Source organism: Lepisma saccharinum, chromosome 17 (assembly GCF_977018435.1).
Source record: "Lepisma saccharinum chromosome 17, izLepSacc3.1, whole genome shotgun sequence".
In the NCBI taxonomy this organism is placed as follows: domain Eukaryota; kingdom Metazoa; phylum Arthropoda; class Insecta; order Zygentoma; family Lepismatidae; genus Lepisma; species Lepisma saccharinum.
In genome coordinates, this window is record NC_139245.1 from 49,793,681 (window position 1) to 50,062,737 (window position 269,057).

The 269,057-nt window shown below is 37.8% G+C and overlaps 3 protein-coding genes and 1 non-coding gene across 9 annotated transcripts; 3 read left to right on the plus strand and 1 right to left on the minus strand.

Annotated features, from left to right (window-relative positions):
* The first annotated feature begins 9,097 nt into the window (after positions 1-9,097).
* Positions 9,098-9,172, plus strand: TRNAA-UGC (transfer RNA alanine (anticodon UGC)). Its single transcript has one exon. It is a non-coding gene; the product is annotated as a tRNA-Ala (tRNA).
* A 33,740-nt stretch (positions 9,173-42,912) lies between these two features.
* Positions 42,913-128,308, minus strand: LOC146001738 (uncharacterized). 4 transcript variants are annotated; one of them, XM_083139437.1, is made up of 3 exons: positions 128,082-128,308; positions 92,113-92,552; positions 42,913-44,962 (listed from the first exon to the last, which is right to left on the minus strand). In XM_083139437.1, exons 2-3 carry the CDS (start codon positions 92,520-92,522, stop codon positions 43,423-43,425), a joined length of 1,950 nt encoding a protein of 649 aa, XP_082995563.1. In that variant the 5' UTR covers positions 92,523-92,552; positions 128,082-128,308; the 3' UTR covers positions 42,913-43,422. The 4 variants fall into 4 exon arrangements, with proteins under 4 accessions (XP_082995563.1, XP_082995564.1, XP_082995565.1 ...); XM_083139438.1 differs by lacking the exon at positions 128,082-128,308 and adding an exon at positions 127,322-127,381; XM_083139439.1 differs by lacking the exon at positions 42,913-44,962 and adding an exon at positions 67,457-69,296.
* Positions 128,309-128,620: 312 nt separating this feature from the next.
* LOC146001739 (uncharacterized) lies at positions 128,621-220,444 on the plus strand. 3 transcript variants are annotated; one of them, XM_083139442.1, is made up of 5 exons: positions 128,621-128,898; positions 137,959-138,398; positions 203,525-203,665; positions 210,822-211,557; positions 218,788-218,943. In XM_083139442.1, the coding sequence occupies exons 2-5, from the start codon at positions 137,989-137,991 to the stop codon at positions 218,800-218,802; spliced, it is 1,302 nt and encodes a 433-aa protein (XP_082995568.1). In that variant the 5' UTR covers positions 128,621-128,898; positions 137,959-137,988; the 3' UTR covers positions 218,803-218,943. The 3 variants fall into 3 exon arrangements, with proteins under 3 accessions (XP_082995568.1, XP_082995569.1, XP_082995567.1); XM_083139443.1 differs by lacking the exon at positions 210,822-211,557 and having other exon boundaries at positions 218,788-220,444; XM_083139441.1 differs by lacking the exons at positions 203,525-203,665; positions 210,822-211,557; positions 218,788-218,943 and adding an exon at positions 173,149-176,163.
* A 38,044-nt stretch (positions 220,445-258,488) lies between these two features.
* LOC146001407 (uncharacterized) lies at positions 258,489-259,463 on the plus strand. Its single transcript, XM_083138723.1, has one exon. It carries the CDS (start codon positions 258,489-258,491, stop codon positions 259,461-259,463), a length of 975 nt encoding a protein of 324 aa, XP_082994849.1.
* Positions 259,464-269,057: the final 9,594 nt, after the last annotated feature.

A 269,057-nucleotide genomic window follows, 5' to 3' on the forward strand; every position in this document is an offset into this window, starting at 1 on the left:
AAACCCACACCATTACAGACTGTCCTCTTTGTTGTCTCTTGGAGAAGTTCTTTTCCTCTTTGCGGAGATCATGCCAATAGTTTCTCCAGCCATCGTGACCATCCAAATCGAATTTCTTTTCCGCCATTCCTCCTTCCACGCCATGTACTTCTTGGCCCAGGACACGCGACGCTCCATGTGTTGTGCTGTGAGTCATGGCTTTCGTTTGGCCTTGCGATATCGGAGACGATTGCTGTGTTTCACAGCCCGTGATAGCGTTGATTGATGGACGTGAATATGAGGATCACGAGCCAACTGTCTGAGGGATGTTTCACCAGCAGGCAGCTTCGTCAGGACATCACGTTCCTGTCGGGGCGTCAATTTCCACGACCTTCCCGGTGCTTTGTTCATTCCATACCTGTCTCCAAGTTTTAGGAAATTGTTCACCACACAGGCGCTGCGACAAATTCGGCGTGCAATCTCATTCGAAGACACTCCCTCTTCGTTATATGCCAATATCTGCCGCTTTTCATGTTCCGACAATCCTGCTCGATGGCCCATTCTCCACCTTCATCAATGCTGTCGTACTCCGCAACAGGGCATGAATACCTCACAATCTGCATGCTAGCTGCAATAGCGCCCTCTGTAGCCACTGGCAACGACATGTACTGGGGTAACCGCACTCCGTTCTTATCATTTTGCAACGCTCTTTTGACTTCGACCTTGCCTGCTGTTACACACACACGTCTCCCTGAACAGTACCACGTTTCTCATAACATGCTTTCCTCTCTCTGTCAGTTTGCGTAACTTTTGTTTCCTGTTTCCTTTTCGTTCCCACAATATGTTCAAATTCCATACCGTTCTTATCATTTTGCAACACACCTTATATAGTATAAACATATTCACATAACTAGAGTAGTTTTGTATATGTTTTTGATAGAACCTAATAGTATGATTAGTATAACATGATTTTCAATGTTTGAATTTGTTATACAAACATGTACATCAAGCAAAAAAAGAAAATACTGCTCTACCTTTTGAAAATCTAGTATCAAATCTCTTTACATTAAATTTTGTGTTCAGTAAAATATATATTTTTATTCTGGCTTTCCAGTATGTCATGTGTAATTTGGTTAAATGGCCGCTAAACTTGGTCATGGAGCAACTAGTGATGCATTTTGGCTGCTTGGTGCAGTGGTTCTCAACCTTTGTTAGACCACAGCCCAGTAAATTCATTTCTTACAAGTCAATGCCCTGATTCCAACTATTTCACTCATCAATACATTTCTGATCTTTAAACTTTATATGGTAAAAGGTAAAGTTCTCCCCTGTGCTTAGCACCACCATGCCATGAAGGCATATAGGGGATCTGGAAGTAATGCCCCACACTTTCTTGATCCGGTCGTGAGTGGGGGTGATGTGATCAGCATCACACCCCTGACTGCCTTCACACCCCAGGGTTTCCCCCAGGTACCCATGTTATTCAACGCTGGGTGGGTGCCGGGGCCACTTCCATCATTAGAAAAGTTCCTGGATTTGAACTTTATATGGGAATTACTATATCAAGTATGGCATAATCATAGTTCAATTATGTATAGACTTGATGTCAAAAATAAAATTAGATAAAAAATTAGTCGTCAAACACTGGGTGCAACAGACATTTTGCACCACGCCGGTTGAAAAACACTGGCACTAAAACTGAACCACAGAAGCAAATAAAACTGGACCTACAGTTTGAAATGAGATCCAAAGAACTCTGCCTCCACTGAGAATTGAACCTCAGACCTCTTCTTATTGCAAGGCAACAGTATTACTTTATTCCACTCCAGAGGGTCATTCATGATTATGAAAGGAACCTTCTATCAAAAAGCCAGCCTTTTTCCATAAACAGTACTTGCAATTTGATCTCTGTGATTTACAGGCTAAATGAAATCTTAATCTCTGAAGAAGTAGCTAACAATCTTGTCAAGTATAGAGAACATTCAGACTGAAGCAACACATGACAGGGAGGCAAGGGGTCACATTGAAGTGACAAGTGACATGGACCCCTTCAGTCTGTAAGCAAGCATGCACAAAGACCGAAGCTACATGATGCATGCCAATGAAGGAGCTTTCAGACTGAAGTCACAGATGACAAGTGACACAGTCTCCTTCAGTATAAAGCAAAACGTTCAACGTGCATGCAAGAGCAACAGACCGAAGTGGCACGATGAACGCCATTGAGAAAACAGTCCGAGCTACATGCAAGTGACATGTTTAACTCATTGTCGTATTTCGGTTCAAAAGGTTGAATGAATTACTGAGTGTCTGCTTCCAAGTGATACATGTCTCTTGTTGCTTCGGTCTGAAAGTTCCCTGTGAAAACGGTACAGGTCAAGTGACAAGCGATGCTTGCAGCATATGTTGCTGCAACATTTATATGACATCATTTAAATTGAGACCAAACATGTAAAAGCTTGTTTTAAGTCCATTTCATGGTCAGATGTACTCATCAGGACTACATCTTTAGTTTTAACCCTAGCTTAAGCTTGCCATACGAGAAACTTACATACCGGGAGGTGGCTCACAAGCCCATACCTTTTTATCACTAAAATTCAAGAAAACATTTTATTATTGAATCACTGCTTCCTTTGCTGATGATGTGCAGTTATTTATTAATTATAATAATTACAAAAATTACTATCATTAATAAAAAATAATAACCAATTATTGCATGAATGTCTCACATATATTTTATCATTCACTAAAACTCACAAAATTCAAAATATTTTTTTATTAATACTTTTTAGTTTGTAGAAGGGCGGTTGTTTATTAAATAGAATAATTACAATAATTTCCATCATTGCCAACCAATTGTACACTGTTACTGGCATGAGTGTCTCGAATAAGACACATTCATAGATGGCGCTAGATATGTGCACCAAGTACATTTTGCCTCCTAATTAAATTAAATTTGTTTTTATGAAGAAAAGTAATAAATAAATATTGGGAACATCCTAGGACACAATGTACAGCAATTTATTTTCAAACAGTTGAAAAATCTAAAAAATAGAGGTGGTGGGCCTGCAAGCCCCTCCCCCCCTCTCTCAGTAAGCTAGGGTTAAAATTGTATCTGAACCGTTATGCAATATGTGTCCACTGGGGTTGGCCAGTATCTGTCTCTTGGCTGCTACATCATGTAAGTTTCTTTTTGCTAGTTGCAAAATATGTCACTACAAACCTGTAAACTCACAACAGTAACTTCAAGTGAAATAGGTTAGCTTTAATTGGTAAAAAGCCAAAATTTCGTTGTTTTTTTCTTCAAAAAAGCTGGCTTTTTATCGGAAAAGAAGTGTCCATTCAAAAATATCGGCTTTTTTGCAACTCTACTCCCAAACAATATTAAAATACTCACACCCCAAAATACACAGACTTTGGCTATAAAAGACTATTTGCTAAACAAAGTACTGTATAGTCTAACTGAATTTTTGGAAAATCCAGAAGGTGTAGAAATTCATTATTTTGTACAAGTTATAACATATATGCCCTCATATATGAAATTCTGTTCAGTAATATCACCGCGTCCACGGTGGCTCAGTCGGTAACGTGTCTGCTCAAGGTCCCGGGTTCGATCCCCAGCCAGTTCAAATCCGGGAACTTTTCTAATGTTGGAAGCGGCCCCAGCGCCCACCCAGCGTCGAATGACATGGGTACCTGGGGGAAACCCTGGGGGGTAAAGGTGGTCAGGGGCGTGATGCTGATCACATCACCCCCACTCATGACCGGATCAAGAAATTGTGGGGCGTTACCCCCAAACCCCCTATACGCCTTCATGGCGTGGTGCCAAGCACAGGGGAGCACTTTACTTTACTTTTAATATCTCCTTTTGTGTATGATAATTTTTATGTAACTTTTTAGAATATATCATATTCTTATCAATCATGTATTTTAAATTATTTGTAGGCTAAACTTCCAATAATCCTTGACGTTTTCCATGCCTATGTATTGCAGGTTTACGGAAATAAATTATTATTATTATTACTATTATATTTGCTAGTTGTATGGGGAGTTGGTCGAGCTTATTTTTCCCACTTTATACACAGAAAGGCTAATCGGAACCGGACATACAATTTTAAATCAGGATGCAAACCACCATGTTCCTCAACCGAGTATCGAACCCAGTACCCTCCCTAGTTGTGTGGGGAGATAAATGAATTGTTTGAAAATGTGCAACGTGTATACAGATCGCAGTCTGTTGGTTTAGAGTTGCATAAATAATTAATTCTGAGGAAATTTGGTATCATCAATTTTGCTCATTGTTTAACTTACTCTGTATAAATGAAAGACATAAAATTACACTGCCATCATGTTTTGGATCAGACCAACGGAGCGGAGAGCACTTCCAAGATTCCTGCAGGCCATGTAGAGAGGCGGCAATGCTGTGTAAGTCACCTGCAGCCCGCAGAGTCTCAGATTGGATGCATCTGATCACATGCCATTCATGCAATTACCATACCAGGAGTGCTAAAAATAATATCTGTGGTTATACTTGAGATACACACATGAAACTTTTGGATTTGCCTCAAATGTGTTACATAAATGGATTTTTACAATTTCATTGATGAATTTCAAGTTTGCACGGTTCCCTGAAATATTCATTTTTGAAGTATCTGTATATCTCATAAAGATCTGCATTTTACTTTTTTCTCAGAGGTGCAAAAATAATAATTTGAGTACAGAAAACCTCAATATTATATCTACACTCGATTATGAACTGTATGGTGTTAAGTTCGCCATTCTTGCAAAATGGAAGAAAAATCTACACCTTTTAGTACATTTTTCACTGTAATAAGAAAATGCAATGAAAAAATTTTCAGATAATCTTGTTGAAAAGTAGATGCTACAAGCTTTAGAATGAGGTATACTGATTTTTTTCCTGCCATGGAGTACAATATTACAAGCATACAAACTAAGGGCTCAATATTTTGACATGGATAGTAGATTACTTGTTGATAAGGCTAGGTATCAGGTTGAGATACAAATTAAGATCGCATATATCTATATGCGGCCAGTCCAAGTTAACCTCTCCATAATACGTAGATAGAGAATATGGAAGCATATGTCTGGACAGTACAGAAGAAAATAAATCTGAAGAGCTTATTTCAAAGAGTAAGAAAAAAAATCTGAAGAGCTTATTTCAAAGAGTAATTTCCCCTCTGCTAATTTTTGTCACTTTCAGGCAAACTATACACACAAACATGCGTTCATACACACAAACACACATGTGTCAGCAGCAGCTGGTGGCTCTGAATTACATGAAGAGCTAGTAGGAAAAAAAATGGGTAATAGATCAATAATTACACATATTTATCAGAAAAATGGGTTTCTAATGCCTTTTGTTAGAAATTATTATTATAATTCGGAGCCACCACCCACCGGTGCAGTCTAAGGAAATGAGGAGGGATGTTCCCATCATATATTATACGCTGTAAGTAATATCTCGGGTGGCTTATCTAAATATATAAACCGACTACAGAAACACTATTACATGTTATATATTCCATGGAATGTTTTGCTGTTAACAAAGTTCTTACGTATGAACTAAAGCAGTATAATCTTCTGTGGGATTTACATTGAGTGATGTTTATACATATTTGTGTTTCTCCTTGCATCACTTTCAACTTATTATCATTCACCTCATCTTCACGATTAGAAAAAAATTGGCAGAAAAGAGAAGTAAAATAAATCAACACACAAATTATCAAATACAAACTTTCTCCTTTCGTACTGTTTCGTACTGACAAGGTCAGTACCCACAGCATTGGAGAAAGATAAGGAAGAATCATATGCTCCAATTGCATCTGCATTCTCGCCAGTGCTTTCTTGAATGGGCATCAAGACCAAAAAGTGATGTTCCTTAGCAGTTTGCCTTGCACACTATCAGACAAGGAGTGAGTGAGTGTGAACCCTGGTAGATTTTTTAAGGGTGAAATATAACAGGGTTCGAAACTAAATGGTTGATATTTTGACCCACTTTGGTGATCAATGAATAATATAATTGCGAAAGTCAACTTTCAATTCAATAGAAAACCTTAAGATGTCTAAAAATAGTGCCAAGGAAAACTTAGATTTCTGCACTTTTAGGGGAAGATACACTGAAAGGAAGAAAACCATAAATTTATTGAAAATATTAATTTGTACCAGTGGTTATTAACAACCAGCTTTAGTTTGATTAATTGATTGAGTTGGTGTTTTAAGTCCATTTTATGCACAAAGTCTAATCAGGACTGGATCTATAGTTTAAAGTGGGATCCAAACCACCATGTGCCTCCACCGGTATCAAACCCAGGAACCCTTGATTACAAGGTGACGTAACTACCACTGCGCCATCATGGAGGTCCAACCAGTTTTAGTAACAACACAATAAAGAAAAAATATTTCCAAATTGCAAATTTTTTCAAGGAACTTTCATAAACTCTGAAGTGTAATAGTTTCATATTAATCACTCTTCTTTTGCAACACGAACTAAAGCAAAACTAAAATTATGAAAAAAATCTATGACTCAGTTACATTCATTTGGCAGAAAAAAAATAACCAAGTTGGGAATCGAACCTAGGATACCAACTTACGAAGCTGACACTTATCCAACATCAGGGTTCCTACGATTTTTTGATTATGAAATTCCCTGACATTTTCAGGTTTTTCAGTCCAAAAAATAAATTTTTAGACATGTTTGTTATCATAATTTTTGTTTTTGAACCTTGTGTTTTTCATTTAACACAAGAACACGTGAAAATTCGAAGAATAAAATGTAAAATTACAATCGGCATCAAATGTATTGGGTGCTACAATCACTTGCATGTAGCCTTCAGGCTAAGGTAACAGGGTACCTTATTTTACCATAACAGATCTCCACAATATAAAAACATCAGAAAAAGTTCATAAACCATACACAAATTTTCATTTTTTGGCGGATTTATAGTGTCGTAGAAAATGCTGCTTGTTTGCTTACATTTATAAGTACACACCATCTGGAGAAATGTTTTGTTGCATATAGAAATTCTATAGGAAATGCCAACAAGACTAAGATCTATAAAAAAATAGCCGATAACCTCATCTTCACCAACCTTTCCAATAATTATGATCATATTGTCAATGTGCTTTAGTTATCAGTCAGATACCTGGACTGCAAGTTTTACTTTGATATTTATTACAGAAATTCAAATAAACCATAGTTTTGTGAAAGACTGAGAATCATAAGAAGGAAAGAAACAAGTTTCTAAACTGAATCTTTTTTGGGAGTGGAATCCAAGAACCGAATCCAGAAGTCGTAGTGAACTGCTTGTTTATTTTGCAACTTTTCTCTTGCAGACTCCAAAATGCACTTAAATTCCAGACGATCTACAAAATTCCTTGACATTTCCCTGACAAGCCACATTCGCAGACATTTTCCAGATGCATAGCAACCCTGGACGTGGACACAAGCCACCGTGCCGGCGCTATGGTATTCACGTAATTTTACCTTAAGATTTTTATCTTTACCTGTCCTTTGTATCAAGACCTCTTCTATCTGATTGATTGATTGAATAATTTGGTGTTTTAAGTACACTTTATGCACAGTAAGGCTAATCGGGACAGAATGTAAAGTTTAAAGTAGGATTCGAGCCAGTATGTGACACCACCAGGTATTGAACAAGGAGACGATGATACCATGTCTTCAGGGAGGTCCCCTTCTCTATATCTCCAATTACTTTTATGTTAAGGTAATACGATACATCGAATTCTGTCTGCATGATACCACAACACCTTCACAGAGGCTTTCTTCTCTAATACTGCAATTACTTTTATGTTAAGGTAATACGATTTATTGAATTTATTCTGTCTGCATATTTTGCACACATTGCTCAGAATATAAGCAAAATTGTGTGTGTATTATATTGAAGAACCTTGTACGTGTTAAGAAGAGCCAGGTTAGTAATATGGCCGCCTTGATTGCAGAGTCGCCTTGTGATCAAGGGATCCTGGGTCCGATACCTGGTGGAGGCAGATTGCACAGTCGTTAGATTCCACTTCAAACTGTACATTCAGTCCCCATTAGTATTTTTGGGCATAAACTAGCCTTAAAATGACAACTCAATCAATCCAACCTAAATGATCATCATGCTCCAACATCCGAAATTTACTGATTGAATTAGGTTATTTTATGTCACTTTTGGATAATCGCGACCAGGAGGATGAGTGATATGGTGAAACTGGTAAAAGTATGCCTACAAAGAACAAATATGCCCAGGCTGGGGTTAGGATCCGAGATCTGTAGAATCATACATGCCATGCTATTCACTCCACCATGGATGTTGGCCAGCTAATATCTACACAGCAACTTCTGCTATGTGACTTTGTGGAGAATAGTCATTATTCAGGAATCTCTGAAGATATTCATTCATCTTGCTAGCTGTATCATCCTTTTCAATTTCATGGTAGAAAAGTAGTATGTATATGAAAGAAAAAAAACGAATCTGCTCTAGAAGTCACATCATTACAGCAGTACGGAAAGAGAAAAACTCTTCTTGTTTTGTATTGTTTATTATCTTCTATCCACATCTTGAATGTCAACTTTATGCTAGGAGGAGGGGATAATACAACCATCATCCATTTCCTTCTGCTTCCAAATAAAGATTTATTTTCTCCTCAATTAAAGGAATTGAGACAGGTTTTTTTTTGCCTTAGTTATTTTGTATGGAGTTTTTCCAACAATTATTAACTGTTGTTCGAATGTAAAAATGGATACTCTATTGCATTAATAATTACAGTGCAAGGCTTTTGTTAACTGTTTTATTTTACTTGGCAAGTCATACAGTTCATTCATCTGTTGAAAATCTTTACTAGTAGGCAGCATTGCAGGGTGCTGTTTTCCATACATTTACTTTCACTGTACTGTCACTCGATCGCCACCCACGATGAACTTTAACCCAAACGAGTGTGCCACTGAAAGTGAACAGAACTGTACATGAAATGCAAAGATCTAGGACGTAGGACTAAAATAGGTATGGAACTAGAAATCATTTGCCTAATGATTAGAGATATTTGTCAATGAAGTTATATAATAAGAGAAAAAATGCATTCTTTACTACACTTGCGGGCCTCCCCCATGGCACAGTGGTAGCGTCATTGCCTTGCAATCAAGGGGTCCCGGGTTCGATACCCGGTGGAGGCACAAGTGGTTCGGATTCCACTTTAAACTGTAGGTCCAGTCCCGATTAGCCTTACTGTGCATAAAGTGGACTTAAAACAGCAACTCAAACCAATTTTACTACACTTGCATAGGAGCTACAGCAATTATACTTTAAAAAAAAATTCTGGCAACCAATTTATTTCTCTTGGACGATTTGACATCGATTGAAATTGTATTTTGTAAACTAATCACAAGTACTTTCATATTTATGGACAGGGTTCACATATTACATTAAAAATATTATCTACATTTCTGAGAAAATCCCTTTGACATTTCAAAATTTGCTTCTCTGCCTGACATTATCTTTGTTTGTGAGAATATTTTTTTTGAATCTCAGAATTTGCTTGTCTTTTGTGTATGTCTGTCTGTGGTGTACAAAGGAGATGCTCTATGTCCCTTGTGGGAAAGTTACTGGTCCACATAATAGTTAAAGTAAGTGCTACACACCAAATGTTCATTTAATATACTAATACAGTAACAGCACAGGAAAACCTTACACCCTTTAGTCCTCTGACTTTTTCGGTTGAAAATTATCCAAAAGTTATCTTCTTTGGAGTTAATACAGAGAAAACTTGCAAATTAGAGGAGTACAAACTACATTCATGGTAATATCTACTGCTTCAAGAGGCACAAATTTTGTTCAGAAAGTAGAGGTCATTATGTGCAATATTTATCCATGATTTTGGGAAATTGTCATAAAATTATTTTCAATCAAGAGTTTCAGACAGCTATTCAAATGGCTGCAGTGATCACATTTTGTTTAACTATGACACCAGACAACTTAAGTCTGCTGTAGAGAGTACAATTAATACGTTTGATTCATACTGATGAAGTCTTATGTAAAACAACATTGACAAGAACTTTTAAGAACTAATACAATACAATCTTCCATTATTACAACAGATCACATACGGAGCAATTGAATTAAGGGAAAGGCTTTGCCTCAAAACCTCAACCCAAAAAACAATCTCCTTCAAATATCTTGAGAATTCCAACCATTCCCCATCAGACTAAAAGAAAAGTGTGCAATTTATTGAAAATTTTATATGGAATTAACACAAGATCAAAAAAAAGAAAACAATCTTATTATGTGACTATGCATCATTCTAAGCAAATCTTAATGGAACATGCCAACTGTAATTCATGTAAAAGAAAAAAAATATGGATACAGGGTTTTAACCAGTGATCTCTCATTCATTTATAAAAAAGATGATAAATGAACATTTTGTGACAGTTCTGGATGAAAGCTTCTTCAAGTGTCTGACGATGGTGCAAGCATCCATTTCCAAGTACAATCTCATATTCGCCGCACACTTCGGGAAACATTTAATTTTGGGGATTCCTGAATATTTTGCAGAGCATTAAAAATTCTATTCCATAAACTACATCCCTCTCGCTCTACTCAGATGTAATAACGTTTTTCATAAGGTATATGACCTACCCAAGTCTTGCAAACTTCACCAAAATTTCTCTGAATTCAATTTGAAGAAGAATTGTAAATATTCTTCCATGCTTTCGTTTAAAAGTGTTTCCTTATTTTCTCTGTTTTAATCTCTATTATAAAGATTGTTTACAGTATATCAACTTATTTTTTTAGCATGAACATAAATCTCTCAGTAGTGTGTGTGTTTTTCGGCTACTCTGAACTGATGCTTAAAAGAACCTATGACAGTAATAATTTCTGCAGTCAGAAAAAAATTGCAGGGCAGTCACATATTTTTGAGTAAATTTACAGAAGAGGAAAAAGTTTCTGTCTCTGTTAAATTAATCCACATCTGCTAAGAAATTATTTTAGTGCAACTGATTTCCTACACATTGATCACACAACACTATGAATTTTGTCAATGTTGTTTAAGATATCATAGGGTTCTCAGGTATTCTCGAATTTAATTATCCCTGGTTTTTCCAGGTTTTCAAGGAACATTGGTTTATTTTCCACATTGTAAATTAAGCTTTTTTTAGGCCAAATTACACAATCCTAAGATCTCAAGAAATGAAAATACGTTTTCCTAGTTAGCATTTATGGTTGTCTATATAAAAGAAAAGAATGAAAACAGACAAAAATGCCCAACACAACATCCACCCACTGCCTTCCTGTCTATTTTCTGAGACTCACATTACATACTTATACTTAAAAAATACAGTTTCTAATGAATGTTGTATTTTTAATATCTAGGCTTTAGGAACATCATTTCTACACAACGAATCATAGAAATATGACATCCATAATTATTTCTTATTGCGAGACTTGTAATTGTTTACAAACCATACACAAAGGATGGTACATGTATAAATTCCAATTACATGATACACACATATACAGGGTGACTGGTAATTAGATGTATTCCCTGAAAGGGGTTAAAGTAGAGACAATTTGCAATAAATTTGACCATATGATACCCCGTCCGAAAATTAGTAGTTTTCGAGATAATTGAATTTCTATTGTTTTTTTTTCAAAAAATGGCAATTTTCCACATAAAAAGATGAATTGAGAAAAAACTGCTCATTGTATGGAACTTATTTCAGCATTTCCTGATAGCTAACAAATAAGTGGTTCGTTGAAAAAAAAGTTTTTCCCAAATAACAATCACATGTAAGTAACAGGTGGGTCTAAACTTACAAGTGATGATAAAAAAATGCACTCTTAGTTTACTTGGCAACGTATTAATAACAAAAGTGGTATGACACGAAGCGTACAAATTACTTAAATTACTTCCTTGTGTCATCTGGTATCCAACAAGGTACGAATGTTGTTCATTCGTAGCTCGCCAAATTCGTCATGATGGTGGGTGGTCACTGGTCCCATACAGAGGACAAAATCTCAGCAGAGAAATTGTAACAATTCTTCCAGGAAAATTGAACCTGCAAGAGTTTTGTAGCTAGAATGCCTTAGACCAGATGGCCACGGTGCAGGACTCTTTCATAACAAACACAACATACATCAGCAATGAACAAATTTCCATGCACAAAAGTTTAACTTTTTTGCCACGGAAGCATTTAATTACCAAATTGCTGGTGAAAAATATCAGCACGTTGAAATTTCTTGCTCATTTGCTAACTAGATGCATGTACCAAACAAGTGTTCTCGGGTTACCAGCCAGGTTAAATTGGAGTTGGCTTCCAACGTTATGAGACAACATCCCTGAAGATGAGAGAAATGTATGCCCTCGAAATGTTGGAAGCCAATCTAATTTAACCTGGCTGGTAACCCGAGAATACTTGTTCGAATCACGTCACCAGGAAAGCTACAATTCCTATTTTAGATGCTCATAGTGCAGTGACAAATTACTGTTACAATTACTACAAATATCTGCATTTTAAAAATTACTGCGCATTGCTAACTGTACACTGAAAATGGCAATGCAAACAAACAGTTATTTATTAAATCTTGTTGGAGTTCCGGGTTCGATACCCGGTGGAGGCACATAGTGGTTCGGATCACACTTTAAACTGCAGGTCCAGTCCCGATTAGCCCTACTTTGCATAAAGTGGACATAAAACACTAAATCAATCAATCAAATTTTGTAGGATGGCAGCATTTCAGAAATGTCACGTTTCCTTTATCCGGCCACAAATTACAATATTATATAATTGTAGCCAGATGAAGGAGATGTGAGATATAATACACAACAACAAAAGTCTTCAAACAATTAGTGTTGGTAAATACACTACCTAAAAGATGTTATTTTACTACATTATAAGGTAAAGATGCAGTTTGTGCACAACAAGGTAACAAAAGAAGCAAAATGTCTAAGGATTCTGGAACAAAGTGAAGGGTTGAAGATCGAACAGCAAGGAGGTTGCAAGAAAAGACCTGCTCCTAGGCAGAAAACAATGCATGAATGAATATCTGATAATATCAATTGTATTTGTCATGGATTTGTGTAAGTGCTTCTGAAGTTATCAATGCAATATTCAAAGAAAAGGAAACCTTATATAAGCTTTAAAATAAACAACCAGTATCTAAACACTGTTAAAACATAATAAACTAACTAAAATTTTTGCGCACACAGAAAAGATTTTAATGTGGATGTCTGCAACCACCAGCTCCAGAAGCAAGATTTCTCTCATTACTGAGTGACATCTGCTGTAGCTTTTCCTTTATCACCTCTTCAAGAATTTTCCCCACTCTCAGTGTATTTCTCTGGCTTTCAACCAACATTTTATGTCACCTTCCACCTCTGGTCAGTCATACACCTTTATTCATCAGAGCTATAATTCCAGATTGTAAGAATCTACAAAACATGGTTGAGATTATTATTATGCAATTCAAAAGAAACACACAAGTTGCAAAATATGTTTTATACAAGGTTCTAGTAACTCAATATGCCTAACATCAACTAAATCCACTGATTTTCCAGGTTTTCTTTGACCACAATTTAATTCCCTTACTTTTCCAGGCTTTCCAGGTACATGGGAACACTGTAACATAACTCTAAACAATTTGTTGCATGATGGACACAGAAAAGGTTTCTCTCCACCTTCAATTTTTGAATGTCCTCCGAGAACATTCTGCATGAAAATCGCCTTGTTACATCTTGAACACACATAGGGGCTAATTCTTAAATGTTTTCTAACATCTAGCTTCTGTGCAGATGATTTGTTACATGTTAAACACACAAAAGGCTTTTCAAAACTATGAACTGCTGAATGTTCACAAAGACACACCAACTAAGTAAATGATTTGATCGATGTTGAACAAAGAATTGGTCTCTCTCCACTATGAATTCTTGAATGTCTTGTAAGTTTACTCTTGTGCACAAAAGATTTGTTACATGTTGAACATACATATGGCTTCTCGCCAGTATGAGTTTTTAAATGTACACTAAGATTTATTTGCTGCGCAAATGAATTCTTACAAGTTGAACACACATATGGTTTCTCACCAGTATGAATTCTTAAATGTCTTGTAAGATTATGCTTCTCTGCAAATGATTTACTACATGTTGCACACACATGGAGCTGCTCCCCAGTATGATTTCTTACATGTGCTACAAGAGATTTTTGATATGCAAATGACTTGTTACAAGTTGAACACACATATGGTTTCTCGCCAGTATGAATTCTTAAATGTCTTGTAAGAATATGCTTCTCTGCAAATGATTTCTTACACTTTGAACACACATGGGGCTTCTCTCCAGTATGGTTTCTTACATGTGTTACAAGAGATCTTTGATATGCAAATGATTTGTTACATGTTGAACACACATATGGCTTCTCGCCAGTATGAGTTCTCCAATGTACACTAAGATTCATTTGATGTGCAAATGATTTGTTACAAGTTGGACACACATATGGTTTCTCGCCAGTATGAGTTCTCAAATGTCTTGTAAGAGTATGCTTCTCTGCAAATGATTTCTTACACTTTGAACACACATGGGGCTTCTCCCCAGTATGTATTCTTAAATGACTTCTCAGATTATGCTTCCGTGCAAATGATTTGTTACACTGTGAACAAAGAAAGGGTTTGTCATCACTATGAATTCTTGAATGCCCTCTAAGATCGTCCTTCCGTGCAAAAGATTTGTTACATGTTGCACACTTGTAAAGCTTCTCAACACTATGGATTGTTGAGTGTTTTTTAAGATATGTAAAGGCTCTAAATGACTTGTTGCATGTTGGACACAGAAATGTCCCTTCATTATGAATTCTTGAATGTTTTTTAAGATATTTCACTTCTGTAAATGATTTGTTACACTTTGAACATGCATAGAGCTTTTCTCCAGTATGAATTATTAAATGTCTTCTAAGAGCCTCCTTCCGAGCAAATGATTTCTTACAAGATGAACAAACAAAAGTCTTCTCTGAATACATATCACTATCCGGTGTTTCTTGTTGAAAGGCACTTCTAATCAATGTGTAATGCAGTGATAACCTAGAAGAAGAGATAAGTCATTAAAGGCAGTTTATCAACAGGGTGTTCCAAAAAAAACAGTAGATTCACCCAGATTTACGTAAAAATTCCATCTTTACATAACATTCCATTATTTTCTCAATAAATATTGCCTAATACTAACTATGACACAATAAAGACTTATCAACATCTTAAGCAAAAATGCTATCTGTGAAACACAAAATAATTTCAAGTATTGACATATACTTAATATTCTGCTATATTTGCAAAAGAAAAGGTAATTTACCCTGAAAAACTTACTTTTCATTTTGTGTACATGCCTGATGAAGCCACCAGATGGGTGGCGAAATCGATCGCGAGGAAAATTTGCGCAGAAAAATGAAAAGTAAGTTTACAGAGTCAATTACCTATCTCCTTGTAAGCACCAAAGAGATATGTTTAAATACAAAAGAAAAGGTTTTCTTTCAGCAGAAGGCAATGTTAATATTTTATTTTCAGTAGTATGTATATGAAAGAAAAAAAATGAATCTGCTCTAGAAGTCATATCATTACAGCAGTACGGAAAGAGAAAAACTCTTCTTGTTTTGTATTGTTTATTTTCTTCTATTCACATCTTGAATGTCAACTTTATGCTAGGGGGAGGGGATAATACAACCATCATCCATTTCCTTCTGCTTCCAAATAAAGATTTATTTTCTCCTCAATTAAAGGAATTGAGACAGGTTTTTTCTTGCCTTATTTATTTTGTATGAAGTTTTTCCAAACATTTTTTCCAACAATTATTAACTGTTGTTCGAATGTAAAAATGGATACTCTATTGCATTAATAATTACAGTGCAAGGCTTTTGTTAACTGTTTTATTTTACTTGGCAAGTCATACAATTCATTCATCTGTTGAAAATCTTTACTAGTAAGCAGCATTGCAGGGTGCTGTTTTCCAAACATTTACTTTCACTGTACTGTCACACTCGATCACCACCCACGATGAACTTTAACCCAAACGAGTGTGCCACTGAAAGTGAACAGAACTGTACATGAAATGCAAAGATCTCTAAATAGCATATGTCTAGGACGTAGGAATAAAATAGGTATGCAACTAGAAATCATTTGCCTAATGATTAGAGATATTTGTCAATGAAGTTATATAATAAGAGAAAAAATGCATTCTTTACTACACTTGCGGGCCTCCCCCATGGCACAGTGGTTCCGTCATTGCCTTGCAATCAAGGGGTCCCGGGTTCGATACCCGGTGGAGGCACAAGTGGTTCGGATTCCACTTTAAACTGTAGGTCCAGTCCCGATTAGCCTTACTGTGCATAAAGTGGACTTAAAACAGCAACTCAAACCAATTTTACTACACTTGCATAGGACCTACAGCATTTATACTTTTAAAAAAAATTCTGGCAACCAATTTATTTCTCTTGGACGATTTGACATAGATTGAAATTGTATTTTGTAAACTAATCACAAGTACTTTCATATTTATGGACAGGGTTCACATATTACATTAAAAATATTATCTACATTTCTGAGAAAATCCCTTTGACTTTTCAAAATTTGCTTCTCTGCCTGACATTATCTTTGTTTGTGAGAATATTTTTTTGAATCTCAGAATTTGCTTGTCTTTTGTGTATGTCTGTCTATGGTGTACAAAGGAGATGCTCTATGTCCCTTGTGGGAAAGTCACTGGTCCACATAATAGTTAAAGTAAGTGCTACACACCAAATGTTCATTTAATATACTAATACAGTAACAGCACAGGAAAACCTTACACCCTTTAGTCCTCTGACTTTTTCGGTTGAAAATTATCCAAAAGTTATCTTCTTTGGAGTTAATACAGAGAAAACTTGCAAATTAGAGGAGCACAAACTACATTTATGGTAATATCTACTGCTTCAAGCGGCACAAATTTTGTTCAGCAAGTGGAGGGGATTGAGCTGGGCAGTCAACATGCTGATAAATCATGTCACGTCTTGTAGCTAGAGGCACATCCTCCAACAACATTGCCATCCCGTTCCTCAAAAAATGTTCATAAGTGATGCCATTTAAGATTTGGGGCAGGAAAAATGGCTCGATCAAATGATTGTTGATGATGCCCATCTATACTTCTGCCTGGGCGTGCAACAGTGGCTGGATGAAAATTACCCAAAGAAATGGATTGGCCAAGGTGGCCCGATTCCCTGGCCGGCTCGATCCACCAATTTAACGCTTTGCGACTTTTACATTTGGAGCCACATGACAAGACACTGGTAAACTCACAAGAAGAGCTCAGGGAGAGGATCTTAACAGCTGGTCAACACACCAATGACACCATCACATTACGAGTTAAGAGAACAAATGTCCGTAAAAACCCGCGTGCCTGCATTTGTAATGGAGGTGCCCACTTTGAGCAAGACGTGTAATGTTCTTTAATTGTATTGTTCATTGATTCCATTCACATGAAGATGAATGAAGTATTATTTCTTGTACACAAATGTGAATGTTAGCAACATTTGTACCTTGTTGGATAGCAGATGACACAAGGAAGTAATTTGTACGCTTCGTGTCATACCATTTTTGTTATTAATACGTTGCCAAGTAAACTAAGAGTGCATTTTTTTATCATCACTTGTAAGTTTAGACCCACCCGTTACTTACATGTGATTTGGAAAAACTTTTTTTTTTCAACGAACCACTTATTTTTTAGCTATCAGAAAATGCTGAAATAAGTTCCATACAATGAGCAGTTTTTTCTCTATTCATCTTTTTATGTGGAAATTTGCCATTTTTTGAAAAAAACAATAGAAATTCGATTATCTCGAAAACTACTAATTTTCGGACGGGGTATCATATGGTCAAATTTATTGCAAATTATCTCTACTTTAACCCCTTTCAGGGAATACATCTAATTACCAGTCACCCTGTATATGCTGCATATACTTGTTCACAATATGAATGTATATGTAACATGTCAATTACACACACTAAATATTTTTTTTAAGATTACTTTACTCCTACATAGATCTTCAAATATTTCCAATTGACAAAATGCCAATTATTCACATTTGACTGTAATACAAATATTTAATAATAGCATGTCGCACAATAGCCCTTGGAGGCTAAGGCATACCTACTGACTGCCAGTCTCACTCCCATGTCTCATCTGAGGTGGGAGATATGTTGTCAGGATGACAAACACCCAGTTATCATTGTAGGACTTTTTGACGACTGGGTTTCTCTACTCATGACTGGGTTAAGATACTAATTCATAGTTCCCACTTTTCCTCACACTGGTGGGTAGCTACCGGTTGCACATACTGGCTGAAATCTTCGGGAAAAAGTTGTTAACACTTTCTCCAGGAGACTCAAATTAGGCGTCCATCCTGTAGCCCAAGCCCAAAGGATGATGCCTTAGACTGTATTGCCTCATGGCAGAGCAATGAAAAGTATTTGTCATGGAATAATTTGTAGAGGGCAGCAAATTTTGTGTTCTCAATACCTATGTGATATTCTTAAAGCATATAATCTTTTGTTCAATAGTTTTGTTTGTAATTCTGTCTCCATTGTCAACTTTGCCTTTTCTCCTCCAATACTTTAATTTCATCTACCACACATTTCTGTTCACTACTTCCAGACTCAATAGCCCTCTTGTCAGAATCTCTTTCACTGTCCTCATATTGTTTCCATGACTGGATAACTGGAGAATTTTAGATTCAATTTCAACTGCAGAAGGTTCTCCAGAGCATTTTACAGAGTCATACACTAATCTCAACACAACCACCTAGTCTTAATAATGGCTTTCTACCATCATGTAAATTTTGATATAAAATCCACTTTCGACACTTGCGTTTCCATGTGAAGGAACAAGTAAAATTTCCAACACCTTCCAAAGATCTTCAAATTCCCCATCATAACTGATCAAATTGTAGTAAAAAATGTCCAACATGTTTGCATGTTGAATCTTTCAAACTCATCTTCCATTCCCTTTTAGCTACAGAACACATCTTACCATGTTTGCGCTTAGCTTCCTATGCAGTACATGATGAAAGTTCTTTTTTTTTTCTATAGAGCTCTTCAAGTACACAATGAACATGACTTTCACTAAGAATTCATCTATGCACTTTTTCACTTATATGTATGGGGGTTATTTTTTAAATAAGGTCTGTTTTGCAATAAAAATGAAGTAAGTAAATGTTTTTCAAAGAAACATTTATTTTCTGAATTTACATGCACTTCTATGTTTATCTACATAATTTCCTTGCCAGTTTAAACTTTTATTGTAACGAACTATGACTTTTTGGATACCCTCCTCATAGAACTGTGCCGCCTGTGATGACAGTCAGTTACTCATGGTCATTTTCACTTCTTCATCAGTGTCTAAATGCTTGCTGCCCACGAAGGTCTTCAGATGGCGGAAGAGGTGGTAGTCACTAGGCACAAGGTCTGGACTGTATGGCAGATGGTCAACACATCATAGCCCATCAAAGTGAAAGCAAAACAGACACTTTCAAAGTGCAAGATCATGTCAACAGTGTTTTGAGACAGGCAGGGTGTTTTGTTAGTGGACTTTTTGTCGCAAGGAACAACAATTAACTCAGCTTCCTACTGAGACCCTAAGAAAACTTCATCAAGTAATCCAGATCAAACAGCGTGGAATGCTGTCAGCCGGAGTCATACTGATTCATCACAATACAAGGCCACATGCTGCGGCTCAAACTCAAGATCTGATCGAATCTTTTGGCTGGGAGATATTCAATCATCTGCCATACAGTCCAGACCTTGCACCTAGCGACTACCACCTCTTCCGCCATCTGAAGACCTTCCTGAGCAGCAAACATTTAGACACTGATGAAGAAGTGTAAACGACCGTGAGTAACTGGCTATCATCACAGGCAGCAGAGTTCTAGGAGGAGAGTATCCAAAAGCTCGTAGTTCGTTACGATAAATGTTTAAACCAGCAAGGAAGTTATGTAGAAAAATAGAGAAGTGTATATACATTCAGAAAATAAATGTTTTCTTGAAAAACATTTACTTACTTCATTTTTATTGCAAAATGGACCTTACTTAAAAAATAACCATCGTATAATTCTTTCATAATAAATAAAATAACCCGCTGACCTCGCTCCCACCTACCTAGGTGGGAAATCATCTAGCCAGTTACAGGGTGACGTGTGGTCAGCACGAAAACCAACAGTCATTGTTGCAGATTTCCATGACAGGGTTACGCTACTCATTCGTAGCTCGCCAAATTCGTCATGATGGTGGGTGGCCACTGGTCCCGTACAGAGGACAAAATCTCAGCAGAGAAATTGTAACAATTCTTCCAGGAAAATCGAACCTGCAAGAGTTTTGTAGCTAGAATGCCTTAGACCAGATGGCCACGGTGCAGGACTCTTTCATAACAAACACAACATACATCAGCAATGAACAAATTTCCATGCACAAAAGTTTAACTTTTTTGCCACGGAAGCATTTAATTACCAAATTGCTGGTGAAAAATATCAGCACGTTGAAATTTCTTGCTCATTTGCTAACTAGATGCATGTACCAAACAAGTGTTCTCGGGTTACCAGCCAGGTTAAATTGGAGTTGGCTTCCAACGTTATGAGACAACATCCCTGAAGATGAGAGAAATGTATGCCCTCGAAATGTTGGAAGCCAATCTAATTTAACCTGGCTGGTAACCTGAGAATACTTGTTCGAATCACGTCACCAGGAAAGCTACAATTCCTATTTTAGATGCTCATAGTGCAGTGACAAATTACTGTTACAATTACTACAAATATCTGCATTTTAAAAATTACTGCGCATTGCTAACTGTACACTGAAAATGGCAATGCAAACAAACAGTTATTTATTAAATCTTGTTGGAGTTCCGGGTTCGATACCCGGTGGAGGCACATAGTGGTTCGGATCACACTTTAAACTGCAGGTCCAGTCCCGATTAGCCCTACTTTGCATAAAGTGGACATAAAACACTAAATCAATCAATCAAATTTTGTAGGATGGCAGCATTTCAGAAATGTCACGTTTCCTTTATCCGGCCACAAATTACAATATTATATAATTGTAGCCAGATGAAGGAGATGTGAGATATAATACACAACAACAAAAGTCTTCAAACAATTAGTGTTGGTAAATACACTACCTAAAAGATGTTATTTTACTACATTATAAGGTAAAGATGCAGTTTGTGCACAACAAGGTAACAAAAGAAGCAAAATGTCTAAGGATTCTGGAACAAAGTGAAGGGTTGAAGATCGAACAGCAAGGAGGTTGCAAGAAAAGACCTGCTCCTAGGCAGAAAACAATGCATGAATGAATATCTGATAATATCAATTGTATTTGTCATGGATTTGTGTAAGTGCTTCTGAAGTTATCAATGCAATATTCAAAGGAAAGGAAACCTTATATAAGCTTTAAAATAAACAACCAGTATCTAAACACTGTTAAAACATAATAAACTAACTAAAATTTTTGCGCACACAGAAAAGATTTTAATGTGGATGTCTGCAACCACCAGCTCCAGAAGCAAGATTTCTCTCATTACTGAGTGACATCTGCTGTAGCTTTTCCTTTATCACCTCTTCAAGAATTTTCCCCACTCTCAGTGTATTTCTCTGGCTTTCAACCAACATTTTATGTCACCTTCCACCTCTGGTCAGTCATACACCTTTATTCATCAGAGCTATAATTCCAGATTGTAAGAATCTACAAAACATGGTTGAGATTATTATTATGCAATTCAAAAGAAACACACAAGTTGCAAAATATGTTTTATACAAGGTTCTAGTAACTCAATATGCCTAACATCAACTAAATCCACTGATTTTCCAGGTTTTCTTTGACCACAATTTAATTCCCTTACTTTTCCAGGCTTTCCAGGTACATGGGAACACTGTAACATAACTCTAAACAATTTGTTGCATGATGGACACAGAAAAGGTTTCTCTCCACCTTCAATTTTTGAATGTCCTCCGAGAACATTCTGCATGAAAATCGCCTTGTTACATCTTGAACACACATAGGGGCTAATTCTTAAATGTTTTCTAACATCTAGCTTCTGTGCAGATGATTTGTTACATGTTAAACACACAAAAGGCTTTTCAAAACTATGAACTGCTGAATGTTCACAAAGACACACCAACTAAGTAAATGATTTGATCGATGTTGAACAAAGAATTGGTCTCTCTCCACTATGAATTCTTGAATGTCTTGTAAGTTTACTCTTGTGCACAAAAGATTTGTTACATGTTGAACATACATATGGCTTCTCGCCAGTATGAGTTTTTAAATGTACACTAAGATTTATTTGCTGCGCAAATGAATTCTTACAAGTTGAACACACATATGGTTTCTCACCAGTATGAATTCTTAAATGTCTTGTAAGATTATGCTTCTCTGCAAATGATTTACTACATGTTGCACACACATGGAGCTGCTCCCCAGTATGATTTCTTACATGTGCTACAAGAGATTTTTGATATGCAAATGACTTGTTACAAGTTGAACACACATATGGTTTCTCGCCAGTATGAATTCTTAAATGTCTTGTAAGAATATGCTTCTCTGCAAATGATTTCTTACACTTTGAACACACATGGGGCTTCTCTCCAGTATGGTTTCTTACATGTGTTACAAGAGATCTTTGATATGCAAATGATTTGTTACATGTTGAACACACATATGGCTTCTCGCCAGTATGAGTTCTCCAATGTACACTAAGATTCATTTGATGTGCAAATGATTTGTTACAAGTTGGACACACATATGGTTTCTCGCCAGTATGAGTTCTCAAATGTCTTGTAAGAGTATGCTTCTCTGCAAATGATTTCTTACACTTTGAACACACATGGGGCTTCTCCCCAGTATGTATTCTTAAATGACTTCTCAGATTATGCTTCCGTGCAAATGATTTGTTACACTGTGAACAAAGAAAGGGTTTGTCATCACTATGAATTCTTGAATGCCCTCTAAGATCGTCCTTCCGTGCAAAAGATTTGTTACATGTTGCACACTTGTAAAGCTTCTCAACACTATGGATTGTTGAGTGTTTTTTAAGATATGTAAAGGCTCTAAATGACTTGTTGCATGTTGGACACAGAAATGTCCCTTCATTATGAATTCTTGAATGTTTTTTAAGATATTTCACTTCTGTAAATGATTTGTTACACTTTGAACATGCATAGAGCTTTTCTCCAGTATGAATTATTAAATGTCTTCTAAGAGCCTCCTTCCGAGCAAATGATTTCTTACAAGATGAACAAACAAAAGTCTTCTCTGAATACATATCACTATCCGGTGTTTCTTGTTGAAAGGCACTTCTAATCAATGTGTAATGCAGTGATAACCTAGAAGAAGAGATAAGTCATTAAAGGCAGTTTATCAACAGGGTGTTCCAAAAAAAATCAGTAGTTTCACCCAGATTTACGTAAAAATTCCATCTTTACATAACATTCCATTATTTTCTCAATAAATATTGCCTAATACTAACTATGACACAATAAAGACTTATCAACATCTTAAGCAAAAATGCTATCTGTGAAACACAAAATAATTTCAAGTATTGACATATACTTAATATTCTGCTATATTTGCAAAAGAAAAGGTAATTTACCCTGAAAAACTTACTTTTCATTTTGTGTACATGCCTGATGAAGCCACCAGATGGGTGGCGAAATCGATCGCGAGGAAAATTTGCGCAGAAAAATGAAAAGTAAGTTTACAGAGTCAATTACCTATCTCCTCGTAAGCACCAAAGAGATATGTTTAAATACAAAAGAAAAGGTTTTCTTTCAGCAGAAGGCAATGTTAATATTTTATTTTCAGTAGTATGTATATGAAAGAAAAAAAATGAATCTGCTCTAGAAGTCATATCATTACAGCAGTACGGAAAGAGAAAAACTCTTCTTGTTTTGTATTGTTTATTTTCTTCTATTCACATCTTGAATGTCAACTTTATGCTAGGGGGAGGGGATAATACAACCATCATCCATTTCCTTCTGCTTCCAAATAAAGATTTATTTTCTCCTCAATTAAAGGAATTGAGACAGGTTTTTTCTTGCCTTATTTATTTTGTATGAAGTTTTTCCAAACATTTTTTCCAACAATTATTAACTGTTGTTCGAATGTAAAAATGGATACTCTATTGCATTAATAATTACAGTGCAAGGCTTTTGTTAACTGTTTTATTTTACTTGGCAAGTCATACAATTCATTCATCTGTTGAAAATCTTTACTAGTAAGCAGCATTGCAGGGTGCTGTTTTCCAAACATTTACTTTCACTGTACTGTCACACTCGATCACCACCCACGATGAACTTTAACCCAAACGAGTGTGCCACTGAAAGTGAACAGAACTGTACATGAAATGCAAAGATCTCTAAATAGCATATGTCTAGGACGTAGGAATAAAATAGGTATGCAACTAGAAATCATTTGCCTAATGATTAGAGATATTTGTCAATGAAGTTATATAATAAGAGAAAAAATGCATTCTTTACTACACTTGCGGGCCTCCCCCATGGCACAGTGGTTCCGTCATTGCCTTGCAATCAAGGGGTCCCGGGTTCGATACCCGGTGGAGGCACAAGTGGTTCGGATTCCACTTTAAACTGTAGGTCCAGTCCCGATTAGCCTTACTGTGCATAAAGTGGACTTAAAACAGCAACTCAAACCAATTTTACTACACTTGCATAGGACCTACAGCATTTATACTTTTAAAAAAAATTCTGGCAACCAATTTATTTCTCTTGGACGATTTGACATAGATTGAAATTGTATTTTGTAAACTAATCACAAGTACTTTCATATTTATGGACAGGGTTCACATATTACATTAAAAATATTATCTACATTTCTGAGAAAATCCCTTTGACTTTTCAAAATTTGCTTCTCTGCCTGACATTATCTTTGTTTGTGAGAATATTTTTTTGAATCTCAGAATTTGCTTGTCTTTTGTGTATGTCTGTCTATGGTGTACAAAGGAGATGCTCTATGTCCCTTGTGGGAAAGTCACTGGTCCACATAATAGTTAAAGTAAGTGCTACACACCAAATGTTCATTTAATATACTAATACAGTAACAGCACAGGAAAACCTTACACCCTTTAGTCCTCTGACTTTTTCGGTTGAAAATTATCCAAAAGTTATCTTCTTTGGAGTTAATACAGAGAAAACTTGCAAATTAGAGGAGCACAAACTACATTTATGGTAATATCTACTGCTTCAAGCGGCACAAATTTTGTTCAGCAAGTGGAGGGGATTGAGCTGGGCAGTCAACATGCTGATAAATCATGTCACGTCTTGTAGCTAGAGGCACATCCTCCAACAACATTGCCATCCCGTTCCTCAAAAAATGTTCATAAGTGATGCCATTTAAGATTTGGGGCAGGAAAAATGGCTCGATCAAATGATTGTTGATGATGCCCATCTATACTTCTGCCTGGGCGTGCAACAGTGGCTGGATGAAAATTACCCAAAGAAATGGATTGGCCAAGGTGGCCCGATTCCCTGGCCGGCTCGATCCACCAATTTAACGCTTTGCGACTTTTACATTTGGAGCCACATGACAAGACACTGGTAAACTCACAAGAAGAGCTCAGGGAGAGGATCTTAACAGCTGGTCAACACACCAATGACACCATCACATTACGAGTTAAGAGAACAAATGTCCGTAAAAACCCGCGTGCCTGCATTTGTAATGGAGGTGCCCACTTTGAGCAAGACGTGTAATGTTCTTTAATTGTATTGTTCATTGATTCCATTCACATGAAGATGAATGAAGTATTATTTCTTGTACACAAATGTGAATGTTAGCAACATTTGTACCTTGTTGGATAGCAGATGACACAAGGAAGTAATTTGTACGCTTCGTGTCATACCATTTTTGTTATTAATACGTTGCCAAGTAAACTAAGAGTGCATTTTTTTATCATCACTTGTAAGTTTAGACCCACCCGTTACTTACATGTGATTTGGAAAAACTTTTTTTTTCAACGAACCACTTATTTTTTAGCTATCAGAAAATGCTGAAATAAGTTCCATACAATGAGCAGTTTTTTCTCTATTCATCTTTTTATGTGGAAATTTGCCATTTTTTGAAAAAAACAATAGAAATTCGATTATCTCGAAAACTACTAATTTTCGGACGGGGTATCATATGGTCAAATTTATTGCAAATTATCTCTACTTTAACCCCTTTCAGGAAATACATCTAATTACCAGTCACCCTGTATATGCTGCATATACTTGTTCACAATATGAATGTATATGTAACATGTCAATTACACACACTAAATATTTTTTTTAAGATTACTTTACTCCTACATAGATCTTCAAATATTTCCAATTGACAAAATGCCAATTATTCACATTTGACTGTAATACAAATATTTAATAATAGCATGTCGCACAATAGCCCTTGGAGGCTAAGGCATACCTACTGACTGCCAGTCTCACTCCCATGTCTCATCTGAGGTGGGAGATATGTTGTCAGGATGACAAACACCCAGTTATCATTGTAGGACTTTTTGACGACTGGGTTTCTCTACTCATGACTGGGTTAAGATACTAATTCATAGTTCCCACTTTTCCTCACACTGGTGGGTAGCTACCGGTTGCACATACTGGCTGAAATCTTCGGGAAAAAGTTGTTAACACTTTCTCCAGGAGACTCAAATTAGGCGTCCATCCTGTAGCCCAAGCCCAAAGGATGATGCCTTAGACTGTATTGCCTCATGGCAGAGCAATGAAAAGTATTTGTCATGGAATAATTTGTAGAGGGCAGCAAATTTTGTGTTCTCAATACCTATGTGATATTCTTAAAGCATATAATCTTTTGTTCAATAGTTTTGTTTGTAATTCTGTCTCCATTGTCAACTTTGCCTTTTCTCCTCCAATACTTTAATTTCATCTACCACACATTTCTGTTCACTACTTCCAGACTCAATAGCCCTCTTGTCAGAATCTCTTTCACTGTCCTCATATTGTTTCCATGACTGGATAACTGGAGAATTTTAGATTCAATTTCAACTGCAGAAGGTTCTCCAGAGCATTTTACAGAGTCATACACTAATCTCAACACAACCACCTAGTCTTAATAATGGCTTTCTACCATCATGTAAATTTTGATATAAAATCCACTTTCGACACTTGCCATGTGAAGGAACAAGTAAAATTTCCAACACCTTCCAAAGATCTTCAAATTCCCCATCATAACTGATCAAATTGTAGTAAAAAATGTCCAACATGTTTGCATGTTGAATCTTTCAAACTCATCTTCCATTCCCTCTTAGCTACAGAACACATCTTACCATGTTTGCGCTTAGCTTCCTATGCAGTACATGATGAAAGTTTTTTTTTTTTCTATAGAGCTCTTCAAGTACACAATGAACATGACTTTCACTAAGAATTCATCTATGCACTTTTTCACTTATATGATACCCTCCTCATAGAACTGTGCCGCCTGTGATGACAGTCAGTTACTCATGGTCATTTTCACTTCTTCATCAGTGTCTAAATGCTTGCTGCCCACGAAGGTCTTCAGATGGCGGAAGAGGTGGTAGTCACTAGGCACAAGGTCTGGACTGTATGGCAGATGGTCAACACATCATAGCCCATCAAAGTGAAAGCAAAACAGACACTTTCAAAGTGCAAGATCATGTCAACAGTGTTTTGAGACAGGCAGGGTGTTTTGTTAGTGGACTTTTTGTCGCAAGGAACAACAATTAACTCAGCTTCCTACTGAGACCCTAAGAAAACTTCATCAAGTAATCCAGATCAAACAGCGTGGAATGCTGTCAGCCGGAGTCATACTGATTCATCACAATACAAGGCCACATGCTGCGGCTCAAACTCAAGATCTGATCGAATCTTTTGGCTGGGAGATATTCAATCATCTGCCATACAGTCCAGACCTTGCACCTAGCGACTACCACCTCTTCCGCCATCTGAAGACCTTCCTGAGCAGCAAACATTTAGACACTGATGAAGAAGTGTAAACGACCGTGAGTAACTGGCTATCATCACAGGCAGCAGAGTTCTAGGAGGAGAGTATCCAAAAGCTCGTAGTTCGTTACGATAAATGTTTAAACCAGCAAGGAAGTTATGTAGAAAAATAGAGAAGTGTATATACATTCAGAAAATAAATGTTTTCTTGAAAAACATTTACTTACTTCATTTTTATTGCAAAATGGACCTTACTTAAAAAATAACCATCGTATAATTCTTTCATAATAAATAAAATAACCCGCTGACCTCGCTCCCACCTACCTAGGTGGGAAATCATCTAGCCAGTTACAGGGTGATGTGTGGTCAGCACGAAAACCAACAGTCATTGTTGCAGATTTCCATGACAGGGTTACGCTACTCATTCGTAGCTCGCCAAATTCGTCATGATGGTGGGTGGCCACTGGTCCCGTACAGAGGACAAAATCTCAGCAGAGAAATTGTAACAATTCTTCCAGGAAAATCGAACCTGCAAGAGTTTTGTAGCTAGAATGCCTTAGACCAGATGGCCACGGTGCAGGACTCTTTCATAACAAACACAACATACATCAGCAATGAACAAATTTCCATGCACAAAAGTTTAACTTTTTTGCCACGGAAGCATTTAATTACCAAATTGCTGGTGAAAAATATCAGCACGTTGAAATTTCTTGCTCATTTGCTAACTAGATGCATGTACCAAACAAGTGTTCTCGGGTTACCAGCCAGGTTAAATTGGAAGTAGGGGTAAAAAGACAGTTCTGCGCTAGAAAGTGGTGCATTTTTTGCAGCCTTAACGGAAAATATCGTAAGGCAAACGCGAAAGTGGTGCGCTCAAGGTTGCCAACCTACTGGGCTCTCGCCATAGCCTTTTACGATGGGGGTTCACCTACATCAAGAGTAGGGCCAAATGGAGAGTTCAGCAACCGAAAGTGGGGCTCGGTGGGGCTCACCTTAATGGTTTGCTGTTGTAAGGCATAAGCCCCATTTTCTTGCAGTGTTGCCAACACCTTACTCGAAAAAAATCACCAAGGTTTTTTTCTTGGTCTAACCTAATCTAAAGCAAGGAGCTGGCAACCTTGCTTGAGGCTTGGTTTATAGTGTATAAAGCAATTCTTGCCAACCTACTGGCACCCTTGCCATAGCCTTTTACAGGGGGAGGGAAGGGGGATTAAACAACCAACAGTGCTGCCAACACCTACCTACAGCCCTTCTTCTTATTTGGCAAGGGCTACCTTGCTTGAGGCTTAGCCAATTTATATACTGGCGTAATACACACTGTGCAAGGAGAGCTGGCAACAACACACTGCCGTAAAGAGAGAGAGATGGATGGTTGGCAACACAGAGAGAGAGAGTGTGAGTGAGTGAGTGTGAGAGAGAGAGAGAGAGAGAGAGAGAGAGAGAGAGAGAGAGAGAGAGAGAGTGAGTGTGTGTTTTGTTGCCAATACTGCTTTTGTAACATACAAACGTATAAAATAACAATGCCTATGAATCTGTTTGGCTTCAGGAAGCAAGCTATGGAAGTGCCCATCCAGCCCACGTCGTCGTCGTCGAGCTTTGACGAACTCCTGCCTTCCATGCTATCTAAACTTAACGGTCTGTTAATTATACACTTGAATAGCATCCTGACCCAGTACGACGAGGATGTGGGCAAAACTTTCTACGTATTCAACAACAACTTGAATTATTACCGGTTCCCCATCTCCGGCAAACTTAAGTTCGACATGAATCCCGAGTACGAAGGGGAGGCCAAGGTTTCCTCTGGCAAGAACCTCTATCGCATCAAGCACAATAGGATGGATGTGACTACAACGTACGACGTGTCTGCTGGCGATCGCCTGTACGTGGAGCTCTTGGACGACTACGACAAACTCATCCCTCTTTTCATAGAAATGCGAATCACCTACCCTATAATAAGTAACCACAGTGGCAACAATGCCTAACGATATTTTCGGTCACACCAAACGTGACGACCACGGCGATGAGCTTCTCATGCTCGACGTCAGGGTCAAGAAGCTGCGAAGCGACCTGCAGGCCCTGCAGTCCACGCTCAACTCCAGCCTCCAGTCAGAGTTAGCTAGAGGGGAATGCTTTTGATATTGTGTTTTCTGATTAGTTAAAAAAAAAATATGTAATGTGATGACTCATATCTTGATTGCGCAACAAATTATGACGTAATATGATGACTTATATCTAACGTGGTCTCTTCTGATTGGTGGAAAAATACGTCATACTTAACGTGGTCTCTTCTGATTGGAGGAAAAATACGTCATAAATAAACCGAGGTTATATAAGAGGGGCCAGAGCAGTCAGTCACAGTCTGCGAGAGCAGCTTGAAGAGTATGGACGTCCTGTCGCAGTGTTCCTCGTAGATTTGCCTTACATGGTGATATTTTCTGTTTGATTTTTAAAAAATTGTATACAGGGTCTGTATTTTAAGTAATGAGAATATTTTTTTTCTGCCGCGACTAGACATCAGAGCGCTCTGGGACCGGTTGGAGTCGGTAGTGGGGGGTGTGACCTTGAAAGCGCTCCAAGCGGCAGTTGCCTGCTGGCGTCCGTTGAGGCATGATCACGCGTCGCGTGGACGTCTGCAAAGTAGTGTGTGCAAGAGCAAAATGCAGCAAAGCATGGACCAGCGCTACGCGACCAAATTTTGTGTGCGCCTTGGAAAATCTGGTGCAGCAATGCTGGAAATGATTCGGAAAGCGTACGGCAGTGACAGTTTATCACAAGTTCAAGTGTTTCGGTGGCACAAAATGTTCAAAGAAGGCCGGGAGAGCGTGGAGGACGAACCCCACGCAGGGCGCCCGTCAACCTCAAGAACCAGAGACAACGAACAACGTGTGCGAGATTTGCTGAACGCGGACAAGCGTGTCAGTGTACGGTTTATTGTGGATACGCTAGGACTCGATAAAATGGTTGTTCACAAAATCATCACCGAGGATCTTGGAATGAGAAAAATTTGCGCCAAGCTCGTCCCGAAAGTTTTGACGAACGACCAATTGCACAAACGCGCGGTCGTGTCGCAAGATCTTTTTGAACCCATTGAAGACATCCCGCAGTTTTTTGACAATGTCATTACCGGAGATGAAAGTTGGATCTTCGAGTACGATCCCGAAACAAAACGGCAGAGCACCGCATGGCACACTCCGCAGTCGCCTCGACCAAAAAAGGCGCGGATGTCCAAGTCCAGAATCAAAGCATTGCTGATTGTGTTTTTCGACAAGAAAGGTGTGGTCCACGCGGAATTTGTGCCTGCAGGACAGACAGTCATTGGCTCCTTCTACGTGGGGGTGTTAAAAAGGTTGAAGAGACGGGTCAACCGAGTGCGACCAGAAATTGCCGCCGATTGGAAGCTCCATCATGACAATGCGCCATGTCACACGTGCTTCGTGGTTAGAGAGTTCCTGACGAAATCTGTCATCACAACGATTCCTCAGCCTCCCTACAGCCCCGACCTTGCCCCTGCAGATTTTTTCCTCTTTCCCAGAGTGAAAACAGCCCTCAAAGGACACCACCACGGAACCCTGGATGCGGTAAAAGCGGCTTGCACGCGTGCTCTGAAGGCTGTTCCAGTTGCTGACTTTCAGGGAGCATACGATGCATGGAAAACTTGCCTGCAGAAGTGTGTTGACGCTCAAGGGGCATACTTTGAAGACTACTAAAGGTTTGTAGCGATATCTGTAATAAATTTTGTTTTCTGGATTTATTCTCATTACTTAAAATACAGACCCTGTATACAGTAGTTGAGTTTTTGCAAGAGACTTATGGAAGAGTAGTTATTTTTTCTTGTAGTGCTTTTTTGGGGTATCTACTTGTGCAACACTCAGTATCTAATTGTGCAATACTCTGTACCTAATTGTACTGCACTTTATACCTAATTGTATGACATTTTGTACCTAATTGTACAACAGTACGTGTGGATTCAACATATAAAAAAAATTCATACATCAACATATCTACGTTTATAAATAAACACCCCCCAAAAAGTATGCGTCCTACGAAGATTTGTATTACATGTAAGAAAAATATTTCCAGTGATCATTATGCACGACATAGTCGTACATGTGTGCCTGGCAAGCATTTAACAGCAACCAAATTGTGTCCTGAGTGTAACAAACACTTTACAATTGCACATGTCAAAAAGTATATGCCTAATTGCAAGGGTACAGGAGACCCTGTGCTGCAACCATCGACCTCGGTCAAAAGGAAGGCTGAAGCAGATTTTTTAAACATATTACCATCTGCCAAATGCGTCAAGTCGGCAACAAAAGCAAGCCGGTTTGCTTTTGATCATATATTAGAGGATTTTGATTTTACCTCAGATAGCTTATGCGATGTACATAGCTTCCTAGAGAGTGTGCGACCCAAGATAATTTCTATCTTAAGTGATGTACTGGCTTTAAACTCTACTAAATTTTATGCATCGCTGGGATGCCAATACAAAAAACCATCTGATGAGGAATACAGCTTTCACCATAATACCAAGGCAAAAATATTGCACTTGGCAGATGTTGCCAACCTCGAGAGTATCTACGACAAATTCTTGGAGGAGCTGGTTGCCAAACAGGAAGAACATCAGGCTGAAGGCTCGGGTGGTTCGTTGTGTGGTACTCCGCATAAACTTAAATTGAGTCTTAACAAGTTTGTTCCACTGTCTGGGTCTAGTTATGTTCCACTGCCGGCAATAATTGCAGTCAAGAAGACTGTTCTAAACATCCAGAATAACGATTCAAAATGTTTTCTTTGGTCGGTGCTGGCAGCGCTGCATCGTATCCACCGGAAAGATCAGCCGCATCGTGTTACCCACTACATGCCCTACGAATCAAAATTAGAAAATGCGATGGCTGGGATTACCTACCCAGTTCAGTTGTCGGACATAAACAAATTCGAGACCCGTGCACACAACTTACTAAACCTGCAACTAGCTATCAATGTTTACGGCCTTACTAAGAACACGAATATTGTATACCCTATTCGAGTGAGCAACATGGAAGGTGAAGCTGTACAAGAAATCAATTTGTTACTTATCAAGAACGAGACTTGCTACCATTACACGCTTATTCGCTCTCTCTCACGGTTAGTCTCAGGTCACAAAAGCAAGCATGATGGTTGTATAGAAGTCTGTCGCAGGTGCTTGTCCACGTTCGATAATCAAAAACCACAAGATTACCAACACATTCAAGGTCCCAACATTGCTGCCCAGAAGCTTGCACACCACATGCGCTATTGTAACGACAACAGGCCTGGGGTTGCAGTCTTACCCGAGCCTGGTACTGTGGAGCAATTTCGGGCGCATAGTGCTATGGGAGAGCACCCTGCTATTATCATTGCAGATTTAGAGGCCTTCCTTGAACCGCTGTCCACTTGTAAACCCAACCCAGAAGTTTCTTCTACCACGCCTTGCCAAATTCACAAGATCTCCAGTTTTGCCTATGTTGTGGTGCGACGAAATCAAATAATTGCCCCTGAGCCATATGTATATCGCGATCCCGATGCAGTCAAACATTTTCTGGAGAGGATGATTGTAGAAGTGAACGAGATACGAGAAGTATTGTTAGATCCTATAGCTATGCGAGACTTAACTCCCGAAGAAAAGCGTAAACACGAAGAGGCTACACACTGTCCAGTTTGTAACGAAAAATTTATTGATACTAGGAGAAATAAGAAGGTTCGACACCACAATCACTTCACCGGAAACTATATTGATTCTTGGTGTAACGGGTGCAACCTGAAAGCTAAGGACCCGCGCTTCGTCCCCGTATTCTTCCATAACGGCTCCAGGTACGATTTTCAGCACCTTATCAGGCATCTCGGATACGACGATGCGCGCATTAATATTGTAGCACAAAATGAGGAGCGCTACATTGCCATCTCTAAATGGGTGCGAGGCATAGAACTTCGGTTTCTCGATTCCCTGAGGTTTCTCCAGGCAGGCCTCGATGCTCTCTCTGGGATGCTGAACAACAATCAACTAATTATTACCTCAGCCAATTTCCCGAACTTGGATGCTAGTCTCTTCAGGTATAAGGGGGTCTACCCCTACGAGTATGTCAGTGACCCTTCCAAGTTCGAGGAGGAGTTGTTGCCTCCCAAGACTAAGTTTCACAGGCGGCTGCGAGGTTCGGGCATCAGCGATGAAGAATATCAGCATACTCAGTCCATGTGGCTCAAGCTGGGTTGTCGAAATTTTGGAGAATACCACGATGCCTACTTAAAACTTGATGTAACACTCCTCGCAGACGTCTTTCAAGCGTTTCGCGCAAATGCAATGCAAATCTACAAGCTGGACCCTGCATACTTCTACGGTCTCCCCGGGCTGGCATGGTCGGCCATGCTCCTTCTAACAAAAGTCAAGCTCGAGCTTATTTCCAATGTGGACATGATGCTTTTTGTGGAAAAGCTTGTTCGGGCTGGCATGGTCCAGGTGTCACAACGGTATGCTCGCGCCAACAACCAACACATGTCGACCGGGTACGACTCTTATCAACCATCCAGCTACATTATGTTCACAGATGCTAATAATCTTTACGGGCACTCCATGGTGCAAAAACTTCCATTTGGAGGATTTGAGTGGGCTGATCCTTCCAAATTCGACGTAGAAGGTTTTGACGACTCGGAACGAGGCTTCTTTGTCGAGGTGGACCTCGAGTTTTCCTAGAAGCTACAGGATGTGTTCTGCGACCTCCCACCAGCATCGGAATTCAAGTGTCCACCTGCGTCGAAGCAGAAAAACTCATCATGGATTTCGAACGCAAAAAGCGTTACGGGTTGCACTACCGAAATCTTCGGTGGTTGATGCAACGAGGGGTCACGATTACAGCAATTCACCGAGTCCTCACTTTCAACCATTCAAATTGGTTGAAGCCATACATCGACCTCAATACCAAACATCGTACTGCTGCTAGCTCGGAATTTGATCGCAATTTTTTTAAGGACATGAATAATATAATACTTGGTAAAACAATGGAAAACACGCGAAATCATGAAGACATAAGGTTGCTTACTAGCGTCGACCATTGTCGCAAACTTGTTGCAAGCCCACTGTTTAAATCTCGAACAATCTACAACGAACAGCTTGCTTTGGTACACATGAATCGTGGTGAGGTAAAGCTCAACAAACCAGTCTATGTTGGTGCCACAGTGTTAGAGTTAAGCAAGCTGCAAATGTTCGAGATATATTATGATATACTACGGTTGCACTATGGTAACAACATCAACCTTCTCTACACAGATACGGACAGTCTGGTATATCACGCCCACACTGCTAACGCATATAAAGATATCGCTACGATTCCAGCTCTCTTTAACTTGTTTGACACGTCGAGCTATCCCCAACCAAATCGATATGGAATCCTGGCTCGAAACAAAAAAGTACCTGGCAAACTAAAGGATGAAAAAGATGGGGATATTATATTAGAGTTTGCTGGTCTTCGTGCTAAAGCATATGCAATTCAAGCTGAGAGTTCTGTGACCAAAAAAGCTAAACGCATAGGCAAGCAGGTGGTTCAGAGAAAACTCAAGTTTAAAGACTACGTCGAGTGCCTCGAAACCAAAAAGCCGATTCTGCGAAAAGAGTATCGAATCCAGAGTGTTAAACATATACTTACAACCAACACCATCAGGAAAATTGCTCTGGATGCACGAGATGACAAGAGATGCATTCTCGAATGTGGGATTCATACCCTGCCGTGGGGTCACTATCGCCTGAAAACAGGTAAAACTTGCTCTGTGTGCCCAAAATAAAAAATAAAAATTTGCCCTCGAATGCAAAAACGAGGGGGTGGAGGTGGGATATTTTTTTCAAAATATTAATTTCGCAGTTGTTTTTTTTTTGTAATACATACTATATATTCAATCAACAGAATTCTTATTGACCTACACAAAAAAAATACAAAAAATTAACAATATCTGTAAATATATAGTATGTATATTTTTTTAACGGAACTAACTCCCGCCGTGTCCTACGGGGTGAAAATTTGGGGCATGTGCAGGGCCAAAGAGGAAGTTCCTTTGCACGCTCAAGCATGGCTTTTTTTTTATTTCTTGTTATTTCCTATGCATATTTAAAACTGCTCTGTTACTCGCTCGTTCCTGACATCATACACAAAAGTTTTCTCTGCAATAAGGATGACGCTGCACAGGGTGTTGGCAGGCAAGGCATCGTGGAACTCACAGACAATCTTGATGTTGGTGCGATCATTAACAACCACCTGCTTTCTCTTAGATGTGTTAATAACGAACATGGGTCTGCGAGCTATGAACTCATTGGGGTTGTAGTACACGTCCACGTTGCCGGAGTTCACCCTCTTGTAAGCTGTGTATGCCTCGTACAGTTTCAGGTAGTCGTTGTTTGCAATATTCAGGTTGTAATTCTCACGCGGGAATATCTCGTTCCTGCCATTCTTGAGGTAGATGTTCTTGATCTTGCAATTGTCGAACTGGCTCGAATCTTTTTCTTGGTTGTTGTCCTTCCCTGTCTGGAAGAGCACGACCACAAACTCTGGCATATCGTACCGGATGCTGTTAAACTGTGTGGTCACGTCAAATTCAAAATGGTTGCCGGAAGCAGGTTTCTGCACGCACTGGTAACCGTAAAATTGGATAGGTACTTGGGGATTCTTCAAAATGTCTGCTTTGTACTTGAGAGCGTAGTTAGTTTAGTATTCAACTACGGGCATGCGCAGCTCCATGGACTGGATGATGCACTTGGCAGGATCAGCTAGTGTGTTGGGAATTGCTGAACCGTCTGCACTCAAGGTGCTGTAACGCATCAGCACATTGTTGTCATTGGCGCTTCTGCGAAAAGTGACGCGCAAACCACCCTTCCACATGATCTCTGTGTAGTCGGAGAAGAAGCCAGGAAGCAGGCGCATGGGAAACAGTACTGTGTGACTTTGAGTTTTGATTTTTGTACCTGCTTCGAATCCCCCTGCCTGGTAGTATGCTGCATCGGTCTTGGAGAGTTTCAGTGTTCCCACAGCTGTAGAGGTAATCCCGGGGTAGTCAACCCTATCGATGACGGTGCCATGCTTTCTAACTTCCACCTGCGAGAATAAGTACGGCACAAAATTATCTACGAGTCTTAGGTTTGCATTGGCAAGGAATGCTTCGCTGTTGTCTCTCTTCACAACATGAAACTTGATATACAAATCGGCTCTGTGAGGGTGAATGAATCCGTCCCCGACGTCCACGTAGTATTCTATCTCTCGATTCGCTTTGTTGAGGTTGGCAAACGTGCGACGGTTGGGAGGGAAGGACTGCAACTCGTAACTTTCGATTTGCTCCATGATGGTTATTTATTATACGTTAATCTCCACGACGGCAGTGGTCGTGGCTCCTGCAAAATCAACCACCTCTCCCTTCTCGTTGGTAATTGCCAATTCTATGTTGTCTATGCGATTACAAGATACAGGAAAGTATATCGGTGGGGAGGGGGTGTAGATAATTGGCTCCATGAACTCAGAGTTTGGTTTGAACGTAGCGATAATACCTGTTTGCTTGTGACTCCCTGGGATGCCGTCCGAGGATTTGGTGATCATATCTTCTGCCATGTTGCAATGTATGTTCAGAGTCTCGATGGCTAGAAATTTAGGAATATTAGCACCAATGTGCTTGATGCCAGGTTCGAGCTTTGTATTGTTCTCGAATCCCAAAAGCTCTCCGATGGTACCCAGGTCTACGGTTTCCGTGGCAGACACCAGTTCCACCCTGTGAGTTACAGAATTTTGCAACAGCAGTACACCTCTCGGCAAGTGAGCCTGCAAGGTAGACAGGTTGTACTGACCAGGGGTGACGCTGATTTTGTCGTTGCCGACTTTGATTGTGTTGTTATGCACCGTCACATTGGATATCAGGTACATGCTGTAGAATGCACGAAGAGCAATTGATTTAGGATAGATGATGTCGTCGTGCAACACAAGTTTTAAGACCGAAGTCTCGCTGGTGAGATGGAATACTCCCATAGTGCTTCAGGTGCCACAATGCTTTTTGAAAATCCTCGATCGTAGGGTTATTTATTTGAGACAGAAACACAAGCATTGATATGCAGAGATGACCGCAGTTCACTTCGTCGAAACCTTGCATGCGTTCGTCGTTGTAGTAGAGACTCAAAGCACCGAGGTACTTTACCAATCCAGCAGGTGGTACACCGCCGAATGAATCGAAAACAAATGCTTTGTTGTTGCTGGTTTTCAAGTAGCAAATCCAATGTGTACCTGGATTTTCGTATCTGTCCAGGTTAACCACACCACACTCTTTTTTCTTCACAACAGAGGGTAGAGAATCGGACATCAAAACACCCCTGAAGTGCTTGATTCCCAACGGCTCGATCAGAGCATCAATATCGAGGTTGGACAGCGGCTCTTCTTTTTCTTAAATTTGTTCAAAGCTTTGAGCTTCCTGCCCACGCCTTTCCCCTTCTTTTCCATTGCCACGTTGTGGCGTTTTTGCTCTTCCAACTCGGCCTTGTTCTTCTTTGCATCGATGACGGTTTTGGCGATAGCGGCACTTCCGCTGGCCAAGCTACCCACAGCACCCAGGATGGCCGGGATGGTGAATATGAAACCTCCGGTCTTTTTCTCTTGCTTTCGTGAATGTTGCAACCTCTTCAACTGAGGGATGCTGAGCAGCAATTTCATTCCGTGGCCTTTGACCAAGCAAGAATGTTTCTTCTCGCGCTGTTTCTTGGTGAGTAACCCATCGAGGGCACCCAGAGTTTTTAGATTCGAATAAGGTATTTGGTATACTACACCCTTGGGCTTCATTTTGACGATATGTTATTTATATTGTGTGAGCTTGAATATTTTTACAGAGCAGTTCGGGTAGGTTGTTATTTATAGACCCCACCCCAATTTTTGTTTTGTGTTCATGGCGATGGTCGTACCTAATGCGGCGACCCATTCACCTAGCGAGGTGTCTCTGCTGACGAGTCTCCCGAAAGCTGCGTGCTCTAACTTTCTGTCAACATCATGACGTACATCGAGATCGGTATTAGTATTGTAAGCAATGTCGTGATCCTTGCATGAAGCATCCAGGGGATTCACACCCTTGTCGCCTCTCTCCAGTCGCTGATTAAGTTTGGTACCCGGACCGCAGTATTGGTAACCTGGTAGGTGCATCTCGAAGGGTAGCTTGTTGATGATATCGTTCACGAGACCTCGACCTTCGGCCACGTTCCAAAATTTCGGAGGTAGGGTGTTGATGATTTTGATGAGGTACCCTATGCCTTTGTCGTCATTCACAATAAAGTTGGCAAGCTTGGAACTCACCATGTCCACGATGCCCACCTTCTCGTTGTGGAAATTACGGTTGCCTGCATTCTCCTCTCCTGCAATAACCAACAACCTGTCTATGAGCTTGCGCACATCGTCCACCCACACAAACTCTTTGGGCAGGGTGTTGTAGAGTTTGACGCCGCTGCCTGATTTGACTTGGTTCCATATCGGCTTGATGAGGTTCTTGTATTTTTCGCCACCACTGGATTTGACGCGATTCTGCGTAGCGTCGTTGTTTTGGTACAAGGCATCCGTCATGATCAAAATTTCCTTGTAACTTTGGTAATCCTCATTTGTGTAATCTCTTGGCTGCTTTTTGGTGATGAGTTCCCACAGTCCAACCATGCCGGGATACCTGTTCCAGCTGTTTTTCTCGCCCAAATTAACTTTTACGTCGTCGCCCTCGAACGTGACTTTAGATTTCCCGATCTTCCAAACCACACCCTCGTTGAGTTCCATGGTCGGGTACAATCCAAACACCTCGTCTTTCTCGAATTTGCCGGTGCTTAGATAATCTCTTGCCAACGGTCCCAGCTCGACTACATTTTCCGAAGAGGTACTGCCTAGGGCCTGACATTTCGGCGGCGGTGCAAGTTTGTATGGGGTAGTGTGAATGCTGGATATGGGTGTTGGTATGGTATAATTTCGAGCAGTGAGTGGCACGAGCTCGTTGATCAGCTCTTTGTTTTGCTGGGTGACATTTTTGATTTCTTTACCCAGCCCGCTGATGGCATCGATGATAGGCTGGTCCTGTTGCTTTTTCTCTTCGTAAATTCCACGATTCTCGGATTTCCAACCCTTAAACTGTTTCGTCAGGAAGTCGCGCAGCTTCAGGTTGTCGTCTGCAAGTTTACGCTTCATTTTTTATGTATGTAGTTATTTATATTACGTCAAGACGTTTCTTGTAACGTCAAGACGTTTAGAAAATTATTAATTTTGTTTCTGTATTTTCCATCATTGGGTTTCCTCATCATGTCAATTGTGACGAAACCAAAATCATCTTGATTCCAGCATGAAGAGCAAGATTTCGAAAAATCGTTGTAGCTCAAATCTCCACCCACATAGTCATCGTGAACGTGCTTGAGGTTGGTGGCATCCTGACGAAACAAACAAATAAAATTAGCATTGTCCCGAAGGAGCTGCTTGGGGATCTTGGAGAAAGTCTGTGCAAGGTAGAAGCAGTCCGTGCCCCTGTGGCGACCCTGAGTAAAAAAATTGTGAATCTCGTTTTGGTTCTCCAGGATTACATCGTCGAAGACCACCACCGAGTTATCGCAGCAGCGATCCAGGGATATAACTTCAGAAGCAAAAGTAGCAATGCCCAGCCCCTCGTACAGTTTCGTCAGCTGGCGGTATTTTGGTTGCTCCAAACTTTTGGAGAAAACATACAGATGCCTGTTCTTCCAGTCCAGCCAGTCGGGTGCAAGCAAGAAATTATCCACAACCAACGTGGTTTTTCCACATCCAGAAGGTCCAACAACAAGGCAGCGAATATTGTCAGGCAGTAGCTCGCCGTTTTTCCTAGAGTGTTCCGAGGATGAATCGGGTAGTCATCTCACCACATCCCACACACCTGTCACACAATCACTTTGTCTGCATCGATCCAACTTTTTTCCTCGAGTCGCAGCCATTTAACCAGTATTTTTTTACCTTTTCTACGTAATACCTTTTCAATAAGATATGTGTTGGGGTGTTTTGTTTTCGAAAGCTCCTCTTCGTAAAACCTTCCTTTCAAAATTTCGTTGCGTGCATCCTTTATTAGATACGTGTACCTCGCCCCCCGCATGACTTGAACTACGGTGAAAAGTTCCGTGCTCCAATTCTTGGTAAAGCCCTTCTCAAAAGTACGCTTGAATTTGATAATCCTCACTTGGTCTCCTACTTTGTATTTCGGTTTCTTGCTTGTAAATTTATATTTTGGACAATAAACTGTAGAAATTAAATGCTGCTCGTTAGATTTGTTAACGTCAACTGGTTTCATGCGTATCATGCTATGCAAACTGTGATTATAGCTGTCAACAAGTTCCGGAAGCACATTGACCCACTTGTAATTCCCCTCAAGCGTGAATTGCTTCCACATGCGTGTTTTGAGAGTACGGTTGAAACGTTCTAATACGCTGGCTTTGATGTGACTATAGGATGAGTAATGTTGAATATTTCGTTTTTGAATGAATTGCTGAAAAACAGAGTTGTAGAATTCTTTCCCGTTATCTGTTTGAATAAACCGAGGTTGCCTGCCACTTTCATCGAAAATAGTTTTGAATGCTTCCACTACACAAATTCCTGTTTTTGCCATGAGGGGCAAAGCCCACGCAAATTTTGAAAATGTGTCTATGATGGTGAGAAGATACTTGTATCCCTTGTTGATTTTATGTAAATTCTTCAGGTTGCCACTGCTCATTTCCACAAGGTCAGCCTGCCACAAGTCGTCTATGCCTTTGGTCACTACCGCCAGTCATTTGTAGTTTCGCCGTGCAGGTTTGTGCAGCTCGTTCATGATAGCCTGCCTAGACATTGCGTGAAAATAAGAATATAGCTTGGATGGGATTTCTGGCCGCAGACAATGCCGGGTTTTCTATGTACAGCTTATCACCTATTTCTATTTCGATAATTTGAGTTGCATCTTCGGCATAGGCAGTCTCGCGACTTTCGGGGTGGGTGAAATCAACCAACTCCAATCCTCTTATTTTAGGCTCGTCCCCAATGTTCGTTACGGTCATGATTGGGTAGTGGGTAGCGTGAGGCAAAGACCAATAAGAAACCTTGACGAACTGAAGTGTGCCAGCGAGGAAAAACTGGTGATAGGCTTTGGCAGGGGTCAGCATGTAGAATTGGCACCCGGATGAAAGAGCGAGGAAAATTCCCTGTTTGGAATGCACTACAGTTCGATGACAAGAGTAGATTTGAGATTGTCGATGCTGGCGTTCAGGGTGCTTACGTTGGCTCGAACTTCGCTTTCCACATCCTCCAATCTACTGTTTACCGATTCCAGGTGTTCTTCGATAGCACGAACAACAGTGTCGTAATCGGGCTTGATCTTCACGTCGACAACAAGTCTCTTGAATTTTTCGTTTCGTGAGATATAATACACAACAACAAAAGTCTTCAAACAATTAGTATTGGTAAATACACTACCTAAAAGATGTTATTTTACTACATTATAAGGTAAAGATGCAGTTTGTCCACAACAAGGTAACAAAAGAAGCAAAATGTCTAAGGATTCTGGAACAAAGTGAAGGGTTGAAGATCGAACAGCAAGGAGGTTGCAAGAAAAGACCTGCTCCTGGGCAGAAAACAATGCATGAATGAATATCTGATAATATCAATTGTATTTGTCATGGATTTGTGTACGTGCTTCTGAAGTTATCAATGCAAAATTCAAAGAAAAAAAAACCTTATATAAGCTTTAAAATAAACAACCAGTATCTAAACACTGTTAAAACATAATAAACTAACTAAAATTTTTGCGCACACAGAAAAGATTTTAATGTGGATGTCTGCAACCACCAGCTCCAGAAGCAAGATTTCTCTCATTACTGAGTGACATCTGCTGTAGCTTTTCCTTTATCACCTCTTCAAGAATTTTCCCCACTCTCAGTATATTTCTCTGGCTTTCAACCAACATTTTATGTCACCTTCCACCTCTGGTCAGTCATACACCTTTATTCATCAGAGCTATAATTCCAGATTGTAAGAATCTACAAAACATGGTTGAGATTATTATTATGCAATTCAAAAGAAACACACAAGTTGCAAAATATGTTTTATACAAGGTTCTAGTAACTCAATATGCCTAACATCAACTAAATCCACTGATTTTCCAGGTTTTCTTTGACCACAATTTAATTCCCTTACTTTTCCAGGCTTTCCAGGTACATGGGAACACTGTAACATAACTCTAAACAATTTGTTGCATGATGGACACAGAAAAGGTTTCTCTCCACCTTCAATTTTTGAATGTCCTCCGAGAACATTCTGCATGAAAATCGCCTTGTTACATCTTGAACACACATAGGGGCTAATTCTTAAATGTTTTCTAACATCTAGCTTCTGTGCAGATGATTTGTTACATGTTAAACACACAAAAGGCTTTTCAAATCTATGAACTGCCGAATGTTCACAAAGACACACCAACTAAGTAAATGATTTGATCGATGTTGAACAAAGAATTGGTCTCTCTCCACTATGAATTCTTGAATGTCTTGTAAGTTTACTCTTGTGCACAAAAGATTTGTTACATGTTGAACATACATATGGCTTCTCGCCAGTATGAGTTTTTAAATGTACACTAAGATTTATTTGCTGCACAAATGAATTCTTACAAGTTGAACACACATATGGTTTCTCACCAGTATGAATTCTTAAATGTCTTGTAAGATTATGCTTCTCTGCAAATGATTTACTACACGTTGCACACACATGGAGCTGCTCCCCAGTATGGTTTCTTGCATGTGCTACAAGAGATTTTTGATATGAAAATGATTCGTTACAAGTTAAACATACATATGGTTTCTCGCTAGTATGAATTCTTAAATGTCTTGTAAGAATATGCTTATCTGCAAATGATTTCTTACACTTTGAACACACATGGGGCTTCTCTCCAGTATGGTTTCTTACGTGTGTTACAAGAGATCTTTGATATGCAAATGATTTGTTACATATTGAACACACATATGGCTTCTCGCCAGTATGAGTTCTCCAATGTACACTAAGATTCATTTGATGTGCAAATGATTTGTTACAAGTTGAACACACATATGGTTTCTCGCCAGGATGAGTTCTTAAATGTCTTGTAAGAGTAAGCTTCTCTGCAAATGATTTCTTACACTTTGAACACACATGGGGCTTCTCTCCAGTATGGTTTCTTACATGTGATACAAGAGATCTTTGATATGCAAATGATTTGTTACAAGTTGAACACACATATGGTTTCTCGCTAGTATGCATTCTTAAATGTCTTGTAAGAATATGCTTGTCTGCAAATGATTTCTTACACTTTGAACACACATGGGGCTTCTCTCCAGTATGGTTTCTTATATGTGTTACAAGAGATCTTTGATATGCAAATGATTTGTTACATGTTGAACACACATATGGCTTCTCGCCAGTATGAGTTCTCAAATGTACACTAAGATTCATTTGATGCGCAAATGATTTGTTACAAGTTGAACACACATATGGTTTCTCCCCAGTATGTATTTTTAAATGACTCCTCAGATTATGCTTCCGTGCAAATGATTTGTTACACTTTGAACAAAGAAAGGGTTTGTCATCACTATGAATTCTTAAATGCCCTCTAAGATCGTCCTTCCGTGCAAAAGATTTGTTACATGTTGCACACTTGTAAAGCTTCTCAACACTATGGATTGTTGAGTGTTTTTTAAGATATGTAAAGGCTCTAAATGACTTGTTGCATGTTGGACACAGAAATGTCCCTTCATTATGAATTCTTGAATGTTTTTTAAGATATTTCACTTCTGTAAATGATTTGTTACACTTTGAACATGCATAGAGCTTTTCTCCAGTATGAATTATTAAATGTCTTCTAAGAGCCTCCTTCCGAGCAAATGATTTCTTACAAGATGAACAAACAAAAGTCTTCTCTGAATACATATCACTATCCGGTGTTTCTTGTTGAAAGGCACTTCTAATCAATGTGTAATGCAGTGATAACCTAGAAGAAGAGATAAGTCATTAAAGGCAGTTTATCAACAGGGTGTTCCAGAAAAAAATCAGTACTTTCACCCAGATTTATATAAAAATTCCATCTTTACATAACATTCCATTATTTTCTCAATAAATATTGCCTAATACTAACTATGACACAATAAAGACTTATCAACATCTTAAGCAAAAATGCTATCTGTGAAACACAAAATAATTTCAAGTATTGACATATACTTAATATTCTGCTATATTTGCAAAAGAAAAGGTAATTTACCCTGAAAAACTTACTTTTCATTTTGTGTACATGCCTGATGAAGCCACCAGATGGGTGGCGAAATCGATTGCGAGGAAAATTTGCTCAGAAAAATGAAAAGTAAGTTTACAGAGTAAATTACCTATCTCCTCGTAAGCACCAAAGAGAGATGTTTAAATACAAAAGAAAAGGTTTTCTTTCAGCAGAAGGCAATGTTAATATTTTATTAATAATATCTTTGAACTATTTGTTCAGATCAGTAGAGTGGTCGTGAAAATGAAAGGGTTATACTTAGATTATTCGGATAATTACTTGTATACATGGCTTTCACTGACTGAAAACTTTTTGTATTTTCTGATTCGCTACCGGGTCTTTCTTGTGCTCCAATGGGATAAGGCTTTTCAGCAATCAGAATTAAACCACGGTAAAATTTCCAGTGTTCTTTAATAACAAGCATATAATTTAAAAGAAAATTTTCTGGCAGAATTTAACACGAGATAATTATTCAGGGTTGCCTTTCAAGTCAAATGGTGGAGGGACTCTATTCTTGCACCTGACTCTATGTCTGTGTGTGTGAATACTTCTGATTGATTTGCTACAAGGTGGCAGAAAAGCGACAATACATAATAAAAATATCAATACACGATGCACATTGAGTCCTCTTACATGTTCTTCACGTACTGTAAGGCAGTGGGTTTGTTTACAAGAAGCAAAAGTAATTGATTTTGGTCTCCCAATGGTGCAACACAAACAATTATCTCATTCTTGTTTGGAATTACACATTAAGGTAATTTTTTTATATATACCAGTTTTCTTTGATTAAAGTTGCCATACTCAGAGACCTCTGAAGCCCAATATAGAGGCATTAGCATAGAGGCCATGGAGAAGCGAATGAAGAAGAAAATAGTTCACATTTTCACCACCAAGTGAAAGTGTGATGCCAGAATAACAAACAGGATTAGGGCATGCAAAACTTTACCTTTAGTTTGTCAGTACAGAAGTGTTCAATATGCATTATGTCAACATGTATGACCCTTTGGAAGAATAAGACAACATGATGAATGGTTCAAGACTAGGATGGGGGTGTAAGGGGTGACCTTTCACATAGTACACCCAAATGTCAACCTCACTTCCACGTTAGTACACCCTGGACTGAAGACTAACGAGGCTCTGGCGACTGGCCCCATGGCAAGTATAATTTTGTTTGTATTGTCCTGTTCTTTTGTCCTTATGTGTGCTGAGTGCCCCTTTACAGCCTCAGTCAGAACATTTTAAGATTTTTAATTATGCAATGTTAGAGTTGTTCTTTGTAATGATAAGGGGCTGGCCCCGTATAATGTGAGGGAGCAAAATAGCCTAAGTGCTGACGCTTACACAATTTTAAAATCAAATCAAATCAAATCAAATCAAGAGTAGGATGTTGTTCGCTGTGTACCAGATTTTAGCTCCACATTTTAAGTATATTATTTTTCATTAGCATCCGCTTCCTATAGTATGCAATGATTACAAAATAGTTTTCTTCCTTCTACCATTATTTCTTTGTTTAATGATGCTGGGCCCATTTAGGCAATAAGGAATGAACACCAAGCATGTTATCAGCATAAAGTTCGAAATCAAAGGTTTTAAATAAAAAATAATATCTCGGTAACTACAAATGCTAGAAATACAGTGTCTCTCAAAAGTTTTAGGGCAATGACATTTTAAACTATGCAACCCAATTTACGCAAGGCGTTGGTGGGTTGCATGTAGAGTTAGGCTCAATTTCAGGGTTGCCACATGCACAATAGATATTTATAAAGTACGCGAAAGGAATGAAAACAAGTAATATTGTATAAAATTATTAAAAATATCACTATTATATCGCAAGTGACAAAATTCTTTCTCAAAGAAAAAAATAGATTTTCTAGTATTTCATCGCTGATGAGTCTACAGAAATGAAAAGAGGTGAGAGAAAACGAAATGTGACAAGAAGAGGAGAAAGAGAAAGTGAAAGGAGAAGAGGAAAAGTAGAGGAGAGAAAAAAGAGAGGATAGACGAGGAGAGGAGATGTAGTGAGGAGAATGGAAAAATATTCCAGGAGAGATGAGGAAAATGGAGCAAAGAAGAGAGAAGAGGAGACGAGAAGAGGGAAGTGGAGAGTAAAGTAAAGGAGAGAAAAGAGAAGAACGAGAAGAAGAGGAGAAGAGTGCAGTGGAGTCGGAAATCTAATACAGGAGAGGAGATACGAGGAGTGGAGATGAGTGGGATGGAGATAAGATGCGAGAAAAGTAGGGAAGGCGATATGAGATAAAAGTAGAGCGAGCAGACTTAGGGGAGAGGAGAGGGAGAAGATGAGAACAGAAGGGACTGAAGAGAAGAGGTAGTTGCAGAAAATATCGTCTCAGCGTCAAGAATTGATGCATTGGTCAAATTATGGACATGAAACATTCAATAACATTTTAAAATATATTGGAGAATGTATTAGATCGGTTCGAAATGCCTTTTGGCTTAGTTCATAGCAAGGTAAAATCTTCCATGTAAGATCTTTGATTTTACCTGCGATTATACCACTGAAAACATGAATGTAATTTGAATATTTATAAGAATTATCCAATTTTCGTCCACTTCTCGGTTCGTTGAAATGGAGATTTTGTAATTTAATATTTCCCCTCCCCCATCGTTAATTCCAATCTGAATCATTCCGTTTCACATGCCGTGGACAATGAACACAATGGGATATTTCTAAAACGTACGAAAATTTTGTGCCACTGGAAGGGTTTGAACCTATGACCATCAGATTGACAGTCCTGAACGGTAAACACTACCCTACAAGCTTTCGCTCCTGAAAGTAAGTAGAAGTAGAATACTTGTTTGTAACAAAGAAAACGAAGGTAGTACGACTCGGCGAAAACATTTAATGGAGAATTGCACATGATGAAAACTTTTCATTCGATATTTTCGGAGGTATCCTTGAATTGAACTCGAGTGGGAAAAGAGGTAAAATTAGTATGTCCTGAATTGCCACAAATATAAGTAGTTATTTCATTAATACGGTATTTGTCAATGTCTTTGAAGCAGTACACAATTATCGTTAGAGTATCATAATTCACGATCTCTGGTGTTTTATACTTTTCGGTATGACGCAAGTCATTAAAATACCTACCTGAATCACAAGCGCCTCTGAACAACAGTAGACGTCATTGTTGTGGGCCATCCAAGTACTGATTGATTTGGTTTATTTTACTTCCCTTTTCTACCACTTTTGGTTAATCACGAATATGAATATGAGTGATGATATTGATGAACTTGATGAAGGGACACTCATAAAGAACACCCGTGCTAACGCCGGGATTCGAACCAGGGACCTCTGTCATCTTGGCACGCTGTGCAAAACACTCTGACACGGAGGTGGGTGGATGATCCAACTATCGTACACTCTACTGACATAACAGTGCTGATTAGTAATTGAGACCACTGTTTATTCCATCTTGGAATGGTGATAAACATTTTAAAATAATTTTGTCCACAGACCATTCGATGTTAAGAGTTTTCAAATGAATGCTAAATATTTTCATTGACACAATATTAAGCAGTTAGATACTAACGAAAAAATAATAATAATAAAAGTAGAATAGTTTTGCGGGTTAAGTTGTAGAGCAGGCACAGGCTGAACTTCTACCATGAGGACTTCAAAAACTTATTTGACAAAAACTGTGTTGATCTTTCAGTTTTTAATACACATCGCTGTTCGTGCGTTAAATTATACAATACAATGGTCATTAAGAAATGGTATATGGGTCAATCCATATGAATTCATATAACCTGGTTGCTTGACCATTTTCAAAAAAGTTTATTTTTTGTGGGGTGTGAGCCTCATATATTGACAGTTCAGAACCACTCTTATTTTATTTTTACTATCACGGATTTGAAGATGGCGGGCATTTTTTTATCATGGCGCGCATCATTTTCTCCATTCGTAAGCAACCCCAGCTAAACACGATTCCGATGACCTCCATCAGTTGCAGTTAGCGGCCTTTCATTCCATTCTCTCACATAGCTGACATTTCATCAGCTGGGGTTTTCTTTAAGAGCATGAACAGTCCACGATCGCACAGTACTGATGTCTACACATTCATCCCCATAAAGTGCCCTCAGTCTCAGATGAATGTCAATTTGTAGCACATTTTCTGCGTTTAGAAACTCGATCACTGAACGCTACTTCAGGCACTCTACCGACATTGCATGGTTACATGCTGACATTTTCCTCGCAATAGTTCAGCACCCCCTGGCGATAGAAGTTTGAAACCTTCAATTGAGAAGTGGGAAAGTCTTTTAAGTGCAATGTATGGTTGCTCAAAATCCAAAATGCGTTTACAAGGTAACAAAGAAAATAAAAACATAGGAAGCGTTACTTTTCAGCACGCCCTCGTATATATACTTTATTGCAGAGCCATTTCAGGATTGTAATGTTGTTGATTGACATTCCAAATTACAGTTTGCAGAATTTCAATACAAAATGTTAATAAGAAATGAAATTAGACATGCCATATTTAATGCAAAATGTTGAATTTTTCACGAGTTTTGTATATCTTAAACCAATTAAATCTCAAACTCAAAATTTTTACTGAAGTTACTTATCACGAAGTACTGTATTGTGTACAAATTTCAGATTTTTAAACAACTGCCCACCAGAGATATTTAACCCTGAACTTGGAATTTTTTAACAAAAAGTACATGTTTATGACCCTGTAGAAAAACAAATATTAAAGTCTCAAGCTTCAAACAATTTTGACATACTCTATTGGTACACAGGTACTTGCACAAAAAAATTCAAATGTCAAACGAACTGCCTTCCCCCCCAAAAAATGTCCGAAAATGTCATTAGGAGCGATTAAAATACACAATTTTGACCTTCAAATTTATTATGAAGGAATAATATTTAGAAAATTACACAGAAATATAATTGTAGCCTATAATGTGCTTAACATCACAGTTTTTGTCTCATTGTCGTAGGACTTACCAGAGCTGAGAAAAAAAAGTTGCCGCTGTTGCTTACAAATGGAGAAAATGATGCGCGCCATGATAAAAAAATGCCCGCCATCTTCAAATCCGTGATAGTAAAAATAAAATAAGAGTGGTTCTGAACTGTCAATATATGAGGCTCACACCCCACAAAAAATAAACTTTTTTAAAAATGGTCAAGCAACCAGGTTGTATGAATTCATATGGATTGACCCATATTTGAGTTTGGTAAAGTTAAGTCAGCCAATATATTGTAGCATCACATAGCACGAGTTGCACGAGGGCGTAGAACTGGGTAGGAATTCTACCGCTGTCGTCTGCTTCAGAAGGCAGGAAGGGTCACGTGAACCAATGACATAGCCCTCTGCTCCATACGCTGGCGTACGAGGAGCATTTGCGTGTGTGCTGTAGAGATCCAAGCCTGTCCAACCTTTCCCTCCAGAAAGACAGCAAGGAATATAAAGTTCTTTACGCCGAACCTATCCGGCATCCAGGCAGGAAAGTCATTGAAAAAAATACTGGAACGAAAGTTGTTAGTGGAGCGTTGCAAGCGGATCGCGAAAAATAGCTATTATAATGCCATGAAGGTCAAACATATATGAAATTAGTCAAGATTTACTTTATATTTACAGCATTTACGTATTTTTGAAATTTTAAATCATGGAACGCCAGGCGTATGGGCGTACTATAACGCTACGCCACTGCTTCACATTCTCTTTCAAATTCGACTCTGGACACTTGTAACTTGCTGGGCGCAGACACTGTGCATCGACGCACAGTGTTTTGCGATAAGAAGCGGCCTTGAATGGCGTGAGTGAGTCACTTTGAACGCGAGCAAGCTACGCTACCAAGCTTGTCTGCCTTTGAAAACCAAATCATTTTTTTTTCACCATTTCCGAACGTGATTGCTATTGTAGAAGTATATATTCTCTCAAAAGAGCACGAAAGGAAATTTGACCAATATTCTCCCGTCGTTTAAAACCAAATATTATGTATTAAATGAGAAGTTCACAATTGTCAATAAACCTATCTGAGCATAAGGTGGATGTAAATAATAAATTTAATAGAAAGATTCTCCAAAATTTCTCTCCCACTGTCTACGCCAGGCCAGTACCCAGGGGGGACATGGGGACCATGCCCCTCTCGAACCGGGAAAAAATATTTAAATGTGAACCTATCAATAACTACGAAAATAACATCGTCGATTTTAGAAATGTGTAAAAATTTCAATTTTGTTCTTACATAACTGAATCTGTTTCTTGCGCAAAAGTCTTCAGGCTGCAATATTGGGTAGTTTTAGTTTTATAATCATTGATGCAAGGCTACCAGACGTCCGATTCAGCGATTTAGTCAGGACAGTACGTTACTTTCAATCCCTGTCCTGACTTTTTCGAATTGCAATCGTGATGCGAGAATGTCTCTTTATTATTTGCTTTTTCTTAACTCACAATTAGACATGTTCTTTATTGTAATAATAATTCCTAGTACGCAACATTTAATTATAAATATATTATTTTCTAAACATAGAATTATCATGACTTCTCAATGGCACTCGCACTATTTGAACTATTTTGTAATCTCTCTCTCCCTCTCTCTCTCTCTCATATAATAATAATAATCCTTTGCGCAACACTCCCTCTCTCTTATATTTGGGTCTGGCCCCTCCCTCAAAGAAATCCTGCGTATGGGCCTGGTCTACGTCGATGACAGAAATGCAAGCAATATTATTATTTATTTTTAACCCAATTAAAGGAATGTGGAAGAATTTAAAAGAAATAAGAAAGAGCAGAACGACTGTTACTCTACTTTAAAAATAATTGTTCTTCGAGAAAGAAAAATAAGAAGGATTTACTCCAGCACCTTAACACAGTGTCCCACGAGTCTCTCTTGACTAATACTGTCAAATGTGAAGTGATTTTTATGAATAAAATTTTCCGCCTGTTTACGTCTAATGTTGCGCAGATTTGGTAGTTCGCAAACAGTGTAATTATTTCGTGTTACCTTACGCAACAGCAAATACATTTCATTAGACTGTTCTGAACACGACTCTTGCGTCAGTAAACAAGCATTTCGTCTGTTGCAGTATCACAGGAAAAGAATATCGTTCTGCAATGTTCAAGCCTCTAGATATTTTCCATTAATAATGTCTAATCACAATAATAAGTTAGAAGAAATAACTCGCATTTTCGCAACTACCAATATTCTCGTTTTTCTTCATCACTTCGAAAATTATTGCTCGAAGATATCTGCTATACTACAAGAAAGCAATTCAAAATTAAAGTAAAAGTTCAACTACATGTACCCAACGACATTTACAATATTGGAGGGACAGAATACTTAAAAATTGTTGTTTCAATCGAAGGTAAGGGCATGGTGTAGTGGTTAGAGTTCTCGATTGGGCTGCTAGCGGTCCCAGGTTCGATCTTCCATACTAGGTGTGGAGAGCATGGTATCATTATTTGTAATAGCAGTGTATAGTGGCTACATTGTTCTGCATATGGAATTTATAAAAAATAAACAAATAAATGAATTGACACACATTTGTATAAGATCGTGAATTATGATACTCTAACGATAATTGTGTACTGCTTCAAAGACATTGACAAATACCGTATTAATGAAATAACTACTTATATTTGTGGCAATTCAGGACATACTAATTTTACCTCTTTTCCCACTCGAGTTCAATGCAAGGATACCTCCGAAAATATTGAATGGAAAGTTTTCATCATGTGCAATTCTCCATTAAATGTTTTCGCCGAGTCGTAGTACCTTCGTTTTCTTTGTTACAAACAAGTATTCTACTTCTTCTTATTTTCAGGAGCGAAAGCTTGTAGGGTAGTGTTTATCGTTCAGGACTGTCAATCTGATGGTCATAGGTTCAAACCCTTCCAGTGGCACATAATTTTCGTACATTTTAGAAATATCCCATTGTGTTCATTGTCCACGGCATGTGAAACGGAATGATTCAGATTGGAATTAACGATGGGGGAGGGGAAATATTAAATTACAAAATCTCCATTTCAACGAACCGAGAAGTGGACGAAAATTGGATAATTCTTATAAATATTCAAATTACATTCATGTTTTCAGTGGTATAATCGCAGGTAAAATCAAAGATCTTACATGGAAGATTTTACCTTGCTATGAACTAAGCCAAAAGGCATTTCGAACCGATCTAATACATTCTCCAATATATTTTAAAATGTTATTGAATGTTTCATGTCCATAATTTGACCAATGCATCAATTCTTGACGCTGAGACGATATTTTCTGCAACTACCTCTTCTCTTCAGTCCCTTCTGTTCTCATCTTCTCCCTCTCCTCTCCTCTCCTTCTGCTCGCTCTACTTTTATCTCATATCGCCTTCCTTACTTTTCTCACATCTTATCTCCATCCCACTCATCTCCACTCCTCGTATCTCCTCTCCTGTATTAGATTTCCGACTCCACTTCCCTCTTCTCGTCTCCTCTTCTCTCTTCTTTGCTCCATTTTCCTCATCTCTCCTGGAATATTTTTCCATTCTCCTCACTACATCTCCTCTCCTCGTCTATCCTCTCTTTTTTCTCTCCTCTACTTTTCCTCTTCTCCTTTCGCTTTCTCTTTCTCCTCTTCTTGTCACATTTTGTTTTCTCTCACCTCTTTTCCTTTCTGTAGACCCATCAGCGATGAAATACTAGAAAGCCTATTTTTTTCTTTGAGAAAGAATTTTGTCACTTGCGATATAATAGTGATATTTTTAATAATTTTATACAATATTACTTGTTTTCATTCCTTTCGCGTATTTTATAAATATCTATTGTGCATGTGGCAACCCTGAAATTGAGCCTAACTCTACATGCAACCCACCAACGCCTTGCGTAAATTGGTTTGCCTAGTTTAAAATGTCGTTGTCCTAAAACTTTTGAGAGACACTGTACAAATTATAGCTAATTTTTTCTTTTCTAGTAGAGTCTAGGCTACAAGTCTATGCCAATCATTCCCAATTTTCATTTATTAAATAGAAGAAGAAGAAAGTTTAAAATTCTAATTGCTGACACGAAATTTGTAATTCGCCAGAAACTTTTTGCATGGGTGAAATTTACACAGCCAGTGTGTCAGACAAATTACATCACTGATAGATAATTCATTTTGTACAAATATTTCTAAATTAAGTATATTTGCTGTGATAAGGCTTCTTTGCACATGTTGATGGAATATATTTAAAAAGTTTTGTTTTGCATTTACTTATTTTTCGTGAGCACCTTTCCAGTTTTTTGTTTCTTTGTTAACACTCTTGTCACTGGGTCTACCATACAAAAATTTGATTAAATTTTTGTGGTACATATTTTTCCCTTCTTGAGAGCCTCAGAGCTTACTCAGTTGTATTCACTGTTTCAGGTTTTTCATTTTTTCTGGTAGCTTGTCACTCACTTTATCTTCACAGTGGCACACATTTCACAAGGATTCTTTACTCACCATTTTGGTAGTTTCATTTGTTACCTTTCCTTCTTCAACTGCATCCTTTTCCGTTATCTTCTCAAGATGTGTTTCACTATTCAACACTTCCACTAGGGTTGTGTCCTTCTCGTCTCCGGTAGAGTGAGGGTCAGGAAGGACTACAGGGTCATTGCTGTTTTCTGGGGATGTGTCGTTCAGTAGTAAGCAGAGTTTATTACATAGAACATCTTTGCCTCTTCTATTCAGATGCTGATCATGGGTAGTATGTCCATCTCTGCTGATGTCGTCCACACTCATCATTTTTACTGTGGAGAAGTATTTGAACATTTTCGAGATTTTTTAGTTGACTGCATAACCATTCATGCACAAGATCTTTCACCTCATCATTAGTGCAGAACTGCATGCCATCTAATACCTCCTTCAGGAGGCCCATACTCTTTAAAAAGAGACAACTCCTTCAGCTTCATAATATTAAAGCAGTATTTCAAACATCCACACAGTATTCCTTCAGTTTTGAGGTGAGTTGTTTTCATATCCATCTAGCAGAAACTTTGTGGTACTGTATCATGTCGTGAATTGTTGCCTACCGATTTTCTGGGATCATTCGTTCCATTGAAGCAATAGTGCCTAGTATAGTCACAGTGTGTGGTAGACAGGAGCGAGCTATTTCAATAAGAGTTGGCACTCCACTTTTAAACTTTCTGCGCCACTCAAGAACCTGTTGAACGCACACACAAAAATCCCAAACTGCCCCTACATTCTTTGATGGATGTTTGCAGTTTTGCAACCCTTATTACCCCAAAAACGGATAACAGCAAGCTCCTCTTCTGTGGGGCATGTCTCCAAGGGGGCGAGCATCTTTTGTGGTCACTGACGTTACATTTCCCATCAGACCAGGTGTATTTGAACTTTCAACATAAGAGTATATATACCTGTTATGTATGTGATCAACAACCGTCTACCACATTGTTCTCATTTTTCATGGCTATATTGAGGTTACTTTTTGACTACCTCACATAACTCAATCTAGCAGGTAGATCTTTGAGTTTATTGAATTTTATATTCACTGAACTAATAGTTTTGATTCGTTTAGTAACTAGAACACACAAAGAGATGGGTGAACTGACTAGAGTAAATTAGGTTAAGGGTGCACACTTAGTTTTTGATTCAGTATATCTCAGCTATCATCTTCTCAAAATTTATACGTAATAAGTCTCAAAGGTTCTTGTTTCAGCACACAAAGCCTTGAGTGTGAAACAATTTTTACCAAAAACAGCACGACCCAGCTTATTCACCCGATCTCCCTCTCTGCAATTTGTTTTTTATTCCCCTGAATAAAAAAATCTTCAAAGGAAAACGTTTTGTGGATCTGGAAGAGATGAAGAAAAAAATTCTGGAGGCATCACTTTGAAAGAGTATCCAGACTGTTTGGAAAAGTGGAAAACATGTTTAGACCAGCGTGTTACATCAAATGGACAGCACTTTGAAGGAGATTAAATTTGTAACACCTGAAAGTAAATACACAATTTTTTATTACAAAATTCTGGTTTCATTTGGGTCACCCCTATTAAATGATCCTTATTGAAACGTAAGCATGAAGAAATGCAAAAATTGTTAAATATACCTTGGTTAATAAATAGTCTGGGTGCCAAATGGCTAAAAGTGGCATAACCTCGTCTTGAGGTATGAATAAAATGTTTTGACTGATTTTGAAAGCTACCTAGGCTATCGCTGAAGCCCATATTAAAATACAGGAAATAATCGACTAGCAACGTAACGACCAGGGAGGAAAGAGCTAGTGTATGGTCATCTTTATTTATCGTCACGCTTTTTCGCCTGAGGAAAAAGTCTTTCAACCAGCAGGCGGTGCTTTCAACCCATGACATATTTACGCTGGCATGGACGACCTCGGTGGTCCCTGGTGCTGGCCTCCAGACTAAAGTGCTGGAGAATGAAGGCTTCACTTTAACCTGGCGATACTTCAGTGTTGCCAACAATGGAAATACGAAATTTGCTAAATCGCTGGAAAAAAATATTATAGGTGGGGGTGTCAATGCAAATTATCCAAGCTAGGGGGATGCCTCCTGAAAATTGCATCACCCCCCACCCCTACTCTATCCCTTCGAGCATTGCCAGTCTCTCTTCCAGTTCCATGAATTTCGTCACATACAACATCCACAAAAATTTAGTGATTTTCCCCTGAAGTTGGCACTCTGTTTCTACTTGGAATTCCAATATGGTCGCAGCTATATGGGACATTCTGATGACGTCAGCCATGTTGCCATCCTGTTTACATCTGTTTCGAATAACATGGGTACCTGGGGAAACCCTGGGGGGTAAAGGCAGTCAGGGGCCTGGTGCTGATCACATCACCATTGCTCACGACTGGATCAAGAAAGTGTGAGGCATTACCCCCACACCCCCTATACGCCTTAATAGCGTGGTGCTAAGCACAGGGGAACACTTTACCTTTTTATCCCCTCCCACTTGAACTTAGGACCACCAAACTTGTTATACATACTCTGCATCACCCAATGGGGAGATTTTTCGATTTCTTTTTGCCCTATCTCTCACCGTTCTCGAGACATTTGCAATTTTAGGTTTTTTAACACTGGACTTGGAAAATTTTCAGAAGGGGTTCCATGACGACCTATACCAACTTTGATAGGGGAGGACAGAGGACACCAAGACAATGCTACAGCACCTAGAATAACGTAGTGTGGAAAACGGCATGGTTCTGCGCACTCTGGCTGGTTCCACTCAAAAATGATCTGCTAGAGGTGCTGGTGTTGACCCCAGTGCTTGGTGTTCGACTGCTTTTAATGGAAGTAAATGGGGTTTTTGCTCCAACGTCTGATTCTTTTCCTTGTAACATTTCTTTGTATCAGAAAATTGTTATGATATTTGGTACAGTAGTCGTGAAAATATTAAAGAATATTATGAACCGTCGATCATGACCTGTCCTTGAGTTTTTTATTAACAATACGGAAGAAAACATAGGTATGGATTGTAACACATAACATGACAATTGCTGCGAGAATTAGTATTGTGTATGCATTATCCTGAAAGGTTCATTAATATTGTCATTGTCACAAATATTATTTTTATGGAAATTCACACAGACAATACTCGTTTATTTTTCAAAGATTGTTTTACATCCACTCGCGTGTTGTCCAACTTACCGCCCAAAAACTCGCAAGCGTGAAATATGACACTTTTCGTTTCCCGCTTACTGGAAAAATGTAAACAACGCGTTGGTTGAGTTATATTTTCACCATGTCTGGAAACTGTCGCCACTGTTTTGTGCCTGGTTGTTCTAGTGGATATCGTTCAAGTAAAGAAAAGGGTATTTGTATATTTAATGTTCCCAAACAAAAAGATAAATTAGCCGAGTGGAATCGTGCAATTCCCAGAGCTGACAAGGAACTCTATGACACAGCTGGTGTTTGTGAATTGCATTTCGATGAACAATACATTATCAGAGATTATGCACAGTCCTTAACACCAATGTTCTACTTACCAATCGACATGAATGTAAAGCAATTTGTTGCTAGAGATGACAAGGTACATCCTAATCGGCTATTTGAACTCCATGGAATATGAAATTAAATTATTTCAAATATCTGCATTTCGGGAAAATGACTTCATAATATGTACGCCACGAAACATTTTTTCTCCTTCATGACACTATTTCAATTTTATTAGTATACAAAAATAAACTTGTGTACACAATCCAACATTTGACGTCCAGCCTCACATGCGATATGTTGATGCTCGTGTTGCGTTGCACATAAAATGTATTTATGTTACTTTTCTGTGTAAATTAATGCCATTTCGTGACTGCAAATCACTCCACAAATATAACTGTTTCCATCAATTCACTTACCGCCTTTCTAGAGAAACAAATCTACACAATATATTCCAAAAACTAACTAAGCCGCATAAACTTTCATAACAAAATTAGCACCTGGGTCGATCGCACTGCCATCTACTTGTCATCGTCTCAGGGAACCAGTTTCATGGGTCGTTTTCCACACTACGTTATTCAAGGCACTGTAACGATGCTAAAGCAAAAAAAAACCATGTCTCTACGACCATCCTTTCGAAAGTTACGAGCGATCGAAAAAAAAAATGGCAATTGGCCCACCCCTTGACCTCAGGACCACCAAATTTTGCACGCGTACTGTACATCACGAAAATTGACCAGGTGGTTAACGAGGGAGATTTTTCGAGTTATTTTCACCATATCTCTTACCGTTTCCGAGATACACCAACTTCCGGTCACCATTTTTGAATTTCGGAAGGGTCGAGGAATTTTGATAGGCGAGAACAGAACAAAACTCGGATGTTGGAATTTTGATAGGCGACGATAGTGCCAACTAAGAGCAAAACGTTGACACTCTCGGATGTTGGAATTTTCTGTCAACTTTTTTCAGTGCATCAACATTTTTTTCTTCTTTTATTTGTGAATGGGTTAGGTGACTTGCAACGACGAAGGCCTTCTAGCAACACGAACTTAGCTACTATTGTCATTTAGGAACAGCGATCTCCTTGTGGTAAATTTGGTTATGGCAGATTTGAAAATTGAGCCAAAAATAACAATGGAGATGGCAATTGAAAGTTCAGAAATGACAATAGTTAGATAGTTTGGTTGAAATTTCCAAGGCATATTTTGCCTTTTTTAAAAATATATAAACATGTTAAAAATTGAATTGTCTCGACCCGAGAAATTCTATATAAATAACATACCTGAAAATTCTATCGTATTTGTGACCATAATCCTTTAACTTGTTTTAAAGCTATATTCGACAAATTATTTCAAGTTTAAAGAGTCTTTTTAGAAGGTGTTTTGAATGTTTCCTAGTTTTTTCAACCATATTGAATTTTTTACATGATCGGATTTTACTTGTCCCCGAGAAATTCTATATAAATAAAATAGCTTAAAATTCTATCGTATCTGCGACCATAGTCCTTTAACTTGTTTTAAAGCTATATTCGACAATTTATTTCAAGTTTAAAGAGTCTTTTTAGAAGGTGTTTCAAGTGTTTAGTAGTTTTTTCGACCACATTGAATTTTTTACATGATCAGATTTTACTTGTTGTCCCCGAGAAATTCTCTATAAATAACATACCTAAAAATTCTATCGTTTTTTACTTGTTTGTGTGATTCCCTATAAAGTGTATAAATACTGTGACAGTCAGGTTTATCGTCGACCTGCCTCATTATTATTATTATTCTAATCCATAGCGGTGAAAAATATGTTTAATCAGGGTATTGAGTGTTTTTATTTGTATGTATATATATTTGATGGACAAACTTCATCATTACCTTACTGTGTAAAATAATATACTCTTAAGCCCCACGACATGTTAAGTTTTCAGCAATTTTTCATACACATATACAGGGTCCTCTGTTCAGCCTTTGATCGCCTTGACGGCAGCACGCTTAATGGCTGCTCGGATGCCAACTCCCGTCAAATCCTGTACGATATCTCCGCTATGAAATCCGCTAGCTTCAAAATTATTTCAAGTTCTCAGAATTACAGTTACAATTACATTCGAAATAAGCACGTTAATTGTCACAGGAGATGTTGTCCTCGTGCATCCACTCGTTTTTGGCACGGTTTTAGGAAATTTGTGGCCTGATCCCGGAGATTTGTTTTAAATTTTATGCAATAATAGGCTAACGATTTGCCATAAAATGCCTTTTCTTGTTTCTTGGCCAGATAATGTAGGCCTTTATGTTTAAAAATCGTCTCGTGACATTTCTGAATGGTATTCATTGATTGATTGATTGAGTTGGTGTTTTAAGTCCACTTTCTGCACAGTAAGGCTAATTGAGACTGGACCTACAGTTTAAAGTGGGATACGAACCACTGTGGCTCCACTGGAGCCCGGGACCCCTTGGTCACAAGGCAACGATGTTACCATTACACCATCAAGGAGGAGCGTAGAGGTAACGTCGTCGCCTTGTAATCAAGGTGTCCCGAGTTCGATACCCGGTGGAGGCACATGGCACAGTGGTTTGGATCCCACTTTAAAAACTGTAGGTCCAGTCCCGATTAGCCTTATTGTGCATAAAGTGGACTTAAAACATCAAATCAATCAATCAAAAACCATCACGGAGGCACAAAAGTTGTAAAAGAAAGAATGCATTGGCATCCTGTGAAATTATTTGCACCGTATTAAATCAATATTGATTACAGCCTGCAAAAAAATTGGATCCAAAAATTTTCTTGCTCGCGTCATTGTTCTCTGTAATGCATTGTAAATTACCAGAACCACTATGTGCCTGAGTGAGTGGTATTCATGTTTCACAGGTATAGTGTTCCTTTGTGACTGTTTTAGTCACAAGTGCTTCTTTCGATGATAACAGCTTTTTCAGTGTCTGATCCATGAAAATAATGAAAAATGTTCAGCACGTTTAGTTTGATTTGATTTCATTTATTTTACTTCGCGTTTTGTGCCACTTTTTGCTGATTTGCGAATATGGACATGAGCGATATGATGAAATTGATGAATGAACACTCTCAAACATCCATGCCCAGGCCAGGAATTGAACCTGGGACTCCTGACGTCGTAAGGCAATGTGCAGAATTATTAGTACCTATTGTAACCTATCTTGACGCACCCATTATAAAAGTTGACCCGCCCTCGCTGGGGAAAAAAGGGCGGCAAGAGACGTTAATGTTTCTCTGGGGAACGGTTGATGTGCATTGCAGAGAAGACAGTCCGAGTCAAGCATTGATACGGTTAGGATCCATGTTACGTTGGTTACTGGTTTCACGGGCAAAGAACAAACTGTAAGTGAACTATCGGCCATAATCTCAGCCGGAAAGAGATATAGTATCTAAGGAACGAACTGTGAGTGAACTATCGGCCTGTGCAGTATCTTTACCAGAACCTGAGAAAAGGTTACTAAAGAAGAGAGGCTAATTGTTTATTATGAACCAACGACAGGAGGATTAGAAGATTGAAGACATCGAACTCGGTATCAGCAAGATTTGTGCTTTCCCACCAACTCCCCCTAAGTGTTCAACGTTAGTGTTTTTCAGCATGTTTATCGCCAAGTGAAGTAAATACCTAAGTAGTTACATCAAAGACGTAAGTACTCTGTGAAATAACCTCTAAGAACTAAGTTTGGTCTAATATCTCAACAAATTCACACCGGAAGCAGACTAATCTGTGTATTCCGGAATCGTTTGTAAACCACAGACGTCAGGTGCCTGGGCCTTTAATAAATATTAATACTGTATTTTATGGTGTATATATAATTAGATACTTAATTACAAAAATTCACTGCTGATCTTTTGTGTTACTGAAGTTGTTTGATGGCAGAATATAAAACTTCCACTAATGAAACAAAAGTATTCCACCAATTAAAAAAAAATAAAGTTAAATATATTATAATACCAATTGCATTTCTCATGGATTCATGCATATGCTTCTACAATTATTAATGCAAAATTCAAACAAAAGGAAACCTATTATAAGCTTTAAAATAAACAACTAGAATGTAAACATTTTATTAAAAGATAATAAACTAACTGAAAAAAATCACATTCTTGCAAACAGAGAAATGCCTTTAATGTGGAGGTCAGCATACCACCATCTGCAGAAACAGGATGTCTCTAATTATATGACTGACATCTGCTGTAGCTTTTATTTTGTCTCCTCTTCAAGATTTCTCCCCATTCTCAGTGTATTTCTCTGACTTTCAACCAACATTTTATGTTCTCTTCCACCTCTGGTCAGTCCCTCCTCATCACAACTCTAATTCCAAATTGTGAAAATTCATAAAACAGGGTTCAGTAAAAAACACAGTAGTTGCAAAATATGCTTCGTTCAAAGTGCTTATGACACAATATGCCTGACATCAACAAAATTCCCTTACTTTTAAAGGTTTTCCAGGTTTTCCAGGTAGCTGGAAACAATGTAACATATCTCTACATGATGAGTTGCATGTTGGACACACAAAAAGTTTCTCTGCACCGACAATTCTTGAATGTCCCCAGAGAACATTTTGTTATATCTTGACCACCATAGGGGTTACTTCTTAAATGCATTCTAATAACTACCTCCTGTGAAGCACAAAAGGCTTTCAAAACTATGAACTGGTGAATGTTCAGAAAGATGCACCAACTACAGCATGTTTATAAATGAATGGTGCAGTTTCAAAAATTAATAATAAATCTATTTATTACCTTACATGGGCAAAACTTACACCGTCCAAGTCCAAGTTTCTTATGCATTAATGACAATCCTTCAATGCATGCACCCTTGGTCACATGACACACATCTACACAGTAATCAAATTCTTCCCATACACGGTGTAGCATGACCACTGTACTGGTCTGCAGTGCATGCGTTATTCGATCACAAAGTTGCTTGAGGAACACAGGCAATAGCGGTACGTAAACTCTGTCTTAAACAAACCCCCCAAAGAAAGAAATCCCATGGCATTAAATCCGGCGAACAGGGTGGCCAGGGGAGAAGTTGGTGTCTTCTTTTGCAGCACGTCCAATCCAGCACTGGTGAAGAAAACGATTGAGAAGCTCTTGTACATCCCTGTGAAAATGGGGGGGGGGGGAGGGGGGCACCATCAAGTTGCAGAAGGTAATAATCATAATTGGTGTTCATTTGGGGTATCAACCAAGTTTTCCAACATGTCTAGAAGTAAGTCACTGGTCACACAGTTTCTTGTTGGAAGAAAAATGGGCTGTGCACTTTCTCGCGGGACTTTTGGAGAGTCACGCTGGTGCTCTATCTGTGTATGTGGTTGCTCGGTTCCCCAGATACAGACATTGTGTTTGTTCACCTTGCCACTTACATGGAAAGTGGCTTCATCACAGAAGATGAGTCTTTCTACAAAACCATTTTCCTCCATTTTCAACTGAATCTCCTCACAAAAGTCACGCCTTTTCACTTTGTCTGGCTGAGTAAGAGCCTGCCCTAATCGCACCTTGTATGGTTTAAAACATAGCCGCTTATGCAACACCTTCCACACCATATTCCTTGACATATCCAATTAACCTGCTTGCTCTACCAAGTGACTTTTGGGGACTTCACTGAAATGCCTCGCACACTCTTTCAACATTTTCATCAAACACACGAGGTCGACCAGAACTCTTGGCTTTACACAAGCATCCAGTTTTCACAAACTGTCGGTACCACCTACTTACGTTATTCTTTCCTAAACTGTGCACGAACCTCACACTGCACTGTAACCACAAATCTGGACAACTCAAAACGGAGCACACAGAAAGCTTTTTCCTGTTGCGACGCCATCTTGGAAACTGGTGCCGCGGTCCCACAGTAAGCATGAGAAGCAAACTGCTGGTACTGGGTGGCTACTCTAGGACCATGATAAAATTCAAGTATAATTCCCGGTTTTCAAGGAGAACTTTCCAAAAATTCAAGCAGATGTAATCTCTATTTCAACATTACGTATTACCGCTTCTCAACATCCACACACAAATATCTTAATAATATAAAGGGTCTATGTGATTCCAACATCCAAAAATTATAATTCAATTAAAGGGTATATGTAATATAATTAAAATATTTAATTTAAGGTGCTGAGTTTCTATTTACAATCAGAGGCGCAACCACGAATTTTTGTCTGAGCAGGGGGGAGAAAGTGCCAGGATAAACGTACTAATACTAATAATAAAGGAACGTTAAAAACTGTACTTACGTATGCGAGTATGTTGTTTCTACTGTAGAACCATGTTTCGGAGATTGACTATCTCCTTCTTCAGGTTCATATAAGAAAACTAGGTACAGTTTTTAACGTTCCTTTTTTGTATTCTGGATTTGTGAGTAATACGCGACAAACCTACAAAATGCTAATAATAATAGTGTTAATAATATTATTATTATAACATTATTATTATTATTGATTTGTTTTATTTTACTTTGCTTCTTGTGCCACATTTGGCTAATTTGCGAACATGGGGATGAGTGATATGATGAAATTGATGAATGGACACTCACAAACATCCATGCCCAACCCAGGATTCGAACCTACCGGGACCAACATTATTATTATTATTGTTGTTGTTGTTGTTGTTGTTGTTGTTGTTGTTGTTGTTGTTGTTGTTGTTGTTGTTGTTGTTGTTGTTGTTGTTGTTGTTGTTGTTATTATTATTATTATTATTATTAGTAGTAGTAGTAGTAGTATCAAAGACGTTATTATTATTGTAAATTATGCCAGAAGGGGGTAGAAGTTGGTGGTAAAGCATTTGTGTTCGACCAAACGATTTCAATTATTTTATCTCCACACGGCACAGTAGTTTGGATCTCACTTTAAACTGCAGGTCCAGTCCCGATTAGCCTTTCTGTGCATAAAGTGGACTTAAAACCACAAATTAATCAATCAATTGTACAACATTTTTCATTTAGATAGTTCGGTGCCCAGGGCCGACTCCCGCTGCCTCCTAGCTATGCTTATAAACTTGATAAGACTAAGAAAAGCAGGAATTGCGAGCGAAGCGGGCAAGACAATTTCACGAAAATAACTTTTATTTGCATAAAATGTGAATAGGATTTGGATTAGAAAAAGTTGTAATTTTTCACGTCTACGGAGAAAAATTCAAGTAGAATTCACGTGCAATTCCCAGAACCAATAATTCATGCATAATTCCTGGAATTCAAGGAATTCAAGGAATTCCCAGTGAGTAGCCACCCTGTGGAAGTGCATGAGAAACTTGGACAGTTGCCGCTGCTTACGGTGTAAGTTTTACCCGTGTAAGGTAATAAATAAAATTATTATTAATTTTTGAAACCGCACCATTCATTTTTAAACACGCTGTATGTACATAACACTGGTCAACAATGAAAATGCTTCGGAGATAAAAGTAACCAATTCTTACTAATTTGAGGGTGCTGATAACGAATATGATATTAGTTTTTGAAGATTGGTTCGAGTTTCGAAGAAATACATTATCGCCAGATGTGCTCCGGCATGCAAAATAAGGGTTCGCAACAACAGCGGCCGTCTCCATATTTAAATAAATATCCATTTTTGATGGTTAGCTTTATCACTATCCTTATCTCTAGCACGTGATCGCTGACCGAGAATCATCAACCAAATCACGCTTCAGTTTGTATTGAAGATTTTGCCAGGGGAAATGTTTTGTTACGTGTTCCTGCGTAGTTCCAATTTGAACTCCCGAACATGGTCGTGGCGAAATTTTGTGTATGTTTGTGGTGCATTTTTTTTATCGTTTTATGACTGTACTGACCAGAAACTTGTTGCGTAAGTGTGTGGTGTTATTTCTTTTTATCATTATATGACTCTACTGACCAGAAGCATGTAGCGTAAATGTGTTAACAGTGCAGACAATTTTTGTTATGGTTGCGGCGAAATAACATTTGTCGATCAAAAAAGAAATTTCACGCCAATCATAAAGAAAGCCTACCACTTGCACTTTGGTTGTAAAGTGGGAGATGTGGAGAAGAAGTGGGCACCACACATTTGACGTGTTCGACAAACTTGCGGGACTGGCTACATGGAAAAAGACCATGCATGCATGCAGTTTGCAGTTCCAATGATATGGAGAGAACCGACAGATCATACTTCAACTGCTATTTTTGCATGGTTTCTCCAATTAAAGGCCTATCCAAAAAGAAAAAGTGGAGTATCACTTAACCCAATATTCCTTCAGCTATTCGTCCTGTGCCACATTCTGAAGAACTACCCGTTCCACAATCTCCCACATCGTATTCCAGTGATTCATCCGACTAAGAGCAAGAGGAGGCAAAACTCGACGGAGGAATGCCAAATCCTGTTGCAGATTCCTCGTCATCCATCGATCCTGAATTCACAGCCAACATATCATCTAATCACCATTTGATCACTCAACATGAATGAAATGACCTTGTAAGGGACCTGGGGTTGTCAAAAAGTGGCGCAGAACTAGTGGCATCCAGACTCAAGGAGTGGGGGAGCTCTTGCTGAAGATGTTAAAGTATCCGTGTTTCGGACACGTCAGAAACCCCTGGAAGAGTATTTTTCAGTGGAAAGTGACAGTGTGTTGTAAAAATGTGACTGGTCTTATGATTAAACTTAACATAGAACATAATCCCAATGAATGGCGGCTGTTCATAGATACATCAAAACTAAGTATGAAAGCTGTGTTAGTGAACGATGGAAATGTGTTGCCATCAATCCCAATCGGTTATGCAGTGCACTATATGCCAACATGGAAAAAAAAATGCTGAAAACCATACATTATAATGAATACAATTGGAATATTTGTGGCGACTTCAAAGTTCTAGCCATACTTCTTGGCCTGCTGCTTTTTATGCGAGTGGGATAGCCGTGATAAGGCTTCCCACTACTTAAGGAAAGACTGTCAACTTTGTATATCTTTGGAGCCAGGAACAAAGAACGTTCAATATGTTCCTTTGATAGCTCCCAGCAGGGTTTTACTGCCTCCTTTACATATTAAACTAGGTTTAATCAAGATCTTCGCTAAATGTATGAACGAAGCCAGTGATGCATTCAAGTATATTCTGCGTAAATTTCCACGAATTAGTGAAACTAAAATCAAGGAGGGAATATTTATTGGCCCTCAGACTCGAGAACTCCTCAATGATCCTGAATTTGATGCACTGTTATAAGATATGGAGAAGATTGCATGGGACTCTTTCCAAAACGTGGTGACAAATTTTTTGGGAAACGTGCAGACTCAGAATTATAAGGAACTAGTGGAGCACCTAATATCTTCCTACCAAGCAATGGGGAGTCATATGTCACTAAAAATACATATGTTACACTCCCACATAATCTTCCTCCCAGGAAATTGCAGAGCAGTCAGTGATGAACATGTGGAACATTTCCACCAAGTTATATCTACACTGGAGAAACAATATCAGGCCCACTGGAGCAAGTCTATGCTTGCTGATTATTGTAGGACAATCGACAGAGATGTTCCAGAACCACAATACAAGCGACAGGCAAAGAGGCGCCGTTTGTAATATCCATGTAAGTAATGTTTTTATAACTTCCATTTTGTACATGTGTTAATTTCCTATTAACATAACATAACACACATTTCTTTCGATTACACTTAAACTCGAACCAATTCAGCATTTGTATTATTATTTTCGTATTCAGCACCCTCAATTCCATAAGGAAATGTACTTTTCATTTCCGAAGCATGAAAAAAGTTAAAATTTGTTGTCCAGTGATAATTTGATGCATGTTGAACACACAAACGGTCTCCCTTCACTATGAATTCTTGAATGTTTTCTAAGGGCATATTTCTGTGTAAAAGATTTCTTACATGGTAAACACACAAAAGGCTTTCACCTACAATGGATTTTAGAATGTTCTTTAAGATATTTCAACACTCGAAATGACTTGCCGCATGTTGAACACACAAAAGGTTTCTCTTCACTATGAATTCTTGAATGTCTTCTAAGAAGTTCCTGGAATGTAAATGATTTGTTACATGTTAAACAAATGTAGGGTTTTTCTCCACTATGAATTCTTGAATGTCTCACAAGATCTTTCTTGAACGTAAATGATTTGTTACATGTTGAACACACATATGGCTTCTCACCAGTATGAATTCTTGTATGTATTGTGAGATAAGACTTCCATGCAAATGCTTTACTACACTTTATACACACATGGGGCTTCTCTCCAGTGTGAGTTCTTATATGTACTACAAGACTTCCATGATGTGAAAATGATTTGTTACATGTTGAACACACATACGGCTTCTCGCCAGTGTGAATTCTTAAATGTTCTTTAAGATCACGCTTCTCTGCAAATGATTTGTTACACTTTGAACACACATGGGGTTTCTCCCCAGTATGAATTCTTAAATGTTTTATCAGAGTATGCTTCCGTGCAAATGATTTGTTACACTGTGAACAAAGAAAGTGTTTCTCTTCAATATGAAGTTTTGAATGCTGTATAAGATCGTCCTTCCGTGCAAAAGATTTGTTACATGTTGCACACTTGAAAGGCTTCTCAACACTATGAATTTTTGAATGATCTTTAAGATACCTCAAGTCTTTGAATGACTTGTTGCATGTTGGGCACAGAAAGGGTCTCCTTTCACTATGAAGTCTTAAATGTCTTGTAAGACTTCTCATTTCTGTAAATGACTTGTTACACGTTGAACACACAGGAAGCTCCTCTCCAGAATGAATTTTTAAATGCTTTTTAAGATATTCATTCTGTGAAAATGATTTTTCACATACTGAACACATAAAAGGCTTTCCCTCAGCACTATGAACTTTTAAATGTCTTTCAAGCCATGCCAACTCTCCAAAAGACTTGCCGCATGTTGGACACAGAAAGTGTTTATCTCCACTATGAATTCTTACGTGTGTTTTAAGTTCCTTGCGTGTAAATGATTTCTTGCAAGTTGAACATGCATATGGCTTTTCTCCAGTGTGAATTCTTAAATGTTTTCTAAGATCTTTGTTCTCTGCATATGATTTGTTACACTTAAAACATGAATAGGGCTTTTCTCCAGTATGAGTTCTTAAATGTCTTCTAAGTGCTCCTTTCCGAGGAAATGATTTGTTACAAGATGAACAAATAAAAGGCTTTTCTGAATACATATCACTATCCATGCATTCTTGTTGAAAGGCACTTCTAATCAGTGTGTAACGCAGTGATAACCTAGAAGAAAATATACGTCATTAAAAGCAATTTATCAACAGGATGTTTCAGAAAAGATGCAGTACCTTCACTCGGATTTACGCAACATTCCCTGATAAACATAACATTACATCGTTTTCTCAATAAATATTGCCTAATACTAACTACAATACAATAAAGACCTATCAACAATTATTCTAAAGTAAAAATGCTATCTGTCAAACACAAAATAATTTCAAGTATTGAGATATAATTAATAATCTGCTATATTTTCCAAAAGAAAAGTGTCCTTTCAGTAGAAGGCAATGTTAATATTGTATTACTACTATCTTTAACATTTTGTTCAGATAGAGATAGTGGTCATGAAAGTGACAGATTTGTTCTTAGATTATCCGATAATTATTCTTGTGTATATGGCTTTTGCTGACTGAAAACTGTTTGTATTTTCTTTGTATTGTTCCAATGGGATAGGGCTTTTCAGAAATCAGAATTAAACCAAGTGAAAATTTTCACTGACCTTTAATAACAAGTAAATAATTTAAAACAAAATTTTCTGACAGAATTTAAGATGAGATAATTATTCAAGGTTGCCTCTCAGTTTTGATCATGTCACTCTTCTTCTTCTTTTCCCCCTTTTGCCTCATAGCATTTGGGGTTGCCTCTATCCACACCTTCCACCTCTCCATTCCTTTACCATCCTCTTCAATTCTCTTATTCCTTTTCCTTTCTTTTGTTATATTTCTTCTTTTACTTTTTCAAATGTCTTCTGGGGTCTAAACTTATAGTCCAGGCAAATTAGAAAAAAGAATGGAAAAAATTCCAACAGAGATAAAAATTGGTAGATATCACCAGTATGGTATTTCAAACAACATACTAAAAGTCCCCGACAATCCGAGTTGTGCTCTGTCCGCCATATTGGAAAATGGCGGATGAACGGTGACGTTTGATGATAATTGCATTATTAACTAAAAATGATGAAGGCTGAGCCGAAAATGTGTTCAGACATAAATTAAAGAAAATAAAATTTCCAATAACTGTAAGAAGATAAATTTTTGTGATTTAACCAACCATTTCACTGTTAATAATATATGTAATTTCTTTACAGGTGCTGCCCGTCGTGGAACTTGGATGTAATGTATGTGACCATCGGAAAACAAACTGAATAACCTTTTTGGCAAGGCAACAATGGATATAACCCAATATTGTATTATTTGTGAACAAACGTTGACTGAAGGTGACACTGTAGTTGTGATAAAAGGCTTAAATGCTATAAAGAGCAGCAGTTTACATCGAAAAGATGGAATATTTGAGAAATTGGAAAATGAGACGAATGTGATGTTACATATTAAGTGCCGTAAAGACTATACTCGTGAGAGGAGTATTACTGCTGCAAGTAATCGTTCACCACAAAATTCAATTCTCCTTCGATCAGCAGTACATATATTTGACTTCAAACGTGATTGCTTGTGAACAGACGAGTTAAAATATTTGAAGTTCGATCATTAACATTCAAGGATCAAATCATTGAAACTGCCGTCAAGAGGAACAATGATTGGGGAAGGACAGTGCTTGATCGAATCACACCGTTATTGATCTAGTTGCAGTTGAGACTAGGTATTACCATCCTTGTTTCACTAAATTTTACACATCCTCACCTACATCAGGAAAACGTGGTAGGCCTGAAGATGAGTGTATTTCTATAGCATTTCTGCAGTTACGCTGCTGCTACCTTGAAAATGATAACGACGAGTGTCAGTACTCGATGAATTAACTTATGACGAAGATGAAGGAATATCTTCCACAAGATAGTGATGTCTCAGAAAAAAAGCTCTTAAGAGACACCTATGTGATCACTATGGAGAAGACATGATAATAAAACACGTTAAGGGCAAACCACTACAGTATGTTTCCGTGATGCAGGATATAAAATATTATCCAAAAGTTGGTACACACAGAAAGAAGAAGATCCAAAGAACGAAAGACTTAGAATTGTTATAACTGCTGTCGCAATAATTCGGGAAGATATACGATCTGAAACATATGCCAAAGATATGTATCCAAATCCACATTAATGCTTGAAGACAGCTGATGATATGGTTCCAGAGACATTCGGGGTCTTTACAGAGGGTGTTTGAGTTTGAGTTTGAGTTTATTGAGCAATTTTCACACCGATAGTACCCCTGGGGGCATTGGTGCATGTACATTACAAAAAGACATGTTGACATCGCACATATATATATCTATACATAAATTTGGCAATTTTTTTAATAATAATATAACATAATATAATAGTAAAACACACAATGACAAATTATTTGTTGAAGTGAACTAGTGCTGTAAAAGTATATGTTATATAGTGTATACAATCTAAATTTATTTTATAAAGTTAGTTAATTCTTGAAATTCTTGAACTGAATATAATGTGTATTCCAATAACAATTTTTTCACTTTACTTTTAAAGATTGTGGTTCTCTCAAAATTTTTGTAACTTTTTGGTAATATATTGTATAACTGGATGCCTGAGTAAAAAGGTCCTGTTTGGAATGCAGTTAGCCGCACTTTGGGAATGTGGAAGTTATCTTTTTGTCTGGTATTGTAATCGTGAGTGTCTATGTTTCTTGGATAGTTCGATTTTGTTTCGTGTATGAAAGTAAGTGTTTCAAGTATGTACAGACTTGGAAGTGTTAATATACGTAATTTTTTGAAAAGCGGTTTACATGTATCAGTTTTATGTGCATTTGCCAAAATACGCAATGCTCTTTTTTGAATTTTAAAAATCCTCTGCGATTGAGCCGAGTTTCCCCAAAATTGGATACCGTACCTCAAAATACTTTCGAAGTTTGAGAAATAGATATTTAGCAAACATACTGTATTGAAACTATTTTTTAAGGTTCTTAATTGGTAACATACGGTGTTTAGCCTCTTGCATAAATGATCTATGTGAACTTTCCAGTTTAGACACTCGTCTATAAATATTCCAAGAAATTTTGTATTGTTAGTAGCTGTTATAACGGCATTCCCTACTGTGAAATTATATTGCTCAATAGAAGAGTTTTTGGCTCTAGATACACCAAATTTTATTATATTAGTTTTCTCGTTGTTCATAGAAAGTTTGTTTGCTGAAAACCAGCTTTGTAGTTCAGTAAGAGCTTCTTCCGTTTTTTGAATTAATGTTACATCGTTAACAGAATCTACCAAAGCCGTAGTATCATCAGCGAAAAGAGTAATTTGGGCGGTATCAACATTTGCTGGAAGGTCATTTATGAACAATAAAAACAACAGGGGTCCTAGTATCGATCCTTGGGGGATTCCAATAACCACATCTTTCAATTCGGAGTAATATGTTGTTTGCGTCCCATTATTGGATATGCTATTTATTGCAACGCTCTGTTTTCTATTCGATAAATAGGATTCTATTAATTTGTTTGATACACCGCGGATTCCGTAGTATTTTAATTTCTCTAGTAGCAAGTGATGATTCACACAGTCAAACGCTTTTGATAAATCACAAAAAATTGCAACAACAGAATACGTTTTGTTTATGGCGGAAAGAATATTATCAATTACATCAAAAATGGCATTTTTTGTTGTTTTCGATTTCACAAACCCATTTTGTTGCTTTATAAGTATCTTTTTATCTTCTGCATACTTTATTATCCTATTATAGATTAATTTTTCGAAAATTTTTGAAAAAATTGACAATAAGGAAATTGGTCTGTAGTTTTCAATTTTTGTTTTATTTCCTTTCTTATACAAGGGTATTACTTTTGATATTTTTAGACAATCTGGGAAGCTGCCATTTTCCATACACTCGTTAATTAATTTAGCCAAGGGCTCCTTAATGTACGTGCAAACCTCTTTGATCACGTTAATCGGCATTGAGTCTAGCCCTGTTGACTTTTTGTTTTTCATATTTCGAATTATGTTGGAAATTTCTTCGTCTGTAGTAGGGGTCATATAAAAAGAATGCGTGAAAGATCTTTTGACGTTATTTAACTTTTCTTTGTATGTGTCCGTTACGCTGATGTTACGTTGCAGGTTAAGTGCTACATTAACAAAATAATTATTAAAAGTATTAGCTATTTTTTGCGGATCTGTCTCTATTACATTACCTGTTTCTAATATGATATCTTGATTCGTGTTCGTTTTTTTACCTGTAATATGATTAACTATTTTCCATAGTTCTGCAGTTTTGTTTTCTGAATTATTCAACTTTTTATCAACATATAATTGTTTGCAATGTTTTAATGTTTTCTTGTAATTTTTGTTGAACTGTTTGTAATGATCTTTAAGGGTAGGGCTGTTTGCATATTTACTCTGTTTATGCAATGATCGCTTTAATTTGCTAAGATTTTTAATTTCCTTGGTTATCCATAGGCAATTGTTTTTGTTGTGAACTCTTGCTTTTTTTATGGGAAAACATTTATTAAAATGGTATCTTACAGTATCAAGAAATTTTTCGAATTTCTCGTTTACGTGTACAGCCATATTGTTTATAAAATCCCATGTTTCTGATTTAAGCGCTTTTCTGAATTTTGAAATGTTCTCATCATTGTTTGTGGGTCTGACAAATCTGAATTTTGCGCGTGGTTTATGATTTCGCTTGTCTTCTATTACGTTTACCTTAATAAGCTGAGAATCATGGTCAGAAAAACCTATGCAAGTTTCTACTGAATATTTATTAACGTTTATATTGGTAAAAATATTGTCTATTGTACTTTTTGTTTTTTTGGTGATTCTAGTTGGAGTTGTAATTGTATGAAACAGACCAAAAGAGTTCATTACATCCAGAAAACTATTTTTTTCTGCAGTGTCTTTAGCTACATCAATGTTAAAATCTCCACAAACAACAATATTCTTTTTGGAGCTTTTTGTTACGAGATTTAGTAATAATGTTAACTTATTTAAGAAGACATCCATGTTTCCACTAGGCGTTCTATATATTGATATTATGCATAAGTTGTAAATAGCTATTTCAATTGCTGCGCATTCGAAGTCTTGTTCTACAGAGAACTCAACAGCTTGTTTTATTTCAACTACGTTACTTTTAAGTTCATTCTGAGTGAAAATTAAAGACCCGCCTCTTATTATATTTTGCCTACTGTAACTAGATGCAATACATAAATTATCAATATAATTAAACTTTGTTTCATCTTTCGCTAACCAGTGTTCAGTGCAACAAAAAATAGTAATTTCATTGTTGTTTTCTTTTTGTTCCTCGAAAAATATATCTATCTCTGACGCTTTTGATATCAAACCTTGAACGTTGCTATGAAATATGGTGATAGTTTCTAATGCTAGGTCACTGCTCGACGGATTCTTACCTCCCCTTTGACCCGATCTCCCACTCCACAGGACTCACTTGTTTCGGTTCCTCAGCTGCATCCTGGAATCCTCGCAGTTCGATAGCCGGGGGTGACGTGGTGTTGGGGTGGGGATAGCAGCAGACACTCGTGATTCACGTTCGACACTTATATTCTCACAGCACGTTCTTATTTATCTCGTTCACTTGGGACGATAACTGTTCCTGACCTTCCTTCAGCAACCTATACAGATTCTCGATTGTCATCTTCTCAGAGTCTGGACCCGGGTTTTGCTCTATTCCTCCGATGATGAGCAGCATGCAGAGAACTCCAAAACACAAAACACATTGGGCAAGCCATTGCCCGTTACCAGCCCCGTTTCCTGTGATTTTCTTCCATTTAGAAGAGTTGAAAAGTCCTATGCGGGCTCTGTAGGATTCCACGCCTATCCCCATGGAACGAATAAAAGGAAATGAAGACTCCATCAAAAGAAAATGTGTGTGTATTGAGCATGCTATTATATCAGCAGTAAGACCAGGGACATTCAATTCAATGATTCAGATTGGACTTGTAGTTCATCTACAAATACATTTTGGCTCAAGAAATCTTATTGATATGTTATCAAGCATAGGTTTATGTGCATCCTACAATGAAGCCGTATTGTATCTTAGTTCTGTAATGTTAAGTGATGAGGAAATTGTTGCTGACAAGAAATTATTGAATCACTTTGTTTTTGATAATGCAGACGTCAATGTTCGGACCTTGGATGGACTAGGAACTTTCCACAATATGGGGAGCATTATGTGCACTACTCCTGCAAGATCTGTTCATCCCAGAAAAGAAAATGTTCGATTGAAGAAGCAACCACCAGAATGTTACCTTGCCAATGTTCCATTACGCACATACGTTGTGCCTACTGTCCGTGGCCTGCAGAAAATCAAGATTAAAGAAATTGAATACACCAAACAGGTAGCACCATCAGTGCATGTTACATCACTTCATGATTTTGTATGGATGTGTGGAAATCACCTTACCTTGTCACCAAGTCCAAGTTGGAGTGGTTATATGGAGCTTGCCACTGAAGGTAGCAAGGAATATCACATTTCTGAAATAAATATATTAACATTTATAAAGCTGCTGCCGACAAGTCCAGATGCCATATACTCATCCCTTATGTTCGCAGTTGAAGAATGCATGACACATGGTCAAAAGACATGTATTGTTACTTTCGACCAACCTCTATATCTGAAAACCTCTGAAATTTTTGCGGCTTCTCTAGTCAGTTGTCCTTCGTCTAGGTGGATTCCACATGCTTATGTCGTACATGGGAGCGATAGAATATATGATGAGGGAAGCAGATTGGAAGAAGCTTGGTCAGTAATATATAATATTCGTTACAAGTCACGAAATAAAAGTGTAAAACTTCAATCAACACCAGGCAAATTTGATTAAAAAATAATGGGAAAAGTTTCCACAGAGTTAAATTTATTTTCTACATTATTAGATAGGTTGGTTAAATCACAAAAAATTATCTTCTTAGAGTTATTGGAAATTTTATTTCCTTTAATTTATGTCTGAACACATTTTTGGCTCAACCTTCACCATTTTTAGTTAATAAAGCAATTATGATCAAACGTCACCGTTCATCCGCCATTTTCCAATATGGCGGACAGAGCACAACTCGGATTGTCGGGGACTTTTAGTATGTTGTTTGAAATACCATACTGGTGATATTTACCAATTTTTATCTCTGTTGGAATTTTTTCCATTCTTTTATGACATTTTGCCTACTTTTACTGGACTATTAGACCATTCTTACCACATGTCTGAACCACTTTAATTGTCTTTGTGTCAGTTTTTCTTCTATTGCCTTCTGATTTAATTCTTCTCTGATTCTTTCATTATAAACTATATCTCTTCTCATTTTACCAATTATTCTACGGAAGCATTTCATCTCAACTGTCATTATTTGTCTTACTTTTTTTTTCCTCTTACTAGCCAACTTTCACTTCCGTATAGTAGAATTGGTTCCATAAATACAAGAAAAGTAGTTTAGTTTTGGTGTTTATTTCCCTTTTTCCAAAAATGGCCTGGCTTAGTTGGTAGTATGCCTTGGTAGATTTTCTTACTCTATTCATTACTTTCTCTTCTATTCTTCCTGGCTGGTTTATGATTGTTCCCAGGTAGTCATATCTCTCTACCTGCAGCAGTTCTATCGCATATTATGTGTATTATTTGAATTACCTCTTCTGTTCTTCCTATTTGCATCACCTTGCTCTTATTTGCATTTACAGTCATTCTTTTAGCCTTTAGCTTTCTCTGTATATGCTATTAGTATTATGTCATCTGCATATACTAATGCTTGGCAATGTATCGATCTCATATTCCAATTACCCACTTTTGTTCTTGCAGTTCTTTTTTTTTTGCATATCTTTAGAATTTCATCCATAAATACAATAAAGAGTAGCTGGCTCAAGCTATCTCCCTGATTCACTCATTTATCCATCTTAAATATGTGTGACATCTTTCCATCCAATCTTACTATTCCTTCTACTCTTTTATATGTTGATTTTATTACTCGAATGAGTTTTCCTGAGATTTTTCTTTTCTCTAATATTGTCCATATTTCTTCTCTAGTGTAGAGTCGAAAGCAGCCTTTAGATCTAAAAATGATAAGTTCATATTTTTTTCCCTTTTTCTAAGTATTTATCACATATTGTTCGGATGGAATATACGTGATCTTGTGTTTGTCTTCCAGAACGAAAAGCAGCCTGTTCTTCTTCCATATCTTTTTCTATCTTGTTTCTCAGCCTTACTTTCAATATTCTTGAGTACACCTTAAGTGCCACGGCGGACAGACATACTGCACAATAGTTCTCACAGTTGGGTGAGTCTCTTTTCTTATACAGTGGTATAATAATGTCCTTTACCCATTCTACTGGTCAGTAGCGTACGCATAATTTTATCCACGGGGGGATGGGGAGTTATTTCTAAAACTTTCTCCACATTCACATTACCATTGTTTTATTACACTTTAATTAATTAATTAGCTGATCCAGGTTCGATTCCCGAAATTGGTTAGAATTTTTCCGGCTTCTTCCTCACAGAAATGTCCCCGATAATTCACATCTGGATTGTCTCGCTGTTCTTACAAACAAAATATTTTACAATTGTTAAGCTTATTGTTGTTTGAATAATTGTCTAGTCATCAAGGTGAGACATTTTAAAGAGAGACATTCAAACGTGCTGCGGTGAACAATGGGAAGGTGGACTGGTGACCATTCTTGTCCACCTAGCCTCTGTCTATACATTAGCCGCTTACAACGAACCAAGAACTGTCTTTAGTTAATTCTCATTGTTCACACAAAAAAAATACATGTTCATTGAACACTGGCATACGTAGAGGGGTGGCTGATGGTGTTACAGCCCCTACCGAAATTTTGAGAAAATCAAATAAAATGTGTTAAGAACTTTAAAAAATCAAAATGTGTAAATGCGAAACCTCTTTTAAGTGAGTCCTGATTACCATTTTTGTCCTTGAATACAATTTTAATCGACTGAAAAGCTCCAAAAATACAAAATATTTTATTATGCATCCTGCCCTCCAAAACAAAGCCATGTGCTATCCACATTTACTATTCCAGCCCCTCCCGAAAACAATCCAGCGTACGCCAGTGTATTGAACATTGTTGCAACTGAGATACAGAACAACTTTTTTCTCTTTTAAATCATAGTTGCCCTCATATTTTATTTTCAAGAATTCGTGTTCATTTTCAAGGCATCACTAGAAAGAAGCATGTATTTGGAATGCTGCGCTTTTCTCCACTCTGAATGGAAATAATAATTCAAATTATTTTTATTATTATAATTAGAAGTAGTAATAGTAATAGTATTGTGTCAGATCTTTGACTGTGATAAATTGGCTATTTAAATTTTTTTCAACAGCATTTTTCATAATATTTCACAAGCTCAAGGGCGAGGAGTCTAAACCCCATAACCCCCCCCCCCCTCTCTCCCGTACGCCACTGCTACTAGTAATTTCTCTTCTCTCCAGATCTTCTGATACAGTTTAGTCATTGCCTCCAAGAATGTATTTCCTCCATATTTTATATATTGTGGAGATATTTCATCTATTCCTGCCGCCTTTCCATTTCTTACTCTTTTCACTACTTCATATAGTACTTATCCTGTTTCAATTTCCTTTACTAGCTCTCCTATCTCATTCTCATCCTCTTCCTTATCCTGCTCTTGTATTCGTCTTCTACTTCTTCCTATTTTTTGTCTATTATGTTTTCCAATCCTCCCGTAGCTGTTCCTATGTCTTCCTTTTCAAATTTACTTTCAAAGTATTCTTTCCACGTTTTCAATTTGCGTTTCCAGAATATTTGCTTTGTTTTTTACACCTCTTATTCTTCTTCCACCTTTTCCTCTTATTATGCACCAAAATCCTTTATTATTCTCCTTGTATTGTGATTTCACATCTTCTCCAAAATCTTCCCACGTTTTTCTCTGTGCTTCTCTCACTAGTCTTTTAGCTGTGTTTCTCTTTTCTAGATAATCTAATTGTTCTTCATCTCTTCGTGTATTAATATATTTTTTCCATGCTTTCTCTTCTCCTGCACTGCCTCTTTCACCTCCTCATTCCATCATCTGGTTCTTTTCCTTCCTGTACTTACTCTTTTCTTCCCACACACCTCTTCCCCTAACTTGGGTATTACATCTTTGATTTTCTGCCACATTTCCTCTACATCTTCATCTTCAAATATTTCTTGGTTTAGTCATTCTCCTACTTTATTCTAATATTCTTGCTTTTTCTCTTTTTTCTTCAACTCTTCTTTTTTATTTTGTAATAGGTCTTTTTATTTTCTTTCTTCATCCCTGTGTAAAACAGTGTTTCTGCTACCAGCAGCCTTTTCCAAGTTCTGCTCCTCTTATTATGTCTCGGATATGTTCTTATTTCTTGTGGGTAGATTATATAATCTATGATGCTTTTGGCATTTCTTCCTTTCCCTTCAAACGTTATTTCATGTATTGTTTTATGTTTGTAGAAGGAACTTCCTATTAGCATTGTGTTCTCTATGCAAAAATCTATGAGACTCTGTCCATTTCCATTTTTAATTATTTCTCCTCCATACTCTCCTAGTGTTCCAAATCCACTCAAGCGATGATCATTTCCCACTCTTCTGTTAAAGTCACCAATAATTATAACTTTCTTCCTCCTCTTTCTGCTTTTTCCACTTTTGTTTCTAATTCTGTGTAGAATTCTTCCATGTCTCCCACATTAGCATCTTCGGTTTATGCATATACTTGAATCAGTGTAATCTTTTCTTCTAAGTCTATGTCTAGAGTTATTATTCTTGAATTTACTGGATCCTACCTCATTACTCTTCTGTATACTTCTTCTGTTACTAAAATTCCTACTCCTTCTCTTGCTCTGTTTCCAACTGGTACTCCTGAATATCTCAATGCATTTCCTCCTTCAAGCATTTATCCGCATTTTCTTTCTTCTTTACTTCGCTTATTCCAAGTATGTTTATGTTGTATCTTTCCATTTACTTGATTACTTCCACTTCTTTACCATTTAATGTTTTGATATTCCAGGTTCCAATTCTTGTTTCCTTATTCTTGCATTGTCGTCTTTGTGAGATCTGTCCGGCGTTTCCGAGGCATTCATTTCTTCTCTGAATCATCATCTACCCCTATGCAGGTGATTAGCCCAGCGATAGGGGTTCTTCTGGTTCTTTATTCCTTTCAGCCTCAAGGCCTTGGCTGGCTTTCTGTCGGGGTTTTCTCCCTTAGTCTTCTGAGGATCCCTCCACGCCACTAGACAGTTGGGTTCCCAATCGTAACTACTTGGGAATGTAGTGCCCCTTCCACCATCTGCACCATACTGAAGGACTCCTTCTCCAGCGCATCTGCCATTGGGGTCTTTGCTGTTGCCCTGGCTAGGGGCCCTTACGAGGTGCTATATTCGAATAACTAAATTTGGACAGAAACTGTCTCACAATGTTCCTATAGTGTTCTGGTGTTAATCCCTACTGAAAACAAACTCTGTAAAAAGTACCTTCTTCCGTAAGTAAGGATGAAAAACCTGTTCATTTAACAAATCCATGTAGCCCTAAGCATTTAAGGTTCTGTTGATGGAAAATTGACTAACCAATCGTGTTCCACACAGCACGTCACACAGCACTAACCATTCAGCTTTAATCTGTCAAAAAATGGAGTTATCAGATAAAAAGGATTGAATATTCTTTTGCCTTGTTACTGTGAAGGACTTTTCACATCATTCATAATGCACAGCTGTTCGTGGATGTATCAGATTAAAATCATGTGCAATGGCACGCGAACTTCTCTCCCTAGACATCACTTTGATCTCGATGCGTTACCGATGCACTAAACAAATTATAAGGCGTTTTTCTAACACCTCGAAAAGGAGCAAATTGGTACAAGAATTCAATCATAACTTTTTACTGGTTAAAGATACATTGAAAAAACCTGCACCATTGCATTTCTTGTAAAATTCTAGCCTGATCTGATATATAATATCACCCATTTCCCATTCAAAATTTTGCAGTTTAATTCAAGATGGCAGCCGACGTCATCGTCATATGCCCTATAACATTTTCCCCCGCCCCTATTACAAACCTACAATGTTAGTCTTGCAGAATAGTATGTCATTCAACTTTTATTCGGGTGTCTCCACACTTATGATCAACCCTGTATCACACATACTATGTGCTAATAATTACATACGGAACAGAGACTTGGACAATGACAGAGAGGGACAAAAGAAAGATGCAGGCAGTGGAGATGAAATTTTCAAGGAGTATATTGGGGAAGACTAGAAAGGATAAAATAGGGAATGAGATCTGACAGACAGTGGGCATCGAGAAGCTTCAGGACAGGATAGATCTGGCAAAGATGAGATGGTTCGGACACATGAAGAGGATGGATGCCGAAAGACTACCAGTAAGAGCTTACAATGCAAAAGGTGTGGGAATAAGATGTCTGTGGAAAGAGCAGATAGCGGAGATTGTTAAGAGAAGAGGACAAGATTGGAATACTGTGGAAAGAGAGGAAAGGTGGAAGACCAGAAAAAAAATGGAGAGGCTTCATCTCAATGCCGACCCAGGCAGGAAACGGCAAAGGATGATGATTTATTCGGCAAAATAACCTTTTTCAGATGTGATGTTGAAAATAATATTTTAGACTCCTCGAGGTTTTTATGTCAGGTTTATGCAATTTTGATCTTAAATGTGTATTATGTTCTTTGAAGTGCAACAGAACCATACAGCTCAACTTAGAACGAAGACAAAGAAAGGCAAAAGCACTGATGTGTGGTAAAGTTCAGTGTTGCAAATCTCGCAATGAATATCAATGGTGACACCGGTCACCCACACATTGGTTTGAGTTGGTGTTTTAAGTCCACTTTGTGCACAGTAAGGCTAATCGGGACTGGATCTACAGTTTAAAGTGGAATCCGAACCACTATGTGCCTCCACCGGGTATTGAACCCGGGACCCCGGTCACCCACACACGTGCCTAATGGAGGGTTAATGGAAAATAAATATAGAGGTGTTCAAAACACTGCCATTGGCTAGATATTAAAATGTGTAATTTGATGTTTGCAGCAGGAAACATGCATTATTTGTGTCAAATTATTTATTGCTACAACATTAAAGTAAAAACACTTATTAGAAGTTGGGACTTCTGTTACTTTAAAGAGGAAAAAGAGAGATTTTGTGCCATCTTTCTATTCCTCTTATCCATTTAGTTAATTTCTAAGAATCGTGGAACACAATGAAACTTCGGCTACAAAGTCAAGCATGGAATATAAATGGAGTATTTGTTGTAAACTAAAAGTGCTAAATACAGGATTCCTTTGTGATTGGGACAATAGAGCTAAATGATAGTGGAAGTAGAAATTACTGGCCATAAATGACAAATTTAGTGCCTGGACAAAAAACGTAATACACTAACCTTTGGTTTCACATATGTGTGGCAAGAGAGAGAAGTGCAAAGAGATTGGACAAAGGGACTGATAGTAAAAAGGAATGTAAAAACTAGAGGAATAACACTAATGTGCCAATCAACAAAGGTGTATGAGAAAATATTAGAGAAAAGAATAAGGGAAGTAACAGAGCTGAACATGAGAGAGGAACAGTATAGATTTAGAAGAGGCAGATCAACACTAGATCTGATATTCACCATAAGGCAAATACAGGAAAGGCACTATGAGTATGGAAATGATTTGATTATGGCATTCCTAGATATAGAAAAGGCATATGATAGCATGGACAGAACAAAGATTTGGTTGATTGATTGATTGAGTTGGTGTTTTAAGTCCACTTTATGCACAGTAAGGCTAATTGGGACTGGACCTACAGTTTAAAGTGGATTCCGAACCACTATGGGCATCCACCGGGAATCGAACCTAGGACCTTTTGATTACAAGGTGATGACACTACCACTGCGCCATCGGGGAGGCCCTAACAAAGATTTGGAAGGCTCTAAGAGAGAGAGGAGTTGAAGAAGACTAGAATAGAATAGAATACTAGTATTTTTATTTTCTAGTGAGCAAAGTTCAGCCCAGGGCTGCTCTACCACCTAACTCAGGACAAGGTATTACAAAGCAAGGTCCGTAGACTGCTAGTTTCCCCCACTCTTGAAGGTCTAGTCATAATTCACCTTCTTTTTTCCGAAAAATCTAAAATATCGAATTGGGAATTTTACTATCTGAATTTCAGGAATAGAGGTTTATATATAACCACTTTCCATTTTTCAGGTCACACTCAATGTGCTGCACTTTAAGTATCGCTTTTATCCCCTAGAGTTTCCTCCAAGTACCCATCTTATACGATGCTGGCTGGGTGCTGGAGCCGCTTGAACATGTGCAAAAATGGATTTTTTTGAATTTGAATTTAAAATTTTGGGTGCGTCAGCACTAAGACTATTTTGCACCCGTCACATTATACGGGGTCCAGCCCCTTATCGTTACACATAACTCTAGCGTTGCATAACTAAAATCATAAAATATTAAAATCTTCTGACTTTCGTCAAAAGCTGAGGCTGTAAAGGAGCACTCAGCACTAATAAAGACAAAACACAGGACAAAACAAACAAAATTATACTGGCCATGGGGCCAGTCGCCAGAGCCTCGTTAGTCTGCAGTGCAGGGTGTACTACGTGGAAGTGAGGTTGACTATTGGGTGCACTATGTGGAAGGAGCACCCCTTACACCCCTGAACATGTGCCAAAAACACCAGTTCTCCCACCGGGGATCGAACCCGAGTCTCCAGTATGGTAGTCAGATCACATACTCCATAAAAGAAAAAGTCCGCATTTGGCAACACCAACTTCACACGTCTTGCAAGAACACTGTTATCGTCACTAAGCTAGTGTAACTGGAATTATCACTGTAGGAACGGTGCCTATCTTTAGACTCTTCTTTGCTGTAATTCCTACTAATTCGGATTATAAATCACATTCGTAACACACTGGTATAAAAAGAAAAATAGCAACCTGAAATTTGTCTTTCAATAGCATTTGCTCGGAACTTCTCATCGGATGGAAATATGCGGTAAACAATATAGGAATTTTTAATTTTTGCAGCGCAGTGAGACATTATTTATTGTCACCCACACACTACAATATGAAACGCATAAAAAAATTACTGGAAATACATGAATATAAGCGCAAGGAAAGAACAGAGAAGCAAGTTTCCCTTGTTAAAACTAGCGGATACCAAACTTTCCCCAGCGATCTGTCATTACTATGATGTCACAGTTTTACAACCACCTCGGTTTGCTCAAAAGGGTCGTTATGAACAGACCTTCTAAAGCAGGGGGCAAACAAGTCAATGGACCTTGTTACGAAGTATGGTTACATGTGAGAAGTATTAAACAACATGGTTTAGAATAAATGACAGTAGTCGGAAGTAGTGTACTACTGTAGCTAGCTACCAAATTTGTAGCGGTAGCTGTGGCGGCGCTACATTTTGAAAATTATGGCTGTAGCAAAGCTACAAAATTTCTGTAGTTGTAGCGAAAATTTCAGCTACATTTCTTCCCTGGATTTTGAAGAAAATTTTGAATGTATCCACAACGTCAAATAAAAATTCGACAGTAACATAATCACAATTTATTTACCTTCTGAGGTCTGAATTATCCTGCGAGTTATGCAATTCATGGGAAATTGTTTAATTCTGCTGGAAATATTTGAGAAGCAAAAGTACACTAATTTATACAGGAATAAACTTCATACTCTCATGACTGCATAAATGTACTATTAGAATTGTATGTTAATTTTCTGTAATAAGTAGGGCTGAGCCGATACCGATACAACGTATTGGTATATTGGAACCACAAGCAAAAAAACCTGCACAGACCCACAACTCCTGTGAACCGTACCCCCATGAGGAGGGGAGGGGGAGAGTGGAGCATGCTTCCTTATGGCCCGAGCTGAACAGATCGATGGGAAGGTACACGAAGAATTTTAGCTGAAGGTTCTTTGTGGTCGCTCTATATCAGCCAATACCAGTGGTATTGGTTGAAAACTTTCCACCAATAGCAATGTTTTTGAATCATTAGAACCGCGGCAAGAGCACAAGATGTGCTGAACAAACTCTCACCTTCCTGGGAAGCAGTTAATTGACAAGATCAAAAAATTGGCATGTGAAAGCTGAGACCAAAAATGTAACTGCCTGGTAAAGGCTGTGTGGAAATGAAAGAAATCATTCATTTCCAATTCCTGCTCACAAACTCGTGGAGTAAGAAAGATAGACAGTTTTAAAACTGTCTGGGCTGTTTCCAGGCCAGAGGATTGCGAAGTTCTTGGGAAAGATTCTCTGTGGATTTTATTTATTTATTTAATTCAAGTGGGGAGGAAGGATTGTGATTCAACATTTTCTTCTTGTGGAAGTTTCTTATGTGACTGTTGGTATTGGCCGATATGGAAGCAACTTGTTTTTATTGCAAATGATAAGAGAATGATGAGCATAGCAAGTAGAGAGTAGGCCAGATGAGCATTATTTTAATAACTGTATTTACATATATTTTTACATCATTTTCTCGCTTTTCAGGTTAACCGAAATAACAAGAATAAACAAAATTGAAGAGAGACAATCCAGCGATTTCTTTGGTGTAACTCTAACACTTTAAAAAGTCTTGCAACATTTCAAAAATCTCTGTTTTGCATCCTCTGGGTCTACAGAGAAGGTCACAAAAAAATTACCAAATATCACAAGACATTTTAGTGTGTTTTTAATGCTACATGAGAATAATTTGGAAGGCATTACAGGAATGTGATGTATGACTCGGTAACTAGCCTTTGATATTTTAAACTCAAATTTTACAAGTATTGACATCAGTATTGATGAGTATCAGTGAGAGTATTGGTTAAAAGTGGTATCGACTCAGCACTAGTAATAAGTACAGTTTTATTTTATTCAAATTTAGGTTATAATCACCATTTTAACACCAAAATGTCACTTTATATACAGTACTTGATACTTTTATTATTCACAAATATGTGGCTCTAGTATTAACATATTGTACATTCAGGACTGGAGTTTTCTGTATGAGGTTAAGCTTTTTCCTCAATGTAAAATTGTAGGATACAATTTTGTAGAAAAACCTAGACACAGCTTGTAATTCAAGTATTCCCAATTGTAATTACCCATAAGGAATGGGACTGCAATTTGTGGATACCATAAACAAAACTAAGAGTTACAATTCTCAGGAACAAAACGGTCAATGGTTTTATAGCATAGCCTAAGAATATATTTTGTGTGTGTGTGAAAATTACTAGTCAGCAATTTTTTTCTCTCGTTAAAATGCAAATATTATTACTGATAATAGAATGAACACAGTCATTTATCTTCAGCATAGTATGCAACTTTGACCACTAGATGTGTCTCACTGAAAAGAGCTGCAAGCTACTAGTGCTGGGGTCAGTTGGTGTTGGTGCTTGAATTCTCTCCACAATGCCTTTGTCCACTGTTCCAGTAGTATATTGTAAAATGCACAAATATTACCAGGCAAATTGTCAATCACAAATTTAATTCACTTTTCTCTTGCATCATACATGTCTTCAGGAAGGAAAAAATGTTGACATTAATCCAGATGCTGTAATTACATTGTGGGCATTTTGTTTCAATGTGTAAAACACAGCGAGTGAACATCAAGCACCTAAAAAAATAACCCTATTTTTTTATTGACAGAATATGTACAATCCAATTGAAAACACTTTATCACTTTTCAACATAGTCTCTACCATGTTCAATGCAAGTGTGTCAGGGGTTTCACAAATGACCAGATTTTACGAGAAAAACATTCTTCTAACTGCATAACCATTCATGCACAAGATCTTTCACCTCATCATTAGTGCAGAACTGCATGCCATCTAATACCTCCTTCAGGAGGCCCAATTCATGATAATCACTCGGTACTAGGTACAATAAATATGCAGGATGTGGTATACAGTTCACACGAAGTTCCGTGGTTTTTTGTTCTGTTGCCTGAGCTGTATGCGGCCTTGCATTGCTCTTCTGCGAGAGCACAAGAGCTGAGCAAACCACAACATTTTGACCTGATTGCAGTTCTCAAGTGGTTCTCGGGCAGATCACAATATGCCTCACTCTTAACACTGCATTCTCTGTTCATATAATTTTCCAGGATTGGACCTTTACAGTTCAAGAAGAGTGTCAGTATTATTTTGCAGGCACACACAGCAGTACAGAATTTCTTTGGTTTCAGCAATGATGATTGCCTCCACTTCTTGCTGACATGGTTAGTCTCTGGTATTCATCACCAGACCATCGCCATGGGCAAACTGACTAGAGTACAATGAGGTAAGGGTGCACACTTAGTTTTTGATTCAGTATATCTGAGCTATCATCTTCTCAAAATTTATATGTAATAAGTCTCAAAGGTTCTTGTTTCAGTTTCATTAGGTCTCATATCAACATTTTGATTATGTATTCAAATATGTATTTTTTTACTGAATAGCAAAAAATTGCTTTCATCCCATTGGTGAGATTACAGTTCGCATGTGTTGATGCAAAAATTTGTTTGTGAATGTTTCATTGAAATTATTTGTAATGCTACTAACTTAAAATTGAGTAGAAATGTATATGGAATATCATATGGAAAACTGCTCCACCTCTTGTAATAATTTTATCAAATCAATTCACCTTAAGTGGAAAATACTACATATGCCACTACTCTTCACAAATTTGGCACATGATCCATTACATGTTATGGAAAATAAACTGATTTGACACCATAAGGAATATTACATTATAGAACAATTTTACTTTTAATTATGTATAAAATTGTTCTATTTTTTGAACAACTGTAACATATAAAACTGTCTTTACCTACATAATTGGACCATGCTTTTGCAATTCCTACTCTCTATGGCAGAGTGGTCAGCTCAGTGCTCTACGATGCAGGTGTCCCAGGTTGTTCTTTGTTGTCCCTTCGTCAATTTCATCATCGCTCATCCTCATCTTAACAATTAGCCAAAAGTAGCAGAAAAGCAAAGTCAACTAAACCAAATCAAATGAATCAATCCTGCACATGATCCTGTCTTCAGGGTCATGTAACACAAATTTCAATGATAGGATACACAAACAGAACAAGAGCAAATACTTATTTTCTTCTAAATTTACCAGATAGTTAATTCAGGTATGTTTAACAAGTTTTGCATTTCTTCATGCTTATGTTTCAATAAGGATCATTTACGAGGGGTGACCCAAACAAAAACAAAATTTTGTACCTAATAAAAAATTGTGAATTTATTATCAGGTGTTACAAATTTAATCTCCTTCAAAGTACTTCCCATTTGATGCAACGCACTGGTCTAAATGTGTTTTCAACTTTTCCAAAGAGTCCTGACACTCTTGCAAATGTCTTACTCTTTAATGTCTCCATCTTTTTATTTTCTTCACCTCTTCCACGTCCATAAAACTTTTTCCTTTGAACACTTATTTCATTAGAGAGAATAAAAAGAAGTTGCCCACAGTGAGATTGGGTGAATATGGTGGGTGTATAAGCTTGGTCATGCTGCTTTTGGTTAAAAAATGTTCCAGACTCAAGTCTTTGTGCCCTGGCATGTTGTCGTGGTGATGCCACCACTCCCCACTCTGCAATAAATCATGGAATTTTTATCTCACCATGTCATGCAAAAGTTTCAGAATTTGTATGTAAAACGCCTGGATAACATTTGACCATTTGGAACTAACTCTGAGTGAACAATGCCATTTGCATAAAAAAAAGTAATCAGCATTGTCTTGACATGTCACTCTGAGCAAGGTTAGTCTTCAAGTGACAATTCAATATCCCTGAAATGGGAAAACCACTCATAAACTTGCATGTTCCCCAGAACAGCTTTCTTGTAAGCTGTTTCACGCATTACAACTGTCTCCCATGCTGATTTCCCCAACACAAAGCAGAATTTCACAGCTGCACACTGTTCAAACTTTTCAGCCATCACAAAGATCGATAAACAAGCGAGAGGCACTTAACAAAAAAAAATTACTACATGGCACCACAACTTCACTCGACAACTCCTGTCAGCAGAGTGATGCGAGAGGCATCTAGCGGCAGAAACATATACTACAATGGGCCTGCCACCCAGAAAACGATTTCGGTTTTTTTTCGGTTCCTCCTTGTAAGAATTAAGACCTGACTAATTGTAGCAAAAGTTTAATGCCAAAAGCTGCTCAATTCTCTGCTAAATATTCTAAACATTATGCCCAACCTTGCAACAGTTTCTACTTTCTTGTGAATGGTCACTAGCATCACCCTACTTCTTGCCAGACTTCCATGAATTTTTTCTGAAGATGGGAGGGAAGGTGCTTGAAATACACATTTCATTGTTTAAATGTGACTTTCAGAAAATCCATGTATCTACTCATATGTAATAAGCAATTTTGAAAGCAATTAAATACCATATTTACACATGTATAATGCACTTGCATGAATAATGTGCACTCTGGTTTTTGATGGGGAAAAGCAACAAACAATTATAGCTCGTATATAATGCCAGAGTACAATTCAGGTTTAAAGAAATGGCTCTCTTAGTTGTAGGTCGTAAAACTGTTGCATGGTGAAGAAGAGCAAATGACATCATATTCATTGAGTCACCTGTAGATATGTGGACCAAGAGAAGAATACTGTCTTGTGTACATGATGATTCACCAACCCACGCCACCTCCCCCCTCTCCCTCCACTGTGTTTAGCATCTCAAAGCATTCACTTCTGTTGCCACCTTGTTTATTCTGTAGTAGAAGAAAGCAAGATCAAAATTATGCCCTTACGAAGTTAGTGTCTATTATTTCTCACCCGACAAATGCTACTGATACACATCCCGTGTGACAAGAGGTGAATGCTCGATTTCTGACAGAATGACGCCACTTTTCTCAGTGTCGCAAAACATTCCATAACAATTTTAAAAAATTATGAGAAATGTCTATTTCACTTTTGTAGTTTAATTTCAATTATTATTACTGAAGAAATCCAATCTGGTAATTTGTACTTGCACCTATTGCTATATACATGTTACATGCAATGAACATATGGTGTCATTGTTTGTTTGTTTGATTTGGTGTTTTAAGTCCACAGTAAGGCTAATCGGGACTGGACCTACAGTTTAAAGTGGGATCCGAACCACTATGTGCCTCCACCAGGTATCGAACCCGGGATGCATGGTTTCATGTTGGCTGAATTATTTGGCATAATTCGCCCACAGTTATTGGAGGCAAAAGTTTTGGAAAAAGTGTGCATTATACATGAGTAAATAGAGTATTCAAGGGGAGAAAATATGGTCACAATTAAAGTTGTTCTACTCAAGCTCTCTGGAGCTTGTTCAAAGTAATGGATTACGCTGAAACTTGGTATAGAAGCTATGGAGACAATGGTGAAGTGAATGCTGATGAGAAGAAAAGTAGTTCAAATTTTCACCACCAGATCAAAATGTGGCACTGAAATTTGGAGCACAGCGATCATCATCCAGGAAAACACTTCGTCTGTCTATTGATCACACTGCCTTGTGCTTCCAAAGGGTTGGTTATTCACATTGAAAGGGAGCATATTGAAATTTGAACTACTTTTTTTCCATCTATATTTCCTTCCCCATGGTCTCCACTGGCTCTATACCAAGTTTCAGTGCAATCCGTTGCTTCGAACATACTCCAGAAGGCTCTGACTATGGTAACTTTAATTGTGGCCATCCAGTATGTGGTATCAGGGTGGCCAACTCTAGGATCATGATAAAATTCATTCCCAGATTTCAAGGCAAACTTCCCAAAAAGTCACGGTTACAAGCAGATGTTTTCATTATTTCAACCTTACCTATTATCACACCCACATGCATACACACACAGACACGTTAACAATATGTTTTATATACTGGTAATGTGCTAATTGCTCACAATTGAATATCAACTAAAGGTTAAAAGATTAAAAATCAGTAACTTACTTGTGTGAGCATGAGATTTGTCGAACTACGTTTCGAAGGTTATACTACCTCCTTCTTCAGGTTGAGACGATGTTTTCAGACACCTGACATGGTGCCTCGTCGAGAAAGAGTTGGTTGAGGAAAGTGTATTTTCCTATACCTTTTGACCTAAATCCTCATATAACCTTTGAAACGTAGTTCGACAAATCTCATGCTCACACAAGTAAGTTACTGATTTTTAATCTTTTAACCTTTAGTTGTTAACAATATAAAGGTTCTGTGTGATTACAATGTGTCAAAAAATTCCAATTCAATTGAATTAAACAGTATCCTAATATTTAATTTAAGGTGTGGAGTTTACATTTGCCAATTCACATACTCAGACTCTAAATCCACTTACAAAAAAAGTCATATATGTTATGGAATATACTAATCTATGAAAAAATGTTAATTGTATAAGAATTTCAAACTGAAATTTACCTAATCAACCTCAAGATATCTTATCTTGCAATAATTTTCCATCTGTCAGATAGATTGTCTTGCAAAGAACAGCAACAAAGAGCAGCACCCTGTGGCAGAGTGGTTTACACATCAAGCTACGATGATAGGGGTCCCGGGTTCAAATCCCAGCCTGGGCATGGATGTTTGTGAGTGTCGATTCATCAATTTCATCATATCATCACTCATCCCCATCTTAGCAAATTAGCCAGAAGTGGCACAAAAAGCGAAGTAAAATGAAGCAAAACAGTAACAAAGTAAATGGATTGTTTCTGTTTAAGACAGAATTCGAAACAACCAAACAGATTGAATTCTGTTTTATTTTCCCACACCTTTCTCTTCATTCCTCGACAAAAATAAAAGCTAAACTATGAAAAAGTTGCCCCAGAGCATTTATAAATATGTATAAATTTAATGGGATTTGGAATAGTAAAAGCTTCAATAGTTCACGTCTATGGAGAAAAATTCATGCACAATTCCCGCACCAATAATTCACACAAAATTCAAGGAATTGCTGGTGAGTAGACACCCTGGGTTCTCATTTTCATTCATTTGAAAATACTTCATGCACTCACCTTTCTGTCCCTGAAGCTGGGCCTTCATCTTCAATTGTTACTTCACTCATTTTCACATCTTCAGGTTCTACTTTAACACTGTCCCTCTCAGTATTTTTTAATTCAACAGCACTGGAGTGTGCAATGTTATCACTTGTATCAAAATATTTACTATCCTCCTCTAAAAACTCGCTCGTCCCAGTATAAGAGTTCAAGTATATGTGAATGGTGCTGCCACTAACATCCTCTTGCTGTTCCGTTTTCACTTGTCCCTCCTCGGGCTCAGATTTAATGACTGACGATGATGATGCTGGCTCCAAATTGTTTTCTTCTTCATAAAGAAGAGGCTCGGGTACACTCTCCACTGAGCAACTCATGATGCCAGGCTCTACCTTTACTTGCGAGAACGAAGGTTGATCATCAGACTCCATATGCGTTGATGAGGGTGAGGCACTCAAAATCTGCAAAGACATTTTACACATGAACATCAGATTGTCATGCAATTGCAGAAAAATTAGAATATATCTACACAGTTGAGACTGCTTTATACGTAACTCAGTTCTGCATAAGTCTCTTTTAAATATACTGCTGGACCGAAAAAAAGAAACAAAAAAAAAACGGACAGCTTAATGTATATAGAACATCCTCAAAGTTTGTTTTCTGTTGAATATATTTCCAATAATTTAGTTACCCTTCAAATCAGAATTTATGCATTATCCAAAAAAATGCAAGTGTCTGGTTTTTTTGTCCAGCAGTGTTAAAAAACTTATTTGTACGTAACTACGGCTGAGCCGATACTGATGCCATTGTATCGGTATCAGCTGATACTAGTGGTATCGGTATCAGAAAGCATCAGTTGGAATTCATTTACCGATACCAGCCGATACTTTTCCTGCATATTGGTCTTTTACAGGTTCTGGAAAAGATGCTGCTCAGCACTTTCTGGAGTTTAATTAGTGTGGAAATTATTCAATATTCAAACTTCCTTTAAAAATTTGCAGCAATGTTGCATGAACACTAGATTTTGTGATAACATAACATGTATTTTCATATTCTGATGTAATTTTTTAATATTCTAAAGAAAATTGATGAATATAATTTGATAAGAACATTTTACGCACTATTACTGATTAATATTTTGAACAACTTTATAGATAGAAATTTTAAAGTGCCGGTATCGGTTCAAAGTAGTATGGACTCACCCCTATATGTAATTCGGTGTTGTACGTACTATTTTTCATAAAATACGAGTACAGTTTGTACGTAACCAAGTTACAACAATGTAACCAATTATACATTTCTTGTAATTACAAAAATACAAGGACACTTTGATATACAAAACAGGATAGGTGGGCATGGTGGCGATCGGTCTCGAGTTTTAGTGCAGCAGGATGGTGTCACAGAGAAGGCAAGGAGAGGCAGCATGAAATCAGAGGAGAAAGTGTAGTTCCGTTTCTAGGATCTTACAGATACAACGACGCATATATTAACAATAACAACTATTTATTACTGCCAAAACGGTAAGATACAAAATTGTACAAATTTCTATGACGTCTTCACCTCGAGACCACCATTCTACCCGGATATCCACAGACTCTTCAATCCCGCGTAAAGTGAGCATAGTTGCCAGTCCGCAACATTCCCCCCTTTGCGAACATTACGCGCTAACAATAGTATTTCTACTTTTACACGTACACTAGCTAATACTAAATTATTTTACATGTATATGCCCTTACATATTTTCTCCATTTTTGATTTAGTCACATTTTTAGTTAGTATATCAGCTTCTAGATTTTCTGAATTTACATGTTGAAGATACACATTCCCATTTGCTACATCCAGTTTTACAAAATTATATTTTCTATTTATATGTTTAGTTCTTGCCTTTACATTGTTACTTGAGATCCAATCAATTGCTGATTTACTATCAGTTTTAACAATCACTGGTCTATTTACAAAATTTCCAACATCTAATTCTGATATTAAACTTATGACCCATTTTATATCACACAAACCTTCACATAATGCAATCAATTCTGCCTCACAAGTAGACAAAGCAACCAAATTCTGTAATTTGCTTTTCCAGCTGATGACTGAGGTTCCAACCTTGACAAGATAGCCAGTACGAGATTTTGCTTCTACTGCTGTACTCCAACTTGCATCCGTGCATAATTCAAGTTTACCACCTTCACTTGAAAAATTTAATGCATAATTGCACGTACCTTTCAAATATCTATATACTCTTTTTACTGCTGCTAGATGTATTTCCCTTGGATCTTTACTATACCTTGACAATTGACTCACACAAAAAGCTATATCTGGTCTTGACCCTACAGATAAATACATAAGTGAGCCTAACATTTGTAAGTACTTTGTTTTATCAACTGGTTTTGACTCTTCAAAATTATGCAAATCTTAGTTCAAATCACCTGGTGTTTTCACTGGATTACAATCATGAAGTTCATACTTCTTTAATATTTTTGAAATATAACCCTTTTGTGACAACTGATAACCTTCTTCAGTTACAATTATATCCATACCTAAAAATGAACTTAAGCTATTATTCTCTTGAATTACAAAATATTTCTGAATTATTTGCATTATCTTATCTATGCTTTCATTATTTGGACCTACTACCAAAAAGTCATCAACATATACTCCTATGTACAAAATTTCTTGTCCTGTAAGTTTATAGATACAAGGATCACTTTCCAATCTTCTGAAACCTATTTTGGTGAGAACTTCGTTCAGTTTTTCATTCCAACAAAGACCTGATTGTGGTAACCCATACAAACTTCTTTGTAATTTACAAACTTTGTTTTTATGCCTATCTTCCATGAACCCTTCTGGTTGTTCCATGTATATTTCTTCCCTTAAATTACCATATAAATATGCAGTTTTGACATCATAGAGTTTTACTTTCATTTTGTAATGTGCTCCCACAGTTAACAATACACGTACTGATTCCATTCTTATTACTGGTGAAAACGAACTCTCATAATCAAGACCTTCTCTCTGTCCGCAACCAACTGCCACCAATCTTGCTTTTCTTTTGTATATTGTCCCATCCATGTTCTCCTTTGTACTAAATACCCATTTGCTTCTTACAACCTTCATGTTCTCCTCTCTGGGAACTAATGTCCAAACATTATGTGATTCCAATGCTTGCATCTCTTCGTTCATTGCAATCTTAAAATTTTCACTGTACGCTGAACTCATAGCTTCATCGAAGGTTTGTGGTACGATATCTTGTGCAAAAGTTGTTTGTTCTCTTGCTTTTATCCTCTCAGATCTTTTCACACCTAGACTTTTAAGTTGATCTTCATTTCTTTTCAAATTTTCTTTGTGTCTTGTTTTTAACACTTCGTTTGTTTCTCGTTTCTTCCGTCCACTTCTTTTGGCTCCACTGTCTTCTATGGTTAACTCATCTGTTTGTATTTCTTCTGGTAGATCTTCAGGTGTTAAGTCAAGAAATATGTCCGGTCCTCTTTCTTCTACCTTCGATTCATGCAAATGGACATTGCTGTTGTCATATTGCTTACTTTCCCTGTCTTCATCATGTTTATACTTCAAGTTGTTGAATTCTAGTTGCTCTTCCAAATTACAATTCATCAGTAAGCCTCCACAGTTTCTTTCATCGAACACAACGCTTCTAGCTTCATGTATTTGTTTTGTTTTGGGGTTGTACAGCCTGTATGCTTTCCTTTTTCTGGAATACCCAACAAATATTTCCTTTTCTCCCTTTGGTTGAAATTTGCTTCTACACTTCTTCGGAATGTATCTGTATGCCACACATCCATATACTTTCATATGTTTTACTGTAGGCTTCCTTCCCGTCCATCTTTCCATTGCAGTTTTTGAGACACCATCCTTGGTAGGGATACAATTTTTGATGTACGCTGCCGTTGCAACCGCTTCAGCCCAAAATTCTATGGGTAACCTTGCATCAATTAACATTGTTCTTCCCATATCTAGTAGTGACCTGTTTGCCCTCTCTGCAATGCCATTACTTTGTGGACTGTATGGAACAGTTAACTGGTGATCAATACCTTCTTTGTTAAACAACTCTTGAAATTTACTGTTAACAAACTCAGTACCATTGTCTGGCCTTACACTTTTTATACAATTGTTAGCTTCCTTTTCATATTGGCTTTTAAATTTTACAAAGTAATCAAAAGCTTCATCTTTAGTTTTGAGAAAGTATACAAACACCCTTCTACTGTAAGTATCTACAATAACATACATGTATTTAGCACCCCCCAATGACTCTTTTTCTACAGGTCCACATAAATCCATGTGTATCAAATCTAGTGGTTTCTCACATACATCATTGCTTTGTTTAAAAGGAAGTTGTACAATTTTTCCTTTTGTACATGCATCACACAATTCTAATTTTTCTGAAGTTTGCTTAAAATCTAAATCTCTTACCATATCACTGTCCTTCATTTTATATAAATATTTTTCATTCAAGTGACCTAATCTTCTGTGCCACATGTATTTTTCATTGTTTACATTAGTTTCCATACTTAAGCATGCATCCTTACAATGACTTACATCTGATCTTACATACGTTTGTAACGTGTACATACGATTCTTTTCCTGTGCTTCTGCCACTAACATGCCATTTTTATCAATTATCCTTGCACTACTTTTGGAAAACAACACTTCATTATCATGATTCACCAAACCTCTAACTGACAATAAATTCAAACGCAAATCAGGTACATATAATACATCATAAATACACACATCGTGAAGTTGGCCATCATTTGTGACTGTTGATACCTTAATGTCACCTTGCACTTTGGCCTCCATCGATTTTCCTTCCTCCGCAAGTTGCACTTCACTTTGCACTTCTCTTCTATTTATCAGCCAGTCTTCTTTATTTGTCATGTGAGATGTACAACCAGAATCTATACACCATACCTGCACTTCTCTTCTGTCTTCCTGCATGTCGTATACACTGTAAGCAGCTTCCATGTTGTCTTTGCATGTGAATCCCGTCTGTTTCATTTTTCCCTTCGGTGTTTTCGAAGATGTAGATGCAGAGGTAGACGTAGAAGGTCTCCTAGCTTGAGCTTTCCCACCTTCTTTATTGTGCCAACATTCTTTCGATAAATGTCCTACTTTTCCACACGTCCAGCATCTTCGCACAGCTTCTTTATTCTTCCAATACTTCTTATCCCGTGCCTTGTATGCCTGTTCGGATTTTTCATTGTAGTCCATTTTATGCAACCTAACCTCTTCTTCTTTTAAGGTATCTTGCACTTCTTCAATTGTCGCACCCCTTTGTGCTCGTAATACTGCTGCGACGTTTTCATACTTTTGATGAACACCCCGTACAATATGATACACTACTTCTCGTGTCGTAATTGGTTGACCCAATGCAGCACTTTTTGACATTATGTTTCGTGCTCTCAAAACATATTCGTCAACACTTTCCTTCTCACCCATTTTTATATTCTTCATTTCCACACCTATATCTATTATTTTGTCCTGTGTGTTTCCCGTGTGAATGCGTTTAAGTTCATCCCACACTGTTTTTGCACATGTCTCGTTAATGAACAGTCCAGCCTGGTCGGGCGATAAAGTAACAACTATGACACCAAAAGCTTCGTCATTTTTCTTTTCCCAAACAATTCTAGCTTTTTCTTCTGTTGGTTCATCATTCAATATTGCGTCCTTGTACAATCCCTTACTTCGCAGCACTGCACTTACCTTTAGTGCCCAGACATGATAGTTGCCATTGTTCAGTAATTCTATCTTACTCACGTCTGCCATTCTGCTAACCACGAGGCTGCTACCACTGTAGTTCCGTTTCTAGGATTTTGCAGATACGACGACGCATATATTAACAATAACAACTATTTATTACTGCCAAAACGGTAAGATACAAAATTGTACAAATTTCTATGACGTTTTCACCTCGAGACCGCCATTCTACCCGGATATCCACAGACTCTTCAATCCCGCGTAAAGTGAGCATAGTTGCCAGTCCGCAACAGAAAGATTTGCCGCAGTTGTTCAGAACATGAGATGCATTTTCTTTTGTACTTAATTATGAAATGAAAATGTGGTAAAAAGATACCGATAGATATCATTAAAAAAATTCCAAAATAATGAAAACAGAACAGTGGTTCCTTCAGTAAATATTTTCAGTTGCTACTGGTCAGATATGGAGAACAGAAAGAAAAAAAAGTTAACCAGAAAGTAAAATTTATATGGGAAGTGGATGCTAATCCACATAAAACTTCAGACTCAAACTTTTTGCTTCATTAATTTAAGAATTTAAGACAGAAATAACCTTTATTACTTATATCTTGTTCCTCAAAATAGATACAATTACAGTATTTTAATAATGATACGACATGGTATCTAAATCTGATTTAGGCCTTGAGCCAGGCAAGTTCTTGGTACCACTCAGGGGGGATGGGTTCTCATACGAGTTTTTGGTTAGGTTAGGATTTGGTTCAGGTTTGTCTAGAGAAGGAAAATGTGTGATAACATGTCATAACTCTTTGCCTTCGATATGTTATCACTCCATTCCCAAGACACTTTGATGTAAATGGAAAGTGTTCGATAAAATTTAATATTGTCACTTTTACTATTAGAAATAACAATTACAGTAATTCTGACATATATTAATAATTATGATGATAATAATTATGATTTAATAATTATACCAATAAAAATGTCAATATTTTAATAATTTCATTAACAAAATGGATGGGATTTAACACCACTACTTGATCCCGTTGGCTATTTGCGCATCATTAATGCCAAGTTACCTGAGTTAACAACTTAAGTGTGTTGCTGTGAGAATGACAGTAGCAGTCTGTTTACAGTGTAAGCATTCATGAAGGAATGTGTACGAATGGCACAATGTCTCGCCAGCGCGATTTATCTGAATCATTGGCGTGGAGAGCCATAGGAAAAACGCAAGCTGTGCAAATAGGCTCATGGTGTGTATTCCATGAACCTCACAGCACAGTACAGCCTGTAGAAATTTGGCTAAGGAACATCGTAATTTGGGTCAGACCAAATGGAGTAGAGTGCTGTTCTCCAGTGAGTCGTGGAACAGTCTACGGATCATTGAAGAGAAAGAGAGAAAAGAAGGGCTTATGCCTGACAATCGATGTGCCCTAAACTGGAGGAAATGTGAAACATGCAATAACTCTGCTTTTGTGCAAGAAACATTCCAAAATGGAGGTGGTTGACTGATGGTGTGGGTTGGAATCAGAATTATGGGACGTACGGACCTCCACATCATCCAAAGTGGCAGTCTGACAGCTCTTAGATATAGGGACAAGATCCTCAGACCTGTTGTCATGTCGTGCACACATGCAATTGTTGATCAATTTCTTTTCGCAGACAATAACACTCGTCCTCACAGAGTTCTGTTAGTACACAGCATGCCAAAGGACGAGGGAATGGAGCGTATGGAGTGATCAAAATGGCTACTGTACTTAAATCCAGCAGCTAGGCTGGAACCTCCCTAAACTCTTCTAGAACTGAAGATTGCCCTAAGTCCATGTCACACAGGTGTGCAGCGGTGTTGGCCATTTGAGGAGATCACACAACAAACTAGGGGCAACTTATTGCTGTGAACATGTCCGTTTCTGAGCTGTTCTGTTGCTACACACATTGCTCTATAGTGATGCACATCATGTGAAAAATGGGCTAAGTGAATATAGGGTCTTTCTCTTACTTGTACTAATGCATACTCTACTGTATCTGCTCTTCTAATGTTATTTCGGTTCCATAAACATCGGTTGTACGTGATTTTTATTCTATTCCTTTTTTGATCCCCTAATTGTTTTGCACAGTGTACTCTAAAATTGAGAGATTCGCGAATAATCCAACCATTAAGAAGATCCATGGTCCAATGGATATGACAGAAACCATCTCTAATATATCCAACAACAAGGCAGTAGGCAAGTCAATTATCCAACAAAGCACCATTTGGTCAAATTATTGTGACAGCACAGAATCAGAATCTTCAAATGGACCTTCTCTTAGAACCTTTATTGTGGTATTTAACAACTCCAGAGAGTCTGTTGTGAAGGATAAAACAAAGCTCCTTTAGCAACATACAGTACTTGCAGAAAAATGTTAATCCTGAAGAAATACCTGGAAATTCAGCTACGGTGACTGATGGTTCAGAGATTAAAAGAAGAGCAGCCAAACTTTGCTGAGGAGGTTATATCTTGTCCTTAAAGGAAATTGGAGTCCAAGAATCGACGTTGTAATGGTCGGATTGACCATTACTGGTTTTGTGTTATTATATTAATTAATTGCTGGCCAGCTACAAGGTGTAGGGTTAAGTAAAATGTTTCCATGAATGTACTTTTATGTTATTATTGCATGTACAGATAGGGGACACAATAATACGAACACCTGTGAAAAAGTATGCCACATTTCACACGGGCAGTACAGCAGCACCACCTGGCACTGAAGTCTGCCACCTAGTGGCTGTGAAGGGGAAGGTATTAGTTTGCCAACAGCAGTCATTGGTGGTGCATTCGTCTATCATACGCTCTCAACAGACACTGCAATGTCAGACCTGACAGAGTTCCAAAGAGGCATGATTGTTGGAGCACGTTCAGCTGGAGCCACGATGACTGAAACCTCAAAGCTTGTTGGGTGTGCAAGGATCACAGTATCAGCCGTTATGACAGCGTACACAACACAAGGTAAGATGGCGTCTTCAAAACACAACAGTGGACGAAAGACAAAGCTTGCTGCTCGGGATAGGAGGGTGTTGAAGCGTATAGTGGCCCGAAAGCACAAGCAATCGTTATCCGAGATAACATCTGAAATGAACAGGCATCTCCAGGACCCCATTTCAACCAAAACTGTCAAAAGGGAACTCCATGCTGCAAACATTCATGGCCGAGTGGCATTTCGTAAGCCATTGGTGACATCACGTAATGCTGTCAAGCGACGCCAATGGTGCAGAGCTCACAGAAGTTGGTCCCCACAGCAGTGGCAAGAAGTCATCTGGTCTGATGAATCAACATTCACGTTATTTCAGACCACGGGGCGCGTTTATGTGTGGAGAACGCCTCGAGATGCATTTCATCCTGACTGCCTCTTGCCGACTGTGAAGCATGGAGGTGGGTCCATTATGGTATGGGGCCCGATATCTTGGCATGGTGTGGGACCACTTGTTTTTCTGCATGGGAAGATCAATGCCAGTCACTATCGCAGCATTCTGGGGGATCATCTCCATCCTTTTGTCCAGACTTTATTTCCTGGGGACCGACCGCTTTTTCAAGACGACAAGGCTCCTATCCACACTGCTGGGTCTGTCCAAACATGGTTTGAAGAACATGACGATGAAGTAGGACATCTTGAATGGCCCCCACAGTCTCCTGACCTGAACATTATAGAACATTTGTGGGGATATTTGGAGTCCAAACTTCATGCTCGAAGTCCGCCTCCAGCCACACTTTCGAAATTGGAGACTGCTCTGGAGGAAGAATGGCTCCATATTCCCTTAAACATTGTGTGTGACCTCTATGCGTCCATCCCACGTCGCATACAAAGTGTACTTCAGTCACAGGGTGGTCCAACCCCCTATTAATAAAGATTTTCTCTACATTCACAGGTGTTCGTATTATTTTGTCCCCCATCTGTAAGTGTATGTACTTTATGAATTGTGATTTTTACTGGATATTAGATTCCCCTGTATTTTAGCTCACTGGTTGGGGGAGCTAGCTGTCTTTCAAAAAACTGTTGCGGTGGAAATTTCCAATGCTACGGGGGACACATCCACAGACGTTTACCCCAACTATAAAAAAGACCAGTTGGGACAATCCATGTCAAGTGGTCCAGGATATGAGAAAATCGTTGCTCGACAATTTTTAAAAAATCTATTTGTTTCTGTGCAGTTACTTTACCATGTTGTTAGTTGAAAAAAGTCATTATTTTAATTTTAGTGGCTGTAGGTTTCGAGTGGCAGCCATATTTGTTTTCAAAGATCAGCCATTTGGCAGTGTCGTAAGGGGTTACCAAATCTGAAATATCTCAGCCCCTAATTATCCTATCGATGTGGAACAAAAACCAAAATGATCAGCAAACTGTAAGCTACAAGACTGTGTATTAGCCTTTGTTATATATGAATTATGAAAGGGTGAAATTTACGTTTGAAAAAGTAGGTCATTGATGCTAAATGTCCCGATTTTAGCAGATAATATTTGCAAGAAGGGAAATGGTCAGGAAGTTGAGCTTTACTGGATAAAAAGCTCATTCACCAAGTTTCAACCATTAGTTATGCCCCCCTTTTTTTCTAGAAATGATTGAAAAGTGCACCTTTCACAAGTAGATATCTCTGGTGGGGAATCTGATAAAAATATATAATCCCTCCCAATAACAGTTCGGTATGAATATATTATGTACCAAAAATTAGGATTTTCAGATTTCATTATAAGTACCTTCAATATTAACACAAAGTTATACCTACAAATAAGCATATGCAGAAGTATGGAAAAATGAAAGTTCACTGTATATATACATCATAAATCAATTGACAGTGGACGAATAACTCACAAAGGGGTTTATCAAAGCATACAAGAAAAACTTATATGAGGTAAATAGAATAGATATACATGACAGCAGTAAGCAGGTTGCTCGTTCCAACATTCACAATCATGTTCAGACATGCATCTCATGGGAATTCACCACTGGAGCCTCGTTCAGATGCTTGCAGCTCAAGAGGAAGGTTGTGTTTCTGCAGTTCTGTGTATCGTTACATCCAGTTAGTGACAAAATGGAATGTTATGTAAGTAAATTAAGTGGTGAAGAATGTCATAAAGATGTGTATGGGCCAGTATCAAGAAGCATTAAGGCACTTGGTGACTTTAGTGAAGAAAATAGGAATCATCTGACATTGAGAACAAGCAGTGGCATTGGAAACATATGCAACTACCATCAAGTGAAGTTTTCTCGAAAGTATCATCATCTTTTTGGTCAATCGTGTTGCGACCCTCAAAAAATCCACAAAAAAGTCATAACTAAAGGACTTTCAGAAATTACAAGTGCACACCTACTAAAGAAAAAAATTATGTTGTAGATCTGATTCCTGGAAAATCATTATGTGCTACATGCTTCACAAGACTATTTGTTGTGAAGGAAATAACAAAAACAATTATGTCACCTCCAAACAGGTGACATAGTTGCGTGTATTTATGATGCAAACTGGCATATTGGAATTGTTGAAGAAGTCAGCATCGAAAATGATGACTTCAAAGTTAATTTTTACGAGCCACAAGGACCACGAACTTCATTCCAAATTTCAAGAGACGACAAGACATGGGTGCCTTTGAAGAACATTTTAAGGAAGCTTACACCCATTGAGCTTACAACTGCAACTGGTCGGTGTCACACTATCACTCCTCAGTTGCGTGATGAAATCACGCAACTTTTTTGTGGAAAACACTGTTTAAGTGGTAATAAGTAAGCCAGTGTTGTTCTTGTATGCTTTGATAAACCCCTTTGTGAGTTATTCGTCCACTGTCAATTGATTTATGATGTATATACAGTAAACTCTCATTTATCCATATTTCTGCATATGCTTATTTGTAGGTATAACTTTGTGTTAATATTAAAGGTGCTTATAATGAAATCTGAAAATCCTATTTTTTTATACATAATATATTCATACCGAACTGTTATGGGGAGAGATTGTATATTTTTATCAGGTCCCCCACCAGAGATATCTACCTGTGAAAGATGCACTTTTTAATCATTTCTAGAAAAAAAGGGGGGGGCATGTCTAAGTGTTGAAACTTGGGGTGAATGAGCACATCTATATCAGAGCTTTTTATCCAGTAAAGCTCAACTTCCTGACCATTTCTCTTCTTGCAAATATTATCTGCTAAAATCGGAACATTTAGCGTCAATAACCTACTTTTTCAAATGTAAATTTCACCCTTTCATAATTCATATATAACAATGGCTAATACACAGTCTTGTAGCTTACATTTTGCTGATCATTTTGGTTTTTGTTCCACATCAATAGGATAATCAGGGGCTGAGATATTTCAGATTCGGTAACCCTTTATGACACCACCAAATGGTGGATCTTTGAAAACAAATATGGCTGCCACTCGAAACTTACAGCCACTAAAATTAAAATAATGACTGTTTTCAACTAACAACATGGTAAAGTAACTGCACAGAAACAAATAGATTTTTTAAAAATTGTCGAACAAGGATTGGACCACTTGACATGGATTGTCCCAGTTGGGCTTTAGAAAAACAGGGTTTCCCCTTCTTTTGGACGACGAGGAACGTCTCTTTTTGAGTTTAGTCCACTTTTGGTGGCTAGACTGTTAGAAGAATGTAGCATTTGGTGTAAGCCAACCACTGTTTGCTGTCCCCAAGTCCCCTTTAGACCCCTCCAGGGAACGCTGCATTAAAGTAGCACTGACTGTGCAGGTGGAGGGGTTTGCATACCTTGTTGAGGATGAGAGCTATGCCAGTGGTAGATTTTTCTACCAGCAGGGTCACCCATGCTGGACAGGTCTGAGAAGAGAAGCCAGACTAAGACATTCTGCAACATCCCATCGTACCTATATATCCTATCCTAATATTCTTACCCTATTCTATTGGTCTGGTCAACGGTTCTAAAGGTGGAAGAAGATGGTGGTCATCTCAACGGCTGAGGAGGCGGAAGAACTAAAAGGAGTAAGACCTCTTAAAAAACCCTGGTCCATCTGCTCTGGATTGTAGCACCTTGTATGGGCCCCTTGCCAGAGTTACAGTGAAGACCTCAACCAGGGTTGGCCCAGGTGTGCCCAGCCCAGTTTTACCCACGGTTTTTTTTTTCAGAAAAACCCACTCAAAATGTTTTATTTTTTTTCAGAAAATGTTGTAAATTATTGCTTTAAATAATTGTGAGATTCTAGAATTGTCAACAGTTCGAGAAAACTTGTAAAGTAAAGCTTAGCCAAGCTTATAATACTCAAAATAATTAATGTGGTACACGTCACAGTGGTTTTTTTCAGGATATTTTTCTCAAATCATGCTAGAAATAGACTTTTTAACAAGAAATAATACGAAACAAAAAATTAAGGTAAAAAAGGTAAAGGTAAAGTGTTCCCCTGTGCATAGCACCACGCCATGAAGGCGTATAGGGGGTGTGGGGGTAACGCCTCACACTTTCTTGATCCGGTCGTGAGTGGGGGTGATGTGATCAGCATCACGCCCCTGACCGCCTTTACCCCCCAGGGTTTCCCCCAGGTACCCATGTTATTCGACGCTGGGTAGGCACCGGGGCCGCTTCCACCGTTAGAAAAGTTCCCGGATTTGAACCGGCCGGGGATCGAACCCGGGACCTTGAGCATGGTAGTCAGACGCGTTACCGACTGAGCCACCGCGGCCACACAAAAAATTAAGGGTCTGAAATATTTAGATAAAACATTGAATGAACGTAGCTTATAATTTTGAAATGTGGTAACACTTTAGATATCAGTCACTTCCGTATGTGAGCAAGCCACATAGTTTCACCTGTGACGATCAATTTTTACAATACATTTTTCCAAGTATAAAACATTACAAAGGAGAATTGAGTACATTTTATTGAAATGTCATGAAAGTATTCTCGCATTTTTCAATGTATTTGGCTGCTAATTCATGTTTTTTTCTATAATAACGTCCGTCCGATGCACGAAAGCTGTCGCTTGCATTTCCATCCATGTACTTGAACCGGATGTTGCGAGCATCTGATGATGTAATCCCCAGTAAGTGTTTTCAAACACACAGTTTTTTCACTATATTGTTTCCTCCTTCCCTTATTTGTTATTTTAGTATTTAATTACCGGGATCTAAGTATAGGGTGAAGAAAAGGGACAAGCAAGAGGTTGTGTAAATAGGCTCAGACCTTTATAAGTTTGGAGTGACGCCTCCATCCTCCACGTACATACCTGCGCTCTTTCTTCCACGATGTTGACTCACTCAAATCATATCCAAAACTGATCTCGAAATTTCCTTCCGATCTTCCCAGATCGGTTGCTTCGCTATACAAATTCCAATACCTGTTGATTCATATCCGTCTGTCAGGCTGGTACCTTTCCACGGATGAGGCAAGTAATGGAATTTGTAAGGTCTGCATTCCAAACCGACGAGAACATCCTGTCTCCGTAATGTTTCGTTTTCAAGTACACCTTCTAATTTTTACCTACAAGTCAACATACCCCCCTGTCATCTCCAATGGTAGCTTGCCTGAGTGTATCATTTATTGGTTCATACATGTCAGAAATTCCTTTGAAACAATATAGTAGTACATCAAGAAACTATCAAGCCTGGTAAGCAGAAAAATTTTACCAGTACCGATCCATAATACTTATTAAAATGCATAAATAATGCATAAACAACTAAATACCCATTAAGAACCAAAGAGCAGTAAGTTGATTAACTAAACATATAAATATGAAATTAGTATAAAAGGTAAAGGCAAAGTGCTCCCCTGTGCATAGCACCACGCCATGAAGGCGTATAGGGGGTGTGGGGGTGACGCCCCACACTTTCTTGATCCGGTCGTGAGTGGGGGTGATGTGATCAGCATCACGCCCCTGACCGCCTTTACCCCCCAGGGTTTCCCCCAGGTACCCATGTTATTCGACGCTGGGTGGGCGCCGGGGCCGCTTCCATCGTTAGAAAAGTTCCCGGATTTGAACCGGCCGGGGATCGAACCCGGGACCTTTTGCGTGGTAGTCAGACGCGTTACCGACTGAGCCACCGCAGTATAGCTCATTATAATACATAACCATAACCATTACCAGCACAATAGCTTTCTTTTTACGATGTTATGTCCTTAAATTGATTATTTTAATATTACGTTATCACTGGTGTTCTTTGCATCGACAACGAAAACGTAAATCATGATTCAATATACACTATATAATACCCAAATAGTCAAATCCTTGAACCAAAATTTATAATTATTTACAAATCTGAATGAAATAATATTCACTTTTGATAAGGCATAGTTTACACTGCATGCCATCATTTCACTGTGTAATCACTTACAGAATATTCACTGAATAAACACATTGTGTTCAAACCTTAAGGGTTCAATACGACATTATTTTGTATCATTGTGTATATTTTCACTTAATCACTTTGTTTTATCTTGAAATTACCAGTTTCTTCTAAAATAATTCACGCAATGATTGCAGATCAGTATCATTTCGATTCCCCAGGTTCTGAACTGTTCACGTTTGTCCATGCATAGAAATGTATCTGACTTCGTAGCACAATTGAGATGAACCTAGTTCCCATACTTCATTTAGTCAATTGGGACTTCCATAGGGATTGAAGTGGTGAACGTTGGCATTTCCAGTTCTTCGAACTTCTTCATTTTCACATCTTGTTGCAACTTGTAATGATTAATGACATCCTGAGCAGTGGGATGCTCTGGTGAATTGGCATTTGGAACATGTAATGCCACTAATTGGGCCTGCTGGGAATCAGATCACAGTGGAAGAATCACATGTTGTCCTTGGTGAGAAACCTCTTACACTTCTTCTCCAACTTCCGCAACTTGGACAGAAGGTTCTTCTTGGATGCATTGTCTTGTCTTAGCAGCATCAATTTGAATGTAATAGACACGTATTCAATCAATGCTGTTCCTTCTTTGTCCTGTCCAAACAAAGTGTAGCCTCCGGGAACATTCTTCTTGACTTGGCTTTCATCTTTCTATTCTCCAATACGGCAAGTCCATCGTCCATCAAAATCTGGAGGGGGAGGGGTTGCTCCGAAATTGGATTTAAATCTGGAGTTGTATTCTGTAGAAGGTGGAAGACAATTTGGCGGCATTGGTCCTCGAGTTTTCCTCTGTCGATCTTCGATGATGCTCTGGTTTTGTAGGTACGTGTTAGAGAGTGGTCTGAGCCATTGAAAGGAAAGAGATAGATAAAATAAGGATAGGAATGTAGTAGAGATTGGACATACACCAGTCGACATGTACTCAGCCAAATGTAGGGCAGCTTTAGAAGTTCACTGTCTGCCTGCTGGACAGGGTGTCTAATCCATTGGCTAAGTGCAAGTCGGTGGTGATGTGCCTTAACAGATACTGTCAAAGTGATGTGATGCAATATCGATACAAGATTGTTTAGCCAGTGCTTTGGAAGAAGAAGGAATAGGGAGTGGTGCCGTTGATGGTCTGATATGTCTATTTTGTGCTATTCTTACAGGAATTATTTGTTCTTCATTTGTAACATTTATACTGCGAGCTTGTGGGGTAGGTTTTTGTCAACTTGTTGTTTGTTGTGCAAGGGGACGACAACAAAAACAGAATTTAATTTTATGAACAAAACATGCCGTAATTAATAAAAATAAGATAGTCCCTACACTTATTAAAGATATTGCTGTCGCTGTATGAGACGCAATTTCGAAGGGCAGTGCATTATTTCGAGGTATGCAACATAATGAGAAAAGTCTCTTGTGGACATTTAAAACGTATAAGAGGGTGAAAGTAAGTAATAGATTCCAAACGTACAAAAATATTAGCGGGGTTTCTTCATGATAGAAATATGAATTGAATGAAGGAATTTCCACTGTTTTATATTTTGGAAGATGAATATGGGGTATTTTTGGTTGTCCATTGCGTATCGTACAGAGAGGAGACATTTCTCTGAGTTGAAATGGAATATGTCGTGTGAAGAAACAACTGCGAGTCAGCGCTCCACGCTGAAGGGAGAAGGTGGATCTGTCGTGTGACAGTCGCTGCGTTGCGGTCGCATGGATAAACTGGGTGTATATCAATGTCTGTAGGTTCCATTTGGTTTCTTCACTAAGAATATGCTATGACGAAATGGTGAGTTTTCACAAGGTTCAATGATCTGTTGTTCTTGAAGTCTTGTTATTTCATTTTTCATTTTTTCCCTTAAATTTATGGGTATGGGAATTTGCCTAGCAAATGGAGGAAAACATTCAGCAACATCTATGTGTGCTTCCATTGCGTTTGTTTTAAAAAAGCACTCAAGATTCCAATGCATGATATCTGCATAATTGTAAATTTAATTTTGAATTTTGAGCTTTTGGTCCTCTGTTAGTTCTGGATTTATACCAATTTGTTGAACGTCATAAAATTTCCTATGTTTAGTGAGTCATTTTAAGGTTTCCTGGTCTAAATTTTCGTCACCTTGCTCGAATGAATGATGTACTTTATGACCACTATTTGCATTCGCATTGACGTTAGTGTCATAAATTTCAGAAATTATTTGGTTACTTCCTGCTGAACCAATTGCAGTTTTTCTGTATTACTAACAGATGATTTTTTGTGTTTGTTAGCAAAATGTGGAGTTCTTCTTCATTAACTAATGCATAAGGTGCTAAAACATCTGAGTCCAACAATTCTTTATTCGGTTCAAATGAGTTATATTTATTCCCAATCTGGATGTTTTCTAGCCGTAGTTTTACATAACTTGAGGATTTCGGTTTTAATATTATTTTATGTTGTGTTACAAATGTTGAACTTTGATTTAAATCTAACATTTGAAATATTTGATCAGGAATGGTTTGTACTTTGCTTTCGTCACTAGAAAATTGCCATTTTGGTGAATACCCTTGCAATGAGATCGTATTATCTCCTAACGATATATTTGCTTTATGTAGATTTAAAAAATCTGTGCCCAAAATTGCATACTGGAATTTTGTATTAGCTATTCTGAACGGGTGACAGTAAAATTTCCCACCGATTCAGAATCGTATGAAGGCAATTTGTCTGACAGTTATGGAATTTGAACTTATTCCTGCTATGGTTGAATTTATGTTTATTCTTTTTGCATTTGTTGGAACCAAGTTGTCATTTATTATACTACAATTTGCACCTATGTCTACAAGTACTTTACAAGGTTTCCTATTAACTGTTGCTTTTAGAAAACTAAGATTATTCTGTTTAATTATGGGAACTGTATGCAAACTTTTCCCCTGACGACCGTTCCCACGTTCATAGGGTTTCAATAGTTTAAAGAGGCATTAGGTGATTGTTGTTCCGATGAACCTGTCTGATTGTAATATACTTGTTGATTATATTGCTGGGCTGTATTTTGTTCACATTGAGGGCAACAGTTTTGGCAGGGTTGCCATCTCTGAGCTTGTTGAGGGTGTTGTCTCTGGAATGACCTATAACCTCCTCTATGGTAATTTGAACGTCCCCTGTTCCCACGTTGGTAACCATTGTTTGAATTATTTGATCTATAAAAATTGTTACTTCTTTGGGAATGTGAACTATTCCTACCATTATATCTTTGGCATGCAGGAAATCTATTATTAGTTCTAGTAGGCTGTGATCTATTTCTGAACGTTTGTGCACTATTCTGAAAATGATTAACTTGGAGTTCATTCATTTTAATTTCCAAATCTTTTAATTGATCTTTTGTTACAAAGTTTTTTTCTGTTTCCAGTTGACTGTTTATTTCCTGTTGATTATTTGAGCTAGTTTGAGGTTCTTTTATGGGAGGTTGGGTTACTATGTTTTGCAATCCTATCTGATTTGTTGATGCAACTAGACCTTGGGTATATTTAAGCTCCGCTAATTCCCTAGTTTCTCTGTATGCTTGCTCTTCCAAAAGGGTTTGCTTACTCTGTAAGTTGTTGATGAACTGTAGAAGTTCATCCACTGAATTCAAATTCTTGTCGGAAGATACTTGAAGGTACTGCGTATGTAGTCCCCTCACTATGTAATAAATTACATGCTCCATTGATGCTTGGGGGAGATATTTCTGGATCAAGGCATGCTTACGCAAGATGTAAGCTTGCGAGGTTTCCTGAATTTGTTGGACTTGTTCCTTTAAAAATTCTCAACCAGGAGAGGTTGACCAATGTCCCTAAAAGTGTTGGTAATTTCTGTTTTTAGCGTTTGATACTCCTTATTTGCATAATCTGGTTGAGATTTTATTCCCGTTATTAAATCTAAAGCGGTTCCAATGAAGAATAAAGACAAGAAACATTTTCTTTTTGCAGGAGTCCAAGTTAATGCATCCACCATATTTTCAAAAGTTGTGAAAAATTGATCAACTTGCCCCTGAAAACTTTTCAGGTTGAATAAAATTTGGTATGTTCAATGCCATGACTTCAGTATTGTTGACAACAGTGGAAGGAATAATGGCAACACAGTCCGTGGAATGTGCAGTGTTGGTGGAAAACTGCTGTGTATGTATCACAACCTTGCCCTGGTGACTGGACGAGACGGTGAAACCGGAACCCTTTGTTCCGCCAGCTGTTGAATCCTCGTTAAAGATAAGTCTAATTTGTGTTCATTTGTCCTTAGCATTCCTAACCCACGTTCTGAAGCACATATCTCCTATAAGGAACTAAAAGTTACAAAAAAGAGCGGTGCGTCCAACCATGTTTCCTCCTTCCCTTATTTGTTATTTTAGTATTTAATTACCGGGATCTAAGTATAGGGTGAAGAAAAGGGACTAGCAAGAGGTTGTGTAAATAGGCTCAGACCTTTATAAGTTCGGAGTGACGCCTCCGTCCTCCAGATACATACCTGCGCTCTTTCTTCCAAGATGTTGACTCATTCAAATCATATCCAAAACTGATCTCGAAATTTCCTTCCGATCTTCTCAGATCGGTTGCTTCGCTATACAAATTCCAATACCTGTTGATTCATATCCGTCTGTCAGGCTGGTACCTTTCCATGGATGAGGCAAGTAATGGAATTTGTAAGGTCTGCATTCCAAACCGACGAGAACATCCTGTCTCCGTAATGTATCGTTTTCAAGTACACCTTCTAATTTTTACCTACAAGTCAACAATATTGCCCAACCTAAAGCAGCCTAACCTAACCTTACCGTGATGATGCGTGGGGCTATTGTTAAAAGTTGTTGGGGCTATTTGTGGATAGTTATACGATCCAGAATGTTTTTTGGGGATATGCGTGAATGGTTTTGGGGCTATGCGGGAATGGTTTTTGGGGCTATTTGTGGATGGTCATACTATTCTGAATGGTTTTTGGGGCTATGCGTGAATGGTTTTTGGGGTTTATGAGGGAATGGTTTTTGTGGCTATGCGGGAATTTTTCTGTTAATAATGTTGAAACACTGCTTTGCCATTTGAAACACAACGCTAGTCAAGATTTGCCTGCCATTTTGCTTATTCAGGAAGCGAGAAAAGAATGAACAATAATTATGCAATATGTCGACAATAGATACTAATTTCGTTAAAAAAAGTTAAATCCCTTGTTAAACAATCTTTCCCAATGCAGAATAAGTAAGTACGAATGTAAACAATTACAGAATAAACAAGTTACAGAGGATTCCAGGCTTTGATAGTGTGATGGACTTTTCCCAGCGTCCACCCCAAGTTGTTTTTTTTTTTGTTTTTTTTTTCACCCTTATTTTCGAAAGTTAGCATGGGTCGTGAGAAATCTCAGGGACGCCACCCCTATTTTTGACCACTTCCTTCGCACAGCATGGTGCTGTCACAGTTACGTGAATTTACCACCATGCGACTTTCATGGCAAAGGGACAGAATGCAGCAGCCAGTCTAGAATGCTGAAAAAGATGTAACAATAGAGCTAGGTCTCCTCAACGAAATGCGTGCCTGGACGTCAGCGTTGCCAGGCATGTCAAAATTTAACCGGCATGAGTACGTAAAGGTATCACTTTGTCTTTTTCTCTTTGCACTGTCTAAATCTAGTGATTTTCTTCCATCTTAGATGGCTCCACACCCTCCATTCTAGGGGGGGGTCTCTCTCTTCCAATTCGAGTCGCACCATATTTTCAGACATTCTTACACCAAGCCTTTTCTCTATCCATCTGTGCAGCCATATATTTGTCTCTCGAATATTTACAAGCCTGTCACCATTTCGAAAACATCCCTTGCGTGTAAACTTCAGAATTAAGCTCAAAGGAAAACTATTTACCTTCATAAATTTCGAACCTAGGCATGTTTCTGTCCACTTTAATAAAAGGGTGAGATATATATAATGCTGTAAACTTGCGAGGTCACACACCCTCCATGTCCATTGTCGATAGTGCATCAGTAGTGCATAATGAAGAAGAAAGTGCAAGCTCCAGATTGATCAGGGGAGCACGATAGTGAAAAATAGTGTTTCCAGGAGTGTGGAGAGTCCTGGGACAGACAGACCAAGTTTTAACGGTGAAGAAGTAAGGAGTCGAAGTAGTCGCCCACAAAAAGTTTTGGTTCTTTCTTCCTTGTTCGTACGTATATGTGAGCAGTGACTGATCTGTTGACGCTTGGGCATGTGAACGGGCAAGTGTTAAAACAGCGCCAAGTACGGACTATGTGTGCAGTGCTGATTTGTTGATGCTCGCGCGCGTGAAGCGACAAGTGTTGAAACACCGTCAAGTACGGCAAGTCCAGCGTTAAGATGCCTGCAGAACAACTTATACAGTGATCAGCTTGCTGTAATGGACTGAACCGGAGACGACCAAGGAACCCACCAGTGGTTCTAGCTGCTATACTGAAGGACTGCTATCATTTCATGTATTACCCCCCCCCCCCCTCCATATCTCTTTAAACGTGGCATCAGGACCATATCAGAAGACTGGGCCCCAACGATGAACTCATTGTGCGCTTGTGTATATATTTTTCTTCCATAATGTGCATCGGCACAGAAGGTAATGTGCAAAATAGTAGTGTAGTACGCATACTGCATGCACTTATTTAACTAGCCAAATATTTTAATTCTTCAATTCTAATTTTTATTATGACCGTGTGTGTAAAGTTATAAATATGTTTATAGGTCTTTATTCTTGTATCAGTTTTGTTTCATGCATCAGTTAGCCAAACAAATATAAATTAAAGTTATGGAAATAATAATGATTGCGTTTGCATCTCGATTCACCTACTCATTTTAAGTATCACCTACATATGTGTGTGTTACAAGGAGCCAGTTGAGGTTGTATGTATAGCTAGCCGTGGATTTAATTTTCGATTTGTCTTGTTTTGTTGCCCAACTGGTTTCCGGAGGCACTGATGTGGTGGCTCCCTATTTCTACTGGTAGGCAGTCATTACAATAGTTTTACCATACTTTCTTCTGTAAATTTGAAGAAATAAGTTTCTGGGAGATTAGAATTTTACCAGCGTTCAAAAACTATGTTTATGAATACCCTGAACTTTAACTATGCTTGCCTAACTTAACCTAACCTGAATGGTTCGTGTGGCAAGTATGTTTTCCACATTTAGTGAAGACACCACATTGTCACATGTAAAGCAACGCTCCATGGAACTTAGCGAACTTCACTTGTTCACATCATCAAACATGGCGACCATTAGTATCGACAATCATAGTGCAAACCATGCAAAACACAAAATATCCGATTTTAATGTGTCTCCGATCTATGAAACTGTTACCGTAATATTAACAGGTATTCCAGAATGCACTAATAATAATAATTTGAATTGTGAGAAACATCAACAGGGTATAATTTAATAATACAGGGAATTTCTCCACTTTGTTTGAAATTCGGCATACTCACTAATTTTGGCCCCCTAATTACGAATCTGCAGTTAAAATATGGCGCTCATACGTGGAAATAGCAAAATAATCTAAATTAAGTTCTTATTTCTGCACCCTCGATTTCCAAATTTCCCACCGATTCCGGGGTCCGCCCGTGGGGTAATTGACCTGCCGCCCTGCCTCCGCTCCGGCTCCCCGGCTTTGTCTATAGTGATGCATTCACTGGTTTCAATTACTTAAACTATGGGGATCGTTACTGTGAACGCTTTAGGGGTCAGATGGTAGAGCTAGGTTACGTTTATGGTCCCCATACAATCTCGCTGACAGGCTTCTGGCAGGGAGTGGAATGATTTCAAGGGATGTAGACGACGTACATCTTACCTCTCGGCCAAGTGGTTGAGTGTGGACGTCAGGCGACAGAGCACGGAGTCCTGAGTTCGACGGCCCACGGTCTTCTTGCCCATGGCTGGCTACGAAGCACACGCTGGTCTTGGAGCATCGGCCCTAGAAAAGGCGCCGGGACGAAGATAGTCAACTCGCGAATGTACTGCGGTTGTCTTTAGGCAAAAGCTTCATCTCGGTTTACCGAGCCGGGCTGGGACCTGAAAGGTGTCAAGGTCTTCACCTGGTAGATGGTATTCTTCTGGTGGTCCTTGAATTTTGAGACTTGACTGAGCCTCGAATTCTGGTGCTTAGCTCTTTTAAGCTGCTGGCAAATACTTCCTAGATGCTTGGACAGCATTTCCGTATTTGCCAGCCGATGACGGGCTTGAACCCGGTAGTATCGAAGAATGCTGTGTCTCCTGACGTCATGTGTTTCTGCTTTTGTGGAATGTTACCTTGTGTTTGTAAATTGTCGCTTGACCGAGCACTGATGTCTGGCGAGAGATTTTACCTTTTTCACAGAGTCTCCCTTGAATTGTTCCACATTCCCCTGCTCGTAGAGTATCCACAGGCTTGTGGTTACCCATCGCTTTGAGAAAGATTATATGCGGTTGGTTTATTTGACCCATCAAAAAAAATGTTACGAAACAGTATGAAGTAAGGTACCCGTTGACCGATGGATTACATAATTGATTATACCTTCACCTGTTGATATGCACAAAAGAAATTAATGCTTATATGGCAGTGTTCATGCATTTGGAATGCATTTCTTTTGTACATAAGCAAGAAAACAGACTACACTCAAGAGATTACTGGGCCTTTTTTTTTCTTTTGCAGTGTCCATGTACTAGTAGTGCTCCTGACCTTGTGGCACTGATTATATTTGTGTTTTTGTTTTTGTTGTATTTACCTTATTATTAATACCCTAATCCATGAATAAAATATTTTTTACATAAGTTTTGCAGTATTATTTGTTTAGAATACTGTCAATTGTTTAAACTGCATGTCGTGAGATGGAAGTCGTTAAACTTAAAATAATGGTTTAGAGCTTAATGGCATAAAGAAATAACAACTTGTGAATTTTTTTTTTATTTTGTTCTTTACACACTGTGAATCGAAGCACTTATACACTGTTTGTTTTGAAGCACTTTTATACTGTTTGTTTTGAGCACTTAAGTGTTTCGCCAAGGGTGACAACACTTAACTCCGTTTCGATGCACTGATTGAAACACGGGGGGGGGGAGGTTAGAGTCCTGGCATCGAAGATGTTGGTACTTCTCTGGGCTGCTTCCGGATGGAATGATGTCTGTCCCTTAGCCGAGAGTTGGGGTGATTATAGAAGGAGAGTGTGGGAAATATATTCTTGCGAGTAGATAGACTGTGGGGAGGGGTGCGTTTCACTTTGAGGGATTGAATTTGCGGAGCTACTGATGGGATTGGGGGAGCTTGATGTCTGGGGACTGCCATAGAGATTGTTTAGGGCAGAAAGGGAGGGGGGGGGGTCATACTAATGGGTGAGATAACGACGGCAAAGGTGCACTTATAGTTGGAATTTCGTAGTCGTTAACCTTTCGAATGGGTTTTCTACAAGTTCTGATTTTGTAATACAAGTAAACGAGGATTATACTGAGCGTTAGAATAACAAATAAGGCAATGGATAAATACGATGCAACATGACTTGGGGATTGGAGGAGAACATGGGGTGAGAGAGCATTAGCTTTCTTGGAGTAAAAAGTAACGGAATTGAACGAAATATTAGCTTTAGCAATGTCGGATGTGTGATTTACTTATTAACTTGCTGTAAAGAATGAATGAGTGACACTAAAATAAAGCATGAATTTAAGAACTATTGACATTTGTGCAAAATGTTAGTGTTGTTAATATTAATGTTATTATTTCTCACTTTTGATTTGTTATTATTGTTAATAAAGAATAGTTTGAAACGAGAAGAATCGAGTATTCCTGAGCCAACAATTCTAGCTTCCTAACATGAATGCGCTTCTTTATTTATGCTTTGTGAGCTTTGTTATATTCTTCAGCCCAAACTGTGTCATACACACAGCAATTCGGGGCTGTCAGCATAATCTACTGACACAGTGAAGTGCTGACTTTCATTTGATTGATGAGTTTGCTTGATTCTATGCTTTTGCATACGTGGTTCCCAAGGACACACGAATTCTGTGGAGTAAGCATATACGTCATGCACGCTGTTTCAACTGATTCATATGAATCGCTAGTCTGAAACAATTCATCGTGCTTTCTGTGTTGTTGGTTTTATGTCTTGTGCGCGTGTAAAAATTACTGTTTCTTGTAGCCATGATATGCTCAGAAAAGTTTGCTATTCTTTCCATTTCGTTATTCTGACTTGTGAGAAAAAAAAATCAATCTGGCAACACTGGAGTTGTTGTGCTATTTCTAATATTTGTTCACATTGAAATAAATGCAGTGGTTAACGTATGGGAGAGCCATGGATAAGAGAAAGGAGAATTAGTGCAGTGATTGGGTGTTTAGTGAGTTTTGCAGGAGCATGGGGGAGGGGGGGGGGACATTGGAGCATGTGCCTGGTGAGTACACAATAAAAATTAGTTTTTCTCTTCTTTTAATCTGCATTACTGTGAGAGGGATCTGTCTGTTCATCTGTGTCAGAGAGATCGCCCTCAAAGCGAGGCTCTAGTCTAGCTGTTGAGATCGTACCGACTTTCTCTCTATTTCGACCATCTTTGAATGAAACCTTGTACGAATTCGCGTCCGTTTTCTCTACTATTTTGCCTCTAAACTTATAACAGATGGCAAACGTGCTAACCCTAAGTATGAAAAAACAGCGTATTCTTTCACTATTGAAAACGGTCTGCTCCATATGCTCACCATATTCGCAAACGGTTACAAGAAACAGGTTTGCGTACCCAAAGCGTTTGTGTTTGGTGCAGGTGTATTTTCGAGGATCCAAACATCTTGTCCGATCGCATATTTGGTTTGTTGAGTAATACTATCCGAATATTTCTTTTGCTGTAGAAAGCGCTTCTTTAAATTGTCGTGAGCCAACTTGCGAATGTCTTTTAACTGTTCCAACCGTTTTTCATTTGTAGGGGCCGTTGCTTGTGGGGGGGGGGGGGGGGGAGGGAATGGGATGACCGCGTCTATCAGCAGACGTGGTTTGAACCCGTGTAACAAATAAAATGCACTTTGGCGGGAAGTGTCATGGTAGCTTATGTTGTGAGCTTGTACGGCAGATTGCAAATAATCTTTCCATTTACCGTTTGTTGTGAGAACGTAGGGCTTAATGATATTCTTAAGGTAATTCAAGGATGCTTCCACTAAGCTGTTTGTGTAATGAGCCGCAGTATTTATGTATTTTAGCTGTATGCCAGTTAACTGAGCTAGCTCATGCATTAGATTTGAGGTATTTGAAGAAGACTTATCAAGAACGATCGTAGCTGGGAGACCAAACCTAAGGAAAACACAATGAAAAAGTGCGTCAGCAATTGATTTGGCATCGTGATTTGGAATGGTGGTCGCCACGACGTACCTTGTACAACTATCCACTACAGATAAAAAATACTTGTGACCTTTAGTATTTGACGCAAGGGGGCCGCAAACATCTAAATGAATATTCTTGAACGGAACTTCTTCCGGTTCGGAATGTTGTAATGTGTGTTGCCTAATGCCAGGATGACGCTTAGCTATTTGGCATGGCACACACTTTTTCACTTGGTCATACACATAGCGTTTCATGTCTGGTATGTAATACCTAGATACAAGATGCCTGTAAGTTTTATCTGCTCCCTGATGAACGTTCATGTTCTGATTAGCATGCACAAGTTCGAACACTTCTTTACGGTTCGCTTTGGGTACGCAAACCTGTTTCTTGTAACCGTTTGCGAATCTGGTAAGCCTATGGAGCAGACCGTTCTCAAGAGTGAAAGAATACGCTGTTTTTTCATACTTAGGGTTAGCTGAGGGGTCGTCTTCTAATATTTTAATTATGTTGCCAAAGTAGGGGTCTTGTCTTTGTGCAGAAGCCATGTCAAAAAGACTGGCCTTGGATGGAAAATACCTGGCGTGCTATGTCTTCACTATCGGAATCAACTTCATCGTCGCGATTAGCCATATTTACAGGTTGGTGACTTAAGCAGTCGGCCAGTGCATTATTAGCCAACGAAATGTGCTGAATACCAAAGTCGAACTCTTGAAACAAAATGGCCTTCCTTGCTAGCAACAAATTTTCAGCTTATGATTATCCGTAAAAACTGTGAATTAAGAGTTTAAGAGAAAATATCTAAAAGTCTTTAGTACATATTGCGCTGCTGTGATCTCGAGTGTGAAAACATCATATTTCTTCTCGGTGTTTGTAAGACAGCGACTACAGTATGCTATTACAGAACACGTACCGTCTTTATCTTCCTGAAGGAGGACCCCTGCGATGCCCACGTATGAAGCATCCACAAATGCGAGCATTTTCTTCCGTGAGTGGTAGCTATTAAGAACGGGTGCAGTTGTTATCATGGTTTTTAACTTATTAAAAGCTTCTTGATGAATTTCGGTCCATTGGAACTTGACATTCTTTTTCAGCAAGTGAAATAAACATTCCGCGGGGACATGGAAACCGGATAAGAACTTCCATATGAAGTTAATAAGTCCGAGGAAACTTTTTAGATTTTTCTTCGACTTCGGCTGGGGGAAGTCTGTGATAGCCTTGATAATGTGATCCGATATTCGGGTGCCCTTTTGAGAGACAAGGTGGCCTAAAATGGGGACCTCGTTATACAAATATTTACATTTCTTAGTTCCTACCTTGAGATTAGCTTCTCGTAAAGGTAAAGGTAAAGTATTCCCCTGTGCATAGCACCACGCCATGAAGGCGTATAGGGGGTGTGGGGGTAACGCCCCACACTTTCTTGATCCGGTCGTGAGTGGGGGTGATGTGATCAGCATCAAGCCCCTGACCGCCTTTACCCCCCAGGGTTTCCCCCAGGTACCCATGTTATTCGACGCTGGGTGGGCGCCGGGGCTTCTCGTAGTTTGTGAAATACCTTCTCCAGAACGTGTAGCATTTCTGTTATTGTGTCGGCACTGCAAATAATATCATCTGTGTAGCATGATACTTCTGAAGCTGGAATTTCACATAGTACCTTGAGCATGAGAAAATTCATTACTGCAGATGAAGTTTTCATTCCCATAATTAACCGATTATAATGAAATGAACCAATACCTTCGACAGAGAATACTGTTAACTCCTTGGAATGTTGCGAAAGCGGTATCTGAAAGAAAGCTGCACGTAAATCAAGCACACTATACCACTTTTTTCCGCCTATATCAGCTAAAATTTGCGCTGTTGTGGGCTGAGTTAGGCCTAGAGGTTTTAACGCAACATTAAAAGCACGAAGATCGGAAACAAAACGGTAAGAATTATCGCATTTTTTCACTAAAAGTATGGGGTGCCTGTAGTTCGAACCCTGTGACTTGCTTAGAACACCGTCTTTGACAAGTTTCACGATCTCATCTTTCATTGTTTCTTGCAAATTAAAAGGAATTCTATACTGTTTGCTTATAATTGGCTTGTCGCGCGTTAACTCAATCACATATTCGTAAGCGTTCATGACACTAGGTGGGTCACCTTCCCATGAAATAATAGCAGAATAATTGTACACTAAGTCTAACACCTTTTGCCTGTCTTCCTGTGATAGGTCTGGATTTACGTCTATCAGTTTGGGATCAAACTTAAGCTGGCTCAGTGAAGGATTTGCGTTTTTTGTGCATGCAAATGAAAAGTCACGATTAGCCTGAAAAGTGTCAAAATGCATGATGTCCGTGACATCTGTTACTATGTTAAATGATGCAATTTCGCCTATCTGTGAACCTGCTTTTAAAGTAACAGGCACATCACTTGGGTTAATGACAAGTAAAATTCCTGACTGGGGGTTTAAATTGCAGTGAGGTACACAAATACCATGAGTAAGCAGTGTTTCAACAGAGGGGGTCAGTAATACGGGCTCGTTTTTATTGTTTCGTTGGAACGAAACTGCCACGTAGTTCTTTGTACGCGGACATAATGTGATATTTTCTGAAGTAACGGCTTTTGTACTTCTAATTTCAATTCTGTTAATGACTTCATTGGACACTGTATGCGACGAGTTTTTCTTTTTGATATTCCAAAGTGGAATGTGTCCCAGATTTGTGATGGAAATAGTTTTTTCCTTTAATGAAATGTTGCATTTCTGAGCTGTTAAAAAATCATTTCCCAAAATGCAAGGCATGCTATTTGATTCAATTATTCTAAATGCGTGAGAGTATTCAAATTTACCTATTCTCAGTTGTAAAACCGCTATTTCAGATAAATTCACCTGATATCCAGTTACACCTTTTATTGTAGTTTTTGCATGAATTATTTTTGCACCTGACGGTACAATACTCTTGCTACAGATGGATATTTGTGAACCTGTATCGATCATGAGCTCAATTGATTTATTGTTAAGGGTGGCCTTTAAATAAGGTAAACTGTCTTTCTCTATCAATGTTTCTGTATGTTGAACGGTACGAGATCGGCTTGACTCATACCCCTATTTAGTTTAAAGAATCCTCTGGTTTATAAAAATAAGAGTTTGATTCATGGTTTCTTAATCCACAGTATTCACAAGGGTTTGGATACAATGGACGGGGATTTGCATTTCGGTTAACCCTACGTCCTCTTGAATTCGAACGGGTTGACCTAGACGTTCCTCTGAAATTCCTATTCCCGCTAATATAACCACTTGCTTGAGGCTGATAAAAATTGTTCCCCTGCTCTAAATTGTTTTGGTGGGGAGGGGATCCTCTACAATCTATACATTTAAGATGCCTGGGTAAATCAATACGGCAATGGTTAGAGATACGCATCGCCCCGAACTGATGTGAGATGCAATCGTCGTGGGTCTGAACGCAGCTGGGCAATGCTGCCGCTTGCTGGATGCAATTAGAACTAGATGTTATTGGCGATGATGTGCTTGCAGCGAGAGTCGAGCTCTGAACTGTTGGAGCTAAGATTGTCATGTATTGAGAACCGAGGGCGTGGTTTGTGGAAATGCTTTGTGGTGTGACGTATGCTGCGTAATGGGAATGTTGTTGAGGGGGATAGGAAGAAGGGGGCGTGAGTTTAGCGTATACACTGGGAGCAATGTTCGCTGCATGCTCGGGTGCCGTATGCGATTGCATTGAAGCCTGGTATTGTAAATTCTGCAACGCAGCAGCTTGGTTTACAAGATTTAATGCTTGAGTTTGCTCATCATTTTTCTTAGCTTGAATAAGTGATTCCTGTCGTTCGCTATTTTGCAAAAATGTTATAAGCTCGGAGGTGGATTCAAACTGTTGATGGCCAATCGCCTGAATGTACTTACTGAGCAGACCAGAGATGAGAAATGACATTATTTGTTCATTGGTGGCTTGGGGAAAAAATCTTAAAATTAATGTTTTTTTTCTGACAATGTAGTCAAAAACTGACTGTCCCAGGGACTGTCTGGTTTCCATAAGAATTTAGGTCGGCTGAGCGGGCGAATAACTGCCGTGAAATAACGTTATTATCTCATCTTTGATCTGTTTTACAGTTAATGTGGCAAATGTGGGCCGAGTTTTGATATCGTTAAAGTACATTAGGGCCACATCTGAGAGAAAGAGGGGTAGCATCTCTTTGCTCTGGTCATTTATCCACGTGAGGGTAGTGGCGACGCTGTCAAATTTTGAGAAGAACTCCTCAACTCGTGAGGGATCTTGCCGGGAGAAAGAGGGTGGGTAGAGGTTAGTGGATAGGTGTAGAGTCATAGTGGTTGCGGTATGTGGTCTAGGTATCTCGGGTGTACTGTTGAAAGGAATCTTCTTTTTCCGTCTGGGAGTTTCCAGACTGCTTAGAAACAGGGCGTATGAAGCTGTTGCCTTAGATCTAGTTAGGGGCGGGGTGGGGGGTTTATGTATTTCTGAAGCTAGTTTTAAAATTTCATCAAGTGATTGATGTAATACGTCATGTAGTGATATGTTCATTCGTTACTTGTAACTGAATAGGAATGAGGTTTAGGTTGTCTTGGCTCTTAGCAAAATGTTAGACTTTTGACGTTAATGAGTATCGTTGTCGCACCTGAAATTACAGCATAAGTGCATCTCTGTCATCCGCTGATAACTGATATGAATGAAGAAGTTAATGTGGGCTGTATAATTGGCATGTACGGTGGAATGCAAAAGTTATGCTAAAATTTCGCACGTTCGCCATGAATTTAAAAGCAATTTGTATGGGAGCGAATACAATTGTTGTTGTTGCGCCTATTGCAACTATACCATGATTCAAAACTGGGGGGGGGGGGGGTAAAATGTTACGTGCAACTTGTACGGGAGTGTACAAAATTACAAGGTAGCCCAAAGCAAGTCTTTCAACTAAATATTTGGATAGTTTGTATGCAGGATGAGTGAAAGTTGCAATGATGGGTCGTATTGGAGTTCCTGGTTTGTGAGTTTTTGGTAGTCCAAAGGCAATCGGCAGGGTTGAATTTTTGGCAATGAGTTTTTTCTTCATTTCTCTTGGTATCGTGATACTGCTTTCAATTACTTTCTTTACCTCATTTATTATTTTAGTTATAGGGTTCCGAGAGGTTTCTGTGAAATTGTTTACTTTGAAACATTCTCCCATTTTTTCTTTATAGTCCTTAATTCAGATAAGGACAGGTTATTTTCCTTGTCCGATTTTATTAAGAAAATGTTGTTTTCTTTCAACCAGATCTTGAAACCATGAACTTTTTTCCCCAACCTTATATGCTCTTTCTCCCGTTTTGTGTATTTTGGACCTCTGTTATTTCTTCTGTTGTATTCAAAACTTAACCGTTCATCAAGAGCATCATGTGTGAGACTTCGTAATTTTCTCTTTTCCTCCTCATCATCTAAGAAATTCAGTGCTTTCTCTATTGAAATCACAAAATCTTCCTTGTGTATATAAGCACTACCAACTGAAAATTTCATTCCGAATTGAAAAATTTGTATATACTCATCAGGTACCTCAATATCAGTAAGATTTATAAATAATCTGTTGTCAATGTTCTTAGTTTCTATTTTACCAGTGACATTAACTGCTTCCCTTCTTTCATTGTTGTTGTATATAACTTGTTCTTCTTGAATTAGCTGGTAGAATTTCCTATCAAGTCTCCTTTGTGAAAGCTTGCTGTAGTGTTCTACAACTTGTTGTGTAGCTCTGTTTACTTTATCCCATGTGAGTGGATGCAAAGAATTTGACAATGTTATGTGGAGATCATATGTCTTTCGAGAAAGGCTGTCCAATTCTGAGTACGAGTCCCTCATTAGTCGTCCTAACATTAACATTTGTAGCTTTCCTTTAAATTCACTGGTGTAGGTATTATGAGTTCGAACTTTCCACTTCAAAAAATTTGGCACTATATTGTTTAACTCGCATCTTCTCAAAAATCTGATTCTCTGAAGTGTTGTTTGAATCTTGGTTTGATATTTCTGGAATGTACGTACCTCTCTCCCCGTAATAGATGAATAATAGTTTTTCTTGTATGTACGCATTGCTTGCATTATACAATTGTTTTCCTGTAGTTTACGGTTATTACAAGCATAAGAAAACAGCAAAAGAAAATGGCTTTCACACTAACAGTATAAACCAAATCAAAAAACAAGTCGCAAGAAAACTAAAGGAAAAGAGAAATACAGACAAAGATGAAAAATCTGTTGAAAATAAATCAGGGTAGCTACGATTTTTTGATTATGAAATTCCCTGACTTTTCCAGGTTTTCCAGACCAGAAATAAAATTTTTCCAGACATGTTTGTCGTCATGATTTTTGCTTTTGAACCTCATGTTTTTCAATTAAATATGCAGGCACATTAATTATTATGAATATGAATATACACAGTTATTAGCTGAAAATTGACCAAGTGATTAATATAATGCTATTCAATGAAAAAATAAATAACTATTGTACTTCCCCATTTTCACTAAGTCATTACATTAAGGTGGTGTAAAAAAATCAATAAAACAATGTGGCATATATCAAAGCTTTACAATGTAACCTGTATACAACCTCAATTAGCCTATATGAATACAAATGAGAAACAACAGAAAATTAGGTCATGTACCTTTAGAAAATATGCAATAAGTTTAATGATTATATATTTTAATTTATTGACAATAGTATATATTGATCAGGTTGCTTCTGAATGGGTCTCAAACAAAGGACTGAAATTCACAGAATGGGTTCACGGGTGTAAGGAAGTAGTGAGTCCCTTTGTTTTTACTCGGCATCCGCACCCATCCAGTGTGACGTCAAACACAGCCAGTTACGTGAAATTCTGCTCTTCAAGCTTTATTGCAGATCCAAAACCAATGAACTGTCCGAACACCAACCTGCTCCGCTTCATGTATCAAAAGAGAACTGGTTCCGAACGGGTGTGTTCTTGAAGAAACAAAATTTCCTCACCACACACAAAGCTAAAGCAACATATTTTCCGCAAGAAATTCTAAGGATGGCTGGTGCGTAGGTTTCGTCTTTAGTAGCTTGTTCTCTAAGGAAAAATCTCTCACGCCACTCCAAATTCCGGTCTTAAACAGGTTCACAAGAACGAGTCGCAAAATGAAAGGATCCAAGAACCTACATCCAAGAGTGAACAAATATAGAAATGAAATGCGAAGGAACCATAATTTTGTACGTAACAGACTAGAAGTCATAATGACGAGAGGAACAAGTTTCTGAACTGAATCTTTTGGGGGGACTGGAATCACAAGAACTGAATTCGGAAGTGGAAATGAACCGTTCGTTCATTTTGTAACTGGTTCTCCTCAACTCCAAAATGTGCATAAATTCCAGAAAATATGCAAAATTCCCTGACTATTCCCTGACCAACCAAATTCCCTGACTTTTCCCTGTTTTCCAGTCACGTAGCAACCCTGTAAATTTGTGTGCATTCCATTCCACAAGGGATTCTCACATAAAATTGCAAAATTTTTTAGAAGTTTTAATTTCAAAATTGTTTTTAAATTACCAAGAAGGTTGGAATGTACATTTAATGAATTCAAAATGAGAAACTCTCTACCAGATGTGGAAACCACAGGAATATATAATATAAGTTGTTCATGTTCAAAAGATTATGTGGGACAAACAGCAAGGAAAATGGCAATAAGATGGCACGAACATGATTTGGACATTATAAATCTAAACCCAAGAACAGGTTTGTCAACTCATATCATCGAAGAGAAGCATTTGATTAAAAAGAGAAGGGTTTTAAAAAGATTAATGGGAAACACAGAGTTGAATGTCTGGGAAGCTTCGTTCATTGCAGAAGAACACTGGAATAAATTAAATAATGAAAATGGTAACATACATCCAGTATGGAGTTTTCTTTTTCACGAATGGAGTAAGCCACCATCTTTAAAATTTCATGTAACAGAAAACATCAAGAGACTTTGTGAAAACAATGATGAATTTGAATTACCTGATGATATTTGGGATTCATAATTTTAAAAAAATCGGTAAGAGTCTAGTTTACATCCTTTTCCTAAGGAATACGTGTCATATATCGTTGGAAAGGTTATTTTATAAGGAATTCAACAAAGTAAATCCCAAGGCGAGGAAAAGTTTCCTGGAGGAGAAAATCGAGAAAACCGACGTTGTCCAGATATGCGTGATTGAACGTACTGAGGACATTTTTCGATGATGAAGCACATATTTAGGGGTGAAATGAGTGCTAATGGAACCTAACCTAACAGGCCTAACCTAACCTCGTAGGCATACCTCATTCCCGTGAATGGTTAGTGACAGAAAGTGTAAAAAGAAAAACTTACTTTGCCGGAGCGCCGGCTGTCTGCTAGCACGGTTTTGTCAAAAGGTAAGAAGGAGTGCGCAAGAAAGAGTAAACGGGTAAGAAGGAGTGGGCAAGAAGGACGTAAACTAGACTCTAGCCAAAAAATCTGAAATAAAAATAAAACAGACTGCTTTTTTCACAGTTAAGTTGCTATATTACAACAATGTAACATTGACAACATCCATTATATAACACATTCTTTTTGTTTAAAAAATTACTAACCATTGTTATAACTGTATCTTTAGTCAAAATGTAAATAAATGTCTGATGAAAGGAGCGTGTGTTCTCCTGAAACAACACAAAGAAAAACTGTTTTGTTATGCTTGTAATAACCGTAAACTACAGGAAAATAAATAGTTTCATAGATCGGAGACACATTAAAATCGGATATTTTGTGTTTTGCATGGTTCGTACTTACCAATTTTGTATTGTGGAACATAGTTCAAGGTGACATTATGCTTTTGACACGAAAAGAAACGCAATTTTTCACATTCTGTGTACTTTTTTTGAAAATGTTTACTATCCTTCGGACACCTATAACTTCTGAGTTTCTTCAATATTTGACATTCGTACTTACCTATCTGCTTTCCGGAACATTTCGTGAATGGTTTTTGGGGCTATCCATCCTGGAATGGGTGCGAAATTTAAACCAAAAAATTATTTTCGTTTGAATTTTTTGACTCAAATTTCCCACCGATTCCGGGCTCTGCCCCTGGGAAAATTGACCTACCGCCCCAAGTGCTAACGTGGCCTCGCCTCCACACCGCTACGCTCCGCTCCGGCTCCCCGGCTTTTTCTATACTCCCTGTTAAAGGCATGTTAGAAATTGGCCGGAGTAACCTGCCACCAAATGAGCCCCAAACTTTTAAATTTGAAGAAATCCGTTTCCAGGATACAGAAAACTTACCTGAATTTCACACAAAACACCTTCCCGATGTTAGACAATACTACAGTAACTCATTGCGGTAAGTAGTTTCTTCTGTAGAAATAAAGAAATCTGTCCGAAGGATAGTAAACTAGTACCGCTTTTTTTATTCCTTTCTTCGCTTCCGGAACACACAATATGGCGGGCACATCTTGACTCGCGTTGTGGGTATCCAGTGTTCCAACCTTCTGCACCGAAAAATACCTACTATCGTGTTAGTCACCGGCGGAAATTATACATTATGCACGGGTAGAGATTTTCGCAGAAAACGACATGTTTTCGCATTAAAATGGATCAAAACTACATTCACCAACTTCCACAACGCTACATAAAATGATTTCCGTAATTACTTTCTCCTGTAGATTTGAAGAAATCCGTTTTCCTTATACCATAATGTTACCATATTACTTACAATTTGTGACAGACAGTTCAGTATTTTCTTCGAATCTCTCTTTGCAGTCCTTCCTCTTGGGAGCAATAATAAAACTTGACATACTTCTTTACTGTGTCCAGATTTTTTCTGAAGTTATTCACGTTGATTTCAATAAAAACTTTTTTTACGTAGATAAGCTTGAATTAAATCACAAAACAAATATATTCAACGTTCCTTTTGCCTGCGATACAGTGTATTGTTTTTGTTTCTCGGTACGGTACAGGATATATACACACATCCCCTTTTGCTAGCCTGATTGGGTGATTTACGAAATGTCCTCCGTCCTCCACCGTGTGTAACAAAAATAATACAATAATAACGTAGTTAATCAATGAGGTAATGTGTGTATCAATATTTTTGTTTTTTTTATATTAATTTGAGTTTCGTTTTGCCAAAAATGCAAGTTTTTGTAATTAGAACAAGTAGTATTCTATGGATTTGATCTGCGGTGGAGGATATTTCGTAAATCACTCAAACAAGGATGGATTTGTGTATATTTCCTTTACCGCACCGTGAACCATAACCAAAACAAAAGTCTGTAATCCCAAAAGGAACGAGGAATACGTCTGTTTTGTGACTTGATTCAAGTAACGACTTTCAAATGCACGCACAGCTTATCTACGTGTGAAGAAAAAAATATTCAGTTTTTATTGAAACGTGAAAGCAATGTCAATAAATTGAGGAAAATTATGGATACGCTAAGGAAGGAAGTTGGTCGACTTTAATTATTGCACCTACCGAAAGGAAGAACTACAAAGAGATTCGGAGAAAAATACTGATCTGTCAGTCACAAATTGTAAGTAATTTTTACAAGTATTCCAGAATACAGTAATAATAATAATTTCAATTGTGAGGAACGAAAACAGAGGTCTTACTTCCGGCTAAGACTCTACCTTACGTCCTTTTTCTAAGGAATACGTGTCATATATCGTTGGAAAGCTTATTGTATAAGGAATTCGACAACATAAATCCGAAAGCGAGGAAAAATTACCTGAAGGAGAAAATCGATAAAAACCGATGTTGTCCGGATATGCATAATTGAACGTATTGAGGAAATTTTTCGATGATGCACATATTTATGGGTGAAATGAGAGCTAATGGAACCTAACCTAGCCGGCCTAACCTAACCTCGTAGGCATACCTCGTCCCCGTGAATGGTTCATGGGGCTACCCGTGCATGGTTTTTGGAGTTAACGTGAATGGTTTGTGGGGCTACCGTGCATGGTTTTTGGGGCTAGCGTGAATGGTTTGTGGGACTATCGTGAATGGTTCGTGGGGCTACCCGTGAATGGTTAATGGGGCTATCGTGAAAAGAAAGTGTATAAAGAGAAAGGTACTTACCCGAACAGATGCCGGTTTTCTGCAAGCATGGTTTTTAACGATGCACTAAATTATTACTGGGGATAAACATATTTTACACTATCTACAAGTTTTTGGAACCGGTTCTTTTTCATGCACCATGCACACACACAACGCAACGAGAACACAAAGAAGCAATCACCACGCAGATTGCAATCGAGCAAAGCACACGCATTCAAAATGTGGACACAAAGAGGAGCCTGCAGTGTTGTTAACTCCCATCGGTTACCACCAAAAGGCAATAAGGACGTAAAGTAGAGTCTAGCCACCCGGTACCCTCCGTAGTTGTGTAGGGAGATATGTGAATTGTTTGAAAATGTGCATTGTGTGTAAATTAATATTCAACGTTTACAGATCGCAGTCTGTTGGTTTATAGTTGCAGAGATCATTAATTCTGAGGAAATTTGGCATCAAAGTAGTGAATTAAAGCCTCCATAAATTTTAGGACTGCGACTATTTACACCAGCATAAATAATTACCTCATTAATACAGTGGTAAATATGCGATAACGCCCGGACACTTTTCACTCATTTATTTCCTTAATTTTACCACTGGTACTTACCTATTTTGCTTTGCGGAACATTCTTTAAGGTAAAGTTATGCCTTACCTCCACAAACCATGCACGTTAGCCCCAAAAACCATCCACGGGTAGCCCCACAAACCATTGACGTTAGCCCCAAAATCCATCCATGGGTAGCCCCACAAACCATTGACGTTAGCCCCAAAAACCATCCACGGATAGCCCCACAAACCATTCACACAAGGTTAGGTTAGGCCTGTTAGGTTAGGTTCCATTAGCACTCATTTCACCCCTAAATTCATCGAAAAAAGAACGCGCGGCGCCATCTGCACGCACACAATGTAAACAACGGCATAATGTGGCAGGCAATGCCAATTTCTTACGTCGTAAAAAGTGATTAATTCTTGTTCGGCAGCATTAAACTACGAAGTTTTTACTTTCCGTGAAAGAAAATACCTCCAAGAACGTCCAGAATGCTAAAGAAACTCATTTCAGTAAGTACTTTCTCCTGTAAATTTGAAGAAATCCGTCCGGGCGATATCGCATATTTACCAATACAGCCATTCCAGGTTAAGTATGGGACATTCAGTGTTGATTTTCCCTAATAAAATCTAACTTTCTTTGTTAGTTTAAAGTTACGTGTTAAATTAAAAGATTTAGTTTACTATCACCTCCACATAAATGTTTAGTATTTTTTACTATGGTTAATGAAATAGAAATGGTACTAGTTCGCTATTGTTCAGACAGATTTCTTCATTTCTACAGAAAAAACTACTTACTGTAATAAGTTCCTGTTGGATTGTCTAACATCGGGAAGGTGTTTTGTGTCATGTGGGAATGTATGATAGGGGATATTCATGTTCATTGTTGAAAATTAATTTTCCGACGGACCATAGCCTTTGGCGCGTACATCTTCATACATCAACACACGTCATGATTGTGTTTTGTTCATGTTCATTGGGTATCCAGTGTTTCGAACCGTCTGTGTTTGCAACGAAAGTTTGAAACATGACGTGTCGTGGATGCGTGGTGAAATTCGTTTCGGTGTGGAAGATCCAGTGGATTTTTTAATTTATTAGAACACGGGATCGTGAAGAAAGACAAGGAATGTCGAAAATATGTGGCAGGGAATGTAAGCTACTCGTTAGAAGGAATGGGCTGTGGGTTTATTTCTAATATGGCATGGTGAAATTCAGGTAAGTTTTCCGTATCCTGGAAATGGATTTCTTCAAATTTAAAAGTTTGGGGCTCATTTGGGGGCAGGTGACTCCGGCTAATTTCTAACATGCCTTTAACAGGGAGTCTATAGAGAAAGCCAGGGAGCTGGAGCAGAGGCGGGGGCTGCATTAGCGGTTGGGGGCAGTAGGTCCATTACCCCAGGGACGGAGCCTGGAATTGGTGGGAAATTTGGACTCAAAAATTTCAAACAAAAATAATTTTTTAGTTTAAATTTCCCACCGATTCCGGGACGGATAGTCCCAAAAACCATTCACGGATAATGCCACGAAACATTACAATTTTCTTCGTAAAACAATGCAAGAAAGTTATTTTAAAAAAAGAAATGGATCAGATGAGCTTTGTTCACAGGTATTTCTTTGGTTCCGAAAGTTGAAACACTGCATAATGAATGAAAATCGAGAAGACACAAGCACGACGTGCGATTATGTGGGAAGGTGTAAGCACCATATTGTGTGTCAGGTAAGTGAAAAGACTACGAGAAGGAAGTGAAAAATTGCAATTACTTTGATGAAAAAATGTCAATACACCTTAGGGAATGGTCCACGAAGCAGATAGGTAAGTACGAATGTCAAAAATTGACGAAACTAAGAAGATACTCTTTACATATTTTTTATGTGTAAATTGCACTTTTCAGAACTACAAGCAGTAATAATTAATTAATTAAGTTCAAATTTACTCTAACAAGCATTTCTACAATTCTGTACTTGATCTTTGAAATAATACCATTCAGAAACATTAGTCACGTTAACATTTTCGCTCAACTTTGAGTTGCTGCATATTTTATTTCTGTTACTACACCATCTTTCTTGACTACATAGCTAAATGATTATATTAAGATGCATAACAAATATACTCCTCGTCCTGATTCCAACCTCACTTTACCTCAAAGAAAGTTCCGAAAGATCAGTTTTCCCCCTAACAACCACATGTCAGGTCCACGTGGACTGCAATAAATCTTCCCCTGAAACCTTTCCCACCAATAGCGTCCCTCCAAGAAATGACAGCTCTCATCAAGTCCACGTGGACTAAATGAGATGTTACTAATTCAGTTTCTGTAGAGATTTCTAAACGCGATGTTGCGGTTCTCTATCTTTGCTAGGTTGTGTTATTGTGTTTTGCTATTTTTTTATACAATATAAAGACCTTGGGAGTAAAATGTCACAGTGAATGAATGGATGTCTAAACACTGGAGGCAAAAGTGACAACAGCGCTTTGCCGAAAAACAGGTGGTGGCTCGAAACCAGATACGGTTCCGGTCGGCTTCCTCTGGGGTTCTGTCAAAGATGCCGAACTGGTCATACGTTCAGGACTTGGGGTATACCTACTGCATAGGCAGATGTTCTGTTTAACCGTGCATGTAAGTTAGTATACAATAAAATGTAGATACTTAAAGGTACTTACGATGGTGAGTATAGGTTTTAACGAAAACTATGTTTCAGGATTGCACTGATCCCTTCATCAGGTTACCAAACTTGGCCGGTGTAACTACACCTTAGCCTCGTCAGATATGATAAGGACTTAGGAATTTATGGTGAGCCTGGGTAGAAAAGAATAAAAAGGCACATTTGGTCGTCTGACCCCACATTCGTAAAACTGCCATGTTTCCAACTGCAAAACACTGATCTAAAAAGCCACTGCAACTAAAACTGCAACTCACCAATGTGCGCATCATCTAAGTGAGACTTTTAACGTGTTTGTACGTCAAGCCCTGTGTTCACACGGCCTTTTAGATCAGTCTTTAACGTGTTCGTGTGTTAAGCCTTGTGATCAAATGGCTTTTTTTTAGATCAGTGTTTTGCAGTTGGGAACATGGCAGTTTTACGTACATGGGGTCAGACAACCAAATGTTCCTTTTTATTATTTTCTACCCAGCCTCACCATAAATTACTAAGTCCTTATCATATCTGATGTGGCTAAGGTGTAGTTACACTGGCCAAGTTTGGTAACCTGATGAAGGGATCAGTGGAATCCTGAAACGTAGTTTTCTTTAAAACCAATACTCACTATCGTAAGTACCTTTATTGTATACTAACTTATTTAACGTGAGTAAGTCGCACGAGCACTAAATATGAACCATGCATGTATTGTGTGTAAACTTAATGTGTGCGTAAATGTAGGATGTCACCATAGATCACTGTCAGGGAGCGTTAGCCCCATTCCATCTTGTAATCCAAACTTTCGCTGGTTGGGCAGGTGTAAGTTCGAAATACACTCCTCTTATGTAAAATCATGTTTAATAACTAGAGTTGGAAGTGGTCGAAAAAACCCACCTTTTTTTGGAGTTTTTCCGCAGCTTTTTTGGTTGGCCTTTTTTCACAAAAGTGACTGAAATCAATGAAAAGTCAGGAGTTGGCAGTATTTTTCCTGTTCCATGGTTTTCTTTTATCTCCCTATTGTAAAATAGACACTCATTTCTAAATATAAAATACAATTTGCAATATGAAATTCGTAGCTACGCATAAACAGTGTTTTCAAGAAAGCTGGCTTTTTTGAATGGGCGGTTCTTTCAGAGTCCTATCTTCATATTTTGGAAGGCTTATTACATATATCTATGTAGTATAAACATATTCACAAAGTGCCCTCCCCCCAACTCCCCAGTTAGCTAGGGTTAAAATTGTATCTTTACCAGTATGCAATATGTGTCCACTGGGATTGGCTGCTACATGATGTAAATTTTTTTAGCTAGTTGTAAAATATGTCACTACAAATTTGTAAACTCATAACAGTAACTTCAAGTGCACGTAAATAGAATATTTTCTAAAGTCAGAAAGAATGGCATTCAACTTTAAAAAATCATGGGTGTCTAGGTTATGCAGGTTTGGTTTTGATTGGATTGATTGGTCCAGTCCCGAATACCATAACAAATAGCTTCCAAAATTTTAAGATATATCCTACCATATTCTACATATTCAACGAATTCATTTGATTACAATGCAACAACATTTTATTATTACATCATATGTTTCAATATTTTCATAGTCATCCAACTGTTTGACAAAACATTTTTTTAGTTACGAAGATAGGAAGAGAAGAAAAGTGGTTGAATAATTTCTAGAAGTATTTTTAATAGGGGACAGTGTTTTAATTTTTTTCTTTCTTTCTTTCGTGTAACCACTATGTTAACGATGGGAACAAGGCAAGACCAACATTACCACTATGTTATTGTGTTGAAGGGGATTTTTCCATTATCAATTGTGTTCACACACAAAACTTAGTGCCTGTCTGCATCCATACCTAGATCAAAAGATTCGAACCATGTCTCAGCCCCTTGTAACTTATTTAATTATTTACGCTTGTGCTTATATTTGCTCTCTTCGGGTTTAAGAAGTCTAGAGAGTTAGGTAGTTAGTTGTTTTCCACTGCACTATTTGAATTTTGAATAATCACATGTTAGTTACAAACGCATCGTTGACATCCTGTCTGATCAGATATGTGTTTGGGTTGAAGCTTCGTATCTGACCGAAACATTTCTTTTCTTCTTTTTCTTGTTATCTGCTTTCTATATAGAATATTAGAAACAACACATTTCCATTAACAGTATTTCATGTTATGCAAAACATTTAAGTTTATATACCATCAGAGGTGTGATTGCAACAACGTTACCACTACGTCATCCGACAAAAGGCCAGAATCGGTACTGTTGTATTTTATTGCCCAGGTCATTTCTTTTTTTAATATGTACAGCTATAGGTAAACATAGTAACTTAAGCCCTCAGAGTCGTAAACCAACAAAAGTACACCTCTGTTAACTGCTTCATTGGGGGGGGGGGGGACAATTATAGCTGTTGGTACAATACACTTTGAAGTTTTGTTTTTCTAAGTGCCACACATCAATTTCATCATAATTATCATTATTCATCCTCATCGTTACCATTAGTCAAAATTGCCTCTTCTTTTTTACAGATTTTCATACTAATATCCGTACACCCTGGGCCTTAGCAGATTAACAGAAATCGTCTGAAGTTTGAACTCGTGACCCCTCCCAATACCATTGCAAGCTTATTTGTGATTGTTCTCCTCAATTATTCAAAGTACCTCACTTTCATATTCAAATACACACAAGTGAAGGGAGTTCATATCACATTAGTGATTTCAAATTGTATTCTTGGGGCCATGCACACACTTTCTAACATTGTTGCCTGATATTAAAATAAGCGAAAACACACTGCTATGCTTAATAAAAAGAAACATCCATTCATTGCCAGATTGTACAACTCTATAGGTCGAGGTTCATAAGCCTCGTCCATCTCATTCCAGGAACTGCATATGTTGTATACAGTTTATAGTGGTATCACAACACAGGTTATAACTCATTATTAAGTCTGTTAAAAAAATCGTCAGTCCATATAAGAATTCTTGCTGTGAAATTTTTATGCTGTTTAACCTAACAGGATTCGAATCTCCGAGAGATTTGAGGTCCGCCTATGGTACCTGATAGACAACACCTTTGGGTTTCAAAGTGATGGTATTTTATTTATATATCATGCTAGGTTAGGAAGAAAGTTCGCACCTCAGTCAATGCGATGAGTTGTGTGATAATGGTGTCTGTTTCCACGTTTGATTCATACCAATCGTACGTATATCGTCTCCTTCCTTCCCTCGCCTCATGAAGCTCGTCCATCCTATCGGCCAACTTTTTGCCTGCAGCCCGAAAAAGAGAATCAGGATTCTGCAAGTTTTTCATACCGCTTATTTTGCGAAGATTGTCCATAAAACTCATCTCGCACTGTGGACGAAATTCAGGCGCTATTTTGCTTAACTCAACGAGCCTTGCAACATCCTCACCTCCATCGAATGTGTATGCAAAAATCTTGTGCAGCAGTTCAAGTGGTAAGTCAGTTATACAAGTTGTCATTTTTACGAGGCGTTATTTAAATAGAAGTTTCTCGGTATTTATATATAAATTTTCTCAGAGAAAAATACAAAAACGCACAATCAAGACAAAATTCAATAAGATTCTATTTACTAAAAAAACACTTGTAACTTAAAAAACAATAGTTATAATTATAATTTTTTTTTCAGCTCTGGTATTTGTATATAAATTTTCTCGGTAAAAAATACAAAATTCAATACAAATACAAATTTATACAAATTCAATCTGTGTGAAAAACGACTTGAACCACCTTCAAAATAAAATAATTGTAGCTATTACGATAAAATTGTCAGCTATGTTATTTATACAGAATATCCAGAGACAACAAGTAACATCTGATCACATCAAAACTCAATCTGATCGAAATTACTATGAAAAAAAATCACTTGATACATTTTTTTTTAACTTAAAATAATAAATAGTATGTAGCTTTAAAATAAATTAAATACTTAACTTTTAACACTGCAACAACACATCCGTACTCTTCAAAACACTCTCACGATACTGACTAATCTGTAATCGAAAACCCTTTAAGTAACCTAAGCGCGGATGAACACATCCGAAACAGTAAGTCAATCAGAAGACACCCATTACGTCATAACCAACAACACGCTAGATACAAGTCTGCGTAATAACTTGTTGTGTAAACATTGCAATAGTTTACCTTACGAGCCATCGCAATGTTGCGTAACGTTGCGTAATTTAACTCGAAAGAAATTATGACACTCGTACCAAGTATGACGTGAAAAAACTCAGATTTGCAATAGTATAAAATCAACAAAAACATCATCAAAATAGGTTTTCCATTGTAGTTAAATTAATAAAAACAATAGGCCTCGTACCAAATATGGCTTTGAACTCCCAAAATATATGTAAAATGGTAAAGTGCTCCCCTGTGCATAGCACCACGCCATGATGGCGTATAGGGGGTGTGGGGGTAACGCCCTACACTTTCTTGATCCGGTCGTGAATGGGGGTGATGTGATCAGCATCACGCCCCTGACCGCCTTTACCCCCCAGGGTTTCTCCCAGGTACCTATGTTATTCGACGCTGGGTAGGCGCCGGGGCCGCTTCCACCGTTAGAAAAGTTCCCGGATTTGAACTGGCCGGGGATCGAACCCGGGACCTTTAGCATGGTACCGACTGAGCCACCACGGCCACTGTACTTATAAAAAACTAGAAAAACCCACAGGTGTCTGTCAAGTAGACCGGAAGTAAATTTGTGTAGGTGTAGGTGTTATGTACTTTAACTCGTAAGAAATTATGACACTCGTACGAAGTGTGAGGTGAAAAAACACAGATTTGCAATAGTATAAAATCAACAAAAACATCGTCAAAATAGGTTTTCCACTGTGCTTAAATTAATAAAAATAATAGGCCTCATACCAAGTGTTGGTTTGAAGGAACCTGATTATACTACTGTTTCTGTTTCTCTCGTGTGCTTAAATGTCGCATCTCTCTCTGTCTCTATCTTAAGTCGTACATCATCCCTATGTTCTTTCAACCTGTCTTTTAGTCTCGTAGGGATATGTGTTCAAAAATTCAGTTCTTGAGGTACCTCCGGAAAAAGAAATTGCAGGCAGTCTGTGTGTGCTGTGTAGCTACCATACAATATAAGATACACTACTTTTAAAAAACGCCTCTACCACGAAAGCAGAGTGATCAAGGATCAAATGCTCCATTGCTACAGAAATGACATTCCTCGTGCTCTTACCTAGCATGCTGGGTTTCATCCTTACTGCGGGGCTGTATGGAATACCAACCTTTGAAATTGGTAGATATATGTTGCCGGACCCTGTATATTTTCTCATTTTTCTTCAATTTCAGCACAATCTGATGTTCATGTGTAAAATGTCTTTGCAGATTTCGAGTGCCTCATCCTCATCAACACAGATGGAGTTTGATGATCAACCTTCGTTCCCGCAAGTGAAGGCAGAGCCTGGCATCATGAGTTACTCAGTGGAGAGTGAACCCAAGTCTCTTCTTTATCATGAAGAGTCAGCTGAAAATGCTCGGGAGCCATCGTCATCATTATCATCATCAGTTATTAAATCCGAGCCCAAGGAGGAGGAACCGGAGGATGTTAGTGGCAGCTCTGTTCACATATACTTGAACTCTTGTACTGGAACAAGCGAGTTTTTACAGGAGGATAGTAAATGTTTGGATATGAGTGATAACATCACACAGTTTAGTGCTGTTGAATTAAAGAATACTGAGAGTGACAGTGTTAACTTAGAACCTGAAGATGTCAAAAAGAGTGAAGTGACAGTTGAAGATGAAGGCCCAGCTTCAGCGACAGAAAGGTGAGTGCATGAAGTATTTTCAAATGAATGAAAATGAGAACCCAGGGTGGCTATTCACCGGGAATTTTGTGTGAATTATTGGCTCCGGGAATTATGCGGGAATTTTTCTCAACAGACGTGAACAATTACAGCTTTTACTATTCCAAATCCCATTAAATTTATACATATTTATAAATGCTCTGAGCAAGTTTTTCATAGTTTAGCTTTTATTTTTGTCGAGGAAGGAATAGAAAGTTGTGTGGAAAATGAAACAGAATTCAATCTCTTTGGCTGTTTCGAAAGGAGAGAAATTCTGTCTTAAACAGAAACAATCCATTTACTTTGATACTCTTCTGTGCAAGACAGTCTACCTGACAGATGGAAGATTATTGCAAGGCAAGATATCTTGAGGTTGATTAGGTTAATTTGACTTTGAAATTCTTAATCAATTATCAATTTTTTGTAGATTAGTATACTCTGTAACATATGTGACTTTTGCTTGCAAATGGATTTTGACTGAGTATGTGAATTGGCAAATGTAAACTCCACACCTTAACTTAAAAAATGTTAGGATACTGTTTAATTCAATTGAATTGGAATTTTTTTAAAACATTGGAATCACACAGACCCTTTATATTGTTAATATGTCTGTGTGTGTATTCATGTGGGTGTGACAGGTGGTAATAGGTAAGGTTGTAATAAAGGAAACGTCTGCTTGTAGCCTTGAATGTTTGGCACGTTCACCTTGAAAACCAGGAATTGTACTTGAATTTTATGATGATCCTAGAGTGGCCACCCTGGTACCACTTACTGGATGGCCACAATTAAAGTTGTTCCTCTCAGAGCCATCTGGAGCACTGAAACTTTGTACAGGGCCAATGGAGATGGAGAAGAGAATGCTGATCGAAAGAAAAATAGCTCAAATTTCAGTGTGCTCCCTTTAAAAGTGAATAACCCTTTGAAAGAGTTAGGCAATGTGATCAGTGGTCAGACAAAGCATTTTCTGGGATGTCGTTCACTGTGCACCAGATTTCAGCACCACATTTTGACCTAGTGGTGGTCTCATCAGCTTTCGCTTCACCATGGTCTCCATAGCTTCTATACCAAGTTTCAGCATAATCCTTTACTTCGAACAGGCTCCAGAGACCTTTAGTAGGACAACTTTAATTGTGATCATATTTTCTCCCCTTGAATACTCTATTTACTCATGTATAATGTACAGTTTTTCCAAAACGTTTGCCTCCAAGAACTTTGGTACGTAGTATGTACAAATAATTCAGACAGCCAACATGAAACCATGCATGTCATTGATATAACATTATAACATTAAAAAGAGTATTTTGTTTTTGAAATGCGTCTGCCTGCTTTCGTTCAAGATACAAGCAGGATTTTTCAGTTTTTTGCAAAACCTGATTAAATGAGTGAAGCAAAGATGAAAATTACCTTTCACATATATTTATTACTCATATTCCATTTTTACTTAAACAATCGCAAGGAGGCCCTTGTTAAGTCTCCTTCACCTAATTTACACCGGAAAATCCAGATACAGGGATATACAGAGAATGATCTGATTGTCTCAGTGAAGTTTCAATGTATAAACCTTGCATAAAATGAACACAAAATAAAAAAAAATGTAACACATTGGAAATATTACTCACGGTTTTAGCTAGCTTTTTTGTAGTTCAGCGCTGTACTTGTTACCTTATAGGCTACTGACCGACGCTAATAAGCCATAAACCATATTCTCGAGAGCTCTCGACACTTAAACAAGGCTCACTTATCACTAACAAAACCACCGTTGATGTATCTTCCTAATTTCTGAAATGTACTTCCTGATCATTCCGCTTCGGCCTGTAGAAGGGGATCTGATCCGGTTACGCTGCAACTCTGCCTTCTTCCAGGCTGCAAGTTCACCGTTCAAGTTCCTTTTTGGGATCGAACTCACTATTCAATTCAGCATTTCAACGTAATGAAATATCAAAAATGTCAACTGCTCGTGTCACTGCAAATTTTCCAAGTTTTGCCAGCAACGAGCATGCGAACACGAACCGCAAAGACGCGACGTCATAACACCTAACCGCCGACTGCACTCTTTGTGTGCCAAAAGTCCAGAACAGTCTATTACTTAAGAGGGGTGTGAAGTGTTCTTTCTCCTCATTCGTTCCAGAGGAAAAGTATTACAACAATCGTATATTTCAACAGGTGCAAATACAAATTATCAGATTGGATTTCTTCAGTAATAATAATTAAAATTAAACTATAAAAGTGAAATTGCCACTTTTTAATTTGTTATGGAATATTTTGCAACACCGAGAAAAGTGGCGTCATTCTGTCAGATATCGAGCACCTCTTGTCATGCGGGATGTGTATCAGAAGTATTTGTCGGGTGAGAAATAATAGAAGATATTGTGAGGCTATAATTTTGATCTTGCTTTCTGCTACTACAGAATAAACAAGGTGGTGACAGAAGTGAAAGCTTTGAGATGCTAATCAAAGTGGAGTTAGAGGGGAGAGGTGGCATAGGTTGGTGAATCATCATGTACACAAGACAATATTCTCCTCTCGGTCCACATAGCAACAGGTAACTCACTTATTATGTGTGATGTAATTTGCTCTTGTGCAGCATGGCTACAGTTTTACGACCTACCACTAAGAAAACATTTTCTTAAACCTGAATTGTACTCTTCATTATGTATGAGCTATAATTGTTCGTCACTTTTTCCCATAAAAAAAACAGAGTGCACATTATTCATGCAAGTGATTTATACATGTGTAGTTATGGTATTTGGTGCTCTGCCCTATTTATTACAGAAAATTTACATTTCAATTCCAATAGTACATTTATGCAGTTATTAGAGTATTAAGTTTGTTCCTGTGTAAAGGAGTGCATTTCTGCTTCTCAAATTAATTTTCCATGATTTGCATTATGTACAGGATAATTCAGACCTCAAAAAGCATTGTGTCAGTAAATAAACTCTGAATTTCATGTTGAAGAGTTTATTTTGCATTTTGCAGTTCATTTCGCATCATTTCTTGACAAAACATGATAGCAAAATACACCTCACACATTTTAAAGTCAGGGAAAATTAACATTGCAGTGTGTTGTTTCACATTTCGTGTTTTAGTCAAAAATGAAATATGCATGCACCTAGATATTACTAATGTATGCATACCTCATACTTCATGGTTGAACAATAAGAGCTCTACCATTTCAGGGCATGACACACTTGGCTATCTGGAGTATTTACTTGATAGGATTTTCTTGTTCTTTGCTTTCTAATTTTGATTATTCACTCTGTCTATGTGATCATCTGGTTACCATTGTCAATTCACATTGCGAAATAAATTTTATACAGATTTTTATTCAACGGAGTAAAGACGTAGGTGGAATGTGGCAACACCGTCCGCACTGAACTAATCTTAACATTTAGAGATCAGTTTGTTCATTGAACTCTCCAGCCTAGCTATTGTCTATTTTGAGAGAGCAGGAAAAGCTATTTCAAAAATTTGTCTTGACTCAGTCACACTCAACAGGTTGGTAAGTGCCAGGCTTGCCCCAAGTTGATACCTTCCTGGAGATGAGGCCTGCTCAAAAAGGTATTTGAAGTTACCTTACGCATTGACTCACAGTGAGAGTCTACAGTTCAATGGATATCACTGTGCCATGTTGCCACTTCCCACACACATCTTAAGTTCGTTGAATAAAAATCATTATAAACTCTGTTTTGCAATGTGAATTGACAATGTTAATGGATTTAAAAAAAATAGATGTAAGGAGCTTCGATACAAGACTAGGATCGTATTTGTAAGAGCACCCAATACTAAGAAAAAAATGTTCCGCAAAATTGATAAGAACGTTTTTTTGACAAATTTAAAAAATCTGAAGGCAGCGTCCATGGCAGAGTGGTTAACACATCATGGTATGATGCCTGGGCAGTGGTGGCGATTAGGGGCCAGCTGCCCTCTCCCCTCCCCCATTTTTTGCCACTTTTGCCTCTGCACTATGCTAAACCTTATATACAAATGGAAATATACTGTCTCCCCCCCTTTTGGCACCTTGCCCCCCTCCGGTTTTTTAACTTAATCGCCGCCACTGCACCGGGTGGGGGGGGGTCACAGGTTCAAATCCCAGCCTTTGTATGAATGTTTGTAAGTGTCCATTCATCAATTTCACTATCATATCATCACTCATTCACATCTTCACAATTAATGAAAAGTGGCACAAAAGCAAAGTAAAATAAACTAACTCAATCGATCAATCAATCAATTAAAAATCTGAAAATTAAGAATTCAGGGTGACAACTCACCGGGAATTCCTTGAATTCTGGGAATTACGCATGAATTTTTGGCTCCGGGAATTATGCATGAATTCTACGTGAATTTTTCTATGTAGATGTGAAAAATTACATTTTTAATCCATATTCCATTGCATTTTACATATTTACAATTGCTCTGAGGCAAGTTAATAACAGTTTAGCTTTTATTTTTATTGAGGAAAATAAAACAGAATTCTCTCAATCTGTTTACTTTGTTAGTGTCCTTTGCAGAACAATATCTCTGACACATGGAAGATTATTGCAATATAAGATATCTTGAAGTTGGTTAGGTAAATTTAAGTTTGCAATTCTCATACAATTAACAATTTTTCATAGATTAGTAACATTTGTGACGTGTGTTTGCAGATGTATTTCGAGTCTAAGTGTGTGAAATAGCAAATGTAACTCATCTTAAATTAAATATTATAAATATATACATTTCATTATATTGAAGCCGGACCCTGTGGCCGAGTGGTTAGCACATTGTGCTACGATGCCAAGGGTCCCGGGTTCGAATCCCGCTTGGGCTTGGTTGTTTGTGAATGTCCATTCATCAATTTCATCATTTCATCACTCATCCCCATCTTCGCAAATTAGCCAAGAGGCACAAAACGCAATGTAAAATAAACTAAATCAATCAGTCAATCAATCAATCATTATATTGAATTAGAATTTTTGGATACATTTGAATCACACAGACCCTTTATATTGTTATTGTTGTAATATATTTGTGGGTGTATGTGTGTGTGGGTTGGCGAGAGGCGGTAATACCTTAGGTTGAAAAAGAGGAAACTTCTGCTTCTACCCTTGAACTTTTGGAAAGTGCACCTTAAAAACTGGGAATTATACTTGACTTTTATCAAGGTCCTAGAGTGGCTACCCTGGAATTGTGTTAGAATCTCTCTGCCTGCACTGTATTTAAATTTAATCACGATCGGACCAAAACTTTTTCATTTGGTTTCATTTTTGTTAGGTTAAGTTCATTTCATGTCAAGTCTTCAAGACCATGTCACCACCTGATATGGATCTTCTTGAAATTCTATACACTTGTATCCTTGACGACTTAGAGAAGAAATCTTAGCAATTTCCCTTGTGTGAACAATTTAGTTGTACATTTACATGAGGTAACATTTTCAGGAATACTTATATAGGTTGCTCCTGACTTTTCTCTGCAGGAGTGTAGTGTAGTAATAAAAAAAATATATTTCATAATGCAATCTTCATAGCTCCATGATTCGTTCTTTTCTTTTTTTCTTCTTAAACTAATCAAAGTGCACCTTTAAAGAAAAAGGTTTTCTCACTCTTGCAATAAATAATTTGACAGGAACATTGGATGTTTCATGCTGCAAACATCAAGTTACACATTTTAATATCTAGCCAAAGGCAGTGTTTTGAACCTCTCTATATTTATTTTCCATTAACCCTCCATTAGGCTTGTGTGCAAGTAAGGTGACCATAATATTTAAACCCAAAAACAGGACATCCCAAGGAGGTCTGTTTACCCTCCCTGTCCCCCAGAGAAATCGGTTAAACCTAATTATAAAATTATTGTTATTATTATTATTTATTAAATTATGGATCATGTAACATGAAGTATAAATGAAGTAGGATCTCCCGTTATCAAAAGATATTAATTATTATAATCTTGGTATGACATACATAGTGTTTCTGGTCTCTCCTGATTAACCTTTGATGTTAGTCCAACTCTGAAGTTGAGGAATGCCAAAAGTATTTACCAGAAGAACCAATGTTCTTGAAAATAACATTATTCTTCAACAACCGTTCATAAAACTCCCTGAGAAATTTACCCCCCAATTTGTGATACACGAGATTTGTCTTTGAGTTTGTGTCAATACACAGGAATTTAAATTCTTGTTGCAGATTCGAATTGATACTACATGTACGCTTCTTGACCATGCTTATTCACTGTGCTGCAAATAACAGAACACACACGATACAACACAACCTGCTAATGTCTTCTTGAACATTCTCGGCGACAATTTGATATTATGAGGTGCTTGAAGCGCAGTCCAGTCTTTTTAACCACAGTTTTTTTATGACGCTAATTTTAAAATTCCATCAACATTTTTTTTAGCATAGAGTGACTCACAAATTTATACTTGGTTTTCAAGCTAACTCCTAGATTTTTATAAAAAGGGACAAATAGTATATTTGAAATAATGTCAATGGGACAACTGGGACATATCTCTGAAGCGGGACTGTCCGGGTCAAAATGGTAGGTATTGACATTCATTGCGAGATTGCAACACTGAACTATACCGCACATCAGTGCTTTTGTGTAGCTGAACATTCTTTCTTTGTCTTCATTCTAAGCTCACCTGTATGGTTCTGTAGCATTTCAAAGAACATAATATTAACATGTTATTGCCAATCACATGCTTGGGTAACAGTTGGCATTCAGGTATCTAAATACATAACAAGAAAAATAACAAAGCCTCAATAGACTTAGCACACATGGATGCCACAGAATCTGGGGAGGCTCGAAGTCCAGGTAGAAAACACATTTTAGATCGAAATCGAAAAAATCGGACCAAAGAAACCTCGATGGAGGGGGGGTGGTGTCTAAAATCACAATATTTCTTTCAACATCACAGCTGAAGGAGGTTATTTTGCCAAATAAAAATCACCTGAGAATCCTGATAATTGGGATTTCGCAGAAGGGAGAAAAAATGCCTTGGCCTGATTCCTTTCAAAATAAGAATGAGATACAAGTTCACTGAGACAAATACCAATGACTCGTGTTTGTTGTAAACTCACTGCCTTACAGTACATGAAGGACATATAATGGGGGCTCACTGTTCATCCTGTATTAATATTTTTGTAATGTATTGTCTTTTTAACTGCCACCTTTAAGTTATCACAATAGTGACCATGAATTTTGATTGGTTGAAAGTGATAATTTGCCACGCAAGGAGCACCCATGCACTTACTATGACTAGAAAGTTCCGTGGCAAGAATAAAGTCACTCGCTTAGCGCTCCCAGTCACCATTGATTAGCAAGTAAGCTCAACAATACTTTTTGTAAACAGTGCAACATTTCTTCTTTAAGTATGCAGCATGTAATTACCATGCATGTACCAAATGAATCAGAATTATTCACAAACCCACACGGGTCAGATGCAGCTTTGAAAAAGAGAAACCCTCCACCATTTGACTTGAGAGGCAACCCTGAATTATTTATTATCTTACGTTAAATTATGTCAGAGAATTTTCTTTTAAAATTAAAGAGAAATACAGACAAAGATGAAAAATCTGTTGTGTGCATTCCATTCCACAAGGGATTCTCACATAAAATTGCAAAAATTTTCAGAAGTTTTGATTTCAAAATTGTTTTTAAATCACCAAGAAGTTTGGAATGTACATTTAATGAATTCAAAATGAGAAACTCTCTACCAGATGCGGAAACCACAGGAATATATAATATAAGTTGTTCATGTTCAAAGGATTATGTGGGACAAACAGCAAGGAAAATGGCAATAAGATGGCACGAACACGATTTGGACATTATAAATCTAAACCCAAGAACAGGTTTGTCAACTCATATCATCGAAGAGAAACATTTGATTAAAAAGAGAAGGGTTTTAAAAAGATTAACGGGAAACACAGAGTTGAATGTCTGGGAAGCTTCGTTCATTGCAGAAGAACACTGGAATAAATTAAATAATGAAAATGGTAATGTAGATCCAGTATGGAGTTTTCTTTTTCACAAATGGAGTAAGCCACCATCTTTGAAATTTAATGTAACAGAAAACATCAAGAGACTGTGTGAAAACAATGATGAATTTGAATTACCTGATGATATTTGGGATTCATAATTTAAAAAATCTCAAATAAAAATACAACAGACTGTTTTTTCACAGTTAAGTTGCTATATTACAACAATGTAACATTGACAATGTCCATTATATAACGGATTCTGTTTGTTTAAAAATTACTAACCATTGTTATAACTGTATCTTTAGTCAAAATGAAAATAAATGTCTGATGAAAGGAGCGTGTGTTCTCCTGAAACGTCACAAAGAAAAACTGTTTTCTTATGCTTGTAATAACCGTAAACTACAAGAAAATAAATTATTAACTTGTTATTAAAAACCCTGGAATTTTCACTTAGTTTAATTCTGATTTTTGAAAAGCCCTATCCCATTGGAGCAAATCAAAGACCAGGTAGAAAATCAGAAAATACAAAGTTTTCAGTCATCAAAAGCTACGTACACAAGAGTAATTATCGGATAATCTAAGTACTACCCTGGGTCTTTCCATGTAAATTTAACACACCACTCAACCCAACCCTCTCAAATTTCTTTGAAATTTGGTGCATTCAATGATCCTGATAGAGGTGGAAAACTACCAATTTGCAGAGGTATATGACAGTTGTGAGGAAAGTTACAGGTCTGCAAAGTTTGGAAATTGTGTGAAATTTAAACACGTCTGTCTCGAGATAAATGACTATAATTCTGATTCTAATCCAGATACAGCAATGAAATTTATATCATTGAAAAGCTAACGATTAGAGCTTTACGTTAATATGCAACATGGCCTGTTTCTAAGAATTTTCACATTCAAGATCATTGACCTTGAATATCTCAAAACATCCCACCTTCATTTTTTAAAAAAAAAAAAATATTTGATTGCTCCAATATATTACTATAAAAATGGCAAATATCAAGATGGCACACCAAAGGCATCATGCCCAAAAAATATTTTTTCTACATCACTACATTATCAAAATGCTGTAAACAGCACTTGCATATGAAACACAATTGACATGAACACTCCATAAGTAATGTTGTACAAGAAATATGGCTATATGATTGCAGTGCTATTACATACAATGTACAGGGTAGCTTCAATGAAAAGGCAATAAAACGTGGTTACAACTCACGTCACAAGTCTCCAATTAAATTGTTAATGTTCAGCAGATCTGATGCAAGGAGATTGTAGGTCCTTCCAGTTGTTGCCACTGGATCCAGTCTTGTGGGAAAGTCACGTCTTCTGATAATACAAATGTGTGGTTTGGCAGGAAATAGAAATGATGGAGATGGTCCATGTGGATGCAAGAGGCTGGCCTGTACTTCATCTGTTTCTTCATAAGTTTGTAAGACGTATGCAACCCACCAGTGATTGTCGTACATACAGGCAACAAATCCATGTATGTCTGTTAATAGCATTTCATTCACCGTAGCAATCACTGATGAAGTGGAATATGCCTTTGCCTTTACTGTACCTTTGTTAATAGGTATTACACAATGAAGCTTCTGGGTACCTGGAATTGTCCTTGTATTTGTGAAACGTTGCTGCAGCTTGGCAATGTCTTCATCATGATGGGAAGCCGATGTCTAGTGGAAGACACATGGATGGATATTTACTTTGCACCAATGAAACAACTGTCGTGGAGTCAAAATATGGTTTTCATAAGGTCACTTGAGGCTGGCAAGTGTGGCTAGTTTCTTTACAGTCCCTGCAACCCCAACATAAGGTCCTTTGCAATGAGATGTAGTAAAGAAATGCCATTCTGCTTTAACATCAAAGTCTTCCTGATGGTAGCACAGATTGATGAAATTCTTCCTGTTTTTGTATTGGGCAGCACATCCATCCGAAAAATAATAAATGAGCTTTGGAGTTGGAAAGTGGCATTTCAGGAAATTGATGAAATTGTACTGGAAAGAATGCACACACATGATGAAGGCAGTCAGATATTTCCACATATGACACATGGTGTATTTCATTAGTATTTGTGTCTCTGTAGTAAGCCACAAATGGGTGAATCGTGAATTATTCCAATGGAATCCCTGTACTTTGCCCTGAATGATGGAGTAATTCTCTGCAAAATCACAAACAACATATTCATTTACTTTGAGTTCTTCTTTAGTGTTTTAAAGAATTGTGACTGCTGCTGTGTGATAAATGAGTGTGTTAGGAGCTGTTGTAAACTCAATGCGTATCAATCCCTAGGATTGTATGTTTATTTTATTAAGTCTCTCTGAACGCTTCATGTTGACCAGGGCATTCACTTGTTTTTCTCAGCTGTCTCAAGCCTCTTAGGCATGTTTACAATGCATTGTGTTGTGCCATGCAAACCTCCTGAGTATTCAGGAAGCAGGTAATACTTCTGGGTTTGGTGTCAGCGGTTTGCATGGTAGCAATTATAATAAACACGATTCGGCGATTCGGCATCGAGGAAGAGCTCGATGGCCAGGGAATATAGAGGTGAGACAAGCTGGGAAGTGACTGGACTTTGGGAATTGAGTTGGTAGAGAGAGGAGGTCAGCAAGACAGGAGGTCGATAGTGGAAGCACGCTTTGGTCAACAAGTTAGAAGCTTACAGAGGACTTCGCTATTTTCATTCAGCTCAGAGACTTCAGTTAGACAGGTAATTATCCTACACCCAGCCATGATACAGGTTCAACGGTTCACAAAATCCAACGAGTTGCCATTGTCTTTTCAGTAGTTTAATTCCTTTTGTGTAATTTGTACCTTTCGCATGCCAAGCAATAACTCGTCATGTCAATGACGAGTGGTCTCATCAAGAGGATGAATGATGAGTAGTTTACATCACCCCATCAATTAACTGGTTCAAGATCCCTTCATTCTATAGAATGACACGTGGATGGAGGTGCTTAGGGCTTTCATCAATTTTTTCGGAAATGCGATGAGAAAAGAGGTTTCAACAACCAGTTTAAATTTAAACCCCACCCCTAATTTTGACACGTGGTGGATTTGCTAGGGCTTCTCATGCATTTTTTCGGAAATGCGATGAGAAAAGAGTTTGTTAACCAGTTTAGAATTATTTCCCACCCCAAATTTTGACACGTGGTCGAGGTGCTGGGATTTTAATTTATTTCTTCATGAACTAAATGAAAATTGAAAGATTAATTTTTGTTAACCCCAAATATTGACACATGGTCAAATCCCACCCCAAAATTTTGCTCATTTGTTTAGTTTTTCATTATGTCCTTGCCATATTTCAATTTTGAAAATACATAGGGCTTAAAGTTTTTTTTTGCATTAATGGGGGGGAAGAAGAATTTATATATGCCATGATAGATGTTTAGTCTAACATGAGGATGAATTCGATTAAATTTATCGACTTCAAGTTTGGGTCGATAATCAGCGAAATGTAAAATGCGGAGGAACCTGCGCCCTAGCTCCGTCGCGGTTACCCGCGTCGAGCTGGCGCTTTTGTATCAGGAGCGTCCGGCATTCCGCGTGGCGGAAGGTTCGATGTCGGGTTTCAGGCAGCCACATTTTGCCAGAAATGCGGTCGGCCAGGGACGTCTGTGGACGTTTCCCTATCAATCTGCTCCTGGTAGCTCTGTGGTTCACTCACGAACCCGGTACCATGGCTACAACAAATTCCCACCTGGGAAATTTTTACCATCCAGAATTTTACATAAGGAATAAGGGAAAGGCATTTAGATTTGAAGATTTCTTGCATTGACAGTGATTTTAGATTTTTTTTTATATAATCTTGAATACGAAAATTATTACAACGTTGGTTATGAGGATGCAGTAAGCTACAGTGAACAGTAAACGATTTTACCTTTAACATTTTAATTAATTAATAACGTGGATTAAAAGTGGATTTTAAAGTTATTTATGAATGAGGAAAATACATTAGTGCCACCGAGTCAGAGTCAATCAGCACTATGTGCATTTTAATGAGTTATGGCACAGAGTATGCTTGTTTAAGTCAATATATTATTATTAATTGAAATTCTTTAAAAGTTTAATTTAAATTTGGTTTAAAACTGACCATAACTTGTAAAGGATTTAGAATGCTTGAACTATGACTGCTAAGACTTTTGCAACGAGGATATTACATTTTATACATATATAGTTTTGGGAACGAATAAGGCCCCGAGGACCACTCATTTATATTCTTAATGACTGAAGTCTCCTAGCACCTCATGAAGGGAGCTTAGATTAAGGAGATAGTCAAGTTTATACGAGATAGTCACTTGCCTTACGTTACCTTAACTTACGCATACATTGCCTAAAAATTTTCAATTCATGTTAATATGTAAAGAGACAAAACGCCAATTATATTCCTCGACACGCTGTACAATTATGTCCGCTATTACGCCAGGCGTATATAGTTAGAGTGGCGTACCGTGATTTAGGGTATAAACCGCCCGATTAATTAAAAGTTCTAGTTGAGAAGTAATAGATGTATAATTAGGCTGCAGTGACGAGAGATGTCCGTTCACAGGTAAGCAGTAGTGACGAGAATGAATCCGTACACAGATATACATATACTTATATGCTTTAAGCAAAGTTAGGCACAGCCAACTTATTTTGAATAACTAGAAGAGAATTATGAGAGCATCACACGGCGTGGACGTTTCTCACATATTAACGAGATTTTTTTTGTTAGTATATATTTATATTTTTTTTCCTGTCCGAAACAATGTTTCGTTTGACAGTTGAATATTTATCCTTAGCACGTTGTAGCTTCGAACGTTAAAAAGTTGAAAATGTAGTTTGTTTTAAATCTTAAATTACAAATATTGCAATTTTGCTCCAAGTTACGGCATTTATTAAAGTGAAACAGGTCTAATATATTAAATCCACTCGCGTGACATAATAATAATTTATAATAAAATAGCACTAATAATATTAAAGATTAAAAGCAGACTTATTATTTAATAATGTGCTTTAGGCACAAAAGTTTTTTTTTGCAGTATGTAATAATACTAGCTCAGCGGATATATCACTAGAATTTTATAGTTACTCTTCAGAAGAAGGTATATGATTATATTAGCAAAGTTTATTTTTAAGCGCCAGTTATGAGAATATTTATACTATATGAATATGTAGACGTCGACGTCAAGATTTTTTTTGCGCTCCTATAACAAGTATTTTCCTTCGGATATTGGATTGCAACCGATAATCCTGGAAATCCATTCTGCCATCGCAGAATGATAATGATTAAACCACAACGGTTTTAGTTTAAAGCTTTGCCACAATAATATGCTAAGCATATTTTAGAATGAGTAGAGAGAATTAAAGATTCTTCAAGTTTTAGTGATGTTAGTATTTTAATGCATTTAAAGATCGCATAAATAATAATTATTATTTTATTTCAGGTAGTCAGGAGTCAATCAGACTCAATTTTTCCTTACCTTGTACCTTAGTACGGTTCAATTAATTTTAAGTATTTAAATATAACACCTGAAATCAGAATAAGAGAAGTTTGCAGTAAAATTTAAAATAAGATAAGTTAACCAGTGCTAATAAATTTAGAGAATAAATAAATTATATTAAATAAATAAATCACGCAGATAATTTGAGCCTAGAGTCAGAAATAATTAAAAGTTGAGTTAAAATATCTACTACTTAGACTAGGCAGGCTTAAAGTACGTATTAGCTTTGAAGAACTGTTTGTTTTGATTGCCTAAGCAACATGAAAATCATTGCGATTTTAGTTATTTTAAACGGATTTCTTCCATACGTAAAAGCTTATAATTTTATTTATCTGTTGAACAAGTCTTTTGACTATCCTTATAATATAATTACAATTTTATTATTAACAACATTTATTATTAGTATTTTTATAATTTTCATAATCTGTTATTTTCAATGTCAACGCAAGAAATCTATTACTTATGACCATGAGTGTACCAACGAGTTACAGTTAAGCAAACTTAATAATGATTCACCGCCCATTGATCAGATTTACGACGATATTGCACCGATTGTTGAAGTGGTACCATTAAAAACGAGTCACCCGCCAATTCCCCCTCCACTCCCTCAGTCCATTATTATTCAACCTAGGGTACAACAAGAAGTTCAAGATTTATCCAGAAATAGTTTAGTCACTAAAGACGACAGTGTAGATGTGCCGAGGAATATTTTATCCGTTAAAGATAGAGTTCAGAAATTTGCCGTAAGCAAGGGTCCTAATTTTGTTCAAAACAGTCGCAAAATTGAAAGTGAATTGCCTATTTCATCCTGTGTTCAGCCAGTTGTAAAAGTTAAAGAGTCATTTGCGAATCAGTCACCAGTAAAAGTCGAGAAAGTTTCAAGTGTTACTTTAAAAGCAGAAAGTAAGCCAAATTTTCAGGTTTCCGAACCTGTTGTTTCGTTTACAGACCATATTTTCTACGACCTCATGTTCGACTAGAATTTTATATTAATTACGATTCAAATTTTAAGTATAATTCATTTTTTATGTTTGTTTGTACTTTATGCAATGTTTATTAGTCATTTAGTTGGCTAACAGCTTCCCAACTGTTGTTATTACGAGGACGGAAGTGTTCAAGTAACACACTCTCGCAAGCGCAACGAAGTTTTTCTTTCCATCCAATTTATTACGTCATTTCAACGTCCTTGATTTTATTTCGAACTCCTGCAGCGCTTACTAGACTTTGTTCGTAGTAAGTTAAAGTTTTGTAAACAGTTACGCGTCATTCCATGTATCAACGAATCCTGGCGTTGCATTTTCCTTCTCCGTTCCTATGCCCGCTGCTCGAAGCAGTAACCTTTTCCCCTCCACCTCTCCGACGACACCCGAACGTACCCGAAGTCGGCAAGCACGGCAGCGAATTTGCCAGAGCTCTTGTTATCGCCATAGAGAAATTTTCAGTTGCGTCCAGCGACCACAAATGCAACCTTGCACAATTTAGAATGTCTGGTATCAGCGAATTCCTTTTCTGCACTCAAGCTCTCTTCCGAGTACTTTGAACACGCTGGAAGTCAGAAAACACTTACCATAAGCTTTGAATATTTTTTTTTGAGTTAGTGGCGTTCGTTCAGTAAAATTTTAGGGAATCAGTTTAGTTACGCATATAGCCATCAGAATTTGATTTTTACGATAGAAGTTCATGTAAACAATGTTAGGGATATTTTGTTCCATATAGATAAAAATTTCCGTAAAACGTCGCATTTATGCACTTCAGACTAATCACGACCAATAATTTTCAAAGGAACAACAAGACGAATTTTTTTTTTGCGTTTTTCTCGCACAATTTTCCCGTTTTTCATAGAGATATTTATAGTAAGTAAGTTTTGGGAAATCGACGTACATTTGGTTTAAATCAGGATAAAGTCAAACGAAATTTTGATAAAATCAGGGAAATTTCTACAAAAGGACAATTTTAGCACTTTATGCACTTAGAGTAATCAAGATTTTTAGCAACATGCCAGGCTAAGCCTCGGTGATTGGCACAGGCATGTGCAGCAAAAGTCGCCACGGCATCGTTAGCCTTTCCAAATTTAAACAGTGTGGTTTATCACAAATGTTATAATTTGCGAAATTATTATTATTAGTTAGTTTTAGGAAAATTTTGTTCACTTACCCTACTCCAAGTCTATGTCAAAGACGCCCCAGCTCCGGCAGCTGTGGAACAAGTTCCCTACCCACAGGAAGTCGTCCTCGACTGTCTCAAGCTCTTGCTGGAGGGCGCTTAAGCGTCTCCGCAAGTTTTTGGGGCAGGTCACTATAAAATGTTTTAGTTGTTTTACCTTCTCCCAATATACTTGCACCAGATCTTCAAGTTGAGAAAGGGTTTCTATATTCCACGACAGCCTATCTTTGATTACGTAATTTACCATATACTTGATCCTCAAATCCCACGAACGACCTTCTAATACTAGGGGGATGTAGTTGGTGATGTTTTCTGTTATTTCGGGCACTCTCTCCAATTCGCTAATCCAGAAGTCACAGGGATCAACGCCAATATGCCCCATGATTCTCCCTAACTGAAGAGTTACGGTATCTCTCTAACATCTTTCGCATGATATTGCTGATGTGTTATTTCCCACCCCTTCCCTAACATCGATCTAGTTACTTATCTGATCCCATACTTAGTTATTACATCAGCATAATTTTAGCCTTACTAAGGTATATATCCCAACTTCAAGCTGTACTGATGCAGGAATTTTTTTTTTTTCTTACAGAAGCATGGCTACTAGCAGAATTACTTTCCTATTTTGGATTTTAATCCTACTCCTATCCCTGATTCATTTTATTGGAGCCTTACCCAACAATGAACAGTCGCAAGACATATTTTTTAAATCATTAGGCTTATATTATGAGAGACAAGGGTTAACCATTCATAGTAGTAAGAATATTTTTACAACTGTGAACATATTCATTGATGCACATATTCAGGCTGACAATGACTCCGCATGTGCGCAATGGAAAGTCATTCATAATGATACCAGCACCAAAATTAATGATTATCTTACCGAAATTTCTCAGTATTTCCCATGTAAATTTACAGTAGGAGACGTAAGGCCTAATTGCCAAAATTTATATCAGAATGTTACTAATATTCATAACAGGGAAAAGAGGCAGATTTTTCTTAATTTAATAAATTTGTTCAGTGCAGGACTTTCTGTTTTCAATACTATGTCAGTTCATCATTTATCCCAATCAGTTAAAACTTTAGCAGCCAATCAACATCATATAATTCAGGAAGTACAGAATATGAAACAGAGTCAAGTAAAAATGGTGAACATTGTTAATGGGATTTTGGTAGTTTTGAAGCAATCAGTTTTGCATTTAAAGGAAGAATTATTAGCTAAATTTTGTTATGATTATAATGAAGAGAGACATATAGTTGCCTTATTGCACGCCTCTGAGATGATTGAGCGTTTAGATTTTATAATTATGGAAATAGCCTCGGGAAAATTATCTTATCACATTTTAACTCCTAATTGGCTTCGTACATTCATTCAGCATCATCCCGATTTTAAAGATTCACTTTATAAAACAGACATAGGATTATTTTATTCCTTGACCAAAGTATATTTGATTAATTATGAACCCAGTAGTAGATCATTTCATTTACTTTTAGAGACACCTTTAGTACAGATGAATGACATCGCTCCTATTTTTCGAGCAGTTAACTTAGGCATTTTGCATAACAACTCATGGTCTCGCATTCGAATCCCAGAGTTAACCTACAGTATGCAACATAAGGGAAGTCCACGATTAGTGCAAATTGTTGAGAGTGCATGCGAGCTTAAAAACTTTTTTTATCTCTGCTCGCATAGTGAAGTTACCATCGATAGAGATGTACAGTGTTTGGAAGATTTACTTTTACACAATAGGTCAGTTTCTTGTAATTTTGAAGTGAAATCTATTACTGACAATAAATCATTTCAGTTCATTAGGACACGTAATGGTATTTTAATATCAGGCTCAGGTCAATTTATTGTTATTCAGAATTTGAATAATAATTTGAACACGCACAGATCAATTCAGCTTAACGAAGGGGAATCTTTATTTTTTAATTATCAGGATTTTTCACAGATTATTGTGGATCAACAAATTTTACACACAAGAATTTTAGCCTTCGAACAAGTCAAAATGCAGGAAATTGAGTTATTACTTAATATTCCAAAGAATTTATCTGATTTCACTATTCCCCAATGGACTTCGCTTGAACTTGCTTTAAAACAACTTAATCAATCAATTAGTAAGAACATTTCATTTCAAGAATTAGTTCTAAACCCTTTGCCTATGTCTATATTAGTTTTTGTTATTTGGAATGTGTTATTAACCGCAACCTTAGGATATTATTTTTATAAGCATCATCAGCTTGCGAAACAGATTAATTCAGAGCAGCACAGTAATAATTAATAGGTTAAGGCAACACATTAATCATGGACATTAATATTTTAATTACGGTTGGATATTTTATTTAAATTTTCCTTATTTATTTTCAAAAAGTTATGGCAATTATTTTATTTATTTATTTTAATTATATTTTAATTTTGATGAGACAATTTAATTTGATTTTAAGAAAAGGCAGTGGAAATTAGTTGGTTTTGTGTACATGCATACTTGAATTATATATACCCATCCTATTGCAATTTCCTTTCTTTGTCATAATTTTCCCTTTATTTAACCTAACCTGTCTATACGGAGCACCATGGACAAGCAATGCCTACACCATCCATGGGCATTTTTTGTGACGGACATCCGCAGGCAGTCTATTACCAGGCAGAAAGACTGATTACCATTCTACGAGGGAGACATGCAGACATTTTAAGCACTATTTCAAGAAGAGAATCGTCACCACCAATTTGAGGGAGACATGCAGACATTTCTAATTATTACACAGAGACTACCTTTTACAGGAAGGATGTAATCAACCATACATTTCCCAGTATAACAGACTACACATTATCAACAACAGCTAGTGATGGAGCTAGATAAAATTTCCCTCCACACTGCAGTTCGAACAACAATTTTTCCCTATCTCCCAAGTTCTACGGGTAATTTACTACATTTTTACATTGCCCAATGCAGTCAAGACGACAAGCAATCCAGAAAGAAGAGGAAGCAGAGAAAACATACATTCTACAAACAGCAGTTCTGGTCACAAACAATAATTACAGAATTGTGCTACAGTGTTTCTACACATACACATGCGAGCTCCTATCATGTGTATCTATTTGGTTATTTAACATGCATTATGGGAAATAATACTTTTCCATAGCCCTTATATACATTTTTTAGTTTTGTGTCATGCATAAGAACTAGTTTTATATGCATGCAAGTGTACATCATACTACAAGGAAGCGACACGCACCAGTGGTGTCAATTGACCAGTGTTAGCATCAATTAGTGCATAATTTTTTTTACGATGAAATTTTGCACTTCGAATAATAAATGGACATGCAAGCAATACAAATAACATAATTATAGCACTTTCGAACATTTTAGAAAGCATGCTTTAGTGCCAATATTTTATGCATATGTTTGTCGCATGCAGGTATTATTGTTATTTTTTTTATCTCTTTCTTTTCACCAACATGGAATATTGAAAGCGACATATTTGTTCGCAAAACATTTTTGATATTTATAACTTAAGCACATAGTTTTGTCACTTGGAAGATTATTAATTTTGTGTGCAGTCATACAAAGGTATTCACCACGCCATAGTTGTGTATACAGTGTACAGTTTAAACGTAGAAAAGAAAATTGAACGCTATACTTAAGTTTTACCAGCGACAGTTTTCAGTGTAACTCACTATATGCATTTGAATATTGTATAATAATACATTGGAATGTGCAACACAGCCATGCAAGTTTATATATTTGGCGATGTTAGGAGTGCAGTGCTACATAGTTCGTAAAACATACGCATTTTTTATATAATCAGGCTTTCACACGGACAAAACAGTGAGATGTGACAATGTTTTACATGCTTACTTACGTGTACTTATTTGTGCACCTTTTCAAGGTATTTTTAGTTTGAAGAGTCTATATCGAGTGACAATATAAACTAACATTGTGAATTTCGTTCAATCTTGAAGATGCTGCAGCCCAAAAGCCAGCCGTTGGCCTCGCGGAAGACACAGAGTCTTTACCGCGTGGCGAGGCATCACAGACTCTTGACTCGGAGCGAATGGATGAGCAATTATACATAACAAATAGTACGTACGCACAAAATGTGGTACATTAAGAGTTTTTTCGCTTAACGACACGAACTTTTGTGATTTCTAGTCCTATAATAGTATATATTATTGTTTTTTACATCGTATAAACATACGAATTTGTTAGTATTAAGGGTATTATTCATTATAGAGTTTAGGGAATAAAAATTTTTCTTTCCTTCAGGCTACGGCAAACAAGGGAAGGTATGTTTTGGTGGATTTTCTTTTGTATATTTGGGTTTTTTAAGAAAATATATGGAATTGGCGAACCTGAGTCATGTCAAGCTTTGCGATTTGACTTTTAAATTTTCAAAGAAGAAAATTTTTCCTAGAGGGCGCGAACGTATCAATCCCTAGGATTGTATGTTTATTTTATTAAGTCTCTCTGAACGCTTCATGTTGACCAGGGCATTCACTTGTTTTTCTCAGCTGTCTCAAGCCTCTTAGGCATGTTTACAATGCATTGTGTTGTGCCATGCAAACCTCCTGAGTATTCAGGAAGCAGGTAATACTTCTGGGTTTGGTGTCAGCGGTTTGCATGGTAGCAATTATAATAAACACGATTCGGCGATTCGGCATCGAGGAAGAGCTCGATGGCCAGGGAATATAGAGGTGAGACAAGCTGGGAAGTGACTGGACTTTGGGAATTGAGTTGGTAGAGAGAGGAGGTCAGCAAGACAGGAGGTCGATAGTGGAAGCACGCTTTGGTCAACAAGTTAGAAGCTTACAGAGGACTTCGCTATTTTCATTCAGCTCAGAGACTTCAGTTAGACAGGTAATTATCCTACACCCAGCCATGATACAGGTTCAACGGTTCACAAAATCCAACGAGTTGCCATTGTCTTTTCAGTAGTTTAATTCCTTTTGTGTAATTTGTACCTTTCGCATGCCAAGCAATAACTCGTCATGTCAATGACGAGTGGTCTCATCAAGAGGATGAATGATGAGTAGTTTACATCACCCCATCAATTAACTGGTTCAAGATCCCTTCATTCTATAGAATGACACGAATGCAAACACCTCGATGAAATCATCTGTTGATTTTGTTATAGTCTCGAGAACTGCTCTGCCTGTAGTCAACCAACACTTATATGTAATTTCATCAATGCCATTCCTACCAAAGAGATAATCAGTCAGTTTTGTCACACGTACAATAGGAATATGCACCTAAGAAACATGCTGGAAGAGCAGGATTGCATGTAACAAATGCTAGACAGTGCTTGTATGATGGTAATGTATGTTCTTCATGTTTTGTTAGTTCTTTTATTTTACACCCTTCAACCATTAACTTACAATTCTGGTGTGAGACACACACGCAAACTGCATGGGTCCCACTGGCATTGGCAAGAACACAGTGCTTTGGCCGCAGCTCACAAAATTTTGAGAATCCAATTTTTACATCTGGGTATGTGTCTTTGAAATATGCATACATTTCTTTAACCTTTAGCCACCCGAGCCTCTTTTGCATGTAACCCCCTTGCTGCCCAAGCTGATTTTCAGCAAAATGCAGAGTTTTATAAAAATGACTCGATCAGACGCTAATTGCCGTGGACAGACAAATGATATATTGTTTTACTCAGAATGAACCATAGATTCGGACTATATAAAATTTATGCACATTCGTCATATATTGGAGGGAAGGGGGATTGGACACTGAAAATTCCAAAATTTTTGAAGAAAAAAATGGGGTTCCCTCCCCCCCTCCCCCCCTGACAAAAAGTACAAGACATTATAACAATACACATGAAAATAATCGCTGGAGTGTTAGGAACAAGAAAATAATTGCACTATTATGATATGATCAATAGAACACGACTTGTAACCCCAAAACGACATGTCTGTACGCCACTGAGCCATTCAGCAAAATGCGCAGTTACCTTGAAACGACTGTAGGTCCGAAGGTAATTGCTCTAGATGGACGAATCAAGTACCGTTATGCGTGGAATGAACCATAGATTCGGACTACATACAATTTATTCACATTGAGTGTATATGTGGATGTGGGGGGAGGGGAGGGACCAGAAAATTCCAAAATTTCTGAAGAAAAATGCCCTTCCCCCCTCCGCCCCTGGACAACAAAGTACAGGAGATTGTCAAAATATACATGGAAATGATCGCTGGTATGTCTGGAACAAGAAAATAATTGCACTGTTATCATACGAGCAATAGAACGTGACTTTTACCCCCCTCCCCCCAAATGACATGTCTGTGCGCCACTGACTCAAGCCTCGGATTGCAGAGTTACCTTGAAACGCCTGTATATTGAAGGCTAATTGCCCTAAACAGATGAATCAAGTACCGTTATACGTGGAATGAACCATAGATTCGGACTACATGCACATTGAGTGTATGGTGGGGGGGGGGGGGAGGAACCGGAAAATTCCAAAATTTCTGAAGAAAAATGCCCCTTCCCCCATCTGCCCCTGGACAACAAAGTACAGGATATTCTCAAAATACACGTGGAAATGATCTCTGTCATGTCTGGAACAAGAAAATAATTGCACTATTATCATGCGAGCAATAGAACACGACTTGTGTCCCCAAAACGACATGTCTATGCGCCACTGACTCAGTTTCAAAGGAAGCTTCCATTTCCTCCCCTCTTTATGGAAGAACAAGACATGCAAAAGTCTTTACAGTACAGAATATGTGTTAACAATAATATAAAAGAAGAAAATCGCAAATCCAGCCAAAAATAGCAACAATATGATGTAAAAACTACGAGCATGCCAGAGGATCTCCATCGAGATGCTCAGGATGCAAGGGGTTACATGTAGGATCTCGATCGAGATGCTTGGGATGCAAAAGGTTAAGATTGTGCAACACTAGCTGCTTCTGCTTACGTACTTGAACTCCATTTTCTTCCACAGACACATAGTCTTTCTTTTTGGCATCACAAGGCTCATATTATGATCGCAGTAAAAGTCACGTACATGTTGAACTGTTTTCTCACACAATGTCTTACCTGGCTTTGGATTGGTGTCACTAATATGTGTACCATGTTCTGCCACTAACTGTTTTGCTCTCCGTAACATGTAATCTGAAGCAGAAAATTCTTTCATGGTTTTCCTTGATTTTGTCACACATACTGTCTGAATTGTGAAACTTATCTTTCAGCTGGACTATGATTTCACTTTCTGCATGTTCTTCACACTCTTCTTTTTTCAGGTTTTGCCACATAAGTATGCTCCAACACTGAGGCTACCTTTTTCAATTTTTGCTTTGGGTACTTTTTCTCCTGCTAAAGTCTCTTTTTCTTCACACTAGATTCATCTAGATACTGCAGGCTAGTATTTAAACAATCCAGTGCCAGATCAGGTGCTACACTCTGTAAAGAAAAAAATAGCGACACCTCAATTCTCACAGTAACTTACACAGAAAATCATAGTTTCGGCTCGCTAGAAAAGAAATAAAAGGAAAGGAAGAGTAGGATAGTTTCGTTGCATTATCTGTGACACCTATGGTCACGAACGGCGCTAGTTAAATGTTTGTGTATCAGTAATATTCCCGCCAGATGGCTCTGAAAGCGCCTCATCAGTTATCGTCGTGAGAATTCTGCATTGCAGTTGTGAATGTGTAGGCCAAGGTAAACAGCAGTTTGTGACTGTTTTGTGCTTTCTCATTGTTTGTACAGTGTCAACTGGCAGTATTGTTGTTGTGTAGTGTTGTTTTTGTGTGATATTGTTTCTGTGTGTGGACTCTAAACAAGTAAAATGGGTAAGAAATGTGACTTGTTGCCACGTAAGCAATGCAAAATTCTTACTTTGCACAGCGAAGGTAAATCACTCAGGGAGATCGGTGGAATACTCAAAATCCACCATTCAACAGCAGGAAGAGTAATTCACAAGTAAAACCAGCATAACAAATCGTCACTTTGGCAACAGTGTGGTAGAAAAAGGAAAACATCATCCAGAGTAGATCGGAAAATGAAAACAGCAGCACTGCAGAATCGAGGAATGAGTTACCGCCAACTCGCTTCTGTAATTAGAAATGACCTTGGAATTGCAGTCAGCCATACAACTGTATTGTCTTGACTGCGCGAAGTGGGTATTGAGAGGAAGAAACCTCGTAAGAAGCTGAAGCTGACACAAGCACACAGGGAAGCAAGACGTGAGTTTGTGAGGCGATATTCAAGTTGGACTGAAGACGAGTGGAAGCACGTAATTTTCTCCAACAAAAAGAGATTTAGAATAATGGGAAACGATAATGGTGTGAAGTTGTGGATGTGAAAGGGTGAGGAACTTGAAAAGGATTGTGTTTCAGAGATGCAAAAATTCAGTGGCAGAGTGATGGTGTGGGCTTCCTTTACTGCTCAAGGCGTCGGAAGGATGGAGAGGTCAGTTGATGCACGAAAATATCTTCAAATTCTGAAATTTAAAGTTCTCACAACAGCTAGAGACTACCTTTCTGGAGAAAATATGGACTAATTTGTTTTCCAGGACGATAATGCCTCATGTCACCGAGCGAAAATCGTCAATACGTGGTTCAAGGAAATGAGTATTTCGAGACACTGGTGGCTTCCAAACCTGACATGAATCCCATGTGGGCCATTATGAGCGGAAGACTGCATAACAAGACATTCTTGAATAGGAGAGAACTCCTGGAACAGATAATCCGGGTTTGGTTCTATGAAATCGAGGTTGCACTGCCATAACCTTGTAAACAGCATGCCTCAATGATTGGCTGCAATGCAGAAAGCCCATGGTGGTCATACAAAATACTAGTTTGCTGTGTTGTACTCTCGATGTTCGTACACAATATGTCTTACCCTTAAGATATTCTATTTTTTTTTTGTTTTGTGCTATTCTTTTTGTTTCTTTGACTTTTATGTATTACTCTCTACAAGGACTTTTTTATTGAAACACACACACAGCTAGTTATATATGCATATAAGTTCATTATAGTCATGTCAATAAGCTGAAACTGTGGTGTATGTAGTTAAGGTTGGACTGCTCATTGCGAATATGCATTGTAATATTATCAGGAATTCATGTACAAAATCATTTTAGTTAATGAATCTTGTGAAAACCATATCCGAGCAAATGTCGCTATTTTTTCTTTACAGAGTGTATTTCATCTTCACTTACATCTTCTGTGGCAGTACAGCTGAGGCGACTTCAGCAGGTGTTGATAGGTTTTGTGATATTTTGTTTCTACATTTGCTGCAAATTTTCCGACCTTGCAATACATTATTACACTTATTTACCATCCACTCCTGCACATTCCTCAAATTCTTCAGTACTCTTGCATGACCTTGTTCTTTAAATGGATTGCAGCAGTAAATTTTGGACTTGATATCCATTTTTTTTACAAACTATTACTACACATTCAAGAAATATTACCTAACAGCACATGTACACTTCACTGCAGTTTGACAGTTTTTTTTTGTTTTTTTTTTACCCTATCAACTGTTAGTCGATGTTGGTCATCTTTCTGAGTTTTTTGCAAAATGTATTTAACACTATGCTGTGTTAGATCGTCAAATTACATCTTCTTGCATTTCCATAAAGAAGCCATATAGTGGGAGGAATGGGATCCGTGAGCAGGGCAATTAGAGATGTAGGGAATGGAACTCCATAGCGATGCAAACCATTATATAATTTATCTCGTTCTCTGTCGAAATTAGGACACTGTAAAAAGAGATGTGTGGCATCTTGATTAACTTGATTACATGATATCTTCCTAGATCCTTGAAATGGATATTGCATTGAGTATATAAAGGTATGTCTAATTGATAAATTAAAGGATGTTGAAAGGCGAAAGACTTTGCACAGGTTTCCGGGTCTATGTATTGGCAATATGCAAAATAGGATCTATGACTTTAGTTTCTGCCCATTGTTTTTGTATTTCAAACAATTTATTGAATGGATGCGTATGATTTTCCCAGGTTTTGAGCAGAAAATTTATTGTTAATTGGATCCGTCTATGTGTCAAGCTAGTTTCTCTGTTTTACATATATACACTGACATTGGAACAGGACTGCATGAGACCTAAGCAGGTCCTCAAAGCTTTTCTCTGTAGTATGTCTATTTTGTCTAAAAAAACTTACTTTTGCACCCCCATCACTAAAGGCTCCATATTCAAAGTTTGATCGAAAACAATTCCTGTAAAATATAAGTAAAATTTTGGGTGGCCACCCCATTTAATTGTTGTCATACTACGGAGTATATTTATTATTTTACGGCCTTTATTGATTAAATGCGTAATGTGTGTAAATGTAAATCGCCTGTCAAAATGTATACCTAGATATTTATATGTTTCTATTACTGGGATATTAGAAATGTGTGATATATTGTTGGGATAAGAACCCAATCGCTTATTATTAAAACAAATAATTTTTGATTTTGTTTTGCTGATAGATAATCCTTCTTTGAAAAACCACGCTCTTAAGGTGGAGATTAAATTCTGCATTGCTGTAATACCTTGAGTAGCATCATCTGTAATGTTATAGAAACAGAAATCATCTGCATACTAAAGGGGATGAAATGGTTGAATTGGTAATGCATGTATCTCATTCGTATAAATATTGAATAAGAGAGGGCTCAGAGGTGAGACTTGAGGTATGCCGATTGAAATGGAATGAGGATCGCTTAATTTATCGGAGAACCATCCAAATGTAATTCTGTTGGAATATAGATTCCACACAATTGTTGAAAGTTTTGGGTGTATATGAAGATTACCTAATTTATGACAAAGATTATGTAAATTTATAGAATCGTAAGCTTTTTCAACATCTATAAACAAACTGAAACAGTAGGAACGTGTAATTTTACTATTTTGAATTGCTGCTGTTAGAGTGGCTATAGCATCTTGACTACTAAGATTAGTTCGGAATCCAAATTGTGTGGGATGAAAAAAAAATTTCACGTTCTAATAACCAGGATAGTCTATTTTTCATTGTGCGCTCAAATTTTTTTTCCAAAACTGAAATGAGTACTATAGGTATGTATGAGGATGCATAGTGCGGAGATTTGTTTGTTTTTAAAATTGGAACAACTACATGATTTTTCCACTCTAACGGAACTATGCTGGTTCGATATATATTGTTATAATGTGAAACAAGAATATCTAATCCGGTATTCGGTAAATATGTTATGGCCTGGTAGGGAATACCATCAAGAACTGCCGCTGTGTTTTTCACAATTTTTAAAATTGTTCTTAATTCCTCTCGGGTTACAGGTGGAAAAACTTTTGTAAATTTTGACGGGAAATTCTCTTTAATATCATAATGTAGGTGAACAGATGGTGGAGTTAATTGGGAAAGAAATTGATGTTGCCAAATGTCATCTATCGGTCTTTTTTGAGGAGAATGTGGTTTGCGTAAAGAATTGAATGTATGCCAAATATTTTGGGATGATTCCTGCATATCTATCGAATTGCAGTAGTTAAGCCATGTTTGTCGTTTGGCTTGTAAATATATTTTCCGTGCTTGAGCTATGGACTTTTTCCATGCTATAAGGTTTTCAGGATTGGGGCATGAGGCATATTGTTTTTCTCTGATTTTCCTATTTGAATTTGTCTCTTCACATTCTGTCGTCCACCAATGTATCTTTGGAAACATTGTTTCACAATGAGTATTTTTACGCGAGGTTAGTATATCTAAAGCTTTAATAATATATTGAAGTAGCAGTGAATAAGATATAGGCTGGGAGGAATTTAGATGTTTACTTAGAATAAATTAATCTCTTAATATTTTATATAATTCCCATTTTAAATTGTTTGTTTTCCAGCAGAGAGTTGGTAATGGGACTGGGGGAAAAAGTTGGTTTGGTAAAAATTGGGCATTAATATTGATGGGAAAATGCTCGCTACCATGGAGTTCATCCTCTATGAACCACTGAAGTTGAGGGAATAATGTGTCCGATGTTATAGATAAATCAATTGATGTTGGATTACTTCCATTTCGAGGTATGTGTGTTGGTGATCCATCATTTAGGACAATGAAAGAGTTGTCATCCATCCAATCCACTATATTAATGCCAAGTCTATCTGTTGCATGCATACCCCAAACATCGTGATGCCCATTAAAATCCCCGACAATTAAATAAGGACTGGGTATGTTGAACGTTAAATCTTGTAAATCAGTTTGTTTTATATTTTGAGAATTGTAATTGGAAGGGATATATACATTGCTTATCGTAATTTTATATCCTGCTATGTAAATTTGGATTGCTCTTGCTTCTACTTTATAAATTCGAAATAGTTTTTTGTTTAGGTAATTGTATTTCCTGGTAGGGTACTTTTTCATGAACATATATACCAATTCCCCGTTCCGTGTGTTTGTATGGAGGTCCTATACAATGATAATATGAAATTCTATATATATTTCTTGCTGACGACCCTTAGTTTCTTGTAAACACAGTATTAAAGGATGTCTTTCCGTCACTAGTTTTAGTAAATCTAGTTTACGTGCAGAGAAGCTATTGACATTCCATTGAAGTAATAATGTCATATTAGTCAACTTTTATTTAATTGATTAATTAAGAGGTGAGATTCTGTAAAACAGCCAGCAGGTTTGTAGATAGGATATTAATATGTTGTAAAAGAAGTTTTTGTTGCTGAAACTCTTTTATTTGCACAAGAGTAGACCATAGAAGCGGTATTGTCTTTAATAATGAAGTGTAAACCTCGTGAATATTTTCAGATGGATGATAAGAGGATGATTGTTCTAAGTTTTTATCTGTTGAATTAGCATGCTGTATCCTTGAGGAATGAGAATTAGAATAAGCATTTTGCACTATATTTAAAGAGGGCTTGGGTTCTGACTCAGTAGAAGAAGTGTCTGTAATTGATGATGTGGATGGGTTTCCTTGGATGTTTCCTTTTTTCTTTTGATGTCACTCTGATATTTTTATGTACTTCTATCGACTTCCCTGGTGTATGTGGAATAGGATGATGAATCGTTGAAGCAAATGGAGTTAGATTTGATCCAACAGAATGATCTTGCCATTTATTAATGTTGGGGCTGTGATTTGCAATTGTGATGGGTTTGGATGTGAGGGTGGGTTGTGCATTATAATTTAGAATTTTTGATATACTGGGTGAAGCATTTAGTCAGTTGCGAAACTGAATAGTAGGAAAATCTGTTTTGCTTACAATGGGATTCAGAATTTCCTCTATAGATGGCGGTTGTATATATGTGCCTTCAATAATTTGTCTAACCTCACGGTAAGAGAGATTATCGTTCGCCATGAGATCCTTGGCAATTAGAGCATTTAGCTGGTTGGTTACGGGAGGAACCATGCTTATTCTCTCTGCAGGTTGCACATTTTGGTTATCTGCAGGTTGCACATTTTGGTTGGGAACGGCACTTGAGTTGTCGTGTGTGTGTATCTGAAACATTGTCTGCACTGAAGAACAGCTTTTTGCCTGGGATTAACTTCATGTATCATGCTATTTATGATTATTTTTTGTGGAATTATTCACTCCAAAAATGTGAGACATACACGTTTTGTATCTCTTAGCAAAAATGATCCATCATTTTCCACAACTTCTTTTTCATGTGTTTGACATCAATGACTGGGATAGGAGATTGAATGCCATCCAGTACATCCTGCTCGCTAACATCATATTTCTATCCCGTACACTAGTCCTTCTCGCTGTAGTAAAGATTGCGGTATGCGAGATTTGATCGAGAGCTCAGCTTGGAATTTCGTATTTGACAAAATTGTTCGCCTCCAGAACAGATTTGCTTCGCTGGTATTTCTGCCTTCCTAAATTTATTTCCTAGGCTTCTCCCAGCTAGATTTCCAACATTCTTCCCTATATCCTCTATCCAGACAATGTATGGGCCAGAACTGTTGAGCTCATATAAATTCTGAGAAGGAGAGGAGATTCTTTTGTTCTGAGACTTGATATAGTTCTCTGTGTTTTGAGTCATTGATCCTTGTCGTGAATTATTGCATTGATTCTCTTCATTATTAATGTTATCCACTTCGATATATTGCGCTGGAGAAGGAGGAGGAGCATGGGGATCCATATTACTAACATTAACACTAGCATTTTGCATTAATGCAGCATTATGACAATCGTTTGAGTCTTCCATTTGACTCTTTTTGTAGACCTTAGCCTTTTACTTCTTATATTCACTTCTCGAAGATCTAAATCACACGCTTGAATATAATAACTTTGTTTAATTGTCACAAAATAAACACAATTTCAGTCACTTTCACGCAACCAATTCAAACAAATGTAGAAATCAGACATTTGTTCTTACTACCACAGATAAACAACTTCACACAACCTTTTAGCCACATCCATCAAAAATCACTGTAAAACTGGATATACAGCTGTTTACAGCATTTTGATAGTGTAGTGATGATTGGTTGAAATAGAAATTTCTCTGATTGGCTGGTGACAAGCAGACATGTTCACCAGTTGGTCAGAATAACAGTGATGGCTATTGGCTACTGTATTCAGCCTTACTGTTCAGAATGAGGATGTCTGACATTGGCACTGTGTGTTGTGTCATTGGTCACACCAGGACTAAAATATAAAATAAATTTCACTAATCAAGTACAGATGATTCTTCATAACAACTGTCATTAAATTCAGACTGAATGAGATTTCAGAGAGCACTGTAAAACTGGATATACAGCTGTTTACAGCATTTTGATAGTGTAGTGATGTAGACAAAATATTTTTTTGGGCATGATGCCTTTGGTGTGCATTTTGATATTTGCCATGGTTATAGTAATATATTGGAGCAGTCAAAGATAATTTTTTCAAAAATATTGAAGGCAATGACCTTGAATGTGAAAATTCTTAGAAATAGGCCATGTTGCATATCAATGTAAAGCTCTAATCATTAGCTTTTCAATGATATAAATTTCATTGCTGTATCTGGATTAGAACCAGAATTATAGTCATTTATCTCGAGACAGACGTGTTTAAATTTCACACAATTTCCAAACTTTGCAGACCTGTAACTTTCGTCACAATCGTCATATACCTCTGGAAATTGGTAGTTTTCCATCTTGTATCAGGATCATTGAATGCACCAAATTTCAAAGAAATCTGAGAGGGTCATGTTGGAAATGTTCATTTTCTGTGTTGAATTGGCATGGAATGACCCCCCTGTCATTTTCATGACCACTATCCTTTTCTGAAAAAAAAGTTAAAAGATATTATTAATAAAATACTAACATTGCCTTCTTCTGAGAAAACACTTTGTTTTGGAAAATATAGCAGATTATTAATTATATCTCAATACATGAAATTATTTTGTGTTTGACAGATAGCATTTTTACTTTAGAATAAGTGTTGATAGGTCTTTATTGTGTCATAGTTAGTATTAGACAATATTTATTGAGAAAATGATGTAATGCTATGTATATCAGGGAACCAGGGGTGCCCACACGGGGGATTCATGATGTGCCTGCACCATGGGAATTTTTTGTGGGGGACAAAATTTTATAGTTTAGCTGCCACTTCTACATATCTTCACACAAAAATGAAGGTATTGTTTCATTTGATTGACTTCTTATTGATTTTTAGTTATGGTTATTATGTACAGTTTCTCTACCTACCTCTGGCTGATCGCGGTGATGGGGTTTAAATGAAGCACCACCGCTTATGCCTTTAGAATCAGTTTTGAAGAGGGAGTGGCAGGGTGCAAAATCCTGGGGTGGGGGTTCTCGCATCAAAAATTTGGCCTCAAAAATTTTCGGGGGGAGAGTGTTTGTTACAACATACAGAAGATAAACATTTACATTTAATTTCAAATATACTGTACTAAGAATGATATAAAATATATACACAATTAGTGTAGTTGTATGTGTTCAATGTTGTTCTCTCTCAAGAGATAATTAACAAATCTACAACAATATGCACAATAAAAGTAAAACAACAATGCAAAACAATTATAACTATGAAATCTAATTGATTTATATTAGCATAAAGCAAAAACTTAATAAAAACTTACACATAGTAAAACCACTTCAATTATTTCATAATTTAATAACATCTTTAACCAGTTAGTAAAGGACTTAGTTTGCTACTTTATAATATCTGATATATTTAAAAGTAACAAATTTATTTTTATTTTTGGATAATTAATAATAATATTTTTAAATTAGTAATTTATTTTTACTTTTAATAACATTATAAATATGTATATCATATAATTTATGTATGTATGTTTGTGGGGAGGGTTTTTTTAGATTAAGATCTTTCACCCCCTAACCAGTCTTAAATGATTTCGCACCCTGTGTGTGTGTGGGGGGGGGGGGGTTGCGCTGTTCGCATAGTCAAACAGACAAAATGTTAAAAATAAGGTTCAGTACATTAACAATGGCAGTGAGCAAAGGCAGTTTTGTACATTTATGTTAGGAAACATGAGTGAACTGTGTTTAAAGGTTCTGAATGTTATGCACCTTTCAATTGTTGGCATCTCGGCCAGTAGTAAACAATGTCTGGTGTTTTTCGGACACTGCAGACTTCAGTCATAGTGTTGGATGATTTCAGGCACGATTTGTTTCACTTGCAATGGCGGGGATTGGGGAGGGAGAGGTCGTGGGCGAATTCCCCCCCCCCACACACACACACTTTTTGTCACTTCTGCCCCTGCACTATGTTAAACCTAATGTACTAAGGGAAAGTAAACTGTCCTGCCCCTCCCCCAGTTTGGGCACTTTGCTCCCCTAATTTTGGAACCCAATCGCCGCTACTGTTCACGTTCACTTGTTGTGTTCCTGTGCTACAACTGACTGGATAATTTTATAATACTGTCAGTTTTCTTTGTCTAAAGCTTACTTTTATTGACTATGTAAATTGAAAGGGGAATATTCATTCTAAAGTGTCTTTCAAGACAGTTCAAATACATGTGTGTGGAGTGCACGTGTAATACCATTCATTACCAGGATAAGTGGTAAAAAACACTATAAACTTGAACATGAATCTAAAACTAAAAATAATCTTCCCATAAAGTACAAAACTGTGGAAGTTAAATTTGGAAGTGGGCAAAATTACACCAATGATGAAAGTGCTTCAGGTTCAGATTCAGGACCAGGTTAACAAAATCAGCCTAATGAGATGAGCCACGAGAAACATGACAGGTAATTATTTGAAAAGTTTTTTAAAATTTTTTTTATACTATCCTTCCTGTTCACATGGTTTGATTGTAAAGTGTTTCTGAAGCTTTGCAATGAAAAACATTATTAATATTGGGATATTTAACTTCGCTTTTCTACCTTGTGGTTAATCGCAATGGAGAAGATGGGATTGAGAAAGTTAGAAAGTTCAGGTACACACGACATGACAGGTTCTGAATAAGTTATTTATCTACATAAATGGGTTAAGAATGGATTTCTTAAACCATACCATGTTGTTGTCCAGTTTTCGACCTTTCCAAATTTACAGGTTATATCAGGGTTGGCATGTTTAAACAAAAGTGTTTAAAACACCTTGTTTTAAATGTTTAAAACACATGGCTTTGTTTCTTTACAAATGTTTACAACATTTAAAACAATGTGTTTTACAACATTTTTTTTCAGACTTGCTTAAAAGACATTTTTATACTTGATGTTTGATAGTTTGTGGTTATGTGTGTGTTTTGTAACTGTGTATTTTCATTCATTCTGTGTCATTTTGTTTATTCTGCACAAAAATCTGTTGAGTAGCTGAAAATGTATAATCAGTTAACAAAGAAACATATCGTGATGAGTACACGTGGCCCTCTTTAAAACATCTGGGTATGTTTTTTTACAAGTGTCATAAAAAAAATTGAAATTTAATACTATATAGATGAAACAGTTTTGTTTCTCACTTAATACACTACACACAGTTGTTAATGACAATATTTTGTTGTATTTTTTTGGCCGGGATGGGAAATTTTTTAAATCCCATCTTTCGGGATGGGAAAAGTTTGAAATTTCCCAAAGCTCTGGAAATCTCGAATTCTACACATCATTTTCACTTTAAGTGATATTTTTGCATTTCTGGAATAAAAACTAACAATTTCCGATAAGTTCCAGACACTTACAATGAAGAAAACATCGAAAATTAACAACTTTTTAAAATGAACATTCGGTATTTCCCGACTGCTCAGGATCCCGAAAAGTCAGGAATTCATTTCCCAAAATCAGGATCGGGATGGAAATTTTTTTTCCCGATCCCGGTCCTGACTTTTCGGGATCCTGCACACCCCTACGAAAAAATGTTGTATTCCGAAAACCAGAGTAGCTACCACGTGAATAGAGTGGGGCCTGGCAACTGTGCATAACTTGAAGCTTCTTGAACAGCCTACATGTGAGATGTAACTTTTAAGATTAACAAAAATAAGTATTTTAAGAAGTTAGTCAAGCGATTACTTTATAACTAGGAACATAGTCCTTCCTTGCATTATTAAGAGATTCGTTATTAATCATTATTAGAAAATCAGTATTCTTGGCATTATGTTTTAAACGTTTTATTTGTTTAAAACATGTTTTCTTTCAGTTCTGTTTGAAGCACTGCTTAAATCATTAAGAACATGTTTTAAACAAAAAAATAAATTTTCCAACCCTGTATTATATAAAATAAGTTGACAAATTGCTCTGCAGAATGCACAATGAATGTAATTAGAGCCATTAAAAACCGACTTCGTTCATGTATGGTAGATCAGTGGTTAATGTCTACCTTAATTCCATCTTGTGAGTTCGATATTTTAAAAGTGGAGCCAATTGAGGAAATTATCAATAAGCTTGCTGCAACAACGTCAGAAATTATTATCATTTGTGTAAAATGTTATTTCCATCAACGTCAAGTAATATACAATATACATGTAATTGTCTACATTGTAAACAATACCTAAAGTAATCAGATATTGCTTAAATATGTCTGTTACACTGTTCCGCAAATTTTGTCTGAAGATAATAATTTGAGCAAATAATTTGGCATAAAAGGGGGGGATGTTCTACCTGTTTTAGGGGGAGTGCATCATAAGCCTGGGGTGGGGGGATGGGCACCCCTGCAGAGAATTTTACGTAAATCTTAGTGAAAGTACTGCATCTTTTCTGAAACATCCTGTTAATAAATTGCCTTTAATGATGTATATCTTCTTCTAGGTTATCACTGCATTACACATTGATTAGAGGTGACTTTCAACCTGAATGCATGCACAGTGATATGTATTCAGAGAAGTCTTTTGTTTGTTCATCTTGCAAGAAATCATTTCCTCGGAAAGCAGCTCTTAGAAGACATTCAAGAATTCATACAGGAGAAAAGCCCTATTCATGTCCGAAGTGTAACAAATCATATGCAGAGAACAAAGATCTTAAAAAACATTTCAGAATTCATACTGGAGAAAAGCCATATGCATGTTCAACTTGCAACAAATCATTTCCTCACAAAGGAGCTCTTAGAAGACATTCAAAAGTTCATACAGGAGAAAAGCCCTATTCATGTTCAAAGTGTAACAAATCATATGCAGAGAACAAAGATCTTAGAATACATTTCAGAATTCATACTGGAGAGAACCCCTTTCTGTGTTCAACATGCGGCAAGTCTTTTGGAGAGTTGAGATGGCTTAAAAGACATTCAACAATTCATAGTGCTGAGGGAAAGCCTTTTGTGTGTTCAGTGTGTAACAAATCGTTTGCACAGAATGATTATCTTAGAAAGCATTCAAAAATGCATACTGATCTCTATGTGTGTTCAACGTGTAACAAGTCATTTGTAGAAATGAGAAGCCTTACAAGACATTTAATTATTCATAGTGAAGGGAAACCCTTTCTGTGCCCAACATGCAACAAGTCATTTAAAGACTTGAGCTATCTTAAAGCACATTCAAAAATCCATAGTGTTGAGAAGCCTTTCAACTGTGCAACATGTAACAAATTTTTTGCACGGAAGTGCGATCTTATAGGGCATATAAAAATTCATACTGAAGACAAACAGTTTCATTGTTCACAGTGTAACAAATCATTTCCACACAAGCATAATCTGAACCAACATTTAAGAATTCATACTGGGGAGAAACCCCATATGTGTTCAAAGTGTAACAAATCATTTCTAGAGAAGGGTAATCTTAAAGAACATTTAAGAATTCACAGTGGCGAGAGGCCATATGTGTGTTCAACATGTAACAAATCATTTGCACATTATGGAACTCTTGGAGCACATATAAGAACTCACACTGGAGAGAAGCCCCATGTGTGTGCAAAGTGTAATAAATCATTTGCACAGAAGTATTATCTCACAACACATTTAAGAATGCATACTGGTGAGAAGCCATACGTGTGTTCAACGTGTAACAAATCATTTAGATGCAAGGAATTTCTTAGAAGACATTCAAGAATTCATAGTGAAGAGAGGCCTTTTCTGTGTTCAACGTGCGGCAAGTCATTTCGAGTGTTGAATTATCTTAAAGTACATTCCAAAGTCCATTGTATGTGAAAGCATTTTGTGTGTTCAGCATGTAATAAATCTTTTACACAGAAGTATGCCCTTAAAAATAACATTCAAGAATATGTAGTGAGGAGAGACCATTGTGTGTTTGAAATGGATCAAATTATGTACGTAGTTGGTGTATCTTTCTGAACATTCACCAGTTCAGAGTTTTGAGAAGCGTTTTGTGTGTTTAACCCTCCATGATCTGCATCCTCATAGCAGCACAAATGTCCCACACACACATTACTCAGTGCTGCCTTATCAAAACCAATGCTATTTACGTGAACTATTGATGCAAATGGAGGATTTGTTTAATAATTTACTGAACACTGTTTTATGTATTCTCACAATTTGGAATTATAGTTGTGATGAATGAAGGAAGGGAGGGGGGAAGTTAACAGACCAGAGGTGGAGGAGAACATAAAATGTTGGTTGGAAGTTAGAGAAATACACTGAGAATGAGGAGAGATCTTGAAGAGATGGTAATAGAAAAGCTACAGTATATGTCAGTCATGTAATGAGAGACATTTAGTTTCTGGAGCTGGTGGTTGCTGTCCTCTACATCCTTTCTATGTCCACAACAAGTACATTTGTTAAGTTAGTTTATTATCTTTTAACAAAATGTTTAGATACTAGTTGTTTATTTTATAGCTTATAATAGGTTTCCTTTTCTTTGAATTTGCTTTGATATCTTTAGAGGCACATACACAAATCCATAACAAATGCAGTTGGTATTATAAGATTTTTTTTTTAACTTGTGGACAAACTGCATCATTATATTACAGGGTAAAGTAACCCACGACAGGTTACGTTTGCAGCAACTTTTCTCACATATGTACCCAAACGTACGAGCAGAATATAGTTCTGCTGCATTTCTGCCGATTTTCTAACTATCTGTAATAGGAACAGCCTGGCAGTTGAGGCAAGACTGTCATGGGACATGCTGAGCGCTGGTCTAACATACATAAAACCTGCTGCAAACTTATCCTGTTGCGGGGCTTAGTAGACAGATGGTACTGAACCAAGATTCAGGCTACATGTATCAGTGGTACTAAAAAAAAAAAATACTCATGACTATGTAATTATGACACCATATATAATTGAGGATATCACATGATTGAAGCTTATGATTGTTTGAGTAAAGGACAGGCAACTGTGTGATGTGACCTCACTGGGGACCTACTGATTACAAGGTGTATAACAAAACTTTGAAGAATACTTGCAAATAATAGTTGAAAGCCAAGATGATCACCTATGACATAGTTCTAGTTGCCAGAGCCAGAGCCTCATTAGGTGACAACTGCTCTGGTTTTGAGACGGATCACTCCAAAAACAGCTGATGTAATTGTGACCCAGTGACCCATGTGACATGCATTTTTCTTTTCACTAAACAGCAGCTTGCTGTGCGATGCACAGAAATGCACATGACAATGTAAGCATGTGAATCCCTCAAACATTAGAATAGGCCACCTGCGGGATGTGTACTATTCTCTCTCACCATACCAGTGGGTAAAATCCATGAATACAGGTGTCAATGGAAGGTAATACAATGAGTCTTTCTACCTATCGAACCTTCGTTTTCCCATAATAAAACAACTCCATTTTTACAGGTAGTAATATAAAAGTTCACGTTATGGGTCCCCATCCAGTCTTCCATGTTGACTGATCATGCTCCCCTTTTTTAAAAATAAAATCGCTTGTAACAACTTCCCTGCCTCTTATAAGTTGTTCCTGATATCACAATTCAAAAGTGATATTGATGCACATTTTTCACATCTTATAGATTTGCTTCTAATGTTATTAACATAATGGTTCTCAATCCACAAAAACCATCTACATCACTGAATTGAATAGTGTAACCCCTCCCCCCCCAGTAATGTAAGCAATGTGTTTCGTAAACCTTTATGTAACTTGAATTTTACGTAAGTCGAATTTGTAAATTGCTTAAGTGTAACTGTAAGAAATGCAATATTTATAATTATTATATGTATGTTTACAGGGTGTTTCTTAAGTTCGTTTACAACGCTTGGGAGGTGATTGTACGAGTGAAAATAAGGTGGAAAGTTCATGTAACGAAATTCCGGAAATGGCTTTGTTGCCGAGTTATTGACGTTTGAAAACGTGGGAAAATGATATTCCGAAGTGAATAATGGCAAAACGGGTGGAGATAAGTCGTCGGTGTAGGGCGGTCCACTAAGAAATTGGGTACACTCTTGTCAAAAAATCTCGCGGCAATGTTGTGCAATGTCGGCAAGGGATTCCCCAAAGGACGCGAACGAAGATGTTGACGGGAGTGGGGTGGGTGTGCGTTCTGCGTGAGCTGGTATCGACGAAAATTGGCATGTGTTGAATGGCACCAAACAACAAAGAAAATTTCATGAGCGAAGGGCACCATGACGTAAAAACGACAAAAATGAACTGTCATAGGTTGCATACCCTGAAGGGCACACAGTATGGTTAATGGAGATGTGAAGGGAACCTCATCACAGACGGTTTTCAAAGTGTCCACCATGTATTTCCAAGCAGAGGCGACAACGGCGAATCAAGGATTGTCCAGTGTGACCCAACAACCCCGGCGTTTCTGCTATCGATGCTGCAGCTACATTGATACGGGCAACGAGGTCCTCGGCTGACAGGATAGGTGTTTCGTAAACGAGGCATTTCATCTCTCCCCAGAGGAAGAAATCCAGAGGCGTAATATCAGGCGATTGAGGTGGCCATGGCACAGGCCCTCCCCTGCCAATGCACTGATTGTGGAATACAGTATTGACGAAATGGCGCACATTCCGATCGAAATGTGGGGGTGCGCCGTCATGTTGAAACCACAGTCTTTGTCTCAGTGCCAAGGGCACGTCCTCTAGTAGTTCAGGCAAAACCTCACTGAGAAATGCTTGATAAGTGGCGAACAGGCGAACACATAGGCGAACAGGGAGAATGTAGGGTCCGATCAAATGGTCATGCAGTATCCCGCACCACACATTCACTGCAAATCTGTGCTTCATGCTTCATAATATTTCCCTCTATAGTTTCCAGTATGCAAGATTTTTACGCACAAAGGAATCTAACGAGAATCCAACAACACCATTGTGTTGTGTTATGCAAGAAAAATCGAATTAATTAAATAATAATGGTTACATATTACACTTGTGTAAAATTTGTAATACATTTTTTGTAGCCCTACTTGCTAAAACATTAAAACAAGAGTCCCTTACTCCACCACAGATTATGTTTGCTTCAAATGAAAGACTCTTGCATCACTACAGACAATGTTTGCCTACTGATTACGTTAACCATTTTGCAAAATACTGTGTTGTTGAAATACTGTGTTTGACACCCGACAAACAAATAGGAATCACTTGATTGATCAATGACTTATTTGATTACAGTGTCATCATTAATATTTCATATCAAGTTTTATAGAGGGAAATGTTTTATCCTCTTTACATTATGAAAAATACCTTCCTTAATGACTATGGTATGAAACCGTACGATATAAGGGGCCTCCTTCGCCTTACCCCATTTCCGCGACACAAGGTCTCTGGGCCGCTTATCGCCACCACTTTTTGAGAAGCGTACAAATCCCAAATATCAGTTTTTTTTATGCTGATACTGATTTCTGCCAGTCACAGAATGGCGAAAGATATATGAATAAAATTAGAAGAATCCACTCCATAGCAGAAGAGTTGACAAAATTATTTGTCAAAAAATTAGGTTTTGTCTGAGGTACTTTAACAGACAACATCTGCTACAGACACAATGTAATATAATAAATGTTAGAAAATAAATAATTATAATTTGAGAGATTTTCAATTGTATTTATTTGACTGCAAGCTTTTTTCTACTTATCATTTTCCTGAACTTATATTCATAGTGTGCCACCTGATGAACACCGACAACTTTCACAGTGTGTACAGGACATCAAGGCAAGCAACTTTTCTCAGTAACTATTTGCTCGTCTAATTCTTCTTTCAATGTTACAAGCAATCAAAATATGACATCATCTGTCCTTAATGTATGCAATGCCATTGATAGCTTCACAATTGCAAATGTCATTTATTTTTACTGCCGTTTAAAATTCTTAGAGCAATATATAATATGCTATGAAACGATATCATGCGAACAGTCAGCATGCCCCCCCCTGCCCCCCCTCTAGCTATGGGCCTGTCCAAGAACCTCACGACTTTCCGTTCAATCGTGAATGTTTAACAACCTGCTGCTGGCACTTCACCTGAAGCACGAATGGCACAGACACATGCGCTTCTTCATGAGGAAATCTACACTGTTGGTGCCCCTATCGGGAAATGTGGTACTTAACATCGGATCACACGGACACCCATCTGCCCTTCAGGGTATGCAACCTATGACAGTTCATTTTTTTTTCGTTTTTATGTCATGGTGCCCTTCGCTCATGAAATTTTCTTTATTTTTTGCTGGCATTCAACACATGCCAATTTTCGTCGATACCAGCTCACCCAGAATGCACACCCACCCCACTCCCGTCAACATCTTCGTTCATGGCCTTTGGGGAATCCCTTGCGCCGACATTGCACAACATTGCCGCGTGATTTTTTGACAAGAGCGTACCCAATTTCTTAGTGGACCGCCCAACACCGACAACTTCTCTCCACCCATTTTGCCATTATTCACTTCGGAAAATCATTTTCCCACGTTTTCAAACGTCAATAACTCGGCAACAAAGCCGTTTCCGGAATTTCATTACATGAACTTTCCACCTTATTTTCACTCGTACAATCACCTCCCAAGCGTTGTAAACAAACTTACGAAATGCCCTGTATATATACATGTATATTACTTTATAAATGAAACATCATGCAGCAGTATTTACTTGGACATAAACTATAAAAGTATGAAGAACATATAAATTAATATAAAAACAAACTGACATCCATTGGATGTCAAAGATGCAAAAGCCGCAAACATGTTCATATGCGCTAGTTGTTGTAATTTTTCAGATTTATTACGTAACTGCGAATATACGTAAGTCTGAGGTGGGGGTTACTATACTGTAATATTACATTCTCATCCCTAACATACGTGCCACTGGTTGTGGTCATTTTCTACATTACAATCGTGAGAATGACTATGATTTTTGAGATTCGGGTCCACTTTTATGCACCGATGGACTAGTCAGGATTGGACGTATAGAGTTTCAAGTTTGAACTGAACCAGCATGAGTCTTCACCAGGTGTCAAACACTGGACTCCTTGATTACAAGCTGACGACTTTACCACTATGCCATCAGGGAGACCCCAAGGGGACGATGAATAGATGAAATAGTTGAAGGAAAAAGCACAATGAAACATGAATGCCTAATGCAGAATTCGAATACAAGACTATTCACTTCATATGCTCATTACACTAACCACTCTGTCAAGGATGGTGGTGGTGAAATCAAAAGTGTTAGTGGAGCATGGACACAGAACTGCAACAGAAATGTGATGATTCCCCTTCTGGAAATAGCAACGGGAAATGTTGCTCTCATAAGGGCTGCTTGTGTTCGATTATACTATTTGCAACCAAATATTTATGAAAATGTGACACCAAGGTATGAAAAATTGCTGTTGGAATATACTTCATAATCATTTAATAGCTTCAGGAATTAAAAGATTTACCTAATCAAGTAAGGCTGACTGTATATACAGGGTGATCCAAAAGTGCACAATGGGATGAATAAAGCCGAAATGCATGCGGTTATTGAAATTTTATATGTGTACTTGTAGTTTGGGGATAAGGGAAAACCTACCGAACTGCTTTTGAAATATGGTCGCCATCTTGGATCGACATCACTTTTTTAAATGGGAACTTAGGCATGTGATACATGAAATTATACTGGAAAAAGCTCACAAACACGAAGGCAGCATTAATTTTTGCAACACTTTATTCATGTTCATGCTACAGGGTGTTAAAGAAGTGTGTTCAATGGTTTATCTCATTGTTGCAGGATGTTAGAGGATATGCTCAATGTGTCCACCATTGTTGGCCTGTTTCATATTGAGTCGATTCACCCATTCCTGATGGACTTTCGATAAGATGTCAGGTGTGATGCTTGCAGAGCACTTGACAATTCTGTATTTCAAATGTTCCAGATCACAAATTTTTACGAAATAGACCAGTAATTTGATGTGGCCCCACAGATAAAAATATATGGGGTCAGATCCGGCGAGCATAGTGGCCATTCCACAGGCCCCCTGCGAGCTATCCACCGATTGGGAAACTGGATGTTTAGATAGTCCCTAACATTGTGACCAAAATGTGGGCAAGCGCCATCATGTTGAAAAAACTCAGGGAAACTTCTATCCTCGATCATCAGAGATTGAAACACTTGTGTATCCAGCAAGTTCAAATAATCATCGACATTGAGGATACCATCAATGAAGAAAGGTCCTACCACACCATAGCACCACTCTTGAATGGAGGACTGTCGCAGATGCATCCACCCAATGAGGATTCGATTCAGACCAGTATCTCATGTTTTGTCTGTTCACCTCCCCATTGAGATAAAAGTTTGCTTCATCACTGAACAACACCTTGTAACACCTTATGGGTGTTACCTTCTGCTGCAAATTTAACCCTGCGGTCAGGATCGTCCTCACTCAGGTGTTGAAGCAACTGGATCTTGTATAGATGCCATTTGTGACTTTTCATAATGGAAGCACGACTCTCACCAGTAACAGCAGCATGACTATGGGTACTATGGTGCGGACTCAACGTAACTGCCGCCAACACAGCTGTTGATGTCTCTTCATCTGTGGCTACCATAGGCCTACCTGATTTGGGCCTGTTTGCAACAGATCCAGTATCTCTGAACTTAGCAATCGGTTTCCTCACAGTGCTGTCAACAATGGGAGCTCGTTCTGGATGGTGCTGATTGAACTCATCGGCGATGACTTTCGAGCTTCTTTCACCACACATCAGGATGATTTCCATGTGTTCTGCTTGTGTTAGCTCCATTTCTTAGTGCACCTGCAACAATGAGAGAAACCGTTGGAAACACTTCTTTAACACCCTGTAGCATGAATATGAATAAAGTTTTGCAAAAATGAATGCTGCCATCGTGTTTGTGAGCTTTTTCCAGTGCAATTTCATGTATCACATGCCTAGGTTTCCATTTAAAAAAGTGATCTTGATCCAAGATGGCGACCATATTTCAAAAGCAGTTTGGTAGGTTTTCCCCCATCCCCAAACTACGTGTATACATATAAAATTTCAATAACCGCATGCATTTCGGTTTTATTCCCCCGTTCCACATTTTTGGACCACCCTGTATAACATGGAACTTCTTGATCCGTACTACATCTTGAAAAATGTGTTCTTTTGAAATGTTTTCCGTATAGCTAACAAAGGAATTGGAACTGTATGTTTCTAACCTACAGACCTTAAAATTGGAATGGATCAAGTTAGGTGATTTCTCGACACACACGTTCGTGCTAAGATCATATTCAACTGGGATCATAATGTGGAGGGGTTTATTTATGATTTGAACATACGGCTCGACAAGTTGGTCCACCATCCCATTCCACCCAACTACAGCCAGATCTATTACTGAATATATTGATCCCTAGTTAAAGCCAGCCAGAGATGGATGGTGACCATAGGTTCTCTCACTGTAGCTTTTCAGCTGCATGTCTGTGTGTGTGTGTGTGTGTGTATAATTTGCTGGAAAGTGACAAAAATTAGCAACTAAAGGTGAAATTACTCTTTGAAATAATATAAACAATACTAAAAATAGTATAATATTAGTTTAAAAAACTACTTACTTAAGTGAGTATGCAAATGTTGAAGAACGACGTTTCAGGGTGTGACTGCCCCCTTCATCAGGTTCACAATTCTTTGTAAGCACAAATGCTGCATTGTAATGTGTAATATGAGGATTAGGTAGAGAGTTGGGTTAAAAACACTTAAAAACTGTCCTGGACATATTTCAATTTAAAAAACTTCGCTATATAAAATACCATGAAGTGAGAGAAGCAATTAAACGGATACGAATTGGAAAAGCAGCAGGATGGGATGGAATAGCACCAGAATTTATAAAATATGGAGGACCAAGAATGGCTGAAATACTACTGAATATATTAAGGGAAGTATGGAGAACTAAGACTATACCAGAAGAGTGGAAAAGGAACATAATTGTGCCAGTACACAAGAAAGGGAGTAATAAGGAATGTGATAATTATAGAGCAATATGTCTATCATCAGTGGTATATAAGATGTATACGAATATATTGGAAAGGAGGCTGAGAAAAATCATGGAGGGAAAACTTGAAGAGGAACAAGCTGGATTTAGTCCTGGGAGACAGACTCAAGATCACATTTTTATATTAAGAACAATGATGGGGAAAATGCTGGACAAAAATAAAAGAATATACTTAGCATTTCTAGATTTGAAAGCGGCATTTGACTCGGTACCTAGAAAATATCTATGGGAGGCATTAGAAAGTAAGGAAGTACCTAAGGAACTTATTAAAGCAATAAGAAGTATATATAAGGATGTAAAAGGAATAGTAAGAATAGAAGGAAACGAGTCTAAGGAATTTCAAATAGAAAAAGGAATTAAACAGGGAGATAGTCTCAGTCCTTTACTTTTCATTAATGTAATGGATGAAATAACTAAAATTTGCAAAAGAACCACCCCAAGAGTACAAATAGGATATTGGAATATGAGAGTAATACAACTGCAAGTACTGCTATATGCTGATGATATAGTCTTAATTGCTAGCAGTGAAGAGAATTTACAGAGGAGCGTAATAGAATGGGGAGAAGAACTTGCGAGAAAAGGGATGAAGATTAATATTAAGAAAAGTAAAGTTATGCAGGTGGCAAAAGGAGAAAAAGATCATGAAATAGCAATTAGATATGGAAACGAGAACTTGGAAGAAGTAGATGAATATGAATATTTAGGAACCATCATAACAAGTGATGGTAGGTGTGATGAAGAAATCCTAAATAGGAAAAGAAAAGCAAATACAGTATATTATCAGTTCAGTAAAACAATAATGGGAAAGAAAGAAGTGGCAGTAAAGACAAAAATGCAGCTATACAAATCAGTATTGGTCCCTACATTAACATATGGAATGGAAAGTTTACCACTTCAAGATAAACATCTGAGTAAAATTCAGGCTAGTGAAATGAAATACCTGAGAAGAGCTGTTAATAAGACTAGGAGAGATAAAGTGAGGAATGAAATAAGAAGAAGAGAAGTGGAACAGGAGTCGCTAGAGAAAATAATTGAAAAGAGACAGCTAAAGTGGTGGGGACATGTATTCAGAATGAATGAAGACAAAAAGGTAAAGCAAATTCTAGAAGTAAAGGTGCAAGGTAGGAGAGGTAAATTAAGACCAAGGATAATGTTTGAAGACAGAATGGAAAAGATTGGAAGAGAAAGGAATAAGACAATAAATATGATGAAGAGAATGATGGGAAACAGACAGAAATGGAGGAGATGGATCGAGGCAACCAACCCTATGCTATGATGGTAGAAGGGGACTAGAGGAAGTAAGTAAGTAAGTAAGTATATAAAAGACCCATTAAATACGAAAACACCTGTATCCATTAAGATCCCTTAGAAATGGGAACTCATAGAGTGCCAGCTTGTACAATCGTGCGTGTTTTTTTTTTCTCTACCTACTTTTTGCGAAGAGGTTAACTAGTACTGGCCCCATATAGATGTACATGATCCTAAACATGAAATTTGTATCTCAACCTGATATCTAGCCATATCAACAAGTATTCTATATCCACGTCAAGAAGTATTGAATCTGTAGTTTTCATGCTTGTAAAATTGTATTCCGTGGCAGGGAAAAAAATAAATTTACCTAATTCTAAAGCTTCAAGTATTATTTTTCAATAAGCATTATCTGAAAATCATTGTTAATTACATTTTCATACTACAAGAAAAAATTCATTAAAAGGTTAAATAGAAATTGTAGCTTTCCTGACGTGATTCGAACAGGTGTTCTCGGTTTACCAGCCAGGTTAAATTGGACTTCGCTTCCAACGTTCGAGGGCATACATTGCTCTCGTCTTCAGGGAATGTAAAAATGGAGACCAGTGTAGGTTAATATGCATGACTATAATGTGGCGGAGTTTGGACCCTGTCTTCCTATTGGCTCTCTCAGGATCCTGATGTTCTCATTGGCTGGTGTCTTATTTTTACGGAGGAGTGGGTTCCGTGACTGAGCTGGAGTCCCACGTCCCTGATGAGATTGGTGCTTTTCCGTGAAATGGCTATGCTTCCTTCACGAATTCTGCTTAACTTCCAGCCAGGCACGGGATGAAGCATTCACAGGCCGACACTGAAAAACAAGGCCCTACTCCGTTCAGTCAAAGATGACCTGGAACTCTGCATTCTAGGAGTATACCGAATACCATGTGAGTGTATACATACATACATAGGCCAAACGGAACGTGCCATTGAGCAGCGACTGAATGAACATCAACATAATATCCGATTATTCCAACCGGAAAAGTCAGGACTTGCAGAACACAGCATCACCGAGGGGGGCAGGATTTTATTTGTAGACACCAAAATAATAGCCGCTTACTGGGACCGATTGGTGAAGGAAGCCATATCCATTTCATGGAAAAGCAGCAATCTCAACAGGGACATGGAACTATAGCTCAGTCACGCCTGGAACTCACTCCTCCGTAAAAACAAGACACCAGCCAATAGGAAGACAAGAGTCCAAACTTCGCTACATTATAGTCATGTATATTAACCTACACTGGTCTCCATTTTTACATTCCCTGAAGATGAGAGCAATGTATGCCCTCAGAACATTGGAAGCTAACTCCAATTTAACCCGAGAACACCAATGTAACCCGAGAACACCTGTTCGAATTAAAAGGTGTAGTTTTTTCTTCCATTTGAGGACCCTGGCTTATGTACTGACTGCCAGCCTCACTCCCACCTGATCCTACTCACTCACTCCCCTAGGGTTGGAGACCTTCCACCCAGTTACAGGATGATGTGTGGTCAACTCGACAAACCCCCAGTCATTGTTGCACTTTTCCACGACCGGTTATGATGCTACTCATTCGTAGCTCCCCAATTTCCTTACCATGGTAGGTTACACAGGTCCCACGCAAAGGAGGAAATCTCCGGAGTCTTGAACCTGCATGCATTCAGTAGGTGGAGCCCAAAACATGATGCAGGTCATTAAAGTTTAATTTCATTCTGACTATCTTTGAGGGAGTGGAGAAAAATTTTTCTATGAAAAGGGTCATAGCTTTTACATTCCATTTTTTTTCTCTGAAACTGTCAGTTGTAAGAGCATACATTTTGCCTTTATATATCAGTGGAGACAGTGCAGTGGTTAGACGTGTTTTCGCAAAGCTCCCATATTCAGCGAAGAATAAAGATGGGAAGTTCCTTGGGACAGTGGCAGGGTTCGATCGAGGCATGGAATATGGTCATCAGGAAGTCGACATGGCGGATAGCACCAGACACGTCTGAAACCGACTCCTGCTACATCGCCCGTTTACGCTAACACAAAGCACTACCACGCGGATAAAGGATTCTCCTACACTCGCATACATTAGATACATTGCCTGCAAGACTATCAGGACACCAACATCAACGACAGGGTCAAATCTGAATCAAACAATACGTAACAGACACGCTCTAAGTAGACCCTCCGACAGTGCTACCAACCCACCAGTCAGCAATGTCCAACAAGCAGCTGAACCAGCGTTTCGGCACCCTCGAAGCCAAGCTCCAGAAAATCGAAGAAAAGGTAGAAGCGGCCCTAGGATCCACCAGGCAACCCAACACAGAGGCAGTCTCTATCAATAACCCATCTGCTCTCCAGGATGTACTTCAAGATATACAAATCATGAAAGGGGAGCTAGCAGTCTTTCGTGAAGATATGGAAAGTGTCAAACGTCAAATCACTGACCAAGAAGACGCCCTGGATAAACTCCATCAATACAGCCGGAGAAATTGCCTGTTTCTCCACGGAGTCCCGGAAACCCCGCAGGAAAATCCAACCGAGGTCGCCCTCAAAATATTTTCCAGCAAACTTGACGTCAACGTCCCGGAAGATTTCGTGAGTCGCTGCCACCGTCTTGGAGCTCTTCGAACGAAGAGAACGGCGGCGGACGTCGTCAGGCAGGGGCACAGGCCTTTAATCATTAAGTTCGTGTCCTACAAGCACCGGGACGCTGTGTGGCGATCCAAGAGGAATCTCAAGGGAAGCCAATATCTGATCACAGAATCGCTTACACGGAAACGACAGAAACTGCTCCAGGAAGCCAAGGCAAGACACGGGAACTTCAATTGCTACACAATTGATGGGAAAGTCGTCGTGGTGACCGAGGAAGGAAAGAAATTCATTGAAACCGAAAGGGACCTAAACGCTCTCAAATGTAGGCGGGAATGATGATGCGTGGAACTGGAAAACAAGAAACGAACGTGTGAACACTTGTGCGTGTGTGTGTACCTCATGAACTCCATCCAGAAATTAACTCACAATTTATTACTCCCCAGTTACTGGAAAAAATCATATTATCTCATTTGGTATTTGATTATTGTGTACTTTTGTGTGTTTTGTGTGTGTGTGTGTGTGTTTGTGTTTAGTGAAGTTACATGTAAGAAAGTGCTTAAAAATGTGAAGATGTTAACTGCTAACTGTGTGAGGTTTGGCGAGGCTAGTTTTTACAAGGAGACAGCATGTAAGTACTCGTACACTCTCTTCTTTTCATCCCTTCAGCGTGATCTATTTTTAAAACACCAAATAGTATTCAATGTTTTTATGTCGTTTTTAAAAAGAAAAACACCCGACTGCCTTGATAAAAACTGTTACCCATCCTGGTCCCAATCTCAACAAATGGTACCCCTGTCCGTTCCTCTCTGCAAAAATGCCTTCCATGTCAACGACATCACGTGACGCAACCGCAAGAAACGGTTCCCTCCCCCCTGGTCATCGCCTTTCAGGGAAACACCAAGCACCCCTCCTCACCCTCGCACAGGCTAACGTCAGGTCTCTGTCGCGGACAAAATTAGAGGAACTAATAACAATCACACGCGAGTGCCCTCCCGACTTCCTCCTAATCACCGAGAGCTGGTCCTGTGAAGAAGCGCCCACGTCCTCTTTCGCTATCCCTGGTTACACGGCCATCAAAAAAGACAGGTCTACGAAGGGTGGAGGTGGTATTATCTTATATCATCGCGAAGACTTAAATGTCAAGGTCCTTTCAACATCCACCAATTATGAAAATAACGATGAAGTTGAAATTATAAACGTAGCGATAAAGATTCGAAACACAACCCTGGGAATAATCGGGATATACAAAGCACCCAATATATCCTACACAAAATTATCACGTTTAGAAACCGCAATCTCTGAAGTTTTCCCGCGTGTTGACAAATTGCTTATTTTAGGAGATACAAACGTAGACTTTCTTTCGCCACACAAACCGGAGACAAAATACTTTCGATCAATTCTTAATTCTGTCGGCCTTACGCAAATCATCAATAAACCGACTAGAATAACGGAAAATAGCGAATCACTCCTGGATGTCGTAATAACAGATGACCCTGCCATTGTACGTTCATCATATGTAACCGTACCTATCGGAAACTCAGATCACTGCATGGTAAGTGTCACCCTTGCCATTGAAAAACCGAAAAGAGAAAAACATTATGTCACATACCGTAATTTCTCAAATTTCAATAAGGAGAAATTTGATGATGATGCTGCAAAAATTGATTGGGCACAAATTAACAGCTACGACAACATCGAAGATAAGGTACAGTATACATCTACCAATATTATCCACCTTTTTGACAAACATGCACCTCTCCACACTAAACCGGTTAAGCATAAAAGTGTTCCGTGGATATCCGAAAACACGAAATTACTCATGAAACTCCGCGACAGAGCTTTATTAAAATATAAACGCGAAAAGACAAACAACAACTGGGAACATTACAAGGAACTAAGAAACTTTACAACTACGGTGCAACGACAAGAGAAAAAAGCATTCTTTAACCATCACCTACGATCTAATGAAAACAACAAAGACCTGTGGAGCAAACTCAAGGCGTGGGGAGTGTATAGTAAAACTACTAATAATGAAATACCCTCTGATATACGAGACGTAGATAAAATAAACGAACATTTTTCAAACATTTGTCGTGAGGCCGACTGCTCGAAATCAGCCTTAAATAAAACCAGTAATTTTTTTAACTCCAAAATATTTAATGAAAGTGCACAACAATTTCATCTTAAAGAAATCAGTGAATATGACACAATTAAAGCAGTAAATAATATACGATCCAATGCCTCTGGCAATGATGGAATAACAATAAAAATGCTCAAACTATCACTTCCGTTTATCTCAAGTCACCTGACACATATAATAAATTTCTCCTTTCGGACTGGACAATATCCAATCAGCTGGAAAACAGCGCGCGTAATCCCTCTACCTAAGAAAAAAGTAACATCGTCCTTAAACGATCTTCGTCCTATAAGTCTACTACCCACCCTTTCCAAGATCACTGAAAAAATTGTTTACAATCAAGTCAGAAATCATGTGAACAGCCTCAATCTCCTTCCGAAATGCCAATCGGGCTTCCGCCCTGCTCACAGCACGGCGACGGCATTGCTAAAAGTCACGGATGATATATTTCGCTCAATGGACAAGGGTATGACAGTTGCTCTGGTTTCACTGGATCTGACAAAAGCTTTTGACAAGGTTCATCACGACCTACTCTTAAGCAAGTTGAAATATTATAATTTTTCACACCCCGCACTCAAATGGTTCAGATCGTACTTGACAAACAGGCAACAGAACGTGTTCCTAAAAACTGCCACGCCCTCTCTCTCGAACACGCTTCCGCTAGAAACTGGCGTTCCGCAAGGATCAATTCTAGCTCCTCTCCTATATACAATCTTCACAGCAGATTTAGAAACCAACATAGAGCATAGTACCGTACACTTTTATGCAGATGACACCCAAATTCAAATCCCATTTCCACCAAAATCACCAGATTATGCAATAGCATTACTTAACAAAGATTTGGCAGCCATAAATACCTGGTGTAATGCAAATGGTCTGAAAATAAATCCTCAAAAGTCTGTTTTCACCGTCATGGGTTCCAAGAATAGCCTCGCAATGATAAACCCGAATAATCCACGTGTCAAAATAGAGACATCCGAAATTCCACATTCAAAAAGTATAAAGAATTTAGGAGTTATGTTAGACGAACACTTGAACTGGGACCTTCACGTTCAAGAGCAAACTAAGAAAGCCTACGCAGCACTAAGATCCCTCTATAAATTTAATGAATACTTAAATACAAATACTAAAATGAAACTTGTGCAAACACTGATTCTCCCTCTTCTAGACTACTGTGATATAGTATATGGTGCAAACTTGTCTGTTCGAAATAAGGTCAAAATTCAAAAAGTTCAAAATTCGTGTTTACGCTTCGTATATAGCATTAAAAAATTCGATCATATTCTTCCAACCCTGAACGAGAACAAAATGCTAAACATGAACAGACGTCGCAGACTTCATTTATGTTGCTTTATACAGAATCTTTTGCATAAAAAAATTCCCGAAAATTTATTCGAGAAACTAAAAACCAGAAGGGAAATACACAACTACAAAACAAGAGGAACAGCGAAACTCTTCAAACACTCACTGGAAATTTTCAAATCGTCTTTTACATTTTCAGCGGCAAAAACATGGAATGAACTTCCGCCCTCCATTACCTCCCTCCCCAGTCCTAACAAATTTAAGAATAACCTAAAGAATTTTCTGTTAGATGAACAATATCTCTGTTCAAGCTCCCACGAGTAACACTACACAATACAGTTTAGATTACATACAAGCCTCGCCAATCCAATCCAATGCTTGACAAATCTACAACTATATTGTAATATTTACGTATGCGTTGTTCTATCGTATCTCACAAAACTACCATAATCATGTACATCAATCTCAACATCCGTGCGTGAATGTCCTGCTCAGAAATGTTTAGTATGTGTGTTTTAATGTGTGTGTGTGTGTGTGTGTGCGTGAATGTGTTTTTTCTCTTTCTTTTTTACGTGTTGTCTTGATTTTTTTTTTTAATCTCATCTTTGTTCTTTCCTTGTAACATTTTTTATTGTATTTTCTTCTCTTTTTTATGATTTTGTTTATGTACACTAGGTAAATGTCAAACGGGGTTAGGTGGGAGAACAGCCACAGGCTGAACCTCGCCCTTTAATAAAGAAAATTTGAATTGAATTGAATTGAATTGACAATGACAAAAATGGTGGTCAAAGACAGTCAAACATTAGTAGCCTGTTTTTCCTAGGACTTGCGACCACCATCGTACTAATTATCTCGGGAATAGGACAAAATCCAGGACTATATACAACAGATGATGTTATTCAGAAGTTAATGTCCATGGACGAAAAACTCGACAGCATGTCTCAAACAACCATTAGTGTACAGGGTGATATGCGGTCGTTATCTTCTGAATTACGAGAACTGAAGGCTGAAAACTCTTTATTGAAAGAAAATGTTTTGTGAATCGAAGCTGGATGATCTTTAAAACTGCTCGAGAAGAAACAACTTGATATTTCACGGCTTCAGGGAAATGCGAGGGGAAACGTGGGGGAAGTTGGAGGAGCTGGTGAGGGATGCTCAATGGGACATTCTCGAAATAAATACAAGTGACTTTGATGTAGAGAGAGTACCCCGATTGGGATCGGGATCCACGAGACCCATTATAGTGAAATTTTCGAACTTCAAGGTGATAGAAATTATCCTTGCACAAGCTCACTTCTTCAAGGGAACAGGCATCAGTGTAAAGGAAGATTTCTCAAAGCATGTGTGGGATACCCGATGAGAGCTGGAAAAATACATACAAAGGGCACGAGAGCAAAACCTATTTCAAAACTAAAGTACGACAAGCTGGTGATAGAAGATAGTCTATACATTAAGTGATTTAATCGCAAATGGACTGCCATTTCTAAAGGACAACGTGTTGCATGAAAATATGTCCATTTCTGATACAGTGCGTATTTTTTCCGACGTCAGACGTGACATTCCCTTCGAGGTAAGCATGAAATTGTCGATTCTAGTTCTACATTGCCCCCCCCCCTCCCCCTGCTGGAAGTGCCAAAGAAATCTACCAGCACAGAGATGCAGTGTCTCATGAGCCATCACCCTGCTCTCCCTTCCTACGAGAATCAACAGGGAAATAGAAAGTCCTACACAGAGGTAATAAGGAAACAGGACCCACTTTCAAGGTTGCGGAACAGAGACCAAGTATCTCCAGCAGGAATCCGGGACAGAGCGATGCGAAATCCTCCCCCTCCCTCCTTGAGAAGCAATCAACTACCCCCTAGGCCCAATACATGGAGTCCCTCATCTTTGCAACTCAAGGGTCAGCAACCCCACTGACCATCTATCACAAGCTGCTTAACACTAACTGGGATATATTGAAAACAAAGAATGACGTTGATCAAGCTAGACTGTTTTATGAAATTGTATACTCGTATAAAATATTCGATGAATGTATCCCCTTAAAGAAAAGCTGCAAAAGACTTTACCTGTGTTGGTTTATGAGCAGCATTATTAAAAGTATAAGTAGGAAACATTACCACCACAAGAAGTGGAAAAAACAGGCAGGAGACTTTTGATACCACTACAATAAATTTAGCGAATTTCAAACAATGGTTAGAAGGAAATGATTGATGAATACAACTGTTATGTTGCCAATTCGGAAATAAATATTGCAAAAGATAGCACCCAGTTTTGGTCATTTGTTACAAATAAACGTAGGAAAAGCAACAAAGATCCTGAACAGTTCGAAGATAAAGTGTTGTCAGACCGACGTTCAGTAGCCGAAGCTTTTGCACAGCATTTTCAGTTGGTGTATAAAAAAGATCCCCCTAGATATGAGATGAAAGTATTGCCTAACCATAAATAATATGAAAATTTTGATAATCTTAACATTACAGAGATACGAAATGAAGACATAGAGAAAGCAATTAAAAGCTTAAAACCTAATAAATCAGCTGGACCAGACAAGATACCACCTTATGTAGTTAAAGGTTGCAGTGGTATGTTGAAATACCCATTATATCAATTTCAATGTAATTCTTGCAAAACACAAATTTCCTGAAAAATGGAAAGCTACGGCAATTTGTCCACTTCCCAAAACAAATAACACTAATGACGTACAAAACTACCGACCAATCCCCAGCAAAAGTATTTGAAACAATTATGCACTGTTACATATTTACTCACATAAAACCTGTAATATCATCATTTCAGCATGGCTTTATACCACGTAGATCAGTGTTGATCAATCTCTCTGATATAACCAGCTTTATAAGTTTGGCCTTGGACAAAGGAGGTCAAGTTGACTGAATATATACAGACTTTTGCAAAGCATTTGACTTTGTTAACCACGATATCCTATTAAGTAACTTAGCATGCTTCAATATTTCTGAACCACTATGCCAATTATTCACTTCCTATTTGCAGAAACATAAGCAGTATGTGACGTATAAAGGCCACTCATTTTCAGAAATAAGAGTCACCTCAGGAGTACCTCAAGAGTCTAACTTTGGCCACTTCTTTTCACATTACTGATTCATTTGAAAATTCACACAAATTGCTGTTTGCAGATGACCTGAAATTTTACAGGAAAATAAACAAACAAGATGACAGTGTTCAACTTCAAAATGATATTACAAAGTTAGAAACATAGACAATAAACAATGATTTAACACTAAATATCAATAAATGTCATTTTGTAACATATACTCGAAAGAAAAACCCAGTTGAATTTCAGTATCAAATATACAACCATACTCTAGCAAAAAAATTTATAGTCCAGGATTTAGAGGTTATTTTTTATTAAAATCTTACTTTTAATAAACACGTAGAACATATAGTGGAGCATTCAAGAACCTTGTGTTTATTCTTAGAATGGGGAGGGATTTCAAGAGTATAGACACACTAAAAGTTTTGTATTATTCATATGTAAGATCAAAACTCGAATTTGCATATGTTATATGGAATACAGACACAGCAAAGTTCAGTTTAGCAATTGAAAGAGTCCAATCAAGATTTCTTAGATTTTTAAAATACAAATTTCAGAAAGTTTACCCCACATTTGAACACTACGACAACCTAATATATGAAAGTCTGTTTACAAAGCTGTGTCATAGAAGAAAATTACAGGAAATATTATTCTTGTTGAAGTTGTTAAATCACGAAGTATATGCTGAACATCTACTCTGCCAGATAAATTTTTGAATCCAGTCATCGAAAACTAGACTCGAGAATGAAGTTTTTCTTATAAAGAAGGTGATAAAGTGTGTATATATATATATAAAATAATTGTAAATGCATTTTTATATATATATATATATATGTGTGTGTGTGTGTGTGTGTGTGTGTAAACGATCCAGAAAAAAGTGTTGACAGTGCCCCAAACAAAAAAAAGTGGGTACTTTTTTCGCCAGGATTGTCAAAAACTGTGAGTGGTGGGTGGAGGGGGAAAAATGGTGAGGAGTGGGTATGAGAGGTGTTACTGGGTGGCCTTTTCAGGCCAAGGGGTGTGGTTGCACTGTATCTGATATGTAGGCCTTCTCCCATCTTCTACGTACTGAGGTGTTAGTGGATTGGGGCAAGGAGTGGACAATCGCTACCTGGAAGCAGCCATTGAAGAAAATATTGTGGTGATTGGTGTGAATGACAACAGAAAAGTTTTGGGTGAAGGAGTGGTGGTTGTTGATGCCCGGTGACTGGTACCAAAAAATTAAATCTTTCAGGCATGCAGCCCATTCTATCACAAACTACCTTAACAACAAACACCTACACAAACTGTCCAACCTCTGCTGCCAGGCTTTTCAGCCACACTGCCACCGGCAAATTCACCCTCTATCCCAAAGGAACCTGCTACAGCTGTAACCTCATTTATATCCTCACCTGCAATATCTGAGGGAACTTCTACCTGGGAGAATCATCCACAGCCCTGAACCTCCGCATCAACAACCACTGCTCCTCCACCCAAAACCTGGACTTTGCTGTTGCCATTCACACCAATTACCACAATGAAGTTACAATAGGTAATTCAGGCATACATAGATTCCAACATATATATTTGTTTGAAAACCTTGAGAAAATTTTAAATTTCCTGTAATGAAAATTAGGTTTCTTCAACTTAGCTTATAGCCTAGTTTGTATTTAGGAAGTCCATATATAATTTTAAACTCTAGCATTCATTGTTTCAGAGATACAAGAGAAAATGGAAATTTTGAATTTTCCGCCATGAAAAAAAAAAACCCTCTGGAAGTATTAGCAGCAAGCATGCAACTCATATAGGGTTACCAGACGTCCGGTTTTTCCCGGACATGTCCTACATTTTAGCCTTATGTCCGGCGCCCTGGAGGAATTTGAAATGTCCTACATTTTGAGCGTCACATAATGTTAATTAGGACAATATGTGTTTCAGTTAAACAAAAAGAAATCATGCAAGTAACAAGTTCCCCAACTCAATAGTGGAAGTTATTTTGATTCAATCATTGTCCAAAAAGAGAATACAAGTTTATGCTAGAAGAACAATGGAAGCAATTAATGAACAAAGTTTTGAGGCCCCATATTGCTGAATATTTGTTAGCCATTACAGGACATCATGCAAATGTTGAGACACTATACTTTCATTACCATCAGCACAATGCACTCACGAGAGAAATATTTATTTTCATAAAGTCTGTAAAAAGTTTGGTACTGGTCCACATAATTTCAAAGAGTTTGACTGTCCAATCTCTCATAAATATATTTTGACTCAACCTGAAATTTTCGAGACAAATTGACTCATCTTACCAATTAAAACATTTAGTAAGAAGTGCATTGTTTAGTATGCTTACAAGTTTGGAAGTTTTGCATTAAAGAACTAGTTGGACAAGTTCTCATCACCGATGAATCAACCATCAAATTTTCTGATCTTCCTAAAATCACGATAAACTGAAAAGTGTCAATTTTAAATTACTCACTAACGTGTTTTATAGAAATATGTATTATTTATTGCGAATGTTTTGTGTCCTACATTTTGACTCAATGTCCTACATTTCCCTTATAGCGATCTGGTAACCCTAAGCTCATGTTATGTGAATGGAACACACATTAGGCAATGTGCAGATAATGTTTTCAAGTATCCTGGCATAGCCTATGGCCCAACAGTGTTTAACGTTTGTAAAAAAAAAAGTAAGATTTGTTTTCACGTATTTGGTAAATAAAAATTTGTTTGTGGCCTACACTGAACTGAAAATATAACCTATAATTTGTAACTCTAGCATTTGTAGTTACCAAAATATATTTTTTTGCTGAAAGACTTGCAGAATTTTTAACATTCTGCCAAACAAAGAACGGCTATTTACATTAGAAGTTTATTTTGCTCTCAAAATATAAACAGCATGCAATTCTTGCCACAACAATGGAACACACATATCAGAACACAGGTACTATTTTGAACCCTCAACATCCTTGCATTGCCCATGTAGGGGTCTTGACAAAATTCAAATTTTGTATAAATAAATGTGATTTTTAACAGTTTTCTTCTTTTATTTGGTAAATTCCCAGGTATGATACCCGTTGGAAGCACGTAGTGGTTCAGATCCCACTTTAAACTGTAGGTACAGTCCCGATTAGCCTTACTGTGCATAAAGTGGACTTAAAAAACATTTATTTGGTAAATGAAAATGGGGATTTATTGACATGGTCTTGCATCCTAGACTCAATGAGAAAAGGAACTATTATTTGTAACTCTATCATTAGTAGTTGCAGACATATTTTTTATGTAAAACCTTGGATTTTAAACTTCCTGCTGAAAACACACTCGGCATTCAGTCCTTATTGCATAAATAGGCCCGGGATCTAAGGGTTAGAGAATCAAATATTGGTAGAATGAGGGAAAGTTATATCTTGTAATCATTGGAGACCATAGGATGTGAATGCTGACGAAAATAAAACGTTGCATTGAAACCTTGTGCACAGATTGCTGTTGAATCATTGATTTTGTTGTCTTACACTTCCCAAGAGTCATTCGTAGGGGTGTGTGGGATCACGAAAAGTCGGGACCGGGATCATCCCAATCCCGTCCCGACTGAAAAAAAATCTGTCCCACACACCCATAGTCATTCGCATTGGCAGAGTGCACAATGAACACTTCTGTACTGGGTTGATTTTCCACGTCAAGTCACCCAGGTCATGCAACCCACCGATTCAGATTTTCATGAAACTTGGTGTATTTGTTAATACTAACAAGGTATAAACACATGCACAATTTCTCTTCTCTACATCTCATAGTTACTGAGAAACAGGAGGCTAAAGTTTCAGTTTCAAAATTTTGCACGCATCAGTCATTGCCGAGGCCATGGTGATGGCCCGCGGTGCTTAAGAGAAAAAGTTATTTCTCTGGGTAAAATCGACTTATCACTTTGTTTTTTTTTTCTAAACTTTATAGATATATGTGTATTCCATTTTAAAAGTTGTCACCAAGATCCCTTTGCACTGAGAGTCAGAAAAAAATATTGTATTGTAAATAATGTTGATTTTTGCATCAACGTCTGACGTCACTAAAATTGCATTATTACTAAAAGGCTATAAAATAAAATTAGTGTCTTTCTCACTGCTTCTATTAATAGATCTTCATTAAAACAAATTGTATGTACTACATTCATATAGCTTATTCCATGCCAAATCATCACAAAGAAATGGAAGTTTTCAACCCGACCATATCAAATTTTCATGAAATTCCCTATACGCCTTCATGGCGTGGTGCTAAGCACAGGGGAACACTTTACCTTTTTTTTTTTTAATTCGGTAGGATGGTAGAAGACATGAAGTAACTTACATGTGTAAAATTTTAGCCCTCAGTGATACACGGTATTCATACAGCAGCATTGTGAACCTTATAACAAATGTAATAAGTGCTTACAAGGTTAAATAAAACAATTTATAACTTTGCTTCCAATTATGGTAAAACTTTCATCTTAGGCTTGTTTTGAAGCTAAGGAAGCCTAGTTTTCACAAAAAAATATATTTATATGAAAATATTGAAATTTTTACTTCAAGGTCACATTATGTGACCTTTGACTTTGCATATATATATACATACAGTATGTATGTTAAATTTTGTGGGGAATAAAGGATGGAGAGACCATAGGATGTGAATGCTGATGAAAATAGAACGTTGCATTGAAACCTTGTGCACAGATTGCTGTTGAATCATTGATTTTGTTGTCTTATGCTTCCCAAGGGTAAGAAATACATGTGTAAAATTTTAAGAAATATTTTTGATATAAATCTTAGAAAATACAAACAGTTTTCAGTCAGCAAAAGCTATGTATACAAGAGTAATATCCGGATAATCTAAATGCAATTTCTGTTGTCATTTTGGGATGACTTTGCAAACAGGATTGAAAAAATAATTTGGCAGTAGTATGCCACATTCAATGAGACATGCATGCTCTAATTCTGGCACCATGAAGCCTTGTTTCCATGATTATGAAAAAATATAAATATGCTGACCAAGGCAGTAATTTATTTTATTAAAAACATAAACTAAACGTAACGTTTCAACCTTCTAGCAAGGTCTTCATCAGACTCTGTATCAAGTACAAAAGTACTTGATACAAAAGTACTTGATACAGAGTCTGATGAAGACCTTGCTAGAAGGTTGAAACGTTACGTTTAGTTTATGTTTTTAATAAAATAAATTACTGCCTTGGTCAGCATATTTATATTTTTTCTAATTCTGGTTGTTATTCTGGCACCTCATTTTCACTTGGTGGATAAAATTTGAACTATATTTTTCATCATCATTTGCTTCCTCTTGGTCCCTCTATCTATCTAGCCTCTATCTATACCACTTCAGGAGGCTCTGAGTAGGACATCTTTAATTTTGACCATCTGGTAAGTATAAAATAATTACCTTTAAGTATATTACAAAATAAGAATGAGAAATGTTCAAGTTGCGCTATTGGGAGACCAATATCAACGACTTTTGCTTCTTGTAAGCCCATTGCCTTACAATACATGAAGAACATGTAATGGGTCTCACTATTCATCATTTATTCATATTTTTATTATTTATTGTCACTTTTCTGCCACCTTTACATTATTGCAACACTGGGCATGAATTATGATTGGATGACATTAATAAATTTCCACGCAAGGAACACCCATGGTCTGACAAGGAATAATACCGTTGAAGTTATGTGGAGAGATCAAAGTTGCTCACTTAATGCTCTGGCACCATATACATATTAACATGTTTTATTTTGAAGTAAACACAATGATATTTTATTTTTTTTGTAAAGTCTGCAACATTTCTTTAGTTATGCAGTACATAACTACCATTCTTGTACCAAATCAATCAAAACTATTCACACACGGATGATGGGTCAGGTGCAATAATAAGACACCCTCCACCATTTGCTTTAAAGGCAGCCCTGAATAATTATCTCGTGTTAAATTCTATCTTTTAAATTATTTGTTTGTTTATAAAGTGCACTGGAAATTTTACCTTGGTTTAATTCTGATTTCTGAAAAGCCCTATCCTATTGGAGCACAACAAAGACCAGGTAGGAAATCAGAAAATACAAACAGTTTTCAGTCAGCAAAAGCTATGTATACAAGAGTAATATCCAGATAATCTAAATACAACACTTTCATTTTAATGACCACTCTCCTGATCTGAACAAATAGTTAAAGATATTATTAGAATAATATTAGCATTGCCTTCTACTGAAAGAACACCTTTTCTTTTGGCAAATATAGCAGAGATTTTTAAGTACATCTCAATACTTGTATTTTTAGTGTTTTGCAGGTAGAATTTTTACCTAAGAATAATTGTTGATAGGTCTTTATTGTGTCAGAGTTCTTATTAGGTAATATTCATTGAGAAAATGATGGAATGTTTTATGTAAATCTTAGTGATAGCACTGCACTTTTTCTAAAATATCCGTTGATAAATTGCCTTTAATGATGTATATCTTCTTCTAGGTTATAACTGTGCCACACATTGATTAGAAGTGGCTTTCAACATGAATGCATGTATAGTGATATCTATTCAGAAAAGTCTTTTGTTCAACATCCAACAAATCAATCACAGAGTTGGCACATCTTAAAGAACTTTCAACAACTCATAGTTTTGAAAAGTATTTTATTTGTATAAAGTGTAAGAAATCATTTGCACAGAATGATGATCTTAGAAGACATTTAAAAATTCATGCCACAAAAAAAAACCTATTGCCTGCTCAAAGTGTAACAAATCATTCGTAGAGAACAAAAATCTCACAAAACATTTAAGAATGCTTAGCGGAGAGAAACCATTTGTGTTCAACATGTAACAAATCATTTACATGGAAGCAAGTTCTTATAAATCATTCAAGCATTCATAATGGAGAAAAGCCCTACATGTGTTCAACGTGTAACCAATAATTTGTGCAGAAAGGAAATCTTATAACACATTTAAGAATTTGCACTGAGGAGAAGCCCCATGTGTGTTCAAAGTGTAAAAAAGCATTTACACATAAGCAAAATCTTATAACACATTTAAGAATTCATTCTGGTGAGAAGCCATATGTGTGTTCAACATGTAGCAAATCGTTTGCACATGGAGGAAATATTGGCATGCATGTAAGAACTGATAGTGGATAAAAGTCATGTGTGTGTGTTTGCAAATCATTTACATGCAAGCAAAATCTTGAGACATTCAAGAATTCATAGTGAAGGGGAATCTTTTCTGTGTCCAACATGCGGCAAGTCATTTCAACAGTTGAGATATATTAAAGAACATTCGAAAATCATACGTTTCAAAAGTCTTTCAACTTCTAAGAAATATTTTACACAGAAGTGTCTTAGAAAACATTCAAGATCATAGTGAAGAGAGACAGTTTCTTTGTTCATCATCATTTACATAGTTGGCTTACCTTTATAAACATTCAACAGTTCATAGTCTTGAAAAGCCTTTTGTGTGTGTAACATGTAACAAATCATCTACACAGAAGGTAGAAAATACATAAGAATTAACACCTATGTGCATTTAAGATGTAACAAATAATTTTCATGCAAAATGTTCCCATAAAACATTAAAGAATTGATGGTGGTTTTTCTGTGTCCATCATGCAACAGATCATGTAGACATATGTTACAGTGTTTCCAGCTACCTGGAAAACCTGGAGAAGCTTTAAAAATCTGGGAATTTAGTTGATGTTAGGTGTATTGAGTTATAAGGACCTTGTTCAAAAAATATTTTGCAACTAGTGTTTTTGTTTTGAATAGTGTATGATCCTGTTCTATATATTCTCACAATTTGGAATTATAGTTGTGATGAATGAAGGAAGCAGAAGTGGGGATGGGGAACTATATGGCTGACCAGATGTGGGAAAGAACATAAAATGTTGGTTGAAAGTGAGAGATATACAGAGAGCATGGGTACAATTCTTGAAGAGGTAACAAGAGAAAATTTACAGCAGGTGTCAGTCATATAATGAGAGACATATTGCTTCTGGAGCTGGTGGTTGTTAACCTCCACATTAAAATCCCTCCTGTGTTCGCAACAATTATTTTTTTAGTTAATTTATTATCTTTTAAAAATGTTTAAGATACTAGTTGTTGATTTTATAGCTTATAATAGGTTTCCTTTTCTTTGAATTTTGCATTGATAACTTTAGAAGCACATGCACAAATCCATAACAAGTGCAGTTGGCATTATAAGATTTTTTTTTTTTTTTTTACTATTGGACAAACTTCATCATTACCTTACAATGTAAAATACCATACTCTGAAGCCCCACTACAGGTTAAGTTTTCAGCCACTTTTCGCATATATAGATCGCATAACAACAATTCAATCCAATCTAATCCCCTTTTCTAAAATATCTTCCACGTGACAAGCTAGTTATGATGCTGTGATCCAATCAACAAAAAGTTGTTAGCAATTATTAATGAAAACCACTGAGTGTATTGTACTTGCCACTGGTTTTGGTCTTTTTCTACCTTATAATCATGAGAATGACTATGATTTTTGAGTTTCAGGTTCATTTTTATGCACCGACGGACTAGTCAGGATTGGACGTAGAGATTAAAGTTTGATCCGAACCACTATGTGCCTTCACCAGGTGTCGAACACTGGACTCCTTGATTACAAGCTGACAACTTTACCACTATGCCATCGGGGAGACCCCAAGGGGACGATGAATAGATGAAATAGTTGAAGTAAAAGCACAATGAAACATAAGTGCCTAATGCAGAATTCGAACTCAAGACTGTTTACTTTGTATGCACACTAACCACTCTGTGAAGGATGGTGATGCTTATATCAAAAGTGTTAGTGGAGCATGGAAACAAAACTACTATAGAAATGTGTTGATTGCCCTTCTGGAAATAGCAATGAGAAATAACACTCTCATAAGGGCTACCTACAGACCTCATAAGGGCTACCTACAGACCTTAAATTTGGAATGCATGAAGTTAAGTGTTTCAACGGGGTTCATAACATGAAGTGGTTAATTTTAAGATTTGAACATACAGCCCAGCAAAATGGTCCACCTTCCCATTCCAACAAACCACAGCTACGACCCAACCAAACAATTACTGAATGTATTGGCTCCTAGTTACAGCCTGCCAGAGATGAATGATTCCCATGGGTTCTCTCTCTCTAGCTTTGCAGCCGCGGTCAATAAAGGGTGGTGCAACTTCATGTTTGCGTGTGCATGTGTTTGTGTGTATGCCCTCGAGTGACAAAAATTAGCAACTAGAGGGGGAATTACTCTTTAAAATGAGCTCTTCACATTTATTTTCTTCTAAACTATCCAGACATGATGCTCCCATATTCTCTATCTACTTTTAGTGGAGACTTTAACTAGTACTGGCCCATATAGATGTGCATGATCTTAAACATGAAATTTCTATCTCAACCTGATATCTAGCCATATCAACAAGTATTTTATATCCACGTCAAGTATCTATTTTTCAAAAAGTGTTATCTGAAAATCATTGTTAATAGCATTTTCATACTACAACGAAAAATTGATTAAAAGGTGTAGTTCACTCCCACCTGATCCTACTCACTCACTCCCCCAAGGTGTGACTTTCCTCACGATGGTAGGTTACGCAGGTCCCATACACAGGCTGAAATCTCCAGAGAAAAGTTATCCTTCCCCCAGGAGACTTGAACTTGCATGCATCCCATAGCTGGAGCTCAAATCATCATGCCTTAATCCACGGTGCGGAACATTTAAGTTTAATTTCATTCTGACTACACATATTAATTTACTTCTAAGTGTGTGGTTAATGTCTCACTTTATTCTATTATAATTGCTTAAATTTGTATCATCAGTGTTATTTAACCACCTAAGTCTAGCCTGATTTCTTATTTCTATTAGGTTATGACATTCATTATCAAACCATGGCTTACTTTTTCTTGCTTTATGGTATCCTATACTTTCTTTAGCTGCTGATTCATGATGTATTTGCTCCCAATTCTTATTTATGTCTGTTTCATTTATATTTTCATCATCATTTAAGTCTTGCAAAATATCGAATCTATTCGACAGTTTAATTTGTTAATCTTTCTTAATTCTATCATCAGTATGAAGAAGCCTGTTCCAAAATTTTGATTTTCAGTACCACCATAGAAAAAAAGTATAATTTTTAGTTTTACAATTACCTTCTCCTGGCCACCTAACTTCCTGGACAGTATATCTAATTTATAACTATCTCATTAACTGTACACTAAAATGCCCCACGCCGATAGAGACTCAGAACATTCCTGAAATGCCCCACGCCGATAGAGACTCAGAACATTCCAAGTGCCTAATTTAATATCCTTGTTCCTAATGAAATTCCTATGAAAGTATTAATTATTGGCATATGCTAAAAGGTTCCTGAAAAAAAATCTAGAAAGTGTTTTGACCATTATGTTCAATTTTTTTATCTCATGTGAAAGTATGGTGTATCTTCTCCACCATACTCTGATGTGAATGTTGTGCTAAGGCAGATTTTTCTTCTTTAGTTACAATCGGTGTCTGGAAAAGGTGTGGTTGTCCTCAACAATATCTAGGAAGAGAAGATGCAATTATAAGGGATGTACATTCTCGGATGTTGAAGATCGGGAAGTGGCATTCTTCACCTTTCCTGCAAAGAACAAGCAAAGGTTAGTACAAAGTGGTCATTTAGTTGAGTAATAATGCCTCAGATGATATTATTTATTTTTCTTAGTAGAACAATTAGTTTAAAGGAATATGAAAATATTAAACATATTTGTCACGGATTGGTGTGGTATCTAGACAAGTCTCACTCCATTTTCTTAAGGCAGAATCACACGAAACTGGATCTCCAGTAGGAATGCCCTAGCTGGCGTTGGATTGGCTACATGGCTGGAAATGATGCCTGCCAAGCTGGCTGCTAGACTTGTTGACGGCTAGACCATCTGGTAATTGCAACTAACTTTCTCTGCTAGATTCTGTGCAACAGCAAATCAGAGCGAATGTTTGGTCATATGAATCTGTGAGCTTGGATTTTTTTTTGTTTTTTTTTGTTGTTGTTTTCGGACATTGCTTGTTTTTGTTCGCTGCTCAATGAATGAAAAACTTAGATGAGGTGCATTTCTGTTCATTAATATCACTGTTCTACACATATTTTGTTACAGAAATCAAAACTCATTGCTTACTAATCAGATGCTGTGTCCGAAAGGTGCAAGGCAATCCCCCGAGAACGGTCTTGCAGTGCAGTCTTGAAGGCATGGACTAGTAGTGAAAGTCTTTCGAATTGCACTTCAACTGTAACACCCTATACGATCAGTAGAAAAAACTGAAAACATGTTGTTTACCCTGCATTTCAACCACTTGTGTTTCACCATAGAAATCACATAGCATTTTCATAGAAATCACATAGCATTTTCAATTGTTCTTACACATAAATTTCCACATATTCGAGGAATTTCAACGAACAACTTGCTGGCCTATAACGTATATTTAACTTGTGTTGCTGGCTTTCTACCTCCGTGATTTCAAACAAATGAACAACAAGTGAACATCATGTGACCAAGTCTGAAATGATCCGTACTCTGAGCTATGGTCTCTTACTTGTGTACTTGGGGCTTTCAAACCGGACTAGTTGACGTCACTTCCGTCAAGACCATACTTCAAGTCTGTACTTTGTACCTTTCGGACACAGCCTCTAGATGCTGAACATGAAAATCATATTGAAGAAGTTTGACTGGCTCTCGTTTTGGCGTAACAGAAGGGGGGAGAGGAGGCATATACAAGTGACTCACCTCATCTCGAGTACATATGGCAACACACTTGAGGGTCTGGCACTTTGTATTCCAGTATAATACTCCATCCTTTGCTGTTTCAGATACCTCCAACTTTGGCCACTTTGCATTCACTTGTGCAGTGTCTCAGAAGTATTCTTACATCTTGTGTATGCAGATACGAGGGTCACTATTTATATTTTGAGCCTAACAATGAAAAAACAGGAATTTGGTATTGAAAACTGTTTTATTGTTTTTCGAAGTATTCTCCTTTATAGTCAATACACTTTTGCATTCGTTCGAACCATTTGTCAAAGCAGTTTTTCCAATCTTCTTGAGACACCTCCATAATATGGTTTTTGAACGCGTCAACGGCATCTTCCGCCGACGAAAATCATTGTCCACGCAATTTATTCTTGACATTCGGGAACAAGAAGAAGTCATTGGGTGCCAAATCAGGACTGTACGGCAGATGACCCATCAATTCGATTTTTTGACTGTTCATAAAGTCGGTTGTTAGACGAGATGTGTGACAGCTGGCATTGTCTTGATGAAGAATGATCCGACGGCGTTTGTTTGTTTTCCGTATTTGACCGAAGACCTCTGGCAAACAAATTATTGTGTACCATTCAGAGTTGACCGTTCTATGTTCCTCTAAAGGCACAGTTGCCACATGACCAGTTTTCCAGAAAAAACAGGCGACCATTTGTTTCGATGTGCTTCGAGCGCGAACAACTTTTGTTGGATTGGGTTCATCTTGAAACACCCATACAGTCGACTGCTGTTTACGTTCCGGCTCATATGCATATATCCATGATTCGTCACCTGTTACAATCTTATATACGTCTTTTGAAGCACCACGATTGTATTTATTGAGCATTTGTTTGCACCAATTGACGCGAGCGTCTTTTTGAGTTTTTGTCAAATTGTGTGGGATCCAACGAGAACATACCTTTCTCACAGCTAAATGATCATGTAATATTTTATATATACTGCTGGAACTAATGCCTATGGTTGCCTCAATCTCACAGTATGTCACATGACGATCTTGCAGTATTAGGTTTTGCACAGCATCAATGTTTTCTTGAACAACAACTGATTTTGGACGACCTTCGCGAATCTCGTCGGTGAGCGAATGGCGGCCACGATTAAATTCGTTATATCAGCGTTTCACAGTGGCAAAGGATGGGGCTTCATCACCAAATGTGGAAGTAAGTTGATCGATGCACTCTTGTCTTGATAATCCACGTCGAAAATCATAAAAAATCATCGCACGAAAATGTTCACGAGTTAATTCCATTTTATTGTTGTCGCGCAATCTCCAAGGCAACATAAACAACACAAATGAAGCTCTTGACAAAACATTTGAAGTATGTTATGGTCAATAATGCCAGACGATTCCGTGCAAATGTCAAATCGCACCTAACTTCAATCAGTGTTGCCAAGGCTCAAAATATATATAGTGACCCTCGTATGCATGCAGCAACGTGGTTCTTTGGCAACGTAGAAATCCCAACAACAGCACCCCATTGCAATAAGTCACATATTCAGGGAAGTATTTCACCAACATTGCATGTTGGGGAACCACTTAAGATAACACAGGCTGAATTAAATGACCTAATCAGGGACTTTGAACTTCCCAAAACTAATGTTGAATTGTTAGCCTTATGACTGCAACAATGGAATCACCTGGCTGTTGATGTGATGCTACTACTTGCTACAGACAGAGAACTCCAGCGTGCCATGACAAAGACCTCTTTGCATCATTAAATATATCCAGACTGAGGACTGGAGACTTTTTATTGATTTCTCCACATTCTCTCTTAATGCAGTTTTGCAGCACATCGGTAATGTTCTACCTTCAATTCCTGTTGTCCACGCAGTTGACATTAAGGAAACTTATGAAAATATGAAACAAATTCTTCGGTATTACTTAGTGTTTTGCTGTAAGTGATTTTTACTGTTCAAGGAATCTATTTCAGCAAGTAAAAGGAACTTTCTTCTGTACAACAAAAAAGCATTCTTGCCAGAGATAATTCCAAAATTTCTGAAGAAAAATGCTCCTTTCCCCCCTCCGCCCCTGGACAACAAAGTTCAGGACATTGTCAAGATACGCATGGAAATGATTGCTGGCATGTCTGGAACAAGAAAATAATTGCACTATTATGATATGAACAATACAACATGACTTGTAGCCCCAAAACGATATGTCTGTACGCCACTGAGCCATTCAGCATAATGCGAGTTACCTTGAAACAAATGTAGATCCGAAGCTAATTGCCCTTGACGGACGAATCAAGTACAGTTATATGCGGAATAGACCATAGAATCGGACTACATAAAATATATGCACATTTAGTTTATAATATGGATGCAGGGGGCAGTAACCGGAAAATTCCAAAATTTCTGAAGAAAAATTCCCCCCTCCATCTCTGGACAACAAAGTACAGGACGTTGTCAAAATACACACGGAAATGATCACTGGCATGTCTGGAACAAGATAGTAATTGCACTATTATGATATGAACAATACAGCACGACTTGTACCTCCAAAACAATATGTCTGGACGCCACTGAGCCATTCAGCATAATGTGCAGGCTAATTGCCCTTGACGGACGAAGCAAGTACCGTTATTTATTTATTTTATTTATTTATTGCGTCTTGTTTATCATGGCGAAGTTAAGGCTTTGTAGCCTTTTCTACCACTTAACCATGTTTACAACAACATTTAAACCATTACATAGAAAGGTAAATTTTAAAATATAAAAAGAGAAATATAAGATTACAAAGAAAAAATTACAGAAAAAAATGATAAGAAAAAAAAAATACATACGGGAATAAAAACCTAACCTATACACACGAACATACAACAAAACACACACATACACACACACACACACACACACACACAATCAGATATTCATGACAGTAGTCAGGGATTTGAAATATTAAGGTGAATAAGGATTTTCAGTGTTGTTCTGCGCTTAACTGTATGCAATTTATCACTAAAATATAATGTGCTAACTATTTGTGCCCAGTAAAAAATGTTTTAATTGCGTCTTAAAGACATATACTGAAGATGAGTTTTTGATTTCGAGGGGCAGTGAGTTCCAAAGACGAGAAGTAGAAACGGTGAAAGATTTTGAATAAAAATTTGAGTTATGAAGGGGGATGAGTAGTTGAGTTCTCCCTCGAGATCTGGTGTCAAGGCTGTGTGATTCGGAAAGCATTGAGAATCTGCTCGAGAGATAAGCCGGTTCCTTTGAACTGATTGCCCTATAGAGAAGGGTGAGGTTGTGTATCTTTCGCCGATCAATTAATTTGAGCCAATTTAGCTTTGTAAAGAAAACGGATAAATGGTCCCTATATTTCAGATCGAAAATAAAGCGGACGCAGGTGTTTTGTACTCGTTGAAGACGTTGAGCGAGATCATCTGGTAATTCGGAATAGACAGAATCGCAGTAATCGAAGTGTGGAAAAACAAGTGCTTGCACCAGTTTGATTTTAATGCTAACGGGTAGAAAATGTTTAAGCCGAACAAGAGCGTGTAATGCAGCGAAGGCTCTTTTACTAGTTAAATTTACGTGATCTGACCATGAGAGATGCTGATTAAACATTACACCCAGATTTTTGGCTGTTTTACTTAATTTAATAGCTTTCCCTAAGACCATTATGGGCGGGAGGGAAGAAATTTCAAATGCGGAAAGCATTTTTTGTGAACCTATAATAATAGTTTGGGTTTTCGAAGGATTAATTAGTAGCCCATGGTTAGCTGACCAAGTACTGATTTTGTTCAGATCATAATTTATATCGCGAATTGAATTTTCAATATTCTTTGGAGGAAATGACAAATACAGCTGAACATCATCTGCATAGATGTGATATTTACAGTGTTCGAGTGCGTCAGGAATATGGTTAATGTACAGAGAGAAGAGGAGTGGACCGAGGACGGTTCCCTGGGGGACACCGGCGCTGATTGATCGCCACGACGATTTCTCACCAGAGTTGAAGACGCATTGTTGGCGTTCATTAATATACGAACGGAACCAAGCTACGGTTGGGTCAGAGAAGTTGTACAGGAAGGATAGCTTGGATAGCAGGATGTCGTGGTCAATAGTCTGAAAAGCTTTACTAAAGTCCAGAAGTACAAGAATAGTTACTTCTTTAATGTCCATGGCGTGTCTTATGTCGTCCGTCACGTTGATGAGCGCTGTGCAGGTGCTATGGTTGTGCCGGAATCCCGATTGGAGGGGATTCATTAGATTGTTTTGTGATAAGAAATTACGCGTTTGGTTACCGACAACGTGTTCGAGAGCTTTGGACAGAGCCGGAAGAATACTTATCGGCCGGTGGTCGCCGAGGCTGAGAACTTTGTTTGTTTTCGGCAGAGGACGAACCTTAGCCAGTTTCCAAATTGACGGGAATATGCCGAAGGACAGGGAGAAATTAAAAATGCCTGTTATAGGAACGAGAACGTACGGGAGATTTTTTTTAATCATTAGAACAGAGATTTCGTCTATTCCCACAGCGGTGGATTTTATTTTATTGAGAGCTGACTGAACGTGTTCTGGCCGAATGGGCGAGAAGAAAAATTTTGGTGCGGTGCTGTGAACGGTGGTCGAAATCGTTCGTATTGTTTCTTCCCTTACATTATTGTCCAGTGTTTGAACTTCGCTGAAATATTCGTTCAACATTTCTATGGAGAAGTTTAATTGATCGTTCCTTTTTTGTTTACCAACCCCTAAAGTTTTCAGTTTTTTCCAAATAACATCCGACTTTTTCTCATAATTCAGAAGATCGTTCGCGAATCGACGCTTTGCTTTCCTGACCTCTTGGTTACAACGATTTCGTAATATTCTGAAACTTTCGAAACTGCCACTTGCCGACTGGCCGCGCTTTACGTCCCTCCGATGTTTGCCGTAGGCTCGATCCCTGGCTGCCATGAGCTGCCGCAGGTCGTCCGTCAACCACGGACAAGGGGGGCGAGAGACGCGTTTCTTTTTCACCGGGGCGTGCTTGTCGTACAGCTGGAGAATGAAAGTGTTAAGGAGATTCACCTGTTGGTCGAGAGTGGGCAACGTGCTGATTACGTGCCATGGGAGAAGGGCGGCGTCGGCAGATAATTGCGCATCGTTTATGTTTTTAATGTCTCTGTAACATACAAGTTTGGCTTTGTACTTGGGAACGCGCAGCTCATAAGATAAAAATATCATGTCATGGTAAGAGATTCCGGGTACTGGGGTTTGTCCGTGACTTACTACGCGTGATGGGCTGGAAACAAGAATTAAGTCGATCCACGATTCAGAGGTTGGAGTGGAATAAACCATAGAATCGGACTATATAAAATTTATGCACATTGAGTGTATATATGGATGCAGGGTGTGGGGGGGGGGGGGAGTAATCGGAAAAATTCCAAAAATCGTTAACTCCAAATAGAAATATCGACATTATGACGCAAGAACTATGACCTTGTCGAGTTATCTCTATATAGATAGCTGGTAAACGAGGGGTATACCTAGAGGTATCTATTTATAGATAGCTGGTGAACAAGAGGTTGTTGAGTATACCTTGATTACCATATTTTCTTTTGAGCCAATTTTTAGCCTATGCTTTTTTTTTTAATTTTCATTTTAAACAATGACATCAGTAGCTATTTTGCTATGACGTTCCTCCTCAAGTGGCTCGTCCATCTCTTTAGCCTGTCTGCTCTGCACAATGCCTTGTGGGAACAAAAGTATACCAACAAGTACTGTAACGAGTATTGTTTGAAGCAAAAACTAGCGGGAGCAAGTACTACACAACAAGTCCAAGTCTAATGTCAAAATCCAGCAGGAAATCTAGCCTCGTGTGATTAAGGCATGATAGTGCGGTAGATAATAGGATAAAATTTCTTTGTAAATTTGATTTGATTTTTTAATATTATTCTGACTGTTAAGCCTATCCTTCTAACAAAAGGTTCACAACTCCATTGATTGGACTGTATAGTTTGTTTGAAAAGAAAAATGTGACATAATTGTTTCTAAAATGATATACATTTTTTTTATCTCGTTTCAGATGCAGGGAGTGGATTTTAAGGAGTGGGAGAGATGATTTCTTGGAACTTTCGGAGAAGCAGCTGCGAAATAGAAGAATCTGTGCTAAGCATTTTGACAATTCATCATTCATGAATACATTGCAAAATTCTTTGACACACACAGCTGTGCCAATGCAATACACTAACTGCAATGTGCTACAGCCACTGCCTGAAAACCAACAGAACTGTATTCTGGAAGCAGAAAGAGAAACTACATTGATAGAAGATAACCCTCGTCAGGAACAGCCCACAACAGATGATGACCATGTAGCGTCTGAAGATTGCAATTTACACATTGAAAAATTGCATGCATGTGACACAAGCAATATTGACATAAACATCCCATCTGCAGTACTACAAAGAAACAAGGAGAGACTGGACAATTTAAAAGTCTGCAAGCAAATAGAAAGACTGAAAAAGACAATAAGAATGCAGAGTATGCTGCTATCAAGAAAGAGGGCTGAAATTTCAAACCTTAAGAAGAAGATGAAAAACCATAAACACTCGAAATTTTACCTTCTGACAGAATTATCAAAGTACATTGAAGGTGCACCTTTTACATTTCTAAGAATGCAGCTCATGCATAAAGATTGCACTCCTTGGACAGAAGATGAGAAAGAACTGTCTCTGGCAATGTATTACAAGGCCTCAAAATTGTATAGATTCCTAATTAGGGAAGGATTTAAGTTACCCAGTTGCTGTACAATTAGGAAGTGGGTGAGTAAAATAGAATTAAATGTTGATGTGAAATACACTTCGTAAAATACAAAGGTTAATACAATGCCTGAAAGTTAGAGGGAATGTACAATCCTGCTAGATGAAATGGCATTTTGCAAGTGGGTGGAATATGATATGAAGAATGACTTGTTGGAAGGATTTGAAGCCCAGGTCCTGTGGGGCATAATAGTGTTGCCCCTATATAAAGTTACCATGTTCCTGCAATAACCTTTTAACCTTTAGGAGCCCGATTGTCTCAATCGAGACACTCTCATGTAACCCTCGGGGACGTGATCGTCTTGATCGAGACGCTCTGTTAAGGTCGTAGTTTTTATGTTATAACTTCACTATTTTTGGCTAGAGTTTCGATTTTCTTTTTCATATTGTTGTTAACACATGTATTTTACTGAAATGATTGTTGCAAGTTTTTTCTTTTCATGAAAATGGCAGCGGAAAAAGGCGACTTCTTTTTTGCATCTTTTTTGAAGGGAAAATTTTGCCGACAAAGGAAGGTCGGCTTTGTTGTTCTAAAGCAATGCGTTTCCCTCACCCCTGGAAACTGCATTGGAAGGAAGTTTGTATATCTGTACCCGAGGCCAAAAGGAATGTTTTCTGTGCGGGAGCAAGTGGAGTTGGGGGAGGGGGAAAAGGGCTTGTTGAAACTGCGTAATAATGTAAAAAAAAAAAAAGTTTTGGGGGAATTCCCCCTTCCCCCCCATATATACGCATAAATTTTATATGGTCTGAATCTGTGATTCGTTCTGCGTACAATGGATGGTATATCATTCATATCTCTAGGGCAATTACCCTTTGAGCTATAGTCATTTCAATGTAACCCTGCATTTCGCTGAAAACCAAAGCTTGAGACAGTAGCACGCAGGCCTTTCATGTCAGGGGTACAACTCACGTTACATTGGTCATATGATAATGATGCAAATATCTTTCTGTTTCTTACATGCCAGCGATAATTTCTATGTCCTTTTTTTCAGGGGGGTGGGTGGAAACACCATTAAAAAAAAATTGGGGATGATTCCCCCTTCCCCCCTCCATATATACGCCGAATGTGCATAAATTTTATATCGTCTGAATTTGTGATTCATTCTGCATACAACGATATATCATTCATCTCTGTAGGGCAATTAGCCTCTGAGCTACAGTCATTTCAAGGTACCGCTGCATTTTGAAGCTTGAATGAGTGGCGTGCTGACCATTCCTTTTGGGGGTACAACTCGCGTTACATTGGTCATACGATAATAATGCAAATATTTTTGTGTTCCTTACATGTCAGCGATAATTTCCATGTGCATGTCGACACTGTCATGTACTTTTTTCTTGGAGGGAGGGGGGAAATCCCCATTTTTTCCGAAATTTTGTAATTTTGATGTTCTCCTCCTCCTCCTCGCCACATAAATGCCGAATTTGCATACATTTTGATTCTCTGGTTCATTCCGCATAGAACGGTATATCACTCATCTCTCTAGGGCAACGAGCCTCCGATCTACACTCATATAATTGAAACTCTGCATTTTGCTCAAAATCGGCTCGGGCATCAAGGGGGTTATATGTGAAAATGGCCTTGGGCTCCAAAAGGTTAATAATAAAAACAAACGACTGGGACAAATAAAATTATGTGTGTGAAATTCATACTTTTATGTTGACATTCATTTTCCAGGCAAGGAGACATGGCCCGCCCCTCTTGCCCCATGTTCTGTACATTCTTGAAAACATAATTTAAAATTTTATGCTCTTAAAATTTGCTTCAATGAGATTTTGAACCTACATTGTTAGATTTTGAGCTAATTTGAAAAATATAAAATCCGGTAGCCATTTTTAAAAATGTTCAGAAAAAAGTTGTCATGTTTTCAGAAGGAATGAAAAAAGCCTTCAATTTTATTCCTAGCTAAGTTAGATCATATATCTAAGTTCATTTTGATAATAGTTATGTTGACATTGCCCTTTGCCTTTCATTGATAATTCAAATTTTAGTAAACCAAGTTTTCGGTCCAAAAAATCCGATAATAATATTTTATTTATTTATTAGTGTACGAAGCTATAAATGTGATATATTAACATATTTTTTTCTGGAATCCTTATTGGTTGGTCAACATTGTTGTGAAGTTTCAAAGAGATTGAAAAATTTATAAGGGAGATAGAAGTATTTTCCTAATGCAGTCCAGCTCACACTTGGTGGCTATGAGAATGGAGGAAAGGATGAATCACTGAAAGTTTGAGGGTCTATAAAAATTAAACCAGACAGGTTAGAGACAAAAAAATAAATGTATGTGGTTTCTCACCACCATGGAAGGACTAGTTTCATCAAAATCTGAGAGCACCCCCCCCCCCCCTCCTTATGTTTGGTTGAATTGATGTCGAATGACCCGTATATACCTAATGAGGCGAGACGTGTTAATCTTCTGTGCTGATTGCACTTTCAATTCTATTTTCTATTCTGTAAAATTGATTGTATAGTTTCCCTATCTGCCTCCACCTTTGTTCTTTTCTCAGGCATATACCCAACTTATCTAGTGTACAGTGTTTTAGTAGTTTGTTATTATTGGCTAAAAAAGAGTACTGCGTATATCAACAAATTTAATGCAACACAGATAAACCCCCACCATTACATGGCTTCTCATTCCATCATTCACACATTGCATTCTTGTACAAGAAGCTGATGAATGAACAATGAATGAACTCGGCAATTCATTTAAAATAACCCAACAGACCAAAAATAGTTTGTTTCTTGTAGAACAAGAAAATGACTATAATACATGTGTTGTGAAATGCAATGACATTACAAGAAAGGTATATTTTGTTAGAAAGTTATGAAATCACTATGTAGATTTTATTATGTCAATATTTTCATCATGACAATAAGAATAATAATGTGCATGTATTTCTTTCAAAATCTTTTCACAGATTTTACTCTGATAGTGAATGCAAGCAGTATTGTCTTTTATATCTTATCGCGGTTGTATTTAAATCAAAGATGCAAGAAATTCAAGATAAAATCTGAGATAAATGTATTTTCTGGGTAAATTCCTGGTGTGTTTTTGAAAAGGTACCCGTTTTCCTTATGATATTTCTTCATGAACCTCTTACCTGTGTGGCATGAGTAAAATATCCATTTATTCTCCAGAATCTTGTCTTTACATTGATGTACTACATACATCATCTCTCTGCTTCCTAACTGCTGTTGCTGTAATAAAGATCATGCCTTAATGATCTGTTGCCAAAGCAAAGAGGCTCCGCTGGCAAAAGTTTCTTTGACATCCTGCATCCACGCAGGGCACCGGCTCTGGTGGCATCAGGCTTAAAATTTAGCAGTGCCATCTCTTGTCAATTATTATAAGTACAACTGATAGCAAATGTTTCAGAGTAATTCCCAGTAGGAGGTCAGCACAGAGGTTTTCCTCCATGAGTTGTTCAACATCTGCCATAATACGTTTATCATATCATAACACTTCAGTCGTTTGCGTTAATCCTGCAACATTGCAAGAACAAAAATAGTTATTTTTAGTTTGGTGTTTCACTCACTATGTGCCATTGGGCTAGCGAACCACTTTTGTTTTTTACAAACAAACTACTTTATATTGTAAGTATAGGGTCTACCAATTTGAACGTCAGATCTTTAAAATTTGATAGAATGATAACCACAAGTGATAATGACATACATTTTTTTTTATTTTGAAGAGTAAACAATGGCATTATGTTTTTGAACAATATGTCGTTCAAATGTTCTCTGCTTTGGTGGGTGGAATGGATTCTGAATGTCCAATTTTCCAGCACGTCTGCACACATATTAAGCGGTATAGCCTCAGTGGTTTATTCTATGTTCCGTTTCAGGTCACAAACTGTGCATGGCTTAGTCTCAGAAACTTTAGATTTGACATAACCCCACAGAAAATAATCCAGGGTGGGTTAGGTCACATAATCTTGGTGGCCAGTTCACATCACCCTTTCTGGACAGAACTCGTCCGCGGAACTTTTCCTGCAATAATTCCATTGTTCGGTGAGCTGTGTGACAAGTTGCACCATCCTGTTGGAAAAACACATTGTTGATGTCAAGATTTTCCAGTTTAAGCCACAAAAACTGCACCACCATAATCCTGTAACGCTCCCCATACAGTCACGTGATTTCCATGTTGGTCCTCAAAAAAATTAGGCCCGATCATGCCATTGGCCCAAAAACCACACCACACAGTCACTTTCTTAGGCTGAAGGGGTTCGTCCAGAATCACTTGCGTATTTTCATCTGCCCAAATCCTACAGTTTTGTTTGTCCTTTTGGTCGATTATGTTGACCATAAATTCCTCTCAATGCACGAAATGCCTGTCGAACTGAACACGAATTTTGATAATAAATTTGAATAATTTCTATGCGTTGCTGCATTGTGTATCTCTCCATGATAACTTGCCACAGACTACTGCACACAGATGTCACAGTTCCATCTCGTCATTCTAGTCAGTGTTGCCACAACACTCTTTCAAAGTTCTGACGTTCAAATTGGTAGACCCTTTACATGAAAAACATACAGTATGGAAAGCTCAGCATTTTATCATCCATTTGTATTTTTGTTATTTATTGTCGCTTTAATGCCACCTTTAAATTATCGCAACAGTGTGCAAGCATGATGAGTGGATGAAATTGATAAAGGGACACACAGCAAAGAACACCCATGTGCGGGCTGGAACTTCAAACTGCGAAGTTCTCGTGTGAGATAGTAGTTGGACGTTAACACTCTCAACCACCATTTATTAGCATGTGTTATACTGAAGTAAGCACAATAATAATTTTTTGTAAAAGTCTCTAACATGTCTTCTATATTTTTATGCAACATGTACACATCCACACACACAAGAACCTGCACAGACCGCAACTCCTGTGCATAGAGGGGAGGGGCAGAGTAGAGCATGTTTTCTTATAGTCAGAGTTGAACAGATGAAGGGGGAAGTGTACGATGGTTTTGTGTACCATGTGTATCCCAATTTAATCAGAACTACGAGAGTCATTCAGAAAATAAAGACCGTTCGGTTATACAAAATGAAAAACACAATATTTATTGGAAAAAAAACGTTCTGTTACATACCTGAAGCTTCCTTCACTTCTCTACATAATCATCTCCTACATTTAAACATTTGTCGTATCTGGGCACGAGCTTCAGAATTCCCATGTTATAGTCTTCTGCCACCAGTTCATTAAGCCAGGTGGTCACTGCATTCTCCAACTCTTCATCACTTCCAAAACGTTTACCACCCAGAAACTCTTTCAGCTTAGGGAAAAGGTGGAAATCGCTAGGAGCAAGGTCTGGACTATAGGGTGGATGGTCAAAAATTATGCCTGTCTTGCAAGATTCAGTTGTTCATTGCAGTCTTCAGGTCTTCTGTGATGAGTGATGGGCATCCAGGTCGAGTTTCATCGTGCACATTTGTTCGTCCATTGTTGAACATTTCACACCATTTTCTCACATTGCTTTCGTTCATTACATTATCACCATACACTGCTTTCAGTTGCCGGTAAATTTCTGCCGGTTTCACCTTTTGAGCGTTCAGAAATCGAATAACACTCCTTACCCCACAGTCGGCAGGATTTTCCATGCTCCCCAACTGCACAAGGACGACTACTTGCAACCTCCACTCAAAGCGTTATGAGCACAGCTGTTACGGAAGCCAATTGACCCTGAAAAGAGAAAGAGGAGTGAGCTGCACGGCGGAAATGCGCGAGCCGTCTTTTGTTTGAATGCAGTGACCACCTGGCTTAATGAACTGGCGGCAGAAGAGTATAACATGGGAATTCTGAAGCTCGTGCCCAGATACGACAAATGTTTAAATGTAGGAGGTGCTTATGTAGAGAAATGAAGGAAGCTTCAGGTATGTAACAGAATTGTTTTTTCCAATAAATATTGTGTTTTTCATTTTGTATAACCAAACAGTCTTTATTTTATGGCTGACCCTCATATTTACACTCAAACGATGGATCAGTTTTACAAGCACAAGTAAAACTTACTGAAATTTGAAACAGCAAATACTGACACATATCTTCCAGGCCTTTTACTAACCCAATGGTAGACAATAGTGAAGTTAAAAGACACATACCAGTCCAGATGTAAGCACAAATCACACAAGGTACAAACAGCAGACTTATCACACTGTCAGATGCACACAGCACACTACCCATAATATCAGCACTTGCACGAACCTGCTACCCTGGCATTGTAAAGGAGAGTAAAGAGGAGAAACACTGAAAAAAGGAGTGAGCCAACCACAGAGTCGGCCATTTGTCAAAAGCAACCGAAAAATGTTTGTTTTTTGTAACCGTGACATGTCTTGAACTTCACAGCAGGCCTTAACCAGGCAGTAGAGATACGAGGTGCTGCTCTTGCCAAAAGCTCTGCAAAAGTAAGTAAATGCAAGAAAAAAATGAAAATTAGAAACCATCCACCCTTGGACTTGAAATACAACTCTGAAACATTAGGTCACATTAAATGATATAAGAAAATTATCTTTTAAGTTATTTGCTTATTATTATTATTAAAGGACATTGGGTAGGCTCACATGGCAGAGTGGTTAGCACATCGCACAATAATGCCAAGGGTCCAGGGTTCAAATCCCAGCCTGGAAATTCATGTTTGTGAGTGTCCATTCATTAATTTCATCACTCGTCCCTATATTCACAAATTAGCCAAAAGTGGCACAAAGAACAAAGTAAAATGAAACCAATCAATCAATAATTAAGGGACTATGGAAATTAGTATTTCCTTTGATTCTGATTTCTGAAAAGTCCTAGCCCAATGGAGCAATATTAAAACAAGTTTGAGAGAACCTATATGGAAGAGAATTGGGAAATATGAAGTATTCATGCAGCAAACATTATGTATATGGGAATAACGTTCTTAGCCAGATAATCTAAATACCACACAATAATATTCATGAATCCTTTCCTTATCTGATCATAATCTGAAAGATATTTTTATTTCCTTACACTAAAAGCCCATGTTTCCTTTAGGGAAAGTAGAGCAGATTATTATTATACCACAATATTTGAAATTACTTTGTTTTGGAGGTGTTATTTTTACTTGGTGTTAATCGTTGATTCCTTATGTCTTGGTTGCTAACAGGTAATATGCATTGGGAAAAGTAGAGAGAGTAATTTAAAGCTGAACAAGTTATTTGTACACTTTTTCTGAAATACCCTGTTGATAAATTGCCATTAATGACTTATATCTCCTTCCAGATTATCAATGGATGATACATTGATTAGAAGTGCCTTTCATCAGAAATACGTGGATACTGATATACATTCATATCACCCAAGGACTTATTCTGTCTCGAATAAGAACTTCAGATTCAGATCACCACAAATAAGTTCTTCTTCGTGCAGTTCAATGCTTCCAACCATAAGCTGTTCCAACTCAGAGAATAAAGAACATGCTTTAGAATCTACAGGAAGGAATGAATTCAGAATGTCTTCAAACTCTGAGGGTTGTGCTATTTGCAATGATGGTAGTGATTTGTTTCATCACAAATGTGAACTTGTGTTTCATACACAAACTGATACTAGTCGAAGGTATTTTGCTTGTTCCACTTGTTACAAATTATTTTCTCAGAAGGAGACTCTTACAACACATTCAAGAATTGATCCAATTTGTTCTACATCCAACAAATCATGTATAGAGTTGGGAAATGTTGCAGAACTTTCAAGAATTCAGAGTATTCAACAGTCTTTTGTGTGTTCAAAGTGTAGCAAATCATTTGCAGAGAGGTAATTTCTTGTAAAACATTTAAGTATTCATACGGAAGAGAGGTTATACATGTGTCCAACATGTAACAAGTCGTTTGCACAGAAAGAATATCTTAGAAAACATTCAAGAATGCATAATGCAGAGAAGCCCCATGTGTGTCCAACATGTAACAAATCATTTGCACGTAAGCATGACCTTGGTAAACATTTAAGAATGCATACTGGGGAAAAGCCATATGTGTGCCCAACATGTAACAAATCATTTGCACATAGGCCAGATCTTAGTAAACATTTAAGAATTCATACTGGAGAGAAGCCATATGTGTGTTCAAAGTGTAACAAATCATTTGCACGTAAGAATGTTCTTAAAACCCATTCAATAATTCATATTGGAGAGAAACCTCTTGTGTCCAACATGTGACAAATCATTTGGAGTAATGGTGTACCTTAAAGAACATTCACAAATTCATGGTGTTCATAAGCATTTCATGTGTTCGACGTGTAATAAATATTTTACACGAAAGGAAGTTCTTAGAAAACATTCAAGAATTCATAGCAAGGAGAAACTTCTTTTTTCAGCATCCATCAAATCGTGTACAGAGTTGGCGTATCTTAAATAACATTCAACAATTCATAGCTTTGAAAAGCTTTATCTCTTGTTCATAGTGTAACAAACCATTTGCACACCATTAAGATTTTAGAAGACATTTGAGAATTCCGACTAGACAGAAGCTCTACGCGTGTTCAACGTGAATAAATCCTTTGCACAACAATGAAATATTGGTACACATTGAAGAACAGTGCCTTTTGTATGTTCAATGTGTAACAAATCAGTTATACTGAAATAATTTACTGAGAAGTCATTAAAGAATTCAATACAGAAAGAACCTGTTTCTGTTCTGTACATTTCTTCAAAGATATGTGACCACGTTGTGAAATTTTTCTTTCTAAGTGCTCAAATCATTAATGTGGCAATATACGTGCACATTTTTAGTGTCGGTTGAGAGTAGCCATCTTTATGACAGACCACTCTGCTTGAAGAGAAACACTGTACTGAGAGATTAGCATTCTTGCACAAAAATTAGGTTGAAAGACTATAAATCATCATTACAGGGTTATTATAAATAATCTTACCTATCTCAGACACATGTAAGTCACGTTTAATGATGTCAGATACTAAAAGGTTATGTCAATGTAAAGAGTATGTTTTATTTGATTACTTATTAACTCAGTAATGCTGAAACAACAAGTATTTTTTTTTCAAATTATTTTTTGAAGTGTCATACTTGAGGTTCAAATAAGGTGAAAAAATAACATTTTTTTGTTGAAACTGCCTTCATTACAGTCTGGCAGATTTTGCTGTCAACAGATATTTAAGATAGCAATTTCAAATACTTTTAAACTTTCATTGTGATTATTTTGTTTTTATTGAGCTACTTCACAACAATTTTTAAATACATTGCTTTCTCTAGCATAACCTATTTGTACGAAATATATACAAAAACCGAAACATACAATACTTCCAAATGTATACTCTAAATAAGTTTATAAAAAGTTACAAAATTTTGCACATAGTTCAACAGGAAGCAGAATTATCTTCTAAATCTCTCATCAGTTAAAATCTGCTCTAAAATGCATGCCAAGCCTTGGAGTACTCAGGATGGAGAGCAGATACACATTTACCACAATTGTATGTAATATATCCTGAACGTAACTTACATCTTGAAATAGGTTTATTGCTCTTCACAATCCCATGTCCTCATATCAGAGTGCATGCTGTATCACTTTTCTCAAAAATGGTGACCTTGGAACTCTTCTTTCTTGGTACTCCAAAGTGCTTGATGAGTTGTTGAACTGAAGGTCTTACTTTCTAGTAGCAATCATTGGTCATTTTCATATTATATGCAAAATGTAAGCAGTGCATTATGTGATCAAATGTATTCCATCTTATGACACCAGATAACATTTCACTGCTGTGTATATTTAATGCATCACTCCAACACATACAGTGGTTTGGTAACCTGCAATGCCCAGAAACAACAAGTATTCTAATGAAGGCTAGATTTGTTATTGGCTCAGTACGTAGATTTTTCTGAATTGCATAAAGTTTATGGGCCTCCCCATGGCGCAGTGGTAGCGTCATTGCCTTGTAATCAAGGGGTCCCGGGTTCGATACCCGGTGGAGGCACAAGTGGTTGGGATCCCACTTTAAACTGTAGGTCCAGTCCCGATTAGCCTTACTGTGCATAAAGTGGACTTAAAACAGCAAACCAAACCAAAGCATAAAGTTTACTTTCTTCTACAATCATATCAACAAATGTGTTGACAACATCAATTCGAAGAAATCCAGAGGTGTGCCAAGTGCATAATCCACAGCAGTTGGAGAGAAGGATTGATGAAAATCGGATACTTTGCTTCCAACATTCCTCTCAGACAATGTTCATTTTTCTTTCATCTTTGCATTTGCACATTTGAGATTGTGAATCTACATTACCAGGATTCTTCAAACTTCCTGCATGTCTCTGCATCAGTTATTCTCCTTCAGTTTGGAGAATTCTCCTTGGCACGTGTCCAGCAGCTTTACTGTACTATCCTAGTCATCATCCGTATCTGCTTCAGGGTCTTAACTGGCTTCAGAATAGCAATACTAAAGTTATTCCAGTATAGTGCCCAGGATTTTCCAAATGGAGGGAATTAAGTATAATTTTTTTTAGCAGTCAGTCCTCATTTTGTCATCATTTCCTACTTCTGATGTCCTTTGTTTAGGAATACTGGTCCAAAGGGGTGTTTATGACCCCTGCTCCCTTAGGCACACCACTGAGTCATTCGTCTCCTTATCTGGTCAGCATGCCATAAATATCATTGAGAGAGAACATGTAATAATTGTGTAGTTATTATGAATAAAGGAAGAGGTGTGCGAGGCAGAGATTTGTCAGAACAGGTTACTCCCGGCAAAAACATTAGTTCTGAAATTCACTGCACTTAGAACAATTCAGATCAATCAAGGGGCTACTGGAGTAGTTGCAGCTTTCCCCTGGTGGCACTCCACTTGCATGTCTTAACCTGTTCAGAAAAACCTGCCTTACATGCCTTTTGATTCACAACGGCTAATAACAGGCTTACTATGCCATTCATATGATAATTAATAAATACATTAACTTAATTGTATGATAGTTCATTAAAAGTAAATATTTATTTGTAACTAATAACATAAATGTGCCTGCTTTTGTACAACTTCCCCCCCTGTTGTAACTTTGTTCTCCATGAAATATCAATTGCAAAATATTTTTTTACGGACACCTGCAATAGGGTACACTTTATGCTGTAAATATCAAATTTTTATTTGTTCTCATACCAGAGATATTGAGGTCCAAATTGTGGGGAAAAAGGAAAATGATCATTTTGAAATATCTATAACTCAAAGCGGAAACCAGTAACAGAGATTCAATATTTTCTACTAAAACTTTCAATGTATATGTCTCCTCTAAAAGAAATATCTCTCATATTACATTATTTCCTTAACATCGATTTTTCACCAAATGTTAATATCAGTTTTAGCCTTAAATTTCAGCCATTTGCATTACAGATGTTGAAAAAAGATGACTAGCATAAGATTTAGCTTGAAGTGTACTGGAAACAATGTTTTTATCCCAGCTTTCTATCATTTTTCGTAGCTGAGTTATAATAATTATTACAACTGTCTGCAAAGGCCAAAAATGGCCGCCATTTTGAAACGAAGTCAACTTTTTAAAAATAATGCCTGTTTTTAATTACCCTTGCATAGGGGTAACAACGAAAAGAAATGAAAATTTTAAAAATATTTTCTCTGCAAGAGTATTGTACAAAAAACTACCCAATGGCTACTTTTTCTGCAATGTCCAAAAAATGTAAAATTTTCGTTACAAGGAGTAAAAAACCCAAAACTTTCATTCTTTGCATGGAATGAGCATATCTTTGTAATAATTTTCAACATGAAAAACTTTTGGATCCATCATACCAACATGCTGAAATTTCAAGTTTTCATAATCTAGTTTTTTCAAGACAAAAATTAGGCTACGAGTATATTATTTTTTTTTTTTTTTGAGGTTTTAGAAAATATTTTGAGTGAGATGTTTTTTTTTCTGAATTCCTCATTATATCATTGAGTTTTGTGTAAAATTTCAGAGATATCTGATCATTGGTTAAGGAGAAGAAAAAATATTAGCAAGGATATCTTGTGCCGAGGGTCTCAAAAGTGACAAACAACACTTAATGAAATTTTGAAGAGCTGTAAAATTAAAACCGTTTTGAGGCTAAATGAAAAAAAAATCAGGGGGTTTCTTTCAACCATAAGAGAAGGGTGTACACCAAATTCCATCAACATCGGAGACTTGTGGTGACATGACCTCGTTGAAATGACGTGGAATGACCCTACATTAACATTAGAATTTAAGGACTTAAATTTCATCACAGCTTCCCTATGTTAACCTGATCTTTCATGCACTTTCAAATTTCTGACACCCCTTTTCCCAGTTCTAAAACCCAGTTTCAATAAAAATCATTTCCATTTTGTGAGAAAACTGAATTTTTTTTTCTTCAAATATTTGATTGCAAATTTACAAAAAATAACATCTATTCGCTTATGGATGGTGTTAAAGGTTAAAGATACTGCAGAGCATGTGCAATAGTCTGGTCCCCTCCAACATCCGGTTACGCTGACTGCTATGGAAGTTAATATGAAATGGCAAAGTGGAGATTATTTTACAAGGAAAAAGGGTGAAAGCTGTGTAATAGTGTTTGGAAGTAACTAGTTACAAATAAGTTACTTTTTTTGAAGAAATGTAACTGTAACTAGTTACTTTTAAAACCAAGTAGCTGTAACTGTAACAGAGTTACTTTTTACCAATAGAAGTAACGTTTCAACTGCTAGTTTTATAGTTGCCTTGTGACACTAAAGTTACTATATAAGTGTTGTCAGTTATTGGTAATTTAGGGAAAAATGAACCATAACCATCGATAAACTACTAGTTTCTGCTGCGATACAAATGACCAACCTTTGTTACACAATAGATGAAGAGGAAAAGAGAAAGTTGAACTAAATTTGTCTCCTGTCTGTGGCCAGTCGGTAGGCTCTGGGTTCCATAATCTTCAGAGTCACAGATTTATCGCATGTTTCATCATTCATTTCGTAGTCCTCAACTCTAAAGCAATATGCATACCTCGGAAGAGGGGTGATTTTCCAGAAACAGGAAGATGAGATTAGGAGGGGGAATTCTTTCCTATTGCCTGTCAGTTTGCCATTGTCAGCTGTGTGCTGTGAAGTGTGTCTAGTTTCTCTAGTTTGTTCATGTGTGGCATCATAATTGCCTCCCTTGTGTAAGAAGCATCTGATAGTTTTTCTTTTTTATTACAACTAGTAATTGATTTGTGTAATTTGTTTGCAAGAAAATTTCCAGTGGAAAGTTACTGTAACTAGTTACCTTCTAAAAAGTAACTTTCCAAACACTGCTGTGTAGCATATGGTTACACAGTTCGACAGACCCGGTTCAACAGTCATTTGTACGACTTGTATTTCCTTACAAGCATATGGATCATTTATCTGTGTGTGTGTGGTGAAAAGCATGCCTGTTAGGGGGGTTTCAGACTGTGACATGCGACAGCATGGGACTCGATAATTGTTGTTCAGAACAACAACCGTCAGGGGTGTCTTGGAGTTGAGCGGAATTGGGAGTGTCCCTATTAATGTTATAGACCCCGAAAACTATGGATTGCACACTAATATCCATCATTTTCGATTATTTTTATGTTACCCCTCCCACCCCCACCCCTAGGGGTGTCTTGGAGTTGAATGGCATTGGATGTGTTACTATTCATCTAAGCGACCCCAAAAACTATGGATTCTACACTAATGTCAGTCGTTTTACATGTTACCCCTTCCTACCCCCACCCCTAGGGATGCCAGGGTTATCGTGGAGTTGAACGGCATTTGGAGTGTCCCTATTCATCTTATAGACCCCGGAAACTATGGATTCCACACTAATATCTGTCATTTTAGATTATTTTTACATATCACACCCTCCCTATCCCACCCCTAGGGGTGCCAGGGGTGTCTTACCCCCACTGTATTTCTTTCAAGATTGCAAGTGATACGTGCTCCAAGTTTGGTTGAAATCGCTTCAGGCGTTCGAGAGTTATGCTGGAACAAACATATATGCACATACATACATACACACATACATCCATGTTTATATACGTATATAGAGATTATCTGAAGAGAAGTTCTGACTTGAACAAAATATGAGAAGGAAGATAAACATGCACTATATGCACATATACTAAACATGCACTAATAATAATTAATGAGGTGAAGGATACAGAAAGTTGCAATAGGTGATATACAGAGCATTCCCTGACATTCGCTACGAGACTCGGCGGCAAGAGGCCCGGCATCAGCGCTTGTCTTTCCCGGTGAACGGGGTCCGCGACAGTCACTAGAGTCTGCTATTAAAATTACAGTTTTCATATTGTGTACTAGCCTTGACTACAGAAGGTGTTGAAATTGATGTCCCTCTGCTGCAAAACATTCCTGGCATCTCCGAAGGAAATTTACATTTACATGTGCAAGTTTGTCTACTGTAATTCTCCCGATTAAGAATTTTAGTGGCTCTAAATGCTGTGGTTTTTGAAACACCCGTTTCTTGTGAGAGGCAGCAGATAGATTTCCGAGGAGACTGTTCTAACCTTTGTCCTTTCTCGTCGAGTTTTTCCTCAGTAAGTACACGTGGGTCTTTCTTCCACTTTTATTCAGAACTGACCCTGTTCCTGTAAACTTTTTTACGGGGTTTAATATAGTGGTCCTTTGTGAAACGGGAAAACCAGGAAATTTCGTTGCAAAATGTCGTCGCACTTCTCCACAATTCCTCTTTCCGAAGTAATACTCGACAAGATAAATCCTTTGTTGTAATGTAAACTTTTATGATGCCATATTAAGCCACAATCTTCAATCTTCAACACACGGACATGACACAACACAACTTCCGAGGGAGGATTATACTGGCGTCAGTCTGCAACGTCAACAGAAAGGAAAAGAGAGCGAAGGCAGGGAGAGCGGAAGAAACAGACTGTAGCATGCGACTGTTCACCGGGAAAGACAAGCGCTGATGCCGGGCCGCTTGCCGCCAAGTCTCGTAGCGAATGTCAGGTAATGCTCTGTATTATTGAATTATCCTCTAAATCTGGACTTTTGATTGACTGATTTATTTGATTTTACGTTGCTCTTCTACCACTTTTGGCTAATCGCAAAGTTTTTTTTTTAAAATGAGAATTTTCAACCAAACAACTTTTATTCAATCCTGACCAGGTAACTTCAAAAGGACACCAAGCATGACATTCAAACGATTATTTTGAACACGCACACTTTAATTTTCTTTCTTGAATTCAATAGTCTAAGTCTTTTCACTCTATGCCTGACCAGGCCCGTAGCGAGGCAGGGGCCAGGGGGAGGTTGAGCCACCCTGAAACTTTCATACCCTCCCCCCCTTCCCTGGCACTGCCGTCAGTCCCTTGACATTAGGGAAAACTGTTTTGTATAATTTATTTGCAGTGAAGTGTGTAAATGTAGACAGCAGATATTATTTTGCTCACAACTTTGGTGAAGGATAAATTCACAGAATATGAACAGCAGCTATTACATTCGTTCATCTTAATTATAAGAAGTCTAAATAGCGACAAGTATATAGAATATTCCCTTCTCTAGACTTCAGAAAGTTCCTTCATAGGGGAGCTTCTTTATCTGTACCTTCGCTGCCACTGTTGCGAGTTGCGACCTCCTGTTTAGACAGAAACCTGTAACTTTGACATGTCATCATGCAAATTCCCTCAGCATCTTCGTCAAAGGTCAACATGGAAAGAAGGGGAGTTTTATTGTTTCGGCCCGGGGGTGGAATGTTTGCTAGGCACAATGACTGAATACTGTCCATTTTCCTTGTGTGATATAAATATCTGTATCATCAATAGTAGTATGGAGTGTGTAGTAGTAAGGGATGATTTCAGTAGCAGTCAATTGACACCTCAAGCGATATTTTAAAATATATAAAAAATGTAGTATTTGTATGATGTCTAAAATATATACAGGGTGTTGTTAAATATCTGTTACAACGCATGAGAGGTGATTCAACAAGGAAAAAATGCCATGTGAAAAAATGTCGAAATCGGCACCGTTTGCGAGTGACAGGCATGCGAAAATCGCCTCATACCATGTTTAAAGCACAATAACTCAAGAAGGAAGAAAGATATCAATATCGGATTAAAAGAATACAAAGAAAGTCGTACCTGACGAATACAATGGTGCAGCAATTGAGGCCAAGTATAAATTGCGCAAGGTGACTCTCAAAGAAAGTGGGAAATCCCATGATGGAAAATACAAGAAATTTACTATTATTTTCTACATAATGTTGAGATCGGAATGTAGCCAGTAAAATATGACGATGTATGTCCACATGTCCCACTACTGCTGGTACACCATCTCACACTCGGGAAATAAGAAATTTACCCGAAAATGACACTATGCCATCATTTTCGGGTAACTGTGGGGAGAAGGGATTCCCTTCTCCATGCAGGCAAATTCCGTCGTGTTCTCTGCCTGAGAAAGCCCATTTTTGCAAGGCTAAAAGGCTTTTGCTTTTGTCAACCCTCGCAGTCTGAAAATTCTGTGATGTCATCGTCGAAGCTCGAAGAACTTGCCTTCCTTTGATATCGTGTACACTGTTCATGTGGAAGCGCGTAAAGGGGATACAAGATCTGTGGCGCATAGAAATATTAACATCAGTGGCATATGCAAGGGGAGGGTAGCAACTTTAAATCCCCTCTTTAGTTTTGAAAAGATAATGGAAAATTATGTGGTAAAAAATGGCCAGTTTATTATTATCTGCGACAATAATAATAATTTGGATTATTATTCCCATACAGCATGGAGAGAAGCACAGCATTCCGTATATTTAAGAGTGAATGCCTTGAAAATAATCACGAATTTTTGAAAATAAAATATGAGGATGTGAATGGACATTCACAAACAACCAAGCCCGAGCAGAATTCGAACCCGGGACCCTTGGCGTCGCAGCACGTTGTGCTAACCACTCGGCCACAGGGTCCGGCACAAGATGAACAGAAAAGTATCAATACTAAATAGCGTGATTTGTGGAAATGTAGAAACTTTAGAGGCTTTACAATTTACCAGTTCAAGAGAAACATTTCAGCAAGCTCTTCAGTCTCTATAGTGTGTAACCTGTGTCCACTTGTTCTAACCAAATTGCTTTATGCAGTGCAACATTATTTTGGGAACCTCAAAAGGTGGACTGTTCAGTATTGTGAACGTCAAGATATTTTTTAAAAAAACAATCGAAGAGAAAGTTCTGAGAACTTTAATGAAATTTATTTCAAAGCAGAGAAACTACTTAGAGACTATGATGAAGAAATGAAGAGACCTAGAATGCCCAGCTGTCAAATAGAAGGAACAATGGACCAGCTGAGAGCACAAAAGAATATTACAAACTACACCATTATCGTCCATTTTTTAACGATTTAAAGCTCTTTAAGCTATCAGAAATTAGACTATTGACAGTGTCAGAACTCTGATACCAGCTCTCTTTTCTACTGCTCCCTTCTTATAATTTTCTATTGTACCGAATACGAAAAAAAATATTCTTGATTTGAAGATCTTCAAGAGGACAAATATATTTCAGAATATTAAACAAATTATCAATCACCGTTTGGTTCTTGTTCATCCCTTTCCCAAGTATTTCACCAAATATAATCTTACATATATTTTTGTTTTACTCTTTTCATCAATTTACTCAAGGGCGAATGGAGGTTACCCCTCGGTAGATTATCTATGCAACAAAACGATATAGTGTTGTTTTTCCTCATTTACACTGCAACGTAATTACTATAACAGCGGATTTTGGCCTCTTTGCCTATTGTATTCCTATATGTACTAAAACATAGGCTTTAATGTCTTAAATGACTTGTTTGGAGCTGCCTAATTGATTCTTAAAGTGCCTATAAATACCTGTTTTAAGGGTTAATTCCCATATTACTGTATATAATATTGCCTAAAATGCCAATTAGGCCAAGTGACAGTTATCACATTACAACGGATGTAAGATTATTGAAATTCCAATTTCTCTCTACCAGAATAAATAACCTGGATATCTATTTGGTGACTCGGACACCAATCAGATGTCAGCCCACCCCTTCCTCTTTTCCAACTGCACATTTATAGGAGTCAATCATTATTCATTTGTTTCGCTGTACGTGTAGTTCGAAGCCCGGCCTGGGCCTGGGTGTTCATTGTGAATGTTCTCACATCAATTTCCTCATATCATCGCTCATCCTTATCGCTGTGATTAGCCAAAGTTGCAGAAAACGACATAAATAACCTAATGCAATCAATTGAGCATTTAACACAAATGCTTTGTGTGAGCCTGACATACGCCCCCCCCCCCCCCCTTTGCCATCTTCAAATCAAGAGCCCTACATGCATGCCCGTATTCAGACGGGCCAGGGGGACTGAGGGCAGCTTCTTTATCTGTACTTTCGCTGCTCCTGTTGTGACCTTCCACTTAGGCAGAATCTGTGACTTTGATGACATCATGCAAATTCCCTCCGCATCTGTGTCAAAGGTCAAGTTTTCGAAGCAAAGGGGAGTTTCATTGCTTCTGCCGGGGTTGGATTGTACTGTAGGCACTATGATTGAATATTGTGCATTTTTTCTTGTGTGATTATCTGTATCATCAAAAGTAGTATGGAGTGTGCAGTAAGGGATGATTTCAGTAGCAGTCAACAGTTTAAAAAAAAACGATGTTCTGAAAGATATAGAAAAAATGTAGTATTTGTATGATATTTCTAAATTATGTTAAACTTAATGACCCCCCACATAATTTACCTTCATTTAATACTGTTAAACTTTTGAAAATTGGACTTGGTTTACAAAGCCCCCTGATAACCCGTGAGCACCTCCCCCCCCCCCCCAACCTCTGGAGATCAATCAATTCTAGCTACGGGCCTGCCTACATGTTTTTGAATGCTGAAATGGCGACCCTCGGAAGAAGTTTCACATACGTAGGTGACGTCACAGAGGTTCTGGCGGGGTTGTAAACACGAGAGCTGGAAAAAAAGGGGCATGTTATGACAGGACCTTCAAATCCGCGAGCAGTTGGGGCATCGGGGTGAAGGGTGGGGTCGTAAACTTGGGAACATTATGACAGTGAATGAGTCCTAACTCAAGGTTACCCCTTCCTCGAAGCCAAAGCATCACTATTTTTCCACAGAAAATTTGAAACTGAATCCTGCAAAGATTGACATAACAGCTACTGAAGTGAGACACAAAAGCTCAATTGATCATGATAATTAGAGCCAGTGGCGTAATGGCCACCCGCCCGACAATGCAGGGTGTGGTAAGGTGTAGAATCAGCCCCGCAATGTTGTTTCTCTCTATGCTTATGAAATTTTATAAACCTTAGAAATTCAACAGGCAGTGTCGCTTATGAAATAATTTAATTTGCGAGACAGAAATCTGGTTCCCAGTAGCATATCATACGACATCTTCGATAATAAGCAGGGGCGTTCTGGTTCGGCCAGAGGGGCCCGGGTAACTTGACATATGTGTCTCCTCCGAAATGCAAAATTCACTCCCTTGCTCGCAGATGGACATCTATAGGAAAACATCCCTTATCTCATAACTAAACCTCGGATTTTTAGGTTCTAAAAAGTGTGCTTTTAGGTTCAACAAAAACATAGTCAGTGGTGCAAACTTCAATGCTGAAATGTTAGTTTGCAATGCGTGAATGCCACAAAGCACGGAAGTGACGCGAAAGTGAGCAAGACCACACAGATCAGACCACTTTGGATAGCACAGGTGACACAGTGGCACCAGAAATTTTGCTTTGTTTAGAGCTTTGAAAAATCACCATGGACTTGGAGGAAGGAAAATTGAGAGAGAGTACATTTCAAACACGTTCGTCATTGAATTTTCCCGTGACCAAAAAAAGCAAATGCCTCTGTAAGACGTAAAAAGTCTGTAAAAACCTTTAAAAATATATAAAAACCTAAAAAAGGTTTGATTTAGGCACATAAACCTAAAATAAGTTCTAACAAGCAAAATAGGTTTTTAGGCACTATAAAACTTCATCAGTTGTTGCATTTTTTAACAAAACGCTGACGTAACTTATTATTTCTTGCATACCTGTAAATTAAAAAAATAGGTTAAAAACCTAAAATCCGACGTCTACTCATAACTTTGTAGCTACTCCGTTTGTGGTGAGGGTATGCATAAATTGTCTACAGGTATGAAGCCAGTATAGAAAGATTCAGTAACTCAACCTGTCGTTGCCTTGTTGCTGCACAATATAAACAATTAAATTTGATAAATCATGAACTTTTATCACTAATTTTAATTTTACGTGTGTTATTTGAATGTAACTTCCCATCAAATATTTTCAAGATGGCTCTAAGCCTTTTTATATTAAAATAAGAGCTGAAAAAAAATTCTCAAATAGTTTACACCTGTTCCATGTTACTTCAAAACGGTCCCAAAACTCAGTAGGATGTGGAGTCGAATTATCCCTTTGCCCTAAGGGTTCACAGCATATGGGTTAAATGTTACCATTATTTGGGAGCATTTTGTGAAGTTCATTTTTCTTCTATATTGAAATTCTGTGGACATTTCCTTCTTTTCCAGTGTGTTGTTATTTTATGATCTACAGTGCTTGAAGTGGAAATTCATATAGCTGATATGCTTGGTCGAGGAGGGTCTTTGTGTAGATCAGCATGAAGACAATGAAGAAGTGGGGGATGCTTATGCAAATTATCCTAGCAGGAGGGGATGTTTAATAAAAATTTACTTAACTGGGGGAAAAACATCCTTCTGGACTCCTTCTCCACACCCACAACTCCAGCGCTGATGATCTATCAATATAAAAAGGTCTTGTTTCATGAAATATATCGAAAAGAAAAGCTACTGTTGAAATTATTATTAATAATGTGGAAGTCCACTATTATTAAAATCGTTTTCGGAATTCAGTCTTTCCAATCGACTTTCATTGAGTGACGAATTTTCAGTGAATGAAGTCCCATCACCACCCTATTACCCATCTTTCAAGGCTGGAGTCCGCCATATTTCCTTCTACTAGATTCCAATTAATCTTGTGATGCTGGATTAACACTGGAAATCTAGAGGTCCAGTTCAACTCCCAAAACAGAAATGGGAATTTTCTTGAAAACATTAGTTACTATTAGTATTTGAAGGCTAATGTGAGGGGATGACTTTTTATCATACATTTTAGTCCGATGAGAAAGTCCGGAAAAAAATGCAGATAGATACCTCAAAATTCAATGACCTATTGTATTTTAGAGAACGACACATTTCAAGGTGGGAGGAAAAAAACCAATTTCCAATAATAAGCGTGATTTATAGTGCTATGCATTTGCACTCAAAACACTAACTATATTGAATACATCTTGAAAGTGTAAGGAACTAAGCTTGTATAGTAATTTTAGGACATTTATTGCACCACAATTTTTCGATAAAAAATCAAAATATTATGCGTACTTTAGGAGGTGAGCGAGCAATTATACAGCTCGTTGACCGAGCGCCTTAAGTAGTGGATTTCCAAGTTCTCGGGTTCGACATGGGTCTTCCGTGTGAATATATTTTCATCAATCGCGGTTATCTGAAACTGGGAACGCTAAATAACAAAAATAAAATACAAGTGAGGGCAAATATTTTAATTTAACTATATGTAAATACAAATACAATAAATATCCTAATATCTTCAGCAAATTTAGAGTTTTTAAGATGTAATTCATACATCGGTTATAGACTGGGCCGGATTAAGACGAAATTAGGCCTGATGCTGTCACGTCAAAACCTAACAATGAAACACCGTCGATTTTTTCTGTACAACTAACTTTCAAGGTGAAAATTTACTACGTCGCACTTACCGAACTAATAAAGAGTCAACAATCGCCAAGCTATTGCAAGAAACGCAGCTACATTACTAACTAAACTGTTTAACGTAAAATTGATAACTTTAACTTGAAATTTCGGTGAACAATAAACACAATGACGTTATATTTACGTCACAGCACAAAGAATAATCGTAACTGTATAATAAGTAACGCTGTGTCTAGGAGTCCGAAATTGAGGCTCAAAATTTCATTCTATGGTTTATTTTCAGGTTACTATAGCAAAAGAAAACTGTTCAGCTTTCGGAAAATTCTCGCCTGTTTTCATCTGGGTCTATTTCAGGAATGAGCTTAATGCTGCAGCATCAATAACACCCACCTTAATCTGGCCCTGGTTATAGATACGTTCATCAACCGATCTCGTATTCCGTTTGAATGTGCGGTTACTATTGTATGCAATAACATGTCCATGTATTTTATGAAAATTGTGTAGAGATACTACTCAATACATGCCCATTCTCATAAAAAAAGGATGCCGATCTACATGACGGAGTGGTTAGCACAGCGCGCCAGGAACGTATCCAGAGGGGAGCTCGAGCCCCCTCCGAAATTTTTCGATTTACACTAGATAAAATAAGGTTTTTCGCTTGTGTGTGTGAAATAAAATATTGTGATTATAATTTAAGGAGAAATATAATTATCGAGGAAAGGCGGAGAATGTTCTAGAACCCTGAAGGATAACCCTGTTATTGATAATATTGTATGTAAACTTTTCTTGCTCTTTCGGTGTTGTCTCAACGAACTTGAGCATTATTTAAAGATTTGTCAGCATTTGGAAGTTGCACAACAAAGCACTGTTGAAGGTAGCGCCATGAGTCGGGCGATTCGTTGCATTACTACAAAAAAAAAAGTGCGGAACATTCCAGAATATAATATGAATATAATACGCGGATTCAATTTCACAGTTGGTCTGTACAACAGAATAATTCAATAAGACTTCACGAGTAAGAGTGGCAGTCGATTAGTGATCAGTCAGTGTCCATTGACAGTTTTATAAGAGATGTGTAGAGATTCGGGGGGGAAGAGGACTAGTGACACATTTTCCTGAAAGTGCTGAAATCTACCACTATTAGTACAAGTTCGGGTCCAAAGCTGAAGACATTGCCGACAGTGTACTGCTAGTTTCGGGTCAGCCTGCATTTTCCGCTAAAATTTCTGCATGGCACATCTCTTGTGTATGCCCAACCGTAAGATGTTGCCTGTTTAATTAACAAGCACAGAAAAAGGAGATAGAATAAAACTAAGGGACATTCCCACCGGTTGACAAGATATTTTTCTTCTGTGGTCAACACTAGCTGCCGTTTCAAGGTGACAATGAGATTGACGCACCAGGTTTCACACCGAAGCTACAAGCTATACATGTCGCTTGAGGATTTCACAAATCGAACACAGGCTTGTGCAGCCTGTCGTGCCGCTACGGTGTGAAAAGTTTCTGCTGATTGGGTCACTCATTGCAAACGACGTGTGTGTGCCTTCGGTCTGAATTCTTCCTAAGTCACAAGGATGGAAAATTAGAATTTTGTTAAGGTTACGTTTCGATGGCAGGCAACAACACCATAAAGGATCATTTCCAAACCTGGGAGAACACATATGAATGGATTGTCCATTGCATAACAGCTTCGTGAAACGGACACATACACACACACACACATACTGAGATCGGATTGTTTCAGCACAAACACAACGTTCGTACATTGCAACAGAGGAGTCGAGTGATAAAAAAATGTCTCGATATCACGTTCTGTAAGAAGAAAAAAAAAAAAGAAGAAAAATCCAGCTTAAACAGTGGCAGATTTAGGAGACAGTTGCTCTCCATTTTTGGCCTCGCACTATGGCTTTTTAATGCTAACCTTTGTCTACCAAGAGAAAGTAAACTTTTCTTGCCCCCCCCCCCCCCCCACTGTTTTGGAACTGAATCACCATCATCAACCTTAAACCTTGCGAGGTTCTATCTATACCCCTGTAAAAAAAATGATGTTTAGCCCCCCCCCCCCAAAAGAATTTCTGGATACGTGCCTGCAGAGCGCTATGACGACAGGAATCCCTGATTGGGACCTAGTTCTGGGTATGGTTGTTCGTTGTTTCACTTCATCATTTGATTTGATTTTTTGTTTTTTAGCGTCGCTTTTCTGCCACTTTTGACTAACCATGACGATGATTCATTTGGTTTGTTTCACTTCGCATTTCTGCCACTTTTGGCTAATGGTGAAGATGAGGATTAAATATGATGAAATTGATTAAGAACACTCACGCCCAGACCGCGATTCAAACCTAGGACAACTGGCATCGTAGCACACTCTGATAATCATTCCGCCACGGGGATCGACGTCATCTTTATAATTACCATCACTCATCCTCAACTTTGCGGTTACCCTTAAGTGGCAGAAAAGTTGTGTGGACCACGAAACGAGACCAGACGAGACTTAATTTGAGATTTAAATGGTTTAGGAGATACAAAACTCGTGAAAAATTCAACATTTTGCATTAAATATGGCATGCCTAATTTCATTTCTTATTAACATTTTGTGTTGAAATTCTGCAAACTGTAATTTGGAATGTCAATGAACAACATTACAATCCTGAAATGGATCTACAATAAAGTATATATACGAGGGCGTGCTGAAAAGTAACGCTTCCTATGTTTTTATTTTCTTTGTTACCTTGTAAACGCATTTTGGATTTTGAGCAACCATACATTGCACTTATAAGACTTTCCCGCTGCTCAATTGAAGGTTTCAAACTTCTATCGCCAGGGGATGCTGAACTATTGCGTGGAAAATGGCAGCATGTAACCATGCAATGCCGGTGAAGTACCTGAAGTAGCGTGCAGTGATAAGAGTTTCTAAACGCAGAAAATGTGCTAGAAATTGACATTCATCTGAGACTGAGGGCACTTTATGGGGATGAATGTGTAGACATCAGTACTGTGCAATCGTGGGCTGTTCATGCTCGTAAAGATAACCCCAGCTGAAGAAATCTCAGCTATGTGAGAGAATGGAATGAAAGGCCGCGAAATGCAACTGATGGAGGTTATCGGAATCGTGTTCAGCTGGGGTTATCTTTACGAGCATGAACAGCCCACGATTGCACAGTACTGATGTCTACACATTCATCCCCATAAAGTGCCCTCAGTCTCAGATGAATGTCAATTTCTAGCACATTTTCTGCGTTTAGAAACTCTTATCACTGCACGCTACTTCAGGTACTTCACCGACATTGCATGGTTACATGCTGCCATTTTCCTCGCAATAGTTCAGCACCCCCTGGCGATAGAAGTTTGAAACCTTCAATTGAGAAACGGGAAAGTCTTATAAGTGCAATGTATGGTTGCTCAAAATCTAAAATGCGTTTACAAGGTAACAAGGAAAATAAAAACATAGGAAGCGTTACTTTTCAGCACGCCCTCGTATATATACTTTATTGTGGATCCATTTCAGGATTGTAATGTTGTTCATTGACATTCCAAATTACAGTTTGCAGAATTTCAACACAAAATGTTAATAAGAAATTAAATTAGACATGCCATATTTAATGCAAAATGTTGAATTTTTCACGAGTTTTGTATCTCCTAAACCAATTAAATCTCAAACTCAAAATTTTTACTGAAGTTACTTATCCTGAAGTACTGTATTGTGTACAAATTTCAGATTTTTAAACAACTGCCCACCAGAGATATTTAACCCTGAACTTGGACTTTTTTAACAAAAAGTACATGTTTATGACCCTGTAGAAAAACAAATATTAAAGTCTCAAGCTTCAAATAATTTTGACGTACTCTATTGGTACACAGGTACTTGCGCAAAAAAATTCAAGTGTCAAGTAAACTCCCTTCCCCCTCAAAAAATGTCCGAAAATGTCATTTTGAGCGATTGAAATACACAATTTTAACCTTAAAATTTATTATGAAGGAATAATATTTAGAAAATTACACAGAAATATAATTGTAGCCTATAATGTGCTTAACGTCACAGATTTTGTCTCATTGTCGTAGGACTTACCAGAGCTGAGAAAAAAAAAGTTGCCGCTGATGTTTACGAATGGAGAAAATGACGCGCGCCATGATAAAAAAATGCCCGCCATCTTCAAATCGGTGATAGTAAAAATAAAATAAGAGTGGTTCTGAACTGTCAATATATGAGGCTCACACCACTCAAAAAATAAACTTTTTTAAAAATGGTCAAGCAACCAGCTGGTATGATTTCATATGGATTGACCCAGTCATCGTATTACTATATTCTACCGAGAGCACACTCGAACAATTCCTAGAATTTTAAAAATAATAATGATGAACATGGAGCTTGTTATCTCGTACGTTACAACGAACATGTTCTAACTTTACCGACAGAAAAAAAACTGATTCTTGCAGTCAGTGTTCATCTCAAAGAGTTTGAATTGCTTCATTGATGTGTTACATATGTTTCGTAAATGTTTTTTTTTTCTAAATCGATATTTTCTGTTGAATTACTAGAATTAATCAAAATTTCAGGGTCAGAGAGAGAACACTGCTTGCGGGGGCGGCCAATACGCCACTGACCTTCAGTTTAAAGTGGGATCCGAACCACTATGTGCCTCCACCAGGTATCGAACTCGGAACTCCTTGATTACAAGGCGAAAACATATTCACTGCGCCATCGAGAAGGCAATTACAAATATATGATACATAAAAAATACCAAATTAATTCGTTTATATGTATTTAATACTAATGTATTTTTACATATTTAGTAATTTAATTCTATATATAATAACATTATAAATATTAATCATATAGGTTCTTTCTTCTCAGTTGCTTGGTAGAAAATTTGAAAATAGCTATAACCTGTTTCTCTACTATCCTCTAATTTTCATACACATACATAATATATATGTATAATCAGGGCCGGGTTTTTGTTATTGGTGATAATCGCGAAATGTCACAAATGTGACTGATTTACGGTTGTACTTTTGTCACGAATTTTCGCGAAAATTGACAGTTTTGAACATCCTGCGCAGGAAAGGTGAAAAACTATTGGTTAAATGGCTGGGACCCGAGGAAACAAGCTGGATCGACGCGGACGAAGTGATTGTGGGACAGGTGTGTGGGATGTGGTGAGACGACTGCCAGATACATCCGTGGAACTCTCTAAGAAAAACGGCGAGCTTCTGCCTGACAATATTCGCTGCCTCGTCGTCGGACCCTCGGGTTGTGGGAAGACAACGTTGGTTGTGGACAATTTCTTGCTTGCACCCGACTGGCTGGACTGGAAGAACAGGCATCAGTATGTTTTCTCCAAAAGTTTGGAGCAACCAAAATACCGCCAGCTGACGAAACTGTACGACGGGCTGGGCATTGCTACTTTTGCTTCTGAAGTTATATCGCTGGACCGCTGCCGCGATAACTCGGTGGTGGTCTTCGACGATGTAATCCTGGAAAACCAAAACGAGATTCGCAATTTTTTTTACTCAGGGCCGCCACAGGGGCACGGACTGCTTCTACCTTGCACAGACTTTCTCCAAGATCCCCAAGCAGCTCCTTCGGGACAATGCTAATTTTATTTGCTTGTTTCGTCAGGATGCCACCAACCTCAAGCACGTTCACGATGACTATGTGGGTGGAGATTTGAGCTACAACGATTTTTCGAAATCTTGCTCTTCATGCTGGAATCAAGAAGATTTTGGTTTCGTCACAATTGACATGACGAGGAAACCCAATGATGGAAAATACAGAAACAAAATTAATAATTTTCTAAACGTTGCAACGTTACAAGAAACGTCTTGACGTATTATAAATAACTAGATACCAAAAAATGAAACGCAAACTTGCAGACGACAACCTGAAGCTGCGCGACTTCCTGACAAAACGGTTTAAGGGTTGGAAATCCGAGTATCGTGGAATTTACGAAGAGAAAAAGCAACAGGACCAACCTATCATCGATGCCATCAGCGGACTCGGTAAGGAAATCAAAAATGTCACCCAGCAAAACAAAGAGCTGATCAACGAGCTCGTGCCACTCAATGCTCGAAATTATACCATACCAACACCGATATCCAGCATTCACACTACCCCGTACGAACTTGCGCCGCCACCGAAACGTCAGGCTCTAGGCAGCACCTCTTCGGAAAATGTAGTCGAGCTGGGACCGTTGGCGAGGGATTAAGCACCGGGAAATTCGAGAAAGACGAGGTTTTCGGATTGTACCAGACCATGGAACTCAACGAGGGCGTGGTTTGGAAGATCGGAAAATCGAAAGTCACGTTCGAGGGTGACGACGTGAAAGTCAATTTGGGAGAGAAGGACAGCTGGAACAGGTATCCCGGCACGGTTGGACTGTGGGAACTCATCACCGAAAAGCAGCCAAGAGATTACACAGACGAGGATTACCAAAGTTACAAGGAAATTTTGATCATGACGGATGCCTTGTACCAAAACAACGACGCTACGCAGAATCGTGTCAAATCCAGCAGCGGTGAAAAATACAGGAATCTCATCAAGCCGATATGGAACCAGGTCAAAACAGGTAGCGGCGTCAAACTCTACAACACCCTGCCGAAGGAGTTTGTGTGGGTGGACGACGTGAGAAAGCTCGTGTACCGTTTGCTGGTCATTGCAGGCGAAGAGAATGCCGGCAACCGTAATTTCCACAACGAGAAGGTGGGCATCGTGGACATGATTAGCTCCAAGCTTGCCACCTTCATCGTGAACGACAACAAAGACATAGGGTACCTCATCAAGATCATCAACACCTTACCTCCGAAATTTTGGAACGTGGCCGAGGGTCGAGGTCTCGTGAACGATATCATCAACAAGCTACCCTTCGAAATGCACCTACCAGGTTACCAGTACTGCGGTCCGAGTACCAAACTTAATCAGCGACTGGAGAGAGGCGACAAGGGTGTGAATCCCCTGGATGCTGCATGCAAGGATCACGACATTGCCTACAATACTAATACCGATTTCGATGTACGTCATGATGCTGACAGAAAGTTAGAGCACGCAGCTTTCGGGAGACTCGTCAGCAGAGACGCCTCGCTGGGTGAATGGGTTGCTGCATTAGGTAGGACCATCGCCATGAACACAAAACAAAAATTGGGGTGGGGTCTATAAATAACAACCTACCAGAACTGCTCTGTAAAAATATTCAAGCTCACACAATATATAAATAACATATCGTCAAAATGAAGCCCAAGGGTATAGTATACCAAATACCTTATTCGAATCTGAAAACTCTGGGTGCTTTCGATGGGTTACTCACGAAGAAACAGCGCGAGAAGAAACATTCTTGCTTGGTCAAAGGACACGGAATGAAATTGCTGCTCAGCATCGATCAATTCAAAATCACATGTGCCTTGTTTCCAAATCAGGACCTGAAATTAATTAGGCGGAAGGGTGTATATCCATATGATTATGTTACAGATTTTTCTAAATTTGATGAATGTTCTTTGCCACCACAACAAGAGTTTTACAGCAAAATCAGAGGATCTGGAATCACTGATGAAGATTATCACCATGCCCAATTGATGTGGAACAATTTAAAATGCCAGACATTTGGTGATTATCACATGGCATATTTAAAACTTGATGTGACTCTCTTAGCTGATATATTGCAGGCATTCAGAAAATCTTCTATGCAAAATTATAAACTGGACCCAGTGTATTTTTACAGTGCCCCGGGCCTAGCATGGGCTGCAATGTTTTTAAACACTAAAAAGCAATTGGATCTGATCCAAGATCAAAATATGTATCTGTTTATGGAGAAATGTATAAGAGGAGGGATGGTGCAATGTTCTCAGAGATATGCCAGAGCAAATAACAAATTTATGCCTGATTATGATCCAGCACGGCCATCAAATTATATATTGTATGTGGATGCAAACAGCCTCTATGGTCACGCTGTGATGGATAAATTGCCATATGCAGGGCTTGAATGGGTTGAAGATTTCAATATTGAAGATCTTCAGGACTTTGATGACAGTAATTATGGCCTCTTCTTAGAGGTTGATCTGACAATTCCAGATCATTTACACAACAAATTTTCTGATCTGCCCCCAATTCCTGAGGTTCAGTGCTCACCTGGCTCTAAACAGAAGAAGCTCATGATGACACTGGATCCAAAACAAGGCTATGTCATATATTACAAAAACCTCCAGTTCCTGATAAAACATGGTGTTCAAGTAACCAAACTTGGAAAAGTTTTGAGGTTCAGGCACTCAGAATGGTTGAAATCATATATTAATACAAATACAGAGCTTCGAACATCTGCAAAGAGCCAATTTGATAAATCTTTGTTTAAATTGATGGTCAATTCTGTATATGGCAAAACAATTGAAAATGTCAGAAAACATACCGATGTTAAAATAATTACTGACCCCAGCCTGAGCAAAAAATTGGTTGCAAAGCCTAATTTCAATTATAGAAGAATTTATGATGAAAATATGGCACTTTTCAACATGAAAAGAACAAAGATTAAGTTTGATAAACCTATTTATGTAGGGGCTGTGATATTGGAATTGGCCAAATTACATATGTTAAAATTGTATTATGATGTGCTGAAACCTTTTTATGGTGATAATATAAAATTGATGTACATGGACACGGATAGTTTTGTTCTTGATATTAAAACAGAAAATGTTTATCAAGATATGGCACAGCCTGAATTGTTTAAATACTTTGATACCAGTGAATTGCCAGGCCATTTGAATATTCAACCCCACAACAAAAAAGTGCCTGGCAAGTTAAAAGATGAGACACTTGGTGATGTTATTGTGGAATTTGCTGGGTTAAGTGCCAAGATGTACAGTTTTAAAACATGTAGTGGTGTTGCTGCTAAAAAGGCCAAGGGTATTGGCAAAGTAGCTGTGGAAAAAGAGCTTGAATTTGAAGATTATAAAAATTGCCTCAAATCCCAGAGTTTAATCAAAACATCAGAATCCAGAATCCAGAGTGTGGATCACTTATTGACTTCAAATGTTGTAAGAAAAGTGGCTCTGGATCCACATGATGATAAGAGATGCATTTTATCATGTGGCATACATACTTTACCATGGGGGCATTGTGATTTGAAAAATGGGGATCAATGCCCAAACACAGAGCATGATTTGAAATAAATAAACATGCCTATGAACTTATTTGGGTTCAAAAAACGGGCTATTATGGAGCTGCCAACACCACAACCCTCTTCTGATATGCTGTCTAAACTGAGTGGCTTGTTAATTATTCATCTGAACAGCATATTTACAGATGTTGATGATGAAACAGGCAAAATATTGTACATATTTAACAATAATTTAAATCATTACCAATTACCTGTAGGTGGGCAATTGCAATTTATTACAACCCCTGAGGGTGATGTTAAAATTTCAGTAGGGAGAAATATTTATAGAATTAAGCACTCAAACATGGTTTCTGGCACTGTTTATACTGTTTCTGCTGGTGACTGCCTATATATTGAGGTCCCTGGATCTTATGACAAGCTTATACCCTTTTTTATAGAATTAAGAATCAGATACTCTATAATAAATAACTACTAAACAAAATGCCTAATGATATTTTTGGCCATACAAGACATGAAGATCACAGTGATGAGATTCTGATGCTTGATGTCAGAGTCAAGAAATTAAGAAGTGATTTACAAGCTTTACAAACTACACTCAATGCCAGTCTTCAATTAGAAATTACAAATTTGCAATCACAATGCATGGACCCTCTTCTTAAAATTGATTCTGAACTCAAATTGCTGCTTCAGAAATATACTGACCTGGCCACATTGGATAATTTTCAAAGTTTAGAAGAAGCTGTAGCAGCTCTTCAAGCCAAATTTAAGACCCAGGCCACCAACTCTGAGCAATTGAAACAACAATTGGAAGAGCAGATAAATAATGTCCAGACACAACTCCAAACAATTGTCAAAAGCATAAAATCACAAGAAGATTTTGATCTAGTGATTTCCACTCTAAAAGAACAGATTCAATCACTCCAAATACCTAATCTGGGCCCTCTGAACAATGCCATAGCCGAGGTTAAAGAAACAATTGAGACACTTGAAAATTTTATGAACAACTTGCCATCTTCTGATGCTTTGAATGCAATAACTCGGAGTGTAGCAAATATTAAGCTGCAACTTGAAACATATGAAGATTTTGGAAAAATTCAAAGTTCCATAACCCATCTTGAAGGTACAATAGCAGCAGTGCAAAGTGATTTGGCAAATGTACTAGAATCCAGATTGCCTGGGATTGTAGATACCCTTGTCAGTGTCCAGCAACAAATCACAAAGCTTGAAAACCTCAACACTGAATCTGAACTGTCTCATTTTCATCACTTGATAGATGATATCCAAACAAAACTTGAAATTTTACAACAATCCACACCCTCTCAGGCAGATATAGCCCTGCTCCAAAATGCTATGCAAAATGTGGCTGATGCTTCTGAATTAAACAATGTGAAATTGGCACTTGAATTTTTGCAAAATACAGTATCAAATCTGCCTACATCACAGGAACTTAAAAATATTAAGAGGGCAGTGAATAGGATATTGAAATCAGAAGATATCAAGAATATCCAGGCAGAGATCAAACATCTCACTCAGACAGTTGCCACTCTACCAACCAATCAACATATTAATGAACTGCATGCCCTGTTTGAGGATATCAGAAGACAGGTCCATGATCTTACAGCTCAAAATTCAAAATTGGCAATTGTTGAAAATTTGCAACAAATTGTAGCTAATATCAAGCAACAGCTAGGGACCATGGAATCTAATCAAGCAAATGCTCTGTCTGTTTTTGCCACGCAGCTACAAGAAATTGTGCAGCAATACAAAAAACTTGTTGTGGACATAAAAATAAAGCCAGGCCATGATGATGTTGTTAGGACCATCAATGAGCATCTTGAATCTGTAACAAGCAGATTGCTCACAGCAGAAAAAGAAATAACAGGCATAATTGAAAATCCTAAACATACAGTAATTCTTGAATTGTACAGCATCCCCAACAAAGAATATGATTCACCATTTACACCAGGTGGCAAAATATATATGCTGTCCCCTGCACAATTTTATTACCAATTTTTTGTTGGGGGCACATTGAGACCAATCAAGATCAAATATTGGCTTCAGCCACAGGCACACCACTACCCCACCTTATCAATAACAAATGCTGATAACAAAGTAAAAATCACCAGTGTGGAATTGGAGGATTTTACAGATCCCAATACATTAGAAACAGCCTATACTGAAGATGATGGCTCTTTGGAATTTAAAATACAAATAGGGGACAAATTATATTTAGAAAATCATGTAGTATCAGCTGCTGAACACCCCATAGTTGCAATATTCTTGTTTACATATTATGTCTAGAAAAATTATTGTTGATGAATTACACAGACAGGCCCGACATAATTTTAAGAGACTCCCAGTAATCACAAAGGGCATAGATGATTTATGGCAAAGCGACTTGATTGAAATGTCAAGTGGGCAGTTGAAAAACTTAGACAAAATCAACAAGGGCTACAAGTATCTACTCACTGTAATAGACACATTTTCAAAATTTGCCTGGGCTGTGCCACTCAAATCCAAGACTGGAAAATGTGTTACAGAAGCTTTTAGGACAATCATTAATCAGAGTGGAAGATCCCCGCGCTATTTGCAAACAGATAATGGCAAAGAATTTTATAATTCAGTGTTTCAACAATTTATTAAAAGCCAGGCAATACAACATTATTCGAGTTACAGTGATCTCAAAGCCTCAATTGTAGAGAGATTCAACAGAACCTTAAAAAATCTTATGTATAAACAATTTACATTGCAGGGTAATTATAAATGGATTAATATTCTTCCAGAACTTCTACATAAATATAACAACTCGGTCCATTCCACAATCAACATGAAACCCTCTGAAGTAACTTCATCTGATGAGCAAAAATTGATCAGCACTGTTTATTATCCTATATACCAGCCAACAACAAGAAAGGCCAAATACAGGGTGGGTGATCAAGTAAGAATTAGCAAATATAAGCACTTATTCAAGAGAGGCTTTACAAGAAACTGGAGCACTGAATTATTTACAGTGGTTCAAATTAAACCTGGAACCCTTAACACACATATAATAAAGGATCACCGAGGAGAAATTCTCAAAGGCAGGTTCTATGAACAAGAGCTCAGCAAAACTAAACAGCCTGACACATATCTCATAGAAAAAATCATCCGCAGAAAAGGCAACAAATTATTTGTCAAATGGCTAGGACTCCCAGAACACAGCTGGATCGATGCAAACAAAATAATAATATGAGCACCTGGGATGTTATAAAAAGGCTGCCAGAACCTGAACAACAGAATAAGAGAAATGGCAAATTGCTACCTGATAATATTAGGTGTCTTATTGTTGGGCCATCTGCTTGTGGTAAAACTACACTAATGGTTGATAATTTTTTATTGGCACCCAACTGGTTAGACTGGAAAAACAGGCACTTGTATATTTTTTCTAAGAGCTTGGAACAATTAAAATATCAGCAGCTGATGAAGCTATATGATGGATTGGATATTGCCACTTTTGAACCAGATGTTAAGCCACTTCATGAATGTCTCGATAATTCTGTTGTTGTGTTTGATGACATTATATTGGATAATCAAAACAAGGTTAGAAATTTTTTTACACAGGGCCGGCACAAAAACATTGATTGCTTCTACCTGGCACAGACTTTTTCAAAAATACCCAAGCAGCTGATCCGAGACAATAGCAATTTTATATGTGTGTTTCATCAGGATCATACCAACCTCAAACACATACATGATGAATATGTAGGTGGGGACCTGAGCTACAATGATTTTTCTAAGTTTTGCAGCAGGTGCTGGAACCAGGACAGTTATGGGTTTGTCACAATTGATATGACAAGAACACCCAATAGTGGCAAATACAGAAATAAAATCAACAATTTTCTAGACATTGAAACATAAATAAATAACCATGAAAAGGCCAATAATTGATGATCTTAAATTAAGAGATTATCTTGTAAAAAGATTTAAGGGATGGAAATCAGAGAACCGAGGAATTTATGAAAAACACAAACAAACAGAACAGCCTGTAATTGATGCTATTAATAATTTAGGTAAAAATATCAAAACTGTTACAGAGCAAAATCAAAATTTGCTCACAGAGCTTGTACCTGTAGCTGCAAGGAACATATTAGATTATCCATTCACCCCACTTTCCAGTATTCATACACCTAGTCCTATTGCTCCTAGAAGAATTGAGGCTAGTCAGGATCCTATTGAATTGGGTCTTCTTGCTCAAAAATATTTAACCACACCTAAAGACAACAAAGATGAGGTGTTTGGCTTATATGCTGACACAGAGCTTGATGGCAGCATCATACATAGAATTGGCAATTTCAGAGTAACATTTATGGGAGATGATATAATTGTATATTCAGAATCTCGACTTGGAGAAAAAGGTGCTTTTGTTAAATATGCCGGAACACCTGGATTGTGGGAACTGATGACTAGGAAAAGACCTGGCAGCTATACAGATCAAGATTATGAGGATTACAAAGAAATATTAATAAAATCAGATGCTCTATACCAGAACAATGATCCCACACAAAAAAGAGTCAAGTCGAGCAGTGGGGCAAAATACAATAATTTAATCAAGCCCATATGGTCTCAGATCAAGACTGGCAGTGGAATCAAACAATACAACACCCTGCCCAAAGAATTTGTGTGGGTTGATGATGTCAGGAAACTTGTAGATAGGTTATTGGTGATAGCTGGGGAGGAAAATGCTGGGAACCACAATTTTTACAATGAAAAGGTTGGAATTATGGACATGATAAGCACAAAATTGTCTAATTTTATAGTGAATGACACTAAGGGGATTGGATATCTTATAAAAATTATTAACACTCTACCACCTAAATTTTGGAATATTTCTGAGGGTCGGGGCCTTGTTAATGACATTATAAACAAGCTGCCATTTGAATTACATATTCCAGGCTATCAGTATTGTGGTCCAGGCACAAAACTGGACCATAGATTAAACAGAGGTGATCCTGGTGTTAATCCCCTAGATGCTGCTTGTAGAGACCATGATATTGCATACAACACACATTCTGATCTTGACAAGAGACATGTTGCAGACAAGAAATTAGAAGAGGCTGCATTTGGTAGATTTGTAAGCAAAGATGCTTCTTTGAGTGAAAAAATAGCAGCATTGGGAACCACCATAGCTATGAGCACCAAACAAAAATTGGGGTGGGGGTTGTAAATATGTATATAATAAACCTACAATGAAGGCCAAGGGTGTTATGTATCAAATACCTTATGCAGGTCTCAAAATTCTTAAAACTATTGATAGCCTTTTGACCAAAAAGCAGCGCAAGAAAAAAAATTCTTGTATTGCCAAGGGGCATGGTATGAAATTGTTGCTTAGTACCCCCCAATTAAAAAAATTACAGCAATCAAGAAAAAAATCACATGTGGGGGGATTTATATTTACCATCCCTGCCATCTTAGCTGCTCTCGGGGCTGTTGGGAGCTTGGCTGGGGGATCAGCTGCCATAGCAAAAACAGTAATAGATGCCAAGAAAAATAGGGCAGAATTAGATGAGCAGAAGCGCCATAACCTGGCAATGGAGAAACAGGGCAAAGGTGTTAAAAGAGCCATGAATAAGTTTAAAAAAAACAAGAGCCGCTTACAAACCAAGATATTGAAGCTTTAATCAAGCCACTGGGCATCAAACATTTTAGAGGTGTGTACATGTCTGATTCTTTACCAGAACAACCACTCAACAAAGAGTGTGGCATTGTTAATTTGGATGAGTACAAAAATCAGGGCACTCACTGGATTTGCTATCTTAAATATTTAAAAAATAAGGCATATGTATTTGATTCATTTGGAGGTGTTCCACCTGAAAATTTAATAAAATATCTAAATTCAGCTAATCTTTATTACAATAATGCCCGTGTTCAAAACTTCAAAGATGTTAATTGCGGACATTTGTGTTTATCTGTTCTTAGATATATGTCTCAGATAAATAAACCATCAATTGAAGATTTTCAAAAAGCCTTGTGGTATCTGAAACATCATGGGGGTATTTCATCTCACCAGCCAAAATTCAATATTGAAACTCAAATTACGTGATGACATTGTATATCCCAAAACAATAGCTCTCAGGGCATTTTATGGCATGTACCTAATCCCCAATATTACACACCACAACAACACAATTGCAGTTGGTGATGAAAAAATTGTCATCACTCCAGGGCAGTATAATCTATCCACTCTAAATGCTCAATTACCCAGAGGTATTGTGTTAAGTCAAAATTCTGTCACTCACAGAGTAGAGATTGTATCTGCCACAGAAACAGTGGATCTGGGTACTATAGGAGAGCTGTTAGGATTTGAGAACAACACAAAACTTGAAGCAGGCATCAAACACACTGCTATGAATATACCTAAATTCTTAGCCATAGAGACTCTAAATATTCACTGTAATGTAGCAGAGGGTATGATCACCAAATCAAATGGTATAGGCACTCACAAACAAACAGGCATTATTGCAACATTCAAGCCTAATTCTGAATTTATGGAGCCCATCATCTACAATCCATCCCCAACATTATATTTTCCTGTGTGTCATAATAGAATAGATTATATTGAATTGATGGTCACTAATGAAAAAGAAGAATTAGTTGATTTTGCTGGAGCCACAACAACTGCAATCATAGAGATTAATATTTAAATAAAAATACATACAAGAAAAAAATGGAAAATATTGAGAGTTATGAGCTACAATCATTCCCCCCAAACAGGAGGACATTTGCAAATTTAAATCAACCCAACACAGAAATTGAGGTTGATCTTGATGTAGGGGATGGATTTATACACCCCCACAGAGCAGATCTATACATCAAATTTGATGTTGTAAAGCTCGATGGAACAGATTATCCGGCAAATTCAAATATAAGATTGGTAGATAATTTTGTGCCGCATCTATTCTCTGAAATTGAGATCAGAAAGCATGGTGTTGTTATAAACAGAGTGGATTATCCCGGCATTACCTCCACAGCTTTGGCCACACTAAAATTATCCAAAACCGAGGCTTCATACTACAAAATCGGTGGATTTGAGGCTGGTGATAAGATTATATCCAAGAGCCACACTGTGCTGTTCCCTATGCGCCTGTTGCCAGGATTCTTCTCAGATTACAAAGAAATTATGTGGAAGGGTGGTTTAAGAATTACATTTAGAAGAGCTGCAAATGATAACAATGCTTTGATGAGGTACAGTGCAATAAACCCCACAGGGGAAGCTCTGCCCAATACCCTACCAGATGCAGGCAAATGCATTATTCAGACTATGGAGTTAAGAATCCCTGTTGTTGAGTATGAGGCCAGTTATGCTCTTAAATACAAAGCAGATATAATAAAAAATCCACAGATTCCTCTACAATTTTATACATATCAATGTGTACAGAAGCCCGCAACTGGTACATATTATGAGTTTGATGCTACAAATTCATTCTCCAGCATACAATATGACATGCCTGATTTTGTAGTGGTACTGTTTCAGACTGGGAGACACAATAATCAGGAAAAAAATTCAAGTAAATTTGATAACTGCAACATCAAGAACATATATCTTAAAAACGGCAGAAATGAGGTTTTTCCTAGAGAAAATTACAATTTAGACATGTCCAAGGATGATTTCCTCAAATTATATGAGGCATTTACATCATTCAAAAGGGTCACAACTGGCAATACTGACATGTATTACACACCAGATGAATTCAAAGCACAGAGACCCATGTTTGTAATCAATGCTTCAAAAAGAAAACAAGTTGTGGTGAATGACAGGACAAATATTAAAATTATCTGTGAATTCCATGAGGCATTACCTGATGACACTATATGTAGTGTTATTCTCATAGGAGAAAAATCATATGTTTATGATGTAAGAAATGAGAGAGTCACGGAGCAATTCTAGAGGGGCTCTGCATATTGCATTGTTTTAATATACAATTTGAACCTAGTATCAAATTGAACTTAGACCGGAAGTAAATATGTGTGTGTGGGTGGGTGTGGGTGTGTATATGGGTGTATCTTGGCCTAGTTTTAAGTGTGGGCAAAAAAAATATCAAGAGGGGCATATTTTTGACAAGTTTATGGACAACAATCTCACAGAAGTGCCTTTTATAAGTGTAAGCAAATCAATCTGAGGGGGCTCTTCCTTTCCGAGAAATTCCCGAGGGCATTTTTTACAAAAATCTTGGATTAGAGGAGGTTCCACACTTGAGCAAAAAGCTCATATGGGCATGTTGAGCTAGTTTTAAGTATAGCCAAACCTGCTTGGGGGGGGCTCTTCCTTTCCTGAGTTTATAATAGCATTAATCCCACTACTCTCCAAGATTGTATTGAGGCATCCTTTTAATGATTAGTAACATAATTGAAAATGCGCTACTTTTAAAAGGGGGCAAAGTACATGTGAAAAAATGTATTTTGGAAATTCCATATTACTGAAACTTTCTGACCGATGCACTACAAAGAAAGTTGTGTGTTCTCCTTTAGAATTTCCGTCATTTTACAAATCGTAATATAATTTTAACAAAAACGTTGCATGCTAAAGAAGAATTAAAGAGTTTTAAAAAATAATTGATTAATAGACTTAGTATATTTTACTTGGCTTATCTGTCACATATGGCTAATCGCAAAGATGAGGATGCGTGATGATATGATGAAATTGAAGAAAGGAAAGTAGATCCATGCCTGGGCGGGGATTCGAACATGGGGGCCCTTGTCATCGTAAAGCGTTGTGCTAACCACTTCACCACGGAGGTCAGCATTACAAGGAAATAAACAGAAAATTGCATCTATGTTTTAATATGCGAGAAACATTTGCGAGGAGGTTATTGAAGTAACAAATAATTATTACAAGACGTTGTGATGAAAATTATTAATATATCTGAAATGTCGAGAGTTGAAATTGCAGTCTCTAAATTTACTTTTAGGGTTACGCAAACCCTTTACTCAAAATTGCTAGTGTAATTTTATAAGCTATTAAAATTTAAAACTTATTCCTGTTCGAAAAAAGAAACTGCCAAGTCAAATTAATAATTCGTAGAAATACATATATAATTTTCTTTCATGAGGCCAAGAGAGTATTTGGAGGGGACGGTGGCTTGGGAAGGCTATAGCCCCGGATCTCGATCTGCAAAGGAGTTTCCAGTGGGAAAACATTGCTATGAAATAAAATCAGAAGATGGGGCGAAATGATTTTTTTTAAATGGCTCAAGAATACGAAGATATAAATGGACATTTGGCAAGCTTAGTCTAAAACTTACAACTGATATCGTGCGTGTGTGTGGGGGGGGGGGGGGTGGTTACGTGAGGTAACACAGTGGAATATGATTCACAATACTAAAATTAAAATAAATATGTGGGAACAATAGAAATCGAAATATGTTGTAGCTAGTGACGGCGCAATAGTAAAGATGGAGGGGTAAATCATATTTTCCCGGGGCAATCATGTTTATTATTCCGTTACATACGACACAAAAATGCATATTTTGGCTAAAAGAGCATTCATTCATTTATTTATTTTTGTCGTTTTACTGGGGTCAGATAAGAGAGAGAGAGAGAGAGAAATTGTCGAACGAGAATATGGGGGCGTTCCTGCCTCCCCCCTGTAGTGTGGTCACTGCCTATAGCTATGCTGGAGAAGAATGCACCAATTAATACACTATTAAATAAAACAGATACTTTTAAAACTTTTCATCAAATTATTTGTGAACTATGATTTAAATTTAGAGAGAGCACATTTAATTTGGATGAGTTAACTTCTGAAGCCTGATATTTCCGAGCCTTCTTCCGGTGTAACTGCACTGTCCTTTGAGCCCTAGCTGCTGCGTTCAGGTGGCGTAACGAGCAGAATACTAATTAAAACAAATATGTGACAAATATATATAAAAAAAGAAAAGTGAAGTGTTCCCCTGTGCATAGCACCACGCCATGAAGGCGTATAGGGGGTGTGGGGGTAATGCATATATATATACCTAGTCTTACCATAAATACTGTCCCAAAGTTTTAAGTAAATGGACACAAAATGCTGAGAGATATTGTAATAACCTAATAACATTACTGAAATGGATGCATGACAAATCAAAATCACAAATCATTATTCAAAATGGCCACGCTTAGCACGCACACATTCCGTAAGTCTTTGTGGCAACGCATCAATTGAATTACGCAACACATCGACTGGAAAATCAGCAACTGCCTTCAGAAGAGACCGCTTTAAACTTTCAATATTGGGATGTCTCTTCTTGCAAGTCATCTCCTGAAGCTTGGACCACAATTTGTAGTCCAAAGGGTATAGGTCTGGACTTGGAGAAGGCCAATCCGAAGTGGAAATTAAGTCTGGTACATTTGGCTCCAGCCACTGCTGTGTTGTTCGGGCCCCATATGTTGGGGCTGAATCCTGCTAGAAGCTCCAGTTCTGACCATGGAACAGGGTGTTGTTGACATTCTTAACTAGTCTCTCAAGCACTGTCTGCTGGTAACTTTGGCTGATGTTTTTACCCCTTTTTCACAGAAATGGAGCGTGCCCTCATAACAAATGTTCCAGACTTCATTTCCACTTCAGATTGGCCTTCTGCAAGTCCGGACCTATACCCTTTGGACTACAAATTGTGGTCCAAGCTTCAGGAGATGGCTTGGAGGAAGAGACATCCCAATATTGAAAGTTTAAAGCGGTCGGTCTCTTCTCAATGCAGTTGCTCATTTTCCAGTCGATGTGTTGCGTAATTCAATTGATGCGTGGCCACAAAGACTTACGGAATGTGTGCGTGCTAAGCGTGGCCATTTTGAATATTGATTTGTGATTTTGATTTGTCATGCATCCATTTCAGTAATGTTATTAGGATATTACAATATCTCTCAGCATTTTGTGTCAATTTACTTAAAACTTTGGGACAGTATTTATGGTAAGACTAGGTATATATAAACAATGTGTTGAAGCTATTGACGACGCCAAAGAAAAGACAGAAGAGAAACGTGGAGAGTGCAGTGATATTTTACGGGAAGCAGCAGGCACGTATCCAGGGGTTCCTTTCAGGGGGAGGCTGAACACCATTTTTTAAAGGGGTATCACAATTGTATGTTTAAGGCCAGTGGTGGCAATTGGGTTCCAAAATGTGTGGGGGGTGGACAAGGAGACAAGCATTAAGAGGCCATAGTGTGATAGTGTGGAGGCAAAAGAATGGGGAGCAACTATCTCCTAAATCGTCGCCACTGTTTAAGGCTGTCATTTTAATCAGAACGTGAAATCGGGACATTTTCTACCACTCAACTCCTCTGTTTCCATGTATTAACATTGTGTGCCGGAACCATCTCAGTAAGTGTGTTTGTCCATTTCTTCTCATCAGGCATCAAAACATCTATGTACCAGAAGTATTTTTACGAAGGTGTTACACATGCACGGAATGCAAAATCCACTCGACAACGAGAGATTCAAACTGAGTGCTGGGAACTAGACGCAGACAGTTCACGACTATTTCTCTCTCATTCGAGCCTGAACACCACTAATGTGTCTTGTACTCCCATGTTTGCAGCTCTTATAAAAGCCGTTACCCACCAAATTGTTCATATTCAGGCCTAAGCACTCGCAAGTGTTCAAAATTGTCTGTTGAGTGTGTGTCGAATCCAGTAGCCTTAAACAAAAGTATTTTTTTATGCCATGAAATTATCGGACTGCATACACAAAATTTGGTCCTAGCACAACCAAATCGTTACTCAAAACTTTGATTTTTAGTTGATCTGTGCAGCTTATTTCTTTTTTAATAAATCGCTCCAATGCCCAGCCTGATACTGCCGAAATATTCACTTTAGAGAGAGAGACCTTCGATCTCTTTGTCTTTCGACCCGAACTACTCGTAGCACTACTCGAAGTTCCGCTGTCGTCAATGTCTTTAGCTTTGGGACCGTAGTAGTAGACTTCGTTACTTTACGGTATTTAGTCCATTTCATTTTCGAATCACTAGAACTTATAAAGCAAGCAATGGACACTGACTGATCGCTAATCGACTGTATGAATTGTCATACTTACCTCTGAAGTCTCCACCCATTCTGTTGTACACATCAACCGGGAAATTTAAGCCGCGTATTAATATCCTCATTATATTCTAGAACGTTCCGCAGATAAAACGATTCGTAAATATTGCCAGTAGTTCGACTTCTTCTCTTTTTCAAGAACGTTCCCTCTCGTGCTTTCCAGAGATTAAAAAATTACAATGAATCCGAATAACCCTACGTGTGGCACTACCTTTGTTGTGCAGCTTGCAAATGCTGACAAGTCTCTACATAGAGTGCAAGTTCGCTACGACAACACCGAAAGCGTAAGAAACGTTTACGTGCAATATTATCAACAGGAGGGTTATAGAACATTCTCCGTCTAGCCTTGATAAGTATTTCTCTCCTAAAATTATCGTCACATTATTCAAGAAGACAACAACCTAATTTTATCTAGTGTAAACTGAAAAATTTCCTGGTGGCGGGGGGGGGGGGGGGGGCACGAATTACGATCCCCACCTTGGATACGCGCTATAAACAATAACAGGGTTATAGAACATTCTCCGTCTTGCCTCGATAATTATTTATCTCCTTAAATTATCGTCACATTATTGAAGAAGACAAAAACCTAATTTTATCTCGTGTAAACTGAAAAATTTCCTGGGGGAGGGGGCTCGAGTCACCTGATGCCCACCTTATATACGCACTATTAACAATAACAGGGTTATATAACATTCTCCGCCTTGAGAATTATCACCATACGTATTATTCAAGAAGCCAAAAACCTAATTTAATCTAGCGTAAACTGAAAATTTTCTAAGGGAGGGGTTTGAGCCCCCTGATTCCCACCTTGGATATGAGCTTTACCAATAACAGGGTTATGGAATATTCTCCGTCTTGCCTCCATAATTATTTAACTCCTTAAATTAACGTCAAATTATTTTATTTGACACCACAATAAACAAAAAATCTCATTTTATCTAGTGTAAACCGAAAACTTTGGGGGGGAGGGACTCGAGCCCCCCAAGCCCACCCGATTGGATATGTGCCTGGGAAGCAGTCACGTTTATTACACCTTTACATTTATATACAATATTAAAAAGTTCTGCTTTTAGATCTCGCACAATGCCTTTTTCACAAAAATGGACAATACCGCATTTTTTATATCAGTCAAGCTGTGATATTTTAGATTTATTCCATTAGTTTTCTGATAATAGTTTTCACAGCTTTCCATAGCATTTAGGCATGATTTCAGTTGACAAGAACAAAATTATCTTATTTCAAAACATAGAGCAAAAAGAAATCCAACGCGCTTAAGTTAAAACTCCCTTACATTGGAAGCCTGGAGAGAACAACACAGGGGGTTCATTCGTAACACGATTTCTTGAAAACCATTTTACACATTTGAATCAACTTTGTGATAAATTGATTAGAAAGGATGAATCTTAACAGTAAAAGTTGTAACTTTTCCCCTGCTACTATATTTTAGAAGATATTCGTTGTCAAATATCTCAATATTTGCATAAGCAACCAGCCTTTTCCGTGCCGAGTGTTTCGATGATGACGTCATGCATCCACGGACAACTGCGCATACGATCTGCGCCGCCGAACGAGCACCCCCTGCTTTGGGATGGCATGACGACGGGGGTGTAACTCTAATGCCGCGAGCTGTGGTCTTCGTGACGTCGGCGATGTTAGCGACATCTATTGGCAGTGCACCCAAGTTATGCGCATCTCAGTCGCGAAGTATTTCACAGTTCTACGCTAGATGTCACTCCATCGCCAACTAACAGTGAAACCAAACACAATATACATTTGCTGATCCTAGTTACATTGAACGTTTTTAGGACATCTACTTGAAAGTTCTCGCAGGAATATCTCCAGAAGAAGTCTTGAATTTTAAGTTTGTTTTGTGCACAGATAGGCTAGTTCGGACTGGCCCAACAGGTTAAAATGGGATCACACTATTAAATGCTTGAAATTTACAACGATGTGCGGGGTATCTCCAAGGTAGAAATATTTACGCGAAGCATCCCCATCTGTCCTATTTTATAATTTATTATTTGAAAACATAGGAGCATTCAACAACTGAACTCACGGCTCGAGTAAACATTCCCTCATCTAAAAACTTCCAATTCGAACACACTCTCCAGTCTCCACCAGTGTAGAGGAGAGGAGGGTATTATGGAATAGTCGGGAAATATGGAATACCAAGGTTTTGGCTCTATTCGGTGCTGCTATCACGTGAGAATACCATGAACTACTCAAGAAAGACTCCCATGATGCAGTGCAGTGAGAGCTGACCGCTTGTTGTTGTGTTACCACTCGCTACAGAACAAAGTGTGTTTCGTGATTTTCAAGAGTTTTTGCAGGTAAGTTTTCAAACATTTTAACCTACTAGTACACATGTGACTGGAACATTGATGTTAAGCATAATATACACTAAAAGAATTGTAGTTTGTTATACTGTGGTCGTTTTTTAGCTGACAATGTTTTGTCCATCCGTTTAAAGGTTCATTTTCCAAGATGGCGTGTCGGGTATTATAGAATACTAGGTATTTCATAATACCCGACGTAAAGGTATAGTATTCCATATAACCCGACAAAATATACTGAATAAAAATTTAGTTAAAAAATGAGTTTTGCGTATAATATTGATAGCTAAACAATAATTTTTACTACTTACATAAATAGTAATATAGCCTAATTTAAAACCAAAGTACATTTTTTTAAAAGCTAAATCCATTTGAATGAGTTGAGTTTGAGTTGGTGTTTTAAGTCCACTTTATGCACAGTAAGGCTAATCGGGACTGGACCTACAGTTTAAAGTGGGATCCAAACCGCTTGTGCCTCCACCGGGTATCGAACCCGGGACCTGTCACGTACACAAACTGCATTGCTATTCTTTGAAATAAAGGACCATAGATGGCAGCAGGCAAGAGGAACAACGGGTATAAAAGATGCTGCGTAATTCAGTTTGGAAGGTGGATAAGAGATGGCACCACTCAGGAGAACTTATACGATTGTAAATAGAGACAACGGAAAGAGCAGATATGATGAAAGAGTGATTGTATATATTAATACTAATTATGAGGAAATAAATAAATAAATTTAGCATAATAACAGGATATAAATAAGGAGAAAAGGGGAATTATCATTCAGTAATGGCATAAGTGATTAATATACAAAGGTAATGAAGTCGAGTTGTAATTTCGATTTTGTGTCTATTACAGTTCCCACGAACTGAGAGTTTCGTGTGGCTTTTGGTTGTTTCCCTAGGTGTAGCGCCATTTCACGGCAGCACCCAAGCACATTTGGAAGCGCATACACTGTAGCTCCAAGTTGAGGTTAGCGCCGGCTAGGCGGCGATCTTTAACTAACCCCTTTCTCTTTGTTTGTTTGGGAGATCGATTTTCTTAATATTTACGTCAATTTGGATCAACAAAGAAAGGGAAAAAGAAAACTTATTGATTACAAGAAGCCTTACCTTAGCGATTATAAGAAGAAGAAGCCTTATTAATTGCATGAAGAAGGCACCTTAATCATTATAAGAAGAGGATACTATATTAATTATAAGAGGAAGATGCCATATTAATTAAGAGGCTATAAGAAGAAGATGCCAGATTAATTATAAGAAGAAGATGCCATATTAATTAAGATGCCATAAGAAGAAGAGGCCATAAGAAGAAGAGGCCATATAGATCACAAGAAGAAGACGCCTAAAGAAGATTAGAAGAATAATATTGTATAAAAGGATTTACAAAGATATTAATATTTGTATATAATTATTCAAGAATATAGTACGAATTGTACCCTCCGTAGTGGGTTAAATCTGTTGTTTCCTTTCATATATGCTTAGCGTTAGTAACCTTGGTCTGTGCCCAGAGGTATCTCATTGTCTCTCCCCTGTGCTAAGCTGGTAGATGCCCACGCTAGGGACGTGGCAGACCCCTTGATTACAAGACAATGACGCCACCACTACGCCATGGGGAAGGCCCTCATTTGAATGAAAACAAAACACAATTTTTCTGTTATTTGAAAATTAGTCTACAGTCTAGACCTACAAATAATTTGTTTTAAGATGTGTTTTATCTATTTAAACCTACCCCCCCCCCCCTTAGTTGCAAGACTTCTAAATAGTCTGTTGTTTTTTTTCAGATATGCCTAGAAAGAAGGAAGATGAGGGAAAGAAGCGAAAGCTTTGGTGTGAGACGCAGATGGCTAAGGCTATAGAAGCTGTTCGTGAGAAGAAGATGGGGTACCTTAAGGCGTCCAAGGAATTCCAGGTTCCCAGAGCGTCTCTCTTCCGCCTTGTCAACAGTAGGGAGAAAAATGCAAAGGTAGCAGCCTCAACTACTCTTGGCCGTAAGCCAGTTTTTCCTAAACAACTAGAAGACAAGTTACAGACATATTTAGTTGAGATGGAGGCCATGTTCTATGGGCTCACAAAAAGGGATGTCTGCAGTCTTGCCTATCAACTTGCGGTTCGCAATAACATACCCCATCCATTTAAGGACGAAACTGCTGGCAAAGACGCTTTTATGAAAAGGAACCCGAAACTTTCAGTTCGTAAACCCATGGGTACATCTTTTGCCAGGGCCAGGGGATTTAATAAAGAAGAAATAGACAAGTTTTTTGACCTGATCGATGTTGTTTTCAAAAAACACAACTATCCTCCTAACAGGATATTTAATGTAGACGAAACTGGTTTGTCTGTGGTGCAAAGTAAAGTTCCTCATGTAGTAGGCCTAAAAGGAAAGAGACAAATTGGGTCCCTTACTTCAACCGAAAGAGGTTCTCTCGTAACCATCATTCCCTGTATGAGTGCAGGAGGTGACTTTGTCCCGCCTCTTGTGATATTCCCGAGGAAGAACATGAATGAACTTCTTAGAGGTGCTCCACCAGGGACCATCGCATCGTGCCACCCGTCTGGTTGGATACAGACAAACATTTTTACTAAATGGTTTAAACATTTCATAGATGTAACAAAACCCTCAGCTGAGTCACCTGTCCTGCTTCTCCTTGACGGCCACACAACCCACAAGCGTAACATTGACGTAATTAGTTTAGCAAGGGAAAGTCATGTTACGATTGTATGTCTACCTCCCCACTGTTCGCATAAAATCCAACCATAGGATAAAACCTTTATGAGTCCATTAAAGTCTCACTATAGTGAGGAAGTGAGATCTTTTTTAAGGCATAGCTCAAGGCCCTTGAGTATTTTTGATATGATGGAACTGTTTGGCAGGACCTACCTTAAAGTACAACGTGGGGACATAGCAGTAAACGGCTTCAAAGTGACTGGTATTTATCCTGTCAATAGAAATGTTTTCAGCAGTGAAGATTTTATTGCTTCTACACTCACTCCTAGGCCTCAGACTATGACACCCACAACTGACCCTCTTCCATGTTCGTCTACCAGCTCTGATTCACCTCAACCCTGTTCTCCCAAGAGTCCTGATGTGGTTGTCCCTGGTACGTCTAAGTCAACAAATTTTGTCCTACCCATAGAGATATCACCACCACCTCCAAAAAAGCAAAAGTCAAATAGAGGCAGGAAAGCTGGATCTTCTTCTATAATAACCTACTCCCCATATAAAACACAGTTAGAGGATGAACTGAAAGAAAAGGACAAAAAGAAGGAACCAGAAGCTTCACAACAACAAAACAAACCGAGCATTCAAAGACCCCCCGTTCAGAAATTAAACTTAGACCGACCTTCTAGACCTAAACCTAAAAGAGATGACTCCAGTGTTAGCAGCGATGCATCAATCCATTCTGATGTATCATCTGTAATGGACTTCATGCCCTCAACTAAAGAACCGGAAAACAAAGACGCTGAATGTATCTTCTGTAACGGAAAATTCTCTGAAGATCAACGCGGGGAAATTTGGATTCAATGCTTCAGCTGTTCTCTGTGGGCTCACCTTGACTGTACCGGAGCAGAGAAAGAAGATTATATCTGTGACTTTTGTAAATAGACTCGAAGCAGAAATGAGTTGCACATAATCTTAGAAATATGGTTTTTATAGTTCAAAATAACTATGTTTTATGAAGTCTCATTAGTTTTTCAATGGTTTAAACCACCTATTCCATATTACCCGACTATTTCATATTAGCCTCCATTTGTAACTTTTTTTAAAATATGTTTTTTTTTATAACAGCAAAATAAATAGTATTTTTCTTACAAGTGACACTTCATTACAATTAGTTATAGTATGTACTCATGATGATTTTGGGTATTTTATTCAAAAACTAGTGCAGCTATTTTTAGAAATGTAAATGGTATTCCATAATACCCTCCTCTCATCTAATATCGAACCCGACACACCTTGATTACATGGCAACGAAGTTACCTTTACGCCATGGCCTTATGCATCGTGCATTATGTAATACAGTGTTGAACTTCTTTCCTTGAATAAGAAACTCGAAATCTGGCCCTGAGTTCCCAAAGAATACTGTAGACATCTTAGAACTAATTATTTATTAATTAGTTTTAATTATGAATTATATCTAATCCTTAGTATTTGCTGCTTGTAATATGAAGCTTATATTACACAGCGCTTCACATTGATATTTATTTCCACAAATCATTTTTTTCTGTCATCCAGTGCTCGACTCATTTTCTGCGGGTAGAGTTAAGCCCCTATCACACGGAACTGGATTTCTAGTTAGAATGCTCTAGTTGACGCTGGACTGACTACCCATTTGCTAGTTTTCGCCTCACACGGTACTTGTTATACCGTACTTGTCGATAGTCTTTCGTTCCCATAATGGCGGCCGCACGAGATGTAAACAACGTATCACTTCACACATTTAAAATACGATAACTATCCAACCGAGAGGAATATCGCATCGCATTAAATGGTTTTAGGTAGAGAAGAACGGCGCTGATAAAATACATACTTTACAACGTTTACTATACACGTATGGAAGAATATTTTAGCTTTTTCAATTGTAAACATGCCTTTCGTGTTGTATGCACTCGGAAGCCACAGACAAAAAAAGGCTACTTTACAAACTCACAGAATATCTTCACATGGCCAAACTTTGCTCTGATTGGCTGTTCCACAGAATCTAGTCGAAGAAGTTAGTAGCAATTAGAACATGTCCTATAGACGGTGTTAAAGGCGGAGCTACTGCTGAGCATGCGCACTCGTCTGGTCCCCCTCGAACATCCGGTTACGCTTACGGTGCTATGGATATTAATATGAAAGGGCAAAGTGGAGATTATTTTACAAGAAAATAGGGTGTCAGCTGTGTAGCATAGGGTTGCACAGTTCGATCGGGAACAAATTTATTGAGTCAAGTATCACTTCGTAGGTTTCCGAAGGACGTAGAGAGACGAAACCTGTTGACACAAGCAGAACGAGAAAGGATTGATACACGGAAAGGATGTTTAGGACTTGCATTTTGTTACAAGCATGTTGATCGTTTATCTGCGTATTGTGTTGTGGTGAAAAGCACGCCTCTTAGTGAGGTTTCAAACCGAAGCGACAAGCGACAGCAGTGGTTCGTACAGAAGTGACAAGCTACACAGGCCCATTTAGTCTATAAATAATCATTTACCGCTCATGGGGAATCAAGTCTCAGGCGACACAATACACGCCATTGGAAATCTGAGCGACATGTGCAGCTTGTCGTGTCGCTTCGGCTCGAAAAATTTAATTGATCACTGAGGATTCACTTTTAAGTGGCACGGAGATTACACACCGAAGCGACAAGCAACAACACCTTCCGAATTAAAGAGACACGACAAATTTCAGGTGTCGCTTGTCGCTCGATTTGGGCCGTTTTATCAATACCGTGCATTTTGTTGCCCCGGCCTGTTATTTTTGCAAGTGTGACTGGTGAATGGTTTGCTTTAGATCGAATGCTTCTGTGCGAAATCCCGATATCGCTTGTCGCTTCAGTCTGAAAACTCCCTTGTTGCTTGAAGTAAATTCGTGCAAGTGAAAGTGGCATGCCATATCATAGATTTTCCCTAAATCCCTCAGGCGGAAAGGCGACGTTGAAAGCACATATATTTACTAGCATTACATTTCATTACTTCTGCAGATTTGTTGGCAAAGATTCACTCAAGCATAGTTTATAATATAATAATATCACTAGTTTTATAGAGCTATCTTTCCTTCACTTTTCCATTTACAAAATAATTGAATATATCTAAACTTTCGTACGTTTTGAGTTCGCCGTGCGTGTACATGAGATACTTGTGTATGCTATACAACTGGCGGCCACAAAGACACGTCATATTTTAATAATCTGCTCTGCAGTTGATCATCCGACGGATTCTAGACGTCCAATCCTTCATAGTAGAACTTTAACAAATACCTTTCTTGACTATCGTCGCACAACTGTAGAAAACAAGCGCTCATTTCTTACTTCGTATGCCGGTGAATCTGTACTGGAAACAACGGGGACTGGCCTAAACCGGAAGTTCCGGGGGGACCGGGCAAGACCTCACCAATGTTTATGTTTACATTTTTAACACGGTCTATTCCTCAAAACCAGTCAAGCAGTCAGCCAGGCGGCCATGATTACTAGCCAGAAAGTCAGTTCATCGCCAACTAGGGCATTCCAACTAGAAATCCAGTTCCGTGTGATAGGGGCTTTAGCAACACTCATTCAACGTTCGCCAGCCCCCGCGAGCACAGCTTTGAATTTGAAACGGCCGTCACCGCCGACGTGGATAGACAAGGGTTGAAGGTGCAGCGTGATGTATGGAGGATGCTTTGTTTTGGACTCGTTAGCAACGGCAGTGGGTGGATGCAGTTTAATGCACTGTTATTGTAACCTATAGCTGCAAAATTAGTTATTTCGCTCATGCTTTCATTGAAGAGAAGATGATATTAACAGTAGAATATTTAAAAGGTATTCATTCATTCATTCATTCCTTTATTTGGAACCTAACAGCTTTTATGCCGTTTTTTGTCCATAACAATACACACACAATTGTTTTACAATAAAATTATCAGTCCATTCCCCCTATTTTACAGATATTAGATTTTTTTTTTTTTTAAGAACATTTTGCCTTTTACAATTGTATGTTACACTTCCTTAAAAATGATAACAAACTATAACCAATTCTCACATCTGGATTAACAACTAAACTTAACAAATTTGTTGGAAACTGAACCTTTAGATTATTTAAAGTTTTATACAAGATATTTCTCTCTCTATTATATTTTGAGCATTCCAGTATTATATGTTGTGCATCTGCACTTTCCCAGCCACATTCACATTTCTTATTGTTCGTTATTCCAATTTTGGATAAATGTTGCCTAGTACACAAATGGCCCGTTCTCAGTCTATTAATTAATACAATTACATTTCTTGTAGCACTTACATGATGAAACCATGGTTTTTGTGTTTTGAATTCAGCAAATGGTCTGTATGATTCTCCAACTGTTGTAAGTTCATTTCGACACCAATCAAACCATTCATTCAAAATTTTCTTCTTTACTCTAGGGAGAAGATCCGTATAGTATAATGATAAGTTCGTAATATTTGGAAGACGCACTGCTTTCTTTGCACATTCATCTACATGAGAATTACCTGCAATATTGCTATGAGCTTTAACCCAAGAAAACTCAATGGTTTTTCCAGATTTTTGTATTGTTTGAACTAATTGTATGCAATTTATAATATAAGGGGATAATTTGTAAAGACTCTTGTACGAAGATTTAAGAGCCTGTAATACACTTTGCGAGTCAGTAAGTATTAAGAACTTTCGTAAATTTAATTTTTGAACATATATTAAAGCTTGGTAAATTGCGTAAGATTCTGCTGTAAATATTGAACAGTCTTGTGGAAGCCGAAATAATAGGTCTGTTTTATGTTGTGGATCGTACACTGCACATCCAACTCCTGACTCACTTTTAGATCCATCTGTGTATATGAAATAAAAATTTGGCCATTGAATAAAATATTCCGATATGTGCGAATAACGAGGGAAATGAATATTATCCAGAGACTGTTGAGGATAATCTAATGAAAAAACAGGCCGTGAACGCATCTGTAGAACATCCTGATATTCTTGACAAAACGAATTATACAATTCTATCCACATAGCAGATTTTCTGTTTGTTATTTTTCCTGTTTCATATAAGTGTATCATATTTGTTAGTACATTGTTGAAAGGATGCTCACAATATGATTTCACTTTGAAGAGCATATTTGCTGCTAACATCTTCTGTCTACATGAAATGGAACATTCACCCGCTTCCATGTATACTACTACGTTTGGAGTGCTGTTCATAAGGCCTAAACATCTTCTCAAGAATTTCCTCTGTATGACATCAATGGAATTCAATTTTCCTTCTGTCAGGTTACACATTGCCAATAGAGAATAATCTATCATAGGCCGAAAATAATTCTTGTAAAATAAAAGCATAACTCGAGGATGACATCCCCACTGAGTATTTGCTATTGCTTTGAACAAATTAAACACTTTTTCTGATTTGACTTGTATTGCTTTAATTTGGTCCTTCCAAGTTAGTCTTTCATCCAAGATGACACCTAAATATTTTACTCTGGATGTAATGGGAATTCTTGTTTTTCGGGACATTGAATGAACTATTGGAGGTGTTCCCTTTTTACTAAAAATTGTAATATTAGATTTTTCCATTGAAATGGAGAGTTTTTTACTTTCAAGCCACTTTTGCACTTCCAATATTTGTTCCTCTAAAACAGGAAAATCAGTATGAATTTGTGTCGTGGACATATAGATACAGATATCATCTGCATATTGAAGATAATTGACTGTTGGAATTAATTTCCTTTTCAACCCGATCATATATATGTTGAATAACAAAGGACTTAAAGGACTTCCTTGAGGTAACCCTTTGCAGGCTGAATACGGTCCTCTACTTTCACTGAAAAAGTGGAAATATACGGATCTTTTACTGAGTAACTTCCATAATATCAAAACATAGTTGTGAGGTATTTTTAGCTGTTGTATTGTTTGGATTAGGATATTAATATCTACATTATCATAAGCTGCGCTTACATCTAAGAATGCAGCTAATACAATTCTGTTTCTTTTCAGTGAGTCGAAAATATACGAGGAAAGAGTGATTAATCCGTCTTGGCATCCTAATCCCTTTCGAAATCCTATTTGTTCGAACTGAAATATGTTTTGGCTTTCTAAAAACCATTCTATTCTTTTTTGTATCAGTTTCTCAAATATCTTTCCTAAAACTGACGTCAAAGCTATAGGTCTATATGATTTACCTACTTGAGGGTCCTTGCCTGTTTTTAAAATTGGAATAATCAACTGTTTGGACCAATCTTCTGGTACTTTTCCATTATTTAAGAATTTATTAAAAATTGTGCACATCGCCTTTAACGCTACATCTGGAAGGTGGTTGATCATCGAATAAGTAATTCCATCCATCCCTGGAGCAGATTCTTTACTGTTGCTGATGATTTCATAGATTTCCTCTTTTGAAATTGGAGTTGCAAAACCTTTCGCCGAACGTAGTTTTGATGTGTAACTACATAATTCATTTGGTGTTTCAACTACTCCGTCTGACACTGTAGGTATGAGTTTCTGAATAAATTCAGTCTTCCAATTTGATTTCAAAGGGACCACATTTGCTGTACGAGGATTTTTGAGCGACCTAAACTTATTCCACACATATCCTAATTTCATGCTTGGGTGTAAATTTTCACAAAATAATTTCCATGATTTTCTTTTTGCTTTTATGCATAATCTCTTTGATTTGGCCACAGAGTGTCTGAATGCTATCCAGTTCTTCGGATTTGGTTGACGTGCGTATATTCTTGCTAATTCGACTCTATGTAGTTTTGCTTCAGCACACTCTTCTGTCCACCAGTATATCTTTGGGAAGTGTTGCTGACTACTTTTTATCACCCTGGGACAGCTCAAGTCCATCGCAGCCGAAATGGTTTTTACAAACTCCTCGTATGTAATATTATCAGGTTTTAATCCATCATCCTCTGAGAAATAAATATTTAAAAGTTTAGTATAATTAGACCAATTAGCTTTGAATACTTTCCATTTGCGAATAGTTAATATTCTTTCATTTGTTGCATGGCAATAAGCCAGGTAAAAATAACATGGATAATGATCGCTTGTTCTCAAGTCCACATCGGCTTCCCATGTAAAGTCTGCACAATACTTTTCTGAAATTAATGTTAAGTCTATAGATGACGGATTACTTCCATTTCTAGGCATATGAGTAGGTGAACCATCATTTATTATAGTTAACTGTTCCGCCTCCATCCATTCAACAAGAGTTCGACCCAACTTATCTGCTGCCTGTCGACCCCACAATGGGTGGTGGCAATTGAAATCTCCAGTTATGATTAATGGAGTCTTCAATGAACTAATCATAGACCTTAAATGTTTCACTGCAATTTTTTGCGATGTATAGGTAGATGGTATATAGATCGAGATAACAGTAAATATTTTATTCAAAATTTGCACTTGTATTCCCACTACTTCCACCCGATATTCTCGAAGAATCACTAAATTGGGATTAAATGATATGGGTTGGAATGCCAGACTTTCATGTACAAATATACCCACTCCTTTTCCGCCTTTTTGATTAATTACTGCATGATAATTTTTTATTTCAATTGAAACTCTTCCATCCCCCCATACTTCACACACACATATAATGAGAGGATGATGCTCTTCTATCAGTTTCATGAGTTCAAGTTTTCTTGAAGGAAACGAGCATAAATTCCATTGAACAAACAAAAACATATTTTGCATGTGATAACTTACTGATTATTATATTTAATGTTGAGCATCTTCATATGATTCAAGCTCTTCAATAAGTTTCAATAACTGTGAAGTAATATTTGTACAATCGACTAGAATATTTTTAATTCTCTGAAGATTATCATCCACAGTTATGTTCGACGTTAGTTTTGCCATAACTTGTAACAAACTAATCATTATTTGCTTTTGAGAGTCATATTGTGGGATGCTAGTTCGTAATTTTCGTTTTTCCGTTGTTGTCACTGACGTTGGACTGATTTGGGAATTTAGTAATACATAATCTGGTCTTTCTTGTTCGTTTTGGGTTTGAGGATTGTCACACGACTTTAGATTTTGCATACCTTTATTTTTCATAACTTCTTTACTTTTACATACCTTCCCAAATCTTCGATCAGCATAACTATTGTTCATGTTGTAAAGATGAGGTTGAGAAGATTTCCAAGAATATAAGTTTCTTGATGTCCCTGATTCCTCATCTCTTAGAGTGGCCAGCACCTCATATCTGTTACCTGTTGTAATTGCTGAACTTGGAGCTTGTAGAAAGGAAGACTCTGCTTTACTTGTTTTTAACTCTGGGAAATCTTGTAGTATGTTTGCATAAGAATAATCGTCTCTTTCGGTCATAAATGAACTACTAGAACTAACTTTTCTCTTTGCTTCTTGATATGAACAGCCCTCATATGCTATCACCTTCTGAATTTCTCTTTCCTCTTCCCACTTACTGCACGACCTCTCAGTTGCAAGATGATTTCCTGAGCAATTTATGCATTTAGGTACTGCAGCACATATATCATCATGTTCATAATCACCGCACCTTGGACACATCGCTTTGGACTTACAAACATCCTTTGTGTGAGAGAAACGGAAACAATTCCTGCACTGCATCACAGATTTTATTTTAGGTTGTACCTGAAATATATTACTGAGTAGCTTTACATGCGAGGGCAACCTTTGTGATTGAAACGTTACGCTGATCAATTTGGTCGGTTTGAACACAAATTCCCCATTTTCTTGATAAATCTTCTTCTTCATTCTTTCCATTTTGATTATTGGAATATTTCTCTCAGCCTCTGCTTCATCTTGTACTTCTTCTAAGTTTATATGTAACGGTAACCCATATATTAGTCCCATTCTGTGTAAAAGACTCTTCGGGATCTTGACATTTACTTTATACTTCTTCTGAAACTCTTTGTTCAAGTAAAAGTCATTTGCATCATTGGATGTTAAAAAGTAAACCTTTGCACGATTAGGACCCGATGCCTTTACATAATTCACCTTAATTCTAGCTTCTCTTAAGTGACTACCTAACATAATAGCACTAAAGCTACCAACGTTGTGTTCCGCACCTTCAACAAGCACAATATATGGGCCATCATGCCCAGGATAGAATAAGTCATTTTTATTCACATTGTCCTTTGATTGCATTGTACGCTCTAATACGTTTGCTTTGAAAATTTTTGGAGCATTTATAGATTCCTCCTTTCCACTAACTTTTGCTCGATTTCGTTTTGTGTTCTGACTTTTTGGTTGCTTAGCAACCAATTCAACATCCATATTTTCTCCGTCTTTATTTGAAGACGTGTCCTTTTTTACTTCCACTACTTCATTCATCTCCATTTGGACGTCCTCTCTGCTTTGATTAATAATTTCCTCGCTAGACATTTTCCCTCACTTGAAAGAAATTGGTTAAATTTCTTACAAGCAGGAAACTTTATCTGGATGGCCCAGAGCCTTCCATGCTATCTAGATTTAACACTGATTTATCTTCTAAATCACAAGATTATTTAATCTTAACTTACGTTTCAATAAATGTACTGTCTTGTAATAACACTGAACACTTTTACAATAAAAACGATGATTAAATCCACAATTTAAGCTTGAATTTGTCTGTAACTATATATTACGCAACTAGCTAATATTTCACCACAGACTATTCTCCTATTTAAAAGGTAAAAAGGAGAAACTTAGAAAATAT

Excerpts from the sequence above, each read along its gene's own strand:
- LOC146001738 (XM_083139437.1), bottom strand. The coding sequence starts at position 92,522 with ATGGAGTCTGATGATCAACCTTCGTTCTCGCAAGTAAAGGTAGAGCCT. Across the intron at positions 44,963-92,112 it reads CCAGCTTCAGGGACAGAAAG|GTTATCACTGCATTACACAT; the intron begins GTGAGTGCATGA and ends CTCTTCTTCTAG.
- LOC146001739 (XM_083139441.1), top strand. The coding sequence starts at position 137,989 with ATGGAGTTTGATGATCAACCTTCGTTCCCGCAAGTGAAGGCAGAGCCT. Across the intron at positions 138,399-173,148 it reads CCAGCTTCAGCGACAGAAAG|GTTATCACTGCATTACACAT; the intron begins GTGAGTGCATGA and ends ATCTTCTTCTAG.
- LOC146001407 (XM_083138723.1), top strand. The coding sequence starts at position 258,489 with ATGCCTAGAAAGAAGGAAGATGAGGGAAAGAAGCGAAAGCTTTGGTGT.